Here is a 288,358-nt window from a genome sequence, read left to right on the forward strand (position 1 = left end):
TGGTTTGAATTTATTAGAAAAGCTTTTAGAGAAAGAACCTCCGGGTATCCGATATAATTTACTCATCAAACAGGTAAATTCATATTAGAAATATTGGTCATTTAAAAATATAATGTTTGTTCATTAGAATTAATCTATATTTATGATTTATTGATTTTTTAGGTGACTGATTGGACAAGCCAGTGTGAAAATGCTAGATTATTATTACAGTCCAAGGATCAGAAAGTTAATGATCAACCCATTGATGTTCCTGATGGATTTTCCCCAATATCCAAAGGTAAAACAGATAAGAAGTCTCCAAAATTGTTCCGTGTAGTTAGTAGACTAGTTCTAAGAACAAATAATAGAAGTAGCTTATCCCCTGAAAAAAAATAGAACTTGACTATTTACATTAATTATTTTAACTATTATATAGTTTTTTTTTTTTTTTTTATATATATAATAATATTTCATACTATATTTGCAGGTAATTGCCTGTTAATGAGTTGCGCATGTTTGATTTTAAGTGTTGGCATTGTTTATATGTCAAATTATTTTAATTAAATTAAATAAATATTATTTGTGAATTAAGAGGATACAACAGTAACAATTTTTAAGAGGTTCGATGTATAAATTATTATTTCAAAACATAAAGTCAAATGAAAATTATTACAATATTTTTTCAACTTTTATTAGTATTTAAACATTATTCATTGATAGCATCTATGACTTTGGATCATTTTCTTCTTTTAATCCTAATACTTGTAGAAAATTATTTCTTGTGAAACATTCAAAATTGTATGCTTTATGATAAGAGTAATTTTGTTAAATTTTGTTGCCTTTTTAAAATCCTTGCATTGCAAATTATAAACTTTTTAATTTTAAAATAAAATGTTACATACAAAACACTTTATATTTCATTTGATATTATATAGAGATAAATAACTAGTTGTGGTATTAATAATATGTATCTCAGTTAGAAAAAGTTATTGTTTCAATCCCTTAATCTTAGGATCTGTTTTTTTTAATCTGATTTTATGTTTTTTTTATCAAGAAGACTGAAAATCATGTTAAATTATTAAAATATAATTAATCAATGTAAAAGTTATATTAATATTTTACAAATATGTTCAATTAATGTACTATTAGTTTTAAGAATGTTGTTATGTTTTTGTAATTTGTTATAATTATTATATTTTATTTGATTGCAAGTGATTGGTTAAAAAATAAAATACATATTTTGTTTCAGAATCCTGTGTAATTCAATGAATTGTAAAGGAATCTAAATTTTATTTTAATCCTTTTCTACTTGGCTGCATCTATTTTGAAATTTGACTGTACTAACTTATAGCATATTTTAGACTGTGATAATGTTCATGTTTATAAAATATTATTATTGTTTTTATTCTTATATAGTTTAATTCAAAAACATACAAAATATATTTTTTTGTTTTGTTAATATCATAATTTTCATGAATTTATTTGAGATTTATTTGTTGTTACATTATGTGTTAACTTTTATATTTATAAGTTACAATAATGTAATAAAGTACGATCTCATACTGTTATTTATTTAGTATTTTTTTTTTAATTAATGGTATATTACTTGAATAATAGACCCAAATCATTTTTTATTTGAACTTGCTTAGAAATTCAAATATCTTAAGCAACAGATCATGTTCTTATTTTAAGTTTGATAATCGACTAATTTTATTGACTATTATTACAAAGCTTATAACTTAAAATTAGAACAATTGAACACAAATTTATATCCAATACAATATATTGGAATAATAACTGAAGTGAGATTATAATACTAGTGACATTCAAATAATATTGACAGGCTTAATAAAAGCTATTGGATTTCAATCTGTTTAAATTTATTTATACAAAAACAGTTAACTTGTTATTTAATTTAGTTTTATTATTTTAAATGTAATTTCATGCCTAAAGTTTAGGTCATAAACCTTGCATTTCTTATTAAATATAAGATATTTGCATAAAATAAAATCTTGCTCGGTTTATATTTAAAATAAATAAATTATACAATTAATTATTTATATTATATTTGCTTATAATTTAATATGTATTATTAATATTTCAAAAGTTTATGTTATTATAGATGTTACGGTGAATGATGTTAAATGGAAATTAACGTTATTTGCTAGTTATTAACTTTATTTACCAAATACACTGGTAATTATCATTATAAGCCGGATAATCAAATTAATGATAAAATTTACAAGTAATTGTTGTTATAGATTAGATATGTACGTGAATCTCAAATATTACATTAAAATTATTAATATTAATTAAGTGGTAAAGGATATATAAAAGTGAAATTTAATAAAAAGAAAAAAATTTAAAATTAAAATTAAAACTAGAACAACAATTATTATTATTGCAGACAAATAATTATAGCAATTGCCAATGATTAGGATTATATATAAATTATAATTGACCAATAATAATGAATGTTGAAAACTGATGCTGTGGTAATCCGGTAAATAAATTAAGTATAATAGGTAATATATTCTGCACTAACAAAAGTGTATTAAAAAGTTTATATCGAACTTGTAAATTAATAATAATATATATAATTAGATAAACAGAAAATTAAATATTGGGGATGAAGGATAAAGGCCACCATGCTCTGGATATAGTCTCTATGTAATATATAAAACCTTCTAAATGTTTCTGGAAGTTATACCTAGACGGCTAGACATTGATTAAATATACTATATCTATAATCTATTGTAATTTGTATTACTTACAATATAGTATATTTAATCAATGGCGTTGGTCTTTACTAGCTAACTCCATTATTAAGTCCATTATTAATTCTGATCGCGTATCGTATTGTATTGTCGTACCTATATATTATTTATAATACGGTTTTCAGAATTTTTTATTTCATAAATTTGTTATCCGTACGCCGTAAAGCAATGTAAATCTTATTCTTTACTTGAGTATCTATCTATTTACTATAAATACAATTAGATTATTCAAAATATAATTTTTTTTTTATCGTAAGTATTGACGTTTTTGGCAATAAAATGTATTTTTGAACTCTGAAACTATTTTAAAATTTAATTCCGTTAAAAAATGAATTTCGAAAGCATTGCTATAATATACTCATACTCACATGGAATTCGAACATATATATAAAAGGTCCGAGAAATAATTCTGCTTTGGAGTAATCAATTAAAAATATATGACATTATTTAAAAAAGTAAAAATAGTAAGAAATTCAATTTTTTCGATGTTTCAAGTTTCATTATAATGACTACAAATTATGTACAAAAAAGTAAATTTAAATAAGCTAATATGTTTTGAGAAGATTAGTAGGTACGATGAAAGTGCGTATTTATGATCAATGCTATCATATGTACGATGTACTTATGTCTGCTACTCTGCAGACATATAGGTATCTATAAAACTCACGAAATCGGTCGTAATCGCGTCCTTGCTTTTGTACGTTTCGGCGTTGTTAAAAAAAATGTCCACTATCAGTAATAGGAGCTTTATGACACGGTTAAAAATGTTGAGTTAGTCATATTATCTAAAGTTCAGTTATTAATTCGTAAAAAAAAAAATTAACAAGAATGCTGTATTTATATTATATTATTTTTATAACCATTATGTAACTGTTTGTACTTATAAATAGTAACATGAATTATAGAAAGTTTGAGTCAAAAGTCATGGGTGGGTATTATTTATTTATTAAATTCACCCAGTGACATATACAACCTACGGGTAAAAAAAAGGTTAGTTAGGATTTGTCCGAATAACCAGTGTAAACAGCAGGTAGGTATTAGTGACGGATAGGGTAAACACCGGTTTGTAGAAACGTTTTATTAGCCCCGCAAACCCGTAAAAATTGATTAGAACAATTAAATTAAATTTTTAATCTACTCAAATGTAGTACGGTTCCCGAGTTAAACTCGGTAACTCGTTAATGATTTTATTCGGGTATGTTGGTACTTGGTGTTTACCATTTACCAAGAACCCATGTATCTATTCAAAAGTTTATAGGATTATTTTAAATATTGTGCGGAATACATCGAATAAAGCGATTTCGACGGGAAAATCCCAATACAATATTTTATTAAAAAATACGATTTTTAGAAAAGGTCTTGTGTGTTATCTTCGTTCTTACAAATATGAACAGACAAATTTTCATTCAGCAGAATCAGTTTTGCGTCGTTAGCTTTAATATTGGAGAGAATCGAACTATAATCTAACTTGAAGGTAAGAACTTTATCTTTTACTTAGTCGTAACTCATATTAAAAATTATATTTTTTTTAACCCCCCTCCCCCCAAGTACAAATATTATAACGAGGTATAGAATTATTAGGTCAATCAACTGTAATATCAAAGCTAACAACAGAAAATTTGTTCTACTGAACCAACTGTACTACCTATACAAGACGGAAACAACACACGTAGATGTAGGTGTGATGTCCTCTTAAACGAATTGGGAATAAAGCAATTAAAAAAAAAAATTAACAAAAATATAATTGTTGTTTACCGAAAATAAAATATAGTTTTACAAACGTCAAGCAAAATCACAAGAAATAGTGTTTATAAGTATAAAAACTAAATGTTGAATGAATACTTTATACTATTATAATAAAGATGTTAACCCGAGGTAAATTTCAATAGATCAATACTCACTAGTACCTATCTAGCTTTTGTTCTATCTGAAAAAATAATTAATTCACAATTGTTTGTATTTATATGAGTATATAGATTATAGGTGCACAAATGCTTAGTGTGGCTTTAGGTATGTATTTGAAAATATATAAAGCACAACAATTTTATTTTTTTGACTTTCCGATTAAATTTCAATTATTCATAATATTCTCATAGTGTGTTCAAATATTTAGTATTGTAATATGTGTGGTTGGTTACCTTAGAAAATTAATATGTGAAGTATAAATTATTATATGGTAATCTGTGTGCGTAGAACGAATAACGGTTGCACACGAAGGTGTTGTTTTCCGCGAGTTTTTTTGTGCCGGGTCGATATATACACATGTATATATGCATCACTGGTATACATTGTACGTGTATATAATTTGTGTATCTTAATTAATATTTAAATTTTATTCAGATCGATAAGGTATACTGGATAATGGATGATACCATTAACATCCACTAATTATGTGAGTGATATTTTGTGTTTGAAAAAAAAATATTCTTTTATAGGTAATAAATATTAAGCAGGTATTTCTTTTTTTAATTATAAAATATCTTATTTTTAAAATTATATATTACCTGAGAAAATTGATTTATTAATTTAAATAGATATTACCAAGTGTGAGCTGTACCTATACATTTATAAATATCTTAACTCTTAAACATTACATAATATGAACTTTTAAATATATTTTTAACTTTAAGAACTTGTGTACTCTATTTCGGACGACATTGAATGTTGTAAATGCAAATATTATTCCAATCCAAACTGCGTACAGCTACTATTTCAGAGTACCTATAGTAAATTGTATCTTTAAGTTTGAACTAATGTATAGGAAAAACAAAATATGGTAGAAGTGGGCAATTGTATTAAACAAACAAATACACGGGTTACAGTAATTATACATTTATATTGCCAGGTATAATATTAATTTAAAAACACGTCATGATAAAAAAAATCTATTGTTTAGTGGTTTTAATAATAATAATAATATTAATGATTTATAAAATAAGGAGGAGGAAATAATGGTAAAAAAATTTGACCTAAACTATCAAAGTGTAATAGAGTTCATCGATGAATTCAAAACGGTATATGACGAATTCAACTTGGTAAGACACTAGGTGGCTTGTACAGCGGCCGTACATTAGGTTGCCTACATTAGCTTATATAAAATAAATGGAGAAAAAGATAAATTCACGAGATTAATCATATAGCATCATAATATTATCATTACTTTAAATTTGGTGTACTAAAATTATATTTTAAGTGACTAATCAAAATAACCAAATTATAGATAATTAAGTTGTCTAAAGAAATAATCTTCTTTCATCATAATACCAATGTATTTTAACGGGTAATATGTTTCTATAGAAAAAAGTTTTTAGAACATATAAGAATAGTTGTTTTAATTGGCTTACTTTGATTTGTAGTAAAATACACGAGTTATAATTATTAATATAAAATTAGAAACAAAAAATTCATTCATTTTCATAAAGGGCGTTAAATATTGTAAAAATATATATCTATAGGTTCTTTTTTATGTATCTAAATATTATTATAGTTATTTAAATTACTTTTATAATTTACAATAATAATATAATGATTAAAAAAGAAATATTTTAATTTTAATGTTATAATTGTTAATTACTATACACAATAGTGGTAGGTATACTCTATTATATGTATTGTTTAATCTATACTTTATAATAAGGGAAGCACGTCAAACATAAAAAATACATAATTAGTTTAGACTTTTGTTACCGCTTTAGATTGTTTTTAATTTTAAATTATTATAAGTTTTTAACTTTAATACAACAACAAATAATGTTATTATATATCTATTATAAAATAATATATTTAGTAAATAAAATTTCTACCAAGTAGTTGTAAAATATCTTATTAGCTATTAAACTTAAAAGTTTAAGCCATGATTTTAAGTATATCTATACGTTTTTAAATGTATAGATAATTTTCTATATGTCTATACTCTATATAGATATCGGTATACCAGCAGTGCCGTAGCTATTAGAAATATTAGATATTTGTGTGGCTTGGTGCAAATTGGTGCAACTTGGTCACTACAAAGCCCGTTAAAACATTTTAGTTTTGGATTTTCAAATTGCGTCTTTATCCATAAAATGTGTTTATTCCAACTTCAAAACTATATTAGTTAATTTTGGTATTTGGTATGAAACTTATTAGGAAGCCATTTTGTTAAACATAAAAGTAGATATCAAACGGTCAAAATTTACCTGTAAATTGTAATTACTTAATTAAATAACCATTTATACTATATCATTTACAAATACATGTATTAAAATAAATATATGGAGAAAATTGAGACAAACAAATGTACACAAGTTTTATATAATTTAATATAATATCAAAGAATTTTAATAAGTTAACATCTAAAGCGTTATGTGTAAGTGCATTATAATAATAACTGGATTATATTAGGACTATTATAGGTATTCACTATTTAAAATTATTAGATCACTAATGGTAATGATTGTATTACATTTTATTCATATACTAATATATTATATACACATAGAAAATAAAAATAAAATACATGCTTTTATCTTATAAAAACTAATACATAATTTAAATTTTATTTTGTACAAATTTCGAAAAAAAATACGAGAAATTATTTTTTTTTTATAGAAGCGCAATTCAAATTTAATTTAAAAAGTTCCTTAAAAGTTAAAAGTAATTATAAAATTGTTTGTTTTTTACCAGATTTGACGGATATTTATTTTATAATACTATATATTTATATACACAAACAAATAAACTTTTCATTTATAATTTTAGGTTTAGGTAGGTATTTAAAGGTAATTTAAATTTACTAACTATTTTATACATTGAGAAGCATATACATAGTAGTTTTTTCATAATAAGAAACAATTCTATTCTTAATAATTATATATTTAAGACCCTTCAGATTCAAATTGGAATTTATTATTTGATTGAATAGGAATAGAAAATCGTATTAGATTATTTATGGGTGCATTACATTACATTTAACGTATAACATAATAGGTAATATTATTGATTATAATTTATAAGTAAAATAATAATATGCTATATATCATAATTTATTGTTATATATTTTATATATTATACCTTAAAAATGAGTACATATCAAATGGTGTATTTATTGTATTACTAGCGTGAACAGGATATTTCTTCTTTTTGGATAAGGCCATCTCAGTATAAAATATAAATTATATACGTTTTCATCACCCATAATATAAATGGCTATCTTTAAAATTAATATTAAAATGGGTTTTCATTAAATAAAAAAATGATAACAACATTTTTACCTTACATAAATATCAATGTATTACGTAATTTTTATAATTATAGTTTTGTCTTTCGTAGTTTCTTCAAATAAAACAGTAGGTATATTCTCATTTTTGACCCTTAACGCTGCTAGTCAATAAAAAAATAATGTATAAAACAAATAAAAAAATTAAAACAAACCATGCTGTTAATAATAACTATATAATGTTAAATTTAACAATTTTAATTGTAATAATTGTAATTAGTAATTAGACTATATTATGTTCTCGTAACTTTACAATCGTTGTTTGGTAGTATTAATATGATAGCAGATATTACTAATTACTCATTTCTATGAGGACAAATGCTACATAATAATATTTATAAGCCTTATTAATTATTTCAATTATGTTTTTATATATTTGAATATTTGTAAATCAAGTATAGATTTTATTACATTTATTGCATTTGTAAATATCAATATACTTAATATAATTTATTTTTAATAGATTATTAATTATATTATACTTAGAATTTGTCCAATTAAGTAATATAATAAATTAATCTAAAATAACGCGTTGTAGAATTTTCTTTCCGTCTAAAATATTTCACTATACTCATATTTTTTAATATAGTTTTTTATTTTTATATAAAAAAGTATATATTTGTTACAAATATAACTAAAACTGTAAGCCCTTAGCTTTCGCTCAATTCGGCCACACTATACCTATGATAGTAAACTATTTTACTTTATTGGATTAGACTTCATGGACAATTTATTGTGATTTAGTTTTTTACAGCGCTGATCGCACGTAACGCTGTAGATTCTAAATATTTAAGCTTATTGACATTTATATAGGTACGTTTAATATGAAAAGAAGGTTATAAAAAATATAATTTTCATTGCATATCCCCAAGGATATGTGTAAAATATCCGAGAGATCATAAATTTACTAGCAGGTCGTTTATTTTAATATACTAGATATAATAATATTTTAAAAGGTATTTTCTGTATCTACCTACGTAAATTTATTTTCACTTTATTTTCCTTATTCAGTTAAAAACCTTCAATTGTAGTATTATAATTATACTCAAATGAGTTTCGTTAGTAATTGTTTTTACAAATGAGTTTTTTCATATTACTAAAAACAATCGTATAATCTATAAGAAATACGAATTAGAAATTAAACAAGGTCAACAAATAAGAGAGAACAGGAGAGATTAAAGAAAACGAACGAGAAAGAAGTACTATATTATATTACATAAGTATAATTAAAGTTTGTTTACCATTACATTTTTAAGTTGTACACAAGAAAATTACAAATAATTACCACTACATTAGTAAGGAACAAGAAAATAATGATATATAATAAATATTAAGTACTATAAGTGACATATAAGAAGAAAACATAATATATTATAATAATAATACCTAATAATAACTAGTATGTATAAGACAAGGTGGTTGTTAAAGTTTAATTAATTCAATTAATCGTCAGCCTGAGTTTATGGTCACCGTTGCTTATAAAATAAGCTGTGGTCGATTTTTTTTCCCGATTTTCACTGTATTGAATATTTGTGATGTGAACTACTATAATTTAACGTTAATTCAACCTTGTTACATTTCTGCGAATCGTTATCCCGTTTTATCGACCGATTTATTGAATCGTGAGTCTATTATTAAAATCTTACAATATAGCTCTGAGCTCTCATTAATCACGAGTTGGCGATCAAACAAACTATCCAGAATATATTATGTATTTTAAATTATTTCTATACGGTGCGGTGAGGTAAACGCACGGTTACTGACGTTTGAACTGATTACTATCAATTTCATCTGATGATAACGAATAGCAGAGGTTCACGGACAATATTGTATTTATTTGTTGCTACAGCAAAATGTATAAAAGAACATTTGAGATGGAATATTGGTCAAGGATAAAATATATTTTACTAAACAGTAAACATTCATTTAATTTTATCATAAAATGTTTGAACACCGTTTTATAATCATGTTATTATTATTATTATTGTAAAGATGTATTTATACCTACATTGAAATATCTTAACCAAAGACCATGTATCTACACATACTTTTTCTTGTAATTGAAAAAATGCAACATTTTGTTCCCCATCACCGATTTTAGTTTTACAATAATAGTCTACAACAGAGTTAACAGTTTTTTAATTATATTTGAGTTCTGTATTGTAACTTCTTAACAAAGCTACGGACAATTATATTTTTTAAACAATTTTTTAGTTTATTTATTCAATTTTTTTTAAACAGGTATACCTATACCCTTACAGACATATAGTATTAAATACCATACCTATAGTATTTTTTTTTTAAAAAAGTCGTTTTTACGTACTTATAATATTATTTCAGTGATAAATAAAGTAAAACAACTGTGTGGTTTCGGTAGTTTTTTCCTTATATTTTGTAATGAAGAGCTTCTTTTGTTGAATTGAGAGTGTAATGTATTGATTTTTTCATTGATGTTTAGTCGATAAGAAAAATTATGAGGTTTTTAATTAATATAATATTATAAATTAATATTATAGGTAATTCTCATACCAATTAACATAATATAGGTAAATATTAACTTATTTGAATTTTTTTTTTTGCGAATATACTCGTAAGATACGTCTTTCATATAAACATACAAATTTAATTTTGAAATTTGCAGCAAATGTTCTTTCCTCGCAAAGTAAAATATTACGTAAAGCGACCAGAAATATACGGTTTGGAATTATTTTCTTAGTAAAAGTTAAGATTTTTGAAATAATTTTTTTACGATTATAATTTCCACAAACATGCAAGTTTATAATTTTGAATTTATTACTTAAATTTAATCTCCATAAAATTATGTAAAATGAAAAATATGCAAAATCTGTCAGCAATATGTGTCGCCAGCCTTTGCTTAATTTTATTTATTTTTTTTTTTTGCGAATAGTAATAAGACCGATCTTCTCATGTGAATGCAAGTCTAATTTTGAAATTCACATTTAAGATTATAATATTATCGTTGAAATTTCGACGGACTGCAAATTATTATAATAAATATATATATACGTATATATAAAATATATATCACAGACGATGATGGTTCGATCGAAAACCATAATAAATCGAACGACATCAACTTACTGTTGAAATGAATAAGATATTGACGGACATCACGGTTGCCCGTACGCCGCGAGTTCTCTGTATATACATGTATATAACTATATACACATAATATTATACAATGACAACGGTTACTGGTGGCGCACGGGGGACCGCAAGTTTATAGAAGCTCACTGTGGTATTCGTGGACGGACGCTTTCTGAAAGTTTTCGTCTAAATATTAATGTCGGCACGAGGTTATAGACTAACACGCGGTTTGACCGTGATAAGCAGCGTAGTCTTGAAGCAACCGCAACAACCAACCATATTGTATAGGGTACACAAGTAGGAAACCATGATATTTTCTTTTGTTTAGTTTTAATTATCACGATAAAACGGCCACCGTTACAGACATTCTCTCCATCTTTTCTTGATTACACAGTTTTTATATTTTCGTTTTTTACGTCTATGAATCGTGCGTAAATCTTGGGATGTCCAGGACTTTAGGGTATACATTCATTTGCCAATATCCTCAATTTACTAAATAGGTATCTATACTCATTTTAGGATGGGTAAGTGAGATTTTGAGGCTAAGCATTAAATCAACAATTTTATGACAATATATTATGATCCATCAATACTATTTTTTAATATAGATAAGTAATAAATAATAATTGTTATGAAATAAGGACTGTTAAAATTAAACCACTCATAATTTGACTGTAATCTAGTTAGGTACGGTTGTGTTTACAAGTCTATGTATTACACAATTATTGTTCGTGCCAATGTATATTTTAAATTACGCTGTATATATTATGTTCTTTCTTTAAACGTACATATTAACCTGTTATACGTAGATATTCTGTTGCGGTCCTCGGCCAATATTCGCTTCATAATACACGAGTTTTCAATTGGGGACGATTTTCTAACATCCAATTAACGGTAAATTATATCCGGCGTCAATTGATCCGCGACATTTGATCCGGTTCAAAAAGAACCTGTACTAAAAATATCCTGCTAAAAAATGTCCAGTAACAAAAAAATATAAAATATAAATACATAGTTATTTTTTAATTAGTTATTATTTTATTTTCATAATTTTCAAAAACGTCATTATAAAAATAATATAGAATATAAATAGGTAGGTATATAAAAAATAGTTAATATTTTATTTTCATAATTTTTAAAAACATCATAATAAAAGTAATAATATAGAATACAAATGTTTATAAATTAAAATTATGAGCGATACCCTTCAAATACGTATTGGTATTTGTAGTTTCATAGTTTTCTACTGTATTTTTAAGACGTTGGTCTATGTTTTTATATTTTTTTTTCTTTGTAGGATTATTTTCACCCAGAATAATTTTTTCTAATTTTGCTTCTTGGAGCCCCTATTCCTGCTTCAAAAAAGATATAAATTTCCAAATAGTCGTATGATGACATCCCAAAGATGCATTGAAAGCATGGTGCCAACCTTCAACAGCATTGTTTGTTCGAGGTTGGTCATTAATTACATTATCATAACAGTTCCACATTTCTAATGGAAATAATGGTTTTTTTCTTCTATTATGAACTGTTGAACCTATCCATGTTTCCTCAAAGTAATCTACTAATATAATGGTTCAAATAGCTGTTCATTATCAATAAAATATTGGGATTCTAGAATAGTATTGGAAGATTTTACTACATCAAGTTTTGGTACAAATGCTAAAGCACATAATTGTTTAACATGGAGAGCAAACGTTGAGTCTTCTGCATATTTCTTTTGTAACCCAGTAGATTGTACTTTACGTCATACACACTGGCCAAAATGAAAAAACATCCACTTATATGTGCATTGGAAAAAATTTGTTTGAATGCCGAAATAAAAGATTGCTTAAAATCTATTTTAATAGATTTTGGGTTCAGATCTGGTTTTAATATTAGCAATTGTCTTACAACTTCAGCGTAGGCTTCTTTTGTATGACTAGTCATTAATATATACACTAATGGAATAACTAAGCTACGTGTGTAACAATGGATTGTATATAACTGTGAAAATATAGAGGGAACAGATTTAAAAGTTCCGTCACCAAACCAGTCATCTGTTTCTTGAAGCATATTTAAATTGTACTGAGTTGTAAAAATTAAAATTCTGCTTTCACTACTATACTAAATGTTTCGTTTTTATTAGTTAATTTATATGTTTCAGGTATAATTAAGTTTTTGGTATTACATGGATTAACTGGAGCATTTTCTTCTATTACTCGAGTCCGTTGAATAGTCCTTGACAATGATTTTATGATTGATAATTGTCTAATTACCAGAACAGAAGTTTCACAGGCCTAACACATTTGAAATGATATTTCTTGTAGAAGTTATTTCTGTTATAGTAGTATCCTTTATAGTATTCATCAGTTGTTTGGCCTCAATTTTGGCTAAGTTTGGAGCATGCGAATGATCAGTTTCTCTTAAGATTGATCCTACAGAAAAAATAACAATAACTTATATCTGATAAATCGTTGAGAACTGATTAGATTCGTTAATTCGTGGTTTTTCTGACCGTTTTCTGTATACGAGTATAAGGTAATCTTTATATAAGGTGGATTATAGGTATACAGTGTGTTCACGCTAAGAGGTACCACAAAATATTTCAGCTGGATGACCTTGTATTGAAATGGGGTTTTCGGGGAAAGAAAAGGACTACCAAAATACATAATTTCAGATAAATTTCAAATTTTTAACCCTGTCGGTACGCGCATGCGCAATACAACTTACTTTTTTTTAAATGACAATACTATTTTTTTCCTACAGATTCGATTAGAGTATTTTTTTTTAAACAGTTTTTGTATAAAAAGTTTTTTTATAACTACAAAATTGGCAAAGTTATAGTATGTTGAATTTTAAATTTACGAATAATTTGTTTCTGACAAAATTTGAACTAAATTCAACTTTATGTTACTTTAAAATCGAAATAATATTTCCGATATTATTGTTAAATGCCTGTTTATAGACAGATAAGATAATAAAAAGAACCGGATCAAATGTCGCGGATCAATTGTCGTCGGATATAATTTACCGGACCAAATGATGTCACCGCCGATCACAACACCCAGCTCTCTATTTAAAAAAATCTCAGAAGCCATTACCTATGAAATTATTATTCGTCACGCTATTGGGCAGTGCTTGACATGAGTCTGGCCACGCTAAGGTAAGATACACAAATTGTTTTATACTATTCACAAGTTCGTTGTTTAGAATATATACCTACTTATTACTTATCACGAACTTCATTTATAAAATATAATTATGTATTTACATGTATTAAAAACGGGTAGATTTTGTGAATCTAAGAAAAACCATGTAAAAATATTTTTGGGGAACTCTGAACTTGAATATGTATAGTATTATTCTAGGGCATCTATCAAGTATAGGTATATTATTATAGTGAATTACTGTTAGATTATTTATAAGATGATGCACATTGATAAAGTAATATAAATTAAATTCGTAAATGTGTCAGATATTACTTTATAATAACTTAATTGGAGACGTAGTCTATTCCAATATGGTCGGTATTCATTATTTTGACTTTTTTTTGATTTTATAATTATGAATTTATGATTGTTGCGCTAGTGTGATTGTTACATAACATTAGTAAATACCGCGAGCATGCGTCTCAAACAATCACAACGCAATGAATCAAATACATAATTCATTAATAATTAATAAAAATAAATAACTTTATTTAGATATTAAATTACCAATGTGTATGTTTAATTAGGTAAGTACATAATATTTTTTTCCAAATATTTTGAAAAAGATTGGAATTTTTAATTTTGATCTCTTAAAAATACCAACTAGATCCAATGTGCTAACAGTATTCACTCGAAAATTAAAGCATAATATTTTCAAGTACTTAATGTGTTTATTCTATATCTATATAGCTCCACAAAAATATATCATTGTAAAATCAATAGATTCATCGTTCCGCTAAGAATCTAAAATAACTACAATAATTACAGTTTCTTCGAAATGATTGCCGGACAGTCGATCGATAGCTGAAAATTTCTTGTTTGTAAGAAGCTTACTTATATGAAAAAAATAAATGTTATAAATGTATCTAAAGTACTGAGTTTCAAATATACAATTTAATTTCTTATACACACAACATTGGTATTTTAATTTATTTTTATTGAAATATTTTGTATTTTGCAATGAGTAACTTATAAGTTATAAGTTATAACAATACAAAGTGCGTTTATTAAGTGATTTTATTTTAATTTTTATTAATATTTTAAGTCTGAAATTTTGAAATTATTTTAGCTATTTAAAATTAAAAACTGATATATTTCGTTTTAGTATATCTGTCGAAAGATATCACGAATACGTACTATCTAGGTCTACAGGCTGTAATATTATGTATAATATTATATATGAAATAAAATAAAGAGAAACTAATTCGTTGGGTATATTATTTTATATGATATACCTACTCGTAAACATCAGTATATAAACCTATAGCATATTTGGTGCGATTAAAATTTGAGTGAAATGTTATTGCCTACCAACTTAATTTAAAGGCACTTTGACATGGATGAAATTACGTTATATTATTCAAGACCTACTCTTTGAGTATTAAATACTATTAATCAAATTGGATTAACTGAAATTATTCTCCACCGGTCATCATATTAATGAGATTAATTAAGTTTAGTTGGGTCGTAGTAATAAATGTATTTATTTTATAATATTATACCTGTCGTATACTTACATTTCATTTAATTTTTTTTTAAATACATTGACTCAGTTCTAGCCGTTAATATTTTCCATTTATAGTAGTGGTTGTTTTTAATTTTGAACAAAAATATTATATGAGTAAAACTAGAGAAAGAAAATAATTATAAATAATATTTTTGTTTTTGTATGTCTCTTATGATTTGTTAATTTAAGTTATATTTATAATATTATTTTTGTAATCGTTTACTGTTGGGCTATCTGCTTATATTTTCAATAAATAAATATTAAATTTAAGCTTATTAACAATTATTATAAATTAGAATAATGTGCTTAAACATGAAACGACAAGGAGTTGAAGAATTTTTTTTTGACATCGATATAGGTACACATCATGTCAATATATTATAATATAATCATACAATTTGCATATTTAGAAATAACAAATACAAATATTCACTAATTGAATTATTTAAAGTGAAACATATATTATTATAACATCATTCATCAACACAATAATATTTTAAATGGAATAAAAGCGTCAATCCGAACGGATTTCGTAATAGGTAAACGAAAATGAACAAGAATTCAATAAAAATGTATCCTCAAAGAAACGTGTCCGTTAACAGTTTAATATTATTTAATAGTTAACGTCATTATATCATTTATATCAAAATTAATTGGGACGGAAATGAGAAATCGTCGAGAACAGCAGTATATACTCGTATTAACTAATAACGGTAATAATATCTGAGTACATTATTGCCAATAATCGGGTTTTACGCATTTACTGAGTTATTCAGTTATTGTGCCGGAGCGGGAAAAGCTATACCGTTGTTCGTAAATGCCAAAATCTCGGAACTTTCTAAATACACTTCAAACAGGTGTGATAGGACTTGTCGATATAACAACAACAATAACATGACAATAAAAATCTCGAAAACGTCAACGAAAACACTCAAAACAATAAAAATATGTTCCACATATACATCAACGAATGTAAAATATTTTAAAAAACAATGTGCGCTTTCAATCGTACTTCATGTACGCACATGCACATACATATTGTTATAAAAAACGATATATTTTGGGGTGGCAGCGGCAGTGGTATATTGTTGCTGTCATGCATGTATGTATAGCGTGCGCGTGGCGTGGTGTCGTGCATTATGTATATCCAGTTGATCGATATCGAAAGAGTGTATGATAATAATAATAATAATAATAATGATAGTGTGGTGATACTGAACGTAACGTGTTGTTATAGGTTAGGTTTTTCGCGGGGAGTAAAAATATATATTCGTTATTGGAGATGAAAAGCTGCTGGCTGGCGAGCGACGACACAGCCGCGCGGAAGGGCGACGGCATGATATATATAATATCGCCGCGCGAACGGCGGGACGGGGTGTTTCCACGGTATAATTGCTGTATTACTCCTCCGCGGCACGCACGCACAGAGGGACCTCCTGCACGTCCCGCCGCCTCGGAGCGGCACGTCGCGCTCCTTTGCAACGGTCATGCGCACGGCCAGCCGTTCGATCCGCCGCCGCCGCTCGACGGCCGTCCGCGCTGCTCGCGTCGCGTCCCCAGTTCGCGACGACACACGCAAACGCACGCGGCGGCTCTCTCGAGAGGGGCGCGCACACCACTGTACACCGACGACGTTTTCCGCGGTCGCGAGTGTCGCACACCATACATCACAAAAATATCTCCTCTGCGGCGCGTGTACGTTTCCGTTTTTGATCCTCCGTCGCGCCGTCGTACGCTCGCGAAGATCGCGTCTTTCCGTCCGTCGGTTCGATCGGTGACTCGCGATTTTTATGTGATCTCTTAGTGACGAGCTCGGTCCGACCGGAAGTATAGTCGCATTCGACACTATGCGGCCGGCCGCGGCGTTCGGCAAACCGTTCACTTACCTGGCGGCCTCGCCCGCCGCCGCCGATCACCGTCCGCCGCAGCAACAACTGCAAACGCCCGTACCGGCATCCGTCTTGCACACGTTTTCCGGCACTGGTGGTGGCGCCAGCAGTGGCGCTCCAACGCCACCGGTCAGGACGTCCACAGCTACAGGGCAAGGGACGACGGCGACGGGTAAACAGAAACCACCCCCTGTACCGCCTAGGGGTGAACAGACTAGACTGACCACTGTGCCGGCCAAGAGATCTGCAGCGGGACCGGTCTGTGAGAAACCGGAACCGGCGACGGTGACCGCTCCGTCACCTCCTCCTCCGCCGCCGCCACCATCGCCGCCTCGTACCGTCGTTTCGGATGTAGACACTAACCTCCTACCACCACCGCCGCCTATTATACCACCGCCGGCGACCGTTGAACCGGCAACCACTAAACCAGTGATCACTGAACCGGTGACCGCTGAACTGGACGAAGACTTATCCGCTTCGGCGTTGATCAGCAAGTTCGAAAGCGGATGTACCGTCAAACCAACGGCAGTTATCACCGGTACAACGGTCGACCAGAGGCTTCCTGTGGAAGTGGACTCGGGCACTTCCACGTTGGCCGAGAGCACAGACGATGATGACAATGCCGACGACGATGACGGAGAGGACGATGGCGCAGCGGACATATGGGTGCGAACCATTGAGTCGCCGGTTAAGAACGTACACCCGCAAAAGGTCCGACACCATTCCGACAGCGCGATAAAGGCGGTCACAGCCACGTCCTCGCCACCAACCGAGAAACGTGGTAGCCTGCCGGGTGATGTGGCCGTGGACGAGAAGAGTTCATCACCACCTGCCAAAGACTCGTCCAGGTCGTCATTCCGGTTATCGGCCGGTAGCCGGTGTTCGTCACCCGCACTGCTGGCCGTCAACAGCCAACAGAACAAGCAGCAATCGTCTTCGGATGGCAGAAAAATCAGCGCGGCTGAGGCGCTCGGCGTGGTGGCTAAACCGTGTCCACGCATACTTCCTTCGTCGGCGACGTTAGACGCAGCGTGCCGACGTCAATCGCTGGGAAACCTCGCGGAATCGCGGTTCGGCACGCTGCTCTCTTCGTCAGTGCGTTCGTCGTGGGCCCCGCCGTCGGGCGTCCAGACAGACGTCGAGTCGACTCAAAGCGAACCATCGTTCGACTACAGGCGCAAAAAGTTTACGAAACGGTGCTCGAGCGCGGACGGCCGGAACCCTGTGCACCACCACCATCACCACCATCATTACCACACCATGCAGTCCGGAAGCCGAGCGGCGGCTGCCCGGGACCCGGACTTCGGTGCCAAACGGGCTTTTATTCAGGAGAAGTTGCAGGCGGTTGGTACGAAGTTGCAGAACGCCGGTATCGTGCCGTCCGGGTTGCCGCCCACGCCGCCACCGCCGGCTATTTCGGCATATCACATGCAACTGCACAACGGCGGTGTCGACTGCGGTAGGCCACCACGGTCGTCTACGTGCAATTGTGGTCAGCACCAGGCCACGTCCAGGCCGATGTTCATTAACAAGCGTACTGCGTCCGCCGAAGAGTTGCTGCCGCCACCGGCCGCCGTCACCGTGGCCGAAGCCGATCTGTTCACGGCCGCGGGGCGTCAGGTGTCCGCGTCGTCGTCATCGTCGTCGTCCGGTGGCCGCGGTTCGTTTGGCCGTCCGCAACGCGTCACGTTCGCGCTTGACCAACACCAACATCAGCTGTTAACGGCTGGCCGGCCGGCAGGCGGCGTTGAACCGGTGTCGTCGTCCTCGTCGTCCTCGTCGTCAGTCGTCAAAAAACCATTCAAGAGCAATTTAAAAGTCAAAGACGTCGGTTCAGCCGCTGCGCCCGAACTGAACGTTCTCGGAACTGGCGCCATAAACACCAGATTGCCGCCGCAACATCCGCACCCATACGGATTGCCATACAAGCTTCCGGCCGTTACTGCCGACGTTTTGCAGGTTGTACGAAATATATACAATAATCAATACATATATAAATTGCATATTATGTTGAGTTCACTTCAACACTAAATGATTCACTAAAGCCCCCAATCTTTCAAAACCAAATCCAAAATTATTATGTAGATTTTATCCTTAGAATCTATACAAAATAAAATTGTCTTTTGATTTTGATACGTAAGAATGTTCAACAAAATTATCTGTTAAATAATTTACAGTTAAAAAGGGGGGTTTTTAATCTGTAAAATTAAAGTCTGAATCATAATTGTACATTTCTTGAGTAGAACAAAAAATCTGCTCAAAGTAGGTACATTTGAAAATGCTTATAATAATCAGAATTTGAATAAACTGCCTTATTATTAGATATCAAAAAGGAGTGAGCTTGCTTGGTGAATCATCTGAAATAATGTACGTAAACCTAAAGTCATATCTTCGTGACGCACTCCGTATATATTATTTAATATTATTATAGTACTTATATATTATAAATTAAAATGTGCACTGTGCTCATGTACCACATGGGTGGATGTGTGAGAACGAATGTAAGCGTGCCGTCGGGCCCTTAAACTTCAGCGAATAAGTTACCATAGAAAGTTTTGCTTTTCAATAGTTAATAATTATAGATTAATAGTTAATAATATATATATCTGCATATAGCTAGGGATTGAAAATTATAGGAACTTAAATAGGAAAAATATGTACGAACAATTATTGTAAAATATACAAAAAAATTATTGAAAATTCCAAAAAAAAATTTAGTCTTGTTAATAATATGGATTACAACAAATTTAACATTATGGAGAAATACATTTTTAGTTAATATTTAGATATGAAAAACAAATGGTTGGCATTTAAATTATTTTTTTAAATAAAAAAAAATATTCAAAATAATAAAATTACTGTAAAGTGTCAGTCGTTTACAACACATTAACTAACGAATAAATAATAAATGGATTTACAATAAGTTAAATTGATAACTTATCGACGATAGGATAATATTTCAACATATTATATCGCGATATAGATCAATGCACATCGCACTGTAGTTGTCAAATTAATATTTGACTGTGATGATGACAATAAATACCTACGTAAAATAATATTGAGTTTTATATTCAATATTATTAATGCATACAGATTTAGAAAAATCTATTTTTTTTTTATATTAAAAATACTTAATCTGCCTATAAAAATCAATGAAATATGCACTTTTCCCTAAAATTGACGAAATATACAAAATAAGCATTTTAAATTTTAAATTTTTAACATTATATCATCGTATAGTTTGGATTTTTAGCTTGGTCTGCTATAAATCGAAAGCATATATATATTATAACAATATGCAATTTTTACAACTAACAAGTCCTATTTATTATAGCATTTGACTTCGCTTCAGCTAGAAACTATAACTCATAATTATGGAATTGCTCACTGTTGACGTTATACTTTTAAATCATATTGTTTTAGCAACACTAACACCAGGCTCTAGTCATGTTTATACTTTTATTAGGTTATTATTAGAGATATTCCGAGCAGTCATAGGTCTAGAACTCTTGAACAACTTTTGAATACACATAAAGATCATGATCAGTGAATTTTGTCTATTCAGTCTATTCAGTGGTTTTGACATTACAAGACAAAATTAAAAATAATGAATGCAAATTTAGTTTGTTGTACGTTTGTAATAACACATGTGTCATATTCGAGAATGATAAATTTTATTTAAAATGGTTTTTTTGTTTTGTATGATTGTATTACTTACTTTTTACTCTTATAATAGGAGAAGTTTTAATACAAAATCTTAGAATAATTAGAAGTTATTTTCAGTGGTGGGGGGGGGAGGAGAGAATTGTTGGCTTAAATTAAATTAAACTTGTGAATAAAAAAATAAACGAGGGGGATTATATCCATGGTCCACCTACTGTCAAATGTATATTTCACTTTATTCTTTATGTAATCGTTTTAAGTTGTAAAAATCGTATGACTGTCATCCGTTAAACGAATGTTAAGAAGTGTTCGACGAGACTTCACGTGTCCTCGGGCGTAAACATATAGGTAATCGTAATATACTTATGTATAGTATTATATATTTTAGATGGGGACCGCGGTGATGCGCAAAAGTTGTAAAGTACGAATTAAGGATGAATTGAGGTAGTAATAAGACACGACGTGTAAATATACACACAGAGAAATTTACTATACCTTACATACTGATGAAGCTCCATCACGTGTGACGACAATACACACTCCCGTATATATTATGCTAAGTAGCATCGTAAAAAAGTTTATCGCTGTCGAAACGATTTTTTTACTTCAGAAACGAAATATGGAAACACAAATCGGCGGGTTCTTGTGATGTAGAATGTAGATTCCATGATATATTATACATATATGGTATATATAATACATATATACGGTTATCTGCAGTATAGTGCCCCAACTACCGCGATAGTGTGATTGTATGCATCAGTATAATTGTATATTATATTATTACACACGATAATTTATCGATTAATATCGAAAATAATTTTGCTCGTTTCCTGTACAGCACATAATATATTATAATGCGTATATACACATATTGACTACACACCGCCTATTAAACTTGATATAATCATAATATGCGTTTCGGTACGCCGAATGTTTCCGTTTATTATTGATAAGCTCAATGTAGTATAGTGCTTTTTAAATTTTAAATAACCATGTAAAATTCATAGCTATACCCTTTTACTAGCATTACAAATTGCTTTATGATATATTTTATTTTTTTTCCATACATAGAACAAAATAGTATATGACGTATATATCGCTGAGCTTTAACAACCGTAGGCATCTACACGAAATCTTACGTACAGATATCGTCTTTAGTTTTTTGTATACGTGGATAAAAAAGTTTTACTTCCGTTTTATAATATTGAGCTTATGTGAATAAGACAACTTAAATCGGCTTTAGTTTTTTACTCTAATGTATAATATTTGTTCTTTGTAAACGTATAATAACTGTGATCTTAGTTTCGAAATTAATATGGTTTATAATTGATAAATAATGATAATGTGATTTTATACTGGTAGGTGTTTTAGTGTTCTTTTATTGAAAATTATTAGGTTATTTATGTGATGTGTTTCAATCTTAAAAGTTAAAACTTAACTTAATGTGAAAAAAAGTTCGGTATTCCATTATCAATTTTGATAAAATATGTTTTTATTAATTTCCATGGTTATTAAAAATAATAATAAAATAAATATCAATAAATAATATGATATCACAGTTGATATTATTATAACAATTTAAATTATCATATAGACTAAAGTAAAAATTAAAATTAGTTAAAATGCTAATTTCACATTTTTTTATTAAAAATAAATATGAATATGTATATAATAAGTAAATTTTTTTTAAAAATTTGGTGCGGGATTTAAAATAAATTGAATGACATAATAGTCTCTCATCTAGTAACACTATTTCAGTATTTAAACTTTATATCTATGTATGAATAGTAACGTATTTAAATTTAATTCTGTGAAATAAAATCTCTTTAAGATTTTTTTTAATAATTACTTTTTGATATGTTATAACTTAAATGAATGTCTAGTAATATTTATTGCACTGACCATGTGTGCATGTTCCTTATACATTTTAGATGAGTATGGTTTTTTTTAACTGTTTGCTTACGAAAGATAAACAGTGAGTATTTCACAAGAATTATGGAGTAAACTATTTTTTTTACAAACTGCTCCATTTTTCAACTCATACAAAATGTCGCGTCCTATTGAATAATACCCATGCAATTTTTAACTGCAAATACAAGCTAGTATATATTATGTGTTTTGGGGGCTTACTGTATAACTGTATAGTGTTTTGATCTTTTATTCAATTTATAAACACAAATATATATTTTATACCCATTATAATCGATATATATATATATATTTGTACGTAATATATATACCTATATATTGGTATTATTATAATTTTATAATTGACTTTTCGAATTGTCTATACCAATTGTTTTTATTTACCTAACCTAACCGTTATTAATAAGTAATAAGGTTATTTTTAATATAAACTTGTAGAACCCTCATTTTAACCTAGGTAGGTATAGAGGAAATTTGTTCTATTTTGTTTGTCAATTGATTTTAAGAAATACTTTATCTGTTATCAGCATTAGCTTATTTTTGAAATGGCATTTTTATAATGAAATGAATAAGTTTTATCAATTTTTTTGATTGTATATATAAATATTTTCCGAGAGAAGCAATTTCAGATTTTCAGAAGCTTAAAATATGTAGCATAATGCAATGCTATAATAGACACCTGCAACAATTGTTAAAAAAAAGTCGTGTGAGGATGTGACAGCTATATGATTGAACAATCTTTTAAAACTATGATTACAAAGTTAGATTTTCAATTTTTGCATTTTCCACACATTTTACGCATCAAATATCTCGTGTTTATCTTCAGTAGGTATACATTATACATAGTATTATATGTTTATTATTAAACAGCTATCTTATAAAGTTATAATGCATTTTGCAATAGATTAAATCCCATACCTTTGCTATATAATACTCGTATTGTTGGCTTAGTGTGAACGATTCATCAACGAGCATTGTTAGAATATACAGTGCTGACTTATAAATAATTTTTTAAATTTTCTCTCGAAAAATATTTTTCCTTGAAAACAAACAAAACACATCATTATTTATTTATTTCGAGAATGATTGATGTCGGTGACGAGTGTTGAACAATAAATTATCTAATGAATCGCTACTTACTTCATTATGTTTATAAATTTATATTTCATGAAAAGTTTTTGCTGTTTACTTAAATTAAACTTAAATATGAAAAATACCTGTATTCGTTACAAGATGAGTGCATATAGATTTAGATAAGTTTCTATTTTTATTTTATTTTAACTTGAAGACTTAAAGATTAATTTTACTATTTTATTTAAAAAACATGTGAGATATTTCAAAAAAATGTATTCTTCAACCATGCAACACCTTTTGGTTTCTTTTTGCGATTTACGAGTTTAAAATTAAATACATATAACAGGTATTTAATTTTGACCTATAATATATTTAAACTGTAATACTTGTTTAACTTATTAACATGTATAGGTTTCTGCTAAAAAGTATGGTATATCTAGTTATAAGAAATAATAATAGACAATCAATTAATTTGATATTGTACTAAATGGTTAAAAGTAAACAATGGATAATATTATTACAAAATCAACAATTTCAATACTTTCGTTTATTATTTGGTAATTTTGATATCATCGAGAATTTTTAATGCCAACTATAACTGCATATTAAAGTAGCGCGACAAATGGAAGCAACTAACAATCGAAGTGTGATGTACCGCGGGATGTATATAAGCTATGTTCTATCATCTATATAAATTGTATATAGTTATAATGTCAACTATAAAGTATAATTATTGTATAAAGTAACCAAAAAGATGATAATTGTATTTCAGCACTTATATTTTTTTTTATTATTATTTTTTTTACACATGTTGCTTGTTTTAAATACAATTTTATCTTATATAAATAGCAGTTGTGATTTATCATAAAAAGAGTAGGGGTCTATAGGTATGCTAAATTTATCGAGATAATTTATAATATTTAATATCAACTGTATGTTTATTGTTTACTCGTAACTATAGTTCCATATGTAAATTAATTTAGAAACTATAACATTTATTATATATTTATAGTATTTCTTTACAGTTTAGACATTTAAATTATTTAGAATTTATTTCATATTTGAACTTATTTTATTTTTATTTTTTTTCATGAAAATCTAAAGTTATTTATTTTTATCGTACAAATTGCAGCACTTATCTTATGTGGACATAAAGTTTGAAATCTCGTGTGGTTAATATACGTTCATTATTTTTATGGTTCCCGTAATTCGGTGTTCGCAATAACAACCCTTCGTGACCTGGCCTAAGTGGCTTTGCGAATAAGAGAATACGTGTAAAAAACGAACTGGGGTTAGAAATATAGAATTAAAAATTGTTTTTTTATGAATCTATATAGGTAGGTATGTGTAATATTATATGATACATCGAATAAGTAAAAATCTCTAAATTTTTTTTAATTTAGACAATTTTAAAATGGTTTTTTTTTAAGTACGTAAGGATTACATACAATATATCCTAAATACTTAAATTGTATTAAAATTTTTCTTATGGGCAGAAATATGTCAATTAAAATATAATTATTACATTTTTATTTATTTATAAAAACATTTTAACAAGGTTATCATTTATTTAAGCTGTAATAATATACATATCGAATTAAAGTTAATTCAAATAAATTTTGCATATTAATATCAACGATTTTGTTTAAATAATATTATATATAGGTACACTATTTTATTTTATAATCGATAAGTTTGGGGTTAGGATTTAAAAAATAAAATATTAGAGGTTTCGTTAGTAATTTATGTATAGCATATTAATATTAATATTTATTTTTTCATAACTTGCACTTCATTAGGTATTTTATTTAATATATATTTTAATAAGCTAAATAACTCTATATTAAAAACAGTATAGGGTTAAGGGAATAATTTATATATCATTCCATATTAAATTATATTATATCAGCATAAATATTGATTTATTTAAAACGAAATCGAAAATTAAAAATATTAATAAATAATATATCTATAGAATTAATAAAACTAAAAAAAATATATTTACATTGAATAAGCGTTTGTATCTGTTTATGGCACATATAATTTTGATTTGAAAAAAAAAATATTAATAAGTAGATTTTCATATTGTATAATTTTGAATGTTATGTCAAATATCACTGTTACATGTTTTTTGATTCTTTCAATTTTATGTATTTAGCACAAAATAGGTTTTTTTAGTGCACACTTATAACAAATCCTAAGTTAATAGGACTTACAATAATTATTTTAACATGACCTAATCATTATGTGAACACATAAAATAAGTTCGGACTTTTCAAAATTTGATATTATATTTAAACTTTTCTAAAATTTAGTTTTTATAATAATAATTCTATCAAAGCCTTGTGTCCCGAGATCCTGAAAAAAAAATTATAATTGTTCTTTAAAACAAGTCTCATTTATATTTAATGAAAACATTCTAATTGCGAGAAAAAAAATAAATGATCTAAAAGTAGGTAGTGTATTATTACCTATAGAATACCTTACAAATAAATTAGTTTTAATATAAAAAAAACAATAATTAAATGTGTTATAATATTTTTCACTTAACTAGCAATATGTTTATAAAACTTATATAAATTTTCGTTAATTATGGAGTTGAAAAATCATATTTATTCGTCTCTAAAATTTTGTAACTAAAAATTTAAATTTGAATGAACTAAAGCAATTTAAAGACTCGGCTGTACATAATATATAAGTAAATAAATAAGTATAAGGTATTTAAGTATTTTACATATTGAAATTGTGAACTATGAGGCGGTTAAGTTAAATTTATAATGAAATTATTTAATTATTTAATTTTTTTATCTTAATTATATTATTATTGTAGTTATGAAAAACAATCATGCAGCTCATTCAATTGTCTATTGGGCTATACAACAGTAATATAATAATCATAACTGTTCAAAACGGTCATTCGTCGAATATTGATCATTGGATCACGCATAAGTGGGTGTTAGAACTAAGGATTTAGACATTTTGTCTCCCCAAATGTTTGTGAATCAGCAAAATGTGATAGGAGTTTTTATTATACATTTTTTTTACAAGATACTAACTTATAGATAAGTGCATATGGATAGCAATGCATTTTTATAAATATCGTTTACTGTAAACAATTTACGAATGCAATAACATTCCACAAATGGATTCTTTATAACTCTAAATATATATCATAATACTATAATGATTATTAGCATATTTCCATATGTTTTATTATTAGGTATTCAATTATAATATTATAATACAAATACATTATGTTCGTTTTAATTATGCAATTTAACCATGTTCTATTGAATTTATACATATATATGATTCATCGTTATAGACGAAGATTTTACATATAGAATTGGTTATTGGTAATGAACTAAAATTGAAACTATTTTATAACTAGTGTGTACAAATGTTCTATATTGCTTTACGCGCCGTAGTGAGAACTGTGAATTATTAAGTAACTTAAAATTTAGTTTACTGTGTCTTAATTAAATAGCAACAGCTCACAAACAAGAAAATAGTTCATCAATTTATATACATATTAATCATATTATATATTATTTATGTTTCATATATTTGTGGCTATTAGTTAAATTTTTTGAAGCTATAATAATAATAATAAAAAAATATTTAAGTGGCAAAGACTAAAGTTCCATATTCTAAACATGCAATAAAGTGGTATCAGTGGCACTGTGGCAGTGTAAATGTATTTTGTTTCGAAGCTAATGAGCACGAAAATTAATTAAATTTAAACTTATTAATATCTAAAGAAAGGGTGGTAATTAATAGGTGTAAAAATTTAAATAGCTTCATCGAAACAAATAGAAGTGCGTGCCTTAATGTGACGCTATTAGACTATTATGTGTGTAAATAAGAAATCTTCGTCGGTCCTTCGGTAGTAAATGGTAATATACTATTAGAATCATAAATTGCGCGAGTTTTTAGATTTAATTAAACGTTATTTAAAAAATCGAATTAAAAGAATTATGTTTTACTAAACATTATATAGGTAGTAACTAAAGTAATCAAATTAGTCTATTATTGTTTAACTTGGATAAATCTAACGATATAATAGGATTTTGATTTCCTCAGAGACATAATTTCCGTATAAATATTTTTTCATTTAACATTTTTTAAATTTATAATTAAATGTTTGTTAAATAAGAACTATAAATAATTGACTAACTATAAAATGAATGTACATTTTTAAAACGAAATTATATATCATTATGAAATCAATAAATTACTAATTTAACTCCATAAAGTTTTTCAAAAATTTGACAGTTACAACTTTCAATTAGTGCATTAAAATAATTAGAAATGCTTGTACTTGTTTTATAGCAACAGAAATATTTTTAAACATACAAAAAATCCACTATAGTTATCAGATTTTTTTAATATCTATTATAAATGTATAACTTATTTTAATATTATACAAAATAATATTGTCTGTATAATATTATACTTGATTATATATCTATTCATACATGCTACATTCATACAAATATAAAATTGAAAATCATTGGCGGTAGTTTTTGTACCTATAAATGTAAAATTATTAATGATTAATAAAATATTTTTTACCTTAAACGAGGTGGATGCCATACTGGAAATTTAGAGTAAAAATATTAAAAATCAACGATTGCTCGTATATACTGTGAATAACTAAAATCAATCGTTAATTTTTATTTTTATCTCATTATACGTTTATTATAGTCTATCGAGTATTCTTCGAAATTAAACATAATATTGTAAATTGTGAATTAATTATTTTTTTTTTGCTTATATTTTACTTCACGTTGTATCTATACATTTTTATTAATATAAGCTAGTTATTCAATGATAACTGGTATTTGATTTACCGATTTACGTCACAAATATAGATGCACAAGAGTAAACGTATATGTTGCATATATTGTTGTTTATTATTATATACCACGTCATATTTGCAAGGTAGGGTGGGCTGCATGATCTCGTTTTCCTATTATTGCAGTGTGTCAGTGCAGTACTGCTGAAACTTTATGCACGTACAACAACCGTTCAATACATATTTTATAAAAATTTTTCTTCAAAAATGCACTCAGTTGTTTACAGCTATACAATGGTATACTGCAGTATATAGCTCTTAAATTGATTATTGCAGCAGACTTTCTCGAATCGTCGATTTTTGTCTTTACTCGATTAGTATACAATAATATAAACCGATTTTGTAAAGTATTTGTACGTTTCATTGTATGACCATTTTTTTTTTTTTGAAAAATATAATATTATAATAGTATATAAAAATTCCGTTGGATTTGTTTTTATTTTCATATTTGTCTATTGAATGTTTTTATTTAAGTATTGAAATAGATTACCCAGTTGGTATCTCGCATCTACCTTATTATTTATTGAATAAATGAGTGTTGTGAAACCTCAACGGTAGAATGGAAACATATGTATGAGTATAATATATTATAATTTTCTATGGAGGAAAGTAATGCAGTTTATATTATTATAATATGGGTATAATACTTCTAATACTGTAATAGTATGCTAAACTGCATCAACTCGCTTTTATCGTTTATCTTTATGTAAGTGATTAAAAATACTCTAAGGATAATGTATATACGCGTGTTTTTGTACCCATTATGCAATAGTGCGATAAATAATACTATTTAAATATAAAAAATAAAAATATACGGTTAGTAACCCTATATTATATATAAACACAATATACGTACATGGTATATATCACTGAGTAAAGAAAAGATCGAAACAGACTTTGTTACTTAGGCGTAGACGCGCGTAGTGCATTATTTTGATGTAATAATGATCGCATGATCTCGTCGAATACGGACGTTAATTATTATTCTACGATTAGCCTGTTTATTATTTTCGCGGACAATGCATTTGGTGGTGGTGAAGAGGTACTTACTTTAGTATCTTAGTCATCTGCATACACCATGATCCCGTTTTTTGAAACGACTGATGTTATTAGCTCAATATATATATTGGTAAATTATTACCAGCGGCATGTTTGTCGATAAACCATAATTTATGTATGTATTATGAACGCCTTAAAACAATGATTTCTCTCTCGAATGTTGCACGGTGTACGAATCGTACACACCGTATAATAAACTTAATTTTTCACGTTCGCTTTGTGCAACATCGTGTGTCTATATTAGTTAGAAATAAATGTGTGCGAGAGACAAATATAGCGAGTAAAAGAAGACGTAATATATTATAATGTATAAAACATAACGTACTCCGGTGCGGTGTGGTGTTTGGATTCGCAAAACCAACAGAAATATTGCGACTTTATATTATTATGTATGTTAACGAGGCACACGTTATCGTCCGTGGTATATTATTGTTATTATTATACACTACAAGTGGCATAATTGTTGATATAATATCGTATACGATTTTGAGATCACCTCACCACTGCGCGCCTGCAGACTCGTTAAAAAATTATTATTTTCAGTAGTATATTTTTATTTTTTTAATCGTGTCATTAAACGTAAACAAAATCATAAAATTTTATCAACATTTATTTATTATTATTATTATTTTATTTTGTTTGTATAATATTCAAGATGGAATATAGTCATTTAACTCGAATAAAAATAATTTATCAAAGTGCAAACAATTTTAGAACGAAATTAAGAATTGCTCACAAAGCCATATTAAAACTTTAATCTCCTTGAAAAATCCTTAAAAAAATGTTAAATTAATTTTATTCTTTGCACGTATTTTTCCACGGAAAAAGTTCTATTTTCGTTTTTCTGATACATTTATACTTTCATCTGCGGCATTTACTGTGGTGTGCTAAATATTTATTTGTTCGAGTGGTTGACTTCTAAATAATGAATTAAATTTAAATCACAAATTTCTTTAAAAAAAAAGCATTTTATATAGTATACAAAATAAACGTATAGTAATAATCATATTGAGTTATTTTTAAAACTCAGAAGTAGAATTATAATAATTATACCTTGCAAACTTTCATATTAACTTTCTAGAATTTTGTTGAAAATGTTAGGTATGCGATATAGTATAAATATAATAAGATATATTTTAGATTTTCAGTGGAGCGATAAATGTATTGATTTTATCATGAAGTGTTCTTTTTTTTAGATATGAGTACACGATAAGTTGTCGATAAAATGTTTCGATTTTCAAAAATGGGGGTGTATTTAGATATAAATTTGAATTTATTTTGTACTTAAAAGAGGTCAAACTTAAAAATATCCAGTATACTTATTTTCATAATTTGGAAAAAACAACTAAAATTTAACAAAATACAACAAGTTCATTAGCAATTTTATTTTTATATCTAAGATTTAAAAATTTAATATAAGGTTCTTTATTAGTTGTATAATCTATAATATGTAAAAAAGAAAATTCTACTGGAAAGCTAAATTAATTTTTTGTGAGCATTTCAAATTCAAATATTTACGGCATTCAATATTCACCCGAAAAATAATTATTCCTTCTTAAACAATCTTTTATATTATATTAGATATCTAACATTGTTATCAAATGTTTACATAATCATTTTCATAATACGATCAAATTTTTTAAACTTGATTATTTATAGACAAGAAATTTTTTTCAATTTTTTTTAGTTATTTTTTTTTAGAAATGTTGATTTAAAATTTTTTAGTTGGTAAAAATATTTGAAAATTCAATACAAGATTTCACAAAAGATGCATATAAATATAACTATGTTTATGTATAAACATATTAAAAATACATATGCGCAATTTTTTTTATATGTATTTGAAGTTATAATAGTGACCCACTTGAAACTAATTAATATACATCAGGCGATAATCACTTATCTACCTTTTTAAACTCGAGGTCGGAAAAGTGTTTAAAAATACTTAAATACATTTTTGCACTGTGAATTTATTTTATTTTTCCAGTTAATTTAAAGTCAACCAAGTAAACTGAAATTAGGTATGTAAGTGTATATAATAAACATATTTCGTCGAATTTTTCATTATTTGTAATTTTATATTTTGGTGTATTTTCTTATTTCAAGTAATTTAATGAAAAAATTTTCAAGCCTATAGTAAATTGTACATAATAAAAATATTATAATTATAATATAACTTTAATTTTGTACGTATGTTAAACGGTGTAAGTGTAAATAAAAATTATATGCTCTATGCTTGGCATACGATAAATCAGTTTATATAGCTGCAGTATAATACAGATCACAGTAGTACGATAAATTGAATCGTTGTAAACATACGTTTATAATTATTTTATTTCATACCAAATTAGTTCCGGAAATGTTGTACAAATGAAAAACGGAAACAGCTTAATCGTGTGGTGAGTTTACCCTTTTTTTTTTGTGCGAACAATTTTATTCGGATTTGTGAAATAAAAATAAATTATATTACCAAATAAATTAAGTATATACTATACGTAGAATATAGATATTTACTAGACGAATACAATATGTAAATGTAACTTGACATGAATAAATTTTTAACGCAAAAGCTTATTGTCGGGTTGATGTATTAAATGTAACTCATTCATTTGTTTTGGTCAAACACATTCCAACGACATATATATATATATATAGTTTAAGCAAACCGAGATTAAACGTTGTATTGTTAGAATGACATAAATAAAGTGATAAGATTAGTAGAACATTTACACAAATATAAAATTAAAACATCTTTCAACTCTATTTCCTATTAGTAACTACATGTTTATATATTCAGAATATTCAAACTATACAACGAGAAGTACGATAATATATGCAAGTACCTTAATTTTGATGGTATAACAGACAAATAATAATAATAATAATAAAGCATATAAATTAGCAAAGAATAATATTTTATTGAACATTATTTTGTCTATAGAAATAAATGTATATTAAAAATTACAAATATTTAAAGTTTCCATTCCTAGTTAAATTTTTAATATGGTTTAAAGCTTATAATGCACATACATATATAATGCATCATATATTTTAAAATATGATGCGTTTAGAACAATATTATAATTTGAATTAACTACAAGATAAATTAACAGCTCATAATTAAAATATTAATAAAGTATATGAATTAACTTATGTGTGGTGGGATATAATTATATGGTGTTGTGAAAAATCAATCAGTTTTAAACTATTGTACTGTAAAGAAGATTTTAGCTTAAAAAACACTTGATGGCTAAATAAATTTGAATAAATAGAATGGTTATAGATCAGAGCATATTTTAAGAATTTTTTACTAGGTGGCACTATAAGTCATAAGGAAATAATAATAATAATTATGCACTCCGGGACTTGGATCATCGGCCATGGGGTACAAGGCACATTCATTAACCACAAGGTGGCATGAATGCCACATTCTTTATATGTTAAAATATGCTCTGTTATAGATATAATACGTTAAAAAATATATTGCTGGTTATAACAGAATATATTTAATTATTAGGAAAAGGAATAATTATGTTTTTAATTATTTTATTATACATAAAATACTAAGAGCTCTAGATACTAGATAGTTCTAATTTATTTAATTAGATAGTGATTTTAGCTGTAATAATCAAATCAATACAATTATAAAAAGAAACCGCAGTGGTTGACAGGTGTCTTAGGTGACATTTTCTTAATGCGAAGTGTATAGAGGAGACATTTCGTAGGAGTTACAATAAGGAATAGCCAGTAGTAGTTATTAGGGATTCGATTATGATTCATCACCAAGTGTAAAGTCAAGAGAAGGTTATGATGGAACCTGGCTTCCTGCAGAGCCTCGATAAATTGTGGGTGAATATATATATATGTCAGGTTAAAAGGTTGGATAGTAAGGATTAATGACGACCGTTTGGGCTGCCTACCGGATGTTCCACGTGGCATTTGAGTAAGAATATGGTCGATAGAGGAAGAAGTTCACAGTATATACAAGATTTTCTGGAATATAATATGTAAGACGATTTCATTATTATTGCAGTGATTCTGACGTGACCATACAACCACTTAGCCATCTTTTTTAGTTTGCAGAGATTATGTGAGATGGGTGTTTAATAATATAGAAAGTTTTTTATAGGAGATATGGCGGTGTGGTTAATGGGGTTGGGTAAATTGCTAGGAGTAGAGATTGAAAGTCTAAAGCGGTTAAAAAGTTATATTATGGCTTAATGAAAAATGTTATAGCAAAGCGTTAATTATAGTAAAGTATATTCAATGATAAATTATGAGAAGGAGGGTTGTAATTTATCTGCGAAGGAAATATTGAGTTACTTTAAGTGAAAAAGATTAACCTACAAAACTGGAAAATGCTGAACCTTATATTAAAACAAGTAACTATTTTTATATTTGTTTACAGAAACAGAATATGTATATTTATCAAGTTTTAAGTGTAATTTTATTAAATAGAAATGTATGAATATAAAAGAAATATATACAATTATTCGTAATAAAATCAGCTAACTGAGAAATGTGTAAAAAAAAAACAATAGATTTATTTCTTAATGTACTGCATATATGTATATGTTGAATAACAATAGTACTTCATACTTACCTGTTGATAAATGTATTTAAAACAAAATAAATTTTAATAATTGTAAAAAGTGTATTTTCATTATTTTATACATTTAAAGATACACAATTATTTTATCATTTTTTATTTTTTGATCTCGAATAATAGGATTTAATAAAATGTATGTTACAAGTTACTTAATACCTATAGTCTTATTAACAATAACCTTTGTTACTATTTATATTTATAATATAGTATTTGTATCTATATAAATACTGCAATAGATATAATAATATATACCAGCCACCGCAGGTGCACCCAATTTAAATTTTTTTTTTAAATATTATAAAAAAATAGTGTTGTTTTGAGAATATGAAGAGTTCTCGACAACCAATTATGGGGTTTATGTATTTATAGATACAATAGCACGTTATGTATATATCGATGAGAAGAATTTTATACTATATGACAATAACGATATTGCTGCAAAGTCAAGTGTTTGCACCATGACAAGGAGTACCTACTTAAATATTGGTTAACTACTATACGTGTTAATATACACTACCTAGTTAGTTGTATTGTTTAAAAAAAAACAATATTAAATTTACCAGATCAATGATTTTGCAATTTCCATTATTATGTAAATATAATGCAAATAATGCATTATAGATAGTATCCTGTGATGCAGCTTTAGTGGTTTATAATAATATTTTTTTTAAGTTTAGTTATATTTACAATATTGTGAAATTAGTGATAGACGATAGTATTGATATTTTATACATAATATGAATACTTAATTACTTTATACTTAAAAAAATAATGGGAAAACGAGTTAATTAAAATAATATTTTTTTATGATTTTAGGGGAAAGGAAATTCAGCTATAATGAAATCCTTGCACAAGCCAAAGGTAAGCCACGATTATTATGTTAAGTCATAAAATCCGCGAACGAAACAATAGCATTGAGTATAATTGATAATATTTGTAAATTTGTTTTACTTATTTTTAACGCCATAAACATTAATTTACTTATATATTAATAACAACGTGTTGTTCATAAACATTTTTAGTTATTATTATTATTATTATTATATTTTGTATTACTCGTAAAATATATACTATTTTGGTATGCACATGCAGGTATGAATTTGTGTGGTTATATTAAACTTGTATACATGCTATATTATGTCAGGTTTTTGATAATTTTTAATAAATTGATATGTAATAAAACATTTTTACAGTGATGGAACTCTTGAAACGTTTGTCGATTACCTACTTTATTTGTAATGCCTTCGTCTGTTGTATAATGTGTAATATTTGTAAAACTGTATATGTGTATATATTATCTCAGTGGCAGGCATAAAAAATCTAAAAAACACACAGGTGTCTCACTAGTCACTAACTAATTGGTCAACGGGGAGTGATAGAGTGTATCATAGCAGTCGTCACCAAATATGGGCGTTTGATGATGATATAATTGACTTATATACGTAATGCAATGCGTATACATAATATTGTTTCCGATTATCAGAAAAGTGTGGAATAATTTTGGTGACGATATTGTATAATTTGAAACATGAAAATATAACCACGCCGAAATACTGAATATATTAGATAAAAATATGTGTGTTGAGTTATTTGTAACAATGATTCGATATAAAACGCGTGTTCTGGAATCTGCGGTAGAGTGAACCGTAAACGAATTGAAGAAGATTTGTAGGAGGACAAAAGTTTTCCCGTATCGTAAATAATAATTGAATCAGCACATTTCTGATACGGACATAAACAGTGCAGAGGTATGGAAAATAGCTTGAGACAAAAGACAAAATGTATAGAGTATCTGTTGTACGCGTGATGCTGAGGAAATTCGAAAATCCATACTTTGCAAACACATTAGTGTAAAAACATCTATATGATATATTATGGCCGTTGATTAAATTATCATTTATCAAGCTTCAGTTTTACAATATACTTGTGTTTAATTATATACTTAAGCTACCTGTTTCATTTAAATAACTATAATAAATAATAATCATAAATTTTACTCACTGCGCATATATATAGATAGGTAGGTAGGTACCTAAAATGTTTTAATTTATCATAAATTAAAATAAAAGAGTAGAGCTTCTTTGAAAATGAGCCGTTTGATCGACTTGCTATTAAATGCATTGGGATATATTGGTTTCTTAAATAGTACCTTTTTATGTAATTATATATTTTATAAATTATTAAGTGAAATTAATATATACAATATATAAATAAAAAAAATTGAAAGCAGTATGGCTTATTTAATTACTAAATAAATAATTAATGTAAAATATGTATTTAAATTATATTCAAAAATCTGATTTATATTATGTCACCTCGTGCCAATTAGATTCAAAGATCAAGGTGTTGGTTGCAGGTTGTCTTTCAATGACAATAATAATTTGAACCTAAACAAAAACTAAATAGTTACCTAATTATATTATCATTTATTTCTACTTAGTTATGATAATATTTTAAGAGTGCAAGTTTTATTTTTGAATAATATGATTATTGATTATGTATAGGCAAATACAAATTTAAATAATTCTTATTAGGTAAGTGTTAAAATCGTTTTTATGTTTAACCTTATTTATGATAGTGTTATTTTTATAAAGTCTATACTGTCATATAGGTACCTAACTGTTATTTTTAATAATTTAAAAATATGATATTTTTAATCTAACCAAATAAAATTAAGAACAATTTTTTTTGTATACTTTTATAAGTGTACAAGCTCCTAAAACAGGTATTTACTTATACAATTACAACTAAATAAACTGCGTACAGAGAGTTAAAAATACTTTTCATGAGGTTTAAACTAGTTACAAAAATACCGATGGTGTGATAATAATTGAGCTACTTATAGTATTATTTTATTACTCTAACGATAACGAATAAAAATGTTCTTAGTTGTTACGACATAGTTGTTACGACCTCAAAAAAGAGACATGTTTATTTTATTAATCAACAAGTTATTATTAACTTATTTGGCATCAAAAATTTTTAGCAAAAAATTTATTAAATAAAAATGTCTTTAAAATATAAGTATATACGTATAACGAGTGATGTTTATTTATATATTATCGTTCTTAATTTCATATAACGCATGTTGGAATACAATAGTAAATAACAATAATTTATTATTAGGTATATTATATAATATGTTTTGATTTATTCATTAGGTATTGATAATTGATAAGGAAGAATATAATTATCTAATTGATACAAAGTTGACAGTTTTGGTTATGTATACCTATTAAAAAGCTTAATCAAAATTTAATTTCACGATTGGCTAAAATAAAATATTTATGTATACCTAATATTATGTGAATATCATATAACAGTTTCATTAAATATTGTAATATAATACTATAATATTACGTGAATTTCATCTTGTTTAAAATTTGAAAAATTATTTTTATCATAATATAAGTATTGATTTTTTACATATATGTATTCAATTTACATATTTTAACGAATTGATCTACATAAAACAACATACCTCCTACGAGGAAGAATATTTGAAAGATTTTTCGTAACCGTAAGTATTAAGTTATTTTTACATACAAATAACTAAATATAATGTTAAAACTGCAACTTCATTTTAGTACCATATAAGAATATAATATATATCAGTCTTAATAGAATTTAATACATGTATCATAAACATGATCAAAAACCATACACTATAAATTATGATAAATGTAATATGGCTACATGTACATAGTTATGTATATCTATATCACTATGTGACTTTATCAGATAATTAAACTCTGAACTTTCTACAAATATAATTACAGTCTTTTTCTTTTAAAAATCAATAATTTAGAAAAATTTAAAAAAACTGAATACCTTGTGAGTTGTTGGTTTGGTTTTTCTAAAAGGTCTAAAATGTAAACATAAGTAAATAAAATTAGGATACCGTGAGTTGTGACCGGTAGTATTTTTCAATACAAGTTAAATTACATTTTCCTTTTTATGCAAAATAAAAAAAAAACTATTTTCATGTTGTATGTTTTGTATTTTGAACGATATATACGGAGTTTATACTTTTACAGAATACTGAAACGTCTGAATCCAGATAAGAAGATCAAATAAATGGGTACATAGGTAAATAAGTTATAAAAAGATGTATTTGAAGTTCTTTTATTTTTTGAAAATTTTGTTTTTCCTATAATCTTGCATTGAAATACTTACAGTAAAATATTTAATATCAACCGACTGATTTATTCTACATAACAAATAAATACTATGACTCTAATTCAGTTTTTTTCTTAGATGCAATTGAAGGACCTGCATTTGTAGCGACAGGTATACTCCGTTTTCATAAATCTACAAGAGAAATGTAAAATTATTTGTAATTTGTTAGAAATTCTCAATACAGAATCTATGAGTATAATTTATTTCTATAAATGACAAATAGTAATAAATAAATATAATACCTTAATTATCGTTTCCATCAAAAAATTAATTTTAATTTTCAAAGTTGATAACTACATGGAATTATTTCGTTGTTGCACCATTCATATTTCGTATCGTAATATATATATTTTATTTAAGACTAAATAAACAACAATTTTTTGATTTAATTAAAACAAATGTTATTTAACTCTATGAAAATGATTATTTATATTAAGGATTTAAATAAAAGGAGCTGTCTTTGTATTCAAATTCAGAACCAGACAACTCCATTATTATTATTTTTTAATTCAATGAATATATTATTATTTTATTTACTTATAACGTAATTTTCAAGTAAAAATAATACTATTACTACAAACATGAATTGTTATAACAATAATTGACGTATCACTTAAAACGACGTCTTCGTGTAGGTGTATAGTGGTAAATTACTAATTTATTAGTGATTTGTTGCTAATTGCATTCACATTAAATTCTACAGTGACACTTACACGCGTTATTGTGTTAATGTATTTACGTATTATATAAACACATTAAATCAATAGGTATTCAACAAGATATTGTAATAATATAATATGTTTTAGGTATATATTATTACATATCACGCCCCGACAAAATATCCGCTTTGAAATAAATTGTACAACACATAAATAATCGGATAATAAATAAACCTTTGATAAAATATATCATATCATATTATATTATTATTATCATGCCCATTCAATTGTAGGATCTTTTAAACAATTCGAATCGTTAATGTTTTCCGTCTTAAACGGTAAAAAATAAGTATTTTTTTTTATGTTGACAAAATAAATTGTTATTCTAGTTATTGCGTCCGTTATGTTGTGAGGTAAAATACGATTTTACGGTTCGGATTTTCCGGGGGCAGGCCATCGCCGCCGCCACGGTCTGGAGATTGTGTACGAATGTTTTGTTTCAAAGATGCAGTGGGAGCAGGGCAAAGTTCATTTTGAGAATATGTTTTCTTCCATCCACTAGCTTTTTCTAACCGAACGCGCTTCGAATTTGGAACCGTAAGTTCTTCCTTCCCTGCGATCAAGGTCCCGTCAGAGCGGTGTCGGTATAGTCACATGCGAAGCGAGGCGAGTGAGTGCGACGCGCCGCTCTCCGCTCCGTCACACGCTTACACAACCCTTCGGGAGTCACCGCCGGCAGCGGACAGACACCCTAATCGATCGGGCCCCGCGTCCCGCCGACGTCCACGTTGGCACCACTGCGGTTCCGCCGCCACCCCCGCGCTACACCGTTCACCAATACATATATATATATATATATATATATATATATATATATATATATGCCGAACCTCACGACATCCGCGGCGCGGCTGTACCGCGGTATAATAATAATAATAATAATAATTTAATAATAACAATAACTACGATATCGCGTGCGATCGGTGGTCGGCCGCCGACAACGACGCGCGTGCTCCCCACCACCGACCGACAGCGGTGCCACAGTCACAACTGCCGTCGCCGAACGCTGTGCCGGTATTGGCCGAAACGTGTGTGTAGCGTTGCCGTTACCTACCGGTCGACCGGCTGCCGTCGTGCGCGCGTGTTTTTCGTCAGTGCCGCGTTCGCGTCCGCCGTGCGTGTGTCTGTTGTTTGTGTTCTGTCGCGTCGTAGACCGTTCTCAAGTTCTGTTCGAAAATTTAATGCGGTAAACGGTAAATAATAAGAATATCGTCATATATTTTAGTCGTATACGATTTATGGTGGTTGTGTCGTCGAGCGTTCTGGAACGATCCGCCCTCAGTGATCTGGCCGACGACGAACCGCCCAGACTTTTTGAGGAAAAATAAAAAACGCGATCCGTGAGTTTTTGCTGAGTTTTTTATGGACGATCCGAACCGGATCCGCCGAAGCAGCCGTTGCCACCGCATGCGAGATCTGTGATCGTCGTTGATGTAGGTACCTAATATTAATATTGTTGCAACGTACTCTGTGCGTTGTCTTTTTTACGCCAAGTCTCGAAATGCGTCCCACATATCACCGGGGCGGGTAGTACACGACATCGTGACATAATCAACATGTTATTAATACACATACCTTGATATATATCATTATTATTGCTTAGGCGTTGCAGATTGCATTGGTTGTAGGCACAGAAATAGAAATAATAGTAAAATATAGTGTATAGGCAAATATTTATCCGGTGTCACTGTAGTCGTTTCGTTCCAAGAAATGATTGAAAATCAAATCGTCATCGATTTTCTAGTCGCGATTTTAATAATATAGTAAGTTGTAAGTATAATACTACAACACATGGGCACACAGTCTAATGTCAATATTTCTTTTTTATTTTAAAAATCATAACGCGCGGGGTAACCCCGCGCGCAGACACTACGACGACCATACGGTAGCCCGGTCACAGACCGGAGTAAACTGGTTTTAGCAACCACAACAAACCACCGACGCCGACTGAATGGCTATGGACATGATACGACGTGTGTAGACTATAGACGTTCTCCTAGCGTATAATATTGTACCGTATGCGTCGTATTATTATTTGTTATTATTATTGTTGTATTCGTGGTTCTTTACATTATGATGTCGGATTGCGTCTGGTCGCGACCACTGGAGATTTTCAAAAGAGATCTCACCGAAAATTTTATTATTATTACGACGACGACGACTATACGATCTGGCCAATGTAATAATAATATTATATTTTCCGTTTTATACTGGGAATGGAGTTTATCGCCTGTGCGTTTATGTAGTATTGTAGTGTAATGACGACGATAACGACGTCGCGACTCGCGGAACCAAACAATAAAATTCGGCCTCCGACGTGTTTTTACGCGTTTTTTCTTTCATTTTTATGATCCGATTTGTAACGTAGAGAAAGATTCTATCGCCGTAGCTCGTAGGTAGGTAGATACACAGGCGGCGCAACGTGTCTTTAATTCTTTCGGCGAACGCAACAGATAAACGTCAAATTTTACATTCCGTTTCTTTGAGTATAGTGTTTAGGTACGCCCGCGTTTCGTAGAAACCGATTAAACGTGAAACAATAATATTATTGAAAATTATTGGATATATGTATATACATAATATATGCTTAACATTTTTTTATTATTTATCAATTGGCACAAAAACAACGATTTTTGTCTCGACATATTATTAACCACGATAGGATTTTAATACGCTGCACAGATTATTTTCGTTTTAATTATTGATATAGCGATATTATCGGTTGTTGCACTGTTATTTTTTCGATGATTTGTTTTTAACTAGAACGCAGCATAAAATTGTGAATATTGAAGTTGCATGGAATTTTAGTAATTCACTTCGTGTTCTATCGTTCTATTACGTTTAGACGTTTCTTCAGCTAAGAGAAAAGAAAAAAATATTTTTATATTTTCAGAAAGATTTTTACAGTTAACTATTGCTTTTGTTTACAAATATTCGGTTTATTCTGATATATGCATAAACAAATGATTAATTTATTATAACTTGATAAAAAAAATGAGTAACAGGTAAATTTTCATTATTTGACAGTGTAGTTTTTGAAAATGTTAACAGGTAAAATAGTAATATATTTTTATCACATCATAAAGCTATGACTATCACTTTTATTTCCCACGCAACTCGTAATTGGATGCTCACGGCATGAGCTATTTAAAAAATTATATAATAACTGATGAGTGATAATTATTAATATCTAAGTTACAATTACGTAGATAGACATCTATAACTATTTATGTCATTGAGTGACTTCGTCATTACACGAAGATAACAATGATAATTGTCTTAGGACTTAGAGTTTGAATAATGAATCGTTTTTTTTTAAACGAGTGAATTTTAGCAAATTATTTTTGAATTGCAAAGATATTAAATTTGTTTATTTTTATAATAATTTAATTATATTATATAATTTAGACGAATATTTTTACTTATTAAAATATAATTCATGTAAGTAATCTTTAATCATATTAGACTTGATTTAATTTTAAACAGTTTTTTAGATTGTGCAGTTAAATTTTCAAATTAAACATTATATCATATACCTAATATTTCAAAACCTCATATTTGTATTCTTTTCTTACCTTACTATAGTTGTTTTTAGTAATTTTTCATTTTTTATTTAGTACGTACTTATACGAACATAAATTATTTTGATTATGTTTACAAAAATGTAGCTCTATGTAAAATTTGTTTATCAAAAGTTTTTGATATTATTGTTTTTAAAAAGAAAAGTAAAAGTAAAATAATATTACGTAGACATAATATTATTATATTAAACAGAGCTGTAATTTTATTTTATAATCGTGTTCGAAATAATTTTATTACTAATGAGACGTAGAGTCGTTTTTAGTTTAAAAGTATTAGAGAAAAATTTTTAAAAAAGATTTTTGATTACATTTAGCAATTTAGCATGTTATAATTGTACATATTATATAATATTAAGAGGACGTTATACCCGCATGTGTTGTCTCTGTCTTACTAATATAGATCATAGCAAATTTTTGTCCAGCAGAATATTAAAACTTTAAAATGATAATATAAATAAAAGCATTTGACATTTTCTAAATAATATTCTTACCTTTAAATTTTATAATAGGTAAATTTACTTTAATATTTAAGCTAACATCACAAAAAGTGTTCTGCTGAACTAAAATTTGCTATGATCTACATTAGTAAGACAGAGACAATATATGCGGGTATAACGTCCTCTTAATGCGAGATACCTAATATACTGATGTTTATAGTATACTTTGCGGCGGGATCTTACCCTTAGCACGTGCTGTATAAGAAGATCGGTTTTTACTTCGTGCGTTGTGGTATATTTTTTTTGTATTGCCATCGGTTATTTGTTTCACTCCTTATTTTTTATACACAATCATTTCACCGAACGTTGCGGGGAATTTCGGTGTCGGCTCATTTGAATTCATGGACAGGCACAGGAGTCTTGGCTAAACTATGCCCCAAGACGTGTATAACAACAAAAATATCAGTGTTATTGTAATACATTGCGTTGTCATATTATAACAATATATTATTATCGTAATAATATTATATTACCTACATATTATTATATTCTTGTAGTGGTACCGTGGAGCGATAGTAGTATAGTAATAACGAATAATGATTATAATAAATAATGATATTTTTTCGTCTAATACTTTTATACTTACTCGGGCGTTTTTCAAACCGTGTTACATTGTCACAAAATCTTTACATACAGTGGCCATGCGAATTATATGTCATATATATATATAGGTATACTATATACATTACACAAAGTATCCCTGTATAAACCCATACAGCCTGGGCAAGGGCGCAGCACGTGATGTTCCATCCCAATGACGCATTGCGCCATAATAATACGGGAGAACCAGCTGGCCTGTATACTTTTAATATACATATACATTATATAATATCATTAATATCATCTACGTTAGGTTGTGTAATAAGGTCGCTGGGCATCGGATAATCGTTGGAATTATTTGTTGTACAGTTATTTTTTTTTTAAGTAGTTTTCTGTTTCTTCAATTGAACCTTCTCTATTTTTGCTACATTGAGGGCTTATCGTATCACATAAACATTTAAACCATCATGTTTGCCAGCAAAATTATTTATATTTTCGTGATTTCCATACAGCTGTATGATATATATACGTGTCATTATACATTATACCTATTTGATAATCATTATCAGAGTATATAATATATAATTATTGTATCATGACGTATTAATGTGTATACCTAGGCATAAGGTATAACGTGTTATTTTAATATCGCAGTCAATTTCGCACAACCGGAAGTCTATTAGCGAACGTGTTAATGTACGTGCGTTGTGTGTGTAGGTACACGTGTGACGAGACTTCTATGTTACGATTTATGAATAGGAGTTTATTATATTATAATAGCGCGCGTGTGTACATAACAAAATATTATGTTATAAATCAAGATAACTATTTCGCGGTTGAGGTCAAGAAGCCATCAAATGTTTATACTGAAGCATAATACGTCATCATATTTTACGTATATGTATCTTCTGTGCATATAGAAGTCATTGTTGTTATAACTATTTACGCGAAAACTGTATTTTTTAATTGGTCATAACTCAACAGTAATTGTTATGATTAACAAATGAATATTATTATTATATAATATAAAAACATTATAATAAAATAATATACATAGGCAGTATGTAATATGTATAAGATAGGTGTATAATATAAACTACAGGTATATTGTTAAGGCGTCGTTGTCGCGTTAATAAAAAGATTTGACGACATCGTGAAAGCACAGCGCGTGATCCACAACCATCTCCACCTGTGTAGATGTTATTAATTATTAGTTATTACCTGTACGGACATACATCATCTTATAGTATGTGTTACGTGCACAATTATAATATATAATATAGTTTATAAAGGTGTGACGCTCCGCGATTGTCGTTTATTACGATATGTATACAACTATTATTTATTGTAGTCAAATTTTCAATCAATTGTTACAGTATATTGCAAAACATTGTGATATGTATACCCTAACTGTTATGATACATCACATACATATTTTATCCTCGATTCTATCATATGGCTTTAATTAGAAAAAAATTAACATCCTTTTAGACTTAGCGGCCCGAGTACTTTTTTTATCTGGTCCGTGCTACATTTTAAATTATTTTACACAATTTTAGTGTCTTTTTGTATTTTATTTTATTGTTTTTTTTTAAACTTTAACACATATTGAATTATAAATAAATAAAAAGTAAATGTTAATTGTAAATTTAAAATGTATTAATTTTTTTTTTTATTTTCTTTTTATATTCTCTATTATGTTAAATTTAAGAGTTCTAAAAATTGGCGCTCTAGCAACTTTGAGTTGCTGGCCATCCCTACTGTATAGGATAATATACAATTTATACGACATATAAAACGTTTATGACATATATATAGCATTAATTGATGCATATATATATTTATGAATATTGAATATAAATGGTAATTATGTTCATATCGTCCTTCATAAATTGGATTTGACCTATTTAAAAATTAACAAAAATGCATTGCAGTAAATATAACGAATACCTATAAAACTACTGATTCATTGAAAATTGTACCTGTGTAATTATGTGATATATGAATTAATATGAAACTTATAATTTTACTTCACTTGTTTAAATGTTGATCAGAAAAATTAAATTAAGCATTATTTGAATTTAGAAATAAAATAAATAATTGTGGATATAAAAATTCAAAATTATAGGATCCTATTATCGGTCTTACTTACCTTTATATGTTAATTGCAATTTATGTATGACAAAACCAAATAGTTAAGTTATAGGTTAGGTTATTTACTAAACTATGGCAGTATCAGCACATTTAAATGCATATTAGTTAAGTAGGTACCTATTACTTTTGGTTTTAATTACGACCTAGACTTATAAACGTTATGTAATGTTTTAATACACAATTTTGAAATTGCAGAGAGGCTGGAGAAATTCTCGTTAAGGATTGGTTGATTTGGATGTGTGATGATGAGTGTGCTTTTCGTATTACATGTTGTAGATACTTTTATAATACAAACTTATTTCGATCTTGTTGAAATGCAACGTATAATAATATCTATATGTGGTCTTATTATCATTTTTATTATAATATTTATTAATAATTTATATATTATTAGGAACGTACTGTAAACTGTATGTATATTGAATTAACAATATACCTATAGATAAAACAAAATAGTCAGACTTAAATCTTTGAGAAACAGTCTTTCTTTAAAAATTTATATTTTAAGTAGTTTTATTGTTTTATCAATGTATCCAGATAACAATAGGTTGATGAGACAAAAATATCTTATATCTGTAATATGATATACAAATGACCTCGAAATAAATGCTGATAAATAATGTTTTAGTTACGCTTAACTTCATTTATTTTTGAATATATCACTATCTTAATTTTATTTTTTACGACGTGCCAAAATGTGGCTTTTTTCTAGATTTTAACATAGTTTTTCTTAAAACGCTTCTTTTTTTGGTCAGAAATTTAACGATATAACCATGAAGTTAACAACCTATTCATACTTATTTCACTAAAACTTCTCTAAGAAACATTATTCTGGAAGGTTTTTATGTGAAACAATATGTCTGTAACTTAAATGTGAAAGTTTGACAATTTTTTTTTAAACTCTTTATTGTATTGTAAAAAGTTTTGAATTTTTAAAACTTAATATTAAGAACTTAAGAACTATATTAAAAGTAAAACCTCATATCATTTGACATATTATTACTGTATGTGGTGTGTAGTACACTTCATTTGGCTGAATTTGATTTATTTAAATTGCGTAGTAGCCTTCTTCTAGTGTATAATGTAGGTACATACACGATACACATATATAGTGAATTCGTTTACTCGAGGCAATGCCTATTATATTAGTTTTACATTTAAACCGCAGGCGTTTTTTGTCACTTTTTTTCATATGAAATAATATAATAATACGTTACATTGTTATAATCATATTAATAATTAGTCTTATTAATATTGATCGCCAGGAGCCAGATCTGTTGTCGTTCTTCTGCAGCAGTGGTGTGTATCTGATCAATACAGTTATATATAATGTACAATATAATATTAGGTCTATAAGTTTTCTTTTACAGTACATATAATACGATTTACAACAGGTGGGGTTAATGTATTTATGTAGAATTTTACTCTCCCTTGAGCAACGGTATTGCGGTAATTGTTGTTTTTCACATAAGAGATATGGTGAATGAATATACGAGGATTTATAAGTTCATTAATCTGCGGTATAGTCAGGTCATAGTAAGTGATAATAAGTACCTACATATTAATTATATTTCTATAATAATATCAAAATTTATGACATATTTTGATATTACCCATTATAGGTTTCTGGTTTATTAATATTATATATTATTATTAATTGACAAATTAAATAGACATAGAATAATGTTCTACACAAGTTATTATTGTCTATGCTCTTAGATAATATTCTACTAGTCCTTATAGTATACATAATTTCTTGTTTCACTGGTTTATTTAAACCAGTTCGTTTCAATGTATTTTAGATATCATAATGTTCAAAATATGTTGTTATAATTTTTCTTCGTCAATGTTTTTATTATTTGTAATTCTGTCGTAACGATGTGATAAAAACGTTAAAAATTTACTTGTCCTGGTTGACGGCTGTTTGCCATAAAAAAAATAATTTTATGTTTATATTTTACCTGTAAGTATTGTTTTACATTTTGGTAACTATTGTATGAACCATTGTTAAATGACGTTCCAAGTCATGAGAATATATCAAGAATATGATAATTCGTATAAGAAAACACCAAGGTCAAGTTGATATAGTAGGCAGGGTTTAAATTATAAAATTTTAAAGTAATAAAATAATAATTATTAATATTAATGATAGAAATGTTTCAGATTATTTCATTTTTATAAAGTATTATTTTAATTTTAAAATAAATTATATAATTATATTCATTACCTATATAAACAAATATGTTAATAACAAGTACAAAAAAATCGTAGCTTGGTTCATAAAAATTAATACTAGTTACAATTTGGATTTCCTAAAGTTAACTATCAATTTATAATATTTTAACTAAATACTTATCCTTAACTATAACTTACTATTTTTTATAACTTTTTTTATGAATGATTTATTATGTTTTTAACTATAATTTGTACGTATGAATATTTCTTTTTTGTTTTTCCTTTAAATGTGTAGTAGCTTTGCCAAAATATAAATTGTACAACGTGGGAGTATTCATGAATTGTTGATTAACAAAAAAGTGTTAAAATAAATTATTCTTGATCAATGTCGAATGCGGTGTTATTTAAAAATTTAATAATTATCAATGTAAATTTGATTCGTTCTAAAGTTAATTTTTAAATATGCTTACTTTTTTGCACTTTAAGGTAATAATATTGTATCAGCGTATGAACTAATCAAGTATTGGTTAATAAACTTATAACTACTTTAACATACTCCGATACATATTCTATATAGTTATTGTTATCACTTTTATTTTATATCCTAGCTTCACTTAAAATTATACGCTGGATTGAAAATAATATAATTTTAGGAATGTATAGTACCTATAGTCCACCATTAATGATCAGCTTCTTATCTGTAACTGTATCATTCAACATCATCACATATACCCAATGTTCAAACGTTGTACTTATTCTATTAATTTATATAGTTTGTGAAATAAGAGGGAAAAACTAGGAAATTAATTTATTCATATTATTACATTTACACATAAAACGTATCATATCTATTCAAACTTTAAAGTATTTTTAAATTTTTTTTTAAGTTTAATTTTTTGGTTATAACTGTTTTGAATATTTGTTTTTATAAAAGTTTTATCATAAAAACTATTCGGTGCCTTTCGTTTTTGTCAATTTTCAGTTTATTTGAAAAGGTTGTGAGCACACGTGCACGTCAATTATTATAATAGAACATAAATTAATGTACAGTTTGAATCGCATGTGATTTATGTGCATTTCGATGCCAGTTTTGCGGACTGTTAAAGAAATATCATGCTTGGCCCCTCGTGATCATATGGTGTGGGGCACAAACAAAAATGTGAATAGGTTTCAGTAATTTCACGGTCAGGCCTGTTGTATTTCATTAATAGCTACACTAGTTTAACCATACAAAAATAGAACAAAGTATTATATTTATGGGGACAGAAAGAATGAATGAGTGAAGTATATTGTTTAGTGCGCCTTTTAACTTTAAAAGAGATTTAAAAAATATTAAATTGAATTCAAGAAATCCGTGTCGAAATTTCATTTTGTTTTACCTACATAATTATTCTCGTAAAAAATACATAAAACCTTACCTACACAATTTTCAATGCTTACAACTTTCAGCACTTGTATAAAATATTCATAATCTTAAATAAAGTATTAAAAAAAGATACATCTAACAATATTGTCTTTTCTTATATACCTATCCACTGTAAAAAAATATATTGCATAAGTACTGACAGTATTGTTTTTCATTTAGTAGTGAGAGCGTAAGGAATGAAAGATTTTACAATAAGTGGAAAAAAGAATTTTAGTCATAAATATTTGTATGGTCTGAACAAATTATACTATATCAATTGTATGGTGGTTTCTTTAACTTAATACTTGGTAAATAGTAAATAATATATGAAAAATTCGGTAATAGATTATGTATTTTCAAATCCGTCTTTCAGCGGATATTAAAGTATTGCAGTGTTTGTGATGTATAGGTGTTTAATTAATTGTATCCACCACAAAATGTAATACTTATAAGTTATTAATTATTATAATATAATTTTGAAGCTTATTTTACTGTTCATATTTGTTATTAAATTTTGCTTCATAAAAAAGTCTTATAAAATATACTTTTGCATAATATATATTGCTACTCCTAATTTCTTATAAATGACGACACCAGATATTTTAAAACTTTGAAATGGGATATATTTGAATGTATTTGTATGTTATTAGGTATACTATATATATTAATTATATTTAATGTTATTGGTTCAAACTTTATGATAATGTGTTTTTAAAAAAGTTTTCAATTTTGCTTGTTTAGTATTTTGTGTTTTTATTTTTAAAATTTTTAATTTTAGGGGCCTAAAACATTCGACTTATTATGATTAGGGCTATGAAGTAGTTTCATTTGCACTTTTTTACCAGAATCTCATTTTCATTGTGAAGTGAGTTTAAAATGTGTTTCGTAAAACTATTAATTTAGATAAATTTTTTTATTGTAATAAAATGTTGGTGATTTTTTCGTTTTAGTACAATTTTCTTATAATTTTTATCGGTACACGTTATTGTTTTATACTTTAGTCAATGATTGACCTTCCTATTTAAAACTTTAATATTTAGTGTTTATTTTGTTTATATTTTTTTAACAATTAATATTCTTAGGTTAACAATAATATTATACTTTCACTTATTTGTACATAATATAATAACTAGTCAGTATTATTAAAATAATAAGAAATAACATCCAAAATTATATACTTTCTATGTAAAGTTTATAGAGATAATGTGTATATAATCATTTACAATGTAGTTGCATTTTTATAATTTTAATTTATCATTAAATATTATGATTTCAATTTTTTTATTTCCAAAACTGTTGAATGTTGATATTTTGAAAAATAATACTAAATTTTTTTCAATTACTATATTTTAATCTAATTTATACTCAAAATTTTGTTTTGAATTAATTTCATAACAAATCGATTATAGTTTTATAATATAAAAAATGATTTATACAATTATATTATGTATATATGTGTATATTTTTGTTAGAGTAAGTTTAATATGTTTTTGTGATTTATATACACACCATAATTAATTATCATTAGTCTTAAAATATTTAATATGTTTCAAAATTCCATTGGCCATTTTTGAATGTCATATGTTATAGTATAAATCGGGTTTCAAAGGGTGTGCTTTCGAGTATATTGCGCAATCGCAGCCGTGAGTCACATGGCAACCGCTGGAACCCTCCAAAGAGGGTTTTGGATGACTAATCGTGAAGTCCCGTACATAGAAAGAATATACATTTTTTTTATTTAGGGGGAATGTGTAGTTCCAAATAAACTCATCTTAAGGAAAGTACATTGATTATAATTATCGCTATCGAATTATAGAAAATAACTGACTTGTTTTTATTTGTTCAGTAGTTTATGATCTAGAATTTTATGATCGTCATTTTGTGGATTAACATCCCAGGGAGTTCGAACGATGTTCGATAACAATAGTTTGCTAGGGGGAATAGTTTTCTCTTGGGCGTAGTACAAAGTGTCAACGAGTTGTCGTGAATTGTGACGGTCTGACAAAAGTTTTTTGACAATTCATTTATATTACTGTACAATATTTTAGTACATAGGATTTATATATATCAACCGTTTTCATTATTTAAGTAAATAGTATATTATGATTTATTATACATTGGTCTAAGGAAATAAGTAGGTACCTATACAATAATGTACTATGTAAAGATCTCGGTAGGTACTTATATTATATTTTAAAACTATTTATAAATATACACTTTTTTAGATTCTAAGCTGTATCTGTTAACTGAGTAATGAATGTATTAATTTTGTAACAATGTGTGTTTTTTATGTCTGTGTACATCAATAAGTATTCAATTAAATGCTTCGATTGAGAGTTGCTTTAATAGAAAATTGGATCTACTTTATATTTAAGAGGTCAAAATTTAAAATTCCTAGTATTTTTTTTTTATAATCTGAAAAAAAAAACAAAAATTTCAGAAAAAGGGGAATTTTCACGCAAATCCAATATTATTTTTTAGTCATAGTTACCATACTTTTGACAGTCTAGGCTCAAATCGTTATTCATACATTTATTGTATATGGGTTATAATTGAATTCTAATTTAACAAAATTCATTATAGTGATTTTCTCAATAATGAGTTCCACTCGACTCTTTATGTACAGCAGAGTGGTATCCACTCCAGCTTACCTTTTAGGTTTACATAGCAGGTTGTTTTATGCTTATTTTTTTTTAAATATAATTAACTAAAAGTTTCAAACATAAAATTGTCTATATTGTTATTATTACTATCTATTGTTTTATTATTATAATTAGACGAATATAAACAAAGGAATTGCTCTTAATAATTTTCTAGTAGATAATCGTATTTTACACTTACAGTTTGTTTTTTTTATAGGGAAACATAGTGACTTTTATAAGTAATATAAGACTCATATTTTAGAGAAATGTATAAATATATTTCTTAACTTCTGAGGAATATTTTATCATTTTTATGTTTTTTAATGTTGCTGTTGACTGGTTTACAGTGTTTTTACGTATATATATATATAATACTACACAATAATTAGCTGAACATAGAAATTGTACTGTAATTTAAGACTATCTTAGTGGTTTCGGATATTTTGTACAGAATTAATCTTTACCAAAATTTTAGTATTAAATAATAATAATTAAATATCGAACACGTTTTACATTTTTTTTTTAAATATTAAGATAATAAATCTAAATAAAAAAATACATTACATTAAATATTATGTAATTTAAATTAAATAATAAAAAGTAATATAATTATATATATTATAATTTGTGGTCAGATAAATTGTTATGATATTCTAAATAATAAATAATAATATTAATATTTGATTAATATTTTTATATAAATATTTTTAAAGTCGGTAAGAATGTATTTATGAGAGTTAGATGTTAATCTAAAATTAAAATAATGATAATCTTAAGTATAAGAATGTGATCGAATATCAATATTGAGAATGTACGTATGTTTTACAAGAACCACTATTGTGCGTGGGCTACCACTATACGTCACGATTTTTTTTTTCATTTAGCAGTCGTACATATATGGTTCTTGTTAGTTCTGTGGTACGAATGGTACGGTGGCCAAGGACGTAGTTAACTTTGTCTGTACTATAGAATCGGGTTCATGCTCGTATAACGTGACGTGTATAATTTTCCATTATATATTACCGAGCACGAATGAAGTTATCGTATAGTTTTCTTTAATTTAAATTTTGTGAAACTATATTTTCTTGTTTGTGCAGTATGTTGCGCGGAAACTGGAAACATGCTCACTTTAAGTTAGACATACTCCATAATACTATTAAAATAGTCTTTTATGAAGATTGCATTTCAGATAAGATTGAATCAAAATTGTATTTTAAAATCATATTTTAGAATGATTCCTATAGTATATAGTAATTTATTACGATGCTTTTAAAAAGTACCATGTAGACGTGCACTTTGACGTTTCTTTATTTATTTTCAGACTCCATAGACTTATTCATAAAGTATAAAGTTTAAATTTTAATAATAGAAATTTATTTTTTATTGTCAAAGATCTAACTCAGATAATATTATTTTAATTTTGATGTAGAACGGACGATGTTGTTAAAAATAAAATGTGGCGCGTGATTCTTTATATGTATCGTCTTCCATAGTTACATGAATTGATTTGCGACTATATATGTATATATCTGTTGCGTGTTTATGCCGCTTCTGTGTTTAACTTATATTATTATTATTCATTTTACTTATACACACATATTGTATATTTTACATTTCAACGATGACTTGTATGTTATATACGTTTCTTCGGTTCACACGACAGCCGCCTTCGTTAGAAATTATCTTTGACAGGATCCGAGATGAAAGTCGTTCACGTACGACTAGCGCGCATCGGATCGGATCGGAATTTCAACTCGTTTTTACCGGCAGTGTATCCGTTTTTAAAAATGGTATTGTGTGCTGATGACAGTGTCGGAGCTACTTCTATTTTCTGCTGGTGGTGCATTTTGTTGCGAGTCACGTATAATACAAGTTTTGCCTAAAAATGTATTTTATGGTTTTTTTTAAAGTATATACGAATTGTTAATACTTAAGTCAAAATACTTATACTTTGCATGTATGTAAAAAATGATTGTTTCAATAATCCATTTTTAATTTCTGTTTTCGTTTTTCGCATATTTTATAAATATATGTGTATTTAATTTTCAGTTATAAAAATAAAAATTGTGTTTATTTTTTGACAGCTGTTTTGTCAGTTGTAGTATATTTGTATTGTAATTTGCTCAAATAAAAGATAATAATGTTATTTGTTTGTGTCTGAAAAATTCCTGCAATTTTAGTAATTTTACACTATACTGAGTACCGACGACACCACACCATCGCAGTTGTCTGATATGTAATTATTTTTATGTACAATTGAAACGCCCGCGACCTCGGAAATAATAAGCCAAAATTTAACTGCTTTATCACTTTATTTAACGTAATATACATGTATGTATAGGTATGCTGCCACAATCGCCGTGGTTAGCATGACGTCGATGTATAATGATAATTTTCTAATGGACACTAAATCTGAATATATACCGCTATTGTATTTTATAAAGTTATCTATTAATCTCTACATAGTGAGTTATACATTTATAATATACAATATCTGTCGCTTGAATTAAAATAACTTGAAATTTTCCTCGATGAACACAGAGAGCTATAAATGATTTAATAAATATATTTTCGAATAGATAATATTATGACTGAGGTGGAAATAATATTTTCATATCAAAGAAGGTGATGTTCTCTGTTAATGTTAGGGTTAAGTGGGTCACTGTTATAGATGTTGTTAATTTGAATTCAATGATATAATACCTCTGTATAAGAAAAACTATTCTTAGCGGTGACTTTTTTGAAAGTGCTATTAGTTAAAGTAATTAATTTTACTATTAGTAAAATAGTAAGTGATGAAATTAATTTTTTCAATAACATATTGTACTTGAAAATATAATTTTGTGTATAAAATATTATACTATACGTAAAAGTTTTATGACCCCATGAATAATGTTCTAACTATAACAAAATACTGAATATAGTTAGTTATTCATAGGTTTATATATAAAAATTGCACATTTTATAAATTTTAATGAATTTTACTAAACTTTTAAATGGTTATTGACAAAAACGGTGCTTTGTTATTTTAAAAATATTTTTACGTACTATTGACATTGACATTAATTATAGAAATAAAACTAAAACAAATAACTAATTTTAAATATTTAGTTCAAAAAGAGGCAACATATTAAAAAATATTGCACTATGTGTAGGAAATGAAAATATAAATATTTTGTGAAAATTTCAAGTAATTACAGTTATTCATTATTAAATTAGAATAAAAAACAAAAATCGTTTTGAGACAAATAGTTATTGTACCTATAGGTAAATTCCGGAATGTGATTTTCCGGTAAAAATTTTTAATTTTAAATATAGGATAGAAAAAATAAGGAGGATCTAGTATTTAATTTTAAACTTTAAATAAAAATATAAATATTTTATAAATTTTTAATTAAATAATAATTTTAACATTTTTGAGATTTTGTCGAAATGTTAAATTTCAACGTTTATAAAAAAAAAGGTGACATTTTTAATTGGTAAATAAACAACTTATGAGAAATTTTGTATTATATTTTTAATCATTTTTACCCAGCCAAATTTTTTCTACTAACATTCAAGGAAAAAAACAAAAAATATCCAAAATTTTAATTACTTATATAAATAGCTCAAAAAGTGGATTAAATGATCATGTATTATATTGATGGAAATTTAAGTATCTACGATTATTTGTTTTTGATTTACATTTTTGATGTAAAAATTCATGATTTTCTAGGTTGATTTGATAATTACTGAACATTTTTGATTTTGATCGTGTAAACATACACGTTTAAAAATATCACCTATTATTGTAAAATCAATAGTTCATCACTCCGCTCACAATCTAAAAGTATATGCAGGTACTTTTTAGTTTCTAATTTTAGTTTCTAACATGCTACACAACTGTCATTTTAACTATCATCGAGTTAACTGCATTGTGCATGTATTAACTGACAATGATAGTATGTTTTCTTTATATTTAATAAATATTAAAGAAATTATTCACCAAAAATATAAGTAGGTTAGATAAAGTTTTCTAAAGTGTAAGTACAGTTATAGTTTTTTCAGTTTTTGCAGTATTATTGAAATGTTTATACTACTTAAAGTTCATTTATTAATCAATTATTGGAAACTGAAAATCTTATTGTTTGTATAAAAATATTAAAAATACTTGTAGAAATTATTAGGTAGATAAATTAAGTCTTGATCATTGATTTAGATTTTGTATTTTTTTCTATGAGTTTATCAAGTAGATTTTTGATTATTTATAAACCAGTTTATATAAAATAAAATATATAATATATACATTTGCGATGTATTGTAGACTATACTTCTATAATATATATACTTCAATATTCCTCACGTCTCAAAGCAAAAATAAATCTTATAGTTTCTGCAGTATATTACAATACATTTTATTTTGCTTTTGTGTTAACTATAATGTAATATGTTTGATCTTAACTGATTCGTTCCATGTGTTAGGCCTGAGTGCATGGTCGGTGCCGACGACAACACTGCGGCCTGGGCGACCGGAATCGCGGGCGACTGAAATTGTAGGCGGCCGGACAACAACCGTGTATTATAGATGCATCGATGCGTGTAGTCTGCTAGTTTGTTGGACAATGATTTTTTTCCTTCTGATTTTTAGCTGGCTATAAAGACCTAAACTAAAAAAGAACTAACTTAGTGAAAATAATTTTAAATATAATAATAATTTTTACTTATAGGTCTAAAATATTATAGGGAAGCAACATCGTACCTACACATGTAATTTTTATTAAGTATATTTACACTCATTACAAACAAACAATCAGTAAAATAATAATTCTACTAGTTTTATAATAGAACAATTATTAGTTTATTTAAAATAGTTTTTTTGCTAATTAAACGAATATTAATTGATTATTTTCTATAGTGTTATATATGCCTATCGGCTACCTGTAAAATTAAATTAATATAAAAACATGCATGTTATGTATGCATATATGATTCACAATTCGATGTAAATCTAATGAAATTAATGTAATTTTTGAATTTTTAGATTAGTAAATTAATTTTATATTCATAATTTTTGATTACTTATATAGTTGAGCTAATTTATTAAAAAAAAAAAATAATTGAACTATAATAATTAACATTAAAAGTATATTCTATCAATGTTATAGCCAATCATTATAGTTAAACATAATAGTTAACCATTCACTGGTAATATGATAGGTTAACGATGTAAACAATGTACTAATAAGTCGTGGGTGAACAGCGTTTCCGTACACCGGACATTGGGCTTAAACGATTTTGACAACACTGTAACTTGATGATAATGGATGTAATTACTTACTTGAAACTCGTTGTACTGAACATTTTGCGTCTAATTCGGTCTCAGACAAGGAATATCTTAATAGTTACATATCTACATTTTACATAAGTTTCGTAAGTTAATTAAACATTCGAGACATTGTTGATGTATTATATGTTTACGGATAACGCGATGTGTAAAGGTATAGAACTAGAATAAATTAAGTGAACATAAAATTCTATTAAAATAAGAAGGATAAAATGATTTATTTGTAAACATTTTTAATTGGGTATTGGTTATACTATAGTAGTACCTATATTGAAAATGATCAAAACACATTATACACACATTCATCCATTACTATTATACTTCAGTGTTTAGTATACTACTATAAATAAAACAAAAACTATTATGTTTAAATTACTCAAACAATTCAACGAAACTCATTTAATTAACATAATCAACTTTTTTTAAAACTCAAATTCATATAAAAATATGAAATGCTTTTTTTACTATTCACAATACACATTTTTTAATGGAGGAAAATAAAAAAATAGATATTGATGTACCTATATTGTAAGATCAGAAGTTTTACTGTCATAACTTTGTCACTTTAATAACTAATAAAGTAATAACTGATGTCATAATATAGTTTATATGGTTTGCAAGTTTATACCCTGATATTATGCTGTACCTACCTATTTGTTTAACGGTTTTTATTTAGTATGTAATTTTGGCGAGGGCTAACAATACTTGACAATTGTAAATACTCTGACCATATGTTATGCGCTACTATTGAGACTACCTATTGCGAATAGGCCGTAAATTATAATTTAGCCTTTGAATAAGTGTACATAGTTAATAATTTTACAATCGAAAAGGTGTATAGTTTTTATTTATGAACATGCCGCATTGACATTGGTTTTATAATATTTATTATTATTCATAAATTTTAAAATACATAATGCATAAGAACTTATAATATTATTTAATTAAAATATAAATAGTATACAATATTGTGGTGAATACATATGTAAATCTAAAATTACTCTTTTCTCTTACTAATTTCCAATTTTGTTTCATTTATAATTAAATTGAAACGGTTTTTAGTTTGCTATTAGTTTATATTGGGTAGGAATATAAGTAGAAATATAATAATATAATATGATGATGATTTAATATAAATATTTATATTATAATATGTATTATTTTAACATGGGCTCAAGCCCGTTTATATGTAAATAAAAAAATAAAAATAAATAATGTATTATATTTTTAAAAATTTTGCTATAATATAATTTTTCTTTAGTTTAATTCATTTATTGAATTACTTTTTACCAAGTAAATAATAAGCTTAATCGTGTTCTGCAGTTCTTACAGTTAAATTCTATGTTTGATAAAATTTACTATTATATTTTAAATTTAATTACCATATACTCGTAAATTTGTCATTGGTTCCTATTATGGAAGTTTATCAGTTCATTAATTAAAATTAATTAAACAATATAAATAAAGTTGTTTGTTTAGTGTAAAATAAAATATTTACTTTAATATTTAGATGAATAATCCAGTTTAAAATTAAAATTATTAGAGCTATCAGATAAAATTTTTGTTGACACAAGTTACCAACAAATTAATAATTATACATTTTAAAGTAATGTGATTGTTGATTATAATCATAGTGTGTATAATTAAAATTAATGAAGCTTTTAAAAATGTTTATTGCATGTATTAGTGACTGTAGCTACTATTATTTTAGTTTAGGGAATTTAAATTATTTTATTAATTAATTATGACATAATTATGATTGATCTATCATTCTGTTTTGAAAACAATACAAAATATAAAATATATACTATGCTATAAATATTATTTTTACCTAATACATATTTCCATAATTTCTATTGTCTATTTAATAAGTAGTGTATAATGTATATTTCCTATTTACATACCTGATTATTTAAAATCTAAAATTTTGAACTAAGCTAGAGTAGTCCTATTTCTGGCGAATAATGTCATATGAAAAAAAAACTTTTATTTTCATAAGGAAAATAATAATAATATCAATATAATATAATTTTTTTTTATTAATATTTCTGGGTATGAAAATGTATGTCTAATTGTCTAATACTTATTATATTAAACAATAATTACCATTTTATGATTTTATTTTTCATTAAATTATATGTAGATTAATTAATTTTATTTTTATACTAAATAGTTTAAAGCTATGATTTTCATGATATAGTAAACTGACAGGCTATATTGTGTACTATATGATATGATAAGAGCCAAGAGGCGACGATCTAATTTAAAGTGTATAATATTGCAGTGTATGAAGTGATTGAAGAAGTAATTTAAAACTATTAGCTAACATTAACGACCATTATAATTATATTATTATGACCTTGTCTAGGTAATTAAATATGTAATAAAAATCAACAACACATGAATAACTTTACTACGATAAAATGGCATTTCTTTAGTAAATATCTTAGGTATTTTCGTTTTAAATAAAAATAAGTAAAACACATTATAAATTATTAATTAATGAACCGTTGGTGGCCGAGTGTTCTGAATAATATGTGACAGTTGACCAGCTATTTGTTTTATAGAAAACAATATAAAAGTCATTAAGTGATGACAGTTAAAGATGAATTAATTTGTCATATTATTCGATAATAAAGAAAAAGAGTATTTAATTATTTTTTTAAATATTTATTTTAGATTAATTTACTGTACAGATGTTGAAGAAAACATTGTACCTACATAATAATATATATAAATATAAATCGATTTCTGTCAAGTTCAATATTATTGTTTGTGTGATTGATTATCGGTATATTCATATGGTTGTCGTTGTCGCGTTGCATACTAATCAAGGTCTTACTTCTACTCCCAGATTTACTCCTAATATATTTTATTTTTACATGGTATACGTACCATTACTTATCGTTGCACTACGATGCTAAAACAATTTAAAGATTGTTATAGAAAATTGTAGATTGCAAAAAAAAAAATAGATTTCTTAAATATTATTTAAACATGTGTTTATAACTTATTTGTATTATTATAAAATAAACATATTAATTAGTTTTAATTAAATATATATATATATATACCTAACATATATATGTATGTGTGTATATTTTGGTTGTATTACTCGATTCTGCCTGGATGGTGAATTGATTTTGTAAAATTATGTTAAGAACCCAGCTTGTCTACTAATGGTACTTGTGTGTATTTTGTAAGAATATTTTACTTGTCAGTTTTCTAGTAGTAAGAGTTTAGTGAATTTTCTATAGTTCTATACTATAGACAATAGAGCCAATAAACCTACCTTCTATTCTTTAGAAAGATTCTATGAAATATACTAAAAAGCCGTATCTATTTAATTTGAGTTTTCCAAATTAGTCTAGATAGATACCCTAGTTTTTTTTTGTATAGAAGGAGATATATTGTATAATATTTTTATATTGATTTGTATAATGTGTTTATTTATTCAATATAATATTGTGATGGTTATAAGCTCATAGTTATTTAGGATAATTGTTATAATAAAAAGTGATGACATTATATTGATTTTCTAATGATAGTTATGCAATTTGTTATAGTTAATTAATACAAATCATATAATAAAATACGTTTTTCTGGTGTTAAGTATACATTTTGTTGATAAAAAATAAAGGAATAGGTAATTATTGTTTGATGTAATTAGGTAGCGAGTATCGAAATACTTGAACAACTATTCAATTTCGAAATATTTGTACGTCTTTATTATAAAAATAATTCGTATGTCGTATCCTGTTTTTTTTAAAACAATGTTAGTGTAATGTATTAATTTTTATGAGCAATTACCTAATAATAATGAAAAAATAAAAATCTAATTAATTTTGTTATCATTTTATAATTTAAGTACCTTGTGGCTAATATCGCATTACCTTTTAAGGAATGAAAAAAGTTTGTAATTAACTTTTGATTTTTAAAACTATTCATTTAAGGTAGTAATAAGTTATTTTAGTAGAAGGCATACGTATATATAAAATATTCATTTTATATTTATAAATTAAGTTATGTGATATTAAACCAATATTTGATAACGATTTTAGGATTACTCTAAAGTCTAAATTTCTCTTTATGTAATTTGTAATTTGAACATATCCATTACAGTGACCATACTCAATAATGAAGTACTTTCAAAACTTGTACTAAATTAAAGGGTGACTTCTTCAGTTTTTTTTTTATATAATTACCTAAAAATGTAGTTTATTTATTTTAAATTATTTTTTAAATGTTATTTTATGTTCAGCGAGGAGAAAGAGAATAGATAAAATATGTACCTATAATTGGCGCTTTGGTTACTTCTATTTAGAATGTAAACATCTTTATTAAGTTTCATATTTACTTAAGTCTTACATTTTTTTATTAGTTTCAATAAATTTTATTTGTTTAGTTATATTAGATATTGGAATAGTGTTTTTGATGAATAAATATTTGAATATTTAATCGTATTAATATAAAGCACATTCATAACATTTATTTCATACTAAAGTTTGTTTGTTTATGATATATATTAATAGCAGTAAAAAGTATAAGCTTATAACATATATATGTTATATATTATAATATATATATGCATTGAAAAACATTTTTATTTTGTAAAATTAAATGTAGGTATAGTAGTAAATGGTTTCATACTTTTAGTATTTTGATTTGTCTATTTAGACTTTCATAATACGTATAATAGTAAATTTTCTAGTTCTATGAATACTTAAATAAAAGGTATTAAAGGTATTTTGAATCCAGTTAGAATAGCTTAATTATTACTTATATATTAGTTAATTTTGTATGTATATTTTAATTTAAAATATACATACAGTTATTGTGTGTTTATATGTATAATATACACATTGTTAAAATAATAAAATTATTACTATTTCTAAAAGTAAATAATTTCAATTAAAACATATATTGTCTATAATAAAAAAAAATACACGTTAAATAATGTATTACTTTGAATGGCGTGGCATGAATTCAAATATGGTATTTTTCGTATTTTTGGCTTAATATTAGGACTAAGCGTAAATCATGTATGTTATAGTTTATTTTCTGATTATATTTTCGGACGAATGCCAAAATGAAGTATAACTTTTTACGACTTTTTGAAGAATCGCGTTTTTTGGTCCACTGATCTTCTGGAATGCCATTAACTTCTAAATAGCCTTACAAAGATTTCATTTAGTATATAGTTTATAAATGCGTCTTAGTTGTTATAATTTTACGATTATAGTTCCTCGTTGAATCACGAAATACAGTTAAAAGTGACTTAATAAAAATATAATGATTTATCATTATTTTAATGAATATTTAATCATTTTTCTTTTTACATAATATAAAAGAATCTGGGCACAAAATTTTAGTTTAATCACATATAATTTTTAAATTACTTTTATTCGTATTCGTGATTTATGATGTTAAATCATTATTATATATTTATATTAATATTTACGTATAGCAATATTCATACAGTCATACAGAAGTCATGCCTTAGTGAGATTATTAAGAGGACGTTATACCCGCATGTGTTGTCTCTGTCTTACTAATGTAGATCATAGCAAATTTGCGTTCAGCAGAACAGATTTTGTGATGTTAGTTTTAATATTAGAGTCAATTTACTTATTATCAAACTTAAAGGTAATAATATTATTTAGGTTTTTATTGATATTTTAATTTTTAAGCGAATTACGAGCATTTTAAAGTTCTAATATTTTACATAACTATAACTCACTTAAAAATTAAGAGATCAATAAAAGCCTATGAGATGCCTTAGATAATATTATTTGCTTTAAGTTTGATAATAGGTAAATTTACTCTAATATTAAAGCTAACATCACGAAATGTAATTTTTGTGTATAATTTAATTATGTATAAAAAAAAATAGTACCGGGAAAAAGATATACAAATAAAATAGTTTAAAAGAAATAGATAGAAAATATTATATTTATTATGACAATGATTGATGACATGGGTGGACATTGAAGTAGTTATTCTTATAATCGAGAAAAATAATAAACTTAATTATATTAGGTATGTTTTGATAATTGTTAAACATTTTGAATTTTATGGTAGTAAAATTTACTTACTAATTTTAACATTTCAAAATATGCCGTTTGGTTTATTTTATTTTACTACTGCTTTAGATATTTTTAAACACCAAATTAATTATTTCAAACATACATCCCTTTTGCCATTTTAATATTAATTTTATTTTCCGAGATATTAAAAATTATGCTAATATTAAAGCTTCAACATTTTAAAACTATATGAAATTATAATATTAATATTGGTATTTTGATTTCTTTATAGTTAATTAATTATCAATACATCTTATATTATATTATAATATATTTAGGTCATAGGTACTTTAGTATAGTTTAAATTTAAAATTAATCTATATTATATAATATTTACCTTTATATTAGTACCACACGAGTTTAACATCTGGTGTAATATTTCAAGGATATTTTATGGAATTAATCCCCTCTCCCCCAATTGTGTTTCCATTGAAAAAATCATCTTCGTTGATGACGACGATCGACGTTTTTCGATATTGATTGAGTATAGGTCCACACAAACGTCTCGTTTCCGGCAATTTTGTTCAAGGACTTGCATACTCCAACCGATTTACCCTGAATAATGTCACCACACCCGCGCAGCCAACAAATAGGTAAACATGTGCACGGGGTCATTGTAATATCATATACACACTATATTATAACCCTAAATAGCCCGAACCGTACGTGTTATTTTCCGGTCCATACGTCGCGAGTGGGCGCCAACGGCAACAGCTACAACAGTGACATCAGTGGTGGGAGAAAAAACCAAACGTTATAGTATAATGTTAAAAACGACACGGTTTTAATTTTTCTTTTATGCTCTTTGTGTGCGTATTTTATATCGGCACTCCTATAGTGTTTTATAAAATTAAAAAAACCTACACCAAGCCCGGAAAATGACTATTTGCGTACAACGCAGATTAATGGATCCCTAGGATTATTTCGAGCAGGCCGTTACATTTTTAATAAATTATTGCATAAAGTGCTGACACACACGTGTTGCTTCGATCGATGTCCGACAAGTGGGTAGTACGTTGATTGTCTTAGAAGTTCTTATAAATCGTTTCGCCTGGACCCGATGCGTAATTAATCTATGCCAATAATGAGACGTATTTTTCTTTGCTTTACTTCTTTTTATTGGCTGTTATTCAACAAAGTGATTAATTTTCAAACCCTTTACAGTATTTTGCATGCTATTGTCGATAAATTCATTTAATATATTAATAATAATCAACGCTTATTCTTTGCCCTGTTGCATATTATAATGGTAAGGATAATATTAATTTATCTTATCTATTACTAATTTTGGATTTTTATTATAACCGATGGACAGAATCTTATATTTCAGAAAATATATTTTCATGGAAATCGTGTGTAACTACGTGATTAATACTCACTTCCGGGGATATTGTGAGATTCATGAAATGTAGAATACGTATTGTGCATAAATAATGTCTGCATTTGTATGTTAATATTATGTAAATAAAATATGAGGGATTTTTTTTTAATAATATTAAATTTGTGAATCAAAACTGATAATAAATTTCAAAAAGTTGGTTATTTTCATTTATATTTGCGATTTATGTAATTTTCGTTTGAAGATTATTTTAGAAGGTATATGTGTAATATCTAGGTATTTCAGTATTTGTAAATATATAATGTATTTATTATTTATATATATATTTTAAAGTGTACTAATGCACTAGAACAGGATAATTTTAAAGTTTAAATTTGATTATTCTCTGTATTTTACTATTATTATTTAAACCCATTGGTTTAGTATAATCGTTTTTGTGTTTATCTATTTATATTTTGCCTATTTAAACCTGAAGGTTTTTCAGATTTTTCTCAAAATCCTGTTACGAATATATTGTGTTATGAATTACATATATTTATAATAATTTATTTTCAAAATAGTTTTATTTTTAGTTTTTGGTCGTACAGTATCCAAATAGAAAAAAACATAAACAAATTAAAATGTAATTTTCTTTCAATTGTAAGTATAATATTTTCTTTGTTAAACTAATGTTAATTGAGAAAATTATATTATGTTAAATTTAGTTTGGAACAAACTCAACAAACGCTGTACTAAATGATATTTTCAATATTACTGAAAAAATATTCTATCACCTTATTGTTACACTTATTGTACACAGGTTTATTGTTTATACAATATAGTTCTTTTAGGAAAAAGTTATCTAGTTAGAAAACTTTAAAAGTCAGGATTTTATAATTATTTTTAACACAATTTGTATCACTAAACTTAACTTTTGATAATTGTATAATTGGTAGTTGGATGACTTTTATTTTTCTTTGCAAGTTCCATTAAGCACTGGGTAAATTGTAAAATAATGTTGATTAATAGTATATTATAAAATCATCTTACAAGTTAGTGTTAATTTATTTAACTAAATAAGAAAAAAACTGAATATGACGTAAATAAATTTCTAAAATAATTAAACTACTAAAATGTAAAATTGTTATAGATTTAATTGATCGTAGTAAAATTATTTATTATTTATGTGTGGTTGATTTAGTTTTACTTTATAGTTGCAATCTTACATTCCTTATTATTACGAGTACTAAAAAAAATTATTATGTGTCTAGTATGATATTTTCAAATAGTTACGCAATGCTTGATTTCCATTACTTTCTTTTGACTACAGTTCATCAATAATCAGTTACTAAAATAATGAACAACTTGTGTTTTTGGAGAACTTTTACACGTTCTACCGTTGATGTGTTACTGTATTCACTCATGTATGTTGTTTATTATATTATAGTCTGTATAATATTATAATCTTTGTATAAAACTAGTTGATGCGTGAAAAATAATTTCAAATTGAATAAACACGAATACAGAAATATCATTAGCGTAGGCGAACTTATTATTCTGTTGTTCAACTATACACGTCTTAGATTATTGATATGTATTTACAGATTTGTAGATCTGTCTTTTGTAATTCACCCCCACATGAAAAATCGTATTTTCTTATTTTTCCCACTTTGTTTTTTTCTCTCAAAGATTTTCTTTATTTCCACATCATTTCGAATTTATCAAAGATTTTCACGAATGCCGATATATTATCGGCTTTTGTACATCAACTGTTATAGAATGTTATTTAATATTTATATTTTATTATCAAACGATGTGTGTTATTTGTCGTGTTTCAAAAAACAACAGATAAAATAAAGCCATTTCAATCGCAAAGTTATTTTAAAACATTTATGTGCTATTGTTCTACGTATACAACGCAGTGTTAAATCGCACTTATTATTATAATAACGAATTTATTAATAATATTATATAAAAAAAAATGTTGTCTTTAAACTCGGTTAAATCGTGATTATAATATGTACATTGTACACATGTCGTGCATATATTAAATAATGATGTACACAATACTAATATTTGTGGTAAGCCACATTATAGTAATAATATTAAATTCTCATTTGTTTACGTATAATAACCCGATGATATGCGTTCGTTTACGTAGTCACGTCGTATGACATGTCTAGAGTTATAAGCCTGGTCGAACCTAGTCGGAAATATTAAAAATAAAGCCCTGTTTGAGAGATATAGCACTTAATGTTATTGTTTTATAGCGTTATTGACTATGTCGTCTGTCGTTAAATAACTGCAGGGTTCCAAGCGCTCAGAAATCGTATTAAGTATGAATAATAATCAGTCGTAAGTACGACGATAAATCTACGAAGGGTATTATGGAAAGAGAAATTATATTTTTTTCTTGCAACATATGTTATCGCAAGTCATCGAGCTAATTCTTTTGAATTGTGTCATTGTCTATTATAGACTTGTAAGGCTACAAACGAGCTGTGTCCCAAGTACTGAATTATGTCCCTAGGTTTTTTCAGATTACACGAATTGTATCCCTTAAATTTTTTTGAATTACACGAATTGTGTCCCTCAGTTTTTTCGAGTTACACACAAGTTTGGTCTAATTAATATAAATTAAAATTAAAAAAAAACTACACAAATCATTTTTAATAATATTACATATCAGGTAAAAATATAAATAAAACAATTTTTATAAATTCACATTGAGAATTTATCTATTAAAATATTAAAGGTATGTTAAATATTATATATTTTACACAAAAATGAGAAGTTTGTACAAAAAATCGTCATATTATGATAGCAAAAATATTAACCTAACCTAACCATAATCAATGTGGTTTCATCTAATTAATATAAATTATTTTAATAATATTACATATTAGGCAAACATTTAAATGATACCGTTTTTATACATTTTATAAATTTATACATTAATTTTATACATATTTTATCCTTGTATAAAATCAGCACACAGTTTGTGTAAAATTTCATAAAATAGTTGGGACACAAATCGTTAACGGTGACTTGTAATAATTAGAATAACTGAAATTGCTGTTTACTACTATAATTTCCATAGCGGTGCAATATCGCGGTATTTTATACATTTTAATTATTATTTTATTATTTATTATTTATTAGTAAGTTTTTCATGTAATATTTTAAAGGTAGTCTAATCTATCTGAAGTATAGTCCATAAAATACAATTTATTATTATTCTTTTGAAATGGGGACCTTATCAGTTTATCACCTAAGTCACGTGTATTTTCGTCGGCGTAGTGTGACGGGCTATTATAATTTTATTAATGTTATAATATTAGGTTTACATTCGCATGCTGACGATTGCGTGGTTTTGGTCATACGTATAGTTGTATGTTCGTGGCGATCGCGAATGTTTTTATATATTATAATCTTGCAACGTCTTAGTATAATGATATGATTTTTTATTATATTTATATATTTACAATTCACCGTAGTGTGATTTGTGCAATAATACGCATTTCGAGACTGTGGTTAGCTATTTTTACATATACCTAAATATTATAATATTATGTCATCCATTTGTATACAGAGTCATATCCAAATCGTGTTACCTTACAAAGTTTACTTAAAGTACATTAGTTTTACCAGTAAAATTACTTAATATTAAGTTTATAGTTCTCTGAAACTTTAAAAATATAAATATTATACAAATTCTCAAAAAATTTTAATGTAATTGCTTAAATTGACGCGCACCTCTTATAGTTTACTTTTGAATAATTTACATGTGTATCATAGTATAATGCACTGTTTACAATGTATAGACAAGTGTACTACTTCGCACGTGTGCATCCGTGCATTGGCGTATACCATATTCTATATTCTGTTGCTCGAATATGGCGGTCATATTGTATGCATGTAGCTGTGTGAACTATTTGTCTAAAATTAGACTTTGTACACATCATAATTTATAGATTCCAATAGAACATTCCGTCATAGAAAAAAAACAGGGTCGGTTATCATCGCACGGATTAAAAACCGAAATTTGTATAATATTATCCGTTTTATTATTTATAAAACATCGGGGGTCGGATATTATATATTATAATACGAAATCTACGCAAGTTTACCTAATCTACTCGTATAATATTCCGAAGTGGCTCGTCCCCGCTACATGCGTAGGTATAATAGTGCATTAAAATTCCCACAGCATACATACTGAGTACGCGGGATTATAATATACAAGCGGCAGGATCATGCAGTACATATAATAATGTAATGCGTATAATCCCTCTAGCGTGACTTAACGCACGATTCGGACACGGCTCTGTTGAATAAATTCGTATGTCGTGTCTCATCGGTGTGTGTGTTTTTGTTTTTGTTCCGTTATCGTTTAGGTTAAGCACATCAGCCATTTGTCGTTGGGCGCATATTACAAACACTGTATGTTCGGCATCGCACGCGGCAGTATACGATATAATATTATTATATTGTACAGTAATTTGTACACAATCAATGACGATGGAACCGGCGGACTGCTGAACCGTCCGAATCGCACGGCGCTCGCGGTGTGCCATTATTAATAATAATATCGTAGTATATTAATGTCGCATTCGCATGTACAGTAATAAACGCGGACATCGAGCGAATGTACAATAAACCTACCCGATAACATATTGTATCGACACGGTCGGAGCGAACGCGAGATGATGGACGACGAGATCCAAGAGACGGTCGAGTCGATCTTGGGCAAGGGCGCGGTGGTGGTGGATTGCGAGAAAAAGTCAAGCGTCAAGGAGGAGGAGGTGCTGCTGGTCAACGGGTGCCCGGTGTCGTTGGACGGCGACGACGGTGCGGCCATTAAGCGGGCGCTGCTGCGTGGTGACGTGCCCGACTGCGACCTGCTCAACCAGATACTGGTCCGGGCGGGCATACTGCGGGCGCCCGTCCACCTGGAGACGAATCTCAGCGTCAAGTCGACGGTGGTCACGCGAGAAGAAGTGACCGTGGCCCGGGCCGGCCGGGTGGTGGACGAGCGGTCGCGCGAGACCAAAGAGGACAATTACTACACGAGCGCCACGTCCGAAGTGTGGGAACCGGTGACCGTGGTCAACGGGCCACCGGCCACGGCCGCTAAGAAGCGGACTGTGGCCGCCACCGAGCCGACGACGAATCCGACGCCGGAATCGACGCCGCCGCCACCGACCGCCAAGTATAAGGAGACGGTGACCACGAGCAGCAAACGCACCGAAGACGGTGTCGACTGCGGTGCTGGGCAGCCACCCGATGACTTTGCACACACTGCCCACGTAACGGACGGTGACAGTTTGGCTAACGGCATACGCGTCATAAAGTTGAACGGCATACACGATCCCAGAGGCGACTACGAAATGCCTGTCATGGCGGCTGCTAGATCTTCGGACGACGTAAGTGCATTACAACGTTGTATTACTTATATTATATTATACATTTTAATAATATAGTATACATAGTTTCACGAGTACACTGTGTTACACGTACTATAGATATAATTTTAGGTACCTATGGTATTATAAACCATATTGGTTCTCAACCAGAGTATGTATACCAGTTTTTAAATAGTAGTTTTTTTTTTTAATTCAAAAATAAATTACTGTTGAGACTGATTTTTCTTAAAATACTTATATTTACATTTTCTAGACGTATTATTATAATTTTCAAAATGTTTTTGCAATCTTTGTGTATTGATTATAAATTTAGACATTATCATTTTTTTAAATTTATAAATGATATTTGTTAATAAAACAACTTAACACATAATTATCCTTATAGCAATTAAAATAAATGCCAATTTACTCAATTTTTATGAAAATCGTCTAAATTACTTAAATATGTAAATTGTTCATGACATTTTTAATTTTGATAGCTAAGGCTTGTAAATTGAATAATATATTCTTCATCAATTATGTATGTAACGACCTAAAATATCTAAAGTGTTTATACAGATTTTTGAATTTGATTATTGAAAAAAATGGCTTCAGTTATACATAGATAATATTATTTATAGGGACTTATTAATTTATCATAAATAAATTTATTTTTCACAATATTTGTATTACTTTTGAAAAAAAACTTAATCTTATTTATAAAGCTATTTATACCATTCTAATGTACCTAGTTTTATAGGTACCTCAATTAATACATAATAATTTATTTTGATAACAACATTTTATAATGTTTTATCTTATTTACAGGGGAGAATATTATATATTGAAGATAGACCTTATTTTTTTGTTTATTTTTATATTTTTAACTCCTAGTTTTCTTAACACGATAGTGGATAGATTATGAATTACGGTTTATTGCTATGCATTAATATAGATACATAGGTAATACATTTTATAATAAACTAAAATGTATATGTTTCAATGTTTACCGGTATACAAAGTCACTATTATACAATAAATTATTCAGTCTGAAATTTAAGTTTTGTTAAGATGCTATGAGTATAATAATTAAGAAAATCATTTTCAAAAACTTCTTAGTACTTTACCTATCTTAGTTGGTGTTGGATATATACTAAGAAACGCCCGTAAAAATTGAAGGCTATACACCGACGGCTCTTATATAATGTATATACTTATTTATATTTATATATAATATGGTTTGTATACTACTGTATAGATACTGTATCTGATAGCGTCTATCTATACGCACAAATTCTTTATATTGCGAATTGAGCGTGTAGTCTTCGAAGCGTATAATTATATATACAAATGGAGGCGGTTCTGCGTATTTGTACCACGTTATTTGTTTTTTTTTTATTCATGTACTCGGGGCTGGAGAAGCAGTAGTTTAGTACTGCAGTCATCGAAAATATTGCAATAAAATTACAAAGGTGAGCAGAAACGCTCAAATTTTATGTTTAGCCTGTCTATGTTATATTATTAAATATAATATATTTCTCAGCGTTATATTCAGTTTAATATATTGTTTTCGGCCATGTAATAATTAATTATTATACACATTATTATAATATATAAACGTATATTCACTTACAAAGCTATATATTATATACGTATTATTATAATATTTTTGTATTAAGTCGGGCTAATGTGTAACGGAAATTATTGTTTTATCCACTTTCTACGTAGGTGCGTATTATTTTATATACGCATTATAATATCAGTATGTTAATAGACGCGCATTAAACTTGTATACATAATATAGTATATATACGTAGTAGTTGATGCTTTTCTCTCAAATTTTAGACCCCATTATAATAATATATGTATATAAATATACATATGGGTATACTGTATACCTATATGAAGGAGTGTGTGTAATGTCGTAATGCGTTTATTTTCGTGCAGATGCATCTATGAACACATACATTCACGCGATAATATTATATCCGGTCTTTATTATGTATATAATCTTCCCTGTCTGTTAAGTTTGTTAAAGTGATTTTATAAAATTATATAAAAGCATATATTTTACAATAATAATACAATTTATTTCTCTTAACTGTTTTAAGTAGGTATCGATTTTTACGAAAGAGTACCAACTCGCCGAATCGCTTATTTAATATAATTTAATATATATATATTATATATAACTAGCTGAATAAATTGGTTTTTATTATAATTAAACTATTTAAAGCCTGTAGCCATTTTATGATATTTATAACTGAAATGACAAATAAAATGAAATTGGAAATAATGAGAGTGATTTATACTCGTATAGGAGTATTTGGAACAACTTTAAGCAAAACAAATCGTTTAATTAATTAAATGATACGCTAAAACCTGTTATCTTTAAATACGACCCCCCACCCTCCATTAGACAAAAACAAATGAAAAATCGGGTGACGTGGTGACACTCAGAAAAGTATTAATTGGAGCATCTCTGTGAAAAAAAAAAATGGAATGAAGTTCAATAGTGTAGTTATAAAATTGGAACATAAGAAAGGCCTGTTTATATATATATGATGATATGTATACTATACCTCTACAGTCTACATAACCACCAACTATAATAATACTGTTGATATGTTTGTTCCAAACATTTTTTTAGATTTTGAGTGGAGTGATCTTATAATAGATATATATTTTTTTGCTTAACCTCATCTATCCTATTGGAGTAGTAAAAATGCTTCAATCTTGAGTATGTATAGTTAGTACTTTTGTTGAATGAAGGGAGTTTTAAAATCAAAGAAAATCGGTTGGTTCATCATATTAAATTACGTATATGAATATACGATAGACATACAGAATTTTTGTTATAGAATTTTCAAGTTCAAATTTTGACGAAATTGGATATTGTAGATATTAAAACCAAAAATATAGATTTTAGCTACTTACTCTTTTTTTAAATTTAATGTATATTATTTGTAGGGATTTGAGACTTTTTGCCATTATGTGCACTTTTATTATTTTTTTGAGAGAATAGTACTGTGTGGCGGACGAAAACTCGTCGCTTCTTTGTAGCGATTGTGATTCATAATCTCGTGTTTGACCAAATTTCGCGTCGCACTACCATTTATTTTATTTATATAAAATAGTTTTAGTCAGTCATAGAGAGGGGATTTTTGACGGAGCATCTAAAATTTCCATCAGTCGTATGTATGAAGTAGTACTATAATTATTTAAGTAAACAGACTATAGTATCAGGGATGGGCAAATTACTTGAAAAAATGTAATTAATTACAAATATTACAAATTACATTATGTTGGAAAATGTAATTATACAAATAAAAAAATATACTCGCGAGTGGCGAGTGTGATTATATGAATTATAATTTTTAGAAGTGATATCCAATTTAATATTTGATTACAACCTACGAAATTTGTCAAATCCTATAAGTGTTACTATATATATGCGTATCTCATTAACATATTTGATTTATTTTTTTCCAGAGGGCGGTGTAAAGGATTTTACGGGTGAAACTAATAATTTACATAAACAAAATACACACCCACATTATTACTTTATTCTTGTGATATATAAATCATGCACTATACTTAGTTGACACGTTGTATACATATCTACCTTTAAATTTGATGAAAGTGTTTTGAATTTTTTAACAGTTTGGAAAGCGAAAAATTTTTCGATGAGATTTTAAACTGCTACGAAGTTTATAGTCCACAAGTGCAATGAGTGATCATATTATATTAATATAATAATTAATGGAATACACATCATTATTGTCTATATCGATTTTCTATTCATTTTCGTTTCTGTGAAAATTTATTATTATTATTTAAAACGTTAAATTAATTTTCACGTAGTAACACATTAGTATTTTTGAAAATCTACAATTTTTTGCTTAAAACAGCTTAAGAATTCTAATACAAATAAAACATAATTATTTTCAATAAAATTATCTATTTATACTTAATGATTAAAACACAATTTTATTGTATGATTAAATTTACGAGTTAAATTTAACTAGTTTAAGTAGCTTTAATTTTCTCAATTATCATACTTAAATAAACTGTACACATAAATCTTTTACCACAATGTATTTAACGTGACCTTAACACGAATGTCTATTCTATTAAACTACTACACAAATGCAAAAAACTTATTCCGTTTAGATTTTGAAATGGATAATGTTTTCCCTGTGTCTATAAAGTGCGCCGTAAATAAAAAATTATCTTCCCCTTTATAAATAAGGTTTAGTACTTTTTTTTTGAAAACAAAGGAGTAAACATAATTTATTTTATTACAAATATTTGTGTTCGCGTATCTCATGAACTTGTTTCATTTTATATAAAGTGAATGAAAAAAAAATCGGCATATTTACATAATATTAGTAAGTACTAGGCGCCGTTTTTGGATTTGGGACGTATCGCTATTTCATTCAAAGATTGACTAAAGATAATAAAGGAATTTTCGAAGGTTTTCTATTTGTTCCAATCAGGATATCGTTATGTAATATTGTTATATGTGGGTTTTTCAAAAACGTCTAAAATAATATCGTATCTTTTACTTAGTATCATAAAGTGAATTGAGTTAAACAGTTCCGATTGTGGTTGTTTATTTGATAACCAAGTTTAACGACCAGAGATTTCCGTAAAAACAACAGTAATATCAATAGTAAGATAAATGAAATAACAGTTTAAGTGATGATAATAATAATAATATTATATACAGTAAACGTCGACGTCGAAATTTTAAACATTTCAAACGCATGAGACAATGATCGATAGTGTACGATCATAGTGCATGCACTTGTATAAGGTAATTATCGAAACGATTTTATATTTTATATAATATCTACGATCTCAAATATTAAAATATAATATTAATTATTTTAATGTTATTGTAAACTAACTATGTAGAGAACGACTTTTACGTGGAAAATGATACGCTCTTCAATTTCAATATTATTAATTTATTACTAAAATAAAATGTATAAATGCATAATGATTTTGTTAATATTATAAAATGTTATTTACATTCCTCGTTTGGTTTTCCGTATATTATTAGTTATGGAACGTTATATTAATAATTCCACTCGCTTTAGAATTATTAATTATAACGATTCTTCATATTCTGCATGTGATCAATTTGGCACGTTCTTAAATATAATATTATTATTGTTATCATAATTGTCAGGCGGGTCCCAATGGTTCCAATCGCTATCTTCGTACTCCTATATTATATTCACGCTCGATAAGCGTTTACCAAATTTAATCGATTCAAGATTGTTTTTGAATCGTTTACGGTATCCTGCCGCTGTCTTGCGTTCTCGTTTTATATAATAACAACAATGATATTATAAATAATTTATATTCCGTTTCGGTGGTTTATCGTGTCCGCCTCTGCCGATGACCTTTCTACAGCATCTTGGAAATGAAAATAGGGTACCTACTTTTGTCGAGTGCCGTGTCGTTTATGGGGTAAACGAATATTTTTATATTATGGTACCTTTCCACATAATAGTAATATAAATTACAATTTATAATATATTGTATTTTCATCGTTGACATTTTTCTGTCACGTCTGTTTACTAAAGGAACACATAACAATAATATATACGACTACCCGTCAGATAGATACTTAAATGGTTATGGTTTTGTGGTCACCGTTAAAAAAAAATATTACAATTTGGACCAACGTTTAAGAATAGCGACGTGTAGCGCCATCTTGCTAGCTATCGACTGGCTGTTTTTAGCGTTCATTTTTGCAGATGTCGCTAAAACGCATTTTACAACTCTAAACTCTTTACATAGATGTCGCTACCCATTCCGTGCGATTGTCGGACTATATTATTATAATGGTTGTTAGATTCATAATATTATTGAATGTAAATATTGTTTTTGCGATTGATAAAAAAACAGACAATATTTTAATTTTTGACAATTGTTCATCAATATAATATATAATGTACAATTGTACATCAATAATATGAATTTATATTTTATTTTTCCAAAGTTTGAAAACTCTTTTCAATTAAACTAGCTTACAATTAAAACTTATTAATTTAGCATTATTTATTAGGTACCGATTTGCTACTAAAATTGTAATGTTCAATCCATTGTTCAATGACAGATCATTATCAAATCACGTTTCTTATGCAAACAATAATCATTAAATTTTATTCTTGTTAAATTTTTAAACTTTAATAATATTTACTGTAAATATTTGCCATAAATTATTTATGCGTTAAAAGGAATTAATTGAGGTCTCCAATCTTCTTTAAAACTGTTACTGTTATAATATATATTATCTTTTTTTATATTTTCTTCCTTATTGGTACCACATAGTTTTTAAATATTGGGTATTTCCTGTTTTCTTATAACTATAGATATTATAATATTATGTATGTAGCCTCTGTAGGCTGTGCTCGTCTTAATACTCACCTATTAATTAAATATTAAAACAATTTAGTTACAATTTCTTGTTTTAACATTATAATTTTAGTTTTTAAATACCTTTTTTCAATAAATATAGATGTGCTTTATCATTACTCATCTATTTTTATGGTTATTCTTTAGTTAATATATAATTTGTATTTTAAATTTAATTTCAATATTATTTTTGAATTTATTTTGATAAAGAATACCTATAGACTTCTTATGTATATATTAGTATGTATTTTTTTTTACATTTTTAGAACAAAACTAATTACAATGACGAATTCAGTATAATTATTTTTATTATAAACTATTAATGAGTACAATATTATTATACAAAATATAATCTAATAAAACAATAGAGAACAGCGGGTTTGACATTGAGGCAGAATAGGTAGATGCCGGATGCAGTTCATCCGTAGGGAAAGTAAATTATGATAATTAATTACATATTTGTATTATACGTTTTTTCTTATGTAAATTATTTTTATTTATCTTATCCTAGAAATTTAACTAGTGAACTCATAATTTAGTAGCCACTTGTGTAAAATATAACAGTATACTGTTTTGTGAAAACATGGTATCTATTTTATTATTTTTTTTACAAATGTTTGTTTTCATTGACATTTTATTTGCGTTTCAAGTTTATACAATATACTATGATATTTTGACTATTAGTGACTCTAGTAGTACCTATACCAGCTATACCTACTTCACGAGTTAATGACAACGTTAGATAATGTGTTGATTAGAATTTATCTATTCTACATATTATCTACTATCAACTGACAATTAAAAAACTCTCGTTTGCATGAATGGTAAAATACAAATTATTAGTTTCTGTTTTCTTTTAAAAGTTTTACGATTTTCTACTTAAAAGTTTTCAATTTTGAAAACTAAAGATTCTCGTGGGAGGTGCTGAAGTATCCGATTCTTTAGATTTTATGCTGAAATGAATTGTATAAGTTTTTGAGATTCTGAGAACCCTCAATTTGTGTTGATGCCAAAATATATAATATGAATTTCAGGAACTTTTTAAGCTAAATTTATTATTTGTTTAATATTTTATACTAATAATACGTAGTTTTACGTGAAAATTAAAGCTTATCAAATATTTTCTTGAGAATGTATACATATTATAGGAACTTTGGTGAAAAAAATTATTTGTTTAGCCCGGTTCCAGTATTATAAAAATTAATCGTGTATATTGTTTACTTAAAATAAATTAGCAAGTAAAATTTGGTATTAAAAATTAAAAGTTTGCTTTTTGTTTCATCAATTATAAAAAAGTTATCTTTTTATGAACCTGTATACTGTTGTTATGTTGTACCTACCTAGTTTTCATTAAAACAAACATTATTATTTAATAAATTAATCCCATTTGTTTTCGTTAATTTTAAAAATATACGGTCATGTACTATTATGGCTTTTAATAATATTATGATTGTGAGCTGTTGAAAATATATCATTAATGTACTAGGTACTAAAATAATAAATAATATTGAACTTCAAAAATTAAAATATATATGTATGTACATTAAAACAATATTAAAGTATATAATATCATTCAAACTTACTAAATTTTCCTATTTTGTTATACAAATATTATTTTTTTTTCTATCAATTCTAAATAAATATAAATAAAAACGAGTAGAAATAACATGATTTAATCGATACAGTTTTAAGCATAATATCTGTGTTAAAAATTGTTACGCTAACATCGAAATAAAAAAAAATATTTTCATGAATTATATTAATTTAATGTATTGTTATGACTTAATTGTATTATCGAGAAAATATAAATAAAAAAATAAATCTAGGTAGGTTAGTGTTTTTTTTTAATCTAATTAAAATTGTATTATCTATATAGCTATAGTCTATGACTTATAGCATTTATATTACTATTAAACATAGCTGTGCCTTATAATATAAACCATTACTTTATTTCGTTATTATAACATCATGTCTATACGCATAGTACTTGTAATCTGTTTACACATCTCGAAAATATTTTATTTGTTGTATTTTGTTTAAATTTAAAATTTTTGAAATTAATGCATACTTTGAAATTATTAGGTAAATATTTAACTCATGACGCAGCGTCTAGAAAGATTTACTATATGTTAGAATACATGCACTCCTAAAATGATTAGGATTAGAATCTCTAGCAAGTAGCAGTCTAGCCTATGTTTGGATTTGATGATGACAACATGTTGTAGGAATGTGTTTTTGCTAAAATAAATAAAGTATTTTGTAGATTCTTTTTTTTTATTTATTTATTAATTAATAATTTAAAATGCATGTGGTAAATTTAAGTATGTTAATAAACTATATATTATAAAATATTCGTAATCATAACCAATCTGAAAAGTTATATGATATTCATTTATAGTCAATTACATGTTTGTGTACTAATATTATATTAGTTAATATTACGTAATTTATTTAATTATGTGTTTGTATATGTATCTAATAGAGTTTTTTTGTAGCATGACACTTTTTGACTTTTATAGTTAATATATAATCTAAATAAAATAATTGAAACATAATATATTTTATAATTAATAGTTTTATAAATATTGGTGAATGTGAATATGCTCATAAAAAATCGCCTGAAAAATGTCGATAATTTAATTAAGTTTAATGGCTTTACAATCATGTATTAATGTATAATATATTAATTGAGAAACTATATTTAAAATTTTAAAATGTACATCCTTGTCGTTTCTTTTTTAAATTTTTATATAGAAAATTGTTTTATTACATCTATTATAACTAATATAATACAAGTTTCATATTAGTCGAAATGTTTTTATTATTATTATGTATTAATATTTATCTATGTTATTTAATTTAATTGCAATACGTATTTTAAAATTCTACATGTAGAAATTAATGATATGATTTTGTTTTAATATCGTTTACATTTGTTTAAATAAGTTATTTTTAACGTTTAGTGAAAAAATAATAATTTTAATTTTGTTATAAACACACCTGTTACAGACAATTTATTACTGTGACATTGTGTATATGTATATCTTTATTATTATATCCTCTGTAGAGTCATAGATTATATCTAAATTACCAAACTATAATATAATTTAAGTACCTATATTGATGGAAGTCGAAATAACTATTAGATTTTGCTGGTCCATGCAAAATATTTCAACCTTAAGTTTTTTATTTAATTCCATAATGATTCTTCTATTGATCTTTATAAATATTAAATACACGCTTGTTTAAAACAATTAAAACAAAATAGAATAGAAATTATATTTTTGATATCATTCTATTCGTATTAACGTTTTATGCGTAGGTATATATAATCATTTGTAGTTTGCCCTATGCTCTTCGATGGCCAAAAATAAAATAATTTATAGTGGTTTTGTTTGAATTTTGAAAGATATATTTTTTTATTTCATTAATGTATCTTCCGTCATGTTGTGGTGGAAGGAAATGAATATTATTCAGTGATATTAGATTAATATATGATTTGTTAAGTTTCGATTAAAATTAATTCATTTTAACCTTTTAAATGAATATCGTTACATATAAATCAAGATTTTCTGAGTTTCTGTAACAACTATGTTGCTGTATCTATTGCCAAAAATACGTCCGTTTTACAATAAGGGTTAAAAAGGATGGATTATATATTTTATTAAACAAAGGGGATCCTTATTAAAGTCAATTTTAGCTAAGAATCCTGTATAGTTATAATCGTATTCAACCATTACTTTATGGACAAATGCTGTAAGTCAATTGATGCCATGCTTTTGTTACCTATATTATTTAGTATTAAAGAAAGGGTAGGTTCTAGGGAAAAATGAATTACGTCATAAGTCGTGTGAAATAATTACATAGTGCTATCTAAACGATGTAACTATATGCTTATGTATAAATCGCTGCCTTGGTAATTTCTCGAGTTTGCATAGTAATTTGGATGAGGGACTTTGGATGCGCTTGATTAATGTAAAAAAAAAAAATAAATAATGGTTTACGGTGTTATTTTTTCATTATTTGATCACTTGCACACCGCCGTTTGGTTGAATAAGAAATTTCTATACAACAATAGATACTGTTTTTATTTTCGTTATTTTTTCAAGCGCATATTGTTAATTTCCCAGTTGATTGTATTTCTTTGGCCAAAATGCACATGACTTAACTCGTTGGCGTCTTCGGCACTAATAGTACTATCATAATATTTTATTATATAGAGATCACCATCTACACGCAACTCGAACGATATATATTTTATGAATACTTACACAGTGCAAATCCGCTCACGTACTTGTGTTCGTATACAATATATTATATTATTATCTGTTTTACCGAAAGTTATTTCTTCGTTCGCTTCAATTATATCGTTCCGTTTGACGCTGCTTGCGATCTGAACCATCAACTCCCTCTACCACCCCCCTCAAACAATATATTCCTCACATCTAATCCGCCGTAAAAGTTTATACCAGTTGTTTGGTTACACGCACGGACGTTCAGTCATCGACGTATTATCGTATACATACTTGTGAGACAGAGCATGTATATATATATATATATATATATATATACGCAAAAGGATATCTCACAAAAGGACTATATCGGATTGCAGTCCGTTTGGTTCCGACTGATTTAGTGGCTGCAAAGTTTTCTGTCGTAAATCAATATAGGAAGTAACGGAGGAAACAAATTTATAAGAACCGAAGAATACAAACGTTGAGAAAAAAAGTATATACTATTGTCTATTGTCCGTTGGCATACATATATATGTATACAATGTGTATATATACATCCGTATGCGTTATTAAAAAAAGTTTTTGCCCGCTATTCTTTTACAAAAAGGTACACAAAGGGTTCAGAAGAGTCGCGGGACGTGGCGTTGTCCGGACGAATAATAATATATGTATTATGTGTAATATATATCATAATTGTCTTCACAGAGATCAAATTATTATTCTATTTGTGATGGTCAATGTTATAGTTTTTAAATTGATTTGGATTGGTGCACATCCATAAATATAGAGTTTGTAAGAGAGTACGCGTTTGTTCTTGTAGATAACATACCTTTTATACATTTAGTTATTTTATGCTTACGGTATATTATTATAGACAATACAATAAAAAAGTTTGAAAACGTCTGTTATATACTCTGTTATAAAGGATTAGATTGGAAGAAGAAAATGAAATTAACAGGAAATCATTTTACGTTAATAATATACGTTCGCGTGGCACAAGTTCCTAAATTGCCTCTAGAGGTTTGACAAAATTGCACTGTGTAGAAACTCTTTGGCGACTTTTCTTATTCAGGCGTAGGCAATTAAAAGTTTAAGCTTAGTTCAATAAAAGTTAATACAATATAAAGGCGATAGACCCTAAATTCAGCGTTTTCAGAAGTAATTGGGTGTTTTTTGGGGGATTTTGAAGTGATATTATAGGTATATATTATTTTGTTCTATACGTATGCGTCTAGTAATATTTATTGTATATATATAAAAAAAATATGAGCATGCGTTAATACTATTTTGATATCACGTGTAGGTCAATTAATGTACTAAACTTATTTTGATATTGATTATACTATTTGTGAAATGGTAGTGTCGTACTACTTAGTCTTAATACTTATTTTATTATTAATGTACATAATTAAAATAAATATTTTTATTATTTTTATAGTTAATGCATTCAAACTATTTAAAAATGAAAAATAATATTTAAATTAATTCGTAGGTAGTTTATTCTTTTTATTTTCATAAATATCTGGAAAACTTGTATAGTCTATTGGATGTACAATAATATTAATTATATTTACGAACAATCAATAAATATATTGTAGTTTGTCTATACTGTTTTGATATTTGTATTGTTATTTTGTGTTAACCTACATGATGAAGTACGTGGGTAAAAATGCATTTATACTTATGATATTATGGGTTACTAATTATTTATTGGAAATATATTATTATATTATGAAACTGTTTGCTAACATAATTTTAATAAAAAATATTTTTCACATTCTAGGCCTCTAGGGAATATCTAAGAAATACACTTGGTGATTTATCCTAATGATTAATGAATATCATTTGTAATTATTTGAAATAGCGACGGATTGAGACTTTTCGGCCCACTGAGATTTTAAATTTCTATCGGTCCATTCGTAGTTGGAGATTTGATTAAATTTTATGGTATGCTAAAATATTATATATGATAAGCTACGAAGACTTCAGCCTTAATATTAAATAAATTGGGAGTTTTTGTAAATGTTTTGGCTACCAGCCCACTGAGATTTTCTCGCTGGTTCAATCCGGACCTGATTTGAAGTAGTTTGAAAATATCTTAAACAATAAAAAAATTTAACCAAGTGATCAGGGTTTTTACATAGTTTTATCAACAGCACGAGTGTTTAAATTATAGATTTGTATTGTTCTTCTTTGAAAGTTGGATTACTCTACTGTATTTGAGACGGGAGTATAGTATCACGTTTTATATGTTGAATGTCAAAACTGTCTGGCTTACTGTCAAGAAGATAAAAAATATACACCTATATATATTAAATATTATATATCAAACTGAGAGTTTTGTGATGGAAGAAACTTAAAAGTTCAATTACTGAAAGGTTGAAGCGAGAAATAAATGATTGTGAACAATTCGAACTCTCTTTTCGACAAGGGTTGTAATCAAACTACTTATAAATCCTATATTCGTTTTAATAACTATTCGTTTGATAATTTGTATGACATTTTATTATATCAATATTATTACACTATTTTGCACAGTGAAAGTCCGTCAAGAAAATTTGTCCAAACAATCAAAAATGTGCACTATGACTGTGTTTTTTTTTTTAAATTATTTAATTTATGTTGTAAGAATGTATTTTAAATATTTTATTTTATTTATTTATTATTTCAATTTGTATAAATGTTCATTAATAAATATTTTGCGTTTCTTTTTCTTTTTAACTTTTTTTTATTTTAAAAAATAGTTAGTATTCCTTGTTTTTTTTTTTTTTTTGTTAAATGTAATGACTAATGACATATCATTACTATTGAATAAGTAATTATATATATTATATTTAAATAAAAATAATTTGATTATGGGCAACAATTTCTGGGTTAGGGTCAATGAATAAATCCAATGATACACAATATAAACACTCAAATCTTTAATCTACATATTATTCTATTCGTATATTTTTTATTTTACTCTATGAATTTAAAAATTAAAAACTTATCATTGTAGATTTTTCTGCTTATCTGAATTTTTATTTTATTTATTCGCATGGCAGTTATTCTGAATAGTAGACGTTTGTGTTTTTGAAATAAGATTACTTTTTTCTATAGGATTTTCAACAGTTGTTATAACCTGTTTAAAGTTTTGACATTCATTCGAACTTGATTGTATTTAAATCCATTAATTTCAAAGTTGAAGAACTATCTCACAAAGAACTTGTTTTCTGATAAGATAAATTCTTTGTTTTGGGAATATTTTCTGAAGTTCTATTTTATTTTATTTTTTGATTTATATTATATAATGTAGTGACGTACATTTTTAAGCATGTATACTTGTAATTTCTTACTATTGTAAAGAGACCAAATATTTTAATATAATTCAACTTCCCGATTTAGTGGCATTCATCTAATATTATAATTGAAAGAATAATCTATGTTTATAATTCAGAAATTAATTTTCGTAAAGCTGGCATTGACATTTAATGTTTTTTAACATTCGTTTTTTTATTACACGATCTGTAAAAACTATTTTTTATAATAAAGGTGAGTGGCGTAGGTATTTAGTATATATAAACTTAAACTAAGAAACTTCTCAATGAAGGCACTTTGGTGTGGGGTTGGGCATTTAATGTAGGTAAAATTCAAAATATACATTATTATTTTGCCATAAAATTTAAAATTTGTTTTATTTTATTATATTATTTTTAGAATTGCCACTGTCAACTTGAAAAATAAACATTTTTATTTTTATTAATTTATTTACGTTCTTTCAAGATTTCACTTATTAATAAGACTTCGTGGATATTCAAAAATCTATTTGTTCTTTTTAATTAATGGAATGAGCAATGCTCTCTGATATTTGACTTGTATCGCCATTTTAGTGAAGTTTACCAATAAATATACTTACAGGTTATAATATAGAAACAAGGTGGTAACTCCCATTATCCATTTAAATTCAATGAAGGTTATTCATTTAATGTATCATTAAAATGAGGAGTAAAACAAATTATGAAAAGGTCGATAAGTGAGTACCATTCTGCTCTACATATAGTAGGTGTGGTGTAAATCACTAATTTGAATGTGTTAAATTGTAATTCAATTAATCATATTTCACGGTTTGACAGCCTATATAACTAAGTTTATTTCATGATTCTTTTAATTGATATTGCTGTTTATGATATATCCTGTGGTATCACTGTAAGTTGATTTAATTTCTCCCAAAAACATTGAATTTATTATATTAATAGTATTTAATTATTAATATAATATATATATATACTATAATACATTATTGTTTTTAATTTTTGAGTCAATACTTATCTTAATGTAAATCAGTGTAAATAGATTTATGGTATAAGAGTATAAGACTATAAATAGGAGGTAATATTTTAAATCATTATACGTATTTATTATAATAATAATATATGTTAGAGTTTTCAGTCCCCATGAATAATGTTTTTGAATTATAACAAAATAATTAATACTGTTATTCAATTTCGTCTAAGTTTGAATTTTAAATGTCTTTAAAAAATAATTATGCATACTTTTATTTTTTAATATATTTATACAAGTTATTTGTTGATTGATTGATTTGACTAAAAATTATAATCATGATTTTAAACATAGGATACAAACTGGTGTCAACTTGATGGGCCACTGAAATTATTGAAATTACATTTCTGTGATAAAATTACTCATAAATTTAATAACTTAATATGCTGTTTTTTGTGTTATTTATTATTTTTTGTTGGGGATATAAATAATTTTAGAACTATCTTTATCTGTTTAAAATAATATGTTGGCTTAAAATTGGTATTTCAACGTTATTATTTTCTTTTGAATTAAGGTTAAAATTTGCTAATATATTTTAATCCTACAATATTGCTGTTATTTGTATTTTTTTTTTTTTAAAAGTATTATAAATTTCAAACATGCTTATCCGACGTTTACAAATCATCCTGTTAACGCTTGAAAATGCTGTTTGAATATTATGTGTGAATTTCATCAACGACATCCCTCGGGGAAAGAAGGTCGGGAAACACTGGTAATTTCATGCCACAGAATTGATGTGAAACTCGTTTTGCGCCAAACAATGTGGAAATTCCATCAAATCACATTAGATGACGAATGCCACCGTCGAAAGGGCGTGTGAAAGAGAAAGAAGTGGGTAGTATTCATGTATTTTTGATGCCACGTAATAATAGGAAAATGCTTCCAATAGAAGTGGTTGCTATACGTAGTATTGAGATATATATGACAGACGTGTTAAAGATGAAAAATTTGTTGGATCTCTGAAATGTGTTTTATCTCAACATTCACGCTGATTAAGTATAAATCAGATGGACGTATGCGGTTGGATTAATAGACTATTCCTAAGTATATTATTATGACATAATATTTTAGAAAGATAGGTTTTATAGGAGATTGCCGTTTTTAATTTTAATTTTTCTCCATAAAATTATGATTATTATTAGATTGGTACATTAACAATGTGTAAAATCACGGAGATTTAATACATCTGCATATGAATAAATAATATTCTTTAGTTCTACAAATAATTTACCTTGAAATGGCTCTAATTTTTTCTATTGATTATTATAGTATAAAACATCGATTTGTGTATATTAATCCTATCTATGACTTCAATAGATAAAGCTATATTGAAGACATTTGAATGATGATGATTTGTGGTTTTGAGTTGTTTTCATAGGCCGACTAGGGATTTCATTAATAAATAAACTAGAATAATTACCTGTATAATATGGTTCATATATTAACTGCATTCGATTTATTTTAAAATTAATGGTTATATACTAATACAGTAGATAATGATAAATATGATTAAAGAATTATTTAATTTAAAACTATTGTATTATTTTTGGAGGTATTATATTTTTACACGTGTGTTGTCAAACTTTGTTATATGAAATGAATTAAAAATTATTTCACATGTTTTAATTTGGGATATAATTTGTTCTACGTTATTGATACAGTTTTAGCATTACAAAAATGTATTATTTGTTTTTTTTATTAGACCATCAATATTTTATTTGGAATTATTACATAATTTTTTTTTAACATGGTTTATTTTGTTTTTTCAGCAATCGTCTTATGGAGGTTCCCCGTCACCAGATTTAATGTTAAAAGAAGGAAATCTTCGACGGGTAAGTGTTTATATGAAAATATGTAGAGTATTGTGATTGGACTTGTTCGGAAATAACTTTTTTTACTGGAATGGAAAATACATATGGATTTATATACCTTAGAGGTGATTTATTGCTCTATATTATCTTTCGGGCGGTACCCAATGGTTTGGAAATATGGTATTTGCGATTAATTTGGAAATAAAAAATATATTTTGTTTGAATCTTATATGCTTTTCTGCCGCTACAACTACAATGTTGAAACATATTATAGAAAATAAATTGTTTATACAATTTATATTTTCTTGTGCAATATACGAGTATTTGGTATGCTATATCATAGATAGTTCTTTCAAAATTTTCAAAAATAATAATATTATCTCTTAAATATTTTATCAAAAATCTAAAAAGTTTGTATTTTATTATTTCAATTTTGAAACACAATTTACGTGACTAACAGTATTATTAGCTAATTATGATTATGTGTGGCATGTAAAATATAATTTCATGTGTTATTTTCTAAATAGAATTCGATTTTGCTTATGGTGATTTACACACAATAAAGACGCTATTGAAATACGAGTATACTGAATTGTTTTATTTATTATTTTCTATACTTATTTACTCAAAAACATGACAATTATTTAAATAAATATTAAATATAAAACTGACATTAATTGTTAAATATTAATAATTCTTATATTTGTATCATACGCTTTAATTTTTTAAATATTAATACGTAATTTAATTAAAAAATATCTAATATGTGTTGTTGTTTGTTTTTAATATATACAGATATTTGTAGTTGAAAACATCAGTTTTTTATTTAACTTGTTCATGCTTTTTTTATTAATTAGATTTATTATTTTTTATTTAATATTATTTTCCTTTCTAAAAAAGAAATATTACTAGTAACTGTATTTCCAAGCTGTAAAGTTTCTTTACTATGCCATTTATTCATTTATGGTATTTTAAATTTTCAATCCCTAAAACTTTCTCAACATATTTTATAACAAATTACATTCACGCATATTTTACTATACAAAAGATGAATTAACATATGTTTCATTATGTATTCGAAATTGTATAGGGTAAAATAGTAACAGGATATAACTGAACTTTGAAAATAACATAAATAATTAGGTACCGACGTGTTTTCTATGAAATTATTTAAATAACTGTTGTACGTTGAAAACAATCTATCCCTTTTTTAAGATAATACTAATTTGGGTTAGGTTATTTGGATGAACGGTGAATAACGCGTAAATTTAACAATTTAAATTTTATAGCATCTTGTAGTATGATAAATATATAATATTAATCAATTATTTATTCCTTAATTTATTTAAATATATATTTTTTTTTTTTTTAATTTAAAAATTAAATGTATAGGTTCTACTGGTTTAAATATAATTTAGAATTTAAGTATTTAAAATTGTACAATTATGAATGTTATAAATCATGAATAAAGTAAACGTTGGACAAACACTTATATTACTTCCTATTTAAATCGTCACACTGAATTTGTATAAGTTTATCTTTTGTAGCTCAATATTTCGTGAACATTTATGTTCATTTTTGGTAATTTCTCAATTTAAATTTTAAATTAAACTATTATATAATTTATAGATCATTATGTTTGTAACAATAAAACAAATGTGTTGCACGTACAACCATTTATTTGGTTGATAAAAATGCTGTTATATGAATACTAACAGTATTTAAAGGTTTGTGTATAATATTATACCACTAATATTATTGTATTCATTTTAAAACAATAATATTAGTTTATTGATTAGTGTATCCGAAAGATCAATTTAATTATAGAATTTTTTGTCAAACTGATTTAATTTAATTTTAAAAGCTCTTAACAATCAGATTTAGGTTAACTAGATTGCACATAAGTATAATATTCTTCAAGTCCAATTAAATTTGTCAATAAATATTTTATAAACTGGCTGACGAATATTGTTTTCCCCCAGACGGTATAATATCCGTAGACACGTTAGTATATTACAAACTATCGTATTGTGCCATACAAATGATGGCGAAAGAATTTTAGGAATAGAAAGTTCAACATTTTAATCTTTGTGGTTTGGGTATCGTTCCTAATTTTTTTTTGTTTTGTTTTTACGCGTCGCCGCCACGTCTGGTTTTCTAGCCGCAGATGTGACAGCCTTGGTGTATACAATTTGTTATTGTAATGAGCATCCTTTCCGGAATATTTAGAGCTGTATAAATTCATTCACTGCACCCGCACGTCGTACGTCGTATACATATATATATATTATATATACACGACAGCAGCGTTACAACTTTACAAGTATATATGTATGTAAAAAATATGTTTTGAGTGTTGTGTATATGCATTTTATATCATTATAACACGTCGTTTTTGGTTGGTAATATTATTATACAGGGTGATTCACCAATTATGCTGACCACTATTTTTTATTTTAGTGAATTAATTTAAATTCAAATATTTAAAATTTTAAAGTTTACTTATTAGGACTAATTTTTCAAACATTAATTTTTTGTAAAATTTAAGAAGGAGCAACTTTTTACAAACGAGAATCATATTTTTTCCTCTAAATTTTAATTTTGGGGTTATGATGGTTTGAAAACATTACTGATTAATATTTATTTATTAACTATCATTATAATTTATATAGTATTATACAATTATACCAAATACAAGATCAAATATTATTGTTATTATATTTTATATTTTTGTAAAACCATTTTTAAGAAATATTTATTAACCTTAGTGAATACATTTAAAAAAAATTGTGATATGTCTAGTGAATCACTCTGTATAAAAAAATGTGCCTCCTATCCTTATCTACATATATATATTTATATTTATATATGGGACTATATCGAACTGTTTGTCATTGAATCACTACGTGAAACTCGTTCGGATACGTATCTTATGACATTATATATATATAAATATATAAAAAGTATAGTATAGGTGCCAATTTACCACCTTTAGTTGTTATTGTCGTGCTGCCGCCGGGCGGAGAGAGACGAAATTTTCTGACGATAAATCAACCGCCGGAAGCGGGTCATTTTATATCGTTCGGTTGGCAAAAACTCCCATATTATATATTATATTATTATATACCTCTGTCCAAACGGTTATCGAAGCGCCGCCAAAAACCTATACCAGGGGTCACCAATTAATATTTTTGAAGGGCCACATTAGGAATCTGAAAATTTTTCGCGGGCCATCAAAATTCTAATTACATATTTACATTATATTTAAAAACCAATAATATTTAACAAAAATAATAATTTAGAACAATAACACATATAATGTTGTATAATTTGTGTTATTTATTCTTTGTCTGCGGGCCGAATAATGTGTGTTCGCAGGCCGCCATTTGACCACCCGTGATCTGTACGGCTATACGTTTTGATTTTCTGAATGCGAAACCATCAGTTTATCTACTATAATATGTATTATAGTTATACGTATAAAGTGTCTATTGCTCACACTAGATTTAAAAAAATATATATATTATTGTGTTTTAGATAGCATTTTTGTTATGAACGTGTATTATAAAAGTATGTTTTTCATTAAGAAATTAATAAAATGAAATTAATATCAATATAGGTTATATCAATTTTTACTTATTTAAGAAAATAATACATAATGAATATTATGATTTTTATTTTAGTGGGACTAGTGCGTACTACCATTGATTATAAATAGTTATATTTTACTGTATTACTTTTTATAATTAATATCACTAATACTACTATTTTTGCAACGGATGGTTAGTCGTTTTTGTATTCATAAATATTGAATAATAAGAAATACAATATACCTAATAGTATTAGGTATTGTATTTGTGAGACACATAATTTACATTCGTAAATGATATTTTTATTTCCTATAACCTATAACTCCTATAAAAATTATAGTATACGTGCTACGTGTTGAAAACTTAATTTTGATGTATTATTTATAGAAATAATTATATACTTTAAAAATAGTAGAAGAATACACGATATTAATAGCGGGTAATAGGGGTAATAGGATATTATATTGAAATAAACTTAGCATAGCATAATGAAAAAATAAGATTTCTTAAAGAATACCTATATGTACGTTTTTAATTTTAATTTTTGATATAAACATTATATAGATATGTGTATAATAAGTACTTGGCCACCTGGGTCATTTGTAAAGGTAGTACAGTTATAACTTTATTTATAAGCTCGAACTCTGGGCAAATAACTGTAAACTGAATTCAATAAATTATAGCAATAATTGCAATATTATGTAATTTCGTTAATTAATTATATACGATTGGATTTTGGGCTTAATTTCAATAATTGTATACATTATACATACATATTACCACTATGCATTATATAATGCAGATAAAATAATATTTATGTCATATCAACGTTTTAATTTACATTTATTTTTAATTGTGTTACGCGATATTTTTTTAAAGTTTAATAACGGAATATAGATTATTTTACTTATTAGTTTTCTGCCCCGGGGTTAAAGAAAGTTGCTAGTAAGACTTGATGGTATTTTATTATTTTATTACTTAACACTGATGAGATGTTTGTTTGATTTGTAATTTTCTAAGAGAGTAATTTACTAAAAGGTTTGGGTCGATCTGCAGTAAATCAATTTTCATCAACTTTATAATATATGTTCTATTTTTACCTTCATATTTGTTTGTAACTCATTTATAGTATATTTATTTAACAACTGTAAATTATTTATAATACTGAGATTTTAATTATTAATTAAATTTAAAATTTCTTAACATTTTTCTGGACTTAAACTTGCTTTTTGTACGCGAAATGAGGATCTAGTAAGTTTCTAGACGTCTAGTAAAAATCATTGATCATTTTTAAAAATAAATATTGAATTCATGGTTAATTAAAGTGATATTTTCAGTCGTTAGAATTTTTATTATTATTTTTTTACTTTTAATTTGTTTTGTTAAATGAAAAAAATATAATATAAACCAAACAACTTTTTTTTATAAAATATATATTTTTCATAAAACGTATAACTTATATACAAGTAAAATCCAAGTGAACTCTGGTAAAATAATTATGTTTCCAAAAATATTTAGTATAATTTTATTTATTTATATTATAAAATATAAAAAATATTATTTACTGTGCATTTTTGGTTCTAGATTAATTTGGCTTATTGTATTTATACTCATGTTAACATTATTTACTATGTATCTATACATTTTTGAAATTTCTATACCGCCCGAAGACGCCCATATACATTATGATTATATTAATCTTGTATTAAATATACTGCATTACTGCACATAAAAGCGTAATCCAGAGGTATTCTTCTCGTCGATCTTTTGTGACATACTGGTAATGGTATTTTGGTAAATAGTTATTGGTGATTTTTGTATATATTTATTTTTAATACAATATTTTTATTTTCTTATAAATATATTATACATTTTATTGTATAAATAGAGAGATAGATGCCGATTAATTGGAAATGGTATTATAGAGAATATATCATTGATATATTTCTTTTGAACAAGTGTGAACAGATTTAATTTTTCGAGTGGTAGTCCGTGGAATTTTAAAACTCTATGATCATTGACCATTAATTATTTATAAGGGAAAAAGGTAAAAAACATTTGTAACTTTAGTTCCTCTCTTTCTCTTTTTTTTTATCCTTTGGATATGCTACTGAGAAAGTGCATTAATCGATCGTTTTCTTGATTGTGATTTATCATTGAAATATAACTTCAAAGCTAGTTGTGGCTCTACTTCAAAATTTGTAAGTATCTACCAAATAGTACGATCCCTCTAAGTTTATACAAACGCGGAAATTGGCAGTACGTACTTATTATTTGCTAATATGTGAAGTATGTGTTTTTTTTTAAATAATCATTTATAAACTTGTTAATATTATGAATATTTAAACAAATATTTATATAACTGTAGAGAGTACTTATATATTATAATAGTATACATATTTACATTCTAACATTAACGGGAATATAATATTTAGAAGCCTGGTATTATTTATATATATATATATATTGTCGCATAACGCATTTATTTATTATTTATTATTCAGTTTTCATCAGTCTTGTATAGAACTAGGTATTGTACATTTTTTTAAAGTTTGACAACAGTATTTTAAAGTCTAGGATACTTAGTACTGATCCCTATTAATTGATTACTATGTATATCAAAAAAATTGGTTTTTACTTAAACTATATAATGTATAGATTTGTAACAACCATTGTTGACCCTCACTAATCTGATACATTTTATTGAACAAGACTAATTCATTTCATATATTTTCTAGGCATCATGGTGCAAATACGCAGCGTCCTATTTAATCGACGAAATCATTCAATTAGAGTTAGCCGATTAACAACTAGACACGTTGTATAATTTCGGATTAAACATTATATGTTTATTTAGTTCAAAACGTATTCAGTTGGTAACATGGTGAATATACGTTACGTAAATGCGCTTTTCTTTTTACGTGACGCTGGCTAAAAGATCGTCGTATTTTTTCACCACTCATCTTCTTCGCATCGTTGTACGGGTTAATTGACTCGGTAAATCCTGGATTTATGTCTTATTATATCCACGAACTTATAATGTCAGTGGCTTTCTCACATTATCACAAAAACGTCGGAATAACATTAAATTAGTTTATTTTACATACTGTAGATATCGTGCATGGTTATACATAATATTATAATACTATAATTGTGTTAATTTATAATGTTATCAAAAAAAAAAAAATAACTATAATAATTAACTTAGCTACTGATTTTTGGTAATCTGTTTGGCCTTGTAATCTATTACAAATTACGTTATTCAATTGCCTTAGTTATTGAAAATCTAAAGCATAATATATTTGATTTTAAATATTTTCTTAACAAAATCGGATACTTGGTATTTAAAGTCATAGCTATTAATTTCGTAATATTATAATGGTTGCGACATTTTATTTTTCTTACGGGTAGTCTATAGGTCCATAAGACATTATTTCAGCTAATCTTTTTGTAACACTTGAGCCTCCGTCTCCTAAACATTTTTTTAAATTATATTTATAAGGAATTAACTAAAATTATATAGTTGAAAAAATATGCACGATATAAAATTGTAAAGTAGCTTACCTATTAGTTTATTGTATTTTAAACAATGAATTTCTAAACTCTGTTTAAATCCAACAGCAACACCATCAGCTTCCATACTTGTAGCACCCTTTTTCCAATTTAAAAAACATGTATGTTCAGGTGGATTTATTTTTTTTTATTTTTCGTACTTTGGCAAATCACACAAAACCGATTCACTATAATATTATTAATAAGTATTTGTTTTTAGTTCTTTAAGGTAATGTTATTCTATTGTTCAATGTAAAGTTGGCGAAAATGTTAATATTGAACTAAATGGTTGTGTTGATTTTTCATATTAAACATGAATCAATCTTTTATTAAAAATAATAAATATGATTCAGGGTAGTGTTTTTTTTCGAAGTTATTTTAATAAATTTAGGTTATAGTAATTTTAAATAAAATACCATTATCAATATAAATCGTCGTGTTAATATAAAGTTTCAAGTATTTTTCTGGAATTGAGCCCTTAAATATTAACGAAATTTCTGGGCAGTTATTTAAATATAAGTGGTTTAACTCATAAACTACGATCAGTTTTGATTTAAATTACATAAACTTTTCATATACAGCTAATTCTGCGTAATCGGGATTCACGCACCAACAATTACTTAAAAAAAAATATCATTAATTATTATACTCTACTGTTTATAACTGTTTTAAATTAAACTCATGATTCAGTATATAATTATGTGCAGTGTGCGGTCCAATGAGTATTATTTGTGATTTTCCTTTGAATAAAAAAATATTAAACTTCAAATTTTAAAATATTATTTTTAATTATAATGTATTATGTGTTTATCTTATAATTTGATCATAAAACTTGAAAATTCAATATTTTAATTGTATAATGTTATAAAAGCGTATATTCTAAAGTAACATTCAATAGTTTTAGTTTTAATAAACTATGTAAAAATATAAATTTGTCAGAATTTTTTATTGTATTCAAAATAAATTATATAACACCTTAATTATTACATATTTTTAAATATAAATATAACAACGAAAAATATCTTGTAATTTTTTCATTGAATGTTTTTGTCTTATTTTGGGTTTTGAAATATAAAAACGTTCATTTCATGACCGCAAAAATAAAAAAATCAGAATTCAAGAACTTGACTAAAATTGATGGATCATATGGGATTTTTAACAGTAAGTTTTCCGATGAGTTTAAGTATATTATTCATCCTTAACATTTTGTGAGTTTTTAACATAACAATTTATTATTTGTCTCACTGTCCGAGTAGAATGTAAACAAAAATCAAAGTAAACTATTTAACATTATTATATAATTTTAAAGCATTGGCAAAGTAGGCATTTAAACATAATTATTATAGTACTAGTTATGTATAGTTTGACATTAAAAAGTGTATACATTTTGTATAATAAATTAATATAATTGTACATTAAACGTTCAAATAAGTATACGATAAAAGTTGGAAGATATAATTTTTAACAAAATTACTTTTTAAGTGTCTTGGACATAGTAAAAAGAAAAAAAACATAATACTTTCACTGATTAACTTTAACTTAACAATTTTTAAGTAAAAATATAAATTGTATTCAAAGTAACACAATTTTTTATTATTTCTATTATAATTTTGCTTATGAAAATATAAAAACAACAACTATAATAAATACATTTTCAATCACACATTTTTAATAAGTTGTCTCATAATTTATGCATTATATATTTAAATTTTGAATAGGATCCATATGAATATAGTTCGTGTATAGAAATAATAAAAAAAAATGATTAGAGTGATATATTGTTTGAAAGCCGTCGAGAGAAAAACAATTTCGTATTTTCTTTTATTATTAGTATATTGCCTATTTGAGATTTTTATTAAACTCTCAAACCCTATCTGTGGATGATTTGCACAGGGTTTAAATACTGTCAATATCCTATTTATATAACAGCTAACCCTGTCAATGGCAGCGTTCTTTTATTCTATCTGGGCTAGGAAGACATTTGAATAAACATGGCTGCTCCACAGACAAACCAATTGGAATTATTATTTTCCACTTCTAATTATTATATATCTTTTAGTAGTCTTATCATACTATAGTCATTTAGGTCAAGTGACTTATGTTGAGACAAATTCATATATTTTTTTTATGTAAAATAGAAAAACATAATTCCAAAAGAAAGTAGGTACGTAATTTATGTAACATATACTATTTGATATTGCTCATTTTATATAAATTATTTTTCTATAAAATATACTGTTAGAGATAAAAGTTATTATTTTTACATATAGATGTAAACTTTTATTTATTATTAATAATTTTTGATTTTAAGTCAAAGCAAAACTATTTAATTTCAAGCATATATTATTTTTACATTTGATGTTTTTATAAAGTTTAACTAAATTTACCCTAGAATAGCTATAAATTGAATTGTTTACGTATGGAGAATGGAGATGATGTATATACGTTTATAATATTAGTATTGTTTCATTGGATTTTGATTTGGCTGGTAATATATATTTTTCCATGAAGTATGATATCAAATTTGCTTAATTGACTTAGAACTTAATAAATCCAATATAAATTATTAGACAACTAAATGTTTTATTAGTTTTTTTGTAAATACTATCATTGTTCAGCCAAGATATTCTCATGGAATTTGTAGGACTTAAAAATATATTTCTATTATATATTTATGTTATATAAAAGCAATAATATATCTTTATTTTTATTACAAGTGTTTTTGTTCATTTTTACTTTTTTTTTAAATTATTAATTTTTATTAGTTTTTAATAATTAATAATTGTTTGTATTGTTAAATAAATGGTATTGTAAAAGTTAAATATAAATATAAATAGTATATTTTATCGATAACGTGCATAAATACATATTTATAGTATTTGTATGGTTAGATAGTATAACATTCTATATACATTATTGTCTACGAGAGAAAACAGGAAATGGGGTCTTTATGTGACTATATTTATTTTTTTTTTGATTTAATGTTACGTTACTTCTGTATTAAAAACATAATACTTGTATTTTTAATAAGATGACGCATCTGGTGGAAACACATAACACTATAAAACATTACAATATAAGAAACTCGAATAAAATGTATTATATCTAGTTCAAAATATTTTTTACATTCAACAACATTTTAATAACATGTATTTGCAATGTATGATGCTACTTATAATATTTAACATATTTATAGTTTTTGGGATTTTAACTTGCCAATCAATTATAAAAATTGTTAATTTATTACCAATACAAGGCTATTATGTAAAGTTATTTAAATATGTATTGTGACCCGTCTCGAAATCATAGGCTTAATGAATAATTATTTAAGATTTAACTGAGACTATGGAACATATTTTTGTTTTTCTTATTAATCCAGAATTATCTAATGTGCATGGATTTAGTTCAATGAATATATAAATAAACAATGTTTGGGGGTATCCATAGTATACGTATATTCGTAATATATGTATAAACTATAGTCTAGAAAACAGAATTCAAGTGATTTTCAGAATGAGTTGAGTACCTAATAATCTATTGTTAAAAAAAGTACGAATAGAAGAAATTATTTTATTATAGTCGCTTACTCTTGTACACCAAAATTCAGAATGCAGTTAAAGGAAAGTTAGTATTCTAATAGTTATGTAGTGTGGAAGATTCATTAATGCATGAAGTGTGTGATGATAGTTTGGTCAATGGAATTGGTGTATAAATGAAAGGATTAAATAAGCATGGGGGAGTGGTTTAGAGTTTCACCCTGTTATTCTGATATTTGCATAACTGCCAAACAAAAATAAATGCTGGACTCACAAATATTTACTGTTTTAGGATGTTTTAAAGTGTTGCTGTTTGGACAATTTATTTATCCTACTTAAGAAAATTAAAAAAAAATAATTATCTTAAATTGTTTAGTATATGTATTTTACCGTGTAGTATTGTAATATAACATTTTATCCAATTATTTTGTTTTGATTATATCCTCTTAATGTCTCAACAAACTTTAATTTTAAATTATGCGGAGTGTTGTGCGTGGAGTAGACACCAAGTTGTTCATATACCTGTAGTTTAACATGAAATCATTATAGCCACCTTAGAATGAGATCAGTGAATTTCCTTTCATGGGTCGTCCGATAAGTCACATATATATATTTAATATATTACCTATATTAGTTTTAGATTCTTTGATTTATATCGAGCATGCTCCAACAGATCTGCGTTTTTTAATAAATATCAATATATGATATAATATGTAGGTATATATTATATTATAGTTGATAAAATAATGTATGTAAGTACCTGCAACGACGTCGACCGTATGGAAAACGATTTTTTTGGACATTTCTTTATCGACAGTAGAGTCAAATTACACAAATTTGACTACTACACAAGTAGTAATTCGAATATATATTATTATTATTTTCATAATCTTACCTTTTCGAGGAGGTCTGGCATGTGTATGGTTTTCTGCCGTTAAGCTCGGTCTGTCTCGGTTCTTTTCGGTCCGTTCGTCTATGGTCTGTCCCTCAAATCGTCGTGTGGTACCCTCTCATCTATTGGCGCATCGTCGAAACCGCTACCAGTGGCACCTCCATAACGAAAAGCGAGGGGGAAGTGGGTAGACAGACAGAGTGAGTGAGAGAGAGTCGTCGTCGTCGTCATCATCGGTGGCGGCGGCCCGGGGACCTTTTAGTCTGTTTCGGAAACGCGCCGCAGACGGTTGTGTCTCCGTTGTTCGTCCGTCCGTTGCCATCGTATAGTTTGCCGTCGATGTCCGTCCGCCGCCGACGCCGCCGCCGCCGCTGGGACACGTGCGCGGTTTCCCATCGTATTTTCATAGCTCTGCAACCGAGGTTTGTGTCGCGCCGTAAAGATCATTTCTATATTTATATTTTCGCAACCCTCGAAAATATTCGACCTAATGACAGTTAGACGTATATTATTTAACGCGTAAACGCCTCCGCGTTGTCTCTTTTCTTTTTTCACTCATCACACGTTATTCATTTTTTATTCTTTTTATTCAGTTAATCGCTTTGAAAGAAATTGATTTTGCACGTCAATACACTTTGTGTGGTTATAAATTTATAATCATAAGCGAAAAATAAAAATAAAATTAAAATTTTTTAAATCTAATATTTGTAATTATAGGTAGGTAGGCACATTTATAATGAAAAATTAGTTTTACATTATAGTAGGTAATACAAAAATAAGTTTATAACACGATTAACTGTTTTTAATACAAGTTTTAATTATATCAGGTATGTATATATTAGCAACTACCTTTGGATGTGCCACTTTATACGTGAATAGGCATTTAGTCTAAAATCTAAGTGATCGTTGGTCTGAAATTGAAATTTGGCGCATATTTGAAGATCTCTATGTTGCACGGATTTATGTAAATCACCCACTTGATATATCATTATAAAAGACAGTTTATACCGATAGCAGAAAATGAAAATTTTGAATTATCATAATTTATAAGCTTTTCAAGTATAACAAATATTAAATATAACATCGATTAACAGTTTATCATAATTAAAAAATTAATTTTCTACTAATAGTATTGGCTATATAATATGATTATTAGTCGACATTATATTATATTCATAATATGCACAGCAACTATTTAAGCATTGTGTGGGTAGATTATTCAATTTATAATTAAATTATTTGTTTAACGATTTTCCATTATTTTAAACTAAACTATAATATACTAGATACATACAACTTTGAAGTTGTATAATATTATATACGCCCTTGAAACTTATGAATTATGATTTTTCATAAAAATATTTTTGCAGTAAGAATCTGAGTAGTATTTACCGGATATTAAAATAAATAACTGAAAAAATATTAAATGTAGTTAAGAAATAAATTAATATAGGTACTCAAGACAAAAATGTTATTTTAGTTCATTCCCGGTAATATAAATTAATAGAGGATGCTTATTTTTTAGTGGCAAATTGCAGAAGCAAATAAATCTCTTATTATTCTCATTTAAGTGTTAACATTTCTGAAGATTTTAGTGCATATTAGATAGGACATTACTATTTTAAAATAATTTATATTTAATTTACATGTCCATCATACGATACTATTGGAGTGGTTGTTAGTGGTTGTTGTAAAAAAAAAAAAAAACTGGCGTTAAGTACTGCGTATTATAATTAAACAATATGCGATCATTTTTTCAGCGTACTTATCCATTTAAGTTTTGCTCATAAAAGTCGCAGTTATCTGGGTCCCGTGGCCTCTTAATCCATCAAATACACTTTCAAAAAGTATATATACGTTCATTAATCGTGCAGTCAGCAATGCAGCACCTTATTTACCTCATGTACCTGAACTCACTCCTCTCGCCTAAATGTCATAAATTAATTACGAATACAGTACACAGAACACGCGTTTAACACTATATATTATACACGCTTTTCATATTCTCTAGAGATTTCGTATATCGTATTGGAATTCTAAATTTTCAAAAAGGTAAAACATGTAACAACATTCCTTATTGTTTAGAATAAATTGTCTGGTCGATTCAATAGTTTTTCCAAATGATATATTTTATTAATATTGTTTTTTATTGATACAAAATAATTTTAAAATAATTTAAAATACGTAATATTTGATAAAAAACTGGGTATATTTATGGCGTTTTAATGCATTTATTATTATTATTATTTTTTTTTTTTTGATATCGTTCCAATGTAGAAAACTTTTATGAAAATTTACTTATACACTGTTATCAATAATACATATAATATAGGTAAATAAGTTTATAGGGTAAAAATATTTAAAATTGTATTTGAACTTAATTCATTGTATGTATAATTAAAGTATATTGTTCAATAATATATCTATACGTACAACAGTTTAAATCACTCGCCGATATCAGTTATGCTAATATTACCACGACTTAAGTAATTTGTTGTAAACATCTATGTATTGTTTTCAAAATTGTAATATTTCAATAGAGTTTATTCGATCATTTTAAAATAAAAGAAAAACGTTTGCCTTTTTTACCATATTTTATCCATGAATAATTACTTTGTTATAATATGATATTTTATTATGTTTTCATTAAATTTTTTTTATTTGGATACATTTTTTTGTTATAAATGTAATTCTATATTTCATTATCAATTCAATGTGTGTTTTACGAGGAGTATGCATATATTTATAGCTATCATTTTAAATAGGTATAATATATTTATAAATCATATTACATCAGATAATGTATTAATCTATTAAAATTTGCTTGTTTCAAACGTTTGAGAAAATATAAAGTTGTATTGATATAGCGTATTAAATAATTATATTTTTATTTTTATTCCCGAGTGAATTTGAATTTTTCTTTGGAATTTATGAAATTAATTTAATTCTGCTTAAAAAAAGTAGTTTTTATAGTTCAAATAGTAATAATATTTATCGTTTACATTTAATATTTCAAAGACCCATTAAGCTGTTCGGGTATATTTAGCGATTATGTTGATGGCAACATGCATAAATTAAATAGCTCCTTTATAATCACACAATAGTATAATGCAAATGGATAATTATTATTTTGATGATCTTATTAAGAGTGTAATGATAATTAATATTAACAACTTGGTGATATAATTACGGTTATTTATAGGTAAATATTATTACTAAATATTGTTACATATATATTTCATATAAATTACTTATGAAAGTATATTATGAAAAAAATATAATCGTTTCAATATATACCTTTTTATTACATTAAACATTAACACATTTTTAAAAATAAAATTTTAATTATATATTTTAAGAAACCTTGATATTACTATTACGAGGACATACAATTAATCTAAATTTACAAAAAAAAAATCAATTATTATCACCTTTTTTTAGAACTTATGTAAATTTTTATTTTTTTTAGTCCAGTGAAATCAAATCATATAGCTTTTATTGATAGAGACTTTTAACAGGTGCATTTATGTTTTAGTTTATGAGCGGAAGATCATTGAAAAAATTAATTTTTGTCACTAAAGAAGAATGTATTAGGTTTTTGCTGAAAAAATATGAGATAATGCAATGTTTTACTGTAGGGAAACAACACTTTTAATAATAATATGTCGGGACATCTCTTAACATTACTATTTATGGTTATGTAAAATTTACTAGATTACACTATATATTATAATACTTAAATAGTATAAAGTTATAACAATTACTATAGTAACTATTCGAAAAAATAAAATTAACGAAAAATGCTAGAACATATATGTGTACTTAAATCATTTAGATTAGTTTATTCTACCCAAAAGAATTTGTTGTTATTATAGAGGTTTATAATCTCTTTATTAAATTTGTAAAAATGTCTATGCAGATTCAGAACGTACACGAGTTATTGTAGTACTAAAGGAATGACACGTATTACGAATATATGTATTTATATTTGAATAATATATTACACATAAACAATATTATGCATTATAGATTAAAACGTGACCAGAAAATTAAACAAAAATCAATGGAAAATATCACTGGTGTATGTGATTTGTATTATTGAACAAATCATAATATTTTATTGACAAGTTAAATCTAGAGTTAAATCAGTGTATAATATTAATTTTAAATCAAATGAAATTCGTCAATAAATCATTTTATATTTATGTATAAAGTATTAAGTATATTTATTTACTTAATAGTTTTGGGGAAATTATTCATTAAACTTAGCGTATTAAAGTTTTTTATAATTAATTTATTTACATAAAAGTTTACATAAATAATATATATTGAATCTCAATGTAAAAATACAAGAACATAACTGAAGTTTTCATGATTTGTTTAAATTTATTACCATTATTATACATTTATAGCATATATACTACAGTGTAATATAAAGTATAATACATTTAATAAATTATAAAAAAATTATATAAACATTTTTTTTTTGCCTTTAACCTTAATAATATGTTACAACCAAAAATATTTTTAAATATTTTTCAATGGTTCATTAATCCACTTAAAAAGAATTTTAATGTAAATATATAAAAAAATTATATATTTTATTCAGTGCACTACTTGTATTATTAATTACATATTTATTTTTTTTAAATTTCTTAATGTATGAAGTTTTTAGGAAGGTATATAATTGTATATTACTTTGCTCGTAAGGTCTAAGAATTAGAAATAATTAAATTGTAAAAAAAACTTTCGTATCAAGATTGCCTGTTTAAAAAATAAATAAGTACCAAAATGTTTAGAAAAAAAATAAAGAAATAGTCCGAACTTAAATAAATATATTCACTATTCATAAATGATTTAAGAGGTACACAGGTAGCTTGTAATTCGTATAAATTTAAAAATACAATAATTCAACGTTGAATTTTTCTTAACAATATTATATTTTTTTAAATTTTTTATTCCGTACATAGTTTATACACATGTATATAGTATTTACTATATACTGAATATATATACAAGGATGGGCAAAATACTCAAAAATCAGTATCGCGATACTAAATAATAGACACTTGGATTTGGAGTATCGAGATGCTAGATACTTGACATTTATATTTTAAATATTTAGATACTCGATTCTCAATACATTTGAAAAAATTAGTAATAGCCTATGACGCATAGGACTTTTTTTTTATTTTTTTTATTTATACACAATTAGGTAAGTTGTGAATCTAGACAAATGTTTTTAACTTTTAAATTACAAATATTAGTTAAATATAAATATATTATAATATAATAAGTCAATTATTAAATTAATTATATAAGTAATAATAAAAATAAAATATAGGTATCATATCATTTTCTTATTTCCTTTTAAAAATAATAATTTTTCAAAATTAATGTCTGATAATTTATTCTTCGTAGGATTATAAATAAATCCTACTAGGGATATACAGATATAACTTAATATGGCTTATAGGTTGAAATATAATTTCGTACTGCAATTAAATTATGGATTCATAACATTAATTTTCAAAGCATCGTATTAAAGTATCGAGTATTTTTCGATAAAATTATTTTATGAAATACTCGATACATTAACTAAAAATATATTATGATACAAGATACTCAATACTTCATATAATTATATCGAGATACAAGATACAATTGTATCTAAGATACGTATCTTAGATAGTTGTATCGAAGATACTGTCTAATCCTGTATGTATATATATATATATATATGTGTGTGTGTGTATATTACTTAGGTACCAAGAAAACAAAAATTAGTCAATAAATAAAATAATTTTGTTGGTAATTATATATTGTTATGGTTTGTTACTTTTTTAAAATTATATTTTTATTGCGAATAAGTAATAACTATTTATATTTTATATTCGTGGAATTTTGTATTTAAGAGCGTTAACTATACCTCTATTATAGTTATTCAATTAAATTTGTTTTATCTATTAAAATGTGTATTGTTTTCCAACGTATTTTGTTCTTATGCTTTTTTGATTTATATTGTTTGGGAATAATAAATTCGGAATGTGTTTTTGTTTAAATGCATTCATTTATTCTATTATAAATCGAATAAAAAGAAGAAAAAAAGAACATCTACAAATAAGAGATTCGAGAAACAAATTGTTCGTCAATAAATATGATCGATTTAGACATATAAAATTAATTTTCTCTGAAGAATGCTCGAGAAGTTATCATATAGCGAAAATAAAAACGTTTTCATTTATTGTTGTCTGTCTCTATAATAATCTAATAAACGCGTGTAATATGCTTTGTTATATTATTCTTCGTTGTTGGTTTACATATTATTTTGTTGTACATCATAAGTACATCGTGTATACATAATAGTATTATATAGTCTATATTAAATTTTGTATTGAGCATATATCTATAACAATCGATAACATTGACTTCTTTCGATCAGATTATAATATTACAGGTACGCCCGGTTGCGAGTGTTCCTAAATATATAACTGTTATAAATTAAACCGTGGATACCTCGACCTGGGTTATATAAAGTGTACGCTACAGCCTGCTATATATATTGGCTGTGGTCGCGGAGGTAGACAGAAATGTTTAAATGGACGTCGGGATAAAGTATATATATATATATATATATACATCCGTTGGGGGTGGGGGTTTGAAAACGAATAATTTATGTCGGACAGGTCGGTTTTGTATAATAATACGCAGAGCTATACATACATTTATATTATATATGTGTACGTGAAGGGACCGTTTTCAATTAAAATGCCCGTAAAGAGAAAACTGGTAGTAGTGCGTGGGGAGATGTGAACGGCCTTAGAAGGAGGGAATATGATACAAGAATATCTCCACGGTTTTTGCTTGCACAAGGCATTTTTTGCATTTTCAATTCTAACTATAACTCCCCCCTCCTACTTGTATCGTCACATCCAAGTCTTAGTTTTGTATAACGATGATATGAAATATAAAATATAAATTTTCAAATAATATGTATTTGATATAGAATATCGTGAAGTGTATGTGGTTTAGTCCTCAAATTGTTGGTCATATTCCAAAATTAAATTTTGTTTTCATTCAATATATTTAATTATAACTATTCATGTGTTTTGTTTAAATAAATAGTTTTTAAACTGTATGTAAACATTTGTGCCACAATAGTAGAACCGTGAAAAAGATACAATTTTCATTAAACAATTCCCATCAATTATATACAATGGTCAACATATAATGATATTATGTACCATTTCAAAAAGGCTAAATCATATTTTCAATAACATTTGTTGATTGCTGTTTCTGAAAATAATCAGCTGGCACGTTTTTAATAAAACTGTAATTTCAGTAGCTGTGATAAAAAGCAGCTTTGGGAGTTAAATTCAGAAAGGAAATCATCCATTGGCTAATCCTTAAATAATTTGCACCAAAATTATGAATCGTATTATGTTATAAAGCTAGGTTCTGTTCGCTTAATGTCAAAATGATCCAACCCATGTCGACATTAACTATACTTTACAGCTTATGTGGGACGATATCCTACAATTTTTTTTCGTTATGTGACTGAAAATTAGTTTAGTTAGGTACTTTTGAAATCACAAACGAGGTTTGAATATGGAAATTACCATACAGTACAGCGCATAGCATATAGTTTAATTACAATAGTTGTATCCAACTCCAATTTCAATAACATTAAATTTAACGATTTGAAAGTGATTTTCGGACGAATAGTGCAATAAAAATTTATACGAATTTTCGATCAAAGTATATTTTACTAAAATTGCAATACCATAATATAATATAATTAGAGTGTCGCAATTATTGAATTAATCGTAAAAACTATATATGACTATACATAAACTAATATTATCATTATTATTATCGAATATTGTCATAATATATTATTGAAATGATACCCTACATTACGTATTATTTATTTAAAATATAACATCCCACGGAGGGTTAAATTGAGTAATAAATAATTATTACAATGTTGATTAAATGCTAAAAATCAAAATTATACCCAATATTCAAAATGTACTAAAATAACCAATATTATTATTTAACAATTTATAAGCACATACACACATCTACGGCTACACTTTAGGTGATAAATCTCATTTTACCTCTTTGGCTCTATAATATTCAAAGGGTAATCTGTTATACGTACGAGTAATTTAAAAGATATACGTAGAAAATGTCTGCAATTTATCTAGTTTATTTGATAGACCAATATTAGATGTATTCAAAAGTACTAAGCTATATTCAAATATAGAACGGACTCTTGTATAGTCAATAGTTTTCAGACGAATGAGATCTAAACATATCCAACAATTTTGTTTCGAGTCATAAAGTTTTTAGTATTTTACTTTATATCATATTTTATATAATATATTATTTATATTATGCATTAAGTTTATAATTTAAATTATAATTTCTATTATTATTAATGCTATTCTTTATATATTTTTCTCATTACATTTTATCTGTTTGTTATGTGACCATTAAAGACGATGTCTGTCAATATATCTAGGTACAAACTTTGTCTGCCGAATTGTTTCACTGAGTTTAACCGTAGACAACTACTAACTTTGTTATAATCTAAACCAACGGTTGTTTGCACTGCTATGTAGGTGGTCATCCATCCATGTTGTACACACTCGCAGCACAAGTACTTGTAGAATGCGGAAAAACAGGATATTACGATTTTTTTTTTAATGTATTTATACAGTCACGGCTCGATTTCATACAATGCAGATTGTACACAAATATACAATTATGTAATATGTCGTGAATGCGATTTAGAATGATATAGTTTTTCTCGTATAATTTATAAATACCGTAATCCTTGCATTATCGTTACGCCGTGGTTATTTTTGAAAAGTATATTCGTCAGCACGCTCTCGTCCGTATAGTATATACTTATAACACAATATTATTGTAAGTAACACGCTCTGAAAACAAACCATTGTAAAAACACATGTCAGTTTTAATACAAACGTACGCAGATTATTTATGATAATAATTATTTTATCGTAGAGATAACTTTATCGTGTCATAGAAAGCATCAGGTGAATCGAGTATTGATGTGGGTTATCGTGACTATACTGGAATACCACCCACCTAAAACTTAATCCGGCACTACGGTGTATTGATATGTTATACAGTATACACATATAAAGGTACTACATATTTTAAATTATGTTGGATTAGTAGTGTATCATATTTAAGATGTGTAACGACGATAATATTAACTACAAAAAAAATGGACTCATCATTATAGCATAATTTAACGTTTAATATTCGTTCACTATTCGATGGAAATATTATTATTATTAAAACATCATACCTGACTGTTTACGATCCCAAGTTATAGTCGTCTGATGATCTGTAAGTACATCACCCAGTGTCGATCGCGCGAGGGTTGCGAAATATAAATCATAAATAATTAATTCCATCTCAATAATTTGGCTACTTATAAGCCAGGGGTCACCAACTGGCAGACCGTGGTCCGCATCCGGACCGCGGTTACTTTTTTTACGGACTCTTATCCGTGGAGTAAATTTTAAAATGTTTTTAATATAAATAAATACAAATTATAAGTGTTTCATATAAAATTTATAATATGAAAAAAAAAATTAAATTAATCTGTATTGAACAAATGCATAAATAAATCAATATAAATACTAATTAAAAAAATATATATTTATTAACGTGTGTAAATTATTAATATTGCATTTTAGGGAACCGCGACTAGTATAGTAAGTTTCAAAACGGACCTTTGTATAAATTAGTTGGTGACCCCTGCTATAGGCCATAATGACTACTGATTATAATGCTATATAGTTGTATGTAGAGATGGACTTGGTATTTCATTTGTTGAATACATATAATGTATTATCTCACACGTTTTTTCAAACATAACAGCCCTTTGACATTAAATTTTAAATCCCTCCTCACGTTCACAAGTCCACCCATGTGACTACATATATGCTATGGACGTATCGATAATAATATAATCGTGCAAATTATATTTTCCCTGTGTACCTACAGAAATCTCGAAACGAGATCCACCCTATAAATACACCACAGCGAACTGTTTCCGCTCCTCCGCCCCTGAGGTCATGGTGGCGATGGCCATGTATTTTTACGCCAGTCGGTTGACCGCCACGGCGGTTAAGACGCCACCGCAGTCTGCTAACAGCAACAATCAAACAAACCCGTCGAGCAACAACTGCAGCAGCGTCGGAAAACGGTCACAAGTGCCGACAGCAGCGACGGCAGCAATAGCTGCCGGCCAACAATTGTCTGTTTCAAGCGAAAAGGTCAGTACTGGTGGTACTTAACATTGTGTTAGGAATTCAGAGTTGACTAAAACCTTCAATGTGGGTTTTTTGGTTTTATTTTTAGCAATACGAACCGAAAAAAAAAATCAAAAATTATATCATTTTTATCAATATTTGGAGGGCTGGTGAATTGATGAGGTTTTTTGGCCAATAACTTACCGTTTTTTTTAAAAAAAGTAATAATAGTCGATAAATGGTAAATTATAATAATAATGCTATACTTGCCATATTTTACACTGTTTGCCCTATCAATCAGGTGGAAGGGAATATTATAATAATATATACTTATGTAGTGAAATCAAAATTCGTCCTATATTCTTTTAATTATATAAACCATGCTATACAAATTTGTATCCAATATGCATACGATCTAGTTAGGTAGTCATATATCATGTGCAATTATTACAAAAATGAATTTTTATGAAGAAATCTGTGTAAGATATTTGAAATTAATCGTTCCACACAACCTATATATATATATATATAGATTAAATTATTTGTCCTTGTGATGAAATTTTTTTAAGCAGTTTATTATTGTATCTAATTAGTCAATAGATGCATTTTGGCCTTGTGGTTGTATTTTATTACACTTTGCACTCATGTGTATAGCGTCTATAGTGTTAATTTTTAGATTTGTATGTGGGATTTACGTACTTCTGTAGTGTTTGTGATCCGATTAATTAGTTTCATGTAGCTCGCCTCTGTACCGTTTTACATAATGAAAAATAAACACGGACCCAGAGGTGGTTTAAAAGTAATTATATTTAGTGGTGCAAGACACACCGACAGCCACCCGCCCTATTCCATCTTTAATCTATGGAACATATGTGATAAAAATAACTGTTAACTAATAACTAAATTAATTTTGATTCCCATTATCATTGATTACTTTATTCAAAATTAAAATTGTATATTGTATTCAGTAGATATTTAACAAACTATCCACCTTCTAATATATTATTGATAGTGCTATTAACAATAATTATATAAATAATCATATCAGTGACAGAATTTTTACATTACGTAGTTGATTATATTGGAGGAAGCATAAGAGAAAACGGATGTAAGATTCTTCAGTTCTAACTAAATCTCGAACCATTTATACAGTTTAACTGCCAAGATTCCCTCAGAATAGTCGTTTTCGCGAACACAACGATTTATCAAATGGTGAAAGACACCCTTCCCTGCCAAACAGCCGCATCGGCATCTGTTTTCTTCCTTTTGTTCGTGTATTCTGGTCAACAATTAAATTTCCATTTTTAAGATATATACTACAGCTTAAGCTGTATACACACACATATATATATATATATGCCTGCTCACTAACGTGTTTTGTGTTATAAAATATATGTGTGGGCCTATTATTCTTTTAACGAGCTTCTCGATAATATATCCAGCGGTAATAATGTGCGTGCAATTCGGTTGTGCGCCTATTTCACAGCAGGAACCATCATTGGTTTTATTTGTAAGTTGTATATTATTTAATTTAATTTTGTATTTTTTCTATTATGTTTCACTTAAAGTTATTTATATTTTTAAATGATTAGTGTAATGCTATAATGCTATAGAATAGGGTTAAAACACTTAAGTTCGTTTATTTTTTAATTTGGAAGGCAGTATTATTATACTTAAAATATTTAGTAATGTAATAAAATATTCTTCGTAAATACTATGATCTGTTGCTTATTAATTTATTGTTTGTGTAGTAAAATCAATAGTGGTTTATAGTTTTTATAAAATATAGTTTTGTGAATATTAAAATAAAAAACATTTAAAAGTTTTTAAACTTTAATGACTTAACTACTCGGATATTAATTGTTTGCATCTCAAGACCCCACTCAAAATCTTTCGGATCGTATCGGTTTAGGCTGTTTGCCAGTTGGTTTTGATAACATGACCCCATATTTTTCTGCAATATAACTTACTTTTTTTCAATCCATTTAGCTGCGGTCCAGGTATATATTATATTATTTGTACTTACACTTCAAATATTTTATCGTTGACTCCTGTCTATTGTCGACCGCGTGTCCGTGTACGTTTACCAATTCTTCGTGCTTAGCCTAACCTTTTAGCAAATGCTACCATTGTAACTGTATATCATTAATTAAGGCCACTATGTGTTGTCGCTGAACTTTATTTTTTCAGAGTTACTAAGAGAGACAGAGAAAGAAAGAGAGAGAGAGAGAGAGAGAGAGAGAGAGAGAGAGAAATAGATAATCTTTATAGTTTATTGTGTTTCAAGTAGAGATTTAAAAATATAATAAACAACATAAATGTATGTTGCTATAATAATAATATTCCTGTATAATCTAAGTAAAATATATTACATGATATTATACTTAGGGTACATTATTATAACGTTTAATTTTTGAATTATTTATCATGGATATACCTATAGGACGTACGTCAAGAACGCGTGTTTGTTATTTGGTGTTAATGATCCACTTATAGATAAAATGGAAGACAGGTAGAAAAATGAGTAGGTTATATTATCACTAGTATATATTATTATTATAACAAAGTAATACTTACGAATAATATTTCAATTAAGAGACCATCCTCTTACACTTTACGGTTTATGGGCTCCGCCGAACAACCGTATTTATTATTATGTAATAATCGATGCGGTCTTTAGAAAATGTCTTAATTTCTGTGCGTCACTCAAAAGTAAATTTCACCACGTTATTTTTAAAATTGAGAAAAAGGATACAGATTTGAAAAAAAATATCCGAGTGAACAATATTATCAGAAACTTCTTGGTCAGATAATGTGTGCGCGCGCGCGCACACACACACACACACACACACACACACACACACACACACACACACACACACACACACACACACACACACATCTACGTGTATTCTTGAAATATAATATTTTTTAAAATGCACAGTTTTGATTTTTGTTATTCATTACCAAAATAATTTTTAAAACTTATATGTTTTAAATTGAATATACCTATTATATCCAGTTTGCAAAACTCGGTTTTTGGATTTACAAGTTTTAACCTAAGAAGAAATGTTGCAGATATTATGTTTTTATTTGATTTACTGAACGGTTTTGTTGATTCCCCGGAACTGCTATCTATGATTGGTTTTATCACACCAAATCGCTATTTAAGAAAACCGAATTTGTTTCATATACCATTTTACAAAAACAACTACAGTTCCACATAATTTTTCCCTAGAGCTCTCTTATTATGTAATGTCATAGCTGATCACATAGATTTCTTCTTTATGTCACGTGATTTATCTAAACAAAATATATACTTAGGTTTAAGTCTAGCAATATTTTAAATACCATGTTTATTATTATTATTATTATGTATAAGGTAAATATTAAAGTTGAATTGTGTTTTAACTGTTAACCTTTTTGTTAATATTAAATGTTATAAATTAATTCATGTCATAAATTATTAATTATTTATTATTCACTATTATCACTATTTTATTTTATTGTATTCATATTCTATTATTATTTTATCCTCACATTGTTAACTTTTATTTTGTCATATTGAATCTTACACTTTCTGTACCATTATTACCAAAAGGTACCTACCCATTTATAATGTATAAATAATACGAGAAACAATCTCGCATTGATTTATACAATATATATATATACACTATATACATTCATATATAATTATATAGGCACCTATATAATTTTTATTATCATTATTACTCGTATATTACTATTATTATTCTCTCTTCCATTCTATATCGATGATTAACTATATGTTATATTGTTGCTTTATATGTATATATATATAAATATATACACATGGTATCGAAGCTATTGCCAAATAGTCTATCGTTTATTCACGTCAAAATGACCGTTTCTGACCAGTACGACTACATTGTGCTCGCAATACGCACATGTCCGGGTCTTTTGCGAAAAAGGAGAGCGAACTTGTTCACACACACACACACACACACACATACATACACACACACACACACAGAGTTACTGCATACCCTACATACACTGATATACTCACACACACAGTATACGCATAATGGTGCGGACCCGAGACGAGGACGACGAGACTTATGGCGATTTATCACGGTTAATTGAGCCCCGTTTACAGTTGAGAATCTGCTCTACCCCGTCACTCTCCTCTCATCAACCCCCACGACCCTTCAGAAACAGCCGCACTGTTTAATGGCTTGCACTGGTACACACGCAAATGTTATACAACATTCGGACACCGATCCCTCACCGCACAAATCTCCTGACCCTGCAGACTTAGAACCACATATACGACATGCTTATAAGTTATAATATTATATTTATTTGGTTGAGGATTTTATTGGGGTTATTTGTAGAGATATTTTATGTTTTTCACTATGTTGAAGATATGGTGATCTGATGATTTTATTATATATTTTTGTTCTATTGGGTTATATTTTATCTATTCATTTAAATTAAAAATGTAAAAACTGTAAAAGGAGGAGTAGAAAGATGTGTTCAGTATATTTCTTATAAGATTTAGGAAACGAAAGAGTAAGAGGTTGCGATTTGTTATTCTTAATTTTTAAAATTTCTGATTACTTAAATATATTTTTTGTTACGTATGTATAATACAACTACAATAAAACTATTAATCTAAAAACGAAAAATAATTTTTTATACTTCAACTGCAAAATATGATAATTTTTTTTGACATACTACCTACTCTTAAAAAGGTTTAAAAATAATTTGTTTTTATTCAAAGTTTTTATGAAAGAAATTTTAATTTTTTTGTTTTTAATATTATCACAATATTTTAATATACAAAACTATTTTTACTATAATACTTTGTACTAAGAGAATACTTATTATTCCGTTATCTTTTAGAATAATATATTAAACATAAAGTAAAAGTTTATGTAATAACAACTTTTATTTAATTATTAATTGTCTTATGATTTATCAATGTATTTTTAATTAATTAATAAACTAATTTAAAACGGAATATTTTTTTAAAGCATGATAAATATTATAAATGTTAATATTATACAGATTTTGTTTATGATAATGATGATGGAGACATCGAGGTGTTTTGAGGAATGTATAGTTTTAATATACTGTTTTTAAATTGTTTATTTCAATTTTGCAGTGAAGAGCTCCTCAATTTAGTTGAATGTTTGGTGGAATATTTTGAATTAGTTTTTGATTCGAATATATCCAAGATGGATTCGTTGTTGAGTTTCTGGTTAGGTATGGTCACAAGAAGCTTTTAGAGATTTAAAAACAAATAAATTAAAAGTTCATGAGGGGGTTGAAGGAGTCTGATCACCATATCATCTCTTGTATATGTCCCCTCTACAATGATGTATATGGTACAAATTCTACAAAATTTGGTAATGTTATTGTAATTTTAATAATTTTTATTGGCTGAAAGTGTATTTATCTTTGCTATGGTGGCGGCTGTCGCGAATGTTTGTATTGTAATTTTTGATACTTTCTGCTTTATTGCCGCGTGACTTTGATTGTTATATTTAAAATACAGTAACTTTTCGCTCAACGGTCACATTATGGCGATATTTTCATTTCGGAGAAAACGTTTTTGTCGTTCGTATACGTTGTGTTTGATTTTGTCTGAGTGCTGCTTCATTGGTGTTATCCAATTTGCTAACTTAAATCACGTTTAACGGTCGTGTTTGTTCACCCCAAAATCCGTGAATACTATACGGTATGAGTAACTATAACAGGGATAAATTGCTTGCTGTCTTATCGGTCGGTTATTTCATTTACTTGGCATACCCGAATGCAAACTTACGTTATTGTAGATTTTGTATACTTATAACACTTATATAACTCATATTAAGTCATGGTATGATACAAAATTAATATGTTTTTTTATTTTATAATTTTCTTTAAAACAATTTTAAGTAATTATTATAGATCAACGTTAATTTTTTTTGTCTAGGTTTTTGTAATTATTTAGTCGAACGCATTGTAAAATAACAAAAAAGTATTTATTTATTATTATATTAAAGTAAAATTGATTTAAATTTGCGTTTTTACATCGTCAATATATTAGAAACTGATAGAAATTTGCCGTGTTTATAGAATCATATTATATAATTTTAAGTAAGTCAGTTGGTTGTCATAATTCGCACTCAATATAGAAATATACTAATTATAAGTGACTAGTGTATTTGTTTATAATTATTGTTTTATAAATAATATAAGTATAATATATTACATCTGGAAATCGAATAATAATAATTGATTCCGTGTATAAAAGAATCATAAACATTTAAACAACATTTCGACGAGGTGCCTTAATAAACTATGATGTAATATGGTTATGACACTGATATATAATATATATGTGTGTATATATATATATATATATATAGAGTAAGAATAATGAATAATAATAATAATAATAATATCGGAGTATGAAAATACGACCGTAATTGAATCACGGGATACACACAAAGAATAATAATAGCAGTATATGAGGTACAACAAAATACCAAAGCTTATAATAGTAATATTGTGGTTTATCTGTAAGATGGTGGGCCAGCGAATCGCATAAAACATTCAGTCAGGATAGGTTAACAAATTGGAGGTTATGGTAACAATTTATAATTACGCGGTCATGCGATACAATATTGGCACGCGCACTCATTTTTACTATTCAATATTCACCTTAAAGAACTACTGTTAAAACTCGAACCAATATTATATAAGTTGATATGATTGATCAGTTATTTTTCATAGAAGCTCGAAATTATGATGTGTAGACACGCTTATGAAGTTGATCAGAGAGTAAACATATGTATATTAACAAAATGCCTGCGATGATGTGTGTAATTGAAATCGGTGGTGGTATGCCGAACTTGCGTACACATACGTTAGGTCCGGCGGGGGCAAATAAATAGACAAATTTGGTGGCCACAGTTCTATCGTGAAAAGGAAACAGAACAGGCATACGATCAGATACGAAGGTTCTAACGTCCGAACGTACGACAGAAAATGATAAAATGCTTCATGTCTTGGTGTCTCCGACAGTTATTAGAACCAAATGTCGACGGATCCCGACTCTCGTCATTTGAGAAGTCAATAACGAGTGCGATGACGATTAACACAAATATAGATAAGATATGATAATTGAACAGTTAATTTAATAAATCAAATGTATTCAGAGGATGAATAAAAATAGCAAATAATTTTGAATCAATAGCAATCACTTGTGTGAATTTAAGAATTTCATTAATTCTTAAAATATCTTCAAAGTAACTTAAATTTACTTATATATGTAATTTTAAAGTTATATTTAGCTAAATGCTGACATTAATCATTTGGGCTACAATTAATCAACAATTTTAGATACTTTTAGGATACTGTTTTAATGTATAATTATAGATTTATTTTACTTTTCGGAAAATTCGTGTGTTTGAACAACTTAAAACAATCTTGATTAAAATAGTATCTATATCACCAAAGATTTCAGGCCTTGTAAACATATTTTGTAACATTATTACGGTTTTAATGTTGCGTCCTGCAGGATAAAATCTTGCTTATCTAAACTGTACGTCGTACGTTGCATGTAATACTATGCAATATTATCGTATAATATGTACTATAAATAATATATATTCGGAGATATTATCCTCAGATGTTTATTTCGTTCCTTCTCTCTCACTCATATTGTGTATTATATACACACTTTTGCCCGGATAGTGTTAAATATTTAACCACAATACATGCATGTGATATTCTTACCGTATGTACATACCACCTATTAATATAATAATGTCTGATACGATAAGAGAGTTTAGTGATTATGATATTTTATTGTACACCACACGCAAGTATTAATGCTCGTGTTTGTGTTTATACTGCGCACATTATTGGTAACATAATTCAAAAACCTCCGCTCACAAATAATGTAAATTCAAAATTTAGCGGACTAAGATGGGATGACGTTGTTGTGTACAATGTGTTGTATAAAATATTAGCCCTTCGGGTAATCGTCTAGTTGGTCGAGACTCGTAATCGTATGATATATTTCGAAGACGCGTATTTGGTATTATTATAGCAGTCTTGGCGAGTCATTAAATTAGATTCGGTCCAGAAATGAACAATTATAAAATTTGTGCAAGTAACGCATACATAATAATTAACGCAATATATAATAATGTAATTATAATTTTAAAAAATGATAAAATTAAAGATTTCTTATGATTATTACGCATTTTTATACGTGTAATTTGTAATTATTCTTTTATAATAATTATGGTACACTAGTTATCCATACACGAGAAAAATCATATGTTTATTAAATTTTCTGCTAAATTTATATGAATTTTTACTCATCAATTTACATACACATTCATTATAAATTTTGCAACTAATGAATATTAGGTGAATTATAAAAACTGCTGAAGCGTGAGATTGTTATAATGTATATATAAATAATTATGTATGTTTGCATTTAATTATTATTAAAATCAATATTATGTGTTTGGGCGTAATAAGTAGTTTAAACTGATTTGGTGTTCCGCTTTTACTTTAACTGATCGACCATTTCATTAGTAATGATCAGAAATTAATTTTCTTAGACGGGTTAAGAAAGAAATACAAAATATAATTGATTTTTTTCTGATAAAAAATCAGTTAGATTTATTATTTATATAATTGTATGTATAAAGTATACATTTATAAATATGTAGATATTGTAGATGTATTTCTTACTTATTGCATCACGTTGGTATAGAATTCAGAGGTCTTCAATCTTGCGACCCACTGGTTGAATACCACTGGTATAGATTACATATTATAATTAAATAAGAAAAAGTAACCTAATGTTCATTTTAAGTAAAATTATTTAAACAAATTTGAAATAACTTGTCTAAAAGGCTTAACAAAAAAAAAAAAAAAAAAAAAACCGAATGCAATCATCAAAATCCCCTTTTATGCCAGTCTCAGCAAATATTAACCATTAACAGGGTGCTGCTGCAATTGATAATCCTCCGAATGCTTATAACAAAACCGGTACCGGTACGCAATTCATTTGTTCACTATACCTAATGTATTGCATTAGCTAAAATCCCTCCATTAAATCATTACTTATTGTTTATTATATTTTTGCAAAACTATTATATATTATGATTGGATAGCTAGCCCAAGGGTCACTACATAATTAGTATATATATAAATTATATACTGACGGTCATTTTCTTCAGTTTTAAAAATACGTGAAAAAAATAACAAAACTTTATATAAAAAAAAAGAAATCATAAGTTACGCACCACGGAATGTCCAATTTTGTGTACAGGATATTATTGTTGTAACAGACTGCGAATAAATTGAAAATAAAAACCGTCCCGATTCCCGCGTTTTTTGTTTTGCGTAGAAAAGGTTTTAATTGAAACGAAATATAATATACACCGCGGCCTCTCGTGTAAATTTAATGTTTATTTTCTGGTTTATGTATAATTGTATATAAAGGATTTACAGTCTCGATTTATTATTTCGTTCGGTGTAATCGAGTATTAAATATATTATTATATTGTATACATATATGTAAATTAAATATTAAACGCGATAAAAACCGATTGTCAAAGTGAGGCACCTTAATAAAAAAAACCAATTCTATATTTTATCCTGATTTTAATCTCATACGTTTTGATAAATAATAATTTTGTCTGGAAAAATGAGATAAAAATACGAATTAAATAAATAGTAGTTGATATAATTTTTAAATTTTTTAATTGTGTATAAAAATTCGACGATGAGCATAATAAGCTTTTACAGAAGAATCTACCTCCATCACATAGACTGCTGCTGTTTTATTAACTATAATCCATGCACAGCTTCACCTTGCTCCAAAAAATGGTAGCATATGAGTTGTGTTTAAAAATCAAATATCTATACAAGTTAAGTCCTAATTTATTTTAAACAACACATTATATTTGGTTCCGAATTCATTTCAAATATATTTCTACTATTATTAAGCGCCATTTTTTAATAAACTTTATTTTAGATATATTTCAAATACTGTGTTTATTATGATTTTAAAATACGAAAACACTTAAGTTAAAAATGAATTTAAAAATCTGAATTTTCTAGAGTTAAGGTCATATATTATTTTATTATCTGTGCTTGAAATTAAAAAGAATTGATTCAAATTTAATATTGTCTTGTATCGACTGTTTCTAACTGACTCAAAGTCATGCACGGTACTTGACAAAAAAATATTTCAGGATCCAACTGTAGTGTTCTGTGATTTAAGACCTTACTGTAGTATAACAAACTACCTATATATGTATCCTGCTTGGGATCCGACTCATTTAGCTATTTAACATTAGGTGGATATATTATGTCTGTTTGAAATCCAATATCTCACTAGCAATGTACACCTATTTTCGATAATAGTTCGTGCCAGGTAATTTTATACTATAAAATACTGAAACCCGTGATGTATGTGTAGCCTAAAAATCTCTCTTGACATTTCGACGAGTATAAGAAAGGTATAATAATATTATTATCTGCACACATATAGTATATTTACACACCATCCGTCAGACCCGGAAAGCAATTATCCGTCAGCTGATCGGTATACTTGAATATGAGTTTGTGTTCGTGTAAAATTGTTCGTTATGTATTTATTAATATTGTTATTATTTTCGTACTATTCGTTCGCTCCTCCGACGTAGAATATAGTAATATGAAGTATTTGCTGATGTTATTTTTCTTTTTTATTTGCCCTCCGCAAACGAGAGTCGTACGTGCCGACAAAAGTCAAGAATATCCATACACACATGATATATTCTTGTAGATGTGCAAGCTCTCCATCTCTCTCACATTCTCTCTATATAACATTTAGCGCCTGAAAAATTGTTGTTCGAATAAACGGACTGGCGATGTCACGTGGCCTTTGTATTCTGGACGCCTATAAATGAAAAAAAAATACTTTTCATCAGTTTCTACGCTCGTTCCATGCTCGTATTTTTATTTAATAAAATAATAATAAAAAAATAAAAATTCATTGGCAATAGTCATTCCAGTGAGCTCTTAGTCTATCTGTATATCCATAATATATATCTGAACTAGTGCGCCGGCTGCTGTCATCGCGTTTAATGCAATTAAAACGCTAGCGGAAGTGTTAATTCGATATTCTATCTCATGTTCTTCACAAATTGTATTTATTTATTTATCTACTTTTTGTTCTTATTTACGTATATAATACCTATAATAAATACTTATTATATATCTATATGCACAATTGGTCTACCGTATCATTCGTTTAAATCTCATCGACGGGATAGGGCCCTGCCTTTATTACATTATTATTATTACTCTGTGCCGATTGACCGTAGTGATATGCAATACAATGTATTATATTATATATATTTGGTAGGTACCTACCAAAACCGAGATCGTAGTATTATTCCTATACTTACAGTAATGCTAGTGGTGTGTTACTCGCCAGATCGCGTACGTCTCAAGAGATCATTTCTAATTATTTTATATATATATATATATGTGATGTGTACGGTTATTCGGTAAATTTAGTTTTATATTTATGGTACTTTTTTGTCCGCCCATTGATTGGCGGTAGAATTTATAATACGATACGATCGGTATGTATACTGTTGTGAAAATTATTTAAAATCTATTTCACGTTTTCGACACCATGAAGATAATATATATAAATGCGTGCCGACACAGATTCATGGAATCAAAAGACCTAAAATTCGTTCGGTTAGGTCAAAAGGACTCACCGCTTTGCCATTTCAGTACTTAAGTAACCGATACTCGTGTGTAAAAAACGACCATTGACCATGTGACATTGTGTTACTCAACCGTTATTAATATAATACTCGTATATAATACCAAATACTTCGTATATGTTTATCACCGTCATGGTCATAATATAATATGTGGACAATAAATTGTAATTAACTTAATATTAAACAGACACATTCACAGGAAGAGTAGTGGTGGATTCAAAAAGGGGCCGAGAGAGGGGCTCATGACAGTTATATTATATTTGTAAGGTTTAATATAAGATCCTAAATATTGTGTTTACAAAATTATATTATATGATGTATAATAATATGAACAATTTTGTCTCCCCAACCAAAAAAATCCTAGATCCGCTATTTAAGAGAGAGGAGGTTGGGGATTTAACCCCCCATAAAAATTGTATACAGCATTTATTAATGTGTTATAAAGTCATTTTTTTTTTTTTTTTTTTTAATAATTTTTTTATATTTTAGTGTAATATTAATTTAAAACAGGTCGGACTATCTGAAGTAGTGTTTTCCATAACATTTTGATGCGATTATAACAAATTATGATGTCACCTTTTAAACCATTTAGATACTTACTAGTTAATAAAAACTTTTATGAACTTTTGTATTACCTAACTTCTACTACTTAAAACTTATAGAAATCCAGAAACATTATTTATTTTGTCTGTAATCAATATTTCGATATTGACGGTATCGTTTTATTGAATCATTTATCTCATATGTTTAATTTAATAGTGAATTCTAAAATCAAATTATTAGTTTAAAAAAATATGTATAGTATATATCTTAATATGGCTGCAAACTAATTTACCACAACCGCAAGTTATTAATATAATTATATAATTATTTTTATTTATTTATTTACTTTTTGCGTTGGGTGTAGAGCCGGTTTTGTTTATGACGCATTGGTAACACTCTCCGTGTCGCATAAATATCAGAATGACCCTCAGCAATTATAAGACATATATATGTCAAAATGTTTTTTTGGTGACACAGGAGTGAGCTCAAGTTCCTTATAATATTTATTAAAAATATGTGGGACATAGATTCTCGCCAACACTACATACAAATTTGTATTTACATAATTTACATTCAATATTTACATACATACCACATTGGAGTAAATTACTCAGCTAACATATGCAAATATCTGGACTAAAATACTACACGATCGGTCACATTTTTCATCGTTCGTGTAAATTATATTATCACTTAACAAAACCATTGTAACACGAAAAGAAATTTAAATAATTTTACTCCAAGCCGATCGAATATTTTGAGGGCGTCTGATAAAGAGGAATTAATTATCATTCGTGTGTACTGATCCAACTTTAAATTACACCGAACAGACCATTAGAATGCGGTTAAAAATTCTATGACTTTACTAATATAGCTTGTAATTTCTTCGAAAAAGGGGAATCAAATTTTTAAGGTGCATTGAAAATTCTCGGAATTATCACGTAGTCGTCACCGTCATACCTATAACCGTCAAAATAGAAAAATCCTCCACAATGACTGCACGTCATGACTTTAGACACGTTTTACTTACTATGTTTCCTTTGTAAAATATTTTCTATAATGTTTTGCAAATTGATATTTTCAAAAATCGTCATCATACCTTAACGACAATAGCCGTGTTTATTTTATAATATCTAGTAACTTTATTTTATTTTTATTCACATAAATTCAAAACATGAGTTTAAATTATTTAAAATAAGTCATCGTTCTAATCATCATTCTATACAAGATTATTTGTTATAAAATGTGTACATTTCATATTGTATTAAATGTCTTATCATATGTTTTAAAAGTAAATATCAGACATTAGTATAATAATCGTTTATAAATATTATACTTATACATATGTGATATAGTGTTGACCTATGAATGTCAATAAATACAAACATCCGAATAAATATATCAATGTGATGTATAGCCACAGTCGATTTAATATATTACAACTGCATAAAGTAGTTAGTATAACGACGTTTGATTCCCTATGAAAGTTTTGTAAAACCTAAACTTACGCATGCTGCTGAAGTAACTTAAATTTTTTCGCATTTGCCATAAATCTTTGTATTTATTTAAAACATATTTTTTAAAATAAAAGAGCATTTGTTTGTTTACGGTTCGTATGAGTAGGTATGGTTATAGACATATATATCAACATGTACTTCACAATATGTAAAGAGTTCAAGGTACATTTACGCCATTTGAAAACTAGTAATTATACGATATATGCACGAACAACACAAGTCTAATTAAAGGTATTTAGTCATATTTTGAAATATTGAACCATTATTAGAACCTCTGAGAAAATCATATATTATATAACAACTAAAGTGTTTTATCTAAATCAATATAGTTTTATCTTTTATATAATCTAGTTATATAAATAAGATATAAGTTATAAAAAAGAGAGTAAGATAAATAATTAAATCATTTCGATAAAATTCAATTGTTTCAATATTATGAAATATGTACATATATTAAAATGTTAATTGTTTGTCAATTTGTATGCATTATAATAAAATTATTATTTTAATTTTTCTTAGTAAATCTTTCGTTATTATATACTCTAACGTATTAAAGTTGAGTGTTGTGAACGTATAGCTCATATAGGTATAGATTAATTGAATAGAATTTAAGTAACATCAATTATATAACTGTTTTAAATTAATCTATATAATTATATATAATTTTAGTGCTCAGGTATCTAATGAAAAAAAAATATTTTTTATCTTTACAAAAAAATGACGATTATTTATTATTAGGTATATCATAATAATTTAATTTAATTGTATTTTTGAATTTAATTTATATAATTTCACTAATTAACTTTTATCGTTATCTCGATGTTTTTTAAAACGTATTTTAATACAACATAAGTATACCTAATATAATTACATGTATAATAACACACCAGTTTTAGGTATTTTTAGTTTATTGTATATTTTTAAATATTTATCACCGTCGCTTATTGTACACAGTTTATGGCATGTGCAAAAAATATACGAGTTATAATCGAAAGACTTGTTCACAGAAGACGGGATTCATAAATTGGTAACGCATGAACGAGTTGGTTTTAATATGTACGATGTGGCTCTGAAGGGCTGCTGCAGCGCCGTGCAATAGTGTGGCGTTGGCGGCGATCGGGTTTGGAAGTAATTGTCCTACTAGGAAGTCATATATAGTCACCGTTGTTGTTATAGTAATATGCATATGATAATTATAACGCCCTAGGGGAGCAGTGGGCGGCAACTCCGGGTCGTTTAAATATTGCCGGGCTCGACGAGAAAAACGATTCGAATTGTGTTTGTTCCGATCAGATTCTACTGTGAATGCGTAGAATATTCGGCGTTCGGTTTTATTTTTCTCAATTTCTAAAAACAACAATTGCAGTTGTGTAGTAAATTATATTTATGTATACGTATGGACAATTTAATAGGGAGACAAAATATAAAAAGAGACATTATCTAAATAATTATAGTGTAGCTCAATACACCAACATTTATGTGCATCATAATGTGTGTGTATGTATGTATGAGTGTATCGATCCGATTGTAATATATACATATATATACACTACTAAACTATAATGGTTTTTTTCTTATTACCGGGTAGTCAAAATTGTCGTTTTAGTTGTCCGGTTTTTTTTTTTTTTTTGAAAGAAACGATTTTTGGAGTCATATAATTTACGCTTTAATATACATTTTGTTTGTGTTTTAATTTTATCGATTTTTTGTATAATGGAATTGTCGACGACGACGGTATTTGTGATATTAGATCAACTATCGTCGACCTGCACAGTACTTATAGTACCAACAAGCTCATTGCGCCACATCTCACGCACACCAATTGTCTCTATCTTACAAACGCACAATGTACGAAGATTATGTTCGAAAAAACCAATTTTGTGAAATGTTGGTTTTAAAACCTAAAGGTAAAAATGTTATCTGTGCTTGTTGTTGGATTTTTATGATATTTACATTTGGATGCTATAGTTTTTGTAAAAACAAATTACAGTTTAAAAATTATCACAATTCACTTAAAAATTAAATGTCATTAGAACTTGATGTACGAACACATATATTACACTTATATATTACAAAAGTTTTTTCGACTAGTCTAACTGTGGTGTTAAATTAACTATACGAAACGCCGTGTTACTTTTAATTAAATATAATTTTCAAATGTATGGTTGTACGTACGCTTCTAATAAATTGATTATCAAATTGGAAACTACACTATTTTAATTCCGTTGTCTTATTTTCTATAGTATCGAAAATGCAAACTTATAATTAATGTGATGCGTACGTTTATATAATACATAAATTAATTTATATTTGTTTTTCAACTAATACTTTTTTTTATTACCAGCTATTATTTTATATATTTATTACTGTATAGAAAAGCGTAAATAGCTATTAGCTCTCTAAATTAGCTCACCTAAATTTAATATAGAAACTTAAAATTTGTATTCGTGTGTTTGAACATTTAAGATAATTAACAATTTATAATACGTCTTAAATATTTAAAAAATAGAATTATTAATAGTCGCCATTTAGCATTCAAATAGTTAGGTACATTTTAAAATTAAAACCACTAGGGGGAAGAATGTACGACGATAAAAGCGGATTTAAGCGTCGTGTAATATTTAATGCACGACCCAAGAACTGTTGCAAGTACTTTTATTCTTTTGTCAACAACAACAATAATAATATGAATTTATGAAAAACCCATTTTCATTTTCTACGTAACATACGTAATGCATCATAGTGCGCTCATATGTACTATATTATACAGAAAGGACTGTTGTGATTTTCTTCGCGTAAAAATCGTGGAAAACACTGCGATTTCAATCATTATTTTCTTTAATTATTAGATTATTCAAATTCCGATTTTTGTAAATGTACCAATAAAACATATTTTAAAATAATAATCTGTTAAATGTTTAATGCTACTTATTTAATTGTTTTGTAGTGATATCATTTTTTTTTTTTTAATGTTCATATAATATTTAAATCTAGTAGTTTCTGAGGTATTAATATGCATTATGTATGTATGTGCTAATAAGAATAATATTCATAATGATTATTTTATTTAATATATTAAGTATACGTTATATTAATACTGTTCTAATTATTGTTCTCAATACTTAGTAAAACTTAAATAGAACTTACAGAATCGATAATTTCAAATTCAGACAAAAATAGAAAAAGCAAATTATAAATATTATAACACAAATGTGAATCCATTAAAGTCGCACGTTTCTCATCATAATATTTTAACACGTTATTATTACTTATATTTCTCCTCAACACATCGATTTTTTTTACCAATATTCTCATTCTTCCTAAAGTATTGCCAAGAATTTCAATTAATTTGGAGTATGATTTTTTTTCTTGACTATCTCTAATCCGGAAATCAATTTTTTACAAACGAAACGCGTGATGTGTTGCAATATACGTAATAGACGTAATAGTATAGAATACCTACTTAAAATTTGTAATACTTGTATTAAATGTATTGAACGGGAGTTTTTTTCATCATTCTAAATTGAACTTCTGCGTTGCGGTGTTTGAAATTTGTTTACGGGACGATGTAAAAAAAGTAATGTATTATGCAAAGGGATTTAACATCCACGCGGTACACGTTAACGGGTAAAAAAAAAATATATATAAGGTAAAGTCGGCAACGATAATGATAATAGTATACGCCGGACGACCCTATCTCGCCTGTACCTCCGTAACCGACGCACCAGTATTCGTTATTCCGAGATAAATATCTTTTCGTTACCCGAATAGCCCAGTCTCGCATGACAGGAATTTAAAGCACGTAATTTCTGATAATACTGTTTTAGAATACGAAAAGGTTTAACACATTTTCCGAACCTCTGACTATAATATAATAATAATAATAATAATAATATGTAGGTACCTATCATAGACGTTGTTAAACGAATTAAATTTATTTCTCTCTCGTGACCAAAATGTGTATACATGTAACACCTCCAAGTTATACAGCATTATTGTATGTATTATCAGATTTCGTTCAATCGTTATTTTCAATATCAATTTTCTATTTGCCCAAAATATCGTCATCGTAGGTATCGTCGATTTATGTGTGTATTTTTATATTGAAACGTTTTTTTTTTCCAATTATTTAAATCAATGTTATGTAGTTATTTTAAATTGATTCACAGTGTAAATGGTTTTTGGTAAACTAAATTCAATAATTATTGTTCGCATACGTAATATTTATTGTCGTCATTTATATAAACCATACACATACAAAAGAACACACACTTATAAATATTAACAAAAAAATAAATTCAAAGTTTTAAAAAAAAATTAAATCAACCTACCGTAACACTGAACATAAAATAAATGATTTTAATGGCTTTATTAATAATGAACATTGTCATGAAATATAGTGGTTTAGGCTGACAATTCGTCTCCGCCCTAAACTATTTTTTGTGTACAACTATATTCATATTAATATGTATTAATATATACTATATTCAAATTTAACACACCCTTTACAGTGACCCGCTTGACACCTAATGTACTGCAAAATTGGTACCCACTTGTTTACTTTTTTATGTTGACGGTTATTATTGTTTCTATCTGTTTAAAATCTTTGACCTAATATCATCCAACTAAAAAGTAACAGCGGATCTCCGGTCAGTGTTGCACGTGTTTTGATTAATATAAATTGTGCTACGATATTCAACTAATTACTACAACCCGGTGTTTGCACGAGCCTTAATTATCGCTGCATTATTATTATTTTTATTTTTTAATTTAGGACGAGGATTATTTCTTTATTGAAAAATTGTGAATTCCATATACGATACTTATCCCTTCGAATAAGCAAAAATAAATGCTTATAACAAGGTTTGTTTTAATATTTTACCTACTTTGTCTTTAGAAATTAATTGCAATTTTTTGTATTTATATTTAAAATTAGCTGTCAATACTTTCATATTATTATTACTATTATTTTTTCGAGATTAAAACGCATTTAAATGAATACTTCATAAGCGTAAATAAAATTATTTTTTATAGTTTTATGTTAAGAGGAATAGTTGAAATAATGTTATATTTTATTTGTTGGTTTCATACTATAAACTTTTATCAATACCATTAAATTAATCGATTATAATTGTAAATACTGCCATTTGAATTTTTGTTTTTTAATACTTTTACTGAAAACCATAAACCATAAAACGTTAATCGTTTTCATTATAACTATTTATATTGTGTAGTAGTTCTATATTAAATAGGCATTTGGAAAAAAGTTGATATACCTGCAGCGATTGATGGTTTTATATTATTACTAGCTGATTTAACAGCGTTTTTATATAATTGTTTTTGTGTAATAATCGATTGTTTCGTCTTTTTTCTTTGCTTAGCAACTGATGATACATATTATATACACCTGGATATTTTTACCCATTATCATATAATAAGCCAGTATCATTTTTCTTAACTTTTTGTGTATTATTATCAAGCATGGTGGTGCAACTACGATATCTGATCGGTCGTAAATCTCAACCACGTCAGGTGTGATGACGTCACAACCCTTAAATATAAATTGCGTCGCTTATAGTTTGGATTAATGCAATTTGTCATGTCGTCGGAATTAAAATATATATGGCTAATATGGTTTCATCGGTAAATGTTAAATTATATTTTTCCCCATTGCTGTGATATAAACATTTTTTTGACGAAATATACATTTATTTTTATTTTGAATTACTACATACATATTAAACTGCTACTGGTTAGACAAATAGAATAAAATAGTAGAATAACCAAGGAAGAAATAACTGGTTGAGAAATCAACAATCTGTTAAATTTGTTTGTAAACCAACTGCCTTTCTTACTGGAAAAATTGATTTTATTATATTATTACAAATACCTATATTTTCGTTATTTTTTTAAAATTCAGATCGTCTGGAAAGATAAAGTAATGGAAAATTATCTTATACCAGCAGCACTAATTTGTCAGCTGGTGTAGCCAATCCTACGCCATCCCTTTCTTCATTAGAACCCTTGTATAATTCGTAAAATGTTCTTTCTGGATATTTTGTAGTATAATAGCATTATAATTTCGATAAAGTAATAACAATATAATTCGTTTTAGTCTCGTTTAATATACCTCTATTTTTGTACATTTTGGGTATAAAACCTTAAATGAAACCCAAAATCTAATCATAAAGATTAAATTAAAGTAACACTTCTTTTTATGTTATGATATTACAAGACTGGATTTCTTATATCTGTAGACGTTTTTTATCCATATAAACGATAAAAACACATCAAACCACATAACATAAACCACGACGATTGACCGACATGCACATGCGACGTGTAAGACACTAGTGGCCATTAACTGACGTGCAAAATCACCTCGTCGCGCGTGAGAAAATAATGAAGCGCTCTCGACTACACCAACACGAACGACGGCGGCACGTTCGTCGAAAATAAATACAAATCAAACGTACGCGCGATTCGTCGACATACAAACAAATGTTGTTCTCGGAAATTCACGGCGACAACGATGATAACAACGACGTCTTGTTAACTTCGACGAATGTACTATAAGGTAGTTCTCTCCCCATATAGTATGTATATATGTTTATATATATAAATAATATGATACACTAACTAGCTTCGGTTACGGTCCTTTACTCCGTCACTCTCTTTCTCCCTAACTCGATCTCTGTCACCGTCTCTCGACATTTATATAAACGATATTTTATTTAAGCGTGTCGGCATGTACTTCGTCACGTGTCACCCAGTCCTTCCCAAACCTCTCTTGGAAAAAGAAGCCTTTCGTCGGAAAACGAACCGGGCAATTAGCGTCGTCTCTCTGTTATACGCCACTCGTCTCTCGAGGCGAACAACTCATCGACGAGAAATATCCGACAACAGCGATGCGCGTCTCCGATATATAATATAATAATATATAATATACTATATTTGCGGGCTATTCCTACAGTTCGTACTCGCCGTCGCCGTTGTATTCGTATTATATTATATTATGTGTATGTACATATTATTATATCGAATTACAAACGGTAGTATTAAATGTCGTGCGATGCTACCGAAACGCACTTAACGAATTTCTTATTTCGTCCACATGTACGCCCTATTCGCTAACCCTCGTTAACACGTTTTCGTCATTGAAGTTTCGTCAATCGTCCCGGTTATTCAAACGTTTTTCCAGAAAGATCTATAACCCTTAATACTTTATATTATATGTTATTATACTCGATCATTGATGATATTTTATATATTTTATTATCATATTTTTTTTATATATACATTTATTTAATCTCGCGTCTATTAGTTGCAAAATTGGGAGTTATAACCAAAAAAATATTATTTATGTCCGTGATTTAGAAATGGTATTATCATACGATCCAAGATTCACTGAAAACGCTAACTGAATTCATATTAAAGTCATTTGGAACTTAGGATTTCTGAAAAGAAACTGTTTTGAGTTAAACAAATTACCTAATTATCTAATTACTTTGTATAAATATCCTTTGTAAAATCTGTACTTAAATTTTACTCGGTGATTTAGATCCCAAGTATAACAAATTGGAAAATATCAAAGGCATTTCTTCGTACGATTACAAAAAAACATCGGTACGTCAGATAAACTTGCAGTTGAGAATGTCCTTATAAAGTGCCAAAACCAACTGTAGAGCGTATACAGTTTATGTTGATGTATCATTTATTTACATATTATTAAAAACACAATTGGCTGCTCAGAACTAAGAAAACTTATAAACAAATTAATTTTAAAATACCTGTTTATAATGCCTGTTCACTATTACCATATATTTTGTTTATTATTGATTTGGGTAAAAATACTTTCGTTAAGTATATAAAATACTATCTAATTAAAAACACGTATAAAATACTAACTCAACATTATATGTTTATCTATATTCGAATAATATATAGCTATTTTTTTAATTTCTATCTTAGTCCGTGCATTATTGAATTTTAGATGCGTGTAAACTATTATTCTAATAGTTTTATCTTATATCAGTTATATCTATATTCAAATAATCTTTTACTACATATTCATAATGATATCACATTGAATAATTTTTAGTATATATTCTTGAAATATCGTTGTTTGTTATCAGTATGCAATCTAATATATTATCGTTCTCTACTATAAGTTGCTGTGCTATATCATCCCTTGTGGTTGTTATCTTATAAAATACTAAATATTATACACGTTGTATTAACAATACGGTATGGGTACGCGGTTTAGGGAACATAATATACTCACACTTTCCAAATAACGTCCCAACAAATTGTTTTACCTATACAATAAATAATTAAAATCTTTGACAACATATATAGGTGGTACGGTTTTATGGACATTTGAAAAATCTATTTCGCTTTAAAAGTTTTTGTCATGACAAATTATTGTTCAATATAAGTGTGAGTAAAGTTTGTAGGTTTTGTATTTTTAATTTTGTAGTGTTAACTTATAAATTTATGAACTTATGCATATCATATTTACATAGGATAGAAGTCTTTATTTTCTGCCCACTCAATTGCATACAATCTCTGTACCATCATATAGTTACCATTTCAAAGTTAGATCATATATTATTACTTTTTTTATATCAATTCTCAGAATGGTTTGCAGCTTTTCTTCATTCGTTTCTGTCGTTTTCTTTTGGTTATAACTACGAGTCGCATCTGCTTCCTTTGATCCTCCGTGATCTATCTTGTATACTCAAGACTCAAGCTGACTTAGGTGATTTTTCTCTCCTATAAAATCAATTTTAACAATCATTGACGTTTGATCATTCTTTCAATCCACTCATTTTATCTCTTTATTTTACTTCATATAACGTCAGTATAGCGTTTTTCTCGCCAATATTTTATTTAGAACTTATTCATTTGTTATTCTATCGATATAGATCGTTCTTAATATATTTCTGTAACACCACATTTCAGATGTCTCTTTTTTCTTTTTCTCTATTATAAATATCGTCCATGTTTTTTAAATTCCATACAGATAAATTTGTTCCAGACTTAAGTAATTGCATTTTAAAAATTATATCTTCTTTAAATTATTACTTGAATTATTACTATATGTTCATCACCTGTCTTAACTGTTTGACTCCCTATTCACCAACTATTTACAATAATAGAATAACTGCAATGAAACGTGAACAAACATTTTTTCTAGAGGTTCTGCAGTGTAAATGACACATTTGTCATTACATATCGGAATATAAATTTAGAAATTTTAATCACTCGAGTTAGTTTGTATAATAATTACTTTGATTGCTTCATATTCCATTAGTTGTCGAAACGCGTTGCAGTAGCAATCGTGGCGAGATAAACTTTGCTAATCGTGTTGTGTATAATAATATTATTCATTCAGGAAGCGTCTTCGTCCTTTATCTTTTCCGATGAATACGAAATCGAACAATACAGGAGCTCACTGTCTTCTATCTTTGGGCTGTGTATTTTTATTATTGTCTCCCGGTCGACAACGACGGCTACTACTGACAATTGCACGATTTGGAAGGGTATTCAAATAGCATGCGTATTTGAAAGCGAATAATATACGCCCCGCTGTTAACGGAAAATGATGTATAAATTATAATTATTCTTATTTGTCAACTTTGATGTGCGAACATTTATTCAAAACGCACTGCAGCTACTTATAATATATATTTTGTGTATAAATACATAATTTATCGAACGTTGAATCGTTTTAAAATTACTCACTAAAGATCTATATTTAATATTAAACGACGTAGCGTAATTTACAATCTCGATGCACGGTAGTCTCGATTCTCAGTCGACGACAACTTTTATACAAACGCCGTCGAACCTATTATGTTGGTTATATTTATGTACGAAAACTTACTGCAGTTTTTCAGTCTTATACACACATACACCTGTACATTATATTATTAATCAACGTCGTCTATATTGTAATTACACCTGCGTTTCCAATTACAATGATCAAAGTGATGTAATATAGGTGTATACTGTATATACATCTACTATATAATATATTATATATACATGGACGCTACAATTACTATTTGGTTTATAAATACGTTTCAGTAATATTAGAATATTATGTAATATAAAACGCGCTACCTGTTGAAGTATGTGGAAAATAGAAATTTAACATTATCGTGATAAAATAAAAAAATGTATTTATATTATATTTGCTGTGTATTAATAATTATTATTGTTTAGTTTTTCTCCGAACGCGTAAATTCTTAAAAAGTTTTGTAGGGTATGTCATTATGTAATATTAAATTATAATATGAATATTAAATATTGCCTGATCGTAGGCGAACGATATTGTTACCTGTAAAAGAATATATCTTGTCATAGTTGCATTAAAATTGCATAATAATTGTTTTTACAAGTCTTTTAATATACTCAGATGTACATACCTAGTTGTAATTTTATACGTACATACTATGAAATTATTATACATTAGCTGTAGAACTTTTTGTTTGGTAAGACTAATAGTTTACATCGATAATATTAGACATAAATAGCTATATAGCTCTAAATAAGATTATACCTATATAATATGAAGATAATTTTTACCGTGATAAACTTAAATATACTATACATTTTTCCGAAATAAAATTGACCAAAACAGATTGGCAATGTTTTTACTATTATTTATAATTTTATTCAGTTATTATACTTTTTAAATGGCAATCATCATTTTAGATTTCATCATTCAAACAAAATATTTTTATTTGAAATCAATATTATAACTAGGTAATTTATATTTTTAATAAAATATCTTTCTAATAATACAGCGAGTCTTTTACAAAATTAAAAAAAAAATGTATAAACAAAATTGTAATTAATAAAAGCATGGAAAAATCACAAAATAGCGCGCAAACTGCATAGAGAAAAAATATACTAACCATTATAATTTACTGTTAAATTGATCATCTTACCAAGAAAAATAAACTCGTAAACACTGTTTCATATTTTGACGGATTGATGTTTACGATGATTTTCAATCTGGATGCCACGAAGTTATGGAAAAAATATATAATTTTTTGTATATTTTCTACATTAAAAATTTTATTTTATAATAATATTGTATTTTTTATAACACTCGTATGTCTCGTAAGATAATTGATTTATTACAATTATTGCTATTAATTATATTAAAACTCAATCCAATAAACTAAGGACCACACATTATTTATTCTATAAACTTGTGGATTTTAGAATATAAACCCAAGAATTTCGAGGTTCATCTAACTTATCAACATTGAGAATCTCTGTATATAATATATCATATTGATATAGGTAGAACTTATAAGACGGTTTTAATTTAGTACATTTAGCGCAGAGTTCTTCATAAAGCGCGTTATTAGGATTAATAGTTTTAGGTTTAGAAGTTTCACACACACACACACACACACACACGCACGCACGCACGCACGCACACACACACACACACACACACACACACACGCACACACGCACACACATCAAGTACTGTGCACTTTATAAGTGATGCATATATTATTCCAGACTGTTTGTTAAAGTATATAAATCTGTGGTTTACGATTACTCTGTCACAAAAATGAGAGGTATATCAATACATTGATATTGAGAGGACTAAAATGCATGTTGCGTTATAAGTGTGTACAATTAATATTGTGTTATGTTATATAAAATTACGTTTGTTTTAAAAAAAAAAAACATGTTTTTTATAAATTAATATGTATTATTGTGACTTTCGTGACACCAAAAATCTTATTACAATTTTCATTACACTTCAATTATTGCCATTCATATATTATTATACCAAATCCAAATCTAATAAACTGAAAATCATTCAAAATTTTTTGTTTTATACATTGTTTTATTATTATTATACTTCGGCCCATGAGAAGAGTATACCGTATCCCGATAAAAACATATCAGAGTTAACCTTACATCATAAACTATACTATTCATATGATATAATATCCACCTCCATTTTTCTGACTATGTAAAGAATAAATACAAGGATGCAATGTAAAATAGTCTAACATGTATTCAATAATATTTGTATTATTAATATTAAAAACTATGTTTATATATGTGTATATGTATATTGTACGTACTTCTAAATTAAATTTAAAAAAAGATAATAAATAAAATATTATTTTTTATTAAAGAAGTTATTTTTGAGCAGTGCTATTTAGTTTTTTTTTTGTTTGAGCAGATATTAAATAAGTTCATAATTCAGTTTTATAATTTTAGTTTGGAATATTTTTAAGACTTTCAAGAGTAGGTACGTAATTGTTTTTGTATTTTGTTATGGTTAAATTTTCAAACAATAAATTATTAGTTTCTATGCAACTAATTGTTTAATCTATACAGCTTTGTAAGTTGTCTTGATGGAATTAATAATTACAAACAACTCTAGTACTTATAGATGTAATGAGCATGATAAGGTCAACCCTTTCCAAATAATTACACCAAATTTCCGCTTATGCGCTTGACGGTTGTTCCCTTGTATGTCGGATGGTGTGTCTCTGAAAAGCTCGTCACTAGGATTAATCGTTTTTGGTTTAGAAGTTTCACACATACACACACATATTTTTCTCTGTAAGTACGAGCGTGATGCATATATTATTAGCATTTGTCAGTAGTAGTATATAAATCTCTAGTTTACTACGACTCGGCAGCTTATGGATGATACTACGAGAGGCGTTTCGATACATCGATATATTGAGACGCCCGAAATATATGTCGCTTGTTATATGCGCTTATAATTTATATCGTATCGTGTTATATATACGTCGCGTTATACAAAGACATCATATATATATATATATAATATACGTATTTGTATATTGTCGTGTACCAACGACTTTTGGAACACGGAAAGTCTTATTCGAAGTTTTATTACATGACGATAGCGCGAGTATACATTATTATTATTATTATTATTATTATTATTATTATTATTATTATACATATTATATATATTATGGCTGTACAGTATATACATATAATCTATATTATTATATACACCGATTATCTTTAATAGCTCCGCGTCAGAGACACAGCCGCAGCGTGGCATTAAACTCGTTTCACGTGCTCTATATATTAAAATGTATACGCGTAATATACTGCAGACGTCGCACATTTATCTTTTTCACTATCCCCTACCACTCCATCCCCCCACCCGTGACTCACCACCGGCCGGAGAGGAAGAAAAACGTTACTTGTAATATGCGTATACGTATATGGTATATTTTATGGTCGGGTTTTCGCGTCATGGATAACACGAGTGTATACATATTATTATTATTATTATCGTGCCGTGACTTTGTCCTTTCCATACATTATATTATAACGCGCGGGCTTGGCGACGTACAAATAATAATATGGACTAGTGCGGCTCCGTCGTGCACATAGTAATATGTAATACGACGTGTGTGGTGCGTATAATACCATAATTTGTATATTATTATGAGCAGGACCGTGTGTCTCGGGGAAAAACGACGTGATTAGACATGAAAACCGTCATTTCACAGGAACAGGTATATAACTAACGCATTTAGATGTAATTAAAAATTTGAGTTGGCGAAGGGCTGATAATTTTTGATAGCAAAATAAAGGATGGATACAGAGTCACACTACTTACGGATTACATAGTTACAGCGAGTGTAATAGTTTTTATTATAGTAATCATTTAATAATAATTTTTTTTATTTAAATTATATAGGTGTACATTAACATAATATACTATTAATTATGTCAGTTATAAACGTTTTAAAGTAAAAAAAAAAAAAATTAATAATTATAATAATAATAATAACGATTGATACCTTGATAGGTAACCTTTCTACAACTAACAATCTACAAATGTTTGATTATATGGATAGATTATCCCATGGTCTTAAACAATTCGATCAGAACATTTTCCACCTGTTAATTGTTTTAGCGATTTGATTATTACGTTCATTTGATTATAATTGTAATTAGATGCAAGTATCATTTTTTGTTATTCTTGAATATTCGTTGTAGACGGTGCACAATATAATATAATATCCATAATAAAAAACATCGTAATCGTGCGTCCGGGGAAAGACAAGAGCTAATAATAGCTAAAAGCTAAATATTATATATTAATGTAAATGTCTTTTGCGGCGTGCATTTAACTGTGTATTCAAAGAAGAAGACCGGGTTTTTGAGAACTCCTTTCGAAACAATATTATATATACGAAAATACTTTCTGGTTTCCTCGTAAATTGTCTTATTTTTATTGTCGTACTGCTCATGCCTGCCTTATATATATATTATATATACATACATATATGTGTATATATGCATATTGCATGTGTGTTTTTAAGTATATGTGTGCATGTGTATTGCGTACTGATTATAGGAATGCGTAGGGCCTGCCGGTAAAAGGTAATCTCGAGTCTCGACTATTATTATTTCGGTGAAATCAAACACTTGAAAAGGCAGAACGCAGAAACATACGCATACCGCAACTATAGCGGCCTACTCCACGTGGTGCGTTTACATAACAAAGCAAAGAAGAAAACAACGCGAAATGAATTTTTTTTTTTTATATACACAACTTTTTCTCATTTAAATGTAGGTACCTACCTATATCTGACTGTGCAAATAATAATAATTTATTGCCGACACGTTATTTCTAATATTAGTAATATTAGGAATTTTTTTTAAGTTCTAAATTCTTATTTTTGTGTATAATGATAAAATACCTATTGATACATGATCTCGCTAACGAATTCATTTCCTTTTTCCGAAGCAAAACGATTGATGCATAGTACCTACACGCTACACATAGACCACATCGCAACAGGCGCTATTACAAATAAGCCTATAGGCTATAAGTAGTATCAGTTGTACCTGTTGTTTTTAATAAATTAATAAATAATATTATGGCTATATACCGAAAAAATTATAGTTATAAGAGGTCAAATGTTCGTTCAAATTTGTTATAGAATATACACGATGCTTTTAAAGCCTTGAACTTCAACATTAAATTTCTTGAAAAACATAATTTTTTAGAAATTTACATATTATTATTTTTTAATTATTTGAATGCGACCGTATGTTTTTAATTTCATATTCCGTAGCAGAATATTTTTCTGGCAATTTCAAAAGATAAAAATCGAATTAGGATTAAATACTTAGATGTAAGTGTTATAATTTAAAAAAAAAAATATGCACTTTAATGTTTAGATAGAAGGAGTTGAGCGGCATCCATTAAAATGTGGTCCATTAATCCTTTCATCTTATGAGCTAAAAATAATAAGTCTCGTTCGAAAATTGATTTTTATATAGGTAGTGAAATTATCAGAAAATATTATGTTTCAAAGTATGAAATTAAAAATGTAAACTGCTTAGGAAAATCTAACTATGAAAAAATATTAACACATATTTCTAAAATCGTTAATACCTTTACTGAAAGTTAGAGTTTATTTTTAAAAGAATCATCTTATTATGGCAGTGTTCGTCTTAGCCCGCCGGACAGTCAAAGTTATAATCGCGTGCCAGTCACGCTTTGAAAATACTTTTCAAAAAAAAAAACATCGGAAAATTCGTAGTATTTGGATTTCAAAGTGACTGCTGTTTGTGCTAAGCATGCAATAATACAAAATAGCCTGCAGTCAAATCGAAATAATCTGCAAATGACTCAATCGGCCAACGACAATGAAATATCGCATGACAATTATACGCCATTTCGTCCATTTTGATCTTTAGGACATCAAAAGGACGCGTGACCGACGACGTATAATAATAATTGGTAACTACGGAAATGCGCATAATATTATTATATTTATGACTGTTGTCGTGATCATTCAATTTCGTTTAGCGTATTTTATACGCAGATAATTTAGCGATGTTATTTCATTATTTGTGTTTGCAGGACCTTATTGATCTCAAAAAGTTGAATATCATTTCACAATAGTCAATAAATATATATTATATTGTAGTATAACAATATTTACGTCATCTATTGTCGAAACCACATCGTTGTCAGATCGAACTCGACAAACATCTCTGTACACTACACAGTATACCCGTGTATACATTGTGGGTTACCAATGATTATCCTAAGCCTAACCTCCTTTTATACTTTGATAATGCATTTTTTAAAGTTCTGAGGTTTAAAACTTTTGAAAATACTGTGGAAATATAATTTTTCCAAATATTTACTTTTGTTTTTGTTTTATTATTTAAATAATGCGGTGATATTAACTTTTTTTTTCACGCAAATTATTGTTATTGTTATTTTTTTTTTGGAAGTTATAATCTTAATCAAAGTTTTTTCAAAACGATATTAACTTCCTGAGTTATAAATATTTAAGTACTATTAAGGATATTGATCCTTAAAAATGATTTTACACAAAATATAAAAATACGTCATGTATTTTATTATAGTACTCATTATTCTTAGACATTTGTATACATTATATTATTTTAGAAAACTGATATATTTATTAATATACTTTTTAAATACTTATCATAGCATCATATTTTTCTAAACTGTATCTAGTATACCTATGTAATAGGATATAGACAATTATTTGTTGCAAATATTTAAAATTTAATAATTCAAGATAACTACTTATTCGAATCTTGATTTAGATGAATTATTATTAAAAGCTGCTGAACAATTTACCGCAATTAATAGAAATTTTCGTTTAAAATAAATACATTTTTACCGACACGGAACTTTTCTTAAATTATATATATATATAAACTGGGTGTTCCGCGAGGATTTACCCATTGCGATATTTCCTGAAATAATGAAGATATCATAATTCTGGTTTTTTAATAAGATTCACAGGGACAATAACTACAAATATTTCATGTTTTTATTTATTTTTATGTTTTGGTAAAAAAGTTGAAAAATGTATTTTTTTATTTAATTATTAAAAAAAAAAAAAATTGAAGATAACCATTTTGTAGAGTTTTTTTTCTTAAAATATAGATGTTTTAACATTTTAATTTCATCAATTTCCTGATTTTTAATATTTTTTCTAGTCTCGAAAAAATTGCGGACAAAACACCTTTTTTTACTAAATTCAAAGTAAACAAAATACATTTGTTTTATCTATTTATTATAATTATTATAATATAACCAAGTATAGTACATAAATAATTATATTATGTAATGAGTTTTATATTATTATTCATCTGTACATCACCAACGCACTATGTCACTTATAAGTTATAACGCATGCACTAGCTACTACTTGTATTATAATATTATTGGTTTTTTTTTTTTTTTTAATTAATTAATACTTATAAAAGGGCGTCAATCTATTTAGGTATTTTAATTTTGACAGGCGTTAAGAACAAAAAAATAAAAAAAAAAGGTTCAATAGTTTTACATGAATAATTTATTAAATAATAATTGTCGATGATTTGTGTTAAAAACCCCAAACCGTAATATCATGGTTTTATTTTTAATATGTTTATTTATTAAAATCTATACTATTGACATCACCGCTATTTCTGTTTATGAATTGATCGCGTTAATTTGCCATGATAATAAAATATTGTTATTATTTTATGTGGCGATAATTTTTACATTGAATTCAAAATATACAATTGTAATATCACAATAATGGTACAGACTATATTTATATAATATAATATTGTACATATCATATTCATAAAATGAATAAAATAATAATATAATGGTATGGTTGGATAAGATTTTAAACAATGTATTCTACAAGCGCTACGGTTTGTTAAAAGCTGACCTGCATTATTGTCGAATAATAATAGTGCGTTAGCAAACGAATCATTTTTAGTAGTTTTATAATACTTACACCTGTAAAGTACCATGTATATACGTGTAATTGTAAGTTATAAATTTGTAATGCTGCTGAAGGCCATAACTCATAACGAACCATAATATTAATACTATTATTATAATGTTATTATACTCATGGAAAAGCCTCGATATTTATATACCCTGTCTTCCTATTCGCCTGTAATAGGCACTGTAGAAAAATATATTAATCCCATATTTTCACCACAAAGTATGAAATCATTTACTGTAATCAAATATAAACGTAGTTAGGTTGTAACATGTACATTCGTACGATAATTTAATTACTTTTTATAATTACATTTTTATTTTAATGAAAAGTAATTGAAACAATGTAAAGAATATGGGTACTCTAATCTAACTGAGGTTGCATGAAGTCATTCGAATTAATGCGATTGCATACGAATGTCATAAACTTATAATTTATAATATAACAGCGAGCTCGGACGCACACTTTTTTAATAATAAAAAAAAATTATGGCCCGATTTTTAGAGAAAACGATTTTTTTACTTCCGTCGTCTTCAACCGTATACACTATACATTATAATAGCTCGAAATTCGTAAAACGCGGGGTCCTGTCGTAGTCGTATCAAAGCGGCTCGCGTTTTGGCTGAGGTATGGCAATATGCATCGTGCACACGATGTATCTCGTAAAGAAAGGTATTGCGTTCAACAGCCGTACTACGTTAGGTAGTAGGCGGGAGTAGTGGTGAGCTAACCCCACGAAATGCCGTTCATTAATCGTCAGACTTGGCAGTGCGTTAGTATGAGTGATACTAGTAGGTACATCATATTATGCGTGCGTAAGTGTGGGCGCGCCTGTTTGAATTATTTAGTTTTAATTAATGTAACTTCGTTTAAACATGCATATATACATGTATGTAGACGTCGTCATCGCTCTAACACCGAGTTTCACTAGTTTAGATAAATATTATGCGAGTGTGTGTGTTTTGCTTATGCCGTACACAAGGCAAGTCATTTAGTATAATCATATTCCAATTTTCCTTAAACAGCCAATTGATTCAAATTCTGATTTTTGAGATTTTTAAAAACGTCCTGTTATATCATTTTAATTATTTTCTTCAAAGAAGAAAAACCATCTTACTAATGTAAATTTTTAACCAGGTACATTTTTGAAAATTTTAAAGCATTTAAATCGGAATTATGTAAAAGAATACATGTAAGAATTTTTAAATAATATTTATATTAATATTAGTGTACTAAAATTATTTAATTCATAAAAACCAATATAAAAAAAAATACTAAAAATTATACTAAATATAAAATCATAAATAATAATAGCTATATTTTATGCTTTGTACATAAATATTAAAAAACTTTGAAACTATTCGCTTGAATCTCGATTTCAAAATTTTCAAAAAATCATAACCTTATAATAATTTATAGTAAAGAAAGGTGCTTCTGTATTTTCAAAAATCTAAATGATCCGGGTTAAAAATAAATTCACTATTATAAGATAATATTGCAGTAAGCATCCCTGTATATTATGAATATATGTGCAACGTTGAAGTTCGGCAGGTGTGGTGTTCTGGAAAGGGAGGGCGTATTTATAAAGTCTGGATTAAAACACCTTTCCCGCGTCGTTGCACGACCGTCGCCTGTCGACGTTTATAATTGATAAAAACAATTTCTGCAAGCCGACGCGTGCGTTTACAAGTGCTGTAATAATTGAACACAATTTAATCTTAATTGTGCGGTATAATAATATAATATTATAATGTATTTTGCGAACCGGCGACGAAAGTCGTGAAGCATGCTGAAAAGTCTTCTACCTATCTATTTTTCCCCAAACATTACATAATAACTGATAGATTATATTACACAACGTAAATATAACCTATGTAATATTATAATTTATAGTTTGAGTAGGGTTGCAGAAATAAAATAAAAATTGGTTTGAAATAAAAATAATTATATATTTTCTAGTACTACTATGCATTTTGAAAATGTATACGTTTCACGTTAAAGACAATCTCTTTATAACTCTGTGTTATAAATGCGTGAGTTAATTTAAGGATATTCTATTAAGAGCTAGTCGATGGTGTTTAGCGTTGGTCGTTGGAAAATTAAATACCATGGATTTATCCCTTCTTAAACTCGGTTAAATGAAAACTAAATGAAATTGCCGTATGCATATCGATTAAAAGAATTCATGCGCACAATTTGTTTTATATTTCTGACTCTTCATATTTTATACAATTTTTTATTTAGCTAAAACATTAAATATTTTAAAATGCTCATAGTTCAAAATATCTATAATAGTCTGTATAAAAGTGTTTCTTCCAAAAATATTGTTAATAAGTAAATTTAATCTAATATTAAAACTATTACGATGTTACAAAATTGATACTGTTGAACGTAAATTTGATGTGATACGCTTAGTTCAGAGCGAAAAAAAACAAATATAATAGTATACGCTAACATCCTTTTAATTTTATATTTTGTTTTGAGAGGACATCTCAACCAGATGTGCTGCTTTAATCTGACTACTGCGTATAACATGACAAATGTACGGTCAGTAGTTCTTATATTTAGCTTTGTTTTTTTTTTTTTTTTTGAATTCATATGTTACTAATCAATAACTACGTAAAATAACAAGATTTTCTTTGGTTTGTTGGAATTTGGAACATTTTTTTTCGATTTATGAGCATTGTAATGAGCATTTTTTAATTATATTATTTTACATATAACACGCTTCAAAATTAAAATATCGTAAATACACTTTCAAAAAAACCAAAAATTATAAACTTACTGCGTTTAAGTTCAATAATAGGTAAATTTCCTGTTAATACATGACAATTTAAAACTAACTACGATAAAGTATTGTTGAACATAAATTGTCTAGTATATGCTACACATTTGTAAGATGAATACAAAAAAAACATGTGGCGATTAAGATGTTCCTTAATAAAATATGTCAATATGTGTAATTGTTAATCAAATGATTAAATGTACCACAATATTACTGCAGGTATTTATGTTAATTGAGTATTAATGATGTGATGTATAATAAACGCGTTTTGAAACAGCTCCCTGTGCATATCTCTAGTATAATTTATTTGTAATACTTTCATTTTGAACTACCACTATCTCCAGCAGTTTTAAATCTGAAAATTTGTTGACAACATTTTGCTAATTTTTTTTGTCTTTTACCATTTTGTTCTCAGAGTCGACCTCAGACAAGCGTACACGACGGTTGCGCTACTCTCAACGGCGGGGTGGGACGGCATTCGTCTTCCGCATCGTCGTCCGGCGTACATTCGGACACGGCTGCCGAGACGGACAACGTGAGTATTATTGTTTTATCTTTCTCTCACTAAGTGTACGCGTAAACGTGTGCGTAGGTGTGTGGGAGTGTTCTATCACGTAAATCCTTAACCGACACGGAGGGTTTGTGTGTGCATGCGGACGCTCGTGTTTTTCTTTTAAACTCAAGTGGGAAAAAAACCACTGTGAACTTTGCGAAGACTTTTCAATTTATAGTGCTCAAACGCGCCTGACCTCTCTACGATTATTATAAGAAAACTTTCGTCGAAATCCGCGTAGCGTTCGCCAACGTTTTTCGGGTCCGGTAATCGTATAATATATATAAAAATCCCTCCATGGCTTGAATACACATTTATATATATATACATACGAAGATTATATTATACCCACCAATGTATATGCATGTATACCAGGTATATCCGTGTGAATATACAGTGTTTGAGGTTTGTCAAAACAAACTTTGAGATATATCTGTTGAGTGGAATCGAAAACTTGTTTTGTGGATTTCGAGCGAAAAGTCCTAATTACGCTAAATTATATATCCGTTAAATTTAATTATCACTAAAAATTATTGCAACAAAAATAAAAACGACAAATCTTGCGGTAAAAGTATTTATTAATTATAATATAACACATGCAGGAGAAATTATTATTATCGTTATATATATCTATTGCTATTTCAATAATAAGTTTAATGTCGAATGATATAGCGTAAATACTTTTAAAAATAGCTATCGTATTTGTAAATCATTAAATACGTTTTCGTCTGAAGACTAATGATATTATGCGATTCTGATCAACGTTTGTATGGATCAACATGTAACGTTCTGTATGTATAGGGCAATACGATGAAACTGGTGTGTTTTTTTTTCTATATTCACTCGACTACATTTCTATAGTAAGTTAACAATACACCTTGCCTTTAAGTAATATTATATATACTTATAGTTGTTAGATGTATTGTAGATTTTATATATTATACGTTGTGAGTTGTGACTGATACTATAACTCGACTTCTTTAGAAATTTTAGCTCACTTTTACTCTTGTTGGTAAACTCTTCTCAGAGAATGCGATTATTAGAATAAAAATGTATTGTTTTTAAATTTCTGATGACTTTTGATAAAATATATGACTATGATATTATGCGAGATTCAATTATACTAGAAAATTATAATTTATAACTTTTTGTTTGTCCTGTGCTGTTTATTGCAGTCAGTACGAGTGTAATACGATTTTTTTTTAAAAGTAATTTATATTACGTTTTACACAGTAGATTCTATGATGATTACAAAGGCAATATTTAGCTATAAAACAATGTCTACTGCGTTTTTAAATATCAGAGTAATATTTATTAAAAATAACGTTTGGAAAACAAACAAAGTTTAAAAACTTATAATGTGAAATATAATAAATTTAAGTTACTTTATCTTTTTATTCTTTCCATCCAAATGAATTTCTATACTATTACTTTTTGATGAAGATCAAAAGTCTGTGATAATTCTTTAGTAAAGTTTTAATGAACGTTTGAGTTTGCAATAATAATTGCTTTAATAAGCTATACATGAGGGTTTAAATAACGAATACAAAAAAATGCGTGATTGAAATTATAATTTAAAATGTAAAAGCACATATAGATTTGAAAGTACATGCATACATTTGATCATACTCATGGCTGTGTATTTAATCATATTTTTTTAATTAAAAAAAAAGACTGACCGAGTTTTAAATTTTTTAAAATGTATTATACTATCAAGTCCTTTGTATTAAAATATTGCAAATTCAAGGTTATCCAGTAAAAATATTTGATGTTACCATCGTAATCATATTGTATAATATGGATATTGGATACATATTACATGGGATTTCATTTGGTCAGAGTCTTTATGTAGAATAAAGCTAACTTTATATTATATTATTATATTGGTTTCTAAAAAACCATATTACCGACGTGCGTATTGTGTATTGAGTGCGGTTTTTATTGGCCACAGTGACAAGCGAGGTTATTATATATTATGATATCGTATATACTATGATAATAATATACTAAAAAAAAATACGATATATAATACAACAGAGTTTTCACTAGGTATGCGTTTACTATAGTCAATGATACGCGTTATTGGATTTCAAAATATATATAATATAACTGTCATAGTAAACGATGCAAGTCCAGTGTAATAATTTACAGATTTGTTATCGAAAACTTATAATAGTTATAATATAAAATAGTATTGTGGAATGCGAATTTTTTATTGGAAATTTACATTGATTGTTCAAGTTCCATGTCAATTTAAAATTATAATGGTAAGTACGTGTTTGGGTCGAACGATACAAAAAACTTGTGTTTATCTAATTGAAAAAAAAAATTTCTGTACAAAAATTGTATATTTCTTTTATTCATAATATAAATTCCATTTTTGAGTCGAAGAGAATTCATTATAATGATGTATAATAAATATCTAATTCCTATAATATATTATATAAATCGACATGATAATATATCGATCATAATTTTGAATTGGCCAAACTTAAAAATGGCTAATATTGTATAATAATAATATAAAGGACAATTTTGTAGTACATTTAATTAAAAATTAGTGTAAAAAAATTATTATATAATATATATATATATATATATATATAACCTATGAACGTATGTCACGTTTTGGATTATGTTTTGGTGGCAGATAATTTAAAACATTTATATTAACACCAAGCATGCAATTTCTATTATTTTAAAATTTTATTATACTTAGCCAATATATATTTTATATTATAATCACGCTCTACCTGGATAAACAAAGATATATATATATATCATATCAATACTTAAATAGGTAGATTATATTTACAACAATCCAGTTCAAACTTTTTTCTTTTTTGTCTGTTGCATATTTATTTTTTCAATATAATAATACATTTAGGAACTTCTAAATTTAATACAGTGAAACTTTTATTTATCCACTATTAAATGTGGACACATTTCCAATTGTCGACACTTATAAATTCCTTTCAAAACTATTTATTATAACCCATAAATCATTGATTTTAGAATATAATTGAATATACAATGTACATTAAAATAATTGTAAAATGTATAGGTAGTAAAATAATTACATATATTGCTCATTTTTAAACCTATAACTTTAAGATCCTACAAATATCTATTAAATATAGGTTTGATGTCTTAGTATGATTTGTATTCGGTTTTCTCAAGACAATTTTTTTTTTAAATTTATAATATGATATGATATATACTACTATTGTTTTTGTATTTTTTAATGTTTTTATTGCTAAATAATATCAATATTTTTAATATTGACCTAATAAATAGTTATAAATAGTTTATATAAGAAAAATTCACAAAAATAATATTGTATTGTTTATCCATTTAACTGTGTATAGACTAAATACCATATTATTGATTTATTAATAATTTGTTTAAACTTATAGGTTGTGTTTAATTGTTAATTTATGTATTGCTATTATCAAATTGTATTACATTTTCTTTTGGACTAAGCTATATGCTCTAAGCCCGTTAATGTATGAATAATGATAATGTTTTATAAGTTTTTTTTCACTAAACTTTATTAAAATGTACATAAGTTTATAATATATGCACTGAATTCTACGTAATAAGTAAGTTGGAAACAAATAATTTACAATTGAGGTATAAAAAATATATGTGCTACTCGACAGGTTTATTTGGTACGACTGTAGTAATAATAGTAATAGGTCATCATCCTTTTATCCATCTATTAGGATTTTAGTCGATAGTAAGAGAGGAAAAAAAATGAACAGAGACAATTTAATTAAAACAAATGAACTGAAACACCTAAAGTTTTTTGAGATTTAAGTTTTAAAAGTTAAGAAGTGTATTAAAAAGATGTAATTAAGTACCCTAAAAATAAATTTAAAATCATTTTGATGTGTCGCGTTTGTTTCGTGTGTACATGTGCTTGATTTCCGCTAGTTCGTTAGTCTTGGCAATTACTTACAAAATATAATATTTACGTATTACACACTTTCGGTGCGTTAAAAACTTATTATTATACTACATATTTTATTTATGGATTCGCAATAATAATAATAATAAATTACAAAGCATATATAATATATATATTATATAGTCATTATATTCTCGCATTTATGATTTTACAAGTTTTAAAATATAATAATATACTTATACATATAGAATATTATATGTTATGTAATTTCACAGGAGTTTATTTGCGTTTTATAACATGTTTATTTGTGTTCTTCAGTATAATTGTGTTTGATTGGAAATTATTTTACTTCATTATATACACGATATAATGTGATTTGTGTATTCAAATTGTGAATGAGGTGTTATAATCATTTCGTCTTTATACTCGTGAAAACTATTTTAAATTTACACAAATTCAATTGGAAATGGGAACAAACCACACTTTGACGTGTTTTATGTTTTGTTAATTCGTTGAAAAGTGTAAAATTGTATTTTTAATTCGTCACTTTCAGAATGACGTGGATTAATAAATAATATGTTTTTTTCCGGCTCTTTTTCCCACGAGAGAACGATTTTATACTATTATATACATCATGTCATAACATGTAGGAACTTTGATCATTAACGACAAAAATTATTATTTTGAAAACCTTCTTTTCAACAATAATGATATAATCATATTATTCATAATATAAGATTCAAAATTAATGTTTCGAACCATAGATACTTGTGAATGATTGGTTTCAAACCAGAGAGGTGTTATACTTTCGGTATTTTGTTGTTATTATTATTATTATTATTAATAATAATATCATCTTCGGAGCTAATATAACATTGTATTTTAGTAATTAAAGTTAGTAATTTATAAGGTAAAGAATATATCACGATACTAGACAATATGACTTATTATTTTTTATTTAGCAAGTATAAACAGTGAACTACTATCGCAGATTTCAGAACCAACTTCGATTTGCCTATACAAAACCCCTAGACAGCTGAACTGAATCGACCGATATTGATTTGTACGTAGCAGAGTCGCCTTTAAAAGATTTCACGAATAGAATAACTATTTTATAGAAAATATGACGTGTATGACCCCTGGTTATAACGTTTTTCATCTTGTAATGTAACAAAATAAAAATAAAAATTACTTAAAACTCACAATACAATAAACAGTTAAAAAAGTGATTTGCAGTTTGAACGTTTCGTGTTTTAGGAAAAAAAAATTTACTATCAGATTAATGTGCTCTACGTTGTATATGTAATTACAAAATGTATATTCCCATTACTATCATATTAATATCACACGACTGTGTACATCTATGATGTTTAATATGAATGGAAAGTCTGGGTACCTATATAATATATCATCTTTTGTATTATAATATTAAATACAATTTACACAAAAATGAAATCTTATAGATACTGATATATATATGATATACACAAAATATGTATATTGTTCAGTTATACTGTTTACAATTGTTTTCCTTTACGAATTCCAGTCTCGTTTTTACACACGTAGACTCGACAAATCCTACTAGTATACTTGCTGTGGCAAAACGACCGGAAGTAGGTACCTTCTGGTGTATAGAATACAAGGACATTTCATAATTCAACAGTCGTATTGGTGAAGGCATGTTCACACTCGCACACACATGGTATATAAAGATACAATATTGCGAAATGGTGAGATTGATTTTTTTATTTTTGATTCACCCGGCTCGCGTTTTCTTAACTCGTATAACATAAAACCTTGTGGTACAAGGACACAGATAAACGTTAACAACGTAATTTTTTTTAAACGTAATATATTTAAAAAATATTATCATTTTTAAAATTGTTTTTTATACAGCAAATCTATAAATATTTTTTGCTTTTAAATTTTTATTATATTTGTATTTTACTATTTTTTTTTTTTTTTTTAAAAAAACAGCATTATACAAATTATAAAAATATATTTTTGTTTTCAGAAAAATTGTTTTTTTATGGAGTTAAAATTATCTAAAATAAAATATTCTTGAGAATGTTAATACATTTCGATTTAATGAATGTTCATTTTTAAAAGATTCACTCTGTATACAACTTAAACGATTTTCAATGGATGGTTTAACGAGACATGTGTGCACACAATAAATCCATGTACAATATATAGTATATAAAATAATATATAATATAATATAGGATTTGTATAAATTTCCGTGAATTTTTTATTTTTTCTTCCTTCTTCGTGTCGCATATTCCATCGATCCTTCCGCCCCCACCCAATGATGATAGTGGATTTCGCATGCGTTTATTCAATGCATACAAGTATACAACTATATATATATATATATGTTTGTGTGTGTGTGTGTGTGTACATATCGTAATAACAATAAATATGATAATAGTAGTTATAAAAACGGGTTTTGATATGGATATATACATTTATCAGTATAGATCGAGTGATATGAGACGGACGAACTATATAGAATCGCGAGGAAAAGTCGTCCGACAGACTGTCTGGCGCTGCAGCAGCAGTATGATGTTTCTGATCGTACGTGCAAATTGTTAGACGACAACGGCAATCGAGTACAAATCATCTTCTTATTGTAAATAATATTTTACGACTTCGGTGGTAGCGTACAAGCATTTTTCTCTGCCCCGAAATGGGTGCTACGCTGTCGGCAATAAGGTCATGCTGGTGCAGTTTAGTTAGACCACGGGTAGTAGTACGTGACGAAAAAATGGCTGAGCCGATTACCAAAAGCAGAAAAGATAAAAGAAACTATCAAGAAAAGAAACAGCCATTATCTCGCTCAAGATAGCTCAGCAACCTGTTTACCATAATATATTATTTTTATCTTTATTATAATAATATCATTGTCAGGCAGCATAAGGTAATCGTTATGCTAAAGACTAAGCTATATTATAGAAACGCATGCTAATCGTGACGTTGGTTGAGCTTAAAAAAATTACACCACTCCCTTCTTTGCTGTATAAGTTCATTTCTGTGACACCGCCCTTACGAATACAGATGAGATGATGGGAACAAAGTCTTTGTTCTAACTATGAAGGGCATTATGGATATTTGTATCACCCTTTTAAATACGAATTTTATTAATGTTTATTTTATACACTATATTATATTTACGTGTTTACTATACTCAGCGAATATATCGATAAATGAATATAGATAAAAAATAAAAATTTAATTTAAAAATAAATTCAGTTATTTTATTTTCTAAATTATTAATATATTAATTATTTACAATTCTATAAAAAATATTCGGTTATTTTATTTTATTTTACATTATAAAGTACCTACTTTTAAATTAGTTTTTAAATCAATTGAAATTCGCATTTAATGTTACAAATGTAGTTATTTTTTTTTTTATTTTGTCGTATACTTTTTTTGTTGTTCTTTGTTATCTCCCTCTATTTCTTCTTTGGTACTTTCATTGAATAAATATTGACAATATCTTTACGAATTAATCATTCCTAGAGTTACTAACACATTGTCTATTTTAAAATATTTTTCAGAAGTAAGAGTAGTTACTAAGCACTGGAAACAAATTTATGTGTGCTTTTGGTACATAATAAATTAAAATAAAAACGAATGTTAGGAATTCCTTTTATCGTTTATAAGTTGATAAAAGTTAATCATCACTTTTATCAACTTATAAATATATTTTTTTTTATCGATTATTACGGAATACCGGTAGTGTGTTATGAGATTTTTTTTCTAAATGTTCTATTAATGTACATCATTATTATAATATCGATGCAATAACCGCATTCTAATAACTACATTTAAATAATTAATTAATTTAAGTAAATTTTGCGGGGACATTGGACCTAAAGTCTTTATTACTGATGTGTCATAAATAATTATAAACAATATCGTTGTATGTGATAAATCTCTGTGTATAAAATGAGGATACAATTTCGAGTTGTTGTGTTTGGCGACATTTTAAAATTTCTAATCAGCGGAATATAATGTTATTACTTCTTCATGTATCTCAGCGGTCCTCACTAGGATTGTAGAGTGGGCCAAATGTAATTTTTGAAAATTATTTGCGGGCCGCATACATTTTTTTAATAATTAAAAACATAAAAGTTATATATATATATACATTGTTAGAAAAGGGTATTGTATAAAAAAGTACATAAATGACACAAATGTTTTTCTTGGATTTATAATTTTAATTTTAAATTTCAATTCATAGTTTATTTTATACAAAATAAAAATCATTCATACTAGTAACTAGTATATTAAATTTATATATTTATTAAATTATTAGATTTCATAAAAGACTACACAGTGGAAATGAATAAACTCATAATCGTAGCCCATAGGTGCCTATTTATCTGTCCAACTGATAATTCAATGCAAGTTTAAAATAGAAAGATAAAATAAATAAAAATGATAAGATAATAAGTGACATTCATTTTATTTACTGTTTATAGAATTTTGGATTTTAGAATGAACAATTTTATTTTAGTGCGGGTTGCACTAAAGTTACTAAAGGGCCAAATGCAGCCCGCGGGCCGTGTAGTGGGGACCGAGGATGTATCTTATAATTTATCATACTATGTTCCATGTAATCACATTTCGCCTTTGATCTGTAAATACTATATTGTATTCGTGCACACATTTGTTTTTATAATAATATTACATGATTTCTATTTCGTAATCTGTGCCTTTACTGAAGTTTCAATCACGTATCGGAATTCTTATTGAATTAAAATATAATAATCTGTAATAAAATATTATCCCTATCATCATATCGTCACTTTAAAAACCGAAAAAAACTGTGCTCGCACCTCAGATATAAATGGAATTAAATAAACAAATAAATATTACGCGCGTTGGATGGAAGTCTTGAGTGTGTAACTATATGTTTCGTATTATAGTTTTGATCAATCAACTAGTATTTGAAGTTTAATTTGGAGTTATTATTATCATATTACTGTGTACCGGACCAAAACGTCGTTATTGTCTATCCAGCCTATGCCTATTCTTTTCTGCTTATCGTTTGCAATATTAATACTATAAAATCGCATTCGCAACAGACCGGAGCTGAGGCTACAGCACGCACCACCACGTTGTAGTTGTAATTGCTTATAAATTATAATATTATTACATGATTTAGACGACTTTAATATGCGGACAAAGTGGACGTGTAGCTGATGACTGCATTCTAATATATATGCCATTCAGTAATCCTCTGTTGATGGTAGTACTGAAGTGGAGGTCTAAGATCGGGGATTGGCAGTGCGGCACGTATTATACTACACACATATAAATGCATGTATACATGTATATATATATATGCGCGCGCGTGTGTGTGCGACTCGTGCGAGGTCTAGCTTAAAGCAATTACATAGAAACTTCCGGACGACACAATGCAACAACTTTTCAGCGACTCCGCGCTGCCGCCGACGAATTATTATAATGTCATTTCCGGTCAACGTGTTCGTTGCCTGCAGTCTCGTTTGTATATACTCAAACGTGTGTACACACACACACATTTATATACAAATACATGTATGTATTTATTATATTGTACTGCTTCGAAATAAAATGTAATTAGAGCGGACGAAACGCGGTCCGCTCGCGCAATGAACCCGCACGCCGGCGGCGTAATGGAAACTTCGGGAAAGTTTACATAAATTTCGCGCGTTAAATTATTACACGCGTTCCACGAAATTATCGTTGCGTGACGACGCCTGTGTACCGATATAATAATATACATATAATGCGTATATATTCGGGTGTGTGTCTGGGTAGGTGTATCGCATACCTCTATTGTATATAGGTACCTATATTATTGCGTATAATGGCAGCTGTATGAGCGTTGTCGGACGTTGTTCATTTTAAATTTGTCCAAAGTGTATATATTGGTACATAATATGAGACTCATGAGTGCGTGGTAAAATTTCGTTAAAAACCAAGTGCATGACGCTGGATCGAAATCGCAGTGGATTTAATAAATTATTATTTAGGATGCATCGTGCGGTGTACCTTTAATTATATATTTTAGTATGTGTTTAGATCATTTGGTGAGTTAAAATGAAACCACGATGCACGTGATTCGTTGTGATTTTAAATTGTAATATATTATAATAATATGCTGGATGTATTAACCAAGATGATATGTGTCTACACCTACTAAATTCTTAGTTTCTTATTTTTTTTTTTTTTTACTTTTTACATAATCTATTTAATTCCAAAACAAAATTTTCAAATAAATATGTATATATATTTATGTTTTTTGTTTTCTTAAATCATGACATACATTTTCCAAAGTCGAATACTTTTCAAAATATTTCGATAGATAAGAAAAAAATAGAATTTAAAACGATTATTTAATTAGTTAAAACTTATTTGTATTTAAAGTTCAAGTGAGTGTGTGAAAAACTTTTATAGCGCACATGATATAATGTTAAGAAGTAGTTAAAACAATAATTTCCAAAAAATAAAAAAATTCTACAATAATGAATTGAAGCACTAAAATTAATCACCTATTGGCTATTATACACTGCCTGTGCTACATGAATCCTTATAGATATTAGAATATTTACCACTACCAATTATACAATTTATTTTTTTCGATATTTATTGAATTTAATATAATAATTTAATGCGACCAGAGCATTTTTAAAACTATTTTATTAATGATTTTGATTTAAACGGATGGGGTACTATAGTCATATGGATTCGTGATTATGAATTATATATTGTCATGATTCGACTACGATACGAATTCGTCATATTATTATTTTAATTTATATTTGCATGTATAATCGTACGGCGCGCGACGTGAACACAATTCACTGATTATAATTTATTTCATAGGTTATGGGCTTATATTTAATCTAAGCATAAAATTTGTATTAATACCGATCGTGATATATGTAAGTATACCTATAGAATGTGACCGTTGTATGTCATACGAATTATTATATCATATGAACTATTGTAATATATTATATTCTTTAACCTGGTTTTGAATATTTTTAGTGATTCGCTGTAAAAACGTTTATGCGATTCAAATTATGATATTCAGATATTTAGATTTTTTCTATTTTATTTATAAGGAATGTTATGTGACAATAAAATCTTTTTTTTTGAATGAGAACCATTTTGTTATAAGTAGTTTATTTTGAAAACGTCGATATGTCAAAATTTATATGTGTAGTTTCCAAGTCATTAAGCTTTATTTACTTAATTATTAGGCCACTATAAGATATAATAATGGATTAGAATATAATGCATAACCTTCAATATTTAGTAATTTTTATACTCGTATAATTGTACTTACACAAAATGAAAATTTATTAATTTGAATTATAATAATTTTCAAATCATATATACAATTATGTAATATTGTAATGCGTATACAAATTGTTATTTTATAATTTTTTTTTTTAAATTGTCTTAAACTTACGATCGGCCCTAATTTACGTACCCTTGAGAAACCCGTCCACCGCAATCCTTATCCCTTATAAATATTATGTTAATCGAATGGCTTGTGCGCCATGCCGTGCATTATACAATACATACAACCGCATAATCCTGAGTTATTGTAATTTTATTATATTTCAGAACGATTAAAATGTCTGCGCTGTGGTCGAGTAAAACCAAACACACTTCTTTATAATGCATATAATACACCCAGAGTCGTATAATACTGTCTTGTTTTATCCGAATGTTCACTAAAAAGTATTGAAACACACAATAAATGCGCAAACATCGAATTGAATTTCATATCGCGGGGGGGCCGTAAAGTTTTTTTACGGCCGTCATATATAAATATATATATACACTCGTAGAAAACATCCTTCCGAAGTGTATCGGCGCACAAATGGGTTTCCCGAGAGTGCGGTAGCTCTCGTCGTCCAATATAATATATTTATACATCCACCAATACATTTTATGTCGATAAAAACAATATAACCAATACGCGTATGTACATATATTAAACGTATATGACGTATGTGTATATATGTGGGTGTGTTACAATCGGGGTTATTTAAATGTGGCGAATATTTGTAGTGCGTTTATTTTTCAACATATTTTATTATTACCTATATAATATATACACATATATAAATATATATATATATCTGTACTGCAGAAACCACGCAAGATGGCAAATTTTTTCAGCAGTTACGTTCGATACTCACTCGTGTACATATCTACATAAATATATATACACCTGCAGGTACCGATATATAATCAGTCGAGGTAGTCAACCCAACGATTTGAATATATAAATAAATACAACATTTATATGATAATATGTAGGTATATATATTATAATATTGTGCGGAAAAATCGCGTTATACTATTGAAACTCAAAAGAAACATAATCTTCTCGACAAGTTAATCTTTTTTCGTATGAGTAAAGATTATATACACGTCATAGTCTGTGCAAACAAACGAGATCGTTGGTGTTTTTATTAGTAACATAGGTTAAGCTCGAATTTATATTGGTTGATATATATATATATATATATATATATAATTTATTAAACTGTATTAAACATTTTTTTATACTATTTTTCAATACCGTGAAGTATCATTTTTCAGTACATTTAATCTTGTGTAAAGTATAATCGATGTTGTCTTATTTAATATATTATAATAAAAAATTGATTGGACACGACTTTATAGTTTCTACTTAATTATATGTAATATTTTTTTTACTCAATAACTGTTCATTTTATTTTATTTACTTGTAGTACGAGTATAAACGGGAATACAAATTACAAGCTTATGATTATATTATAATATTATCGTGAAGATGTTTTATAATGATGACACGGCGTTCTGTATAGGCATTTTAGCTACACCACTGTCTACATTATCAGTATTTCGGTGTGAAATTAGTATTATCAGATAGACATGTATTTCCGTTCGAGCACACCTTTTTAGGTTTAGAAAATATTTCATATTTTTTCTAGTGATTTTTCGTCAAATACAAAATGTATTTATGAATGTTGACGCTCTACAAGTTTATCATTGATTTATAAAGTTGTATAGCTTTTTTGTTTTTTTTTATAAAGAAAATTGTTGTCCGTGGCAAAGGTGATACCTCTTTGACCCACCCTCGTCCTTAATACGGTCCTGATTATTGTTATAATATATTATTACCTTAAGAGGCTAATTTGTATGATATATTTATGTATATTATGTATATATATATATTTATTTATATTTGTTTTGTAGCGGTTTATGTTGTATTTTTATAGTAACAAATGTTCAGTGTGTTGTTAAACCGACCAAGGTTGATATCAGTTTGTTCGGAGATATGTTGTGTTATTATATTATATTATGTAAGATAGTGCAGAAAACTTAATATGTGTTATTAAATCTTTGAATCACTGAGGAAATAACATATTTGTTTTCGGCGTGTAAACTACAGTACAAACGTTCGTGATGGTTGTTAATATCCATGTTTAAACTGTTAAGTTATTAAACAGTGTATTAATACGCATACTATATTTGCGCGCACACAATTATAATGTTTATCGAGTGAATCATATATTATTGAATGAAAATATACTAAACTTTGAAATACAGTAATAATGGTGTATAATATATGTATATATGAATATTATATATAATATAATACATAATAATAACTTATTTATTATATGCTAAAATGTAAATAGTTTTATATAGAGATAATAATACACCGACAGTGATATACATAAATTACCAATTTACCGAATTTGTACGTGTTATAGTCGATCGATATCAATTATGAACAAAATATATTGTTATGAATATCATAGGGTTTTTATTGTATGTAATTAATGTACTTTTACGTATTATGATAATAAACTAAAAATAACTAACGATATTTAACGCTCCTGCATTTTTTTATAAGTAAACAGTATACATAATTGAATACTTTTGAAAAAAAGTATACTACCCACGTCTAATAGTTATAATATTACTGCATGTATAACTATCATAACCTGCGTTAAATATTAAGTAATAACAGTTGGACTGTATTCACAAACAATGGTTTTATTTACAATATGAATAACAAAAACGGCTAAGTGATAAAAAAACTCGTTGTATCAAACAACATAGTTTTAATCTGTTTAAACAATGTTAGTATATGTAATTACGATATTTTTTAACTCAGAAAAACAAATATAATATGTACTTATTTAAAACGTTTTTCGTCAATAATTATTGATATCTCTTTGGTTTTTAATTCAGCAAATTAAAAAATTAAAATCATCAACAAATTTTAAGAAGTATTCAGTAGAATATGAGCACTTATTAGAAGTAGATTTATTATTTTTTATTATTTTTTGTTTGTCGGTTGTTTCATTTTCAAATTTTTTACAAACGTGGATCTTGATTTCATTTTCTTTCAATCAGTTCAATACAAACTGAGATGGTGTATAATATAATTTAAATAAAATTTATATTGTTTAAAATAAATAATTTTTATCAACCTAAGTTTATATTATGATATTGTATTCACTGTTAATATTGAATCCAATGCAAATACATAAATATTTGTTTGGACCGTACATTTATACTTAAAAGTTTAATTAAAAAAGTACAAAAAAGTTTCCATTAAATTGAAATTCTCGTTTGTTTTCATAAAAGTATCTTAATTTATTTTCGTTTAGATTAAAAAAAGGAACTAAAAAAAAATACAGAATGCATAAATTTAAGTAAGTAACTTTATAACACAAAGCTAATGAGTATTTTCATAATCTTCAATTTTTAATTTGTCTATACTTGAAAAGATGTATATTTTGTTAGAATAAAATGTACATAATTTAATTACTTTTTCATTTTAATAAGTAAATCAATCGTTTTCCGTACTAATAAATTTAAATATTACTAAGTATACTAGGGTTGAAAAAATTAATATTAATATTTCTTATCAGATACGCTACCTACATTAACAATAATTCTTATAATGATTTAAACAAAATATTCCTTATTATCATAAATATCAATAAACATATTCAAATATCCGTATACATATCATCAGACGTCTAAAAATATAATATTATTTTTTTTTTAAATAGTAATACATTAAATTATGTTGTAACCTTCTGTTATACTTCTGCAAATATTTCTTAATAATAAATTCAAAAACATTAAAACCTACAAACTTTTTGCTCGTTTTTTTTTTTATTTTTTTTTTTATACCAATTACGCATTTCTATTTACAACTTATATTTTTGTTTTCGTCATCAGAGCTAAACACAAAAAAATAATATGTTGGTATAGCAATAGTCTGTGTTCGGCACGTCTGATAATGACAACACGGTTTTAGTGCAGAAATTTGTATTTTTTTAAATACAAAAGTAAATATTTTGTACAGTTTGTATTATTAAAATAAAATAACATGACGCGCGTTTGTTTGTAATGTATGTACCTATAGTTGTTATTTGACTTAAAATTATGGAATTTATATTGTTTCAACAGTAAAAATTATTATTTTAACGTTACGTTTAGAGAAATTTACGTTTGAATCGAATTTTAAATATTTTGTTTGTGTTCAAAAACGTATACGGTTTAGCGTAATATGTACTATGTATGCCTATATTATTTGTACTTAGATATATTGTCATAAGCAGTATTTCAAATGTCTGAAACATTTAGTCGTTCATGATTCCTATGCTTTTATTTCCTAATGAATTATTTTGTTTCATTTATTCAGTTCGAATATAAACGGTGGACGTGCAATACTTAATAAAAATTAATCGTGCTTAAAATACGTATCAAGTCGTTATTTTAGTTAGGTTAAAATTAATTTTAAAAAATTGAATACTTAAAATTACACTTAACTGCGAGCGAGTAAAAAATTAAAAAATATCTGTAATAGTTAACAAGTATTTAGATAGTTCCGTGGTTATTTTAACAGTGGTATTTTTCGGTTATATTTTATTAACGTATACTACATCAATATTACATTATAATGTTTTACTTTTAATAACATTTTTTTCTTTATTCTATATTTCTTTATTTAGTTATCTACATATTGTAGCTACTACATTATTGTTCAAATTGGATTCAAATACCTTTGTATTAATAATCTAAACAAAAAGTTTTTTGTCGTGGATTTTAATTTGTCTAATATTATATCAGGTTTATGAAGCTTTAATGTTTAACACAATTATATGTACAAATATTCCGTTTACTATTTTTATTTTTTTTTCCAAATCAACACAAACGTTTTCGTTCGAATTTTAATTTTCGTTCATTATAATTCTATGCTAAAATTGTCCCTACCTGTCATGTAATCATTATACTTTTTTTGCTTATTATTCATTAAATAATTTGAAATGAAATTACTTCACACATTTACATATCATTATTATGCATTATTAAATCCGTGTATTTATGTTAAACTATTTTTATTTTTATTTTTTTTTTTTTGAGGGGAGGATTGAAAACACTACAATGTAAAAGATATAAGAAATAATAGATAAAATACTCGTTATCCTATGTTTATACAGGTATATGAGCCATATTAAGTGTGTATAATACAATACAAATATATCTTACCTGACAGGATCAAATTAAAAACAAATAACATCTAAAACTAAACTCTAGGTGTAACTGTCTTTATTAATTATTTTAAACTTAAAAAAAAAACTTGTATAAGATACTGAATATTGTATGAACTATAAGGCGATAGAGAGGGAGTTTCCGAACAATCAAATACAAAGAGTCTATGAATATTTGAAGTTCAAAGTTATTTAATATTAAGTTGTGAAAATTTTAAAGTTAAAACAATTAACCAACTAACATAATGTGTATTAGATTAAATATTAAATATATTTTATAATTTTTTATAACAATATCTAACGACTCACTACACTGAGTGTATATATATATATACACACATTTCAATAACTAAGAAGTTGCTTTTTTAAATTCTTATATATATACATCAAGATTTTCAAACATATTTCAGTAAAAAGGTTAGGTTGGTTCTAATTAAACAAAAAAAAAAAAAAGATCTTATCGTTAACATGTCACTTTTTAATTAGTATAAAAATCTTAAATCAATAACATATTGAAAAAATCGCCTTAATAAAAAGTAGTTATATTTAAAAATATACCTAAGAATTCATAATATTGCTATAATTTAGAATCTATTCTAAAATTTTTACCATTACTAATAAGTAATTAAAAAAAAAAAAAATGAAAATGCTTTCTGAATTATTTTTTATAAATTTCATATTGAGGCGTGGTGTTATCGTTTTTATTTATACGTCCATCGTATTATTATTATTCTTTGATATTCAATACATCATAATATACATTATATTATTTCGTAATATATGTAAATAATTAACCTTAAAAGTTTTGAGCCTTAGTGACGCTCTAGATGTATATTTGGATATATATAGTTTTTTTTATCATACTTGTGGTCTATGTACACGGATTTGTATGTTAAAACTTTATGTTTAGCAGTAGTCATTTCGCTGCGATGCCGACTAACGATGGGAAATTTGTGAATAATTACGCAAATGAACGACGTTGTGTAACGCTCATTCCTGGATAGGTTAGGTACGCATACTATATGTTAAACATATATATAATTCGCCAACTTTAAATGGAAATTTATCGAAATTGCTAAATATTGATTAGAACCTTGAGACGTCAATAATATATTCCCCTTTACGGCGCTTTTGAACTTTTTGCCAATTAAGTTTTTGTAGTTTAAAGTTTTATGTCTGTTCGACCATATACGTATTGAACGATTGAGTGAAGGCGATCTTATGACGTGAGATTATTGAGAAAAAAAAGAAAGAGAAAGGTTAAAAACGTCAAATCAATATAATTTTATCCGTATGTAATAATCATAAATTCTGCAAAATACGGCACGAAAAGACTTTAAAAAAAAAACTGTATTTCTTAGGACGAACCACATCATCGTTACAAGTGTTGTGTCGCAAGAAAGAATAAAAGTGCTACGTGGGGCGTCTTGTGCGACAACTGAGTGGAAAACTGTTACTACCGATGGAGAGCAGCTTTACGTTAAACGCTAATCCTATTGTGCAGACCATAATATAAACTTTAATGCTTTCCTAGTGCTTTCGTATTTATGGATGTCCAGGCCGTGGTCGTAAACTTTTTTTGAAAACTTGGCTTAGTTCCCACTGGGAACCGATTGGAGAAAAAAATTAACCTCAAGTAGCTCCACATCTAACAAATTGTTTACAAAAGTTTGAGTTTTGATTGGAATTTGTGTTTTAAAACACAAATAATAATAAGTTCAGTTTATTCATTTAAAAAACTAGTTGCAGCATTTGATTGTATTTTATAAATTCATTGTTTCAACCTTATTTATCTCTTCATAGTTTTGTAATAGTGATGAATTTGTTCTGTTGTGCATGTATCATGCCGTAGATTACGACTCGTATTATAATATTTTTATTAATCGTTTTTCATTTAAATTGTTTTTTTTTTTTTTTACAATATATATTAATAAAGTATATCGCAATAACTTTAAAGGTTTTAATTTCTACAAAATGAATCGAATGTATATTATCCTTAAATTATAAGCTACGTTATTGTAGCCTAAATTATAACGAGTAATAAACTGATAGTGTCAAATTTAAATAATGTTATTTTTTTTCAATACTAAATATGAAACGTTTGGATTTTTTCACGTTCAGTTTTTGCATTAAAACGCTCGCAGTATATATATTGTACATCGTTCAATGTATCTAACATAAATCAATGTTTTTATTCTCTCTCATTTACATTAGTGGAGTAATAGTGTAATAAATCAGCCTCCAAATACGTTTTATGTTAAATTTTAAATGAAATACTTCCAATTCAAAAATTACTTTTTCGTTTGAATTCATTATAATATTATACAATGTGAATTCTCTTTAACTCAATGATGGTAAAATTTTGTGATTTTAATCAAATGTTTAAAACAATTCAAAGTATTTAATTATATTAGTTCAAATGTCGATAAGTTCATAAAATAAATTAACATAAGTTTTTTTATGTTTTTGATATGTCAACAATATGAACATTACTCATCAATTTAAGTTTATTTGTAAATTAACCGTTAAGATTATACAATATATTTATTATATACATTTTTAAATATTTTGTTAACAATTCTAAAAATAACTATGTAATCGATCTATTGATACACTTATTGTGTTTTAGAAAATTACACATTATTATCAACCAAATCATTGTATTAAAGGATATTCATTTATGTATTTTAAATTGAAATCATTGTATATCACGTTATCATGCAAAAAAAAATTAAACAATTATTTGTATTCACAATATTTATGATATATAAAGAAACGTAATTTTAATTACCTAAACATATTATATTTAAAATAACTAGATAAAGCTAGTCTATTGCTAATCCTGGACACTCAAACTAAAATTATAAAGTTAATTCGTAAATTAATTAGGTAAATATTAAATTTAAAAAGGTTTTGATGAAAAATCATTTTTAATTTAGCTTTAACTTTTATTTAGATACTATTCACAGTTGAATATTGTGGATATTATGTTTATATACCAATTATTAAATTCTTATAGTTTTTAATCGTTATAGTGTTTCATATTTTTAAATTTTTCCATTTAAATATTTTACTTAAAAATTAACCATTGGTATCTTTTTATATGCATCATAATATAAAATTGGTGTTTTTATGTTTATATTTAAATAGGATTATATCAATGAAAAATAATTTCTCTGGTATTTTCACAGCCACTCCATATTTTATATAAATGCGAATACATTAAAAAAAATAAATACTATTAAAAAATATTCCTTATACATTGAAACTTTTCAAAACAATAAACATATTCAAATAAACTGTCTCTACTCATAAAAAAATATGATTTTCGGTATTTTAACTTTCATTCATAAAGTAAAATAATTATAAATAGTGTTATTCTACAGAATATGAACGTGTAAGTATTTTACGTAAAAATACATTTCCTTGCACATTATTTTTATTTTATGTCATCGTATAGTTGCTATATTAATACTGCAGTTATAAACTATAATTTAAAAACTTACAAGACTGTCGAACTCATGAACTTTATATACTTCATTATTTCTTAACTGACAACTATTGTTTAAAATACCGCGATTCGTCTTCTTCATATTTTAAACGCAATAATCCATTCGTCCATTGTCGTTTTATTTCAGTGTACGTGATTCATTATAATGTTTATCATTTGCATAACTATATATAAGTACTTATTAATTTAAACAAAAATTAATTATGTTTATTGTATTTTCACCCTAATAATAATACTAATACTACTACTACTAATAATAATAACAATCCTGTGCACCAAGCACGTGTAGGCGGTGTGGGTGGTGGGACTGTAAGAAATGATTAAAGTAATTAAATACGAGGGCTTGCGGTTTAATCTCGTTTAGTATGTGTATATAATATATTATTATTATGTACGTCCCCGACCTTATAGCTAGCTACCTCTTTATTTATTTACACCTAAATGTATATAAATATATAAATTATATCATTATGTACCCATGTCGAATGGACGGTTCTAAATGTGGTTCGTGTTCGGGTTGGAGGTGGGTTGAAGAAAAACGATTTAGGTGTATAATATAACCATTCGTTTGTTTCCGTGTATTTTTGGTAAATTCACCAATGATTTATCTTATTACTCCGAGTGCTAGTAAAATATTTATCAACATAACATAGGTACACGTACACGAGCAACGATTGAGCGTGATACGTAGGTAATCGACTAAAGCTATGGGTGAACTGTCAATATTATACACATACAATATAATACACTACATAATTTATTATGATGGCGTGAGCAATCAATCAAACAAATCGAAACTATGTTATATATATAAACATAATTGATTTCTCGCAGAGAAATGTTTTGATATTAAGCAAAATAATAGGTGCACATGCAGGGACAGCTCCAGGGAGTCTAGGAGCCGTGCCCTTCCCAGGCCCGTATTTCTAAAAAATTTTAAATTGTTAAAAAAAAAACATATTATACTATCGACTATCATAGACATGTACGAGTATGTAGATAAAGGTATGACAGTATGTACTTGTTATCTATATTATGTATATGATGAAGACCTTATAATAATAAATTAATGTAAAATATACCATGATATTATTTTACTATATTTAAATCATTAATTGCGTAACACACACATTTGAACATTTCTATATGGATTACGAAAATACCAATAATAATAAGAAAAATTAAACTAATCCCTCCCAACCAAGTCTCTAAATCCGCCCCTGAGTACATGTTTATTATGACGTGATGGTATTGAAAGTCACAGTACCTAACAACATTTATATTGCATTTATTCGATTTTGATGTGTTAGTATAATGTTAGTTGTCGATAGTGTGTTGGTCACAGTTATTGTCGTTATCGACTTTGCATTATCGATTATAATAAAATATATTTTTATGTATATAATCATATTATACGATAGCTAATAATTATTTCGTCACGATTATAATATATTATATGTACATCCTACATTGTTTATCTATCGGTGAATTTAATTCGGCGTCTAATCACGACCTCGCTCCCAACTGAGGCCTAGTATTTAGTCAGTTAATGCGGTCTCTTGACGACGACGATATTTACTTTTGTGAAATATAATTTACTAGCTCACATCACGAGTACCAGCCACATACAGACTAACGGTGCTTTACGGTCAAAGGACTTAACCCGTTTTGACGTCGTTGACTCCGCACTTTGCTCCATCAAATACTCACGTTTGTACAGGATGATACCTTAACATAAAATATTGGTATTCTAGGAAAATTATAGCGTCTTACTATTTTACTTGCAAATGGTGAATTTTTTTCGATCACGGATGTTTAGCAGTACATAAAAAATATACATGTTGAGCGTAACACGCACAATTAATCTTATTAAGTGCCTGAAAATAGAAAAAAAATTGAATTTAAATTATTGCTAATGATATTATATTCAGGTATAAATCATGCAAATTGAAATAAAACTGCAAATTGTTGAAAGTAAATTGTATAATCTAAAAAAACCACCCCGTATTTATATTATATATGTAACTGATGTCTCGCAGTTATTTAGGTGGCCAATGTAAAGCTCACGTAAGGAAGACAAATGCTACTCTTGAGAATTACACTCGCCCATTCATGCACACACACACACACACACATTTATAACCTTTCGTAAAAACTGTCATCGGGTATATAGTAAGTATCTAGGGTCTCGGATATCCGGGGGTCTACTTAAACTCTAAGCACCACCGTCATTGTCGACGGACGATAATGTCCAATCTGGGAATCACTTCGGCCATTATTCATGTCCATGTGAACAGCTGACCGGCCACCTTACTTACATACACATATATATATATACGAGTATATATTCTTCGCGATACCACTCCTGATAACCAATTCGAATTCCGTTCAATTTTTGTTTTTCTGATTAAATTTAGTTCTTCTTACCGCCTCATTCGTTGAAAACTATGAAGGCCACTGGAGACGTTTGTTCAAATTATGTATATATTTGAGTCTCAAATAATTTTTCAATAATTCCTCACGGTCGTTAACAACTGTTATGTTTCAAATACTGTTTTTAAACTCGGTTTAAAGAAGATTAAACAAAAATATCCACGCATAAAAAAATACAATGTTACTTTAAAACGATCAATACCGTCTTACTTCAAGGACAAATTTAGCACAAAGATCTAGAAGAAGGGTCATTATTCATTTGAATCTACGCTACACAAATATTTATCTTGAACATTATTCAATAAATCGAAATTATAAAATTATAAATGTCTATTATTTTTTATGCATACCTATTTTGTAAATTTAAAACGCCAAAAGATTCGAGTCATTTGTCAAATTACAAAAATATATGGTTTAATAGTTACATTATTTTCAAAGTGATAAATTATTCTACTAGTATTAGTGTAATAGACTTTAATTTATAGTAGGCATAGTTGATTTCTCTATGAACACACAGTAAACATAATTAAGTTAGTCAGTTTACTTGCACCCCATTGGAATGAAGCCAAGTTTTTACCCGTCTTATAGTAGTATAACTTCTTTCAGCTTCCCTCACAGGCATGTTAATTTTTAAATGACCTATATAGTTAAATGATTAGATAAAATAATTCTTGAAAACAATTTGGAGTTATGTATGTGTGTGGTTTTTACTCTTGGAGCGATGCTTGGCATCTGCTATCGTGGATTCGTCCCCGGCTTACGTTATATTGTTGAGCAAAAATGTGTCATTATGTTATTCGTTGTATCTTTTTAACGTATGTTGTTGGTAATATGGTAGTTGATAAGATGCTTTTCAAATATTTAAAAGAAGTTGAAGAACTATGTTTCTAATTAATCTTAAATCCGAACCCGTATTAAATATAATATAACTAGGATTTAATCGTATTTAATTAAAAAAAAAAAAAAATATTTAAATTTTACAATATTTAAAAAAAGTTCAAAATAGAATTTTATAACTTAAAATGCATATAAATTTATTTTTAATATTTCCCCTCCCTGAAATATAATAACTATCAAAACTTCGGTATCATTGTTTACATACACCACCGTAACGCTACGCACCATACAATAAGTGTTTCAATAAATATTTCATATATTATTATTGTTTATAGATTTGTTTAACAAGTTTTTTCAGCCCATCGTCAAAAGATATATCAAAATGCATGCATTTCCGATCATTTTATACTAGGCCTTGATCGATATAAAACTTTGTGATTTTTTTTTTTATATTCATTTGCTGTCGCGTTACATATTAAAAAATAATCTTCAGGAATTCTATTACAACTGCAGTGAACTGAATGAGTTTTAAACTTTATTGCGTTTTGGTTCGAAAACGTCAAGTAAACACGTCTAACATAATATTGTATAATAACGATTCCTCCCGCTTTCTTCGAATTATAAAACTTTCCAACGGTGAATATTATTATTATGGAATTTACTATATTATAATATAACTTGTGAGTGAGTCATTTGTTTCACTGACTATTTCGCTTAAAATAAAAACCCATGGTTTGTTAGATATTTTAGAAAATAATTTGTAATAGAAAATTATGATGCGTGGTCCTGGATCCGCACAGCAGTACTGCATTGTACTTTATAACTGGTTAAGTGCGTTATAAATAAATTAACTTTTCTCATATGTAAACGAAATCTGAGGGATTTTTGAATATTAAACTATATCATATTGTTTATTTATAATTTATTGCATCAGCGTGTAATTTAATTAAGTGTGAATGTTTGAAGATATACATATTTCATGCACAGTGCTGTATAATATGTTATGTAACCGCACTAGAACGTTTCATTTGACATGTGGAAATTTGTTGTTTTCGTTTTTTTGTAAACTTGGTACATAAAAATGATTTATAAAAAAATTTTTCAACGGCAATCGTGGTAAAATTTCATTTTGCGGTTGTTTTCGGAGTCTATATTCAGAACGTGACATTTATTTAAAATTGTTTCTTTTTTAACAATCTCCATGTTTCGAATTTTTTAGCTATTATATATCTTATATTTTTTGCAAAGTCTGGCGATATCATAAATTACACGCTTTTTATTTATAATATATATATACGTATATATATATATATATATATATACAGTACTTCGTGTTATTAATGACACGTATAAAGCATCGTTATATTTGACACGGATACCTACTTTACAGCATTAGTGCTATTTTAAGACGACTTTTCGAGAGAAAAAAAATATCCTTATACGTAAAACAATAAATAATGTTGAGTCAAAAAAAATCTGGACGTATAAAAATATGTTTTATACAACACGTTCGATAATACATTATGATGTTTAATACGATTAGAATCGACCGCATTACAATAGTAACACAAACATACCGTAAGCGACAAGAAACTGGCAAACTGTAAATAAATGTACGAATTTCTAATTAAAAAGTAGAAAATATTATTATCTGATAACCTAAACTTAACCCCAACCACGGTAATAACCTAACCGTTAGCTTTGACCGTGGTCTAAAGTTTATTACCAATATTATATCCGCATAAAGTCGTAACGCACGTTTGAACATATTATCGCAGCTTTATGCTCGATCGGACGTGTATAAAACTGATGTACATAGTTTGTTAACCGCGGTCATTGCCAAACTTCTGCGTCACTATGTTTTCGTTGAAATCATGTCGAAATTGATTTTGTATTGACGAGGAATTCAGACGATCTTTCATAGTATACCTAATACTAATAAGCATTAAATATAATATAATATATTACGTGATTCGTCGAATATGGTTATCCTCATTTTGTCATTTATAATAAAATAACAGTAATTCCAATTTTGTATGCATTTTAAGTGAACTAAAAAAAAAAAAAATTATTAAAATCATTAGAGTTCTTTAAACAATTTAAAGAGTGTCCTGTAGTGTTCCATATTTATTATTGAAACGAAAAAACGCTTTTAATACTGTGAAACATTAGTCAGTTGATTTTTATTGTATCCACATAAAAATTCAAACAAGTAGTTTTGAGTTATTAACTTTCTGTAATAAGGATAATTAGATAATAAAAATTAAAGTATATTTAAAGTATTTTAAGTATTAGATCCAAAATTAAACATATTTTTACATTAAATCCATTTCCAAGGGTTATTATATTTGGTATATATATTTACAATTTAATTTTAAAAACTCGGAAACAAGACGGGCAAATTTCGATTTAGGCTTCTTCAACATTTTCAAAAAATATTTTTCTCATTAAAAAAAAAAATCTTGTTTCGCTACAGGGCACTATTAAAACGGTTTAAAAAATTGTGATGCTTACAAATATAGTCCCAAAGTACACTATTAAAAGTTCCTAAATCAGGATTTGAATAAATTCATTATTGAAGAGAAAAAACGGGAGTGTATAAGTTGGTAATTTATCCCACGATACAATACCTCGTTATACGCATATAGTAATAATATTGATCAAACTCTATTACTGATTTTGTTTTTGTTTTTATATTTTTCAGACTCTGGTCTACAGAGACGGCATTCTGTTATCCGGCCCGTTATCCAGTCTTATTCAGCACTTGGTTCCCACCACAGATTATTACCCGGACCAAGCTTATCTATTCGCGTTCATTCTCAGCTCCCGGCTATTCGTGAAACCTCACGAACTGCTCGCTAAAGTCGTGGCTGTGTGTCATGCACAGCAAAGGCTCGGTGATCAAGTATCGGCCGCTCTAAACCCTCTCCACAAGGTACGTATAATAATTATAAATATTTAATTAGTATGTATCGTGCAATATATACATACTCAAATATTCTAAGTGAATCTGTATGTTAGTTATATTTGTTGTTTCGACAGGTGTATAAACTCTATGATTATGAAGTGTATATGGATTAATGCTGTCTATAGTTTTAAATTCATAAACGTTAACATGTCACAGACATTCATCAAATCATTAAACTATTTTTATGATAATATAATGCGGGATTAAATACTATAATAATAATAGTTTATAATTAATAAAATAGAATAGCTGAAATCTTAGATATGATTTAATAATTTAATTTTTAATCGTGCATTGTATGCTTAATTGTATTAACTATTTTTTTATAGCATAATTTTAATTTTAATTCAATACAAATATCATCTAAATCATTTGGTATGTTAAAAAATTCTATGTTCAAATAGTTATTGAAATTTGTGAATTTTAAATTTATGGAATTTATTATATTTATAAACTTAAGTCTTTGCTTAATTATTATTTCTTGATTAATATTTATTTTTTATGTAGCCCATTCGTTATCTCGTAATAATAGATTATTGTCTAATGTATAATTTTGATGTTTTTTAGTTAAATAACATTAAAATAAGTAAAATCGCCTAAACACGTTGTCCTGAATATGCAATTCAGGTATAGGTGGTTGGTTGCAATTTTCCATTAAATTATTATTTAAAATAATAATAATAATAATACCTTTCTCATTGTAAGATTTCTTGACCTGTTTTAAAAACACGAATGTCTTACTCGAATGCATATTAATACATTTATTATGTTCTCTAATCTGTTGAGGTAAATAATGTCGCGATATTAAACAGTTGTTCAACGTAAAATAAGAATAACATAAAAATTTTCAATTTCGAACGAAACGCATTTTCTATGTATTACGAACACTACAATGACACGAATTATTAATAATAATATACCATACAAATATTGAATCGTTATTATTTGATAATTTCGCTTATTCGCGCGTGTCAGTTTAAAATTATGACATAAATTAATATACAATGGTTCCACAATACGTGCAAAATGAAGTTTCTACTCCAATGAATCACAATTCAATATAGTTTTTGGTTTTGCGTTCATGATTTATTTATAATTACAAATAAATAAATATATTCACATGGTATTTATTTTATTATACTTACCGATTCAAGAACCGTGTGCTAGAGAATATTACTGTGATGCCATATAAACAAAAAAGTAAATTAATTTAATTTCTTTTCTACTTCAGCTTGTATCAATCCGTTTAAAATACTATTGATATTTTATTTTTCGTATTTTTTTTAAATTGACGGAAATATCAATATTAATAGTTTTATACGATATGTTTCTACAGTAACTTAGCGAATCCGTTGATAGATATATCATTAACTTTTATATTATATATTGCCTGTTGTCAAGCGTGTAAGATTTTGTCGATTTAGTACAAAACGAACGTGCAATATATGTTGTCGAGCTATACAGACTGGCATTAGCGTATTTTTGAAATATTCACTAATTATAAAATTGTATGCATTGTCCGTACTTATAATAATATTTAGGAATAAGGATTATCATTTTATTTTTACCGTTCAAATATAAGAGCATTGTTGTCACGTTTCTATGTACAATACTATGATATAATACGAAGCTCGCACTCGAGTAATTTAAATACCACGCTATATTGTGTGCTTAAATAATGTCTTCTCTTTAGCGGGAGCAATGAAATCTTTTAGAATGCTTTATGCAATAGACCGAGATTCCAGACGAGTCATCGCTGCGTCGTTTCATTGCGTATATGTATACAATATTTCACTAAGAGCATTTTTTTGCAATTTGTTAATAACCGTAAAAAGTATATATATTTCTAAAGTGGAAAAGAAAGAGAGAGATGTTTCCATATCCGTAAATATCTTCTCACCTTAATATGTAATAATCATTTTAGTTTAAATATTGAATAAAAACTCTTAATGAATAAGTACATATACACATAAAGTGTGTTCAAAACATAATATGATATACGTAATTATCAAATCGAACAGCTGACAGTAAATATATATTAAATTTAAAAAATACAAATCTGTGACCATACTCACACTTCGGACATTTGATTTAAATCAATTAATTAGACCAAATTTATTAAAATTAATCTTTGAATAAATAATAGTTGTATAACACTGTTTAATTAAGTTTTTTTCCTCTCCTACAGGATCAGTTGTCGCGATTCGTGCCCCGGTTGGTGCAACTGTTGGCCGAGTGGACGGACAAGTTTCCGTACGACTTCCGTGATGAACGGGTCATGGCGCACGTCCGAGAGATCACACATCAATGCGTGTCCGTCGAACCAGCTGTCCGGCACCAGGTTTCTGCGATGTTGCAGACGCTGTTGCACCGGCTCACAGCTCTCGACAAGTACGAGACTTTCCTGCAGCAGACTGGCACTGATACCACAGTTGGATCCGCTGATGCCCTGTCACCGGTGAGTGTTGCTCATCAATATATTTTTTCACAAATAAGTCATGTATAATTGTATACAAAAAAAGTGTAGCATCCACTACTCTAGATTCTACTCTTGTAAGTTCGCAAGGCGTATTAATAATAATTAAATCGAATTGATGTTTTTATTTTTTTTTAACGCTCGACCATTACTATATAAATGTTTATATTGTCTCGATGATTGATATGGTATATTATCAATTACCATCCATACTCGAAGGGCACTAAGTGTTCGTAATTTCTTTGGTTTCTTTTTCTTTCTCTCTATCTCTGTGTTGGCTTCCTATACATTTGATTTAATTTATTCATAATAAATAATAATTCGGTTTAAAATTAAAGCCCAGCAGTATCGTGCACTTGGTCCGTAACTTTGACTTGGATACATTTCCAACAAATCCACTAGCCGAATTCGCGTGCGAAAAAAAATGATTTTACTGATAAATTTTGTGTATTGTCTTCCATATAAAGTTTTTCTGCTAACTACCACTGCTCTATACACTATTATAACCTCGCCAGTTATGTCCACTGTAATCACCACTAAAGTTAAAATTGGTAGTTAAGAGAGTCAATAGGTTCCGTATACGCACGGCAGTAAACGTCGCATGCTTTGTACTAAGTATTTATGCGTTTCGTTATAGTGTTCACCACGAGGTGTTACCTATAAGCACTCGACCCTCTGGCACCCAGCGTGAAATAGCGAACGCCGAGTGTTGTAGGTTAATATGCGTTTATTATAATATTACAAACGATACGATGCTTATTTGTATTAATATATTATCGTTTGCCGCATGCTTACGTGTGTGTTACGCTAGAATCACTAGATATATATCTACATGTTTATATCACTCCCGAGTCGCTGCAAATTACACTTCTCGTTTACCTTGCGGTACTTATAGATCCTCAAACCGATCGCGTTGTGATATTTATCCGTATACATGTCACGCGCGTTTATAATTACCTACAATCTGAATGATGTTCGCTGTTAAATCCAGGGTTGGTTGTGTATAATGTCTCGTGGCTCACGCACACACGTCATTATGTATGCATGCCTGTATGCGCACATTTTATACCCGAAAATATGATCTATTTTTAACTCTTATACTGTTTAAACTAGATATTTTATGCGTTCTCGAAAAGCATGTTTATATATATATTTACAAGATTTTTAGTTTTATTAACTTATTTATTATAATATAATAATATTATATTTAGATTTTTAATATAAAATAATAACAGATTTTAACTCTGATTTAAGTTTTTACCTTCGTTTAAATTTTTTTTTCACATTACCTAGTGTTTAATATATAATAATTAACAATACTATATTGTTATACTATTATATATGTCTATCAGTTATCTACACATTATACTTTTACTCGAAATACCACTTTTAGATCAAAATGTAAAAATTAAAAAAAAAATTCTTTTAGTCATTATTATTAAATATAATTTATGATTATATCCCCATTGGAATGTGAATACCATCAATTAAAAGCGATCAGCTCTTTTAATGTCCATATTGTGCGTTTTAATACAACTATAAAATATGCACATTTCAGACTATATAATATCACGTAACTACTATTGACGTTTATAATTTAATATAGTATCAGATATTTATGATATTTACACATCACTTTAATGATAACATGGATTTATTTTCAACAACGCTTTTGAATGTTATTGTGTTATTCCACATCGATCGTTGTATGGTGTTTAATTGCATCGTTTAAATATTTATATATGTAGACCAGTACACATTAGTTTTGGATATCTATGATTCCACGAATCACGATAAATGCATCAGTGCATGTATTTGATTGCATTCGGTCAAATTTAAAGCTATCTGTAAACATCAACAACAAATAAGTATAAACTAATCGTTTTCATACAATCGAAAAAAATTAATAAATCCGATCAAATTAAGTTTTGTGTAATTTCAACCAACCATGCATATTGTAATATTACTCCTCTGAAATAAAATTTTAAATAAATTAACGTTTTAAACGAGATGGTTTACATACTCATTACCCCGCTTTTGTTGTTTAATAATGCATTTATTCAATTTCTGATTATTGATTACTCTTTATATCATAACATTTTTATATCCTTAGACCTTAAACGTGCTTATAATATTTAGGCAATACAAATTTCTTTTTTCAAGTGAGAACTACCTATTTTTTTATGTAAATTGTTAATCGGAAATTCGGAAATTTAAATTCTAACGATTATTTTCTACATAATTTACAAATTAATAGAATGGTTCTTTTTCGTGAAAAATTATATCATCATAAGAATATTAAATTATGTCAAAATTCTAAATATTTTATAGTACGGTTCTCAATGAAAACATTTTCAAAAATCAAAATTTGAATGATTTCACGATAAGAAGGGAAACATGGTAGGGGGCAAGCATGCTTTGTAGATTACACTCTGTATATAGTATATAATTTTATATCGAGTTGGTATAATAAGGACGTACCCTGAGTATTTTCGCTGCGTCAGTGATCGGAAATATAAATCGCGCTATAATACACATAACTTGGCAAGAGTTCACAAGTATAATCCAAATCTAATACGTACAGTGGATTTATATACCTGCTTCGTAGGTTCATATATATGATACGCAGTTTCGAGATTTTTTATTAGTATTTTTTCTTCGAATTTCTTGAATTTTTCAAACTATATTTTCTTTATACGTTTTCTCCACGGTTTAATATGTACCCGAATGACCTACAACTGCAAGCTTAAATTAAATATTTTCCGCTCTCTGTTGTCCAATTGAAATATAATACCATACAAGCGTCATATATATTTTAACTGTATAGTAAAGGTCTTACAATGTTAATGGTTTAAACTTGTATAAACCGTAATTTTCGCAAAGCTGGGTATTAATTAGTTAGACGATTTTGGACAAGTATGTTTCTAAATTTATTTGTTAACTAAAAAAATCTAATTTTTAATTTAAGTTATTAATTTTGTTAACTAATTACTTTCTAGGTATCATAGATAGAAATGTGTGAAATTTTGGGAATTAACTTATATTTTAGCTTAGTTGTTACATTAACGCAACTACTTAAATTAGATAATCAAAATGATCAACTTGTCTATATTTTGGTTTTCGAGAGTATAAAACTGATGATCAATTATAATAATGATCGATTTATGAAAGTAGTAAGTACTTTATTATTATTATTATTATTTAATGTATGCGTGTACCGTTATTATGATAGCGTTTTAAGCGACATTCAATTTCGTGGAATTCAAGTTTAACTTTCCATAATTTATACCATCGGCATAAACGCGCATATTATGGTTTGTGTAATTACACAACGATTATCCGAAACTTAATAGGTTTGTCACAATCACGCGTGAGAATATAATTAATGACTCTTAACGATTGATGATAATATTAATTATGCTTCGTGCGTTGTACTTCAAAGTATCTTGCGCAACTCGTGTTTTCAGATACGATATATATTTATATTATATTTACTTGTGGAGCAGAAAATACAGTGACAGATACTGCTGATGTGATACTTTGTTTTTAATTTATTTTTATTTAGAGCTGTTGATCTAGCTAGAATGAGGCTACTTATATTTTTATGAAATAATGTTGTGTATTTTTTTTTTTTTGAAGATAAATTATATTGACTATGTAAAGATAAATGTCTTCTCCGTATTCCTATATAGTTTCTAGGAATTAAAAACTTATTTGCATTTATTCAATATTAAGCATAATATTATGTACACATTTATCATATTCCATCAAGATAATTAATGTTTGTACTTCTATCCAGGAATAACGAATTGTATTTAATTTCATAAAACTTTTCGCTCGGAATTTAATAAAATAATGACTAAACAAATGGACGAATTCTGTAAAAAATGTTAGTTAATAATTTATAGAGACAAATCTACCGATGTAATATGAAATCAATCATAATGTCCTTCTATGCATCTATGTAACTAGTTTTATTACAATTGGCCAAAAATTATAAAATGTAAAAATAATTATATAAAAATTATATTGGTTAAACCATTTGGTCCATAGATTATATATGATAAAATTTGATGTGTAGAAGTGTAGAGTAGTTTATTATTTGTATTATAATGATACAATTTTTAAAATAATTATATAAAGTAATATTTAATATAACAGCGTATCGGATATAATGTATATAACGTGCGTGTGACTTTCTTCATTAAGTATATAAAAATAAATAAAATATTGAACATTCTGTATTTGAACAAATTTCAATGTTTTTTTATCTGTATCTTTGACATAGTTATATGCACAACTGACCTTAGTTACTATTTATAAAGTTAAATGACGAAAACGTGTTATTTAACAATTATTTCGTATTTATTTTTACATAATAACTTAAGAATATTACATTTTTAACCCAAATATATGTAATCAATATTTCTTTTTACCGCAGATCGTTTTTATGTGCCTACCGTAGGATCTTTATAAACACAACTTGTACGCATAAACATTGCATCGTATAGCTATATTTTATAATTTAATAAAACAATAACACAGTATATGTTCACCAGCGGGACTTGTTGGCTCACTGACTATCCGACCGCTCGCCTAACGGTCACAACTCCCAAGTGAGTTCACTCTTTATTGTCTGTTACAATCTCGTTCGATAGTCATTTAAATTGTCCACAGTATATATTTTAATAATCACGGGACTCGTCTTAAGTATTTAAACAGTAATTGTCTCTTAGGTTTTTATCGATTAATTTCCATGAAGTTAGTCAAGACGGTTTTGTATTATATTACGTTTTATATATTTCCATTTTTGTACATTGAAGATTTTCTGTAGGTAACAAGTGAATGGGTTCCTTTTTTTTTTATTGTCATTGTTTTTCAACACACATTAATTCATTAATATTTTAATATTTATATGCTGATGACAACAATGAAACACATCGTCGTATCATATATTACGAATATTTTTAAATTATCATGTTACTATAGCATATAAATTAGCATAAATGGATAACAATAAAAATATTTAAGAATGTGGTTTGATTATTTTATAATATTTTATGTTTTTGCATAATATAGTTAAAGAAGTTTAAATTATTACTATGCTTTTCGAGAGAAAAAACAATGTCCGTCACGAAATATACATATTTTTGTAATCAAAAATTCATTTTCAAATCTGTTGAGCCTCTGAAACGAGTTTTAAACTTCTTCATTATTTTACGCGAAAAATCTTCATAGTTATTTGACACCTTGCAGCTTTCAAAAGTTCCTAGTGTAAAAATAAAAATAAAGTTACAACACGTTAGAGTGAGTGGTTTCTTAATCGAAAACAAATCAGTAATAGTATCACATACATTACATTGGTAGCAAAGTAGGTTTACGGAAACTGCAGGTTTTCGAGAGAAACAATGGTAATATGTGTATTCATTTATAGGTATAATAAATGAGTAAAAGCCTATTTACAAACACTTAGTTAATTACTAATTAAAATAATTTGTTACCGACGATAATAACAAATAAAATATAAAAAAATCATAATTACAATAACGTAAAAATACAGATCCGATATTAGAAACACTAAAAACAACAATAAGTACATATTTTAACAACCATCTGCTTCATCCTGAATATGGGACTATTTATTTGGTAGTTAACTATTAAAATTATATGTACATTGTACAACTTGTTAAATAAAACTATAACTTTAATAATAACCCTCCTATAACTATACATCCTTTTATATCTTACAGCTATAATATTTTATTTTGATATTTTTTATATCATAATTTATGTAATATTTTCATTATAATTATTCATTAGTATTATAATGTATTTAGCTGTAAACTAATCTCATTGAAATTAATCTAATATTCACCATGGATTCTGATAATATGATTAAATAATTTAATTACAATCCAGGAAAAAATTACAATTTTATAACTGCATTTTTTTTTTTTTTTTAAAGTAATCACGTATAAAAATACTACTTTGAACATTTTACATTAATAAAAAACCAAAACTAATGATACACAAAGATTAAAAATTCCTATAATTTTTATTAAACTAAACATGAATTTTGCAGATACAATGTTTTTTGCTATTATATACCAGAATAATAATATGATCGCTAATAACATTACCAGTAAGTGCTTTCGTTTTCCCAACGAAAATTAAAAATTCTTAAAAATATCACTTGATGCCAATTAGTTCAAAAAAAATTATAATTGTATACAATAAAACATGGTTGCTGTACTTAACAACATTGGTAATAATTCAGATAACTAATACAGAAAATATATTTTTTTTTGTTTATTAATATTTATCGAAAATTAAGAACTTTTTAAAAAACATTTAGTGATTTGAAGTAATTAATAAACTAAATAAAAATATTGGACTTTTCACCGTTTATTGTGATTCATTATATGAAGATTTTAATAATACAAATATCGACAGTAGTGTATCATATGATGTAATTGTATAATATCGTATTCGTATATTCACGTATCGTATCGTATTGTGTTGACGTGTTATTACCAATAACTTAGCTGTGTCGTAAAATCGCTAAACGCACACCATCGCAGTAAAGGTCTACTGAAAAACGCAATTAATAACTCAAACGGAGAATTGCGATAAAGTGCCAAAGCGCAAAATTGCGTTACAAAAAAAGAAAAAATTTAATAAAAAAAAAACCCGTGTGTTTGTGTTTAATTATCATTAAAATATAAGTAACGACAGCGAGACTTATCTCTGGATCGATAGGTGGGCAGGTAGTGCACGCGCCTGTGTTTAATATATATAAGTACTGACGTGCGCTACGCCCGCGATATTAATGAACCGGAAACTTGCCTGTAAAAAGGAGGGTTTACACGCATTATTATTATTAACGCCCGTTCGGTATAGCGGTCCGTCGAGAGAGAGATAGACATAAAATAATTGTTATATTATTCTCATCGTTTTTTCTTTTCTTTTTTTTTTTCATAATCATTCTGTAGACCGACAGTTTTGGGCGCGAGCTTCGATAATTATTATTATATTTCAGAGTCTATTATTCTATAAATTATTACATTTTGTGTAGGGTGTATAAATTATGAAAACTATATGATAAATAGTCCGTAGGCGACGGTTGTAGAGATGTGGTACGTGCAGGACACGCGATTATTGTTATTGTATTGTATAATATATTTATGTGATGATGTTATCGCTGTAGCGGTCGTGCGGTTGCGACCCAAAAAGGGATGAAAAACGACGGAAAGCAAACAATAACGTGAGCGGAACCGTCACGTAGTATAGGTACCGAATAATTATAATATTATTATTAGCATAATCATCAGATAAGTATATAAATATATTATATGTGTGTATGACATTTAGTGTGATTTTTAAACTCGCGAATAACCGGTAAGATTCTATTTCCTACCTGTGCATGAAGAATGAATAGATTATATCATATTATTATAATTACGGCTTATAATAAAAACCTATAACTTACCTTTCTTCCGCTGTAACAAAATATCGTACTTATGGTTTTGCATTTTTAAACGTCGAGCCATTTTTTAAATTTCATATTCAGGAAAATATCTTCATAGTTTTTAAAACTTAAAAACAACAACTTGTATAATATTATATGATATACAAAAATATATTATTCGAGATGCCGACCCACTCAGTTTAAAATAATCACCACGCCGTAGTTCTATGATATAATATTGGTGATAAATATTTAAAAATTAATGAAAATAACTGCAAGCGATCTCTAAAGTAAAAGAAATCATGAAAAATTTTAAGAGATATTATATACCGCGAAAGTTGGCATAAACTGAGACGACGATTCGAGGATGAGTTGAAAGAAGTATAACAGGAAGAGGATTCGAAGAAGTAGTTAAACTGCAATTTCAATATTTAGTCTACAGCACCGGAATAATATAGTGACAGACAATAAAGTGGTGGCAAATCCTCCGCCCACCGCAGACACTACAGTGTAAAAGTTTTTAATTTTTTTCCATCCTCCGCAAATACACACGCACACACTCATATACACACATATATATATATATATATATATATATATATATGTGTGTGTATAGAAAACCACCGTAAAACTGTGGTTCGCATGTCAAGTCGAAATAAACGCGTTAGTCTTACAAACACTAACACACACACATAATTTATATATTATCTGTTTGCATTTTTCGGAATAGCTTTTGTTTTTAAGTTTCATTGAAAATTATTAGACTAATATATTTTTACAACCTTCGCCGCTCGAACGCGGCATCTGTTCAATGGTGTTTTAAATTAATGGCCCACGAACCGCTATTATAACAACAGTATAATAATATTGTCTAAGTCTACACCGACACCACAACAGTCGCTGACATCACCTACACCACCTTTGTATTTGCGTATAATAATAGCGTATACGCAATATAATTTCGACGGCGATATATTTTCTTGATGTGCATGATTTAGAAGAATATAAAAATTTCTTCGTGCTATTAAAGGAGACGTATACTAAATATCTCTTTAACATAGTACCAATACACGTTTGCGAAATAAACGCATTTGAATTTTATATTTTAATATGTTTATAAAATTTCTACGAAAACATCGACGTACACCAGTCGAAATCAAATATTCGATCAATATAATACATTTATTATAATTTATAAGAATTTAAATATGGGACTGCAGCTGATAGATACTATACAATTGATTTGTATACGATCTATTTACACAATTTTGTATGACAAGAATAATTGCGAAGTCGGAGCATTAATAATTACTCGAATAACATAATTAGAAATAAGCACTCAAGAGTTCAATGAGCGTTCTTGGTATACGGTTTACAATTTATTCGGAAAAACTATCACTCGGATGCGCCGCTGTCTGCAGTATGATATCATAAAAAATAGCGGTAAGTCACAATATATAGGTATTGTTATATTACCGAACCGGGAGAAATCGAATATCTGACGTATTTATCTGACGAAAAATACTTGTTCAAGATGTTGAGGAATTCTGTACCCAACAAAAAATCTAAGCACTTGAAAATAATTAATATTTGTTTTTTTAATTTAATTTAATATCTACACAATAATAAACAATAGTTTTTGATAAATATTGACACACGAATTCATATATATATACTAATTATATATAGTATCTAGTTTTTTCAATTCGAATAATACACGCACCATTTGAATGACCCGATTTAACAAAACATATTCGTCGACTTTAATATTTAAAATTTAAGACTGATCAAATTTACATTTTTTTATTTGGCCATATAACATCACAGAGTCGTTATTATGGCAAGGCGATACTACTACAACCAAATAAATAATAAGTAATCATATTTACATAACAGATTATACAACAGTTAGATTATTTATATTTAAACATTAGACTTTGTATTGTATACGATGTTAGTTGTAGTTTTTGTATTTTTAGTTTTCGGTAGATATTTTATAGCATTATAACACTATATATATAAATTGTTTTTTGTTTTTATTTTACTCGCCCAAAATAGGTGCCAAAAATAGTTACGTACAAGTCGATTAATCGTGAGTTATCTTGACGGCCGTTCGCCACTATACATAATACTATTGATATACTATTAGATTTTTATTTGGGACGCACCAAGACATAGTTCTGAAAAAATATATTTCCAATCAATTTCCCAAATAATATAATACTGCATTAAAAAAAATTATTCACATAGTTTATTTATTAATTTAATATTTTGAATATTACAAGCTGGTTATTTAGTATATTGTTCGAAAGGTAGAATTATTTATATCCGATTAAACTTCTAAACCTCGGATCTAAAATTTTTAACTTCCTAATTACTTTTAAGGATATTTAGTACAACGATAAAAACAAATACACATTATATACCAAGTAGTGATGTACACAGTTTCTTGGATTTTAACAATTTTCTATTAATTATAATCTAAACACGTCTTAAAAACGGATTGTATATTTTTCTGTTCAGATAGATAGTAAACGTACTACTACCCATAATAATGAAGATATTTTTAAGTATACCTATCCCAAATATACACGTACGTAAATAATAAAATAAGTTCCTGGAAAAGTATTATATTTCTTTGATACTATATGATATAATGTTGATACAAAAAAGGCGCCTTCGCTCATAGCAATTTTAACCAATCTTAGTTTTTATTTTTATTTAATTTTGTGATTTTCAGTATTTAAATTATTATTTTTATATTCTTATATCTGACGTAAAAAGTTTACTACCTATACGTAGTCCCAGGAAAATGTTTCTTAGTTTAATAAATTTTATAATTTAATGCAAGTTTTAACTTACTTTCCTGTATTAAACCAATTTTGTTTTCATGTTATATTTATCAAATAATATTGAAATTTAAAGGCTAATTTAAAGGTTTTTTTCAATTAACATTTATGTTGATTTTTGTATCTACTAAGCTTAAAATTATTTTGTAAAATTTACCATTTAAAAAAAAAAAAGTACACATACTTTAAATAATCAATATAATTTATTTTTCAATTTTATAATTTTTCTATCTAAAGTTTATTAAAGATGCATAAAAAATGTTTCTTAACATATAAAATATAATTAAAATTGTAAAGAACCATTATCAGATGTATTTGTGTATGTTTTTCAAAATATTTAATGTATACTTTAAGCAGACTGGTAAATAAATAAATATAATTATATATTTGATAGTTTTCTGTTCTAATAATAATAACGTATAAAATATTTTATAATTTAATATTTTAAAAGTGAATTGATTATCAAAATACGTATATTAACTTATTTTACGTATAGGAAAATTATATTCGTTTGATCTCTCACTTCGTAGAACATTTACATTCAACATTACTTTGTTTTTATTTTTTTGAACTACACGAGTAGAGGAAAACGTTCTTAAGACTGATGAATCTGTTCACAGAAGTTATATGATTGGTGTTATGAAACTATCCAATATTTTCAATTGAAAGTTCACAAAACACAAAAACTTATTAACGTCTCAAACAAAACACGTGCTATATTCTATTGATGATTTTTAAGTTAAATTAAATAATTGTTAGTTTATTTTCACAAAACATTTTATTTTTGTTGAATATTTACGATAATATTATGTACAAAAAAAAATACGTATTAACGAATAACCAAGAATATGTTTTAAATGAATAACGAATTATACTCTTTATCTTTAAACAATGTCATTGTAAATTACTGCTTATTACCCTTTTTTTTATTCGATATCTTTCTTATTTTTCTCGATTAATGCATTATACAATCCGACATCATTTTTATTTATAATATATAAAATACTAAAGTAGTGCAAACTTTGATTTGAGTGTACATAGTTTTTGACGATGATTGAATGACGTTAGAAGTCACGTTGGTGGATTGTTAACAAACTTGAACTGCTAAGGGCTTTGAGTGGAAGTTTGGTGGTAGAATTTCAAATATCAGCCGAGTCTATAGCGTATACACGACATAAAATATTATGTAGTCTAGTGATCAGTCATTCGCTTTGTATCGAAAAAATGAGATATGTAGCTGAATTGCCTATCCAAGGTGCCGTGTTATCGTAGTTTTACTATTCGATTATCGCTTAATAAAAAATAATTATTATTATAACCTCTTATGAAAGTACCGTATAATCACATTAGTTCTAATAAATGTCTACGTATATTGCTAAAAATAAATGTTTACGCGTGAGTTCAATGGCGTAAATAATATATTTTTTTCTTGAAAATGGAACGCCTCGTCAACTTGTCTCCACGAATTGCAATATGTTTGCAATATTTCGTGATTCTAGTTATTCCGACAATATCATAAATAGTTGAACATATTATTATAAATGACGCGGTTTTTTTTTTTATAGGTTTTTAATGAACACACTTATTATAATATATATACATTATACAATGCATATTATTATGAATGTATCCGTAACGAAGTATATGAATAATAACTGACGCGTGTCATTTTTATCCAGTGAATTCTGGTGACCGCGCATAGCAGTTCACATGCATAATTTTATATTTTTTTCTGATATTGGCCTGTGCCCCGGGGAAATGTATACCTACATGACCTTTTATATCAAACGTTAAATTATCCGTACATTATATATTATACATTACTTTAGGAGCTCTGAAATGAGAAAACATATAACATTTCCTTGAACTTTTAAGTACACCAACTGTATTCATAACGTCTCCCGTGACAATTTAGAATATTATTTATCGCTGACGTTTCTTGTATGACTATATTATTATCTTTGTGTACATTACAATAATACGTATCAAATTTTTTCTAGAACCGTTTCTTTGCGATGCAAAAAAATATTTTTCACGTGTATACGATAAGGATATCATACACGTGATTCCCGACGGACCGGTATCCGTGCGCGTTTACGCGATTATTCCCAATCAAAATGAACCTGTATTCAGTATATTCCACTATTTTTCGATATCTCTTTCAAATTTATCTATATAGGTAATATAACATCGATATCGTTTTCAGTGCATTTGTGCACAGTCCGATCGACAAGAAATATTCCTCATATCGATTTTAAATTATTTCCTTGTATAATTAGGTAATATAATTATTATTTATCGCGATAAATTAGTTTTGCATTTACTACGTGGATGCGTATATTCAATTTTAACTACTACATAGTGATGACCTTCGGGTTTCCTATATAGACGGTAGACGCTTCAGTGGTGCGTCTTTATGCTTATCGTGGTTTTAAATATGGATTTCGCGTTTAGTTCAATTTGTGAGTTTGGTCTGGACCGGTGAAAAAAAAGTTAGCAAATAAAAAATCGCACTCGTGATCGGCGACGTTTGTGAGGGAGAGACGAGTAGGAAGAGGACAGAAATAATATCGTCGGAAATATAAATCTCGACGCGGAAGGCGAGAAAAAAATAGTAAAAGAAAAACGCAATATAAATAGCGTACTCGACGACCGATTGGGCATTATTCATTTTTTTTTTTTTTCGTTTTATTTTCGTCCGCGGTCGTAAACTCGCGTATATGCACGTTGAACGTGTTCATCTATAATAGTGTGTGATGCGTGTTTCGCTATACGCACAAAAGTTTGACGGTGATGTATTATGGGATGTCGCCCGTGAACTAAAAACTCTTCTTCTCTCTCTCTCTCTTTCTATATATATATATATATATATATATATATATATATATAATATATTCATATACACATCTTTCTTTAAATTCGACTCGCTCCATCTTCCTCTCTCTTTTTCTCTCTGTCTGCTCTTGTCTGATCGATTCGCAGCCGATCATTGATTGCCAGCGCGGCCAGTGCGAAAACCGCTTTTTATATAAGCGCCCGAAAATTCGCTATATACAATTGCAGGTGATCATCACACTGTCGGAATTCACATGTCACGCGCAGACGCTGCAATGAAAAATTAACGACCCCGACATCTAACTCATATCTATATAATAATATCGATTTTGGGGCATATCAGACTTGAAAATATAGAACTAAATTATGGTAATAATAATAATAATATAATATAAAAATACGCTATGCTGTGCGTGCAAATAATACAGTCAAACAATCTTTGTCTAAACGGTCTACTCGCTGTTTTCAAAAATACTAATTTTGTATCATTCGAATACCCTTTTATCGTATTTCCAACCCTAAAACTTTTAAAAACACTTTTAACACTAGTCGACCTGCGCTAACTGTTGTTTCAGTTTTTATTATTATTTTATTTTTTAACTATAATGTTTCATTTTTGAAATGTGATTACAGACAGACACGATGGAGGTGTGTTCCAGCGCGTCGTTGCTTGGCCAACAGCTCACTCTCGTCGAGCTTGAAAGGCTTTCGTTCATTGGGCCTGAAGAATTTGTGCAGGCGTTCGCTAAGGACAGTCCGCACATTGATTCTTCTTTCAAAGACATGAAAAAGACAAAAAATCTCGAGTCGTATGTCCACTGGTTCAACCGGCTCAGCTACTTAGTAGCATCTGAAATATGCAAGGTAAGCTTTATAATAATTCTATAGCTTACCTTATTTTCTATATCCTAATAATTCGGTTATTTAATATTTTTTTTATTTTAATGTCATATATTGTTATTATTCTTATTGACATATTTGCGTCATCGTTCTTGTGTTTCAGCATTCGAAAAAAAAGCAACGTGTAAAAACCATCGAGTTCTGGATTGAAACAGCCCGGGAGTGTTTTAACGTGGGAAACTTTAATTCACTTATGGCCATCATTGCAGGGCTAAACATGTCGCCAATAAGCAGGCTCAAAAAGACGGTAATACAAATAATTGATATTACATTATTAGCCGTGTGATAACACGAGCTCGCCGCCCTTTAAATTGTAGTACAATTGTATAAATTATTTTCGTTTTATCGCATTTAGTGGCACAAGGTGCAACAGTCCGCTAAATTTACTATACTGGAACAGTACATGGACCCGTCTTCCAATTTCAGTAGCTACCGATCGACGCTCAAAGCGGCTCTGTGGAGGAGCGCCGGCGCCACTGATCAGCGGCAGAGGGTTGTCATACCGTTCTTTTCGTTGCTTGTCAAAGACATTTACTTCCTGAACGAAGGATGCCGTAATAGGTAATTATAATACGTAGAGCTAAGAATTTGTAAGAAATAATTTGTCTTTAGCCTGTTGAAAAACATACGTAGCTTTCTCAGTACAAAGTTTGAATTAAATATACCAATAAATTCAACGATGAAACGTTTATTTTGTATTTGTTTTTCATCTTTGACAATTTTTTATCCAAGATTATTTTATTTTTTATAACAGTTTTGAACCTCTGATATTTTTATGATTAGAATATATACCAGTATAGTTAAACAATTATTGTCGAATTTATCTTTTTTTTTTATATCCGTTAAATTATAGAAAGTTATTCATGTGTATTTTTAGCGCATTTTATATCGGATTTTTTAAGTTTTTTTTTCTTAGAATTAAATTAAAAATATTTAATTTATATAATTATATTAATAATATGCAATTATTATGATATATAACCAAGATTATATATTTGTCGGTTTATTGGGTTTCTTTCTTTTGTGTATATATATATATATATATACATAGAGAGAGAGAGATTTCAATATAATTAATACCAATCAAAATACCCAATAAAAAAATTAGTACCTACCTATAGTCTAGTTCATTATTTTTATGACCTTAAAGAAACAAAATAAATAATTTATGTTTTTTGGAAACTTTAGTATTTATACTGTAAATATTGGGAAAAATAATATTCAGAACTTATGTCATTGGTTAAATTTTAAAGGCATATCAAATTTAAAACAACATTTCAATTTATTGTATAATTAATATTAATATCTTCTACAATTTTTTTATACAATTAATCTACTAGGCGTAATGATTTGTTGTTTCACTAATTTAACTTTAATGGGTTTAACTTTAAAAGGTGTAGTCTTCTGTGATGTATTAAACAATAGTTTACTATTAGTTGGTACTGCATTTCAATGAAATCTCATTCTTTGCAATACTTTTTTCCATCTGTGCTCAATCGTTTCAAATCTATATAATTATTACGTCTATATTCTAATAATATATTATACTGAATAAATTCAACATTTCGATATGTAAAGCATGTACTATGGCACCATCCTATCCTTTACAGTAGGTGTGGTTAACCTAAATTATTTCGCGGACCACTTTAGAAATACATTGTAATTCTGTAGACGGTACACCAAATCATTTATATACATATTGGATTTGGAGTCAGTACACAAAACAAAATAAAAATTATCCAAGTTAGCCGTAGATTGGCTATGATAATTGGATTTCTGTTGTATAAAGGGTTGTTTTATCGTTCGTTTAGTATTTAAAACGTTTTAATTATAAGTTATTCTGTTTCGATTACACGTTATGAAAGTGAAGCGAAATAAAAACCTTTGTTGTTATTTAAATGACATGATTTTTAATAATAATTATTATGTAGAAATTTATATCTTCTAGTGTCATGCCGAGGAAACGATTAGCAATATTTACGCCTATATCGATTAAACATCTTTTCAATTGCTAATACGATATTATATAATAATAATATGCTCAAAACGAATTACGATTTATTTCCAGGCTTGACAACGGCCACATAAATTTCGAAAAATTTTGGCAACTGGCCAAGCAGGTGACGGAGTTCATTACGTGGAAACAGGCGGCTTGCCCGTACGAGAAGAACGCCAATCTCGTGTTGTTCCTCCTCACCACGCCAGTGCTCAACGAGAAAGGTTAATTTAGTTTGTTTGCTTGCTCGTTTTTTTTAATCATAGCAATTGCTGTTTTTAATTTTGTTCTTATTATTTTTGTTTTTGTTTATCACTTACAGCGCTCACATTATTGTCATTCGAACGCGAACCGCCAGACAACAGCGTGGAAAAAGAACACTACAAAACCCTCAAGTACGTTTGGATTTTTTTCGCTCTGTCGGATCAAATCATAATTACGTACAAAATTAAAACGCCCCATCTAATGGATAAACTCATTTCAAATTAACAATATTATTATGAGTTCTCGTACTGTTTTTTGACTGTCAGAACAATGACATCCGACGATGAGAAAATTAAAAACGATATACACAATGGCATTTTAATTTTAAAACATCTATTCTATACGATCAGCAAATCTCATATTTCGAACAATAATCTACACAATATATTATTATAATTAACAATATTTCAATACATTTAGATTTGCTAAATTCGAATTCATCTGTTTGTACTGACTTGGTGCACAAAACATGAATATAGTATCGTAATTTAAATATTATAATTTATTATATTATCTTAGTCTTGTGTACATAAATCTAAGGAACGCAAATCAATATTAAATCATTAAATCATTCATTTAAATCAATATTAAATACACATCTCGACTACCATATTGAATAAACACTAAAGAAATCCTTATATGTGTGAAAAATTATCAAGATTTTTTTTGTTCTATACATATTATTATACTATACAAACTTAAAAACTATTTTCAATTGCATAATATTTTACTAGAGTAGTTTAGTAAAGTTTTTAAACAAACACGGTGAAATAGAAAGCTATATGAATTGAATGAATTATTAATATGTTTTTTTTTTTTTTTCAGGACTGCATCGTAATGTGCTGTATTCTCAATTTTTGTATACACTTCTGGACTTTTATTTTCCATTTCTTCTAAAGTCTGTTTTAATTTATTTTTATTTTTTTCAAAGCACAAAAATGTGTAAATGTTTTATTTTTTTTTTTAAATGTTCCATCTTAGCATTGACTTTTATGATGATTATTATTATTATTGCACTAAAGGCTTCCATATTAGTGTCGCATTTCGAAATAATGTATATTATGTATTTTTACGAAATTTAAAATGTTAAGGAAAACGAATAATTGTGTATAATTGAATAGGTTGTATTTTTATATTATGTACTTAAGCCGATTATATTTTATCGAACGTACAATTTCCACTCATATTAAGTTGTTCAAATATCGTCAGTATTATTTTCAAACAGACTAACAAGTTCCTCCTAATCAATTTGATTTAATTTAATTTATCTATAATTATTATTGTATTGTATTGTATTTTTTTTTTTTTTTTTGTATAGTACAAACGTTTTATGAATTTGTATAAATCATGAATAAAAATAAAAAAAAATCCCTAATTAAAAGTAAATCAACACCCGTACAGACGTTTTGTTATCCAACCTATCTCCTTAATCGTTTTCGTCGTATATCTTTGGAATTAAAACAACAATATACGTTATTTGTATAAACAAAATATATACCAAACAGTATTGTGTTTCACATCAAACGAGTGCTATTATTATATATAAATACAAAAATGAACTTGGTAAATTTTACAGTCTACTTCTTTTTACCAACAAAAATTATTGTTTATTAACTCAATGTACTAAATACTATAATTACAAAATGTACTCATCAAATGCAGGAAAATAATAATTAAAATTATACTTAATGAATTTTACAAACAAAGCTTATTTTAGTTTTTTTTTTTTAATGCTTTATCATTATTTAATTATATCGTCACCAAATATCAAGTATTATCCATAATATAATATTCAATTATATGATTTAAGATATTTAAAAAAAAAAGTAATTTTTTAAGACATTTTTCTTTATAAAAACGTCACATGACGTGCATTTTACGAGTTATTATTTGAAAATATTATCGTTTACATGCTGTTATGACTTTTGATAAATAGTTTATTTTTGAATTGTTTTCCTCGTAAAATATATAGACAACCATCGAGTCAAGCGTCGAGAGAGGAAACAAAAACTGATGTACTGATATATATATATATATATATATATATGTATTATATATTATATGTTTAATAATACCGTTGGTATTGTATGGTTTGCACTAAAATATTATTTGAAACAGGAGACACTCCGGTTGGTCCACTGGGATGAGTTGGCCAGTGGTTAAAACTTGTAACATATTTACGTGTTTTTAGGCTGAATAAAAGAATAAAACATTTTTTATCTAACCGTTATACTTACCGCCAAACAATAACATAAATGAGATTAATGTAATTTTTAGATTAACGCTATAAATTTAACGTTAAAGTATGTAGGTTTCCTTTGGCAACCGTTGCACAATATAATTACGTTACCCGACCGATTTCGCGTTGCAATACCTAAGTTGCCCCTAGCAACCAATGAATTTTATAATAATGTCACCATACTAACCTCGTTTATAATTTTTTTTTTTTTTAATTGTTATTTAAAAAAAAAATATATGATATTATAATTCAATGCCAAAAAAATAATAATAATAATTTTTATTTTTATATTTTAATTTGTCCGTGCACCTGCGCAAATAGTAGTCGTCTCGTTTTTTTTTCACTCGTATTACTTCCCATAACATACCTAGGTTAATACATCGATGTAGGTTTTCATAATTTTTGTGGCCAAATGGTGACGATTTTTGCAAAGACCCGGAGAACACCATAAGGTTTTAAGGTACAGCTTCGATAGAATATTGATGGTATTTAATCCAAGTTGAACAATTAATGGTTGATTGCAAGCTGTTTAATATACTTAAAAATAACTTTTCTGCGTATTTAAAGAGTCTTTTTTAAAGTGTATTTTGTATTTAATCGATTTTTGGCTGGTCGACCAGTTTTCGAGTTGCTTAGGTAAGTATTGAATTTTGGTTTATATTGCAAATCGTTATTATTATAATTTTAGTAGTGTTTCTGACGTTTGATTATATATTAAATGATTTAGTTTTGTCGGTTATTGTTATTAACTCCGCTCATATTTCGTGGAAATATTCTCGTTCGCGAGTCTTGTCGAATACGAGGGAACACGGTTTGATGCCAAATCATTAAACTCAATGAATATCAGTGCTATTTGCTATATTATTCATAAGAAAACGTAAACATTATTTTGAAAAACCCGCCTGGGGGGTAAACAAAATTAAATAAGTCGAAAAAAGCGAAGATTCGATGTTCTAATAAAATATAATAGCGTATATAATAATAATAACGCAGACTTACTGCACGTCGAAAGTAGTCGTTTTCGAGTGGCGTTTGGTCGGTGTGGGTCAAAATGGAGGCTTTAGCTCGTTAAGGTCGAAACATGGAGCGATGTAATATACAATATTACTAAATCATCATTATAATATTAATACTATACTGCTGTAAGTACTACGGATCGAGTGAATCGTGTGAACAACTGGTTGTACAGTATTATTATTTTATAGTAATCTCAACCGCCACCGCAACATAAGCCTATGTTTAATGGTCGTCGAGGTTTTGGGATCGCGTACGAAACGACAACGCCATACTCGGGGTACCAGATGTGGTGTACGCCACATACACACACACAGATTCATGAACACGTTACCGTTTTTTTATGCGTTTTTAATGGTCTGACAGTGCCGGACGCGGGTGGTTATGTACGTTTCGTGTATTATACAAAGTTCATTATGACGTGTTCAAGCATGCCCCATTTTTTTTTTTTTATACTAATGATAAATTTATTAAAATTACAATTTTCAGAAATTTTGAGTTAATACACTTAAGATATACTTGTTTTAAAATAATAACATTTGTTTTTTTAATTGTTTAAGGAATACAAACTTCTTTTTTTTACCGTAAATCGATAAGCGTACGATATTTTTGGGAAATGTTAATGTGTCCAAACTAACGAGTAGTTTCTTTGTCGGGAATAACATACACCTAAGTAATGATTGTTTAACAAAAATATGAAATTTGTGAAAAATTGGAACTATTATTAGATTACTATAGTATTTATTATTATACTTGGAATAATTGTATAACATTTTACAAAATATAAAATAACGATGGATTGATATTAATTAGTAATAATTAGTAATTGTCATATTTTAAAATCATTGTAACTTCCAAAATTAGTTCTATTACATTTATCTAAACAGTGGAAATTTTCAAATTATTTTGTAGTTTAAAATCTATAAAATATTTAATATTCATAGTAATTTCATACCTAAGGTTTGAACATTTAATATACGTTTCTATTAAAATTTTGCTCTTTAGCAAATTTCAGTTTTTATTATAATTAAAAAAAATATTTAACCATAATAACTTGAACTACTTGAAGAAGCTTCCCGCAGTTCTTAATTAATATTTTTTTATTCCATTAAATTATTTATAATAATTTTTTTTTTTTTGTATTACCGTTTAAATTAATCTATACAATCTAAATCTAAATCAGAAAAATTAATTAATATATTATGACAACCGTGACAATATTTTAAATAATAACAGAATACACTATTGGTCCTAAAATCATCAAGTTTAAAACAAGTTTGCAATAGATAACTTTGAAATTGTACACAGTGTCCAGGACCAGGATTTCGTTCTTTTCGTATTCCAATAAATCTATTACCGTTTTATTCGTAATTATTGCCAATAATCTCATTACTATGTTATTTTTTCATACCGATTTATTGTTTCAGTATCTCAGGTGTGTAGGACATGTCTTGTAAGTTATAACCTGTTTATCGGTAAATGTGAAAATCATATCATCTGATACATTTTTTCGTTAAATGAAAAACTGCAGGTGGCGCTTGCATGTGCGTGAAAACCGAAAACCATCGCAATATATTTACTGCGATTAAAAAGAAAAAACTGAGCTCAAACGTAAAACTTTATTTAACCAACATCGTATCCACGTATTAGTTTTTATTGACCCATCGTATTATGATCTAATAATAATGCGTGTTACGTTAAATTTATTAAACAAACAACGCCTTTGTTCGAAATTTGATTTGTATGTGTAGGTACTAGGTATTGAAATTCATAGAAACATACCTAATTATAATAATAATAAAATATAATAACAGAATTATAGAATTATAATGATTGAATACTGACATTCAGAAAATTACAAAAATATGTAAACAAATTTATAATGAGACAAGTACCTAGTAAGAACATAATAATTTTATACAAATTCCGTTTTATTTTATTTCAAATTATGCTTTTATAAAATATATTTAAAAATGTTTATTCTATACTCTTTGAGAAAATTGAAGTTTACATACACTCATTAAATGAATCGCTTTGTATAATATTCTTATTATAATTATTAGTGTGAAAAACCGTATTACTTGTCGTAGCCAACACGTTAATGCAAGAAAAAAATCAAATGTTGTTCTTCTGCCCTATGTGTATTATTTATATATATCTAACACTTATATAAAAACGGTTTCCCATGAAAGTGTATTTAAATACACAACTTTAATATACCCAAAACCCAATAAATATTATATTATGTATATCGTATACATATTCATATTTGTGCATAGGTAATATTATATTATTATGTATTATAATAATATTACATATTTACGAGGGTAAAGTTGACTGTTTCATTTTGTTGTTTTAACTACTATTCATACGGTCATATTTGTATATATCATGTATTCGTTTTGTTTTTTTCGTGTTTGTACTATTTAACTTTCAAACCGTTTTTTCTTTTGTCTCTTGTTCATCATTTAGATATATATATACATATAGACTGTATGAATGCGATTACAGTCATTGGTTGCACGTATCGAACAGAAAGGTAAGAAAACAAAAAGCGAAATCGCTTCGGTTTTATTTTTGACATCCAACCTGTTGACTTTTGACTATCATACAACGATTTGTCTTCTACAAAGATGGAATCAATTCACTTATAATATATGTACCAACATAATACGAATTAAAATTCTTTACATTTTTCGTCAATCAAAACACAGGACATTTGAATGAATTTCAGTATTGATAAGGTATCTACTTAATACTTAAACGTATTATCATGATTATAATTTATATTTTGATATTAATTATTTTACTTAAAAATAATATTAAATTTAAAAAAATACTCGTATAATTAATTACATTATATTTACGTGTCATTTAATTAATGTCGACATTATGTTGTGTTAGCAGTATAAAAGCTGTAATATTAACATAAAAGTGACTGTTTATATACTTAGTTAAGGACTTTTTAATTTATAAAATAATAACTCCAAGCATTACGAATTATAATATACAGTGACTCGCGATACTACTTCAGTTAGGTATTATACTATAGAAGGTATTTACCGACTGAATTTCCCTTAACTGCTGTAATATGTATAGATATTATGTAGGTATCAATGACAGTTAATTTGTGTAATTTTTTTGTTATAAATAGAAATCTTCCAGGTAAATCTTATCGTTATTATCGTGAACGTTTTCAAAATGTAATTTTTATTTCTCTTTTCATTTGCATATAACAGGTGTCAAGTACAAACCGTCCATATAATATATAGAGCAATTCAATATGCATGCCCATTCCTATGTATTTTGAAATTATCAATTTACTCGGGTTCTGTTTGAAATTTAAAAATATAATACCTACTTTAAAATTTTAAAATACTTATTTTTTGTTTCCTATAATTCTGTTATGCTATTTTTACAAATAAATACTAACATACTTTACTACAAGATATATTAATAAATATAATTTATGAGTTTATATTAAGGATAATAATCCTAAAAAATAATTTTGTAAAATAAATTTAATATTTTATATAGTAAGTACTTATATATTTTACTCTGATAATCTATACACATTTTAAAATGTTAATAGAATACTTAACATTATCTACTATAATTTTAAAATTATCATAGTCCCCTATGATATTTTGTTAATTTAACTTATAATTGTATAGTAGGTGCACTAAGTTAAATAGTAAAATATAATCGTTAAAATTTCGATTTATAAATAAAAAAATGTTCAAGAAATGCATCAGAATAATGTTGATTCTCATTTGGAAAAATATAATTTTGAATCCCCATAAGATCATAAATGGTATACAGGGGTCCCCAATCAATATTTTTAAAGGGCCAAATTAGGAATCTGAAAATTTTTCACGGCCCATCAAAATTCTAAGTACATATTTACATTATTTAAAAATCAATAATATTTAACAAAAATAATAATTCACAATAATAACACATATAATATTGTCGTAATAATGTGTTATTTATTATTTGTCTGCGGGCCGGATAAAATGTGTTCGGAGGCCGTATGCGGCCCGCGGTCCGCCATTTGGTGACCCATGTGGTATACTAACATTACAAGTATTTTAATAAGCATACTTCAAAAGTTCTAATATCAGTATTTGAATACATTTTTTATTGGAGCAAAAGTGAATATCTAATGAATCATTTTGTATACATCGACGTCGTGTTTGATATTTTATTTTTCAACTAAAGGTTTGGTTTTTATTGTTAAACTGTATTCAACATTTTAGATTTGATTACGTTTTGACACTTTGTTTACAAATCTTTGTTATTTATCGTACATGCATAATTACTTGTAAAAACTACTCATTCGAATTTTGAATTAGGCATATCAAAATCTTTAAAAATTGATCCACTGAACAATTTACAGTAAAAATATGATTATCATTTAAAAAATATAAATGTGTATTGGTACATTATGTTTGGAGAATTATACTGTGTTTGGCTGATTGCATACGATTAACAACGTGATCTATTATATCCGTCTGGATTTTTATCGTACCGAAATTATGTTTCTTTTTTAATAATCGTATTATACAAAAAATAGAAAACCTACGAATATTTTGTTAATTTACATCAGATTCGTGTATACATACGCAATATTTAATTATATATCAATTAATCTATACAATGCATGTAGTGTTATATTAAGTTGAGTTAGAAGAATCTTGAAGTTGTAAATATTATATGCAACGACAACGAATGATACATTTTAAATTTATATTATAATATTGTTATACATTTTGCGAAGAAAGCTATCCGTTACAGTTATATAGAGAAATTTCTCTTAATACAGCGAAATGCAATTACACTTTCTGTTGTGAATTTCGTATTAACTTTAGTCGACGATTCACTGCATAAATAGTGAATGACTGGAGCATTTCTCGTCGGTTTTGTCTTATTATAGTTTAGATTATTAATAATTAATATACGAATATAAATTGTACGGTTGACTGTTTTTGTGTATTATGTTTTAAACATTATGACAACAAGATAAACAGAATAATTCATTCTTTACGACTAGCGAGCTTCTTCAAATCACTATAATATATTTAAATTAAGTTTATGTTTAAGCAAAATCGTTTGTATATGTATTAAAGTATATTGTTGAATTTTTTAACCCAATTCAATTGAACATTTAACCGAAATTTAATTGTTGTATAATCGTATATTTATGTACCTAGTACAATTATACAAAATGTATACCTTGTAAAAACGTAAATATAATTTAAATATCTCAAAAATGAAAGACGGAGTATTAAAAAAATACATAGTATGGAAAGTATAGCAATAAGGTACCAACACTGAAAACAATATTTCTTATAAAATTGTGTTTTTCGGTACCTTTGTTCGATTTATTATTTTTAATTATGTACATAAATAAATACAAAAGAATTTATTCAAATATAATTGAAAAAGTTAAAAACGAAATTATCTACTCCGATAAGAATATAAATAATAGATAATAATGAGTGGGACTCTTTTTACCCAAAAATGACCTTTCGCTATTCGCCCAAAAATATTTTAGCGCTTTTTGACCACATTTTTATAACACAGTATTTGGGAATCATTTTATTATTTATTTGTGTAAGTTAGTTTTATAAAACCATTTAGCACTACATAGAGAGTACCACGAGGAGATAGCTTTTATTACTTTCCAAAAATATATTGTGTATTTGTACATTTGTAAGTATTTTTCATTTATTAGTGTATCACTACAATATAGTATTAAGAATAAAAATGAATATAAATTTGAGTAAAAATATTATAAATTCAAAAAAAAATTAATATAAAAACGTGGTCAAAAAATGCTATAATATTCTTGGGCGAAAAGCGAAAGGTAATTTTTGGGCGAACAAAGTTTTTCCCATATATAATAGGTATATAGAAAAAAAAATAAATACTTAATAATATACATGTTTACATCTATTAGATAAAATTTTCTTGTATTACCTAAAACTATACATAGGTACTATACGTGGTACATATAAACAGCTTGATGATATCAAAAAAATATATCACTCTGAACTGCAATATTATTATGGTTTTTAAATCGAAAAAAAATAATATGGTAATTATAACATGTTCGTCTAATCTTAAATTGTTATGACGTGATTTTGAAAATGGGAAGGAAAATGAATTAGATATAAGATATAACTATAAAAGGTTATCCATATAACTATAGGCCAAATAAGGTCACCTAAACGATGTATTAGAATATTAGACGTATTATATGTGCCGTTTGCATGACAACTTAAAATTTCCCAAATTATATGTACACATTACCAAAACAGTATGCGGTTTTGGGTCATTCGCCCAAATTAAAACCATCCCACGCCGTGTTAAACGATGAATAAAAACTTTTATATACATCTTAAAATAACAGTAACAATATAATACACATCGCGTAGGCCAAGTATAATGTATTACGGAAAATGCCGTCACATTTATAATTAATTTTCAAGAGCCGCGCTTAAGCCAAAGAAAACCCCTTTTGATAAGTCGCTACAGTTCAAAGCCGTTGAATCAGACAAAGATATTATTATTGGCCCACTGCTGTTATACAAACGTTTGAATGAAAAACTTCACAAGTCGTACAATTTGAATAATAAAGTTTGAAAACGTTTGCGTTGTATAATAATATGTATGCGTGAATATAATGTGTATATAAAATGCGTGTATATTGTTGTTTCTAGTTATTTAACTTCGAACTTTCGGGTTCGCCCCTCCCCTTCCTCGTTTTCTTTAAACACATAACCATATAATAATATACTGATTTGTGCTGAGTTATCATTATAAATACAGCGGTGTTTATAGCAGCATGTGATTAGTGATTTACCCATTAAACTACCTATATATTATCGCTAACCGCTGATTTTTGCGATTTTGAACAACTACAAATCTTTTCAGTACCACTGGTCTGGAACACGAAGCACGAAAAAAACATTGTAAATAAGCTACGATAGTTTGCTCCTTTTGCCGCGTCAATGATTATTCATGTGTCCTAAACCAATAATTTGAATTCATATAAATATTCTCAAGCAAGATAATATTTGTATGAAATTGTCGGTACCAATGATAAATATCCATTGTGATATCATTTTTATTGTAATAACGAACATAATCATTGTTTTCCAGACAGCAATTTAAAGTTTAGACGAATAAAAATATCTTCGCAATAATAACAATAGTAAGGAGAATACCGACGACGATAGAAAATAATATATAAATATATAATGCAATCAACCCATCGATGGACATATTATATTTATTCGTTTGGATCACGGGGAAAAGAAAACAATCGGATGATTGATCGAGGATCCGACGAAGTGTTTCGTATAATGTATGTTACGGCGTGCGCGTAGGACGCATTGAAATTCAAACGTTTTACGATCGATGAGTAGAAGGTGTAGAGCTCTAAAAACGTCAAAAACTGAAATGCGTAGGTGGTCGTTTCAGGGACCAGAAAGGGTGCACTATTTTAAATACAAAAACACGCGCATTATGCATGCAACGTATATCCGCTGAGTATTATAATAAAAACATGTATCTGAACGTCAATCAATACGGTGTTATAATAATATGTGCATGACTCAGATAATAATAATATTATCATTTTTATTACAATAATAAATGTACATCACAGTAAAAACGCAGAACATGTGTAATTAATGAAAAAATTAAGTACAAATCTAATCATTTATCTAACAAGTAAAATATAATTACATATTATGCAAAGTATTTTTAAGGAGTTATTAGTAATTAAACGTCACAAACGCTTGTATTTTGAAACAATTTTTTTTAGATCGTTTATGGATTGTTTTGCATTTTTTTAGACTACTAATAAAATAATATATATGAAATTTTTTGTTTATATAATATATTTTACCTAAACACGATAGGTTCTACAGTTTTTTTTATAGACTTATATAATATTCAAGGATATCCAACAGTTAATAACTCCACAAAATATTAGAATAACTCAGAAAATATTTGTTTGTATTTAGATATTATTATATCAATATCCTTTTTGAAAACATGTAAAGAAAATGTTGGTTTTCATTCGAAAAATAATTTCCGTCCATATAATATTCATAGATTGTCAAAAGAAAAAATTTAATTTTTAAAATATATAAAAATCCTTAGTATTGACATGTGACAAACTTGTTTAAAAAGTCACCCTGTATCGTATAAGAATACGTATATGTATATTGATTTTTTTCGTATTTTTTTTTTTTTCATCATCCGGCATGAAAACCACATAGTTGACCGTTTTCTGTGGTGGACAATAATTACAATTACGCATACATCAAGAATGTATTTGAAATTGAATTATAAATGTAAATTTTGTATATTTATACATCAGGTAATTATATGTAATAAAAAAAAATATATTACTATAAAGCATGAATCCATCGGTTTACTATCAATCTGAGGCCACAAAAACAATATGTTTTTGATGTTTTTTCTCTCTACTTAGGTAACGACAAATTTTACTTGTATAAGTTATGAAACACTTATAAGTATACAATTATAAAATCTCAAATCAATTGTATATTATATTGGTCTAGTTCAAGTAGCTATAATTTATAAAATTTTCCCAAATTTTAAAACAAAACAGTAGCGCCCAAATTTAATCGTTTATTATTTTATCATCGGTGTCCGAACGATAGTAAAATATTATTGAACCAGACACCCAGTAATTTCCACGTAATGTCATACATTTATTTATTTTGGTGAGTGATAGACTGATAGAAGACGCGTATAAGTATTTTATGTAATAGTTTTCACGATTATTATTTTTGTATTTATCATTATCGATCGATTGTAACCCACTTTATTGTATAACACGTTTACATACTTCCCGAGGTTTAGAATTTCTCATCTAGCAGGTGACTGCATACTTTTATCCGTATAACATGATGGGTATGCTTCTAGACATATTCCTTTATGTATGTGACAGAGATAGCGTGAGAAATTAAAATTATTATTAATTCGATCGTCAAAATTTAAAAATATAAACATTTTAAATTGTACTACTACCAAGTAGAGCATTTGAACGTGAAACATAAAAAAACTAATACTTTCAATGTTTAAAAAGAGAATCCAAGCTCGTGTGCGATCGTAAATGGTGTTATAACTGAAGAGACTATAAAATTGTATCCTGAGATATACCGTCAACGGTTATTACTTATTATAAACGACGAAACACGTACACCGAATTCCGTGTGCCACTATATTACATAATATTATACTACATAGAACTTACATAAAAATATTTTACTATTCAAATTTTCTATCATACATTTACACAAAAATAGTTTATATATTACATGGATATGCGAGAAACTGGTAATATTTAGGTGTCGTGTCTATTTAATTCACGTTTCGTTCACTGTGTTCGCAAATGACGACGAAATTATATAGGTTTTTAAAAAAAAAAAAAAAACACTTATTGTTCATTATAAAGTATAGCTTATTTTCTTAAGCATATTTTTTTTACATATTAATTGAATTGGTTATAAATGTTGAAAGGTTTTTACCGTTTTGTTCGTTACATTGTATTCGTTTTGTCACAAAACTAGCTGGCTAAAAGAAGATGACCGGCGGCAAGTTTGTATTTTACTTGGACCCCTTCTATCCTATCATAATCGTTTTTATTCGTAGTATCTCGTTATGCATATTTCCTTAATTCTTTAATAATAGTTTTAGACACCTACTAAAAATAAGTGAAACAATAATTAAATGAAAATTAATATTATGTTTGCAGTACGTATTTAAATTTATTGGCTTTATAAAGGCATGTAACAAAATCCTGAGGGTAGACACAGTAAGGTGATATTCAGTATTATAGAACCTATAAATAATAATACAACCGAGAGAAAACCACATCCCCTATTATTAATCGATTTATTCACAAAACAAAATTACTGCTATAGTTAGACACGACACGATGGAAGATTTGATTTCTTCCAATGATGTAACGTTTTTGTTAATTTAATTTTTATTATTTTGGCTACCTCTTATTATATGACAATAGGCCAGAATATTGATGAGCTTTCAACGCAAAAATCTTATGTCAAAGGTCCTACCACGTTGAATATTCGTTATCATATTATACGAATTACAATAATAATAATATGTAGAACTTGATTTCTTTGTTACTGAGGTAAAAATTATTTTACACAGCGATGAGTGACATCGAATACAAAATAATATTTTTAATTTTTAATTTTATTCATTCATACTAATTATGTCCCGAAATAAAAATGTTTACAATAAATAGGTCTACTGTATTATCTACCAACTTTGTTTAAATTGATTTTATAATACTTTTAAAAATAGAAATTTTTAAAATTACATTATTGTTTAATTAATCAATTAATTTTATTTTTTATAGTTGACCTAAATGTTTATTAATATGTATTTTATATATTATTGTTATTAATATACTAATAATTATTAATAATATCTAACTGTATTAATTTTAATACATTGAAAAATATATAAAAATGAGGTTGAAACTGTTAAATAGATGAAAAATTAGAATTAAATTTAGTGTGGAATGGTTCACAAGCTTCAATATACTTTGTGCACTGGGTGTTATTGCATCCCTCATTAACGTATTAGTTATGGTAACCGCCGTGAAACTGACTATGTTGAACTGGTTACAGTTGAATGAGATAGTAAACTAATGTTTTAACTCATAATCAGTTATTGACAAGATTATTGCATTCAACAAATTAATCTGTCTGTTTTAAAAAAAATATTTTTGACGACAACGAAAATCTATACAATAATCAATAGTGCACGTACTGTCGATAAATCAATTCAAAATATTTAGGTTTGCCAAATATAGGAGGCAATTCGATTGACACCTAATCAGAGACACCCGTCCGAGCTAAGACCGTATGGCGTTTTTAAGCCGGAATTGTCACATCCTCTATCCCTCTCATTTTTTTTCCGCCTAGTTTCGTGTAAGACCCGCACGGACGAACGAAAAAAAAAGTTGACGACGATTACCCAAAAGTCGCATCGCGTACGTTTCGGAGCGTGATGGTAACTATATATAGCTTAATGATCGTGATACACGCACAGATAAATCATCGCGTAAATTCGGTGACTGAAACTGTAAATCGCGCGCACCCTTTGTATTGTGCGTTATGTACTCATCGTATTATTATCATATACGCAACGGCATAAAACATTACACGGCCAAGTCGATGTTGTTCCGTCGCCGTTTGACGGCGATAATTTTAAAATTTGCATAATTTATTGCCGCGAGACGTGATGTTAAATGTAATATATTACTTTATTGTATATAGTACATATTATTATACAGGCGCCGTCGTCGGTGTTATAATTGATATTTCGCTCCGGCGATAGGTATAACAGTCATACTACAATAAACATTCAAAAAAACGTGTATTAAATTAAATGTAATAATAACATATTACTACGAAAAATTACAAAAAGGCCGTGGTAATTAATATTAATTATTCTTATATAAGAAATGAATTTTTTCAGGTACACTACATGACTTTTTTTTTTAAAGAATGTCTTTTTATTATTATAATTATTATTTAAAAATTGGCCGTTGAGATGGTTTTGCGTTTGCCACGCGCCGGTTCTACGGAAAATATTACATTCCGGCGTCGGTTTCATCAACTGACACAATATTATGATGTACTTTGTTACAATACGCGATAGGATATGATAAGTGAATATTATAAAATATTAACGAAATTCTATTAATTATTACTCAATAATGTTTTTTGCATTTAAAATGAATAACATTCTACATCGGCTGGTTAGCATATTTTAAGTAAGTTATATCACTAAAGGATATGTCATCAAGAAAACTATTTAATTCTTATATGTATTTAATTACTTATTTTTGACATTTTCTTCAAAAGCGAAACATCAGCATTTTCTTTTAAAACTCGTTTTAGTTTAAACTTTATTCATTATTTGGTTACTAAATCCAGCATATCACAGATAGGTATATCCATAAATAATTAATAATATTGCGAGTGATACGGGCCACGTTTAATCAATTAGCCTAAATACATAACATACGTAAATAACTAACCTACTACTTACTGTGTATGTATATACTATATATATATATATATATATACGTTTTTACGTTTTTATTTTGTTAAATAGGAACTTAAAGTGACGCTTGCCATTCATAATTGTAAACAATATACATAACTATATCATTTTATTCTAGAAAAAATAAAAATAAGCAATAAATAGCAAAAATGTCCAAAAATATACACTAAAAACTTTTAGAGTTGCATTTCTTTCGGTATGAAACAGATTTTTAGCTTATTTTGCTATCTTTGAATACGATACACACAAATATGCAGATATTTATTAGAAATCTCGAGCTCTGGTTATTACAAATATATTATAAAAATTATACACCATTATTTCGGGCCAGTGATTTACTCAAATATTTTATTTTTATTTTTTAACTGAAAAAAATAAAAATAAATTATTATAATAGTATAAACTCATTAAATTAACGTATTAACTTTGACTTAATGTTGTTTATAATATTAAAAACAAGGAAATTAATTCCAGATACAACTCGCCTATATGCAATTATAATCGATGCTCAGAGTTGTGACTAAATTTCTAAGACGTAAGTTCTCTGGTCTTAAACTTAGGGTACAAGTTGTAAAGTAATCAGTAATATTATATAATATATAATATATACTATCCAATTAATATGATAAATATTATTTGTAGTACTACAAACTGTTTTCAATATTATTACTAAGTGTTGTACGGCGAAATATGTAGGCAAATCAGTTACATCACGGCGATCCTAATCAACGAATACCTAATAAGGTTCCAGAATAGCTATTTTTGTTTCTGTAAATTTCCAGATAATACGTTATATCAATATAATATAACGTATTAAATATAATATATCTTATTATTATATATTTGTTTGACTGTGATTAATAACCATTACTTTCAATATATTGTATGTGTTATTTATAAATTATTTAAATCAAGATTATAATATTACTAAGCAGAACACAGCGGTTAAACAATATGATATTAATATACATACACAAATAATAACCAATAATCGATAAATACAGTGATATATCATAAGAAAAAAAAAAAACCATAAACTGTACAGAGACAAAAATATTATATTAAATGAAATAAAAAATAAATATGGAAGGTGGACTTAATTTGGTAGTGTTGTGAGAAGCAAAATGTGCTTAATACAATGTGTATGGATACCGAAACAAAAGAAGTCAATTGTGTTTCGATATTTAAATAATGTTAGATACTATTTAAATTGATAGAAGACGTTATATAACGTCTACTTATAGGTATACGCATGCGTATAATATATTATAATATACATATAATGAATTACAATGGGCGGTTATTATTGCGTATTGCGAATCATCTATAGGTGAAAAATGTTTTTAATTTTTGTAGGAATGTAAAATATTGTCATTCAAACGTCTAATTCATATAGCGGTCAGTGATAATTTTGTTTTGCGTGTCCACATGATTAATATTATTTTGGAACTTGGGTGGATTTTTGCACGAAAGTGGCTAAGTTACCGCTATTTTTGCGTGCGGTATAATTTTAATTTTTAACGAATCCGATTCGTTGGTAGATTTTATTAAATCAATAAACAATAAAAAAAACTCAGTGGTAATTTATCAGAAAAAACGCTTCAAGTCATGCACGTCAGAAACACGTAATGTCCCAAAATCCAAAAGACCAGTAATAATTCCTTTGTGTGATGTAGTCGAGTAAAGATTTTGGATTACTACACGTAATTGGTAAATAGCCTTCGGTCGGTGCTAAGTGTGAAAATCGAAATCGCTCTCCCGTAGATTTAATGTAATATCAAATGCCATTTTTCGCTTGATTTCATCAAGTGGTCGTTTTGTACGCAGCTGATCATCTTGAACGTCATAAAATTACACGTTGAAATATCTTGATAATGTCTAACGCAACGTCCGATACATTGGCCTGAAAATACAAAACATGTGTCGTTGTTCTCAGTTGTTCGTGTTGTTTGAAACTGTTAACTGAACAAAAAAAGTATGCGTTACGACAAAACAATCACCCTGTAGTTTATCGGTGCTCGATATAAATGATTTATTGTGAATCTGTAAAATGCACCGATACGCAACCATTGAAATATTGTTTTAAAAGCTCGCGGATAATTAATTATGTTAACTAATTAACGCAAGTGATTATGCCGTACAACGTTTTTCTTATCGAAAAAAATACGTATTTTGTTAATTAACTAAAGTTTTGATGGAAAGCTAACCGAAAATATTATATTTTCCTATATTCATTGGATTTTCGAAAAAAAATCTAAGGATATTTAACTACAATGTTGGTCAAAACATGGTAACTATTACGAATAGAAAGTTAGTAATTGTAATTGTAATATTATAAAACTTTCAAAAGTATTAAATATCAAATATTTGTTGATCATTTTATTATTTATTTTAAATCATTAGAAAATATAATAAAATAAATACACCATATATATAATATATATTTTTTTTAATGTTACGAAACAATTAATTTGTTAATTTATTATTATAAGCAGTTTACAAAAATAATTGGCAGAGTCTGTAATAAGTAGGTAGATATCTACCTATTATAATTTAAAGCTGATTATAATTTTTTAATGGATATACTTAAACTTTATAAACATTATTTTCTCATATTATAATATTTTAATTCCGCATACATTTTCATAAATACAATATGGAGTAAATATAGTTATTTAAAAAAAAAAACTTATTACAGGTAATTTTAGTGATATTTATAAAAAACAAATAAATTGTTTATTAAAAAACAAGCAACATGAATATTTTATTCAACATAATTTTAATTAATAATAAAATATATATAAAACAAATAACATGAACGCAAACTATACTATCATTTCAGTTGGTTTTCTAAGTAAAAAAGTATAAAGGTTAATATTAAAGTTTAATTTCATAAAATATATACATTTTTGCCTGGTTTTAAATTTAAATTATTCCACGAAATAATTTTGAGATCCAGATACTATTTAGTTTATAAACGATCTTAGTTAAATAATATTATATTATAATTTAATTTTAAATAATATAAAATACGAGACAAATAATTGCAGAAAAATAAATTAAATCAAATTGCGATTTCATTATGGTGTATAAAGTATTAAGTTCCTATAATAATAATACAACTTTTAATTGTTGTTATAATATATGTTATAAAGAAAATCGAAAATAGTAATACTATTAACGACGAAAATCAATATATTTTACACCATAGAAATTAATAAATAGGTAGTAAATCTTTCTAATAATTAGGTAAATAAATACAATTATGAAATGTATCAGGTATGCAGGTGGATATTGATTATAACTGCACGTTTGGGAACGAATTATGAAAATACGAATTATCTGAACGATAATATTATGATGTACCTATAAATATCTTTTGATATTATATAAATTATAAAATCAACTTCATTAAGAACATTGTATATTATGACTAAATCTATACAAACCAGGAGTCGGGAACTTGAAATCTGCGGCTCTTTAAAATATATGCATCAATATCGAGAACCATAAAATACAAATTAAAATTTGATTATACTGTAATGAAATAAAGTTTTTCTTATTATTATGTTTTTAATATCTGCTATTCCTCACTAATGAAATCAGAAATATATTAGTCATGTTTTGTACTACGGCATGTGTTTATCTTATCCAATGCGGCTCTTTGAAAATCACGATTTTGAAATTATTTTGGAAAAGTTACTCGTTCAAGATATTAAGGTATTATACCTACGTCGATACATACTATCCTAACACTCAGGGTTGAAGGAATTGGTTATTGGTAAGCATAATATAGCTAATATCGGGTAGCTAATATCGTCTAGCACATTAGTATCAATCAAATATTTTGATATTTTATATTCTATATATATTTTATTTTCTCAATATGTCTAAATTTTATCGAAATCTTCGATTATTATGCTGATTATAATATAACAATATTCAATATATTATATTATTTACATATTCATTTTTTTAGTTTTTCTTTCGAGTCCCGTGTAATATTTATCATCAAAGTTAAAAAATAATACCCATTTAAAACAACACCTGGTACAAAAATATATTTTGGTTTAACTTGTTAGTTGTTATTTTTAATTACTTGTAGGTACAATATTTTCAATCCTACGAAATTTTGATTTTTTTTTTTTTAAGCATACGATGTACGATTAACTGTTACTAAAGTATATACCAAAAATACCACCAGCCCCGTGCCACAACTTGGTATATAATATTGGTGGGTGTCTATCAAATATTTTAAGTGGCCAATGTACGCGTGTTTTTTTTTTTTAATACAAGATTCTACATTCGTTTTTTTATTTATAACAAATAAATATTTATCAAAAATCCAATAGTTTTTAATATAGTTTTTTTTGAAATTTTTACGTCATTGAATATTTATCTGTATATTAACTAAATCTCCTCAATTGCATTTAGATATCATGTTGTTGCAATCTAAAAACAAATAACTGTGAATACTTGGAATCGTCACAAAATTGAAATGTTAGAATTTCTGCGTATAGTATAATATTTTTTATTTTAATTTAATTTTATAAATGTTATGAAAAATGAACATTCATGAATAATGTATTTTATAATTATTATTACAAGAAAAGTACGAAATATAATTTTGAGCTAGTAAATGTTCAACTTGGAAATGTTCGAATGTGTATTTGAAAATATGACAATTGACAGCACTCCAAAAGCTTTCATCTCGTGAAATTAAACGTTGTATGTTCGTATGTATTGTATTTTTTTTTTTTTACCTTCAGACATGAGACATATCAATGTCAATATTAAAAATACATAGGATCAGTTTTTTATGCATTTTAAGTTAAAAATTTCTCAAAATCAATCTAGAAACTGCGAGTTTTTTTATTACATATCTACATACCTATATTTATAAAACCTTTCATTTTTTAGCTAAGATTTAAGTATTTAATACAATATTCCTTATAATTAATTCATGATGGAATCAAAAAAATCTAAAAAAATATACAAACACAATTTTTTTTTTTTATTTTACACCAACCGACACAATTGAATGATACACGCGTAATTATTAACAACCGGATATTTATTATTTGTAATAATACTAATCGTTCCGGTATATTATAATAATAAACCGTGTGTATTATTATAATTATTATTTCTTACTTAATTTCGACTATTACTTTGAGTTGACCGTACTGGACTTTGAGGTAGTTATTTGTTTACCATTATCGTATTTAACGGTTATAATTATTATTAATCGCTGCTCTCGTGCACAGTCATATATTTTTATTATCAGGTATTATGATAATTAAATAAAATATTTTCATGATTGACAATATTTCAAACTTTTCATGTTAGTTTTGTTTTTCAATTATTACAATTAGTTTGGAAATTATATTATGTGCTGCGTTTATAATATATAGAAATTAATAGTTAACTAACTACCGTCCGCAATTACCTACACAATGTTTGCACGTTTATGCTGGTCAATCATAATAATATCATAGGATCTGCGGCAAAACAGTCGCGATGAAACATCCGGATTCGAATGTTATAGCCGATGTATTCTATATCATATTGTGCAAAATAATGAGTATATTATCTAAATTTTAAACATTTATATAAATTTATATAAAATGAAATATATATATATATATATTATATATAGTATACTATACTATACCGAAAACATTCTGCATCAGATTATATATTTATAAACACGAGTCAATTGTCATTTAAAAAATGCTTTGAACGTACTACAACGATATGTGATATTTAAAATATTGTTTTCAAAATGTTATAAGCTATAACAATACGTATGCACTTAAAACAATTTTGAAAACATAAGCAACTTAAACTTCTTATTATAGATATGACGATAAAATGTATTCTATACAATTTATGTTTTAAATATTTATTTTTCAAAAACATTTAAAGTCGCATAGAAACAAAATTAAATAATACTAATAGATACTGATAGTATTTCGTTACTGATGAACTTACTTTACCGCGCGTGCAATAATATCAGCCGTATTTTTTCTTACCACTATTATTATACCAATTTACAACATTTTAACAAAATATATTTTTAAAAAGACTATCAATGTATCAGTAATTTATGCTTCGCAGAAACGAATAATAAAATATAAACAATCGGTTCTAGATACTTATTGACTGGGACCGTATTTAGGGAGTGGCTCGGGTGGAAAATTTCCGGGCGTGCAACTTTTTAGAAGCGCCGAAAAAAATGGTTAAAAATTATTATTATTGTTACTTTTTTTTCATATCGTGTAGTGATTTCCAAATTATATTTCATCCCTTCTATATTTTATCACGATGTATTTATTATTTTACATTTAAAACTGTAAATAAAACTTAATAAAATATATCGATAACAATATAATACGTTCGTTGTGAGAATGTGTTGACCGGCGATCGTGTTGTTATAAATGATAAATAATACGTTACCTCTATAATACTAGCAGGTGGCCAAAAACAATATATTTGGAAAAATAATATACTATTATGGAAAACGAATCGTTTACGAAAACGACGTGTTACTGTCAATAATATGTTTGTGTTTTAAAAAACGAATTTTATTTTTAAATATTATTACGGACGCTGCCTTGTTATATTAAACTTTAAGTCGCAGCATAAAATAAGTATTACCATTTTATCCAATAGAAAATGTCTTGACACCTACAAATTTGCTGTTGTATTATAATTTATAAGAATCTAAATAACTGATTTTCATCGTGTAGCTCATTGCTAGTTAGTTTTTGTATTTTGAGTTGCGTTTTCATTTTTATAAACGGCTTTGTAGAAATGAGCCTCAGAGGCAAAACACGTAGTGGCGTTGCAAATAAAAAAAAGTTTATTAGATGCCAAAAATAGATAATAGACATAATAAAGTTATAAAGAAAACTAAAAAAATTGATGTCATGTTTCAAAGTAAATTTACAGCTCTATTTAAATACACTATACCACTAATTATATAGTATGTGTATTTTAGTGCATATTTAGCACTTTAAATAATTAGAAGCAAAATGAAAACTAAAAAATATAGTGTTTTTTTTTTTAGTGGGATAAAATTTTTTTTCAAGTAAATTTCAGTGTAGATAATGATAAATATAAAAATAATATAGTTCATTTCTAGCGCAATCGGCGTGAAAAAAAGGTTAAGTCAGGCAGAGAATGCTGCTAAAATATTTTTAGCCGAAGTGCGCTAGAACACTAAATATAATCATGTAATTACCTATTAAAATCTAAATTTTTAATTTCTTATAAAAAAAAAAAAAACATATTTGTTAAAAACATATTGTAATATAAATATATAGGTGTTACGAATTACTTATGAGAATATAAGAAAATATCTTTCTAATGATTACTCACCATTGTAACTTGTATGTATTGATAAAACATTATGATTATAATAATGATAATGTTTAACATTATATAATATATACATATTAGAACCAAGTAGATATTATATTAATGTCCATAATATATTTACCTATATTTTGTGTACTTACTTCCAATTATATGTGGTTAAATTTTTTATTTAAGATTCAAATTTTTTTTCTACTAAAATTATTTATACTTATTTAAATGATTAATTTATGTGAAAATCGTAATTGTACTATTTTATTAATAATAATATTTTATATACGATACTAAAATGATAAATCAAGGAAAATTGTCATTCGTAGATAATATTATAAGAATTATTTTGTAAAAAGAAAATTACTATTCAGCAATATTATTGGAAGAATGAGTTTTTTATCGTGTACCTATATGTCCTATATGTTATAGATAAATAAAAATTAATGCTTTATCCAATCGTACTCAGATAAGATCTTGTAGGATTCAATTGTATAGAATTACTAGACATGCTTAATATATTTTGTCACTCTGCCTTGGTTATGATTTATTACAATATTTTCATTAAGCAAAAAAGTATTAATATTGATAATTATTATAGCAATAGCAGTATTTTCAGCTTGTTATCGTATAGAATAACGTATTGCTTACAGTTTTGTTTGTCGTCGTTAGTGCTATTTCATAATTATCTCTATCATTTAGATCTTCTTATAATTTTCAGACGTTTTCGTCGGCATTCATGACTGCAAAAAAATAATAAAACACGTTAAATATTAAAAAAATATATAATTTGAAGTAAAACTTCTTTACAGAGGGTACAAAAAAAACGGTGGTCGGATACGGTCGGCATCACGGTCGGGCCGCCATTATTAATAAATACCAACAGTAATTAATAATTATGCAACGAAGTTATATAATATGTGGCTTGATGTGCATTATGCACTACTAGGTGTATGTTTATTATTTTAAAATATTTTGGTGTGTGGAATTAGGTGTGCAGTAGCAAATTACCCTAATTTTAGGCCCCGATTAGACAATAAACAGAATAGACTAATGAGGATTTAGGTTAGCGTTCTATATTTTTTCTATCTCTGTAACATAACGAATTTGTGGTCTGTATAGAATCAATATCGTGGTAAATTACACTAAATTTATTGACATATTATCTAAGTTAAAGTTAAGAATATCGTCTATGTTTATGGATGTCATGTTTTGTAATATATTTAAATCTTTATGCGATTTATAAATATTATATCTATATATCGGCCATGCAAAATATTAATAAATTACAATTTAACTGTGTTCATAAAACATATTATCTTGCTTTAAGATTTAAATACGATAAAAACCCCACGTTCTGACACAGGTTTTAACAGTAAGTTTGATAGTAGGTAAATGCATTATATAAATAAGTTGACATTTCTTTTACTTCAATCATTCCTAAAATTTTCTCTAAAATTATTAATTATAAATTAACTCCTATTTTAAAAAATATACTTATTTCGCAACAACATTATTCTTGTACAAGTAATAAATCAACATTAACCAATCTTATTAATTTTAAACATTGTATTTTATATTTACAATAGTTTTCACATAGCAATTAAACTGATACTATTTTCACTAATTTTGAAAAAGCTTTCAATAGTATTGATAATATTTAATAAGTTTTAAAATTAAAAAAAAAAATTGTATAATAAATGTGTGCTTCGCCGAGCGCCCAAGCGCGTTACTATGTCGTCATAATCTACCTTCAGGTTAGTTTTGGTTCAAGTTTTAAGCCAGTTAGGTACAAAATAAAAAAAAAACAAAAGTATTTATCTACAATATATTATTCACAATTTTCACAAGCCGTACAAAAACGTCAAAAACTAATTTTACAATAAAATAAAAAAAAAAACTTTAAAACAATAAACAATTAGATAACTTAACAAAAATACATTTATTTGTGTCAAACATAATTTTCAGTACACCGAATATAAGCTGTACAAACTAATATATATTGAAATAGGTACAAATATATAACATTCTACGCCGTTTATTTACTAAGCGCAGCAGCAAACCAAACGACGGAAAAACCTTTTCGTACGTTTCCAAAAAGATCTGCGTTTCTTATTCTAACAATTGTTTTGTGCCACGTCGTACGACTACGTCGTAGTATCTTAATATTCGGCAAGGAAACGCATCGCCTCACCGGCGGACCAATGACTTCGGCGGCGCTCACCGTCGGATCATCGTCGGAATGTTGTAGTAACGACGATGTGGGAATCGACGATTCGGCTTCTGCGGCAGGCGCCATCACGGCGGCATTCACGATCGCGATCATTCGCCACATCTGCGGCCCCGCGTAATTGGCCAGTAGAATTGGCGATGAACGATACTCATCGAGTGCGGCGTCTGTCGGGATTCTGTCGCGGTACATCGGAATCGCCAACGCCGCTGGACGTCATTATTTTGATGTTTGGTATCGATCTGAAGAACGGTTTAGCCTTTAAACCCGAAAATTCCGAAGTCCTCGTGATCTGCGCGTTTTTCGACTTTTCACAATAGGAATAACCATCGAGTGCGGTTTGATTTCGCAATCGATCTTAATGTAATTATTATCTTGCATGATTTGTTGTGAATATGTGTATAATAAACGAAAAAAAAGAACCGAGTTCACTACCGTCTTAAGAATTATTCCATATGTGCTTTTGGAAATAACACTGAAAAATATTATTAGGTAGGTATACGACCAATATTTTATATTTCAACAGTATATGGTTGACAATAGCAATAACAACATAATATTCTTAATTATTTATTATCAGCCACATTCGGAAAAGTGAGAACATCAAATAATACAAAATATAAGAAAGAAAATAATAATACAGAAAAGAAAAATTATTATAAAAATTTTAAATTTTTAAAAGTCTTACCATTGCAGTTATTTTTATTCAAAATATATACACAAACAATGAAGTTTAAATTCGTAATCAAAATAAAAGTTAAAAGCAAGGCTGTTTATATATATATATATATATTTTTTTACTTATCAGTCTAATAAGTGGTTTAGATTTAATAATAATTATGATAATTTTGATTATCAGCTTTGAGTGCATCAAATTCAACACACGATATAGTATAATAACAACTACAAACAGCATCAGACGCAAAAAGTATAATAATATACCAGCATAAAAGTTAGATGCTCTACAATATCAATAATGATTACGTACCTACCTACTATAAAAACAATGAAAATCGTTATTCATAGCTTAAATATGTAATATCGTCCAATTTTAAACTTAAAATAAAATTGTGCTTGGGATATATTATTTAAATTTTTAGTTTTAATATGAACTTCACATAAACAATTAATACAAATTATAAAAAATATTTTTCCAATTTATGAATACTTACAAAAACAATTTACAGTTTATTGTTATTTTGAAAATATTGCCATAACTTTAACTTCAAATGCTCATGAAAATAAATTATGCCTGTGTATTTTAAATATTTAACTCGTGGGCAAAACGGGATTATTGTCTATAATATAACACTGTTGAACGGCAGCGACGATAGGTTAGATTATACCATATAGTCGGTATTTTTCGCTTTGTTACGTTTTGTAGAATATATAAAACTATAAACATAACGTTATAATGTTCTAAAATACGTATAATACTATCGATATTATTTATCTATGGTTATTTATAAAAACATTGTAATTTATTTCGTAGTGTGTTGCACTTGTGCGAATGTGACAGTGATACATCATGTTAAAATATGCACCGTGGAAATTATACATAATAATATAATCACCATCATTGGATACGCCTGTTTAATGTCGACATGTCCGATGCGCCAATGCGCTTACTGAGGTGTCGATATACCTATTTTCATTTACGAAACGCAAATCACAGAAGAGTCGAACCGGTCGTTAATATTTTGTTAAATCATTATTATAGTTGTGATTTATGAATTGTGTAGCACTGCAGCTATATAATTACGTTCCGTTATGTGAGAAGGTACATTTTGTGGGATTAGTCATTAGTATTTAATAATATAGTATTGGTATCTACACCAAACTTAAAAATATTGTTTCTTTTTAACAAATCTACAACTGGGCATTCGCAATTAAAAACATACAACGAAGTCACGTTTGATGTGGAAATTGTGCCTTACCTACGCAACACAGTTCAAATAGATAGATTAGTAAATATATAAATAAGTTCAAATTAGGTAAGGTGTGTTAACTGTTTGTAAAAAATTATATGTTTGGAAACATTTCAAAAAAAAAATTTTAATTATATGTATATTTATTTTAAGACTTTTTCAATTTCGTTTTTATACTAAAAATAACAATAACAAGTTGACATTATTATATTTGTTCAAAGTGTATGGAACGTACCTCGATATTTAATATACGTAATATTATATGTATCTCGTGGGTGGTCTATATTATACGAATATTTATCTTTCGGCTTTATATCTTTATAGAGTGGACGCAAATTTCGAGATTTCTGATGAACAGTATTGTAGTTTCCTTGTTTCCTAACAGCTGTGAATCAATATTTTTAATACTAAAAATCGTCTAATCCCTCACATTTCATATGCTGTTGATTGCAAGTACCTACTTAGGATATTATAAATCGAATGCTTATTATACAAATACTTACTGTACATTGTAAATACTTACCACCGTTAATATTGTAAACTTCACTTGTCAAACTAAATGATTTTTAGCATTTTTCCCGATCAAATTAAGTCTGTCAAACGGTGTTAAGCAATAAAACAATCAAAAATGTCATAAAAAATGAATTTAAGTGTTCATGTTCTCAGTGAGTACATAACCAATTTGGACCGAACTGATGCAACCTAACTGCTTGGTGTTTGTAAATTACTACGAATTTTTCTTAGAATTAAATGTTTGAATTTTTTTTTAATATGAACCGTAAGCTGTGCATGAACACAACCATTTTTGTGTGAGAGAACTGCTCTGAATGTCGCTCATCAATATAGATTGCAAACCAAACACTGAATATGAAATTTTAAAATAGGTCCCTTGTGTAGAGTTAACATTATAATATATGATAAGTAAGGAAAAGTTTCAGAAAACCTTGCATAAAATCCTACTTGGATATGTTGGAATTTATTAGAGAAGTAATTTTCAGAATTTATAGTCCAGTACTTTTAGTTTTCCACAAAATGATTATGAAAAGAACCGTTAAGTTTACTCCAAGTCCAATATCTGAAATATTAAGTTGTTCTTTGTTCAGAACATAATAGTATTTTACATAATACTCTATTATACCGATAGTTTATTTTAATATCGTAGATTATATCATATGATATCAGTTTCTAACAAAATTTTAATCGTTTTAGCATTTAATTTATTAATTTATTAAAAATGTCTTTTTTTTCATATTTATGGATATTACGGTTTTTTACATTTTTGAACAAGAAAGATTAAAAAGACGTCAACTAATAAGAGGTCTTCCAATATATGTATATACATATATTTTTTTAACGGAACGTTTTCCTTTTGTAAGACGAAATTGCTTATGTTAATATGTCGTGGTTTATGATTATATTATTTGATTGTAATAATCTTTTTCGACACTTCTTATGATGATTAAAAAATGTGAGTTTGAAAGCTATTTTTAAACAAGATTAATTTTTACTACATTTAAATGCTATTTAAAATGCAATATAGAATCTCAGAGTGTAACAAAAAGTATAACACGATATTATATTATAATGTCATCATACTGTACTCGGTGTTTTTGAAATTCAATTAAAAATCACTATGGCTATGCAGATAATATATAATATGATAATATATTAATATTATCATAACAAGCGGGCGAGCACACGCCGTCTCCACGTCTTATGCATTACAGCCATCTTCGCACTTGCCAGTATAATATATTATATAATATACATAATTATAATAATTATTTTGCAGTAAACTCAATAGGTGCATTAAGTTACAAGTACGACGTACTTCACTAGATTGTTTTGCAGAACTCTTATGAATATTATGCATGTGTTGAAGCACGTGTGTTTCTGAAATCGTCATCGGTGTCGTCGAAATTACAGAAATTAAATCGGAGAACTCGATAAACGAAAATCTGAATAAACAATTGCAATCTTTTTGCATTTGTGTAACAACAATAACATATTGTAATACATATATTTAGTGCGTAATCTCATCCGTTTTCGCTCATACTTACGATATATACTGCGTTAATTTCGTGTATTAAGCAGTGGTTTATGACAAAATAAAAACACTTGAAATAAAAAACATGAATTTGTTCCAACAAACTAAAGATAAAATGTACAGACTTGTTTATTTATTTATTTGCATTATATATTTTTAATTATTTTACTTTTTCAATTTTGTTTGTACAGAGATAAAATATTTAAAAAAAACTTTAGTTTTGTATATTTAGTTTTTCATTAATAAAAAGTGTAGTATTTTTGGATGTTCAAGGATAAACTATTGATGATTCAAACTGCGATGAGTCTTTTCTATTCTTGAATATAGATTTCGATATCAATTGCTCTATTATTTTCGAAGATATAAAATATTTACAACTAAGTAAAAAAAAAAAAAAAATATAATCTCAAATAAAAACTATAATACGCGAGTATTTTATTTGATTGTAACTTATATTGTTTTTAAATATACACAAAAATATACGTAATTCATACCAGTTATAATAATATTATAATACAATTAACACGGTGTAAAAATTGTGTTACGTAAAAATACTTATTTTAATTATTAACAAATTCCTATTTATTTAAACAAATTATAAAACATATTTTACATTTTTAAAAATTTTAAATTTTAAACAGCACATTTTAAAATATTCTATAGTATTATAGTATGTTTTATGCAAAGATACGTCCAATTGCACACATATAATTATATTTAATAATGTTCTTAGTGCATTAAGTTTACAAGTCTGATTATATAATATTAAATATTTATGAATTATGAATATGCATAATTATTGAGTTATACTGCAAAAAATATTTATATAATAATATTGGAATATAATTATATTATTAACTGAAATATTAATTCATACAACTTTTTTACACAAAAACATATTATATTAAATACTAAAGGACATATTTTTTATTATGATAATAATATTTAGGTTTAAACAAGCGCATATAAAGTATTGATATATTTTGTTTTAGTAAACACAATTATAATGATTATAGGTAATAAATAATAATACTACACTGGTATATTTCCGGTGTTGTATGAGAATTATTTTCGTCAAGAGAAAAGTAACCGGATTCAATAGATATATAATACTGCATCGGAATTATACCTATGACGAGCGAACATTTATATAAATATGTGTTTTTGGCTATAACACTGCCATACTGGTACATAATCAGTACATTTCTACTTATCTATTGTCCAATATTCAGCATTATCATGATAACTGTACTATTATATAATACTATAATATACGTAGTATGTACACATCGTACGAGTAGTATGTAGCATATTATACACTATCATTAGTACATTGTTTTATATATGTTATATTCGTATACTCAATTATATATCGTTTGAAAAGATATTCCTGGAAATTATGAATTTTACTCAAACATTTTTTTTTTATACGCCTTGATTTCTTGTCGTATGATTTCACATTATTAATTTCGAGATGCAATGGCCAAAACAAAAATATTTTCATATTTTCTGTATAGTATATTATTGTGGGTATGCATAATATTATATTATAATACAGCTGTTACAGCTATCATATTATAAAATAATAAAATATTATGTTATAATTTTAATTTAATTTTTAGTTTTATTTTTTTTTTACTCAGTTACAATGTAGGTGAGTAATGCATAATATGTCCGCAAGATTAAAAAATTATAACGAACTAAAAAAAAAAACAATTTATATGATAAATGTGTGACAAAAAAATGCAAAAAGGAGGCAACAAATAACAGAAAAATTTAATGAAAAAAAATTAAAAAACATAAATTATATTGCAAAATATTTTGATTTTAATCTGTGAGTAATATACTTATACGTATAAAAATTATATAATAAGTAACTTATAAGTATTAATGATAGATATTAGTAATAAATAATAAATAATGTAATACTATGGAAACAACAAATCGACATGCTCTCCATCAATACGGAATTATCTAAAGAAACATATCTATTATTAACATTTTTTATTCATTAATGTTCATACATTCATAAATTATGTATATTTGTTTTTTAATTTTTTCTTTTTTTTTTTTAATTATTATTTTGTGATTCGATTGAAAAAAGTTCTCGGTGACGATTATACTTCAAATATTGATTTTTTAAGTACATTTAGGAAAAAAATAATTGTTTTTCGACTTCATTATATTTTCAAATTTTGCATTTTAATAATTTTATCTGAACTCAGAAGTGTATTAAAACACAAAAAGTATGTATAAACTTAGTCTGCAATAGATTCATCATAAATTGCTCGGTGTATACCTACATTTTGTTTTCCGTTATTTTCTAGGAATTCGGATATGTATTGTTGTATACCTATTCAAATCGTAATTTACAATTTGTTTCAGAAAAGAAAATACCAGTATGAAATTTTAGTCATGACAAACTTTTCAGAAATATTAGTTCAAAAGATACGTTATTCAGAACATATAAATAAATTATAATTATAATATTCCTATTTTATTTTTTTTCTAAATTTATTTTTCTTTCTCTGTTGATATAATAACAAATATCACGATTGTCAAGACATTATTAATTTACAAAATAAATATTATTTACACCAATGTTTCAATAAAAAATTTAATTCATATTATGTAAAACAAGAACAAACATACAATCAATGTAAATAAAAACCATAAATATATATATATAACTTTTAACAGTGTATATTTTGTATTCATTTTATTATAATTTTTTTTCTAAAAGAAACAAATTCCAATGAAAAACAAATATTTTTTTAATAATGAAATTCAAATAACGCTCATTTTTATGTAATATTTTTTAATTTAAATTGGGTATAGTTCTGTATAAGTTTTTCTTTTAGATTGGCTAAAAAAGAGTTTTTTTTATCTTACTGAACTTAAAAGTAAATTATGAGAATTTAAACTCGATTCTACAAAGATTAATTTTGTTATAAAAAAAAAATCGATAACTCACGGACTATTATTATGTTAACCTCATATAAAAATCATGTTTTATAAAAGATGTATACAAATAGTTGAAATGTAGTTAAAAATATAAAGACTTTTCGAAATATTTCTAAAAGAGTTATTATCCACCAGTTGTTTCTAAAAAGTTTTTAAACAATTAAAATTAATATTTAACAAATTATAATGTACTGCATGGTTTACAATTTAAAAACATAAAATAAATATTATCAGGAAATATAATATTTTAGCAATATTTAAACGAAAATGAAAACCATTGAAATTATACACTTCCCAGTTATTCAAATAAATTTACGATTATTTGGTCGTTGGTAAAGATAAGTTGGACATTCGAATAATCTATACTGAAGCTAGGAATCGGGAAGGTGAAAAAATCACAGTCTCACGGGTGAACAAATCTGAATTTTACCAAATTATATATATATATATATATATAATATATATATATTATATTATATATAATTAGGTACCTATTATTATTATTATTATATTTATAGGTACCTATACTTAGTTAAATTTAAGAAGTATACACAATAGTCAATTAGTACAGGGGCGTTACTCACTATATACAAAAGGCTTATAAAATATGATCGACTCAGTGAGTTGATGAGAAGTGAGAAATGCTGGTCATCACCGAGTAATACGTTTCTTAAATTGAACAAAGTATATTTAAAGTTAGGTTCTTTCCACTTGAAATCTATATATTTCAAAATATGCAATATATATATATATATATATATATATATATATATTTACTTCCATTTATTTTCCTCTATCCATCCATAATATTAAAAAAATTTTTATAACATTTTTTATACATTTACTCGATATTTAAATTTTAAATTTTAGGTTTTGGAATTAATATAAGTCTTTGTATATCGATTATCAAGTACAAATATCATCAAAATGTTTTATATCTCAAAAGCCAACTGTTCCATTCAATAAGAATATCATCGATTCAATAGTAAGTAAGTGAAAGTAATTTGGATTTTTTATGCAGCTTTCTTTGAAAAAAAAACTATTCCTACAAAACGCCATCGCCTGTGATGTAAACTAAAAGAGTATAGACGATAAAGCGATTGCGAAGTCTGTTATAAGCTTGAGACGACAAAAAATAATTAAAAAGATGGTTTACAAGTTGCTTAATTACGTGTAAGAGAGTCGTAAAAGCAACATTCAGCAAGACTTGAACCAGATCGTTTAATAATCGTTTTATCGCGAGAATCAGAATCGCAAGAACAACACGCAGCAAGAGTCCAAGCAGTCCGTTCCCGAGTTGCTCAAACTCGACAAACCGTTAATATTGATTTAGAGGTTTGTGTACTCCAATATGATGTGAATTACAATTTACGACTAAAGTCTGCATCTGAATATAGTTATCAACACAGCGAATAAGGTATGTAGACATTGTTAAATTAGAGGTTTTGAAACCGTCACGTGAACTAGTGTTTTCTGGAAACTCATTCAACTCAAAACACTTTTCACAAAACATTCGTAAAAAAAATTTAAAATTACTATTGACACCATTTGGAGCTGAAAAATTCATCCACAGTCAATACACGTACATATCAATTTTCCAAATTCAAGTACAAATTTATCATTACGTAATCATCACTTCTACCGGTTCCCAGTGCTGAACACATTTTTTTACAAATATCCTTTGTGGGCGACGAAGATGCGCAAATAGATTTGCGATGTGATGCAATTCAAGGCATCAAATGCCACAATATATCGAGTTTGGAAAATATTTTAAGCCAGCGTAATACCTTAGAAAATTGTTTAAAATTTCTATTGACAACTATTTACGAATTATATTATGGAATAGGTACAAAATATAAGCCGATAAAACGCCATGTAGGACACTACGATGTGCCTACCATTAATACAGTTATTAACCAATCACTTCCGTGTAAGAGTGAATATAGAAAAATCTGTGCTTTTTATGTGGTCAGTTATATTTAATTATTTATTACTTAATTATTATTTATAATATGTTGCATGTTCGTAAAGTAAGAATCCTCAAAAAATATTTATTTTTGCTAAAGACGAAAAGTCCAAAAGTATTGTATACCCTAAAGTAAGTTCTTGAATAAAATACATTTATTAACGTTTATAGTTGAAAATATTACAGTCATGAGGAAAAAGGGACGCATAACAACGTACGCCAAGTACAGATATTTTAAATAAAATATTTTAAATGTTTATACTTTAAATAAACTCTTCTTAGTCCGGACAACGCCGGATAATTCAACATAATATATATATATAATGAGATCTAGCAATAGCAAAGCATTAGTGGGTCAGCGTCAGCTATAGTATTGTATAAAAACAATTAAAATATATTCAAACTTTAATTTAATTTATTTTAAAGACATAGAGGCTGCAGGAAGCCATTTATACAAATTTATCACATTATTGAATAGACGTGTGTTTAAACGTATTTTTATTAACAATGTATTAACAATATCGACGAATTAAAAAAAACCGTTATGTAAGTAAACAAATTGAATGCATTTTCGTAGTAAAATTTTATTTTTAATTGTAATCTGAATACCAATAAAACTAAAATACCTCACATATAATAAAAATCATTTTTTCAATATTTGGAGTTTATTTATGTAATTCGAATTGTGTGTACCTGTACGGATTTACAAGATTAGATCTTCTTTATTTTTGTACATTAATTACACGAATTACAAATGGTTGTAATAATTCATACAATTTTAAATTATTAGATTTATACTAATTCTTACACTTGAGTTACACTAAAAGTAATACCTATTTAGATACAAAATAAATATTGTTAATTATCATCCTTAGAAATTTGTTTTATAGTTTTATATTAATATTGTTTGGATTAAAAAGTTATTGTAGTAATTAAATTCAACATTTTCAAAATCATTATATAGCTTGTGTATTTCACAATGGTATAATCGCAAAAAAAAAGTAATTTTGTACAACACAATAACCGTATTCTTTGACAGTTTTATATTTGTATAGAATTATTCTATAAAGTTTTATAAATTAGTAATTAAAATTCAAAAATACCTGTTTTATACTTGTACAGTTTAATTACTACACGTTAGAAAAATACAATATTCGCTCTTGTTTTGTTGCAGCTGTTTTATGCCACGTTCCCAAGGTGAAAATATTATTACGAAGTGGAAATATTCCCAAGTAAGTAACCACTATACGCATACGACATTACACTTTTATATTTGCATAACAATACTGCATTTCGAAAAAATTAACAGGTAATATCAAATTTATCTGAAGGATACGACAAAAAATTATTTTCAATATTTTTATTTGAATCGTTAAAGATACGACTTCAAATATTACGACACTACAGCCGAGTATGATGCAAATCTAAATTAAAAATCGTGTAAGACGCAATATTGGGGAAAATCACAAAGGTGCAAAATACGCTTAACACCCCAAATTTTAATGCAAGCACTCAAATTCCTTGAGTATCTTAAATACTGATAAAAAAATCTTGTACACGTATGGGTCATATTATGTAATGCTATTATATTATGTAATATAATTCTCAACAATGAAATTGTTTTAAATACATTTACGATTTGCTGAAAATAATGCTATATATATTTTAATTAAATCTCTAGTATAATTATTACTTATTAACAAATAAAAGGGTTTTTTTTTTTTTATAAAAAATAATACTATAATTTATTTTATTAATAGAGATATAAAATATAACGGAGATGTTATGCTATTCATGAGGAGTGCGAAGGGAAACTCCTCACTAGTTTGTTTTCTCTAAAATATATTAGGTGCTTAATCCCCTCTAATATTGTTGGGTGATTTGCGCTTGTGGTAACGACAAACAAACTAATAAATATACACGTTGTTAAAAAAAAAAGGAGTAAACAAGCGCGACGTAATATAAGAATAAAAAATCACTCTGTATTCTATGAAATATGACTATGATTATTATATACACTGTGTACAAAGTACAGATCATATTGTGTATATTGGTAGTAGACATGATTTGAAGAATTTGAAAATATTGGTTTTATGTAATTTGTAGTCATTATAAATTTAAAAAAAATGAATACAGTCAACTCTTGAAGTTGGAGGGACTTTAAAAAAATTTCGAATTTCCAAGAGTTCAAATTGATGAGTACTATGGAATATAAAAGAATCAAAAAAATAAAAATCAATTTACTTAGACTTAAGTAAAACCATTTGTTTTTTTTATTATTGTACGTACATAGTTATTAAATATTTCAACAAGTTATGCTTTATTACAGTGATGTATTCATTGTTTTTAAAATGAAAATAAACTAAAAGTATAACTAATAACTATATTATGAACATTAAATTATTACATACATATTATAAAAGATTATTATTTTTTGAAAAAATCTGTAATTGATTGCTGCTTCATTGAACTAAGTTTCAATTTTTTAATAGTATTTTCTGGAGTGAATAATGCTTCATAAACTTCAACATTGAATTTTGACTGGAGTAAAAAGTTACATTTACGAATAAAAACTACATTCGGCTATCGACGAGTTAAAATACGATACGATACGATTAAGAAATAACGATTGTTCTTATGATAATAATTCTATAGTTATTAAAAATAGTAAGCTACATTTCTACACGATTGTATAGTAATTTATTAACGAAAAGATTCTAAGAAATTTATTTGGTGAATAAACTTTGAATTTCCGAGCGTTGAACGGATGAAACTTCCTTCGAATTGGCACGTGTTAGTGGTCAGTTTTCTTAAAATTTCATTTCGAATTATTGAGCGTACTTAAATGAATAGTTTTTATTTCTAATTACCGCAAGTTTTTTAGGGAAACGAGCATTTACTACGAATTGCAAAACGTTTAGAATTATCGAAGGTTTGAATTATCGAGTCAACTGTATTTCATTATTATTTTTAAATTTTCCTTTTATTTTTTAATTCCAACCATACACATGTATAAAACAGTTACAATATAATTTCATATTCCTGAGAAAAATGTATTATATTTTTTATTGCTATTTAATTTATTAAAAGTATTAAAATTCATTAATCATTATGAATACTAATATATTATTATGGAGTATGGAGTATCACAGAGCTTCTTCGCAAAACATTTATCTTCTTCTCTACTCTTCTATACTTAAAACTAATTTACTATACTCATTTTTATCCATTTTTTTTTCATTTATTAAAAATAAGATGTTCCTATTCTTGGCTATCTGCGTCTAACGATATTTACAATTGCACATTTTTGGTTATTTGAACATATTTGAACATGATTAATAATTAAGATAAGTAATTTAACTAGTGAGATAGAATATTAGCTATCTACAATTACAATATATACATTAGTGATTGTTACGCCAATTGACGTAACTATAATAATAATTTAAGTAACAGTAGACTGATTAAATAATAATAACAATATGAGACACAAACAAATAATATATACATATACAACAATAATGAAAGCATATATAACAACGATATTGCGAGTTTTACACTTTTAACAGATAACATACTGCTACGGCTTATTGTGTGTAGTTGTTAGGCAAGAAGAAGATCGTGCGGACGTCCACGTTTTAATCTACGTCGAGGCGGATGTACGTGAAGATTATAATGAAGTGAACCAGACGATTTGAGCATTGAGCTATGGAAGTGTTCTGATAATGTTTTTATGTGGTCTCCTGGGTTTGGAGGTCTTCGTGCAGGTTTATATTCCTTATAAACCAAGGCGCATTTGTAATTATACGACGTACGTAGCACTTTATTTTGAAAGATTTGAATTTTACCGATGAAAGAGATCGCACATTTTCCTCAGACCGGACAAGCATGAGTGAGTAGTGGACGTAGTATTTGATTGTATATAAGAAGAGAGCATTTTTCTTGTATTGAAGATTTTTTATTAAGTATAGGGTATAACTTGGAAAGCCGCTGGTATGCTAGTTGAAGTTTGGATAAGATATGGGGCCGCCACGTTAGCCGTTTATCCAATGTCAAGCCGAGGTATTTTACTAACGAGTTCCAAGATATGTGTACATTGTTAAATAATAATTGTGCAGGGGGGGGGGGGTTTCTATCCATTAAGATTCATTGAAAAATATTATTTTTCAAAATATGACATTATAAATGTATCTTGTCATTCAAAAACATAAAATTCCTTAAAAACCCGATAGTAATAAAAAAATATTATAAAATTAATTTTGTTTTTTTAACGAGTTTCAATTATTACGATATAAACGAGTCAATATTTGAAGTCAGTACATTCGACGGTAGTGGGCCGGGGGACACTGAATTCTCAGTTAATTATAATAATATAAATAGGGATAAATATTGACTTTAGTAGTTATAGTATAGCTTTGCAGCATAATATACGTGATGTTGAACAAACATGAAACAGTCTATATGAAACAACATATTATTATAAGACACATTATTATTATTCTGCAGTTTTATTATACGAGTGCCACGTTTTTTTGTTCCTTCGGGTTATGCGATATTTTAAATACATAGTGAGTCAGTAACATGCTCAAATTTATTGTGTAAGAGTGATTTAAATAATTTACATTTATAACGAACCGGGAAGCGATATTATTATCACTTTTTAATTTTCATAGTAAAATATTATTATAATCATAATCTGTTTAAATCATTGCGTAAGATGTATCTTAAGACATAATATATATACAAATAAATAACAATAACTGTACAAGCCTAATGCTTATTATGACATTTAAAATAAATTAAAATCTTAATTTAGACTCCATTAAAGTAGAGAAACTGTTCTACACTTAAAACAATTACCCAATAATTACTCATATTTAGTAATATTATATACTTCAAAAAATGATAACATTAATAAAGAAAATTCGAAAAATATAAAATTAATTAATTGAGGTTACTTTTTTAATTTTTATCTCAGCACATGTTCATCGAGACTCATCGTAGGTTTACTGTAAATATTAGAATTTTATCATACTTATTTGTCTATACTATGTTCAACATCTCTGTGAAAATAACTGCGAAAATCGACAAATTACCTCTTTACGGCTACAGCAATGTGATCGAATTTCCGATTTAAAATGTCTACGACTAGTGAATCTCACATAGTACTCTTCTTTTTTTATTGAAATAGGGTTACCCACGCGTTTTTGTCTACCATTTGCTATATATATATATTCCTCGTTCCGCTCAGAGTGTTGTTATCGAAAATCAACAGGTAAATATGCTCGAACAACGAGAACGCATGGATTCTCATTTTAACGGAATAATATATGACGTGTTAGTGTATTGCGTAGGCATACTGTAGAGTTATAATATTAAACTTTGAAAATCCAAAGGAAGGAAAATGATGAAAATTCTATATACCTATTCCTATTATATTACAGTCAAATTTAAAAGATAAAATACTCCCTATTGCTATACTGCAGTGTGTCCCAAAACACGTATAATGTATCAACTCAATCACATATATCAATATTCTATGGTGAATAATTACATCAATATAAATATAAATGCAGTTTTTTTTCCAACAGTAATTTTCTTAACGACTACTGTTTAAAAAAAAAAACTACGTTTATATTATGTATCACCAAATATCACACGGTCTTACTACAGAGACTTTTAAGGTTATAAGAAACTTTTGGGATATACTATACGACAAATGGCAATAATAAGACCGGTCTTACAATTTACACATATGGGCTGCTGTAACTCACAGAAAATTGCAGATTATATTTTATCTTCCAAAATAAATTCCTAGTAATAGCACTAAAAGCTTGTTGGTTCATACGAAATAAAAGCTTCACAACGACACGGGATTACCATACCTATCAAAACATGAATAACGGATCCATTAAAAAAAACTTCAATGACAGACTAAATAAGCCCAAAAGAGCTGTCCACTTCAAAATCAGTGAAAAAAACATCAAGCTATAGATTAAAACAACATTTACCTTCCGCCTTCTGCCTTTCTAATAGAAACCAACTAATAAATAATGTATTTATTTTTTAATTAATAATATTTTCACTGTAATATTAGTAAAAAAACTAAAAAAATAATAGTTTATTTACATGACTAATTGAATAATACAAAATAAGGGTCATATTATTTAATAGCTAATTTAAATACTGGATTAACGAAAAATGTAAATTAATATTATTCGATCGAGTGTACTATTATCGTATTTCAGCAAACACATAGGTACGAAAACTTTTTTTTTTAATTTAATGATATCGAATACTAAATATTATATTTTATAAAATACTAATCGTTTTAGGTTTCGGTAATAATTTTTCTAAAATCGTACTTCCGTCATTTTTATTAGAAAAAAAAAACGTGTTGGCCACAAGGATAAACGCAGCGTGACATCTTACGCTTATATAATATATTGTATAATATGGTCAATAACGTGAAAACTGATTCAGTGGCATGCTTTATTAAACTTCACAAAAGCAATTCACAACTCTCCCAAACAATATTATCGTGTCAGAACTTACGGACACGCTGTTGTGGTATACACTATATTACAATATACATATTATGATAAATCGCTCGATAGTAGTTGTCGAGCAAACATTAATATAATTTAATGGCTGTAGACTTGCCGGAGGACGACTTTTATTTTGTCAACGGTTTAGTTTTTATTTTTCAACGAGTTAATATACATTAGTATAATGATACGATTATACCCACGTAAAGTTATTTCGGTTTTTTTTCCAGTATGATATATTTTCGTTATACTAATACAACTTGTACTTCTAACATTTTTTATGTACCTACTCGTATTATTATATTTCAGTATTATTTATATAACGTGCATTTATTGTGTCAAATCACATTTAAATCTATCTCACGTAGTTTTCGAATAGCTTTCAAATGTCATGATAGAATTTAAAATTAAAATATAAAGTGTAACACCCCTTGTCGTTGCATAGTAACTTTTTTTAACGAACACATACCCGACCAAAATATCGTTTTTTTCCGCGCATATTATTAATAATTAACCCGATTTTTACAGATTTGCTCAACTCGATTATCAAGTGTGTGAAAAAGTGATATATCTTTACTAATTCAACGTCCTTCAATAATCAAATACATACAAATACGGCTTATGTCTTTTAACGTGTTAAATTATCAGACTAAAAAAATTATTTTGTATTCAAACTGTAAGTTCCCATAATTAAAAATACTTGTATAAAAAAATATTAAAAAAAATAACTGATAAATAGAGTGCATTACGTTAAGTAAATTACACAATAAAAAATACTAACGTAATAAATTGTATTAAAAATTATCTGATAATATTTTTTCTCCTCCATCTTTTATGTAATAAGTCTTAAGACTTTCTTGGTCAGGTTTATCACAATTCAATAGTATATATGTACAGAAACCGTCCCCCCCTAAACGGACACATCCCAAAAGCATATGTTCTGAAACTAAGACATTTTCACAACTTTTCAATGAGATACTGTTTATAACGACATAATATCATATAACTTTCTTACTTTTATATTATGTACGCTTATTGTCATCAAATATATCTAGTATAATATTATGATCTAATAAGGTATTATTATTAATATTAATGTGATTGTTATTTATTTTATCGGTCTGTATGAAATATGTACTAAATAATCTGTCGATTTACTTAATATTTAGGTTTTGCCTGAAAATAAGTTTTCATTTTTGTGATTTTTGTGTGTAAACAGGTAGTTTAAAAATTTATAAAAATTAGTATTGTTTTTGAAAATGAATATTTAATCTTCTATCAATAGGAGTTGATAATACCTATGAAGTAATTATGTATACATAAAGAGAAGATTAACATTATTTTTGTAATTCAATTTTCATAAAATGTACGCCAAAATAAATATTTTTTTTTTTTGTTTTGTTGTGTGAGGATAGTGAGGATAAAGGGCATTATTAATTCAACACTTTTTTGTTTTGGCCTCATAAAAATGTTCAGTTCCATATAATATGACTTAAATTATTCCAACTAAATTATTCCGAATTTTAAACGTCTTATACGTTTGTTTTCTGCCCATGGTTCAAGCAAACTGAGCAGTTAACGGGGTTTACTAGCTATTATAATATTTTAATATCTTGTATTTATATGATCGATAAACAAGTACAGTTTACCTTACACTTTGATGTTAACGTCGGCTACTTTTATAACGGAAAAACAACTAATTTTAGTAAAAGTTAAATAAACGTAACGCACATTAATAATAAATAATAATAATATAATAATATATTGTATACATTAATATGTTTTATTTAAATAAAACCGTTTTTATATTTTAATCATAACGCTCAAAATAACCATATCATTATAATGATAATTTGTTTGTTTTTAATATACCAAAATTTAAGGATTAGGCTATTTGAATACGGATATATGTACAATTTAAAGTTTATTATTATAGTACGGCGAATAATGTTAAAGTGAGGATTATGATATATTTATGTTTTTAGCATAGGCATAAACAGACGTTAATCGAAAATTCTGTGGTTGATAAAATGTATGTGCTCTCTGAAAAAAATAAATTCTCCTTAGTAAATTATTTTTTAAGCCAATTTTAAGGTAAACCGCCTAATATTCGCTAATTATTCGCTATTACAGGATATTTTTGGAGCAGACTGGTAGCCACACAGGTGCCAGGTGGGATACTTGAATTTGCTTACCTAATTGATAATTAATTATTTACAATATAAAATCAACTTTCTAATATTTGATGCTTAATTATTTGCTATTATATATATATATATATATATATATAATTTGGAGTTTTTTTAAATAAAGTAGTTGGGTCATATTCGTGGATATACTTCAATATTGCCTAAAATGTTTTAATAATTTTTTATATTGTTATGTATAACAATAAGCAAATTAGAACATTTTTTTTCAGACATTAAGCTTACACAAGTTTATTAATCTAATTAAATTAAGTATTCAAATTTACGTTAAACAAGTACATATATTTTGTATCATCAATCCTCTATAATATGGGTCACTATTAATATAACGAACTTAAAAATAATATTTAATTTAGAATACACCAGACGGACTAGTGGACAGCACCTTCACGTCACATTAATTTTTAACTTTAAGTATTATTGTTATGATTCATATCTATTTTAACGGTGTTATTAATAAAGCCGAACCAACACGATCAGTTATATCAGTTACATTGTATTATCTAGATTCTAGGCTATAAAAAAAATAAGTTATTATGAACAATAGGAATATTTTACTATTTTAGTGCCAGCTTATTAATTAAAAAAATTACAAGATAATAATATACAATACTGAGATAGTCAATTTTTGTATAATACTTTATTATATTAAACATAATTTATAAATAAACAATAATAATTTATTTATATTTATATTTTTTTTTTTGTTTTAAAGAGATTATAAATACTTTTTATAATAGTATTAGTATTAATTACATTTAATAGAGAATTAATTTTATATATAAATTCACTAAATATATTTTGTTAAACTATACTACTATACACTTATTTGAACATTTATAAACAGAATTACTTCGTGATTTTTAATCGATGATTCCGCCTCCAAAATTTGTAATTAGTTTTTAAGTTCAGCCTATATAATAACTGTAATTAAAATATGTAACTATGGTAAGTGAACAAAAAGTATACGTAAAAAATATTTTTATACTCAAAAATTTTAAATTAAAAGTTTAAAATATAACTTAAAATTTAAGAATGAAATATTATAAACTTTTATAGAATATAATATGCACATCATGAATCAACCTATCTTGATTCGAAATATTCAACATTTTCATAGAATGATTCTTTGTCAAATCCCATTAATTAAAAATCCTTCTAGAAAATGTGTTCGATTTAAAAACTAACGTCAAAGTTGAATAATTTAATATTACAAGACGTCAGTGGCGTGACGAGGAGAGGGGGTCTCTGTGTCCGAACCCCCTTTAAACCGTGTCGTACCTTTCTAAAATAATAAAAATGTTTGACAAAATTGAATAATTGATTCGATTTAGTTCTAAGTACAGCATCTGGGATATCGTAATAATAAATATCCGAGTGCATTGTAGTACATACATTGTAGTGACCATTATCTCAATCTGTCCGTATCATATGCTTGCAATATTAAGGAATAAGAAACACTATCGGTACTGTAGAAGCGTACTATAACTTGATACTCCGAAATTACAACATATTTTAATATACATCTGGCCAAGTTGAAAAAAAACAATCGGCTTCAAAAAAAATAAAAACTAAAAAACTTTGATCAACTAGGTAGGTTGAATCTTATAATTCAATAGAAATGGTAAGTGAATTTTTCCCTGCAATTATTTATTGTTTGACAAAAATGGTTATACATGAAAAGATATACAGATACTCATCAAGTAAAGCTAATTCACTGTTTTTGGCATTTCAATCTTTGGAATTTAATGTAGCCCTCGGTATTCAATATACGCAGTTTCTTTGCAAATATTTACAAAATAAAAATATTAATTTAGTGGAAGCTGTTGGACAAATTAATCTAGTAAAAAATAAATTAATTTATATTAGGATAAACGTCACTACTGAATTTAACAAATTATTTATTAAAAGATTAAAAGATTTTGAACTTACTATTGAAATTCCTAAATTAGATAACGTAAAAAAATGAAAAAACTGACTAAATATTCCTTCAAAATATACGGAAGAATATTTTAGAATTACTTTATTCCTACCACTTTTTGATTAGTCTGTACAACAATTAAATATAAGTCATACAAAACATCACATATAGATTTCATTTTATAAACTCTAAAAGTACCGTAATATTATTGTGGTTATAGGCGTTACAGCAGTATATACACATATAGTACATACCTTTTAATTATCATTAAATTTTACATTATAATTACAATATTTACATTAATCAAAAAATAAAATAATAATTAAATTTACTTGCTACTTTAAAATGATTATATTTTGGACCCCCCCCCCTTAAAAAATTACGGTTACTCCACTGCAAGACGGGCTTTATAGCAACATAGCAATTTTTATTAGTTCAGTCAACCAATGTTTTATCACCACGAACAAAATTACTTAATGCTTCTTGAGTAGTATAGTTCTTCAACCTTTGATATGTTTATTTTAAAATCAAAATAAGTAAAATAACTTAAAATCTCAAAATCTTGATTATATATTATATAAGTATATATCTAATGGTATAGAGATGAAATGGAAAAAAATATTAAAAAACGTACAGTTTAAAGATAGGCACAAACAACAATTTTGTTTAAGCTCGTGGAAATCGACATTTTTTGTTTGCAATATTGTTATTGATGGCTACAGAAAATAGATCAGTTATTATGATAAGATATAATTATAGATCTGTATTTTATATTAATTGGTCAAAATAATGAAAAGATTTTTGTTAAAAATCTATGCAGTTTACATTTAATGGAGTTGAAGAAAAGAAAAATTCACTGACATTATTTAATTTGTTACGTTCTTGATTCTTAACTACCTAAACTTTTTTAAAAGCGCTTTTATATTGTTTACACATTCATAGTTTGTCATAAATCTTTAATTCAGAAAAAACATGATAACATTATAAATTTTTAACGATTGAATTTATATATGATACTTGATTTACAATAACCACGAGAAGAGTATAATTTAAAATTTATAAATTCGAAGTTTTCAATTTGTTATGGCTAAATGAATAGGTCTATCTATTTTTATATAATGTAAAAATAAAATAAATGTAGGTTTATAACATGTACAATATGTAGGACGTAGGTACTGTATCGTTGACTGAATATCTTATTTCAAGATTATTGCGCTTTTTCATCAAACATGTGGGAGAATTGTTGAAATATTAGACTATAATGACAAAATTAAATCAGTTTTTAGAAATTATAGAAATATATCAATTGTTTCGACTGATACTTACTTTGAGCGAAAATAAGAACGTTCTTACGTGTAGCGTAAGTGTGTTAGTTATAATTTGTGTGAGTACACAGGTGTCGAAGATACACGTTTTTTTTATGGTTGTTGGCAGTCACACACATTTATACACTACAGAAACAAATCTCGACATCTGAGAATAAATATATTTTGAAAATGTGACGATATATTTGTTGAATCCCATTCCAATGATTTGATAGTACAAGTATTATTGTTATATGAAAAAAATATTTTACGATATCGCCATAGTGTATGATACGCCTATATTCCTCTTTTGCACGTCTTTCTAAATACTCAGTCACGGGATGTTTTCCAAAATAAAAATAACCAGAAAATAAATTAGGAAATTAATTATCAGATCATCGTGCCTTACATATAATACACCGTCGATCAATATAAATAAATAAATATATTGTTGACGATTTAATTAGTATTGACTATTGATAATTGAATGATGTAACCATTTAGTATTAATATTTGTTTCATATCAGTAGTTTTTACATCAATCGGTTAATTTAAATACGTAGTTGGAATATATAATAGTAAATTGCTTATTAATCTAATGCCGGGTTGCATTAGAAATTGATTAATTTTATGTTTTGCCGTACTTTATGAGCCAATTGTGGGCCACTAAGCAAATTTATAGGAACATTAATTACATTACCCATCGCTATTTATTCATTTTATATTTAGATTTACCAGCATAACTCAAATACATGATTAAGAACATCAAAATCATAAACCTGAAACCATAATAAAATTAAAATTAATGTAATAAATTATACTTACATGCTCGACGTATTTTTAAACACGACAGAAATAGCTTACCTATGGAATTATTGAAATTTTATAATTTAAAGCTATAATAAAAAATAAAAAAAGAAGTAAAAGATTTATGAAACATTTTAACATTCAACAATATTACAAATTATGACAAGAAATCGAGAATTTAAATTTAAATTAACGTTCCGGAGAGTTTGGTAATATAATTCACGGGTTTTCAAAATATATTACTAATCATAAATGTGTATTGAGTTACCAATCTGAATCCTAATAAACTATTGTTGTTGTTGAATTGTATTTACTACGTCTTATCCGACTCTCGAAGAAATGTTGCTACAGCAGTATCAACTATCAACCCGAGTCGCGAGATATATTCAAAAATTATATTTTAGCACGACATTAGTATAATCGTGTTCAAGTTACATAAAATCCTAAAGAATTTATATTGTATACATGCTTTTATTATACATTTGTAATGTATTACCGATAGGACTAATATAGTGTGCGTATTATGACTACGTTGTAATATACAGGCTGATACACTATGCATATTAAATCCCTATTTTTCTGTGTAACTTATTTATTCAAAATTTTATTTCTATGATTGAAATCTTTCCATTTTGTTGTATTATTTAAAGAGTTCCTGTAAATTATATGTAATTGAAATTTTTTAAATGTTTGATGTTTCTAAAACGAAATCTAAATGAGTAGATTTGAGTTATTAGAATTTACATACTAAGGATGATACTATTAGCAGGTTTAGAAGATATGTTGGTATAATATTAAGGAAACTATGATGATTTGAAAATCTTTGTACCTAATTAGTAATATTTATTTATTATTAAGATTTTATAATTTGTGGTAATTGTCTGAGTATAATAAATATTAGATTACTACATTCCTAATATATTTTATGCAAGCACAGTGTTAAGTATTTTCTTTCTTTAAATTATAATTTTAATTCACCTTTTAAGTAGCATACAAAATCAATGTATTTAAAACTTCAAAAATTATAATAATTTGAATAAATTTACTATTAAAGAATAAAAGAAGGATGGACATGCACGTTGAATTACCATGTATTCATTGGACGTAACGTGTGAAGTCAATGGACACCAAACAGATAACGATTGCTCAATTATTTTTTTAAGGCCTACTTCTCATACTCACACATAATAATATACAATACACACCTACGAGTACATCAAAAGAAAACAGAAACAAGATACCAGCAAATATGCTACTTTAATATTGTATAGTCTCAAATCGATTTTTTTTTTATTTAACATAACGTTAGTACTTTTGATGGGTGGAGGGAGGGGTAATTTTGGAGTCATATTATACATTTTTTTCATTAAAATGTGTTATTAAAGTTGTATTCTATATAAAAAAAAAGTACAATCACTAACTAGTTGTCAGTATAAGTTTTTTACTCAAAATTGCTTTTAAAATATAAACTTTGTTCAAAAACATTTAATGTTATTTCAACTTTATATAAAACTATTAAATTGGCTGTATAGTTAAATAAAGCCCTCCAACACTCGGATAGAATAAATATATATATGTTTTCGCATTGAGATAATATAATATATTGATATTATATATTATGGCTAGTAACATGATTATACGTGTGGATAAAAAATACTCCAACAATTAAATGCTGTTCTACGGTAACAAAAATTACAAAATAAAACGTAACTATAATACAATAACAATATTAAATGTACGTGCATAACATATAAAGTCGTGTATCGATTAAATATATATTATAAATGTGTCTTGTATAGATTATACGTGTATATCCTCGTTCGTTTAAAATTGTATATAAATCATATATAAGTACATCATAAAAAAACAAACTAATGTTTTGTATCGGTTGTTTACAAAACCTGACATTATACTTACTATATATTATAATTTATATAAATACGTATACTTAAAAGAACCGTGGGAAGTGAGGAGAGGGTTAATGATGGTTCGGAAATCTCTAGCTAATATTGAAGATTCTGCTACGGTAGACAATCCAAAAATGCTTATTATTAAGATTATTGAAATTATTTTTGATGAATATTATTAATATCACAAGGCTTGAATATAATATGGCACTTTTGTAATATCTATTTTAAAAATAGGTAAACAGTTATTTAATTTTTTGGTTGAAAATTAAAACTGTTAATAACTGTTATAATTGTGATTAATAATCTCTGAAATATATTTAATATTTCCTAAACCATTTCAAATAAATATTTTACAAACAACAAATTTCATCATTATACTTAAATGGATCTCCTAAATAAATTATCATTATTTATTTATTTATATATTTATTTTACATAATATTTATTTACTCGTGCAAACGGCTATATCGCGATGAAAAGCAAACGTGAAAATCTCACTTTAAGAGTAGAATAACAGAATAATATCTTATAATACGTCGTTAAGTATATTATTAATTTAGTTTACGAAATCGCATTATACCGTACGAAGCTGCTGCATCAAGTTTCACCCCAAGTACGAGAGATTAACCTACTTGTACTAGTTTCGACTCGCATACAATCATCGACACGACGATGGGTGCGCGCACATATAAACTACTTGATAATAATAATAGGTGTGTATATGTATATTATAAGCCAACGCGAATTGCTCTAAAGGAGATACAACAAACGTCGCGACGATAGTTAAAATTATTCGAATAATCGCATTTTCAAAGTGGCATATTATAAACGGTTACCTTGTGTATTAAATCCATAATAATATGTATTTTAGTATACCTCGGCTACGAGTTTAATGACAATTTTTATATTATTTTTAAAACGACTCAATAGTCCTAAAGTGGACAATTATGGTTACCTATGAATTTAATCTATTAGTACTATGTTATAGTTGTGATGATTTCTGTAAAAAATACTTCTACGGGAATGCACCTATTTAAGTATTATTCAAATACTTTTAAAAAAATACGAGTATTCGAGACACATTTTTTTAAATACGATTTTTTTATCAATTAGTAAACTATTTTAATTCGGATACGTCTTTCTATATTGTCGTGCATTTATTAATTTTAAATATCAGTAAATCTTTGTTTAAAGGGTTTTGTCAACCAACTTTAAAACATTTGGAAAGCAGAAAAGTTTTTAGAATTAATAATTAATTATAATATTCTTATGGAAGTGTGTATTTATTGTTATGCTTACATTATTATGTATTAATAATTAATATTAAATATTTATTAGCTAACTAAAATATTATGTTTCAGTCTAAATAAAATAATAATAGTTTCATAATTTAAGATAAATTTAAATTATCATTTATCAAAATAAACGTTGGTAACATTTCAGTAACATTGTTCCAAACAATTGTATCAGTCATATTAATAGCAATATATCATGTAACAATTTTTGATTTTGTTGGTAAACATTTAGTTTTACAACATTTTAAATTATTTTTAATTGAAAGTCAAAAAAAAAATATTTATAGGAAAATATTCAATACAATAAAGTAACATTTAAAATTAAAATTTAAAACATGAAAAAAATATTTGAATACTAATTTTGATAATTTTATGTAACATTTTACAATGTTTATTAGTTATTATGTTATTATACCTTAGATCATAACGTCACTACAGTATATTATTGTGTATATTTTACTAGCAAGTATGTTGTAAATTCATTACTCATTCTTTGATGACAGGTTTTTTTTTCTAGTTTCTATGTATGTTATTCTTCATATTTTACAATAATAAATATAAGTGTGTTTCAAACACACATAAAAAAAAAAATACTACGTAAAAGGTACCTTTATGAAAACTATAAGAGTAGGACAATATTTCTAAATAAAAGTTATTTTTTCACCTTCACGTTTACTTCCGTCAATTTTGATAATGCACTATCCCGGGCTAATATTTTATACTTATACATACCGCGGCAGATACTTAAAGCATATAAAAAATATAATATACATATAATTGCACTGTACGTATTTCAATTTTCTCGAGTTATTTTTCACACGATGTCAAACTGTACCCGTTTACTATTATGCAATGATATCGTATCTTGTGCGGAACAAGGTGTTTAACGGAGTCTTCTTAAATATTTCATGATGATAATATTGTTGATCGTTCTTTGTGTATTGTAGAAAAAACGTAATAAATATTTACTACCGATGTGAAAAAATGTTGAAATATCGAACAAATTGTCCGACGTCGTATAATACTTTTGATTAAATGATTTAAAAAATAACATCCGGTTCAGTAACTCGCGGTGCAGAAAAATCGTAAGACCTACTACTTATTACTGATATTATATTATAGTTTTTAGATATCGTCATAATTCAATGTGTAATTAAATTATGTATTCATTATTTATTTATCTATTTTTACATTACAGTGTATAAATGTTAAAAAATAGTGTTTGTGAAATATTTTATTTATGTGAAAAAATAAAAATAAACCTCGAATAAAAAAAGAATTATTACCAATATAGTGTTCTAGTTTTATGCTTAAAGCGATAAAATATTTTTATTTAATGAATTCTATGAAACAACGATAAGCCCTTAACATACAGATACAATGTAGATGTTGATTTATACTTCTATACGTCATAACAATTTAAACTAAACAATATAATCTTATTAATTAAATTCAAACTCATAAATTACAAGCCCAAAATCATAGCCCATTTTAAAAATAAAATAAAACTTTTTGATATTTATAAATAATATGATAATTTATATTTAGGATAATAATATATAAAGTTATAATAAAACGTTATTGATAATAATGCAATTTTCAATTAAGATATATTTTCAAATACAAAATTTTATTTCAAAATATGAAAATCAATTATGTTCTTACGACCGGCCGTCCAATCACATAATAAGACGAATGTCCATATAGCGATCTGCTTCAAGCTGTTACAGACGGATCGATCAACACAAATTATTTCCGTATACAAATAGTTGTTTCACGCGTCGTATATGTACCGTAAACGAGCATTTCCTAGGTTACAGTAGAGTTTCAAACGCATTTCCACGGGTACTCGTTTCTGTACTTACTTATACAAATATTTTTTTATACGTAAAACATAATATGTTTTCACTAGCGTATTATTTATTTAGTAAATTAACTATTTATATTAAGACATAAGACTTGTAGTTGTAGTTGGTTAAATCTGTACAGGAAAAACAATGAATAAATTAACAATATCGCCCTATTAATGTTATATCATGTTCGTTTAATTTATAATTTTAATAACTATTAATTAACTACATTATATATATATATATAATAACATTATATTACAACTACGTTTTTAGTAAAAATTATAACCTAATTATAATAATATAACCTTTACGTAATCAATGTTATACAATATGTTATTTTTTTTCTTATATTTACATTATAATAACGTAGAGTCGTTTTAAATTATCAAAGTTTTACATTAATAATAAATAAATATATTTTGTAAAATAAAATGTATTGTTTATTAAAACATTATTGCAAAACATTAAATAACACCAAGGTTACACCGATTACGTGTGACAAAAATAATAATCACACAACATTTTATATTAAAGAATATTTCATTGAATCCATTTTCAACTGTTTTTCAAGGTTTATTGTAAAAAATAAAAAAATAATTGAAATCATTTATATTATTATTAAAAAGCGTTTTATGATAATAATTGTATCCCTTACACATAAATAGTGTAATACGCAATGTAATATTGTAATAATCTGTTTAATTTATAGCGATTGATAAAATTAAAATATTATAACTACAACGGTTTAAAACAATAAAATAATATGGTAAAACACGATTAACGTTATGTTGTAATGATTTTATATTTTCAATGTACAACCTGATTTTTCTGATTTCCCGATTTATAATCCATCAGGTATTCGACCTTCCTACACCATTAATGTATCTATAACACAATGTTAAAAATATAAATTATTCATTACTATATACGATAGCATTATTGAACTTATTATATTATTTCTTTTCATTAAAAAATAAACCACCAATTTATTCATTATTATTATATCACTGCTATTATACACATTTCGGACAAATTCGTGTGCTTCGATAATTATTGGCTTAATGTCTGCATTGCTTTGTACTTTTTTTGCGTTTCGTCATTTAAAATATATTATGCACTTGTTATATAACGCACCATTCATTTCGATAAAATATGCGTAAGACAATTTTACGTTTAACACGTCATAATTTCAACCGTTGACCATACGAATATAGGTACTCAGCTGAGTATAAATAACACCATAATTATTTGTCGACAGCACTTCGCAGTTCGCATTGTTGTCGATTAAAAACTAAATCGACATAATCACGATTCTTGGATCGAGTTCAGAATAATCGCATTGTCTGTGTGTATAACCATGTACGATTATAATTGCGGTCGAAAATGTTTGAATGCATTAAACATTAGATTCCGTGTCCTATATTATAATATATATATATATAAATTATTATCGTATGTACATCACTATCGTATAATATGTTGGGCGTTAAACTGAACTGTCCTGTATAATCAATAGCTGCAACTATCATACCACACTGCACCGTTGGCACCTATAAATACAAGGACTGTTAACAAAGATAGAGGGTGTTCGGGGACCAATAAGGACCAAAAATGATAAACAAAAAATAATATACGATTTAAACCATCTATACCCATTAATATTGAACGAGAGAGAGACATAGATGACAACATTTTAAGAAAAACACGCCTACACTTAAGTTCCAATCATATGCATTGGTATTGACTATCTCTTTCTAACAATTGTTGCTCTTTGCAACCTATAGGAGGAAATGGGAAACTCGCAGTCCATTTATTAATATTTCTATGCACTGTACACGAGTATCGGAGTATGTGTACCATATTTTATAATATCTACCTATTTATTATATCTCAAAAAAAAATTAATATCGCTCGTCTGTAAGACGAATGAACACGTTTATTTAACACGATAATTAATTAATATTTATGTGAAATTAACATTTCTGCCACCCTTATTTTAAAAATTACTCTGGAAAATTAAAGTTTAAGAGCTCAATTTGTAAACTATTGAAATTTAATTTTTTAAATTTGTAAGATCATCGATTTGCAGTAATAATCAAAATTAACTGAAAATAGGACTAATTTACTCACTACCACTGCCTCCGCACTAACGTTCAAACAAACTATAAGTTCCGAATTCTTAAAACCAAATTAAACTACTCTACAACATACGATTTTTCCTGTGAAAATTGGACAAAGTGAAATGTTAGCAAAAAATCTTCACACGCGTGGCAGTTATACAGTATGGTGCATAATATTTTATAGGTAGCAAAAATCACGATATCATAAATATTTCGTTTTTGGATATTGTAAATCTCATATATCTACTATAAATAATTTAGTCTTCAATATACTCAATGAAGTACAAAACAAAGTTATAAAACGATACGAGTCGGTAATATGTATATTTTATGTATATAATATATCATCATCGGGAAATATCGTCTAGTTACATTTTCGATAATAAATTGAAAATATGTATGGAGTACTCGTATATACCAGCGTATCGACTTTGTACAATGCATAATACTAAATCTTTTGAAACCTATCAGATAATATTACATAATATAAATGTGCCTGTTCCATGTTAAGCTTTGGCTTTGAATTTTGAAGTACATAAAAATAAAAAATAAAAGACTGTATTATAAGCAATAATATTAAAATGTACAGACTTTTATAGCAAAAACATGATAATATTATTTTTAAGTTATATATCTGTTATGAAAACATGTATTTAAAATACATGTCTATAGCATTATAACCGTACTTAACATATTTTAACATTTAACCATTATCTTCTTCTCGTATGACTAAATAATAATATTATTGTAATAGGTGTAGTATAATATTATTATTCCCGGCTAATGGTTTGATCCCAATTTCCGAAAAATATATCCACATCGTTGTGTGTATTAAAAACGATAACGATTTCAATATATCGTAGAATTTCGTAATTGATTTTACATTGATGTGGCTAAATAACAATATAAAACAATGACCTCGTTAATTCATGTATAATTCGATGAAAATCAACTGAGAAAATGACACGATTCGTATTGTACTTTGTACCACTTAATCCAAATACATTATTTAACATAACTGACGGACATTGTGATATTAGAATGTTCATCGATCGCAATGAGCATAATATTACCATACGCTTTCCTCTTGGCTACTATTGCACACATAGATCCATATTTGATCGTTATTTAATGAAACACCAAAGTTTTCGTCGTCTGTTCTATGAAATATATTTCGGGATCATTTATAACATTAAATTATTGTGTTCTATTTTACTTTTATGTACAATAGTAACGTAATTCGAGAGATAATCAAATTACTCGATTAGTTGTGACTGATTACAAGTTGAAGTTTCAATAACTAGTTTATGGTATTATTTTATGTATATTTTTATCTTTACGTTTATTTAGAAAATAACTACACTGCTAACTATGTATTGTTTGTTTGAGGGATTCACGAGGATTCAATATTATTTTCATATTATAAAAAGTGATGTCTGAAGACACAAACAAGTACCTAGTTCTAAGTATTAAATATGACTTTTTGACTTATGATCAAATTACTCTATTCAAACACTTCAAACTTAAAGTAAAATATTTTATTTTTGAAAAAAAAACTATTTTAATATCGATATTTATTTTATTATATAAATAATTCTAATATTCAAAAAAGTTATACTAAAATTTATTTCAAGATACATTTTTTAGTTCTTAGAAACGTAAGTACGTTACTGAATAAAAAATTATAAATCTAACTTGATTATTGAACTTTAATACATATATAACTATTGAACTGCAAGTACTGACACCTTGGTCAGTATGCACCACAATATAATATTAAATATATTATATAATATATAAAATATTGTAACACCTATATTTTAAGCCTAGTATAGACACATTGAAATTAATGATAAAATATATTTGAACAAAACAAAACAACACTCATTACACCAATAATAATATTATTATTAATACCGTTCAAATACGAATAAAACGTATACTAATAAATTGAAAATACGCATATTGTTATATTATGCTTTCAACTCACGATCATTATTGCTAATATTGGCATATGCCTATTATAGTGAGCTTGAATATATCTATTCCGATTTTTAAAAATTTTAAAAGTTAATATTATATATTATCGATCAATTTCTTGATTTGTGCACATTGACAAGTTATTAGAAATATTTGATCTTTGACTTTGACACATAATTAATTAAACCAATCGATAGTAATATATCAGACAATAGCAAATATTGTGGTTTAATATACAAATTAAATATATCCTGCAAATTATCAGCGGAACAATTTATATTTGAATTAGCTTCTAGCGCATAAAATGTGATAATAAGTTATAACCAATCGAAGATACTGTGATAAAAGTATGATGGTATAATAAGTAGAATATAAAACAAAAAACAAAAACGTGTTATAATTATTAATAATAGCCCCAAGTATAATAACTAATATTACTCTAACTTCTGAACATGAATTAGCTGATATTACTTTTATTTATAAATTAACTAATGGTAACATTGATGCTCCCTACTTCGCTATAAATGGTGTTCCTTTTAACATTTCTGCTTAAAATAGTTACTCTACTTCTTTGTTCGACATCAAAACTTCTAATGCAAAGACATAATGTATATAAAAAAACTTTTGCAACTGTGAATTTTTTCTTTTCATCTTTAGGAGCGATTTTGAACTCGCACCTAAGTAATGAATAAAGTATGTAATACCGTGTATACAAAATTATTATATTACACATACATATAAATAAATAATATATTAATATCGGTATTTTTTCAATATCTTATATTTTTATACTTCCAAATATTGTTTTAATTTCTATGCATCTTATTTATACTACTGGACTTTTGCCTATTTATTCACTTGTAATAAATCATTATTATTATATCGAAGCGGTGAAAAAAATTGGCCATAATCAACCCCTACACGTGATGTCATCTACCAAAGTCTGTCTGTTGTTCGTATAGGCATGTTATACATTAATAATAATTGTTCGTGGAGTGCATAAAACGTCAGTACAGCATTATTGTAATATATTATCTAAATAATGTCGTAGTGTCTACAGCCTTACGCGTAGAATAGAAGTATATAATACTCATCCGTACATATTTGCACTCGCCCTGAATACTAATAATATATTTTGTGATTTGCATTGATATTATTATAGACTTGCAGCGATGAGACTTAGGTACTCGTATAGTAGTGGTCGTTATAACTTTAGCCAAGCAAAATATTATAGAAAGAGGTATATCATATATTTTATATGGATACGACGATTTTTGTACGTATCACTCGATTATACGAACACTTTACAAGTTTCGTTTCGTATAATAGGTGCCTACATATTATACTGCACGTTTGTTATAGTAGATAATAATATGTACATTTGTAGAGCAACGATATACATCCAGTAATAAATCTGACATACGCATTGTTATAGCAAACGCACGTGTATTTTTTATATTATAACAGCCGATGTCGAACCGCAAAATAAATAAAATTGATTATGTTAGGTACCTATCTATTTTTTTTTTCTTGTCTAATTATAATCAGTTTACTTTTTCCGTGATCAAACCGTTTACGTTTTTACATAAATATATTAGTTTTATAATTCGTTCACCAGTTATAATATCCAGTCAACGTCCAACGATCTTGCATACTTGAAAAAATCGCACGTATATTATATAATGACGGTAATGATGTAATTGTTATATACATTTCAGTAAAAAACCGAACGGGTATATGGCCGATGGTATTATTTTATTTCGATCAGCCACTGGTTTTAGGCAATATAGACTCGTTGGAAATATTGGAAATATACAGTATAATAATATAATATACTACGATATCGTCATCATTCATCATTATCGTGATGTGCACATTGGCAACATGTTATATTATGACGCTTATGTGTAGTGAAACTATGGATAATAGAAAATCGTACACGTAAATGTATACTAATTAATAATTATCTATGCTGCGAGCCTGTGAGTTGTACATTTTTAAAATCAACATTTCGTGAGAAAATTCGTTTTTTTGATGCAATGATATTACGCGATGATCGCAAGCGTTAAGTCGTGGATGGATATTGTTGTTATCAAGGGCAGGTTATTGAACTATCCGAATTCTATGACATTATATTTACATACGATTAAAAAAATGTAAAAATAATAAGAAAAGTAGTGCTATGGACTATTCTGAATATTACTAAATAGTAGATATTTTTTTCCAAAATTATATAAATTGCCTTATGAAATTAGAATGTAATCAAGAAATCATGCCAAAATAATAAAACCCTCGTGACTCATTAATTTTTGTAGTCAAGACCAAATATAAAACCCTTAAATAAAATTTTAACTCGTCCAGGATGATAAGATATTGAGAGAAAAATCGTTATATCATTATTATGGTTTTTTCTACATATGTACACAACGGCTACGAGGTCTACAAAGCCTCGCATTTCAGTTCGTGTGATATAATACGAATATATTATTTGTTAAATTAACACCATACTTGTAGTTTCCAGTGGATGGCTTTAATAATAATAAAAAATTACATCTTTAATAAGGTGTATTTCGTGTACACGCCATAATGACGCCACTGTCTTGTGCATGGAACAACATCGTGGCCAGAAGGGCACTAAAATGACCTTTTTGAATATACCTTTTTTGTCGGGCTATACTGAAAACCTATCAAACTGTAAATATTTATCAAATATATATATATAATATATTAACATAATATTTTTTAAATATATTTTAATAAGTAGGTACAGTCGATGTTGAATACTATTATATTACGTTATCGAGGTTAAGCGTATATATATATATTTTTTTTTTGTAACAAGACGATTTTAGCTACCGAATATACGCAAAACATGTTTCATTACGAGCACAGAAACTCATCACGTAATAATACATAGCATTCTTTCGAATTAGAGGTGAATATAATTATCGACTAGCTGATATAGGGAATCACATGATCAGGCTGTACTAAAGCGAGATATCGGCAGGGATATTTTAATGCATATTGTTTTCACATGTTTTTGCTTGAATTGACTTTTTATAATTTTAATATTTTTAAAACAAAACATACATTTATTGTAATATTGGTTAATAAAAATGTGTATACTTGTGTATATCATTTGTTTGTGTATTAATAATTAAATAGTTAATTACTAACAAGGCTACAAACTTCATTAATTTAAAATATTAAATCGTTATAAAATAGTCGCTAGTCGCTATACACGAATTTCGTCACAACTAGTTATTAAAATTGTTACAGTCTTATCAACAAAATAATCCTCGAAACCACCAGTTTTAAAAATAGGAAAAACCAACAAAAATATTTAAGAAATTATTTATTTCTATTTTTTTTTAATATTCATTATTTAGACCAAGCGTTATTCGTGTAGCCGTTTAGTTAAGCCCTTTATTTCGAGAAGCAATTCGTATGCAGCCAATATAATCATAAAATGATAAACAAAAATCTACTCAAAGCAAGTAGGCATTTGGTTACAGCCACTATACATTTTACTCATTAATTGATCAATTTATGTTAATTATTCCCTTTGTGGTAACATGGTCGTTGACATACTTTCAAATATACTTTGAATAATTAATAATATGCTTTTGCTTAACTCCTTATACACACAACTTTTAAAAATCAGAAATTGAAAATGGTGCGTTATTTAAATATAAACAATGGTGGAGCACTAACTATACTTGGAAAATTACCTTGTGGCCTGCATATACCTAATAGTATTCAACAATATTATTATTTTAAATATAGCATACGAGCCTGTAACAATAAATTGCTTTCCGACGCGGTTCGTGAAAAGTTTCTCTGGCGGCAAGGGTGCACTTCTGTAGACTTTGTCGGACTTGCCGTCGATCGAACCTTATTAACTTTCACCGAGCAATGCCAAATTGTCAAAATCCAAGACGTGCCTGTTTGGATTCTGTCCCGATAGATACATAAATTAGTCCGCAAGATCGTGCATTAACTACGTCCACAATATTATCCGTCCTCTGCTCCTGCCGAGACTGTATATAACCTTTCATTATAATCGCCTAATTTAAAACAACCCTCGACTTTATAAGTGCCTATATATATTTAATATAGTAGAGCACAATATATATATATATATATGTGTGTGTGTGTGTACTTACTCCTAACCGAACCCAACCCAAATAATCGGTCGGCCGGCCTACGAACTGAGTACGGCGGAGTTACCTTTTATACTCCTCCGTTGGTGATTATTTACGCATTACTCGGACCCAACTGATATAATTTAACAGATATAATTATCGTGCACTACTCTGCGCCGTCGTTCTCATAATCCTATATCACAAGAAGTACGTTGCATTTCAACAGTTTTAATACCTACCTACATCGGATAGATAGATTTAATACAATGTATAACTAATATATATTATAAGGGTTTGGCCATATATACGTACGCTTGCCTCCTCACCCCCCAGTGGAAAAAAAAAATTATGCCGATATTTAGCACGTAATCGTGCAAATTACGTGCTAAATATCGACATAATTTTTTTTTTTAATTTTCCATTGGGGGGGAGAGTCCTAACCAAACGTACGTTCCATACATGCCACGTGTCGATTTTTTTTTTTTTTTTTTGTTCAATTATAATATGTATTAATTTGAATTACCGATTTCTAGCGCTTTAAGTACATTTTACAAACATACCAATTTAAACAATTGAAAGAATTTAAGGAATGTCTTGCTGTGTACACAGTCGTTTGCTTCAAAACACGACGTACTTAATATAACATTTTATTATGTAAATTGTTGGAAAGGTGATTTTAAAGGCAGTTTACCAGTTGCACTTAAAATTACCTTTTTATATACCAATTGCGCTCTACGCACTTTACGATAACTTAGAAAAACTTATTTGTTAGTTATAGTTACATAATGAATGAATACACTAACCGATTTTTTTGCTAGTATTAATACATAATATAATATAAATACATAATTTTATTCCTTTACATTTAAAAATAGTTACTTTATACTAAACTTGCGTGATCAAATGTGTGTAATAATAAAAACGTTTCATAAAATTTTGATACTGCTTTAAAATATATTATAACCAGTAATCAATCGATCAATAAATAAGTATTAAATTTTCAAGCATTATAGATTATAGTATGCAAATTGCTTATGTTGATATTGATGTAGTTAGATCGAACAACAATATTTTCATATCTGAAAGTAGGCAAATTTGAATACAAGCGGCAATCGGTATACTGACCCAACACAAAAACTTTGTTTTAGGCGCAATTAGTCGATGCCCATTTTAAGACCTACAGTTATACAGAAAACATAATTTAATAAAAATTAACTCGACGAAATATTACCAAAAATGTATGTATAACATCTATTATAATATTAAATTCAAATATTCAATCAACTATTCCACTAATACCTATTATATTATGTATTTTAAAAACAACTTACGTTTGTTAATTCAATGAAAACGACTAAATAGAGGGTCATTATCAAAAAAATAAAAAAATTGAATTTAGTAACGACGAAAATTATAAATTATTCTTACCTAGTAAACGATGGACAAAATAAACACATACATTCACAGAAATTTCTGAGTTTACGATAAGAAAATATAAAAATCATTTTAATAATCATTGTAATTCCATCTACTTTGAGGCAGCAATTACAAGAATAAAATCTTGGAATTATCACAAACTGTAGTAAAAGTAAACAAATAACAATTAAGTTGATAAGCCCTTTTATTGTTAACCAAAAAAATAATGCTAATATACGTTTGATGTATAGTTCCAAGCACGTATACAGGAAATAATTTCAAGTAACCAGGAAAAAATAGTTTTATTATGTTGCGACACAATTTGTATTGCTATATTTTGTAAACTCCTAACCTGAATTTTTTTTTCGTATACGTAATGGATATTAAACTATAAGAAAATAATGTAAAGACTTATACCTACTAAACTGAAATACGTAATAAAGGAGTAGTGCCAGAACTAGCACATTTTTTTGCCGAGACAAAGTATAAAATTAGCTCCCTCTCATAATTCACTGTTATACTTATGTAAAAGTTTATTATAGGGTTAATTGTCCCCCCCTTCCCGATCAAGACTTCCGGTGCAATTTCTTCAGCTCCTCTTCCCTTAAATATGGCCCTATATAGGAGTATAGTTATTTGAGTTTTATAATAACTTAATGTAAAATAATAAAAAGAAAGAAAACAAATTATTTAGGTTCTATCAGTTGATAGTATACCTTCACATATTATGCCATTGTTCTTGTTTCATATGTATTAAATAATTAAGTTATTTCCAAATTTTGTGCCTTGGTATTGTAAATATATTTTTTAAATAAAATGGTAATATTTTAAATTGTAAAAATGTTAAAATTATAATAATTGACAAACTAAAATAGAAAAATTAACCATGTATTTTTCATACATCTTAAAAAATTTTCAATGTTTTTTTATATTTTTTTAATATACTTGACGCAATACAATTTACTTACAAATATACAATTATATATTATTTGTATTAACCATAACCCAAGAGTGTTATCAGTGGGTGACTTCTTACATCGGCCATCAATACTCTCAGCTAAATTTAATTCAAATATAACCTAAGCTCAACATACAACATTTTTTAGATTTTTAAAGAAAAACAAAAAAAAAACATTTTTATATTCATCAAAATTTAAAACACTTCAACGTTTAGTTATTTGTAAAACATACGAACGATGTGAGTTATTATAATTTTGTAAAAGTTGATACTGATATAAAATATAAATAAAACCGGATAGATCGGTATTGTAAGGAAATTCCTCGACGAGGAACACGTATTATTATAATATAAATATATAATCAATTATTTAATCGGAATAAACCAAACAAATTTGATCAGCCTTAACACGGTCAACGTGTTATTAGGCGTAAAGGACGATTATTATTTTGTGTGTGTGTGTGTGTGTGTGTGTGTGTGTGTGTGTGTGTGTGTGTAAATGATAACTATGCAATGTTATTAAACGAGTTGTTACGCGTATAAAATATATTAGAAGCACTACACGTAGAGCGTATTACGCCACATCCTTAGATGGAAATCAAAATATATAAGTCAAAAGAGAACAGTCATTTAAAAAAAAATTTATATACTGAAGAAAAAAATATATGCAATTTAAAAAAAAAAATATATATATATATATATCGTCGAAATATGGCAGTTAGGTAAAAATTTTAAAATACGTGAAAAAAATCAAGTACAAGCAAAATGTATCACAAAATTGTGATTCTTTTAAAGATATGCACATCATATTTTATCTAAAAGATTTAAAAAGTTTTGAAAATATTTGTTTTAAACAATATAAAATTATTACAAAACAATAAAAAATAAATTTTTTGAACAAAAAAAAAACAAATTATCTTACATTTTGAATTACAGCATATAGGTACATTAATTGTTAATTACTCGATCAAATGTTGATTGTATATATTGAAATTATTAGAAATGTATTCTGCTTCGAGATACGAAGTGTAATATGTATACTGTATTTTTGTAAAGAAAGTAAAGATTTAATAACGTAAGAAATGTTGTTTTGTAATCATTTCGGAAGTTCGTAATACTTATAAAAAAGACAATTTCCAACAAACTATTACTATAATTGTCTATTGAATACAATCAAATCAATGTGTCAATGTGCTTAATAATAATACAATTATTCTTTAAAAATAACAGTGAGAAAAAAAGTAGATGATACATACTTCGTATTACTATATTTTATTAAAATAAGCTCTTATATGAAATATAATATATTATACTTAACTGCAGAAATACGTTTGAATTTACCTGAAATTTTCGAACGGTTTTTAGCCAAAGAGAAAAAGTCAAATATTACTGCCATAGTAGTTTTAAATAAATGTATTAACATTTTTAACAGTTCTATTTATAGCCATTAGTTTAGGGGTCGGTAATTAAATTATATGACGGTCCGGGTTATTAAAAAAAAATCGTTGAGGACCAGAAAACCCCTAAATATTAGTTAAGAATTGTTGGGTTATCGCGACTATTATCGTAAAGAGCGATAAACGATGAACGCCATCGAAGTCTCCGAATACATCATAAATATAGATCAAATACCTAGTATGTGAGGAAAACCGGCACTGAAAAAAATATATGTTGTGGTTCAGTTATTTCCCCTCCGCGGGCCGGATTTGGCCAGTGGGCCATCTATAGCCGACCTCTGCATAAGTAGTAAGTCGACTTAACCGTAATAAACACAAGTAGTACGCGAAAAACACAGTTGGGGAACCTCTGATTTATACGATTATATTGTGCACATAGTACTTAAAGTTTTGTATCTATTGTTTTTTATCTTGGAAAATGTTATTACACTTCGTTTGGGCGTAACATGACTCCGGTGGACGGCGACCAAAAATGATCGCTCTTTTACAAATAACAATAACAATAATCATTTGCTGTATGTGCATTGCTGACTTTGCACAACGACTATGCTATAATAATATTATACTTTAAATATTGTATGTTATTACACGTATAAACCGTCCAGAATTAGGAAAACGACGACTGTGTGTATAAAAGTTGTTTCACATCAAGTTGATACTAAAATACTATAATACTTACTAAAATTGTCAGTTACTAAGACTTGAAATATTTTTACTCGTATATTTAATTCGGCCGATTGCGTTTTTAAATATAAAATAACAACATACAAAGTGTTAAAAACATCAATGAATAATGTTTATAACTTAATCTACGATTTAAAATGCATAAATTGTAATAAACGGTTTAATATAATATATTTGCAATGATCATAAAAAATATAATGTTATCTCTGTATTAGGTATTCTATAAGTTAAGACATACATTGATGTTTTTGTTTTTAATGATTAACACTACTTTTTAAAGATTTTTTTTACAATTGTATTTGTGTTATTTTATTATTGATGCTGAAATAAACATAATGTTACTAAGTGTATAAAATTTAAAAAAATTGATAAAATCAATGATTAGTTTTGTTAAGTTTATTTTTAAACTATTATTATTTTATTAGAAGTAAGAAACTTCAACAAAAATGGTCACGTATAATTTAATAGGATGCCAGTCCCTATATGCTTTTAAATAAATAATTGTTATATATGTTTATATTATGTTAATATATGTATATATATATAGTTAACCAATTTTATACAAGGGTGATGTGAATATTATACTGCGTATCTACTTAAAGTGTTAGACAAGTTAGTGATTTTCTTATTTTTTATTTTTTAAAATCAACAGTAGTTAAAAGTAATGGAGATTTTTAACAGACCAATTATAGCTGTAAGTTTGAGATTAGGTTAATAATAAAACATGAATTTAACTCAAACGATTTAATTTTTAAATGGAATTGTCTTCCTTGCTTCCTTGCACGTTCGGTACGAGCAATTCCCTGGAAAAGTTTCGCAGTTAAAAACGAATAAAATATCTCATTTTGTATGTATAACGTATAAATATATACAATTTAACAACTCAATCGTCCCGCTTGTCTTATACGTATGGCGTACTCAAGTTTAAAAAGTAGGATAAATATATGCAATGCACTTCTAAATCGCGGTCGCGATTATGTAAATTATTTTGACTCGATTATTTATATATTGTTACGGGTCGATCGCAGAATGTACTGACGAATGCAGTTCTACAAATCGGCCCATGCGGACTTCCATATAGATAATATTATGGTAAACGCGTTAATCAAATCACACGCGTAGTGTTCTCCAAGAGGCAGATACCGTACAACGGTAACCGGCCAAAAAAGCGAAAAAAAAAATATCGAATGGAAAATAGCGAATTAAAAATATCGAAAATAAAAATAACGAAACTAAATTATGGCGAAAAATAATATATCGAATGTTTATGGGAAAACTCTTGTTTTTATAGTAAATATTAAACAGGAAATAGGGAAAAACTATAGATAATGTTATAATCTTTATTAGTCTGTCATTACTGTTGTGACTCAAAGTAATATTCGTTATCGCTTTTATCGTGAATAGTGTACATCGTATACCTATACTATATGGACATTAAATAGTTTTGGGCAACGTTCGACATCGTGACAATCGTTGTCTAAGTGTTGTGCTTATTATTTTATTTCTTATATTTTATTTGAACTGTATTTTTTAAATGTGATTTTTGAGTTATGGAATTTATTAAATCTAATAAAAATAAACTTTTACTCGAGTATAATAGTTACACTTATAGAAAGGAAAAAAATGTACAAGGAATCGAAGTGTTGGAAATGTATAGATATGCAATGTAAAGATCGATTAACAACTACAAGTGATAATAAAATTAAAAAAGAGCCTTCAGAGCATAACCACGTTCCAGATATATACAAGTTAAAAGTAAAAAAAAAGAAGTCGAGAGAATGAAATCCCAAGCACTGTCGTCACAAGATAACCCTCAACAAATAATCGCTTCATCGTAATTAAATCCAGTGATATCAGGTGCAATACCCGAAATATCTAATTTAAAACACACGTTAAGAAGAGTACGCCAACGTAATGATTGTGCACCGCCGAATCCTCAGTCACTTAACCTCCAAATACCTGAAAGATATACTTTAACTAAAGATGGAAGGCAATTCATGCAGTACGATAGCGGCCCATCAGATGAACGTATTTTAATATTTTTTACTAAAGAAAATCTAGAATTAATGGGAAAATGTAATAACTGGTTCGTTGATGGTACATTTAAGTGCACTCCGACACTTTTTACTCAAATTTACACAATACATGTATTGACAACCAATTCGTTGATACCTACTATTCACGCTTTATTACCAAACAAATCACAAAAAACATATGTACACCTCCTTAATCAATTAAAAAAAATTAAATCAACTTTATCACTAAAATTAATTATTTCAGATTTTGAAATGCCATCAATTAATGCATTTAAAGGAGTATTTTCAAATTTAAAACAAAAAAAGATGCCATTTCCATTTTTCCCAATGTATTTGGCATAAAATACAAAAAATTCAATATATGGCCCAAAAATATATATTAGATTCGACATTTGTATTACAGATACGGCTCTCATTAGTATTAGCATATGTACCAGAAAATCATGTGATAGATGCGGTTGAAGAATTAATAGATTCGCAATACTACACAGATAAAGAAAACAAATTACAAACACTTACTGACTATATTGAAGAAACCTGGGTAGGTCGCCCAATGGGTCGAAGAAAAGATCATAGATTACCAAAGTATTCAATAAATTTATGGAATTGTTACGAATCGGCAAGTACTTTATTACCAAGGACTAACAATACAGTAGAGGGTTGGCATAGAGGTTACAGTTCATTACTTGGTTAGTTTTTTAAAATATATTGTTAAAAATATTTTATTAAATTTTTAATTTAATTCAATATAATGTATAATGTAATATTAAATTTTTAACGGACATTTATCGATGTGTTGAAAGATCAACAACATTTAGAGGATATTAAACAGGGACAGTTTATTGCTGGAGCCAAAAAATATAAAAAAAAAAAAAATATATAAAGATTTTTCAGAAAAAATATGTAATTCAACCTTATCTTACAATACTAACGACAACATTAATTATTTAAAAGGGATCGCTTATAACTTAACTCTACAAATGTAACTTTGATTTTGTGAATATTTTTTTATATTATATTTTTATACTTGTACTTATTATAAAATATTTTTTCGCTTTTTTTCTTTTCGCCTTTATTTTTTCGATATTTTGGCCTATAATCACCGTACAATCACTTCCGAGTATACGAATTGTAATAATCGTATTATTTAATTATAATTATTATTTTCGATGATGGCGAATCACAAGATAACGATACGGTTTTAATATACTATTATATAGTTAATAGTATAGTATGAAAGTATCTATATTATTATTTTCAAATTTAACTTGTGTATAATACCTATTTGATTTTCAGTATACATCGCAAATGATCTCAGTGGCATTGTAAGTATAATATGCTAGCTGTTTCTATACCCACTACAGTTGCTCAGACGATGGGGGAGCCCAAAAATATTTTTATAACTATACATTTCAATCATAAATATAAATTTATACATTGTATTATATTAAAATAATACAATCCTTTTATATTAAAATTTTAATTTTCGGTTGTTATGGTAAATTTAAAAACACAAACATTATAAATAGCATGTTATATGTTAATGTACCTACATAATGGTTACACGTTAATTCCTCTTCGGTTTTTATCATATTATTTCAATCGTATTACACAGTTGTAGCCTGTGGCCTGTGGGTATATATAAAAAATTGAACGTATCGACATGTATAAAATGAATTCAAAATTTGTTTAGAAATAGATAGAGGCCGTTACAATATAATATCGGACGTTCCTTCAGGAGTTTCAAAAATACTAATACATATTGGACATAAATATCGGATCGTTATACCCGAAGGATAAAAAAATCTCGTATCCTGGTTTGCACATGTCTCGGTATCATAATAGTATATTAATGTGTATGTATTAAATATGTAGCATTCGTGATTTTGTACGTTGATTAAACGCGAAACTTACCTAGGGGGTGGTGGTAACTTTATGATTCAAAATCGACTCTTATAAATAGTGTACTATAGTACATTTTAGAAATGCATAATATTTCATATGCATGATCTTAAATTTGTTGGGTGTTTTGATTGAAATAAGTTGTATTTATATCATATCATTATCATATAGTCCTAGACAATGTAAAATGTATAAAAAGTGTATTTATGATGAAAGTAATGCGTTGAATGCTAATTACATGTTGAGAATAAATAAATTACTTACTAGTGATCCTTTCAATGAAGAATAGGGGAGAAGGGTATGATTAAATAACTTTATAAAGTATCAATTTAGTTGTACTTTTTGTATAGAATGATTTATAGTTTAACAATATTTTATACGGCTACTTAAAGTTTAAATATTTCTGTTAAGGAAAAATTGTTTTTTTTTACAAATGTATCCTAATATGTATAATATTTTTAGTTAAATATAAACCGCTGAATTTTAGTTTATTTTCTAAATTATTGACAGAATTAGTGCGATCCACCAATAATTTATTTTTATATAAATAAAGTCATTGCATTCTAAAAACATCCTGAACACAGTTTACTAAAAGATTTGTGTACTTTCTTAAAATAAGTTTTTTGTTTTGCTATTTTTGTGATTTTCTCTAAAATTTAAACTGTGTTATATTTTCAATATCATTGTTATTTCCGCTTTATAAAATATTGTAAATACTTTAGATCTCCGAAAAGCATTTTTTATTTTTGAAAAATGAAATCAAATGTAGCTCTAATAAATATATATTATAACCGATAATTTTAATCGTATTAATTCGATATACAGTGATTAAGCTGAGACTATAGAAATTAGTATTTTCAATCAGATTGCTCTAATCTATATATTTTATTTTTTTAATAAAAAAATAAATTGTTTTATTTTTACAAAATATACATAAATCTAGTAAATATACCGTGACATACAAGTTATAAATGGAAATCAAAATGTGCTATATGAATCACTACATTTATTCAATAAGTATTACATAACTCTAAGAAATGATACCAAAATTATGGAATTTTCAATCGTGTCAAACAAACAATAAGGTAATTCAATTTGAACAATTTATTACATAATTGAAACTCGTATTTTTTGTGAAACTAAATATTATACAGAAACTTTATTTTGATTTAATTAGCATAAAATTGATATATAATTTTATTTTTATTTTTATTTATGTTTAAAGAAGATAATGGACCCCCACTGAACATGTTCGTGTGGGGGCCCATGAATTCAAAATTTGAAATATAAATTCATTAATTACTTAATATAAAATTAAAAGATTACAATTTGCAATCAACGTTTCTCAGATAATTAAAATATCATAAATAAATGCATATGTTTTCTTTGTTTGTATAATATAATACTATAATATAGTATTCTGTAAAAAAATTGTATAATAAAATAATACCATATTTATAATACTACATGTATCAATAATTATTAAAAAAAAATCTAACTACTCGTAATATAAGTAAATAATACAATAGTTTTCTATTCATTTGTGATGAGTCTGTCTATATTTTGTTCTTGTAGTAGCCTAAGTGTTTTTTTTTTTAAAAGAATCTTAAAAGAGTTGCTATGTTTAATTTCTAACGGTAATGTATTGTAATATAATTGTTTTAAGTTGTTAAATAATCAAATTACATTATTTTTACTTTATTGACAATTTTTATCTATAAAAGTAGTAGGTACACTAATAATAAGTACAAAATAAAATGTTAATCTTATCGAGTGAAAATAATTATGTTACTGTGATATTCAAAAACTGGAATTTCGGTATTAAATAAACAAATAGTTGGTTTCTTTTATCTCTAACTTATGACATTATGGATAAAAGTTACCATATTTTATTTATACTTACACCTAAAACGTGTAACATAATGGCAATAAATTAGAACACCTAAGCTCTGTTAACATTAATTTTGTTAACATTTCATCGTTTTAATAAATTTACAATATAAAACAATGTGTTAACTAATTATGTATACTGTACACATCAGGTTGATTTTATTTTTAGATTTCTTGTCTTTCAGAGTTTGAATTGTGTAATTAAACAATGAATACTGAACATATACATTTTGTCTTATAAATATATAAGATAGGCTAAATGCAGAATATTATACATTACATACTTATATTTAAAATTGTGAAATTAGCATGTAAATTATTAAATTTTGTAAAAAAATAAATAAATGATGATTTTTAATTCACAAACACTTTGTTAAAACAGTATGTATTTATAGATCACAGTTGAATATTACTTGCAATGATTTCTACAAGTGGATAGACAGGCATTTAAAATTATAGAATGAGTTATAAATTATAATTCGAAAGCTTAATTTTTGAATTGAAATAAATTACCTACGTTATATAATAATATGTTAAAATAAAATAAGGATTCTTGATCATGTTTATATTTTTACAAGTGCGCAATCCAAAATAATTCAACATATAATATTTTTATTATAGTTAGGTACCCTAAGATTAGTGAATCTTTCTCGCCTACCTCGAACAAAAAACCATCAAGGTTACTTGAATATTTATTGTAAAAATTATAGTTTTTATTATTTTAGTAATAAGTCAATTTCAAAATTAAAAACAACTCACGTCAATGTGATATTATCAATTACAAACAATATTTTATAATCCCAGCGTTTGTAAATACAATTGTTTTCAATCTACTAGTTTAAATTTACAATTTTTGCATTCTACAAAAATGTTATTCTTTGGTAAACAAAAGGCATTAGTTCGTTGGGTTATGGATAGGTATATATTTTGTATAATTAGATAATATGAAATCATTTTGGTATACGATGAGGACGAAAACTGTTTTAATGAGAATTACAAAATTCTAAGTATACATAAATCGTATTATGTTATCATTAATACCACGTGAAGTTAATAATTTTAAGATTTCATTCTAAATCCAAAATAAGTGATGACAAAATTGATTATTAACATGATACCTCCATTCTAAATATGAAATTTTATTATACGTATTTTTACATTAACACATATTGAATGTAAATGGCTAGAATATGGGTGCAATGGTTTTTTTTTAAATAATAATTAGGGAGAAAATAATGGTTTTGACGTTTTATATCTAATACATAATATTTAAATACAAAACAAAATTGTATCAATTATAAATCTGACTTTTGGTTAGGGGTCCATTTTGAATTGTACATATACTTTTTTTGTTACCTACACTATATGTTACTGGTATTTGTTACATCATTAGTTTATAGATACATATTATATGAAGGTTAAAACAAAACATTTTTTTATTTTTTTAATCAACTATTTAATTTATAGTCTACATTTTTTATTTTATGATATACATTTGTTTAAATTTATCACATTTATTATATAAGTCAAATTAAACATTAAACATAATAAAATTATTTATTTATTAAGTTAAATTATTTTGCCTGCTTTGTCATTTTCAGTTTGTATTTTCTTAGCTATTTTTAAATGAATAAGTATGTTATGGTTTTTACTGTTTTTAGTGCATTTAAGTAACAGAATTTAATTTTTTATAAAAATTAACAATTTCATATGAAGTGTTTATAATTTCATTAAATAATTAATGAAATTATATATTAAATATAATTTCAATTAAGTTTAATTTTATAATTAACGACAATCGTTTGCTATATTATATTAAACACCTCGTCTCAAATAAATATGAAAACTAAAATTAAAATAAATATTAGATTATAAAATTTGATTTTGTTTACTGTTTTGTTAAAAATAAAATTAGGCCTTTCAACAAGTGTTTTAAATTGGTAAAAGAAAAAACTGCATAAACAGAAATTTGATGAGATAAACGAGCCAAACCTGAATAAAACAATTATAATAACTGTAATTACAGTTATATGTACATCATAACATGTTTACAGTAAATCAAATTCACGTAATTCAAATAAAACCACGTTTAATTTAGATTAAACTTATAACACAACCACTCAATCTCTCGTCATTCCAACTCAGAATTCAAAAACTCTAACGACTCACTAGCTAAATAAGTCGGTCTAGTCAGCCTACCCACACCTAAGTGCTTTCAATGCCTATTCATACATCCACGATTGTGAATCAACCCAACATCTATCATGTAAGTGATGATACTCTTTCTATGTACTTTTTTGTAAGTTGCTTGTTTTGAATTTTTGCAACGGGTAATTTTTAAGTCGTTTTAGGGACCACAAGGGCTCATCGTTTATTTTTTTTAACTAGAAGAACTAAACGAGACATGAAGTGCATGATAGAATCTCCCATATAGCAATTCACTATAATATACATAGTGTTATGTCAAATTATTTGTAGAATACTGATTATGAATTGAAGTATACACGTTAAATATAACTAATTAAAAATGCGATCAGTGATGCATCTAGGATTTTTTTTTTTTTTTGAGGGGGGGGGGGCAAAATGTTTAAATATTATTATATATTATATCATATAATTGTGTAAACACAATATTTAGAATTTGATGTTAGGCCTTACAAATATAATATAATATAACTATCAAGAGTGGATCGTCCGCCACTGAATAATAATATGATTGTTTAAACAAAATAGATGTTTTTAAAGGTTTCTTAGTGTTGTATCCAAGAGGATTGGATTTCGATAGAGTTCGAGGGCGTTCAAAACAACAACCGCAATAATAATATTATTATGCGTTTTGAGAGAGCGCCGCTGCATACCGTCATCAAAAATATATAACGTTAGCTCACTCGAGAGATTGAATTATACTACGATTAAAACACGGTGGGAAATTTCAAAATAATAATAATAATAATAATAATAATAATACAGTGCCAGCCACGAGTGCTAAAATAATATTTTTCCGTGGCAATAATACAGTCTCACAGTTCGTCCAATTAAACTCACGAGAATAATAATAATTATTATTATCATCACCATTGCCGTCATCGTAGTCGCCATCGTTATCCATTATTATTAAGTTTAATCTGCCAACAACATTATTTCATTTCAAACTATATTATAATATTTTATATGAATAGATTATTAGAACTAATTACTAAGTATGAAAATATATTTTTCAACTCACTCAAAAATATAAAATAGAATCGATGAAGAGTCATTGCTTTTGAGTATTTTATTGAATATTTTACTAAGAGAAACAATACGTTTATAACCACCTGAGGCCCGACACGTATTTAAATTGTGTAGTACCACAAGCCCGATGTCTATTTCAATGGACATTTAAAAAATAATCAAACACAAGTTTATACTTCCAAATTATCACTAGTTTAAGGTAAAATTGACAGAAGTATAACGTAAGTAAAAAAAAAACGGCGAGCTTTTGTGGGGATAAGAGAAAATGTCCACTGTAGTGGACAACGGGTTTATAAAAATACAAAAGTAAAATTAAGCTTGGGCGCTAAAGCGGTAATAATAATTGTTCATTATAATGGACATTATGGGCTATACACATTTATAATAATAATAATAATAATAATAATAAATAATATATAAATAACAAAAATAATATAAAACACGAAGAAACTGAGTAGTAATAATTATATTATACATAATAAATTAGTCGTTAGTGCATTTTTATGTACACCCGACAAAGCTGGTATATAAGACGGTAAAATATAGAATAATAATAACAATAATACCGTACCCGCGTTTGACAGGGGAGAATTGAAATTTCCAAAATGACAAGAGTAGATATTTTTTTGTTTTTCTTCCCTAGGGATTAATGGAAAATATAACGACTGCGTGATCGAACGAGTGCATTTGTTTTAAAGCATACGCGTACGATGACGGATAATAATGGGACTCTACGGTATATAAATTCGCATATACATCGCTTACTTTCACACACACACGTAGGTATTACGTACGTGTACTTGCGTGGTATATAATCCGTTATATTCACATAATTTGTGTGGCATTATCATACCTCCCCTCCGTCGGTATTGGAATTCGCTGCAGCGGCAAATACTGAAAATCGAAACCACCCTAAGTGCCCTAGTTTTTGCACTGAAATAAAACAAACAATAAAAAATTGCTGGCTGCACGCAGCTGCGTATGTGTTGCGTCACAACGCGCCAACGGTAGTCGTTGTCGTATCGAAATAATGTCCATTTTGGACAATATAATAATATTATTTACACATTGTACATGCCAATCGAGTGCTATTTTGGCGCTTCGCGTTCGTGACGGTACTGTAAAAGTACAGATTTTTAGTATTCAGAGTCATTATTCTCCGGTTTTAAAATGATTATAAATTTGAAGTTTTTAGGCGTTTTTAATGGATAACTGATAATGTGAATAATAAAATGTGATTAGAATTCAGTTAACGATATTTCTATATTTAATGTTCTGTATGACTTATTTTGGTTACACGAACAATATTAATTAGCCAATAATCAAATGCTATTTAATCCGGTATATCCGTAGTAATTTACTCCGCTGATTGTTCAGCTCCTCTGTGGTTGATGGCAATAATGGTAATAACAGAGTGTACACACTGTATACTGTACAGCATATTTAATACACATATATTTCTATAGTTCTTATTCTTTAATATTCATCAAAATAAGTCGGGTGTACGGAGCAACATCAAATGGCCTGTAGGAGGCCAGATTCCAAGCGATATAGATGAATCATTTTGAATAATCATGCACTATTATCGTTTTAATTGCTGTATTCCATTTCGTATATTGTTATAAAAAATAATGTATAATTCGATATAAATTAAAAATCTCGTCACGCTCGATTGTTGTACAGAAAGTACATTAATACGTGTGTGTACATGTACATGGACGTAAATAATGTCCTCAAGTGCATGGGGCTTAAGCCTAAAAGGTTTCAAGAACCAAAAAAGTGAGATTCGTCTTTCACCCATTTTATCCCCACAATTTTATCTATTTTATATTTCAACTATCGTAATATATTTATGTTTGGACGACACGGTATTATATACATATACGTTCGCCACTAGTAATTGTATATAATATGTAGATATTCAGACGACGATGTATTTCATACAAACGTAATGACACTAGCTGGGTACGGCAGGTTGTTCATATAACTACTACTAATCGCATTAGTTATACCACACCATTGATTGTTTAAAACGTTATTAAAACGAAAATCAATGAAAGACTACCAACATATTATAGTATTATTCTGTTTATAGCTATTGCCATTGATTATAACATATTGGTTATAAATTATGTAATGTATTATAATAAAAATTACCTATAAGTATATTAACTTTTAATTTGTAAAATGCTCCTAAAATCAATACATCAACTGAACGCAAGTACGAATATGAGGTAAAAATTCTAACATTAGACAACATTTTACTATTCCAAAATATCATCAACTACCACCAAAAAATCATAAATCCTTTTTTTTTCTGACTTGGCCATTTATAAATATCTTGGTATTCAGTCGGTTGTGAAAAATACTACATTATTTTATAATTGTTTTTTTCATATTATAAAACCACCACAATCCACTCATAAATGATTTACATACTCATTATTTTTTTTGTAAACCCTTGTATCAGACCCAAAAAAAGGAGTGTCAAGAACATTCAATTTAAATTAATTTATATCGTCTTTCTTTTTATAGTTATATACATATAATACACTAAGCTATAAACGTCAATAATGGTTGTCTTCATAATTGTGTGATTCTAATTTTAATTTTCCTACCCTTTTTATTATTTTTACCTACTTTATTATGCATAAAACTGCTTAAATTATAAATAATTTCCTTATTAAAACAAATATAATAATTATAATAATATACTCGTAATATGAACAAACAATACCTACACATAATCACGAGGCAAAACGTACCTATACACGCTAACAATCGTGTACTTAACGTATAACACACTCATTTATACACACTTTTTGCTTATGTAATGATATGTACCTTTTGAATATGTATACGATCATAGGATTTCTGTACGCTTCATAACAACAGTTATAGAATTTTCATTATTTATTATTTATTTACGAATGCAATTATAACATTTCCTCATCTTTAATTAGCAATTTTAAATTACTAATTAGAAATTTGACCCAAAAATAGTTAAATCTAAACCATTAACTCCTCTATACATTTGTTTTTCTTGTGTTCATCAAATTTAAAATTTAAATTATTATAATTATTTAAATAGAAATGCAAAGTTATATTATTTTTAATTTATATCGCTACTCAATAGTTTTACAGTTAATATTTTTAACTAAATAATAATAAACAAAAAATTAGCAAATTGGAACGAAGTACACACTATACACAGCTAAACAGCTAATGTACTTTACTCAACGAACATATTATAATATAATAACAAATTCATACAATTTGATTACGCAATTCAGATTCTCTCTTGGGTATTATTGTTTTTTCGCTGTCGACGCCATAACCTATTTACGTTTGACATTATGTAAATATGTGTTTGATATTGATTAGGTGCATTCCTAATTAACTCATCAATAATCGTAAAAACCATATAATCAAGTGTATAATACAATTATTTGAAAAAAAATAATTCAATACCTCATAATGTATATTATATAATAATTCAAAACATGCAAATAATAATTATGAAACTATAAAAAATATAGATATTTTTTTTCTATACACGAAAATAAATTGTATTTCAAATAAAACTGATTAAATTAAATTTGTCCTCTGTAATACAAATTTGAAATGCATTGTTTTTTTTATGATTGGAAAGTCGTATTTCTCACACTTGATATTTCATTAAAAAAAAAGTTATTAATATGTATGTACACGTTGGTTTAAAAAAAAAAACTTAGAATTATCAAAAATAAACGTCAACAACAAATACAACATGTAATAGCATTTAGCGTTATAAATTTGAATTATTGCCAAACAGAATATTTTTACAAATTAATTAAAATTACATAAGTATTTTTTATTATTATTATTAAAATACATATAATTTAGTGCAAAAACTTTATATTGTAAATTATAACATAAGCCTTGTTTAAATATAATAAAATACCTTAAACATTTTAATTAACCATAATTACATTTATATGAAGGTTTAATATGTAAAACTATATAGATTTTCTTAAATATATGACAATTTTATTTAGTTTATAATGTTTCTATTATTCGTATTTTATTTTAATTTTTCATAATAAAATGTAATGTAATTTTTTTATTAGAGCGCAATGCAATTTGTTTCTTTAGTTCAAAATTGTTGGCGTTTAAACATGAAATTGGAATACAAGGTTATTAATTACTTATATTAGTATCTTCATCGTAATAATATCGTATAACATATTTTATTACGTGTTATCATACCATTATAATGCGATTAGTATAATACTTTCAAAATCTTTGATTATAATTTATAAGTCATTATCCTTTTCTGTAATTTTTCAATAATAATAATAAAGAATATTATATCAGTCATATTATCGTCTTTCGGAGGGGCGATTGAACGCCGTTCATACCTTTGCACGTACTCTTATTGTTGGGCCCTAATCAAATCTTTATTGTCAAACCGGAATCAATAAAAAATCTTTTTTACGCGTCTCATTTTTTATGTTCATCTACCACTGTGCATGCAGAATGATGGAAACAATTTACAAGTCGTTTTTCCCGCGAGATCCAACTTGATCCACGCGTCTTGAGTAAATTGCAAAACTAATAATATGACGAAAATTCTTTACATGGATATTCAATATTTGATAAAAATCATACTGTAAAAAAATTCTGTCGCTATATGAATGTTTGATATTAAAACACCAATAATAGATAGGTATTTCTCAACTATCGACAATAGTCGTACAATATATCAATATTTTGAACTTTTAATTTTATCTAAATAAATTATTTTTTTTTTTTTTGTTATTTATGAATTTGCATCGAAATTCATTCTTTATTTATAATACATAACATTAAAAATAGATATTCAATACATCCATGACTCATAATGTGCTATAAACTTGGCACGAAATCAATCTAACGATAACGCCTTCTGTTTGAATGCATTTGACTTACTAATCAGCAAGTGAACAGTTTATCTAATAGGTTGTCTATTAATTTTTGGTAGAAATTTGCGTTTATTGCGAGTCAATGAATAGGGCTCAAGTACAATGAGTTTTTTTAAATTTTCAAAACAAAAACACCCCGGTTGACGGTTATGGTTGTCCCTTTCGAAAGTGTAGGATATAAATTGCATTCATCGTGTTATAATAGAAAAATAATATTACATGAAGTATGTAATACAAAATACCAAAAAAAGTGAAAATAAATTATGGTCAACGACATAATTTTAAGTATCGATACGGTTTATATATTTCAAATAGCATATGAAAAAAACGAAAAAAGTATAATAAAAAATATAAGTTTAAAAGATAATTTTATAAAAAACAATTCTATTTAGTATGCTCAATGAAAACTAAATCAATTTTCGATTTTATTTGTTTTATCGCAATGAATGTCATATATTTTTTTTTAATATAAACTTAGATAACCGTTTTAATTCATGGGACCTTTATAGCATCCTATATACGACCGCTTTTTGGTAAAACTATAATACAATCGAACTATGTTTGATATACATAAAATAATTTTTCTAAAACAATATCAAAAATATGAACATTTTGTTACGATTTTCAATACGTTGAATGTTAATCATCACTACAGTACATAATTAAGTAATGTTCCTAGAGGATTTTACAATCTTAAACGAGAAAAAACTCATGAAATTGAATATGCCATTACATTTTTCAGGTATCCCTTAAGTCAGGTTAGGTTAGGTTAGTTTCTATTTCCCACGCAACAATATTATATTTATTTCATTTTTTACTATTATATTATAATATTATAACTATTACATTATTTACAGCGAACGTCGTGTTTGGTGTTTAATGACTATTGTAAAACGCTTTCCGTGTTTCTAATACATGATAAATTAATATTAAACAAAAATACATTTATATTGCGATGAAGTTATACATATTATACATTATAAATGTATAATTTAGTTATATATTATTAAATTTTAATATTTAATTATATTGTTGTTGTGCAAAGTCGTAAATCTATAAAGGCGGCAAGAAAAGACGTCTGGCCGATTTCCGAGAATATTGCACTATAATCCGCTTGTCAATGAAAACGACTATTCAGATGTGAACATAATCTGTTATTTTCGTATTAAAATGTAACTGCCTACATGAAGTTCAGCAACAGATTTTGAAATTATCAATGGTAATCGAAATACGTTTTGTATTAAACTACTATTATACAGTATAAAATGTAATTCACCAAACACCTCACCCACATCCCTCACACACTTACTAAAATAATAATAATAATAACACCGCTAAAATTGCTTATTAAAGGCTCTAATTCAATCTAATTTTAAAACGCATATTTTATTTATGTATACAACGTTTTGAGTTATTATACACACGTGTTCTAAGTTCTAATATTGTGTAAAAACGTGATCAGATACACATATTATTCTAATACTTTACGAATTTAAGAATAAAAAGTGTATTTCCTGATTTCGTTGTATATAATAATCATAGTTTAAGATATTGTAATAATAATGGTCTACAATATGAATTCCTGACACGCCGCGGTATAAAACTGTGCGTGTGGTCAATAGGTCCTTGATATTAAAAGGTTAAAAAATAGAAAATTTCTAGACAAAAATATACTATAGAATTTTATAGACATCATATTACGTTGAAGAAAAACAGCAAATATATTGTTGCAAACACGTTTCAGATGTAAATTATACGGCATAGTCACTGACATCGCAATTATAGTTAACCTAACTAATAATATTATTATAATATACTTAAACATAATTAAAAAAATAGTTGTATCGATCCGCGTTGGTGTACGATCTCGAGTGCATGATCATTAGGATAGTTTTTGATTACGATATAACATACGATACAACATCTAAATATCTAATAGACCTTGAATAATAAATAGTTCGTTGTACTTATCTACGGGTGATTACTTATTTATATCCGATCAAATTTAATAATGAATATCGAACTAATGTGTACACGTAGTCATGGTTACGATGCCCGAACATAAATTTCACAAGTTTTATTTGAATACCACAAGGATATTATAACGAATCAATAATAAGTATAGTTACGCATTTTAAACTTTATAAACCTTATATCTAATTATTTATCCGAATTTCCAATCACGCCATGACAGTAGAATATTTTTATATTATGATATTTAATAGTATTTACCGCTAGTTTTTCGAATACTTATACCTATTGAAATTTAACTTTTCCAGTAGTTTCTACTCGACCAGTTTCAAAATTACACTAAAACGTAAATGTGCCTTTTGAACAAAATTGTTTGCACGCACTTTCATATTTTACGTTTAATAATAAATTATGTGTAATCATTTTTAAATAATTATTTAAAAATATCCTAAGCATGAATTATATAGGTACGATGTTTGTTTCAATGGAAACATTTTATATGGACCATCTCATAAGAGTGTACATTATCTTCAAATTGGATGATTAGAATAAAAGGGTAAATTAATTGTGTGCCAAAAAGTAAGTAAATTCCAATTTATAACGAAACATTAATAATCATTTATCGAAGGGTGGTAAAGAGAAATTCGCTTTAAAAAATCATCGAATTTTATTTGCAAGATAAGAGATAATGTAGGTAATAGGCGTAAAGTTGGCGTCTAACGAAACTGTAATCGAATGAAATATTTATTTTTTCTTGTAGTCGCAATAATCTATAAGTAGGTACATTTTAAATCAGTTTGATTTTTTTTTTTAAATCATCAACACTTGTATAATATAATATATTATAGAATATATCCTCACAATTCATACGCGCGTCACTAATATCGTAATACCTTTATGGCTGTATTATGTTGTTGCAGTATTCTTGAAGCTGGAAAAGTTATTATTTTTTTTTTAACTCCTAGTTAATTTTAAAGTTAAAGTTACTTTCATTTCATTTTGTGCTTTCAGTTAAAAGTTAAATAGATGAAAAAATAACAACTTAAATCAAAATAAGTCAAATTTATTTAAACTGAATATATATACATACGAATCCATATTGGAGCATAACAATTATACAATACACTTAAATGTAATATTATAAAAAAAATTAATAGAAAGAAATCCCAAATTAAGTCCCAATTTTTGAAGAGGTCACAACACCAATATCTGTTTAAGAAACAGAATAGAGTTATTTGGTATAGTGATATTATCTACACCAGTGGTTCCTAAACTTTTATGACCACAGCACCCTTGAGAAATAATTTGTGTTTCGCGGAACCTCTTTTTTAAATAATTTAAAATAACCATTTTTAATAGTATAAATAATCCAAATATAATATAAAATAATTTTATGAATAATCACATACATCTGGTCGAACCTTTGAGATTGTCCACGGAACCCTAAGGTTACGCGGAACGGCGGAACACACTTTGGGAAACGCTGGTCTAGAGATTAGAAATCGGTGTGTTGAGTGAAACTGTTATTTTTTCGGTAATGTATTGTAACTTGTATTTATGAAAATCACTCTGATCCCTATTGAAATAAATAAAAAAAAAGAATGATCCGTAAAATTATTGTATATTAAAAAAATTTAATATTGTCTTAACGTTTTATGAGTATATCAACAGTTTTTTGCAAAAAAAAAAAAACTATTAATCTACAATATAACGTATTTACGAAAAGTCGGAAAATTGTAAATTTACAAATTCTTGAAATAAGACTGAAAGTGTATTCAATACTATAACAGTCTACAATGTAATATTTACAATACAATATATAACATAACTATTACTTATAAATAATATTTACATTATCGTATAAATATATATATAATATGTATTATAATATAAATGCATGGGTAATACTATATTATAATTTTAATCTTAAAAATACAGTTTATAATAGGAAAATAAATAAATTTAATGTGACTATGCATTTAATGGGGACAGGTAACTATTGTTTAAAATAAATTTACAATTTAAATGAATGTTAAAAACAAAAAATTATACACCGGAACAATGCGTATAAAAACATTTTATAACATTAAATCTCAACAATCTACTTAGAAATTAACAGTGTGGTAGGTCAAACGAATCACCTTGCGTGTAAAATATTATTATGTTTATACGCAAGTATAATTTACGTAAACAACACACATATATGCTGTGATAAGCGTATATTGGATTTTGGCTCCGGGCGTCAAACGGCAAATTTAGGTATTATAATTATACCACACAAATGTATATAATATTATAAAACGAGCGCGGAAAGTAGTAGTTCTATGCGCTTCGGTGTGCGTGCAAGTAAGAAGACTAGTATTTAGTCCGGATCCTATGTAAGTCGTGTATTCATTGTACCTGTTCGCAGCACTTCCGGATGTTTATGTGTAGAATATAATATTTTATCTTATAGGTAGGTACGCGTGGATTATAATGATACAACATAATATAATAATATAACACATTTAAACGTATAGTTATACTTAAAATAATAAGTGGGCGTCACTAATTTCAACACGGGTATCGTTTTTTAATAAGTTTTTATTTATGCTTATGGTATAACAAGGTAATTCACCAAACATGCTCACCCACACCCGTTTATTATCATTTAACAATTCAGCGATATTTGCTTATTTTTAGAACTGCTTAGTATACACGTATTATACCTGCAAACTATATTTTCGGATAAATACATTTTATTTCATACCATTTATACAATTTTTAATAATATTATATATTGATACGGAATTTTTCTAATGAAGAGCTGTGTGAATCCTTGAACACGTTTCGTTACTTTAAAATGTTGATGTTTATAAATTTAAATTAGAATGAGTAGCAGTTTCTGAGTTATTGAAATATTAATAAGTAAAAAGATAATTATAGTGATAATTTAGGATTAATTTTCTCGCATTCCTCAAAGATAATGCTCGTATAGTTCAGAAACTATTGGAATTATTTTGGAATTTTGATCTAGATACATCAACCCTTAAAAGTATAAGATTTAAAATATTTTAAAATACGGTTATAATCATTGAACAAGCTTAAAGCTTTTAAATACATTTAAGGATTTGGAAAAAAAATCAAAAAAACATGAGCTTGAATTGGTCTTTAATAAGATCCAATACTTTTACTGATGTAGTTGTACACCTCGTAAATTAAACACTTTTTTCCCGTGGTTACAAAAATTATTTTTTTTTTTTACTTCAATTATGAATTTAATAATTAATTATTGACAAAATATGAAGCAATTATAAAATTTAAGTGTTTAAAATAAACTCAAACGTAATAATAATTATAAGCATGTGTATAGCATAATATTGCTTAATATAAATAATAAAATAAAACGATAAACGGCAGACATAACTAAATGACATAACTATACTAATTTTGACCTAACCTAAAGTAAGATGGTCGTGCGCGTGATTACTATTATTATTGTGATATACGACCACGTGTAGTTGCTTTTAAAAATTAATTTTCGTGAACAAATCGAAAGTAAAAGGTCTAAAAATACATTATAATATGCAGTTTATGTATTATTATTATCATTATTACAACGTTATAAGTAGATTTAGGACTAGGTATGTATTATGTTTTTATTATTTAATTTTTGTCTTTATAATATCATTTTAAGAAAGAGAGGACAGTTTAAAAGTTAATTTGTTTTTAACTTAATAATATATTTTAATTTATTACATTGGTACCAATTTGTTGCAATAACTTTTTCAGTCAATTTGAAAAATAATACTTCAAGTTTGATTAGTTTTTAATTAATTACGCTATATTGAATGATTTTAAATTAAAAATATACAAATAAAATATATTTTTGATTTAACAATTGAATTGGTACAAACGTTTGATTGTCAAAATCTCTATAGTAGCTAGGTATATAACTAATATAGTATGCAATGATTTAGAACAATACCGGGTATGCATTTTTTACAAAATATTTAGTTACCTAAAATTTAAAAATATTAAAATTACATAATAAATATAACATATTAATTATTAATATTTTTTCCGTGTATTAACTTTAGTCGTGTATAGTTAAAAATCTATATTTTCGTCAAATTATAACGTAACCAACACGAGTCAATTTTGTTCTTCATTAATTCACGCTGTACTCGTATTATAGGTAATAGTTTTCCGGTGGATATAATATAGTGGTCGACTTTCCATTAACTCCGATTTAGCGTTTACAGTTGTGTTTTGCATATCACACATATAATCAACGAACAATATCAGTGTGTTGAAAATGTATGTACATTATTAAGTATCCGCGACATGGAGGTGATATGATATGTTCATTTTGCCGTCGGCGGCAAGCGTTAATTTCGCTACGAGTTCGACTGCTGCAGTGCAGCTGTCATGTCGAAGGCAGCTGCAGTGTTTCCCAAACTTTAAGCGACGATCCACAATCAGTCTATTTAATTTTATTCGACGCCCCCACAGAAAAAATTGCGTTTTTATCGGTACCCACATAATTAAAAAAAAAAAAACCTGAAACTTAGACAAAAAGTTGTGGTAGAAGTTGTCCTAATCAAAAATATAAATTTATATAAGCTATTTGGACCATTTTTTTTTTTAAATTCCTTTCCTCAGTATTTTTGCTCGTTAAAATACGTAGGTACCTGTTTTCGAAATGGTCAGTCCTACGATATACGAGAGCAACTCATTTTTTTTTAAATGTGCGGTGGTAAGATAAAATCCAGTTTTAATCGAGTACTCGAGCGGGAATGTATATAGGTACATGTTTCAACAGTCGTCAAAGTCATTGACAGGACATGACTTTTTTTTTTTTGCAATGCGATCCTGTATGGAAGCCGGGCAGTTAGACAGGGTCACTCACTCGTTGTTCTACGCCGCTCGACTCTGGGACATTTTAAAATTAAAATCTGTAATATATAACGTTCGCAGACTTTACGTCAAACCGTTCCACTCAGAATATACGTATAAATTACATCATAAAGGCTGGTAAGTTGTTTCCGGTTTCGGTTTATTTTGTGTGCTCGAATCTATTAAGTCTGTCGATCACCCTGAATTGTGGTCCGTGACTTGGTTAAATAATGGACACGAACGGGTTATCTTGGTTAGGTTATTATATATTTTGTATAATCCTATTTCACGGATATCATATTAAATAATAAAATATAATATAATATTGTTATTCTTTTGTTATTATTATATTAAGCAATTATAGTGAAAATTAACGTTTTGTTATTTTAACAGTGTGTCTTGGCCAATTGGATTCACGCCGATCGAATATACATTAAATACATTATATATTTAAAGAAATATATTAAACTGCTCGATCTAGAATTGTAAAGTATACTTGAGTAAAATACGTATTATCTTCCTTACAGCTTTATTACATAAACTACTGTAAATTTAAACTCTAACTACTTTAACTACTTTACTCTAAATGTATCTCTACCTTGTTAATTTGATTATAATAATGTCTTAACTAACAGATTATGTTATATATTATAATGTATATTTTAATTTATCTCCAATCTATATCTATTTAAAACACTTATTATTGTTCACTTATATTGTATTTACAGTATATTATTAATTAGCTTTAGTCTTAAGATATAACTGTTCAGTTATAATAACCACTTGATGAAGTTAAAAATAAATACTTATTCAAATAATTTTTAAGTACCTAACCTCGGAGAATCTATATTCAAATATAAATACAAATTTTCAAATTATTTTGTATTGCATTCTAAATATTAAAGCCGTATATTAATTGCTAATTTTAATTGAATCTCGTGAAAAACAAATTACAAATGATGGATATTTGCATATTAGTGATTATTATTTTTATTAGTAATTAATGTAGTTGGAAATACCTTTATAGAGATAATCCTTTCTAATGTAGTCGTAATTTTATTTGTCCTGATTGCGACGATTTTTTAGAAATTATATTATTCACCGATATTAGTTTATTGTGGATTGTCAATGATTCTTAGTGGGTACCCAAATCGTTTAAGCTCGCGTACTACGGGATTGGATGGCAACATCTGGCCGTAGAATGAAAAACAATTTTACGACAATTGCAGACCGCGTGCGTAAAAACAGAGGTTGCACAGGAAATTTTACATCGACCACATGCTTACATCTATTATACTCTACTACATTAAACCACAAATCACGTTGGAGTTGGAAAACGTTGAATTTCAAACTGCAAGCTGACGACGTATCAAAATTTATGACAGTTTTGCGACCATATCCGAATTTGTATAGAATATATTATAAACTTGTACTGTCGACTAATTTATAAATATATTAAATGCACTTAAATATAATGATATAATATATAATATTATGATGTCTGAATAATATATTGAAGGAATTATTTATTTGAGCATTATTTTTTGACCTAAATAATATTATTTTGTTACTCTATCACAGTAATGGAATTTGATTACACAATATTATATATATATGCGTATAAAATAAGCGTCTATTCGTTATCTGACATATTTTATGATAATTTTCACATATCGATTTTCTAATTTAACTCGTATTCTGTTTTTAGATATTCGCATTATATGTTATGTAATTAAATTTGCTTTTTTTACATTATTTCATGATCGATAAAATAATTTTGTGAAATGTAATTTATTTTTATGATCAAAAAACGTTTCCTATATAGAGGTAATTTTTTTTTTGTGAGATCAAATGATGTTTTAAAAAATTATATCAACTATAAACAATACAAAGTACAAACTGTGTTAAAGTTTCAGTAAAATTGTATATAACGCCTTCGCTACCATTAAAAGTGTTTACTGACCAAAAAAAAATGAACGACATTATAAAACCATTACATTCTCATCTTCGATAAGAATCTAAAAACGAAGTGATGCAATTGTAGACGAAATCGCCTACGGGCTCAAAACGTAAAAATCAGTAGTATTGTTACCGAATCAACCGAGTAATCGATTATAGGTACCTATTAAAAAATATACTATATCCCTACATTCTTTGACAGCACAAATAGTCGAAAATTCCCAACAACTGGGTACCTATAAGAAATATTTAGTTGATTTTATTTTATTTACAAAAAACATTTTTTTTATTTTTGTGATAAGTTCTAGATATAGAATAATAAAATATAATTCTATATTAAGCCTTTAAAAAATTATATGTATTAATGACATGATTGTATTTGATATATTTTATTTTATTTGTATTATTCATTCGAAAGCTTAACGTTCTTATATAAAAAATATAATTTTAAAATAATTAAGTCTACTAAATAGATTTTATTAATTTTCTTGGAAAATTTATCTTCTTTAAACATAGTTCTTTTTCTATATTATCAACTATAGCTGTTTAACATATTTTGTTAAAACCAACTAACAATTTTACTATAGGAATATATATTTTAAGCATATCAATACACGATCTAACTAATCTAACCTTATACCGCGATATTAAATGTCTTATATCTATTTTTTTCCTCGGCAAAGGCAATGATTAATTTCTTCTAAACTACCTACTTGATTAGCTGACGACAGACTTATTTTCGTATCCATTTACTATTAAATTTAAATGAAACTCCAAGACTTTGAGTTTCGATTATGAATAACGATGATGCAATGTGCAATACCATAACTGAATACTGAAGTCGGTTACAGCACAGTTCAACAACAACTATACTTATGATTTCAGTTTTAAAAAAAACAATAATTGATTATTCGATATTCAATCGAACAAATATCTGTAAGGATTAACGACTATTAAAATATTGAAATGTAAGTAACTTATTGTTGAAATGTAAGTATCCTCTAAAAGTATCACACATTTAACTAAAATATAACTTAATAGAAACATATTATTGTATATTACTTCTGATATTAATAATAATTCGTAATACAATATTATAATATATACACGTAAATAAATTAAAATTTTAAAAATGTTGTATTACTTGTAGTATCACTCACAAGACTCACGGCACCAATATTGGTAAACAGTGGTTATACGAAAATCGTAATTAATTTCATTAATCTTGATATCTTAGAGCAAAAAGTACAGTTAACTGAGTAAACTATATTGAATTCGTTACTCCCCGTAATTAAAACAAGTCTTCACAGCATTAGTAAACTTATTAGCCTGTGAAAAATCATTAATTAAGTAAATTCTATCTACTGACCATCTTTATTATTTAATATTAAAGCTGATAGTAGCTTAATTCTATATAAAAAAAAAAAAACACTTTTTCGATAGATTTAATAATTAAATCTTCGTTTAATGACTATGAAAACATACATTTTTAAAAGAAATTAATTAATTTGTGAAATCGGATTAAATTTTTGTTTTACCTATGTATATCCAAAGATTAGGTTAATAACACATTATAACAACATAAACCCTTTGATTTTTGTAGATAGTTTGCTAAATATTTAAAATTACAATTATATATATATATATAGGTTATACTTATAAATTAACTATCTTTATAATTAATTAGTTAATTTTTTCGTTTAATCACTTTAATTGTACATATAGGTTTAATGATTTTAAATGGAATTAATAAACAAATAAATATTCTTTAATTTAATTATTCTGTTTAAATCTACATATAGTTTGCAACAAAAATAAATAGTATTAGATTCATTCTTAATAAAATGGTTAATTGTTACTTAAAACTTAATTGAAAGGTACACAATAACTACCTATGTGGCTATGTCCTATTTACTATGTGACCCAGATGATATAATTGGCTTATTTTTAATTGGATTATGTTAATAATTGTCTACATAGTTAAAAACTTAAAACTTCATCATGAAAGAATACAATTATAATTGTTTAAGAATTATGAAAAATGAAAATGATCGAAGCGCATGGAATATTATATTATTAAATTACACATAATATATACAGTTGCTTTTACGCAGGGATGAAAAAACAAATTTACTAAAATATTTAGAGGAAAAAACCACTTACCAGTGCGTTGGCGGTAGGTTTGGTTTCGATTACGAAAATCGTGTCGAAACCATTTTGTGGTACGATGAGAGGTGTGATTTCCGGTTGTGGTAATATTATACTTTAGTCACCTAAATATATTACTTTAAAGTTTAGTGTATCGTGTTTGTAACACCTATAAATTATAAAAATATAATATATAACATAATAACTAGGGTGTGGATTTGAATGCAAATTGAATTTTTTCTGAATATTTTAAAACACTGCATTTCAAGTACAAAATTAGTTTCATACATCAAAAAATTAAAAAAAAAAAATTAAACTTTAAGTTTGCATTTTTTTGCAATTTCAGAAAATGTTATGGTTTGTAGCCATTTTTCGTATATTTTATAATACATTTATCAAAACAAATTATGGAAATTTACAAAAATACATACATAACTATATTTGAAACACCTAGATTATTGGCCAATGGCATTGATCAAGTATTAAATTAAACAAGAAATAATAATAATTGGTCTCGGAAAATTCATTAAAAAAAAAACACGAGACATAAGACAGTGACAAGTATTTCAAGTATTTTGGAAGGAATAAAAACTTCTTGTGGTAATAAAATATCTAAAAAACTAACTACTGATGACATGGCTCATATAAAGTTCACTTCTACGACATCAGTTGATGTGGAACAAACTTTCTCAAAATACAAAACTACACTTGCCGATAACTGTCATAAGTTTTTATTTTAAAATATTGTCTAACAGAATCTGATTACCCGGTGCTAGTGTAAAACACAAGGTCAAAATACAACGAATTTATCTAAATGATTGTACATTATATTATTTATATTCATTTTATTTCATTTTTTTTAATTGTTAATTTTTGTTTAGGTCATTTTATTATGTTTTGTCATATTTGTGGAGTTTATCGTATTTTTCGTATCATTCAGAGCATTTAAAATATTTAAATCCGCACCTTAATAATAACAGCCGATGTTTAATGCAATTGACAGTAGTTTGCAACCGCTTGTTCCTTCACCGTCGATCGTGTCCAATAATAACCCGCGATTATCATTGAAAACGTAAACATGTACACGTGGCTATAAATCGTTTTATTATTATATACTTTTTTTTTATCGAATACGCTATTACAATAATGATATGTTGTTAATTATGTTAACTTCCTATGGTGCTCGTGACCGACGGTAGACGATAATACGTGAGGAGTCAATAACTAGGTGGTGGTATTAGTAGTAATAGAAAAATAAAACAGCAACCGAACACCGAAAACATGGCTATACTTCCGATTGTCCTGATTTTTGAAGCATATTTGTTCCCCACCATTTTTTCTGTGTTTGAATCAAATACATTTACTATAGATTTAATTATTGGAAGTTTTGTAACCGTATTTTCAAATATTAAAGTTTTTTTTTACAGCGTTTAAAAACTTTCTTGTGACGATACAAAGTTTTATCTTAAGCCAAAGTTTGAACGAGAGATAGTTTTTAAGTAATTATTCCACACTTTCGGTATACATCTAATTAATATAATAAAGTCTATTATTGAACTTATAAACTAACATTAAACATAATTAAATAGTCACTCGATCACACATTATTGACAAGTATCTACATTTTATATGGAAAAATAACTTTCACAGAACAGCCCTTGAGGCCATGAATGTAGCAAAAATCAGAATCATTTAAAAACAAAATTATAGTCTATGAATAAATAATGTATAGTAGTACATTATATATAAAAATGTAATCAAAACTTTATTTTATATTTATTAATTCTGAATTATCTATATGCAAACGTTTTTAAATTGTATATAGATGACATATATACATATACGTAGATAGCATACGTTTGCATTACGCGAAATGTGTTTTCGTGGTTTTTTCCCCTGAATGCAACGAATGTATTAGTACCTAACATCCTAACCTGTAATGTCTGTATACATATTGAATCGTATACCTCATGTACATGTCATAATATTATTTACAGTATACGCAAATATACAATGCTAAAAAAAAAAAAAACAAATCGGAGAACTCACTCTGCTGAATAGAAGGTTTCGAGTCATTGAGAAGGTCACTGTAATGGACGCATTCAAATTCGACTTCCGTGATAAAATTGATGAATACGAAAAACAATTCAGAGCACATTTAACGCCTATTTTTGAAGACCTTTTAAAATATATTATGTAATATTATATAAAGTTACAATCAGTGATTATTTTTGTTTAGTATTACGTTTGAACTATCGCATTTACTTATATTAACTACCTATTATGTATTATTGTTATTATAACTACCAGCCTACCTATCTTATAACTTATAAGTCAACACTAACGCAAATTTCCTAGAACTTGTAACGGAGCTACAACCTAAACGGTCCTTTTCAGGACCACTGACATATAACAGATAATTGATTTTATACAACAAAATGTCAACAGTATGACGATGTAAAATCACACCAACCTTATAACAACCATCAGGTAACAACAAAGCCCCCAATGGATATATATACCGGCACATTTCGAAAACCAAATCAGTTCACTTCAAATCTTCAACCTGTCAACAGCTATCTCAGTTCCAGACAGCAGAAGATCCCGGGCCATCCAACGATATCACCGCTCCACGGCGATCCAGCATTCATCTAGACAATCGACTATTCGACAAGTCAGTCTACCGCCCCACGGCAGTCCAAGTCATATCGTCCGGCAACTTAACGCCGCGATTAAAATCCCTCTTCTCAGGGCGACTTCACTTACACGACCCCCCCCAGCGCGCCTGCTTAAGCCACGCTTTTTTCCGGTCGAGTCCCACAAATGAACGCCACTTGCTTAAGTGGGTTCGACGTGATAAGACTCGACCCTTCCCTATATAAGCTGAGACAAAAACATACCTATTATTGTATGGGGTCCGTAGGTGCAATCGGTCACTAAGCCCTACTCCCTCATAATTGTAAATGTATTTATGAAAAATAAACAAACTATCTTCAGCATAAGCGACCGGAGTTAAAACTTCATTTACGGCCGGCACACGGAATGCGTGTGCCGTATCAAACTATTCTAAATATTTTTAAAATTGCATTGTGTATAGTATAATTATTATTAAAAAAGAAAATATAAATATATACATATATATATTTGAATAAATATTAAATATAATATTTTATTATTTTTATTATTATAAAATGCTAATATAAATATTTTTATTTCGAGTATTCGTTCTCTACGGAAATCATTATCTGAACAAAAATAATAGGTTTTTATGAAAACTGATATTACGTAGTTATGTTTTTGTTTAATTTTTCGTAATTTTTTAATTGTTTGCGCCAATGCCACCAATTGGTTTACCAACTATACACATTAACCTTATTCTGTGACCTACATACTGTGCTGTTAGCTATTATAGATATACATATATTTAATATTATCGATATACACGAGTAAACGGACACAGGAGTCAGTCAGCCTAATGGTTATTGGCTGAATTATTCAGAAGGTGACACGTCGGGAGATGTACAGACAAACTACAACCCTTCCGCCGGTTATGCTTTCGGGAATAACTGTGTATATACATATATATATATATAATATTGTAACGATAATTGGCAGCACTATTCGGCCCACCATTCCGTTGTACTATATGGTACAGCGTGTACAAGCTTTTTCAATTGAATACGCATCTCTTGATTGCGCGTGAAATGCATAATATCAGTGGTAATGATGATTGGTTTTGATGCTTGTTCGCACGTAACAAAATTATCAGTTTTAAAGCTAAACAACACGGATATATTAAGTTACTGCTACAAAGCTGTGTAATTATTACCAATTAAATAAGGAATGAGCTATCCAATGACCAATAGACAGATGAATCACAAAAGCGTGGTGGCCATACCAACGCACCGCCGCACCGGTACGCAATAACAACTTGTTATGAACAACGGCTACAGCGTGGAATGTGGCGACACCTGGTGACGTCACGCGTAAAGACCAATAACGAAATATGATGATCGAAAAGTACTTAAAATAATATAGGTAGAGGTGTAGGTATAGCTAAAAGTTATACTACGAGATGAGTATTTTAGTGACAAACACTATTTTGTTCGAAGCGTTAATTTTTTTAGTTAACACATAGTTAAACGATTATACAAAGCAATATTCCCAAAAAAATATAATAAAAGTATTATTTTTCTTATTAATATTTATGTAATATTTTTTTTATAGCTTTTTGTTAATACGAGTCTGTACTTTAATACAATCACCTTGTACACGTCTTTAAAAATTTATAATTATATAGCGTACGTGCCTAACGATATTTTATTATTTCAATTGATTTTTGGTAAGTCACAATAGCTACCCAAAAATGTTCGTCAACATTCAGAAAATCTAAAAAAAAATTATTCCACCGATAATTTTTTAATTATATAAGTATAATGGTTAGTATTTATTAATAGATATTCGATAGAAATATATAGTATTAATATGCACACGTGCAGCATTATAGCATTATATATGTATACTGTATAGATAATATATTATGATTGATGGAGTGAGTACGAGGTCAGGAGTTCTGCACGAAGATTTTTTCCATCATATTTCATTTGTCGGTATATTATTAAAAAAAAATGATAATAAGCTGTATTGGTCTGATAATACGTCCGAACAGACTTTTTAGCGAAAAATGAAATGAAAACTATAAAAAAATACTTGCAGAGGTAAAACATCGATTTCTTTCTCCAAAATAGCATTGTCGTCTTAGCCATTGATTTATTGTACAAATTTTAATTTACTAATAAAATGAAACATGTTTTATGTAGTTGTATTATTATATTATAATATCACTTTCATCAAATTTGCCACCAAAAATATTAACAATAAAATGGCCTTGAAATTTACGTGCACGTCGGTTGTGATTTTGCGAACATCTTTGCCCAAGCGGCTAGACTTTTCATTTGACATCATTCGATATCATACACGATCTTAGTCGAGGTAACACCTTTTGATGTTAAACCTTTGATGACGACAATCATGCCGATAAGTACAATACAGCTAATGGAAGTTAAATTAGTTTATTAGAAACACACGCGCGCGCGCGCGCGCTCGCGAAAGTAATATAATATATTATTACTGTGATGTTCAGTCAAACGACACTGACGACAACGATGACGAAAATAATGATGATTATGACGACAATGATGACAAGAATGACAGTCAAAATTCGGATACGACGTGTCACGTTACCATTTATACGTATAACATGTATTGTGGACTACAGAGTGACGAAATTAAAGTAATGTTTTCGAAAATGTATCATTGCATTATCGGGTAATTTACCTTAACTCATAATAAACAATTATACATTTTTAATATGATTAAATTAAAATATGTACTTACAGAGTCATAATACACGAAAATAATTTAAAATTCAAAACTTCCTGATTTGTATAATGGATGAGTTCAGAGATATTCAATAAGTACATAGCTCCCCCTATTTTCTCTTTGATAATTTCTTAATTCAAGTTATAATACTAGACATTTTTAAGAACTCACACCATAAGTCCATATTTTCAAGTAGGCGCCTACTTAAATCTGTATTCCATTTAAAAACTTTATTTTTCAAACGAGAACCACACGTTTTACTTTTATTATTTAGCAGGAGTTTTTTTTAATTCGATTGAATCGATGGAAGTATATAAATTGAAATTTGATTTACATAGAAGAATCTGAATTATTAAACTTTATATAAACTAAAGCCATTAATAAAAAGTTGATAAATTTGGATACTATTATAATAATTTAAATTCTTAAGTGATTAATACTGATAGAATATGACAAAATAAGAAATATTATAACATAATATTGATAAAATTCAAATGCATTTTCAATATGTAAAATGTATTTGAATATGATAATTTTGGATTGAATATTATATACTATGAATTATATTATATTTCACATAAAAATATTATTATTGATCCTATCGTATCGGTACAAAAAATTATAAACAGAAACTACCGTCGTTCGAATTTGAATTAGTCACATTAACATTTTCAAAAAAAATTGTCTGTTTAAAAATTTAATGGTTGCTCTAATTTATGAAAAATAAAAAGATGTTCATATCATCAGAGGACAATTTTAATACCTGAAAATATATGGTCTTTAATTATTGATTGTATGTTTAAGAATTAATGTTGTATTTTATAATAGACTTTGAAAAAGCCTTCGATAGAATTGATCATAATATTCTACTTCAAGTACTCAATAAGTCTAAGACCTGATTTGAGTTTATACTTGCCTATCGGATAGTCATCAATCGATGAAAATTAATGGATGTAAATCTAAAATCTATTCTATTCTGATGTGTCTTGCTAACTTCCACCCTTTGTTCATACACTAATCTAGATTCCTGATTCCATTTTACTTCGGACGATTTGCCTTGTGTGCATAATTTACTTATCTATTACTGTAGTTTGGGCTAAGACCATAATAATAAAATAAAATAAAATTCAAAATTTTAAAAATTTTAATTTTAATAAATAGTCATTATTAAAAAATAAAAAAAGAAGTGTTCATGCTAGGTGAATCGCCCTGTATATATAATATATATATTATGCGTTATGCACTTTAGCAACGTGACGTTGGGAGAATATATAATATAATAATATATTCCTTGGTTGGTTTTTCAATATAATATTATGTTATTATTAACGATTATGGCACAGGGTGTAGTATAATATTATATCGTACGTAGACCAGATTTAAACTCGCGTGTTTTGTATATGATTTATAAATCTAAATAGTAAATTATAATAACATACACAGATATATGTATATTATGTTATGACGTGTTAGGGAAACATCATTATTATTGCCTGTGTTGACGTATACTCATGTGTTACAAAGTAATTGCGGACAGATTATTATAACTAAACAGTAGATGGGTTTTATATATACCTCCCACAAAGGATGTAGGTACTCGCATAATTCATACCAATATAATTTTTTTTGTTGTATAATGGTTAAATTAGTTTTCGGATTTCAACGTACAATTTATAATAATATAGTAAAAACTATTTATATTTTGTTAAAAAATGTCAGCCATCCTTCGATTTCGATGACAAATTACTGAGAATGTATCATCGCCATGCCGACAATTCTATGTTAGCCGTGCTATTCATAACTACTGAATAATTAGACACAGGATAGTCCACGTTACACAAATCGATGTATGTGATTTTGACGAAGAAAAAATAATGATAATAAATAATACTAATCTGTGTAAAAAAATCTAACGATTCTTTTTTTTTCGTTTCTAATGATGTTTGATGTTTAGACACGGAGAATAAAATTGTACAAACTATAAATTATTTTAAATAAATTACATAAATTATATACTTCAGTATTTTTTAGAAATGTTTCTTTTTTCAGAATATTGATATTTTTATTGAATATTATCTTCCGTTAGAAAAAATAAATATCAGCAGATGGTGAATCACTATATACATTAAATATAGGTGTTATGAATTATTAAAAATAATATATATTTGTTTATTTCTTAGAAAAAATAATTATTTTTATTATATACGTAGTAATAATAAATTATAACTTAAATAATTTAAACTCTTTACTTTGTGTTGCAGGTCAAATATAATACTCTGAACAAATTAAGCAAACTATTTTAATCTGCGAGACAATTGACTCATATGTAACCTTATTCACTACAATATAAAATATTAAAAATATATGATGAGCAAATAATTATGCGTTACATACAGACAGTATTTGAAGCATTATTTAAATACAAAAAGCCCTGGGGTTGAACAAAACATATTGGTAGTTGGTACCTATAGTTATGTGGAATAAATTTCACGACAACGATTGTTTTGAATTAAAATTTAGTGTATCGCGATTGGCCATTGTCATGTTAAGTATGGACAGTGTTGCATTTCAAATACAAACATCAAAAACCAATTAAGGTACACCATACTCAATAACCTAACCATTATTCTCTACATTACGGATTTATATTTATTTTTGTTTTATACGCATTTTATGACATTCCAAAAACTAAACAATATCACAACTTTGTAAATATTAAAATTTCCCAATTATGTCTACAATAATACTATAACTTATAAGTATGTTAGATATTGGTTATTTAAATATCCAGGGTAGGTGGGTGATAATTATATATTTGTATATATTATATACTATAGAAATTCAATTCAATTTTAGTTTAAAACTTTTAAAATGTAAAAGGGATTAAAAACATAATTCGTCTGAGTCCGTGTATGAGTTATGTTAAAGTTGAAAACATTTCCAAAAATTTTAGACCCGAGGTATATTGTAATAGTTTAAAAATAATATATTTCTAAAACAATTAACATAGTTTTAAAGTTAATAAAACGTCACAGTATTACACACGCATGTGCAGTTGTAAACTCAGTCTTGCAAACTATACGGACAACAAACTGTTAGTAAATTTACGATCAGAAAAACCAATTTTGTGTAGTTAACTTTAAATATTAGAGTGGAATTACCATATTATTAAACTTAAAGGTTAGAATATAGAGCATTTCGAAGGATTTTATTGATATTTTAACTTTAAAATGAGTTGCAACAATGTAAAACATTATAAATTTTATATGCTCAAAACTCGTTTCAAAATTAAAGAATCAACAAAAACTTACAAAGTGCCCTAGATCCTCAAAATAATAAGTTAACTTACTTAAATATTAAAGCGATTTTGGTAAACAAACCAAATAAATTAGTTAAGCTGAACGCAGATCCTCTACGTTGTATCCAGCGAAAGATCTATATAGCGACAAATAGTGGGAGGGAGGGCATTCATTTAAATGTATGCAAACAAATATTTATCTTTTTACATTTTTAAATATTAAACAAGTATCAAATCCGTCACTTACACGTATCGTTATATTATAATTGGCATATAAATAAACAGCCAAAAAAAATAAAAATAAATGATATAGCACGTCATCATAGTTTTAAATTTAACTTAATATTAGGTATACTTACTTTATTTATTAATAATAATTTATACAGCATCCAAGTGCAATAAATGCAAGAATATAGTTTTTTTTTTATTTTTGCTTCATTCTTTCATTTTTTTTTCTAGTCGTCCGTATTATTTAATTATTAGCTAAACAAATTTAGAATTGTATATGTATGTGTGAAGTGTGAGCTTCTTCCGGATCCGTCCCAGGTATTAAGGTACCTACACGCATTTGTAAGA

At 27.0% G+C, this 288,358-nt stretch overlaps 2 protein-coding genes across 6 annotated transcripts in view; both read left to right on the forward strand.

Annotated features, from left to right (window-relative positions):
- LOC113552243 (serine/threonine-protein kinase ULK3-like) overlaps window positions 1-1,355 on the forward strand; it is a 5,366-nt gene extending 4,011 nt beyond the window's left edge. For 3 of the 5 annotated variants that reach the window (XM_026955009.1, XM_026955008.1, XM_026955007.1), the window contains 2 exons: window positions 1-73; window positions 163-446. The exon at window positions 1-73 is cut by the window's left edge and continues 112 nt beyond it. In XM_026955009.1, coding sequence (XP_026810810.1) covers window positions 1-73; window positions 163-375 — 286 coding nt within the window. In that variant the 3' untranslated portion in view covers window positions 376-446. Of the gene's footprint in view, window positions 74-162; window positions 447-466; window positions 640-1,228 lie in introns of those variants that run through there. The other 2 variants (XM_026955011.1, XM_026955012.1) reach the window with 2 other exon arrangements.
- A 16,042-nt stretch (window positions 1,356-17,397) lies between these two features.
- Window positions 17,398-190,900, forward strand: LOC113552274. The gene is made up of 12 exons (XM_026955071.1): window positions 17,398-19,667; window positions 35,720-35,764; window positions 87,687-87,749; window positions 144,465-144,584; window positions 170,579-170,809; window positions 173,031-173,300; window positions 187,104-187,334; window positions 187,474-187,617; window positions 187,726-187,931; window positions 189,439-189,590; window positions 189,689-189,761; window positions 190,456-190,900. The coding sequence occupies exons 1-12, from the start codon at window positions 17,667-17,669 to the stop codon at window positions 190,466-190,468; spliced, it is 3,549 nt and encodes a 1,182-aa protein (XP_026810872.1). The 5' UTR covers window positions 17,398-17,666; the 3' UTR covers window positions 190,469-190,900.
- Window positions 190,901-288,358: the final 97,458 nt, after the last annotated feature.

The sequence above is a fragment of the Rhopalosiphum maidis genome, chromosome 2, assembly GCF_003676215.2.
Source record: "Rhopalosiphum maidis isolate BTI-1 chromosome 2, ASM367621v3, whole genome shotgun sequence".
Lineage (NCBI taxonomy): Eukaryota > Metazoa > Arthropoda > Insecta > Hemiptera > Aphididae > Rhopalosiphum > Rhopalosiphum maidis.

Coding starts and splice junctions, on each gene's coding strand:
- LOC113552274 (XM_026955071.1), top strand. CDS start 17,667: ATGCGGCCGGCCGCGGCGTTCGGCAAACCGTTCACTTACCTGGCGGCC. Junction 187,335..187,473: donor TAGCATCTGAAATATGCAAG/GTAAGCTTTATA, acceptor CTTGTGTTTCAG/CATTCGAAAAAAAAGCAACG. Junction 187,932..189,438: donor AACGAAGGATGCCGTAATAG/GTAATTATAATA, acceptor ATTTATTTCCAG/GCTTGACAACGGCCACATAA.